The following is a 288,358-nucleotide window of genomic DNA, read 5'->3' on the forward strand; positions in this document are numbered from 1 at the left end:
CTCTTGCTCTTGATATCATATCTAAGGATGCTTTGCCAAATCTGGGCTCTTGAAGATTAACTCCTGCTTTCTTCTAAGAGTTTCTTAGCTTTACATCTTAAAAAGGTTCATTAATTTTGAGTTTTTTAAAAAAAAATAATACCAGAGATTGAACCCAGAAGCACTTAACCACTGAGCCACATACCCAGTCTGTCTGTCTATCTATCTATCTATCTATCTATATATGTATATATATATAAACATACATATATATATTAGAGAGAGGGTCTCACTGAGTTGCTGAGGCTGGCTTTGAACTCATGATCCTCCTGCCTCAGCCTTCCAAGCTGCTGGGTTTAGTTAAATTGTGTACTTGGCCTGAGGAAGGAGTTCAACTTCACTCTTCTATCTGTGGACATCCAGCTGTCCTACCAGTGGTATTATCCCCATTGAAAAGTCTTGGCATCCTTATTGATCATTGTTGACTATGGATATAGTGGGTTATTAATGGACGCTCAATCCTGCTTCATTGATTATTTGTGTACCCTTGTGTCTATACCACACTGTCTTGATTATCATTGTTGTGTAGTAAGTTTTGAAATCGGGAAGTATGAGTTCTACTTTGTTGTTCTTTCAGGATTGCTTTGGCTATTCTGGGTCCTTCAAAAGTCCACATAAATTTTTAAATCAGCTTGCCAAATCTACAAAGAAGCCAGCTGAATTTCTGATGGGATAGCATTAAATGTGTAGGTCAGTTTGGGATGTATTAACACCCTGATAACCCATGGATATGGCATGTTTTCCCATGTATTTAGGTTTAATTTCTAAGTTTAATTTTTATCAAGAATGTTCTGTTGGACCATTTCTCATTCTCACTGCAGCCATGACATGTAACACTCTTGATTTGAACTCATAACTACCTTGCCCCAAAGCCAACCAATGTTTGTCCCTTATAGTTGCTGTCTTGAAAAACAATACTACATCTGAAAACTTCTTGCACAAAAGAAAAGTTTTCCTAAAGATCTGAAGTATGGAAGATTGGGAAAGATGCTGGCATGGGGCTCAGGCAATTCAAGATTTTGCAAGCTGAGCTTTGGGAGCAGGAGAGATGGCCAAATGTAGCATTATATAGTAAAAAAAAATAAATCCAAATTCATAGTGCAGCATTGCTAAAGGACCGGTGAAAGATTTGAAAATCCAGAGAATTCCAGTGCAGGGAAGGGTTAATATGAATCATGAATCACTATGGGTCCTGATTTATATATTTGTTTATCTATTTATTCATTTACTCAGTGTGTGTGTGTGTGTGTGTGTGTGTGTGTGTGTGTGTGTGTGTGTGTGTGGTGTGTGAGAGAGAGAGAGAGAGAGAGAGAGAGAGAGAGAGAGAGAGAGAGAGAGAATGGTCCTGGGGATTGAACCTAGGGGCACTCTGCCACTGAACAACATCTACAGCCCTTTTTATATTTCATGTTGAGACAGCGTCTCATAAGTTGATGAAGCTGACCTCAAACTTACGATTCTCCTGCCTCAGCCTCCCAAGTCATGGGGATGCCAGGTATGCACCACCACACCTGGCAACATAGCTCACTGTGGAGGAGAGCCCTTATTTCAAGGAGTTAACAAGATTTTTCTTTAGTGTTTCAGCTAATACATGTCATATGAACATTCTGCTAGGACCACGGAGGATGGGGAGATGGCCAATGTAACATTATGTAAAAAAAAAAAGACATTAATAAGATGGGATGTTTTAGAATAAATATCATCCTCTCTGAACTAATTTAGAGTGGAGGTGACTCACAGAAGCTTCCACATCTTTCAAGATACCACAGCAGCAGCTTTCCTGCTCTCCTACATCTCTGTGGGCAGGCCTTTGCTTTCACAGTAACTAGATGAAAGAGGACGGAGCACTTTGTTCAGAAAAGTGGCACCAGCTCCAAGCCACCGTTCTCAGACCTCTCTGGATGGGCAAAAGCCAGGTGAAGATAATTTGTGTCTCATGTGAATGCTCACTAAAGGTTGACCTCAGCAGAGGAAGAGTTTAATAACCAGGTGGATAGGGTGACCCATTCTGTGAATAACAGTCAGCCTCCTCTCTATCCTCCTCTGTCACTGTGCAGAGGCTTGTGAACACAGTGGCAGTAGTGGCAGGGATAGAGATTATGCATGGTCTCAGTGACATAGACTTCCACTCACTAAGACCGACCTGGCTGTGGCCACTGCTGAGTGTCCAATCTGCCACCAGTAGAAACTAAGGCTGAGCTCCTGCTGTGGCATCATTCCCCAAGGGGATCAGCCACCTATCTAGTGGCAGGTTGATTACAGTGGGCTTCCCCCATTATGGAAGCACCGGCATTTTGTCATGACTAGAATAGATACTTATTCTGAATATGAATTTGCACTCCCCTGCACATGCTTCTGCAAAATTTATCATTCGTGGACTTACAGAGAGGGTCCTATCTACCAACATTGCTATTCCACACGGCATTGCTTTTGATCAAAGAACTCATTTCACAGCAAATGAAGTGCAGCAGGGGGTCCATGCTTGTAGAACTCACTGGTCTTCCCAGGTTCTCCATCATCCTGAAGCAGGTGTCTTGGTGAAATGGTGGGATGGCCTTTTGAAGTCACAGTGACAGCCCCAGCTAGGGGGCAATACCTTGCAGGGCTTGGCAAGGTTTTCCGGGAGGCTGTGTATGTTCTGAACCTGTGTCCATGAGTGATGTTGTTTCCCCCGTTGATTCCACAAATCAAGGGGTGGAAATGAGAGTTGCACCACCCACTTTTACTCCTACTAACCCAATAGCATAAAATTTGTTTTCTCTTCCCGCAATTTTATGCTGTTCTGGCCTACAGGTCTTGATTCTGTCAGGAGACACAACTGTGATTCACTGAACTGAAAATTAAGGCTGCCACTGGCCACTTTGAGGTCCTCATGTCTGAGTCAAAAGGCAAAGAAGGTAGCCACAGTGATGGCTGGCATGACTGATCCTGACGACCAGGGGAAGTGGACTACGGCACTACGGTGGCCGTAAAGATGAGCATATCTGGAACACGGGCAATCCTTCAAGGTGTCTCTCAGCATTATCATTCCTTGTGGTTAAGGTCAATAGGAAACTACAACAGCTAATCCATGCAGGGCTATAATGCCCCCGACCCTTCAGGAAGGCAGAGTAGGACCTCCCACTAGGCAGGACCCAGGACCCACTGAAGTGTTTGCTCAAGGCAGAAGGGTCAAAGAATAGGTAGTAGAAGGTGAGGGAGGAGAACATTGAGCAAAACTAAAGTGTTTCCTTCTTGCCTTGAAGATGGAAGAAACCCTGAGCCTATTTTTAAGTTGAAGGGAAGGAGAGTAGGCAAAGAGCCCTGGGAAAGAAGGGGGCTGTCTGAGAGGTAGGAGGGGACAGCCATCCTGGTGCATACAGAGGACACCTGAATATGCTGTGAAGTAGGAGGCCAGGGGTATAGGGCAGACAGAAAACACCATCTACAGCAAAAACATAAACCCTATGAGGCAGGTAAGGGTAAAAGAGGAAGGGATTTCAGAAACAAAGATGACAACATATTTCAATTAATGGCCACAGAGATAAAAATATTTTCATGCAGAATATTTATTCCAAATGTTCTGTTGTGTATTTAACAATGTATCCAATGCACATTTTTTACATGGAGCAACATCACCACGTCTGGCTTTGATTATATACTCAACATTTTAACTTTTCAACTTTCCATGAAAATCTACATCAGACATGGATCCGTGGTATGTGCCAAGTAAATCATTCTTAAATACAGGTTGACTGTCCTTTAAACCACTTGGAAGACCACTGCCTTCTATTTGCTTCTGCATCTTCTAGATAGTAGCCCTCTATGCTCTTTATAAACAGAAGCATGAGCTTTTGAAGAACTGAAATATAGTATTTACACATAAGGTGATGAGAAGTGTTTCATGATATACAAATTAATATAGCACAAGATACTGTGTAGAAAAAAATAAACTTACAGTGAATAAATATAAACCAGTTTTATATATCAAGGAATATGTGGAGTATAAAAAGTAGTCCTTATATATATACATATACACATATATAAAAATGTGTGTATGTCCTAGAGTATAAATATGCTATATACTTAAATACTTCATGTGAAAGAACATATGCAGCATCTATTTTTAGTTTTTCACATTAAAATACTGGTGGCAGTTGGGGTCCCCTCTGATCTCCAGAGATCCCGGGATCCTCCTCCCACTCCAAGGGTAGACACACCAGCACAGTTCTGCCTCTCCATCCAGCGATGTCTCACACTGCAATGACAAGACCAAGGTCAAGAGCAGCAGACAAGGAGCGGACAGGGAAGGTGTGGTCTGGCCAGCCCCCTCCCTGAGCGCAGCCAGAGCATTACAGAGCCACCCACCAGCCAAGAGGGCAAATCCAACACCCTCCTCACTCTCAACACATATGGAGACAATGGCTGAGTAGCATATGTGATAAGAACTTAGTAAATGTGTGAAAGCCCAGTCCCAAGGCAACATATCCCACGTTGGAACCACTGTTCCCTGTGTGTTATGAGGCAGCGCCTAGACCTCAAGTTTCTCCCCTCCCTCATTAAAAAAAAATACCCTCCAGAATGTGTGCTTCTCTGAGTCCTAAAAGCTTCCTCAAAATTAAGTCTGGGTTTGTTTGGTCACATTTATTATTTACAAGTCACAAATATGTTCTTGTACTTTATTTTAGAGGTTGTTTCCCCTTGTGGGGGAGAAAAAGTAACAGATGTCCAAAGAGACTTTCTCTTCCAAACTGAGTTTGTTTTGTTTCTCTAGCATTATAGGCCAGGAACTGATATCACAAGTGTTAGGAAACCTGTGAAGCCCTCTGTCTCCTTTGCTTGCTGAGTGATTGAGCAAGAGTCAGCTCCAGACTGCTGGCCCAGCATAGGGTTTCCTCCACTGGCTTTGGAATATTGAGAAGCTCATGAGACTACATTGGAACTAGCTTTTCCTGATGCCCACAGGAAACCAGCTTAATAAAATCAGCGATGGTATACATGTAGGACTAAACATTCTTTACCATGGATGTGGGGCAACGGTGGCTATCCCTATGAGAACACCCAGTAATAAGGCCACCTACCTGTTTGCTGTGATAAAATCCATTCTTGTTGCAGTTTGGCAGATAAAATTTGTAAATTTCTTCTCCTGCTTTCTGTTGTGCCTTAGCTAATCTCTCCAGCACTTTGTAGAGTTCTCGTCGGCAAGGCTGCTAAAAGAAAAATTTGATTAGAATGAATAACAGAAAAAGTAAATTATCATCTTAAATGATAACCAATTGGGGTTTTGTATGGGCCAGAGCAGCCCCAACATTTAGCCATGAGGTCCCAGGACCCAGTTCCAAATTACCAGCAGTCTCTAGGACTTCTTTTCCCACATGTGTGCAAGGGGTTTGGTCTCTGACTTGAGCTTTTAGGATAAAGGATGGGAACATCACTCCCTCTCCCTCACTGAATGCTTTCTAAACACCTATACAGAGACATCCCCTGGCAAAAGTCTAGCCAATACCATAAAACCTTTCTGTACTCCTCCTGCCACTTGTTGGCACCCACCATTTGGTAGAAAGGAGAGTGAGAAAACAGAGAATTTAGCAGAAGAGACTTTCAGATTTTGAAAAACTTTGCAATCTACAAAGTTATTTCACATAATCCAAATCAAGTGAGCAACAAGGCATCCTGAGATAAGAATTAACTTTCCTCCATTTGTCATCATTTCCAGATGAAATTCTGAAGCATCCAAAAAATAATTCAGTATTTCACTCTTCTGGACATGCATGTCTTTTATGCCTTGCCCAACTCGGGAATGAAATTAAGTCACTCCAACTTTGGTTCTCTGTCGCCCTCGAGTGGTAGAATTAAAATGTGATGGGAAGTTATTTTTTAATGGGCTTCGAGTTTCAGTTTGGGAGATGGATGGTGATGAGGGATGGTGATGATGGTTGCCATATGTACTTAATGAGACAGAAGCTTGTATTTACAATGGCTAGAATGATAAATTTTGTGTATATTTTACCATAATTTTTTTTAAAGGGACAAAAAGATATGACGGGAGGCAGGATAGTTAGGCTCTTGTGCTTAGCTTCAGCAAAGTATAACCCAATGTTCTTTAGTGATTTTTCTACTCTGACCCCTTGTTTAGGGATGAGCTCAGAGACATGAAGTAACCTGCCTAAAGGTATTTAGCAGCAAATGCATCTAACCATAGGGCCTCACCTTCCATTTTTTTATGTCGGCCATCTCACGGGCCCTCATGCTTTTGTAGGTACTGATGGCATTCCAAAGAATGGGCTGGTCCTCGCTGGAGGAGGCCATTAGGTGGAAACTCTCTAATAGCTGCTCTTCAGTCATCTCCGCACTCTCAGGAGGCACTCTCTCGGGGACCATGGAGGCCTTCGCTTCTGAAAAAGAAATGCAGCAAACTCATGAGCCCTCTGAAAACACCTGCCCTTGACTCCCCAGAGTCACTCCCTTCCCTCAAAACCACCAGGCCAGGATGCAACTATGGTCAGGTTAACCCAGATTTTTGGAGACAGTCTCTGGGAAGAGATCATCGATGACCCAACAGCAATCCCAGTTCAATTCTAGAAGAAACTAGTTCTGGAGGGTGTTAAGGGTGCCCCATGATTTTAGTTCTAAAAATCATGGGAAGGAGCAACATGTAAGTTTGCTGAGGCCAGGAACACCCGGAATAAGCCAAGGATTAGGGCTCAATTCTTGACCCCATTAGTGAGGAGTCTTAGAACCTCAGATTTCCATCCATAAAATGTGATATCCCATAAATAGGTGGTAGAGTTCAGTGAGAGGTAGGGTCTAGAATGCAGCTCCCCTAACCCAAACCAGTAGTCTCTTGTCTTCCAGGGGGCTCTGCCCTATTCACTAAGTGAATACTAAGTGACTTCTCTGTAACCAACGTCTTCTCTGCCCCCATCCAAAGAAAGGGAAGTCACTAGACACCTTGGAGATAGAGTCCAAGGATACATGGAAAGAATCTGAGAGAATTAGCTCAAAGGACCTCACCCCTAGCCCAAGGGAAATCCATTTCCTTTGAGGAATGTTGAGACAGCTCCATTTCTTTTACTCTCAAGGACAGGAAAAACTGTGTTCCCTACTCAGAATAGTCTGGTGCTCCCATACAGATTCCTATTAAGTTATGGAACCTGGAGACTACTCCAAGACCCACACAGGAAGTGCAACCAGCCCAGATGGGGAGATATGGGGCTGGAGTAGAGGAAGAGGCATTTCCTAAGCTTCCTACTACAAACAAATCACTGCTTAAATTCAGGAAGCAACTTGATTGTCAAGTTCTAAGGGGCAACATACACATCAAACACTGTTTGTCTATGGCAATGAATGGAAATGAAGTTTTTAGCTTAAATTTTCACATTATGTTCTGTAAACATCTGGTAAGCACATACTGTATCCACAGGACATATATTACAAAGGACATTCCAACCACCTCCTGGAGGGGCCAGCTGGAGGGAGTCCCATCCTAAACCTTTCCAAATGAATGCACCAGCCCCGGGGGCTGTCACTGGCAGGGGAGAGGAGGGCTAAGTCCCTACAGTCTCATGGCCTCCACTATCTTGATCTCAAGAGCTCAATGGGCCAGGGTGCCTCCTGTGGGTTCTCTTCCCTATGCTCCACTAAGCTGTGCGCCCCTGGGCCTCGGCCTTGACCTTTTTCCGCAGGGGCACCTCCCCCCAGGACCCAACAATATTGGGCCTCCACTAAGTGACTGAAGCTCTTTTCCCCACTACAGACTCCAGCTTCAAGCACTCCACCTGAGCCATCTGTAACCCACTCACTGTGGGCTTTGGACAAGTCCCTGTCGGGCTTCCGGCCTCTAAAATATCCCAGGACAGGGGCTATAGTACCCTCACCTTCTTTTTCAATGCTGGAGAGTCCACTCGCGGTGGGGGTGGCAGGCTCAGGCACGCAGGCGCCCTGACCCCGGGTGAGAGCGTGCAGGGGCCGAGGTTCTCCCGGCAGTGCACGGCAGCTGAGTCCCCTGGCACAGCGTGCAGTGGCCACGCCGCAGGCAGCGCCTAAAGGCAGGGCACACATAGGGCAGCAGCCGCAGCCAGCAGGCCGGGAGAGTTCCGGGCACGAGGAAGGCACTGGTGGGCAGAGCGCGAGCTTCTCTGCGGAGCAGGGCGCACAGTGCCAGGGTTGAGTCGAGCTGGCAACCGTGCTGACCTGGACAGCCAGCAGGAGCAGGAACGGCCAGAGGCCGGCAGCTGGGACCTCAGGCATAGCAAAGTGAGGGTAGCAGGCAGTGAACGATGCTCTCTGGGCAGGTAGCAGCGGCACGGTGGTCAATGCTCTCTGGGCAGCTGGCAGTGGCTTGATAGGTGTCCAATTCTGAGTCGCCGTGGGCAGTGCACGATGCTTGCTGGGTGCAGCCCGTGCCTTATAAAGGGCGCGGTTCACTCCACTTGGACTAGAAAGTTAATGATTGCCAGCGCGGCGTGCTAGGAGCCCAGTGTTCAAAATAAGTTTGTTTTGCTCCTGCTTTGTGCGCAAACCGTGGGTGGAAGAAGGGTAAACGGTTCCGGTTTCAGACAATGTTTGTCCTGTTGTTATGAGGGTTAAGGCCTGGAGCTAAAGTCCATATCTAACAACAAGCATGCAATCAGATGGGGGATGGCACTTGTTTTTGTTGAAAGACAGTCATCTTGGTTAGCCAATGCTCTCCTACTGGACTCAGGGAAAGCCTGAGCATTCATATGGGGAAACCAAGGCCTGGGGTTGGAAGGTTGAACACATGAAGACCAGGTCTCTGTAAGCTTCAAGAAACATGAGTAGGGAGTGGATTCTCTATGGCTAAGCCCAGAAGTGCCTCCCTTGTTCTGCAGGAAGACTCCTCCTAGCAGTCAGGGAAACCCACAGTCTACAGGGAGGTTTCTGCCAAACCCATCAAATCTCACTTCAGCCCCAAGAGAAGGACCTTGTTAACTTCACCTCCAAAGAGACATGCTCAAAGCCTTAAGGAACAATCTAGGTGCTGGAAATGGAGCCAGGACCTCAAAACTCCTTCTGACATTATGGCTTAAGCCAAACATTTATTAATATCAAATATGAAATCTTTTCTTAGGTAAAATTCCTATTTCTTGGTTATTCTCTTAGATCACAAGGGAGGAAAAGAAGTCAGATGCCTTTAAAGAAAATCAGAAGTGAGCTCATCTCCAGGAGCTGCAGGCTCTCTCTCTGGCACCTGGTCCATGGCTTCTCAGGGAAAAGACTATGACCAGGAAAGTGTGGAACCCTGCCTCTGGGACTCCAGGAGCAGCATTTCCTCCAGCCCTACATTTCCTCACCTGCCTGTCCCCATCTTTGCTGGTCTAGTCACAGGCCCAGAGCAGCCCCCAGCCCTGGTCCTGACCCCTGTTTGCCCTTCCCTTCAGATTCTTTAGGAGTGGTATTTCAGGTCTGGAGTCAGGAGGGTGGTTGGGGTGGCAAGCATCTGTCCAGTCCCTTGCTTTACATTAATGGACTCTGAGGCCAGGGGGTGAAGAACATTGCAGGTCAAAGTCACAAAGGCTGTTATGGCACACCTTGCACTACTGGTACACTGTGGTGCACTCCTGTTCATGTTATCTGAGTCTTAAGAAAATGCCTTTCTCTGTAACTTGGCTAAATAAGGAACTGATATTCTTCCATTCAAGGAAACCAGCACTGATGCTTCCTCCAGAGCAAGTGTATGGGGAAGTGACAATAGTGACTAAGTACTTCTGGAATTTGAGGTTCATTGAAAACCCTAAAAGATAAGAAATGCAATACCAAGGACCAGGGATATGGGTCAGGGGGGCACTATGATAGCTCACAGTAGAATACCTGCCTGCCGAGAAGTCTCCTGAGTTGGGAGTTAAGGATTAAGGAGGCTTTAGAAGGTGTGGGGCTGAGGGAAGATATCCAAGGTGGGTGTGGAGGAGTTAGTAGCAGAGGAACATGGCCCCATCACACAGAAGCTTGCAAAGTGTTCAGGGAGACTAACCAAGATGGTCGCTGTATCCAACCCCAAGGAAAGGTCCTCCTTTGATTCACCAGAGAAGGTTAGAGGGAGTTGTCTCTGACCCTACTTCCTGGTGCTGCAGAGATGGACACAGCCCAAGGCCACCAATGAGGGGAGCCATATGGGAAAGAGGAAAGGATACTCAAAGGACAAGTCTTGCTGGCCCTGGGCTAAATAGCCCGCAGAATTGGAGACAGGTGTGAGATTATGTTGTGCTCCAATGTGAAAATGCACCAGCCAATCAATCTCTACTCTGAAGCCATCCTGCTCACAACCTAAATGTCTATTGCCAGGGGCTGGATAACTAAATCTTTGGGGGCATCTTTTCACTGGGAAATATGAAGTTATTAATGAGGAAAAAAGCAGCTCTATATTATATTATAGACAAAAAAATCTTCAAGATGAGTACTTTTTCAAATTAAATAAAATCCCCAAGCTCAGAATGAGAAGGTACAGAATATGCCATTGTTGATTATATAATAAAAGTAACTGTGACTAAATTTATGGGATATCTTGAGAACACTACATGAAAACAGATATAATGCCCACTTGGCAGTAGGGTAGTGTGTGAATTTAAGTGGCTCAGGGACAGTCTGGACTTTTCTGTATCCTTTCTGGATTTGTATTATATATTTAGCTTCTCTGTTACTTTACCTACCTAAGAACAACAAAATTGAAATTAACTTATTACCTCCTATCCTAGTCACTTCCCTGGTTCCCTGGACCCAAGAAAGTGCCTCGGTTTTGCCATGTTCATTTTTTGTTCTACCTGGAAAGTCTCAAAGAGCAAGAGCTCCAGCATCTCTTCAGCAACGATCAAAATAAAATCCATCAAAGTAATTTTACTTGGAAGTTCATGATCATGTTTGTCATTTTTTATTGAGATTTCAAATTTACTTTAACATTTTTGTTTTAAAATTAATATTTTAAATTTAAATTTTAATTGTTTTAAATTAACACATTTGATGTGGGTCCCTAAAATAATTTTATTTGTAGAAGAATTTGTGCTCTGGATTTTCTGTTCTCTTTGACTTCTTCAATTTGTGATCACCATCCACACTTTGAACAATTTCTTAATGAAAAACATGAATGAGAAAATTTTTTTGGCAAATCCTTGGGGCCCACCTACTGTATGCCAGTTAGTTTGCCTGGGCCTGGACAGTTCACCCCATCATGCACTTACCCTCCTGCCCTCCCTTCCTCCCTGAGGTCATCCTCATTTTACACGTAGTGGATCTTCCCTGAAGATCGATTTCCCAAATGTTTCCATTGCTTGCCTCATTGCATCAAACAAACCAAACAGCCACTAAACCTAAGAGTTCCGCTTTTCCTCCCAACCCTCTGTCAACACAAATGAACTCAGCCCTTTCCTCCAGGCCCATTTGGACTCTCTGTTCATGTGTCAGTCCTCTGTGGGGTGAGCACAATAGTGACTCAGCCACCTGTGACTTGCTCCTCTAATCCTAATCCAGGCCAAAGACTCCAAAACTCTGGCTCATTTTCCAACTTTAATGAACCTACTCCCCTGTTCGTTAAAAACAACATAATTTTCCTTCCACACCACAAGACTCTGGTCTTGCTGTCCTCTTGCCTGAATTTCCATTGTCCCACTGACCTCATCTCCAGAGCCCATGATCTCATATCCATCCCAGAAGTTTTCTTCCAAGACTCTGTCCTGATAACCCCCACCCTCCTGTGACCAAAGACAGCAGAATGTATCTTTCTTCCTTCCATTTTCTCCATCATGCATTTTCTGAGCTCCTGTCTGCTTTCTTTGTCCCAAACAATGGTAGCCAAATGGCATGGAGGGAGCTCTTCTTTCAGTGTGGTGGGTTTGGAGCTAGGTTTGTGGAGGTAGGTAATGAGACACCCCAGACTGAGCAGCAATCTGACATATTCACAGTCCTAGTGGGAGGAGGGTTATAAACTCATCTTGAGGGTTATAAACTCATCCTGCGATGATTGTGGTGGTGAAACAGGCCAGAGACCGGCCTCCAGAAGACCCTTGCCATAATTAAGCCTCTCCTCTTGTCAGATCAGCAGGATGTCTGCAGAGGTTATTGCGGCTGGGAGTTTTCCTCATTCTTACAAATGCCAGGTTTGCACACAAAAGATGTGACAGAGTAGAGTCTCTAAGCTTGTTATAAAAAAAGATATTATCTCTGTTTTCTTAGTAAAAACTTGTGAAACCTGTGTCTGGATCAGAGAGCACTTGTCATATGAACCTCTTAGGTCTCCTTAAAAGGGTGTAAGGTTCAAAGAATTTCTATACTCCATTGTTCAGAGGAAGAATTCTTAGGCAAGAGCCACCTCTGGACCCTGCAGTCAATAAACCTGCTTCCTGAAAATTCCTCAGGTGCCCAGCCTCTTCTGTCCTACTTCCGTGGCAAAGAAAAGCATGCAGTGTGTTCAGGCACCTCTGGAAAAAGTGCCGCCGTGGCTGGTCCTGAAACACACATAGTACTCCTCCGAGCAACAAAGAATGAAGATGCCGTGTGAGAGCACAGGGATGGGAGCCGGTGAGGGCAGGGAACTGGAGAGAGTATGGTGTTCTGCCGGTAGCCAGAGGTTCCTCCTGTCTGTGGGGAACATGGAGTAGGAGAACATTAGAAAGGGGCCCTGACACATCACCAGGGTGGGGAGCAGCTCTGGAGATCCTCTTCCAGCCTCCTTTTGGAGCATCAGCCAGACACCCAGATGGAACGGAGGATTGTTGAGACACAGCCCCATCCTCAAACATCTAGAGGGGAAAATAAACAGATGCTATAACAAATGTCCTGCAGCTTGTAATAAATGCATGAAGGAGAGAAAAGGGCCACTGGGAGGAGGGCATGGAGGGATGCTTTCAAGAGATGATTCCATGCTGGACAGAATCTCTAGCAGAGTCAGAGAATGCAGCATGACTATGGTGGGACAAATAAAGGAAGCCAGAGAGAAGGGATCCACGTGTCACCTCAAGGACTCCCTAGTTACTTGTATAACCCTTGTGCTACTATGTGGTCTTTGGGAAGTTGTCAGTGACTCTAAGGGCTCTTTGAACATCTAAAGCTTGAAGGCCATTCTTAGGCTCAGTTCAATCTTCACGGCTATGGTCCTGTCTCCCTTTAACCCCTTCTCTATTGTCTGAGACGTGCCGTAAATGGCCTCTCCTCCCCACAGTCTTCCCTGGGTCCCAGGGAGATTTAGGCAGCTTCCATAGCTTCCCAAAGCATGAGGATGCATGTGTTGTAGTCATGCTGAAGATCTAAACAAGCTCACACCTCTGTGTGTGTGTGTGTGTGTGTGTGTGTGTGTGTGTTTGTCTCCCATCTGGCTGAGTGGGCAGGAATGGGTGCCCAGTGGCTCCTCTGCCCAGAACCTACACAAGACACAACGGGTGCCCATGAACAAGTGTGGAATCCAGGAGCCAAGAGTACCTGGACACAGGGTGGGGAGTAGCCAGGAATGGGCAGGGGAGCGAATCAGTATTTTTAAGCACTTAGTGTATACACCTAGTATCAAGTGGAGACAAAACTGTTACCAGGAGGTCTCATCAGCACTAGCTGGGGCTGCAACCCCTTCTTGACCTGAATCAAAGCCTTGTGATTCCTGCAAACCAAGCAGGCATTTGACGTAGGGTAAAGCCAAAAGTGTCTTCATGTGCTGGGGCAATTTCAGGCTCGTTTGGGGAGGCAGTGTTGAAAGATGGTTTGGAGACTATAACAAATCTTAGGAAGATTTTGGTGCCAGTTATGGAATATGTATTATGTCAAATTGAACAAAAAAAAAAGAACATATGACAGTTACTGGAAGATAGCCACCACCTCCTACCCTGCTGTAAATTCTCTGTGGTAGAGAAGAGGAAACCACTTTAGAAAAGGCAAGAAACACATGGTGGTGGCACTCCCACTATGGACTCCAGGGGGCGCCAAGTGAACAGACAGCTTATAGCATCTTTGCCAATAATTAAATAGCACTTAAGACTCCTGTCTTTTCATCGTAGGAAAGCCAAGAATCAGTGTTGACTGTTACATCAAAAGAACTCAATTGGGTGGGGTTGTAGCTCAGTGGTTGAGTGCTTGCCTCACACATGTGAGGCACTGGGGTCGATCATCAGCACCACATGAAAAAATAAATGAATAAAAACAAAGATATTGTGTCCATCTACAACTAAAAAAGTGTTTAAAAAAAAAAAACTCAACTCCAGGAGGTTTATTAAAGCCTGAAGGGAGGTCATACCAGAGCAAGACCACATTTTTTTCACTTTGGATTTCTGTGTCTTTGGGCCTCAGATTTTTCACCTGTAAGATGGGCACAGTGGAGTTTCTGGCTTAAGTAAGCACTGAATAGATGTGAGCTATTGTCATCCTGGGTATCACAGTGAGCTCCTGCTGCCATGGGCAGAGAATGTGGGCCCTTGCATGATGTAAACTATGCAAAGCCTTCCATCATCCACTCTTCCCAATTCTGCCTTTTGGATTATGTGCTGCTAACCCACTGGCAGCCAGAAAAATTGGGCAATCTGTACCCTGAAAAATAATAGAGTCAAGGGCAAAGTCAAACTTTCAAAGGGGAAAAAAAAAAAAAAACACTGCAATCCAGGGAAACCTCAGAAGGGAAGCTGTTTTTGACCTGGGGGAAAAGCACAAAAAGTTGTTCTGCCTGTGTTATGATCAACAAAGGGGATGATGTAAATCTATGCAAAGGCCTCGCCTGCTGCCCTTATCTCCCAGGCAGATAAAGGTACCGCTCTGCAAACTGAAAGAAAGGTTGGGAAAAAATAGCTCACACCTACGCTCCCCAGTAACCCCGGTGGAAAATTCACCTAACTCCTGTCATGTCAACAATCCCAGATTCTAAACATGAGAGGAGTCAAATGAACTCAGGGGTCCCTGTCAGAAGACAGGGGATGAGGAGGGTGTACAGTCTCAGTGTTAGTGGTAAAACCAGGCCCCCAGCGCATTCAGGGGTGCGTTGGGGGTTGGTTAAAGAGAGCAGATACTGGAGCTGGGACGGTGGCTCAGTGGCAGAGCACTTGCTTACTATGTGAGGCTCTGGGTTCCATCCTCAGGACCACTTATAAATAAAGAAAGAAAAAAAGAAATGAATAAAATAAATAAATAAATGTACTGTGTCCATCTCAAACTAAAAATAAAATAAATAAATAATAAATAAAAGGTGGACAGATAATAAGTATCTGGCACTGGGAAGGTGCACATAAGAGTCACTCCCTTGTCCTTGCCCTGCAGTGAGGCTGCTGAGGCTTGGCCCCTCCTCATCACTCTGCTCTGTTTAAAGTGTACAGGTTTAGACCAGCATCAAGCCACCTGGGAACTGAATAGAAATGCTGATCTTCAGGCCCCAGCCCAGGCCATGGAATCAGGGGTGCTCCCAGCACTCTGTGTTTTTAACAAGCCTCAAGCGGTTCACTCTCCCTCTTGTCTCACACTTGCTCAAACGCCCCGACTTTCCCACCCCCCACCCCGGCTGCAAGAGGAGTGGTGTCAAGTTCTGGTTCAGGGTAATGAATGCATTTGATGGAAGAAATGCAGATACAGAGTAATCTTTGTTACAGCTGCCTGGTGGGAGGGAAATGTGGAGGAGTTACCAACTAGCTCTCTGGGGCTCACCCCAAGTGGATATCCACATGGAGTCTTTGTTGCCCCTTTTATAAACAGAGCATGTTGATAGAAGAAGCTAACCTGTGTGGGACACACAGGGGCCTCCAGAAGCCACACCACCCCTGCTACACCTCTGTGCACCATGTTGCTTGATCGAGCATAGACCCATGGTGGAGAGGGCCAGGACTTTGGTGAGGTGAAACCTATTGCATTAGCTGGCTCTGTGAACCTACACTGAGAACTCCACCCTCAGGCCCCTCTACTGCTTGCACTTGAGGCGGCCACTCTCAGCCAGAGACCTTAGTGCACCTATAAGGCCATCAGTCCGATGCAAATACTGAGGCTGCCCTCACCCAGCCCATAACAGACTGCCTCAAGGGCCCGCAGGATCCCCCTCTCCAGGATGGGGCTGTGGATTTCTTCTCCACAAGCCCTCAGCTCCCTGCTTAATTCCTGAACACATCAATTTTGAACAAAGGTCTTGACTTATGGCATGGTTGGAGGCACTAAGGACTAATGATCTGGCTCTAGTTATTTGGTCAGGCAGAATGACTCTGACCCCAAAAGGGTGGGGTCCCAACCTCTGAGTCACAGTGAGCACATTACCTGTGGCACCGTCACCCCCATAGGTGTGTGTATCATGTGGGATGCTGTCACTCACATCATTGTGTATGTATCAAGGGTCTGAATCATGAAAAATTGTCTCTCTGACAGGTTTAGGGAGGTGCTTATCTCATGTTTTCTTTTCTTCTTCCTGTTGCAAGATGCTCTCCTTTCTTCCCCCTCACCTGTCACCTCCTCTCCACAGGCCTATTGTAGCTCCACATCAAACACTCTCTACCCTTCCTGGTACATCTTGCTCTCTGCCAGCCATGGCCTCTTCCCAGTGCACTGTGATGACTAATCATCATTCCTGTTATTTCATTTCATGTGCATCACAGATCCATTTCACTAGTCAAACACAGGTTCAGAAGGATTATGCCATTTTCCTCAAATGACAGAGCCAACGTACCCTAAAACCAGAGCCCAGTTTCCTGTGGACATCTCTCAGGCGGATACTCTCAGATCCAGGCCTGCCTGCAGGGAGCTGTGGCTGCTTGGTGTCTGTGGGTAAAGAGGGTGGATATCCAAAGGAGTATGTTTCTTGGTAAAGATCTCTTCTTGGTAAAGTTGCTTATTGCAAAAAGACCAAGCACAGTCATTAACCGAGAGCCAAAGAATCAAAAAGGAGGAACTTCCAATTGTAATCCTAAAGCTCAACAATGTCAAATACCCTTCTTCCCAATTTCTCTTTCTCTTGTGTTTATTGGGAGCCCAGATTCTAAATGTGAGAGCTGCACTTGGGTAGTTGGGTAGTGGTTTGTTTCCAATTTTTCTTCATGACAAATAATGCTACATTTTTTCCCTTCGTTCCAGCTTGAAAAGTCTCAAATGAGATTTTTTTTATGAGGGGGGGCAAGATTGAACTCAGGGGCATATGATCACTGAGCCACTACCCAACCCTATTTTGTATTTTATTTAGAGACAGGGTCTCACTGAGTTGTTTAGTTGTGTCACACTTTTGCTGAGGCTGGCTTTGAACTCGCAATCTTCCTGCCTCAGCCTCCTGAGTCACTGGGATTACAGGCCTGGCTTCAGATGCAATTTTTAAGGGTCTAGATTCACAGAATAAATTGCTTTCTATACTCATTTACATTGCCAGCAACAATGCACAAGAACACAATTTCACACCAACATCACTGATTTTGTATGTGGAAACTTTCACATCTGCACATTCAATAATTTTAAAGCAATACTGCTTTATAATATTTTGCACTTATTTGATTATTAATAGAGTTTACAGATCCCCACACACGCACATACACTCTATATGGTTATTTTTTTCCAAATTTTATTTAGTTTATTTTTTATTTTTATTTTTTATTTATATATGACAGCAGAATGCATTACAATTCTTATTACACATAGAGCGCACAATTTTTCATATCTCTGGTTGTATGCAAAGTATATTCACACCAACTCATGTCTTCATACTTGTTACTTTGGATAATAGTGAGCATGATATTCCATCATCATTTCTAACCCCATGCCCCCTCCCTTCCCCTCTAACCCTTTTACCCTATCTAGAGTTCATCTATTCCTCCCAAGCTCCCGCTCCCTATCCCACTATGAGTCAGCCTCCTTATGTCAGAGAAAACATTTGGCATTTGGTTTTTTGAGATTGGCTAACTTCATTTAGCATTATCTTCTCCAACTCCATCCACTTGCCTACAAATGCCATGATTTTATTCTCTTTTATTGCTGAGAAATATTCTATTGTGTCTATATGCCACATTTTTAATCCATTCATCTATTGAAGGGCATCTAGTTGGTTTCACAGTTTAGCTATTGTGAATTGTGCTGCGGTTCTTTACAAGAGTATTTACCATTAGCTACTTTTCTATATCTAGGGATTTAAGGCAACCTGAAGCATATCAGAAACATGTAATTCCTTCAAATGGAGTTTGGAGAAATATGAGTGTTCAATGGAAATTTTGGTAGCCCGGGTTCGATCCTCAGCACCACATACAAACAAAGATGATGTTCCCGCCGATAACTAAAAAATAAATATTAAAAAAAATTCTCTCTCACTCTCACTCTCTCTTAAAAAAAAAGTACCAACAGAAAATGCATCATCAACTGAGTATCCCTTATTGAAATGCTTTGGACTAGAATTACTTCAAATGTTGTATTTTATCCAGTTTGGGAATATTTGCATAAACATGATGAGATGTCTTCGGAGTGGGACCCAAAACTAAAAACAAAACTTATTTATGTTTCATACACACCTTATACATATAGCCTGAAGATAAATTTTGAATATTTTTAGTGGGCCTGTGTTTTGCATGTAACTTATCACATGAGGTCAGGTATAGAATTTTCCACAGTGTCAAAACAAAAAGCTAAGGCAGCTCAATTCACAATAGCTAAGCTATGGAACCAAACTAGATACCCTTCAACACATGAATAGATAAAGAAAATGTGGTACATATACACAATAGAATATTACTCAGCTATAAAGGAGAATGAAATTATGGCATTTGCTGGTAAATGGATGGAAATGGAGACTATCATGCTAAGTGAAATAAGCCAATCCCCAAAAATCAAAAGCCAAATGTTTTCTGTGATATGCAGATGCTAATGCACAATATGGTGAGGGAGAGAAGTTCATTAAATTAAACAAAGGGGAATGGAGGTAAGGGAGGAGGGATGGTAATAGGGAAAGATAGTGGAATGAATCATACGTAACTTTTCTATGTTTATATATGAAATCACAACAGTGTAACTCCTCATCATGTGCAACTATAAGAATGGGTAGTTATACTCCATGTATGTATAAGATGTCAAAATATACTCTATTGTCATGTATATCTAAAAAGAACACAAAAATGATATAATTACAAATAAAAATTATATATATATTTATGGTAAAAAAAAAAACCCTAAGGATTTTTCAGCATTTTGGATTCCAAAATTTTTGAATTAGGGATGCTTAACCTGTAATAGAAGGAGCTACCAGGTGTTGAGTTTACCCCATGCCTCTGCCCAAGGATTTCCCACACATTAACAGAGACCTAGGGAAGAGTTCTCATTGTCCAAGGCCTTCACCATTTAAATGACAAGGCCAGGCTCTGAGTCTGGCCCTGCCAAGGCCTCAAGCAGTATTTGTAATCATATGTGTTTTCAATGTAGCCACCCAGCAGGATGCATGCTAGCTACTTGGACTTGGATTAATCATGAATTATCTACAGTCAGCATGTCCTACAGGTGAGGGATTTGGGACCCTGTCTGGGATCCACCCTGGCAGCTCCCCACCCCGCTCCAACCCCAACTTCTGCTCTCTGAACTCTCCAGCCACGCCAGGCTCTGCTCTGCTCAGACTTGCCAGCCTATTCCCCTATTTTGAAGTTTGAACCCTTACTTCCATGCAAAAGTCTTCCATGCAGAAATCTTCTCCCTGAGAAGATTCCCATGTTGAGGGACTAGGACAGATTCACCTCTGCGGGCCACTATTCTGGGACCATATGGTCCCTGTGACAAATACTTGTCACGTGTATCTAATCCATCCTGGCCTTGGACTGTGAAGGTCTATGATGGACAGGGGCTGTGTCTGTAACTCATCTGCTGACAGAAGCAATTCAGGAACTTGTCTAAGAACATATTGCTCTGTTCTCAGTCATATCATGTAGCACAATGCAGAGGGTGAAGCAGCCTTGGCTTGACTTACTTAGGGATTTGGGACAAGCCCCTCTCCACTGCCACCCTCAGTTTCCCCATCTGGAAAATAAATGAACTATGCTAAATGAGTTTTACTTTTTAAAATTATTATATCTTCATTACATCTTCGTTTTAGGAACATGTAAAACAGAAATAAGTGATACTCAACTTTTTTTTTTTTAAGATGGGTCTCACTATATATTGCAGTTCCCATGCCTCAGTCTCCCAAGTGGCTGGGACTACAGGTGTGCACCACACACCTGGCTAGTGATGTCCAAATTTTCCCATCATGCCTGGCATGGTGGTTCAGTTCTATAATCACCTACTTGGGAAACTGAGTCAGGAATATCAAAAGCTCAAGGACAGCTTGCACAACTTAGTGAGACCCTGTCTCAAAATAAAAATTTTAAAAGGATTGGGGTGTGTAGTTCATTGGCAGAATACTTGCCTAGAATGCACAAAGGCCTTGGTTCCACCCTAGTACTGAAAAACAAATTTTTTACCTGTTGGAGGCCACCATGAACAGGAGCTGAGCACGTACCCTTAGCCTTGAGCAATGAAGGTGTGGAACAGGCTTCCACTCGCAGCGTGAAAGCAGGTGGACCTCATCTTTGTTGGGCAAGGAATTACAGCTCTGGGAGTGGGTGTCATCCAATGGGATTAGGCTACACCCCCCGAAACCCAATTCCTTGCGTCCTTTGGTTGAAACTTTTTCGAGTGTGTCCCTTCCAATAAATAGAGTTTTAGCTGGTACTCACTGTCTTTTGCCTGTCTCTCTTGCCTTCCTTGAGAGAGCTGGGGCAGTGGAACCATCGCTGAACCCCAAGAAAAAGGCATTTTCTCTGTCTCTGTGTGGTTGTTTAATGCCAGCCCAATTCACCTGTAGTGACCCTAACTGATTTAATTGTGTGTTGCAGCATTTACCCATCATCCTGCCTTCTGGATGAGACTGATATTACCATTGTCATGCATCTCTTTTGCATATATCTTGACTATAGTGTACTTATTTATCTATATATGCATCATATGTGTACATGTATGCACCTGCACATATGTGTTTAGACACATATTTCTGCAAGGTATTCCTTTCCTTAGATTTGCCCTAATTTATTCCAGCAGAATCCTTTTGCTGGCTATGCACACTGAATATATTTGGGCACTGAAAGACCATTCTCCATGGATATCAGTACCAGGAAATAAGTAACAACTCCATCTGATTATCTCCTGAACATTCGTTCAAGGTCATGAACATTTGCATGCATATTACACATTAATGCCAATGTTGCTCCCTGAGGCTCATCAGCAGCATAGAGGAGTTCTCCTTTCTGGCCACCCTCAACACCTTCACCTGCAACCCGTCACCTAGCTGTGCAGTTCTGTGAAATCTGTACAGGCCAGATGGGTCCCCATCCCCCTTCAGTGCTCTCTAAATCCTCAGGAAGACTTCAGAATTAAGGGATCTCAGCCTCTTTGCCACCTATTATGTCCTCAAAGTGAACAGTCAGGAGGGTGGGTGGGTGTCCACCCGAGTTTAGCTCTGCACCTGCCCATGGGCCTGTGCACTGAGCCCACGTGATCTCTCCTCAGCTGCCTTCTCCTTTCTTAGGTTCCTGCATGTGAAAATGGTTCAGAGCTGGGAAAGCCCTATATATTACCTCATTTTACACAGACATGAGAGAGCCCACCAAAATCACACAGCAACTTAATGGCAAAATTCAGAAAAATAATATTTTTTAAAAAAATAATAAAGAGTAGCAGGGTAAAGAGCATTTTTGCTTGAAAACCAGGCAAGCCCAGGTTCTCCCTATTTTTTTAATTTGATACAAGTCCCAGGTTCTTGTCTTGATTCTGCTGACTACCACTTAGTGACCCCAAGCTACATACCTCAATTTTTTTTAATTGCAGGATTTTTAAAATATTTATTTATTTATTTTAGTTTTAGGTGAACACAATATCTTTATTTTATATTTATGTGGTGCTGAGGATCAAACCCAGTGCCTCATGCATACTAGGCAAGCACTCTACCACTGAGCCACACACAGCCCCCATACCTCAATTTTTAAGATCCATCTTCCCTTCATTAAAATGGCATAGTAACAACTTCGTTCTTAGAGTTGTCAGAAGGTTGCAATTATGTCTAAAACTGCTGGGCATGGTGGTGTATGCCTGTAAATCAGCAGCTCGGGAGGCTGAGGCAGGAAAATCGGGAGTTCAAAGCTAGCCTCAGCAAAAGGCACTAAGCAACACAGTGAGACCCTGTCTCTAACAAAATAGGGCTGGGGATGTGGCTCAGTAGCCAAGTGTCCCAAGTTCAATGCCTGATACCCCCTCCCCCCGCCAAAAAAATCATGTCTAAAACCAAACTAACATGTAGTTTCTTCTAATTGTTGCCAGCTTCCTTTAAAAAAATGTCATATTTGGTTCTTTGGTAAGTAATAAAGGTTTTTAAATTGCCTAAATAATCCATTTTATTCCATCAGGTGTTCCTAGGGCTTGATTTCCTCTATTTTTAGTTCAGTCCCCCTAGATGCTCAAGGTGTGTTAGGAAATGACTATTAGTATAGGAGACCAAAACCAGTATAGATTAGCATAACCCAAATTACCGTTATTCTGTGGCCTTTATTGCCACTCATTAAAGCGAAGTCTCCAAAGTGGACCTATACCAGTGCATCACCTGGGAATTGTTAGAAAAGCTAATGGGAGCAGCTTAATCAGGAACTTGGCTGGTCCAGCACTCTGAGCAGTTAACACGTCTTCCAGGGGTTCCTGAGCAACTGAAATTGGAGAATCACTGAAGAAAAGGAAAGTCTGCAGTCACAGAACATACTTCGGAAGTCCTCTCAGCTTGGCTGGACACAGAAAGGAGTTTGGTCTTGGTTGAATTGGCTAAGGAGATAATCCCCTTTCCTTTTGTCATACAGGGCTTCTTGCTGGGAGCACCCCCTCTCCCCCTCTACTCACAGAACTCCACTGGCACACAATCAAGTGTACTCAAGAGTATTCCACGAGGAGAACCCGCCTGAACCTGCCCAGCACCGCCACGAGGTCATTAGGTAGATCCCGCACAGGTGGGCTTCTGAACCTGCCAGAGTGGTGATTCAGCACCACGGGGCAGGTATATCTAGACGGTGGGGCTCCCAGGGGGCTGTAAGAAGGCAGGTCCTGGTGAGGAGACAGGATGGAGCCCAGGATGCAGGTAGGCAGAGAGGGGGTACTCTAGGCTGTGGAGCATATTGAACCCCAGGGAAGGTCCCAATTGCCAGGTAAATGCAGTACTAAGACTCTGGGCATTTATTTACTCTTTCCCTCTTCTGGCCCATCTGGCAAGATCTCCCAAATCTGGGCAGTAATAGCCCCCCTTAACCCAAGGTGTGTGTGGGGGGGAGGGTGCTAATGCAGAAGGCCAAGGAGACCAGATTCCCCAGGCCACCCTGTCAGAGAGGGCTTCAGGGCACAAGAGAAACCCCATGAGCTGTCTGTCTGTCTGACTGCTCTAGATGCACAATGAAATGCTGGCCTAGTAGAATGAGATAATCCTACATGAAGTCAAAACCTAGCAGTGCCTACCATGCTTTGAGCATGCCCTGGAGCACCTGTTCGGTTAGGACCCTTAACTACTCCCCACAACCAAGAGGTCCTGGGCCCCCGCCTTAGTGTCCATGTGCCTTGGCTTTTTCATCAGAAAGTCATTTTTTTTCCTTTTTCACTCCTAAGTGGCAATACGCTTCTATAGTTCCAAAACATTGACATAAAAAGATACACAGTGACTCCTTCTATCCTCTATCCAACCCTTCCTCACCATACCTGTTAATTTAAAGCTGCTTCTAGAACTTATTTAAAGTCTTATGTTTCCTCAGTCCAAGACTAGTTAAAACATAGAAAAAAAAATTTTCCTTATCATTCTATAAAAAGCGTTTGCATGCTTTTTATAGATGCACAGTATTCCCTTAAATAGTTAATAATTTAACAGATCCACAATGATGAATATTTGGGTTGTTTCCAATCTTCTACAAAATGATGTTATCAACCACCTTGTACATGCACATGTATGCATGTATCTTTCTGTAGAATCAGTGTTTAGGAATGTTGCTGGTCAAATGGAACATGTATGCACTCTGAATGCTCCCAAATTACCTCCCATAGTGGATGCAGCAATTTCCTCACTGCCTTGTCTAAAGTTTTCATGCTTCCGGATTTTTTTTTTTTTGTCAGACTCACAGATGGAAGCAAATGGTATGTTGCTTTCATTTCAATCTGCATTTTTATTACCAAGAAGGAGGTTGAGTACATATATGCCAGAAAGGCCAGTTTCTACCAGCAGCTCAGGAACCTTGTGGATTTGTCCATTAGGCTGCTATGTGTTTCCTAAATTATAGACAAGACTTGCCCTTTGTTTATCTTTTAAAAGAATTGTGTTTGTCTTTTATCTTTTCAATATTGTATAGTTATTTTTTGCAGAAGTCTTAAAATATAGATAGTCCATTTTTTTAAATCTATGTTGTGAGTTATAGAAAAGCCTTACTTAGGATAAATTGACAGAATAATCCACCCTTTTCCTTCAATCTGTCCATTTCCTCCGGTTACTTTAAAACATTGGGGGCTTTTTGCCATTTAATCCACTTAGAATTTATCTTAGTGAATGATGTGATGATATAAGAACCCAACTTTGTTTCATATTTTTAAAGGTGTTTTTTTTTTGTTCTTCCCATAATTTTTGATTTTTAGAGTATAATCTTCAATCCCTTATAATTTGTTTTAGTTCAAGGCATGAGCTAGGAATTTGGCTTTGTTTTTTATTTTTTCCAAATGGCCGAACAGCCAGAAGAACATGTGATAAAAGACAAAAACTCTCCTCCCTGTTCATCTGATATTTTTCTTTTTTACATATGCTGCCTTCATATGCGAGTCTGGAGCATCTGTTCTTTCTACATGTTTGTAAAACAATACTAAATTGTTTGATGTTTAAGCTTTCAACGCATTTCAATATTATTAGAAAACATCAAACTAGAGTCTCAGTTCATTGTTATAAATAGCTAGTCAATAGTACCTCCTGTTAGTAAGAAAATATACTATTACCTTACAATTTCTTTTTGATCAAAGTCCCAGTTCTTTCCCTTAGCCCAATTTCTTTACTCTAAGATCTTGTCCTCTGAGATAGTAGGATTTAAAGTCTCTTTTTTATAAATGCTGATGATTTTTACAGGAAAGGAGATAAACTTTAATGTGGTATTGGTCATTTCTTTTTCCTCCAATTTAATCATTTCTTTTTCCTGCCTCGATCTAGCATGGGCTAAAAAAATGAATTAACTTCAATTACTACTTCATTCCTGTTGTTCCTATTTCTCCTAGTATTTTTCTTTATAGATGTTCATTTTTCTATTATCTGGTAGAAAAAATTCACAACGACTATGCATTTTAATTGTTTTTATTACACTGTGCTTTTGGTTTTGTTTTTTAATAGGTTTTGCCATGAATTCAACCTTTCCAATATAAGTATTTAAGTCTGTATTTGTTCATTTTTACTTCCCCAATATTATTTTTTTCCATTATACACTCTTCCCCCACCTTTGGCACCAGGAATTGAGCCCAGAGGTATTTAACCACGAAGTTATATCCCCAGCCTGTTTTTTTTTTTCTTTTAGAGACAGAGTATTGTTGAATTGCTTAAGACCTCACTAAGTTGAGGCTGGTTTTGAACTCACAATCCTCCTGCCTCAGCCTCCTGAGCCACTGGGATTACAGGTGTACATCACCGTGCTCAGCCCATTCTCTTAGATATGTCTTATTTTATGCAGTGCATAGTTGGGTTTTTCTTTCTAATTCAATCTGAGGATCCTTTGATAGATGAGTTTACTCCATTTTCCCTTATCAATAAGACAGATATCTTTGGCCTGTAGTTATTTTAGTTTACCAATCAAAACATATAGACTGTTAAGTACATGAAAAGATGTTCACCTTCATTACTCATTATAGAAATGCTTATTAGGACCACCATACAAATGAGATATTACTCATGAAAATGAAATACACAACTCACCTATTAGAATACAAAATTAAAAAAAAAAAAAAGCATGACACATGCTGAAGAGATTGTGGAGCAGCGAGACCTCCATATGTTGCTGGTGGGGTTGAAGAATGGTACAACCACGTTGAAAACCAGGGCAGCGGAATCTGATGCCGACTCATTCTTAGGCTTAAATTCACCCTTCAGGTTGCTTGGAGTTGCCACGAATCCAGTCCCAAGGTTTTGCTGAAAGGAAACAGGGTACAAAACTTATCTCAAGCTGGACATGGTGGTGCATGCCTATAATCCCAGCAGCTCGGGAGGCTGAGGCAGGAGGATTGCAAGTTCAAAGCTAGCCTCAGCAATGATGCCCTGTCTCTAAATAAAACACAAAATAGGGATGGGGATGGGGCTCAGTGGATGAGTACCCCTGGTATCCAAAAAAAAAAAAAAAAAAAACTTACTCCAAGGCTACACAACAGAAGCTCTGTTCATGGTCACAATCAACTTGTCCTCTTCAAGGGACCTTCACCCGCTCTGGCTAAGCATCAGGGCTCTTGGTTTGTGCAGCTGGGTCTCTGAACCCATGGGAAGAGCTTAAGCCTTGATCTCATCAACTCCAGTCCACCCCTCACTGCTGCCACTTCTTGTTTCAGGCCACTCGGCCTTCAGTTTTTAACTTCTCAGTTATGGAGGACAGTCATCCTTCACTCATAATAATGCTGTTAGAAATCAGTGGAAGCAGATTTTAAGTGTTCCCACATACCCTGCTGGATAAATATTTCCTGAGAAACCCCTCACTAAGTTTCCAGAACCTCTTCAGCCCTGGCCTCATTCTGAGTTCTTTGTGGGGATTAAACACATAACTGTTCTTGTACAGCCTCATGACACTACAACTTTTCTACTGTACATGTTTTGTTCCAAAGTCGGTGACATGAAAAGTCATCAGTAATTTGGAAGAGTATGCAATAATGTGTATTGGTTCCATTTATAAAAACAGGAATCTAAGTGTGTTTTTTTTTAAATATGTGAGATATACAGAAGTCCTCCCTTATCCAAGGATTTGCTTACCTACAGTAAAATGTGGTCCAAATATATTAAGTGGAAAACTCCAGAACTAGACAATTCATAAGTTTTAAATTGCCATTCTGAGCATTGTGATGACATCTCACTCTTTCCTGCCTGGGCATGAATCATTCCTTTGTCCAGTGTGTCCGCATGGTGTATACTACCCATTTCTTAGTCTCTTAATAGCTGTCTTGATTATCAGATCAACTGTTATGATTTTGCAGTGCTTGGGTTCAAGTGACTCTTTTATATTGTAATGGCCCCAATGTGCAAGAGCTGTGATGCCTGCAATTTAGATATGCCTAAGAGAAGCCATGAAGTGCTTCCTTTAAGTGAAAAGATTAAAGTTTAGTGTACAGGTGGAAGTTTAGTTACATATTTTTGGGGGAATAATGGTATTTTGGGGGTCAGTTCTATCTGTGATTTTTGGTACCCACTAGGGTTCTTGAAATATAGCCCCATTGATAAGGGAAGACTATATAAATATTTGTTTTAAGCCACTAAGTTTAAATGTAATTTGTTATGCAGCAAATGATAAACTGTTACATGTTCCCATTGCTTCAGACTAATTTTCTTAATCAGTCTCATGTTTAAAGTTAATATACTCATCTATTTTCATTTTCTTCTAATAGAAGTTTAGTTCCCTACTACTTCAACATTGGTAACAAGCCTTCTAGTTGGGCTTCCACCAAAATTAATTACTAAATATTCCACTCGGCACACAAATATGGACAATAATTCAGTAAAGTAGAATGTTTTACTTGCTCTAACAATTATCACTCCAAGCAGAAGACAGGCATGAGCAGATGAATTGGAAATGGAGTCCTCAGACTTTGACCTTGACTGTTTTCGGGAAGTTCATGTGTGTGCTTGAGTTTCTCTTGTATAAGTTCCGAGTTCTTATGGATTGCTGATTCTGTCCAGGCCATAGGAATGCAGTGGCTAATCACACAGTATAGATAAGCATCAGGGAATGTCAAAAATCACTCCTAAAAAAAACATTCTATTTTCTTATAGAAACTTTTCAGTTCCCCTATCACCCTATGTGACAATAGCTTCCTTAACAGTTTTGGGGATGTCATAGACAGCAATGGACATTGTAACTGGAAAGGGTTATTCTCATTACTAAAAAAAATACATGCAAGAAATTGTTTCATTAGAGTGGGATAAAACAAAAATAAAAAATCTGGTATGTATTTGCAAGTTTCCTCAATGCGTAGTAAAGTGGGGCAGATATTCTATGATACTATTAGTATCGTATACCTCAAGGTACCTAGGAATGATGAAAACATGACAGATTGCTTAGCTGCCATCAGGTCATTTGACATGAACAGTTTCCAAGGGGCACTGTGAAGATATGAGTATGTTTTCTATTGGGATCAGTTCCAGGCCCCTAAGGATGCTCAAGTCACTTATATAAAATGGTGTAGTGTTTGAGAGGATCTATATAGGTTCCACACATATACTTTAAATCATCTCTAGATTACTTATAATACTGAATGCATTGCAAAGCCTATGAAAAATATTGTTATACTGCATGATATGGAAAATAAGGACAAGAAAAAATTGCACATGGGGCTGGGGATGTGTCAAGCGGTAGCGCGCTAGTCTGGCATGCACGGGGCGCTGGGTTGGATCTTCAGCACCATATAAAAAAAATAAAGATGTTGTGTCCACCGAAAACTAAAAAATAAATATTAAAAAATTCTCTCTCTCTCTCTCTCTCTCTCTCTCTCTCTCTCTCTCTCTCTCTCTCAAAAAAAAAAAAAAAATTGCACATGTTCAATGCCATGATGACCAGCATGGTCAAACTTGCAGTTTCCCACAAGGGGCAATGAGAGGTTAGAATTAAAGACTCATATACACAGATTTTGGAGATAACAGCTGGTGTTAGGTGGAGCACTGCTCTCTGATGGAGAAGCAGGTCTAAAGAATTACAGCAGCAATCTTTATTAATGTCTCATTAATCAGATTAAAGCCTATGCAAACATTATTCTTTGTATTCATGAAAATTACAAAGTTAGCAACATTATGCAGTTCATTCTTCAGTGACATACTACAGTTGCAATGTGCAATGTTAGGAGCTTTGTGTAGCTCTCAAGAAAGTCCATTGTTTAAAGTTACTGTTATGTGGACAGGTTCAGGAGCAGCAGAGCCCGTGAAATATTGTAGTTGTCTATCAAAAGAGCTCCTTTATTCCCAGGAGCTATGTGCCCGAGATCAAGGTGGAGGCTGATAAGACTCTAGCATGGAGCCCCCTCATGGAGGGCATTACCATAGCAACTGGGCATCCTGCACCTTTTCACAGAAACTTTCCCAGGCACCAAGCATGCCACAGCCATGAAGTCATCCAAGACCCCAATTTCAGACACTGCTCTCCCATTCACTGTCCCTGCTCTCCACAGTTCGATACAATTTTGTTCTGGAATATTTTCAACCTCTGATTTGTTGAATCTGCCAGTGTGGAATCTGCTGAATAGAAGCTAACTGTAACTTGTTATCTGAGTGGTGTGGGGAGGAGTGTGAGAACAGGAGTATGACTGGCTTAATCTAGACTGGATCTTGGAGGAAAACTTGACCAACATAATGGCTGCAGTCAGTCATGGGGCTTGGGTTGGGATATTAACCGGTGCTACAAATACCTTCTACCTCAGCCAACCAGCCAGAGCCCCCTGCCTAACTCTCTTCACCTGTTCATGTGTAAAAAGCTGCAATGTTCATAAATGATTTCATCTTTCTATGTTAATTTGCATGTTAAAATTATTTCCTTGGCAGTGTTTTACCAGGGTTTTTTCCCCTGGGGAGGGGGTTTCCTGAACATCCTCTGTTCCTATTTGCCCCATTAAACACCCACCTCTGACCACTGCTGCCATGTTGAAAGTAGTGAGTGAAAACCATGTGCAGAAGCATGTGTCCCATCTTGTCACCCCTCCGTGCTACACGTTCTCCTCTGTGGAGTGACTTTAGGGTCTATCTCATAGGGTGGCCCTGCCCAGATGAGAATGTGCCTGGGGTGGGATTTGAGCTATCTAAAAAGCTTGCTATGACTGATGAGGATCTGAATCTGTTTTTTTTTTTTTTTTTTTTTTTTTTTACTTTATAGGTTTCTGTATTGAGTTCCTCTGAGGATGAGAGCCCCTTTCTAGTGACAAAGAAGAGGTCCTGGAAGAAGTCCACCAAGCATAGCACCCCTGAGGAGACAGCCCTGGGGTGGAGGAGTCCAAGGCCCCCAAGAGGGACTTCCCATCTCCTAGGGTCCCCAGTGCCTTCTCAGTCCTCCAAGGACCTTATGTCCCAACTGGCAGGGGTCAGCCCTATAGCCACCTTCAGAAAGAGAAAACTGTCGACCATTAGGGCATCTGAGGGCACCAGTGGGCAGTTAGGGTCCTATTTGGATGACCCGGCTCCTGGGAAAGACCCACTTGTGTCAGCCTCATTAGCCAAACAGGAGCAGAAAAGAGAGGCCAGGGAAGCAAAGAGGTGGCCAGGAACTTTGGGATTGCCTGGGATTCCAGATGTAACCAGGAAGAAAAGACGAGACCAGAAAGGACAGGAGGCTGTGGTAAGTTCTTGCCCTGTCCCTTTCTCACCCCCACCCCATACAACTCCAAGTCCCTGATGGCAGGAAAGCAAGTGCTGCCAAGCTGTGGCGCCCTGGCACCCACCTTGCGTGACTTCATGCCCTTTCAACCACAGACCTGGAGGGCCAACCACCCACTCTTCACAGGAGGTCACCGAGGCTGTCAGCCTTTCTAACACCTGGTGCTGTCCTGTCCTAAGGTGGCCCTGTGCTCGGAGGGGATCCTGTGGCCATTATTGCCTGTAAGGCTTTCCAGCCATGGCTTGGCCCTTGGAGCCCTTGCTGTGGCTCTGGTTGCTCCCCATCCTTGGTCTCTAACCCAACTCTACAGTTTGGAGGGTGCAAACAAGGTTGGTGGCAAGAACAACCCTGTTGGGCATTGACATCTTCCAGTGAAAACTACCACCCTGGGCTGAGTCTCGGCTCCTTTCTGCTCTTTGAGCTATTAGCAGGAAGCTGTCACCACTCCTGAGGCAGTCCTAGCTTCCCAGGGCTTGACTGAGGCAGCCCTGACTCCTTCCCTAGTGCTGCCTTAGAACAGAGATGTTCCACCCTCCCACAGCAAGGTCTAAGCTCTTGTGGTGGGGCAGCTAACAGGGCATAAGTTGTGAAAGACCCACATTTCTCTTTGACATAGTTCTCTTTCTCTGCTGATTAGATGAGACAGGAGAAAACCCTCCCCCCACCCATCTGGCCTCAGGGCCAGGCTTCCCCTAAAGATGCAAGGGGAACTGGCTCAATCTGGAGCACAGGGAGGAGGGGGGCACCAGGTAGGGCTTGAGTGCTCAGGTGTCTGATCTGAGCAAATGTCTGTTTCCAGACCTGGTTCGTATTTCTTTTCCTAAGTGCATTTTGGCAATGTGCAAGTTTGTCCCTAGTAAAAATGACTGTTCCTGTGTAACAGCTGTCTTCCAAACAGATGCAGCGGGTGAGGCAATGGGAAAGCCGCCTTCTTCAGGAAATTGAAGAGGCGGTCCACCATGAACTCTTCATCCAAGCGGAGTGAGCACTAGACCCTGGGGCAGCAAAGGTAGGTGCTCGGGGACCTGCCTCCTTGGCCTGACACAGTCATCTACAGGGAGTTGTCCTCCAGCTGGCCTGGGTCCCCAAGGCCCCTCATGGGGAGATGGAAGCAGATGTTACCCAGACTATAAAGTTGGGGTCAGAGATGCCAATGGAGTGGGGCCAGGGGACAGAGTTGGCAGGTTAGAGAATGAGGTTCTGTATGTTGTATAATTTAAAAACCAGCTGGCCCGATGGAGCTCCACATCCCCTACTTTCTGGCTGTGACCTTCAGGGACATCTCTCTGACTGTCTGACCCTAGTTTTCTTATTTGAAATATGACAGAACCCCATCCCAGGGCAACATTAGGAACATAAGACCAATGAGTGTGAGGGTGGCCATGTGGCCCTTCTCCCTTTGCCCTTAGAAAGGGATGGGTATCAGGATCCTCAGACCACTCTGGGCTGATTCCTTCAGACCCTCAGGGATGTGGGATCAAAAGGGAGGTTGTTGTAGTAAAGAAAGCTCCCCCAGGGCACTTGAGCAACCTACCAGGGGCAGACACTGAACATGAGGGTTTGCCCTTGAGGAAAATAGATGAGCTACAGGAGTTTTCTGGTGGTGACTCATTGGGACTGTTCCCAGTTGGCTTCCTCCAACTTTTCCCAGTGGGTGGAGATAAACTCTTTGCACTGGGGAAATGGAATTATGAAATGCTAGGCTCTAGGCTGAGTGCAAGCACAGGTACAGCTGATGTTACCAGCTTGACCTTGGTGCTCAGCCAGGGCCATGGCAGAGAGGGCAGAAGATGTGGAAGCTCATTTTCTGGGTGGGGTCCTCAGGGGCACAGACATAGAAGGAGGCTTCTAATGGGTTCTCCTAGGATAAAAGAAACTGGAAATTGGATAGAGTCTAAGTTTGGGCCTCAGTCCCCTCAGGAAAGGATTAAGCCAATTCCCAGTACATCTTCAGGGACACCATGATTACAACCAGAAGCAAGTCCCCAACCATGACGTGTTCATAGAGCGCTCACCTGAGCAGTGGTGGTGAGGGATGTATTTTCCTTTCCCATCTGTGGAAGAGGGTGCAGGTTCTGACAGAGAAGGGCCCACAGTCACTTCCTGGAGAGCAATCACCCCTCTCCCTGACGGACCCCAGTGAGGAAACGGGCCCTGGGATCTCATGATGATTCAGGTAAAGACCAGGAAGCTTGAGAGTTCAGGCCACCACCTGCTGCCAATGTTGCATAGCTGACCAGGGCTGAGGCCTCAGACCTGGTCTCCATCATGCCAGCCCACAGGTGAAACTTGAACCTGAGGGATCTGGTAGGAACACAGTAGGTCCCGGAGGAGAAAGCCCTGAAACTGACTCTCACCTGGGGAGCATTCTGGAAATCCGTAGAAGTGTTGGTAATGGTTTCCTGGGCCAGGTTATAGGAATTTAACCTCTTGTTATTGCCTGGTATAGCCTCCTACCCCATCTCATACTGTGCCCTCTGCTTAGCCCATAGGAGTCATGGACCTATCACCCTAATACCTTACTGGAAGGAAGAGGAGACAAACATGCCTGAGCTTCAGTTTAACAAGAGACCAGCGTCAAATTTCAGGAACACATCTTCCTGTGGACATGTTATAACCATTTAAATGCTTTGATTTTTATTCTTGTGAATACTTGCATCCTACACTTTATCTAAAAATGTTTGCTTTTTTTTCTCTGACTAAAAACAAGCATGCTTTCATTTCTAGCTCATTTATCCTGCCTCCTGTTCACCCTCTTGGTATGTTAGCAGGTGGCCTGGGGCTTGTTGGGCATATGGATAAAAGGTTGTTGCTATAATGGAATCAAAAAGGACAACCTCTAAATGAGCCCTCAGATTGAATTTGAAAATGGGATGAAATAGATTCTAAGGGTATGTGAGTTCCAGTATGTTTGGTTTGAGAGACAGATGAAAAGTTTCACTCTGCCATAGTGTGGGTCAAAAGTGATTAATGTCAAGAATTGCTTCTCCCCGGAAGCACTCACTTTTTTTTTGGAGGATTCCAACAGATGGATCCCATAAGAACCATTAGATGCAAAATAAAAGGTATATAGGAAAGTAAATTTAAATTCCATCTGATACTTATAGAGATAAGAGAAAAAAAACTTATTTACTGCGTTGTATATTTAAACATTGGCTGATTTTTCTGAACTAGTTCCTCCTGAGCATGCCACTAAAAGAGTTTACTTTCTTACCCCAAATATTAGGCTATACAACTATCAGATTTATAAATATGAGAAAACCATTAGTTTTTGAAGTATAAAGCAGAAAAACTGGCTAGAATTGTATAGCATATGGATAAATCAGAGGAATTCCTTCCGATCTTTACTAAAAATAAACTATTTTTAGAACCATTCTCGAGTCTTTAATGCAAATTGATTTGAATATGCAGTTGAACAGATTATATTTTTCAAAGGATGAAACTTGAACTTGCAATGCGTCTGGGAGAAGGTTAAAAGAAATGTGTTCTTAAAGTTTTGGTGGCAACCCATATTGGGTCCCCTCTTGACCCTGAGAGAGTTTTGTTTCTCTTCTTTACACTTGAATAAATCCTACTCCTTTCATGCTTGGGGAGGAAAAAAGATTTGAAATTGGAGGCACTCAGAAGAATTTTTTTTTTTTGTGACAGATGATTTCCTAGAAGATATTGCATCTTCTAGGAATTATTATATATACTTGCCCAGCTGGAGTCTATCAATTTATACAGAGGCACTCTGGTTAAAGAGCAGGTCTCCAGGATATTTCACCAATAAGATAGTATGTACATTTCGTTCATGGGCAAATGCCTATGGAAAGCTGGCAAAGGAAGGAACCAGTGCTGCCACCCAAGTACCCAGGCACACAGATGGCCTGACATTTCTGTGTCCTTAGAAGAGCTGGTCCTGATAAACTGGAACAAGAGATGGGGAATTTCCAACTGAGGCACATAGGAAATGAATGTTGTCAGCTCAGGTTAGACAAACAGCAAGATCCCTAAATTAATGATCCAATGATAAGCCGATAAACAATGGTCCTTAGGCAACATGACGATGCTCCCTTACAGATAATCATGAATGTAACCTGGACTATTATTTGGTGTAAAAATGCTTTCCTTCATTCTTGTGATATTTGCAAAGCCATGTATTTTTCAGAAAGTGCAAGTATCCAACCTACAAGGAAAGGAAATGCATTCTTTTCCCTGGCAGCTTCCCTTCAACCTAAAATATGCTTGAATGCTGAGAAGCTGCTCCCACTAATCTTTATTGAAATCATACTTCTTCCCCCTAGATTGAACATCATATTTACGCCCAAGGCCTGAGCAGCCCACCCCTTTCTTCAAGTGTGGTTCAGAGAACTGATGGGTGGGCACTGCCCACATTCTTTCATATGAGATGTGTATGTTGTGGGTTTAAATTGCCTCTCAGATTTAGTTTGTATATTTGTTTTCTATTGAACATCGGTTTCTGTTAGTATATTAGTCTCCACTTCATTTTTATTTCCATTGGTTACATAACAAATGATCATAAGCTTAGGGACTCACAACAACATCCCTTTATTATCTCACCACTCTGGAAGCTCAGCTGGAGCTTTGCCTGGGATCTCTTGAGGTGAGATCCAGGCAGCTTACCTGGCCAAGAAACTACCTCTAACATCATTCAGATTGGTGGGATCTGGTTGCTTGTGGTTGTAGGGCTGAGGCGTGTTCCCTTGATGGCTGTCAATGAGGTGCTGTTTTGCTTTTGTATCCTATTAGAGCCCCACCCATTCCTAGTGATATGGCTGCCTCAGTGTTCACACCAGCCGTGGCTGGGTAAAGTCATGTCATCCTCTGAATCCCTCTGGTTTTTCCTTCTGTCACCAGTCAGAGAAATTTCTCTGCTTTCAGGCCTCCTGAGAGGTCCATTGTGCCAGAAAATATGACCCACACAATTGGGAGTGACATCCTCTCATAGGTTCTAATTAGGGGGTATGGAATCTTGGGTGGGGCATCTGTCTCAGTGGTTCTTTCTTTCTCTATTTACCATGATTTGTTCCTAATTTTCCATTTTTAATATCAGCGATAGCAACTTTTGTACCAAAAAAAAAAACCTATTCATACCTACTAATTTTGATAGAATCATAGGGGTTGTTTTACTATATTAAAGAATATTAAACTTTATGGTTCCTGTGGAATTCTGCTGCACAAGAGACAATTCCTGTGAGCAAGTATATAAGTAGAATCCCACTATAGCTTTGCTAATACTATAATCTCTCTTAAAAACCTGACTTTCAATAGTCATTTTCATTGGCATGTCTTTCATTAAAAGTCCTGTTGATGTCTTTGTGTTCTCTGACGATGTCACTGACTGGGTGGGTGGTTGCATACTCCATCAGAAAAATCAGAAATGCAGGAATAAGGTGCAATTTTTTTTTGGTACTGGAGATTGAACTCGGGAGCACTTGATCACTGAGCCACATGCCCAGCCCTATTTTGTATTTTATCTAGAGATAGAGTCTTTTACTAAGTTGCTTAGTGCCTTGCCATTGCTGAGGCTGGCTTTGAACTCACAATCCTTTTGCCACAGCCTCCTGAGCCACTGGGAAGCTCTTTATTTTTAATGCTCAGGCACAAGGGAGATAGTATACAGAGACAAGAAATCCCAGGCTGACTCAAGCAGAGGATCAAAGCTGTATAGGTTTATGGCATCTACAAAGTAGGCAGGGACTTGTTTTCTTGATGTAGTCACATGTAGGGGTGGGGTTTTAGTTTCTTATCATGTCTCTTCATGGGAGTATCTTATTACCACCTGAAGACTCTGCCTTGGGGTATGTTTTACTATGTGTGGAAAGGTAACTGCAGTTATTTTACTAACTGTTCTACCCAAGCATTTTCCCCTCATCACCTGGAATCCGCCCTTTGTCATCTGGGAGAGTCCCTAATATTATGTTTTAGAACATGCCAGACTATTGGCCTCAGTGGGTTGACTTGGTCTGGCCCTGGCTGCTTAGTATCTCGGCTCACAGTCTCAAAAAAAGCTGCATTGACCTCTCAACCTCTCATCTTCTGTGTGTTATCTTAACTCCATAACCTTAAAGACTGGTACACATTTTAGTTCCTAACTTTCTGGTATGTCAGCTAACTCCACAAAACTGAGAGTCAGCTTGGCTGTCTCAGTTGTTCTTTCTTTCTCTGATCATTCTATTTTTTTTTCTCTCTTTTTTGAGACAGGATCTCGCTAAATTGCTGAGGCTGGCTTTGAACTCAAGATCCTCTTGCCTCAGCCTTCCAAGCTGCTGGGATTACAGGCATGTGCCATCACACCCAGCTTCTCTGATAAAGTCTTTATCTGCCCTTTGATGTTTAAAAATCTATTGGGGTATTATTTTCTAAATCCCTTCACTAGGAATTGATTTTTTTTTTTAACTATTGAAAACCTACATATCATATATGTGATGGTTAATTTCATCTGTCAGCTTGGCTGAGCCATAGTTCTTCCCAGTTATCTGGTCAAACCTCAGTTTGGATGTTGCTCTGAAGGTCATTTTTTTTTTTTTTTTTTTTTTTAGCTGTGACTGACATTTGTAATTGGTAGGCTTTGAGTAAAAGAGATGCCCATTCACAAAATGGGTGGGTCTCGCTCACTCTGCTGAAGGTCTTAGATGACTGAAATCCTCTGAGGAAGAGGGTTCTGCCTCCAGCTGGCCTTGGCTTTCCAACTGCAGCTGCACCCTCAGCTCCTCCCTGGTCTGTGCCCTGAAGAATTCAGATTTACCATCCTGCAACAATGTGAACCTGTTCCTTAAAATAACTTGTTTCAGTGTCCCCAATACACACAAGAGTACACTCTCATACCCACACCCTTCGTGTTCATGTCTCTCTGGAGAACTTTAATACAAATCGAAGAAAATACAACTCCACAGATTTCTCCATGACAACAGTGGAAGCAACCCCTCACCATTCCAGTTAAACTTGGAGGAGATCATATTTTCAAACCTTTGAAAGGAAATAACCTATCCACTGGTAAGTGGGCACTCAATGTTTATCTTTGAAGGGAGATGAAATAATTGACAGGTGGAATTAAAGTGGATTTACACCGATTGATTCCTGAGCTAAAGGAATTTCTGAAAAAGACAGAAACAGCTGTATTCTCCTGCAGGATACTCTTATATCCAAGAAGGGTTTGTGAAAAACAAAGTGGGGATTCTATACTAAATTTGAAGTATTAGCAGCATAAAATAAGTATCTTAGTTGTGAGATGCCAAAAAAAAAATAATAAATACCAGATAAGAACAGTGTGGAATTAGGAGTGGCCTGATGGGAAAAGTTAATGTTTAGTCTCAGTAGGGTTGTTATGGTTTGGATATGAGGTGTCTCTCCCAAAGCTCCTGTATTAATACCAGAAATAAAATTATTAGATTCTGAGAACTATAACCTAATCAGCTTAATCCATTTGATGGATTAATATTTTGAATGGATGACTGAATGATAACTGCAAGTAGGTAGGGTATGGTTGGAGGAAGTGCATCACTGGCAGTGTGAGTTACAGAAGATATATTTTGTCCCTGGCTCCCTGTACTGTCTACTTCCTGTCTTCATGAGATGAGCAGCTTTCCTTCTGCCAGGATGCTATCTCAGGCCCAGAGCCAACCATGGCCTGAGACCTCTGAAGCCGTGAGCCCGAAATAAACTTCACCTCCTCTACATTGTCGTGTCAGGTATTTCGGTCACAGTGTTGAAAAGCTGGTTAACACAGGGTCACGGAATACTCAATATTTTGCATAAAAAAAAATTATCCCTTGAAAGTATGTGAAAGAGCCAAGAGTGTCTTAAAACATCCACACAACCATTTATTTTTCAATCGAAATGATCACAATTTAGTCAAGCAATTTTTCCTTTATTTTTGTTAAATAAGACTCCAGAAAGTATAGTGCAAACACTCAGTAGAAAAGTTGCAATTAAGAAATGTACATTCACATTTAACATTTCAGTCCATTCACTTTTTTTTTTTAAATAAAAATAGGACAAATTATTCAATTACTTGTCTCAATTTAACAATCTTGAAAAAGACTGGAAGGTGCTCTACAGTGTTCAGTTGACATAAAAATAGACCCGTATTGATTATACAAATCTATCATGAGAAGTTACCCAGTGAGATTGAGTTATTGTGATTCTGAATATAATCATTGTGTTCTCATGTCTACAGAAGCATCCTCAGTGAGTTTATTGTGTGGGAGAAAAGGATCCCTTGCCAGTGCCACTCTTTATCTCACCGAGAGATGCAACCCTCTCTAGCCAAACACAGGGCATAGGAGCTTACATGACTTTTCTCAGCAAGTAAGAAAATCCAGAGGTGGGCTTTGGACTTACCTTAAATCAGAATGGAATTACTGCTGAGATGGTCATGATAATGACATTTCCATTTGTGGAAGTTGGAGTGCAATCAATATAAATGAGAGGATAGTAGAAAGGGAGTTTGGGCTGAAAGGAGACGGTGCATACTAAATGCTCGAGCTACACAAAGCTCAGGTTCCATGGGACTCACCCTGGCTCACCGGGGTGCTCTGCACCTAGCAGGCAGATGACTCAGGGGCAAGCCTGAGCGCATGCTGCACGATTTCAAATTCAAACTGAGTTCCACACAATTAGGAATTTCACAGCATGCAATTCCAGAGTGCAAATGGCTTGCATATACGCAGTTTTAACAGGGATGAAGGCAACACAGAGGGCCCCTCCACACCGGGCATGTGTGCTCCTGGTGATCAGTTGGGTCCACAATCCCGGTGTATGCTAGAGGTGCCGTGGGCGTCCTTGGGATCCCCACAGTATGGGAATGGTCCCCTGAGACTTGTGCTTCATGTGCCTGGGGCCCAGAGTTGAGTGGTGGTTGCTGGTGGGAGGCAAGAAACAAGTTCTGGCTGCTGTCGGGCCAACTTCTCACTGCACCTGCTGCAGGAGGTGGACACCCACAGCATGCTCTGAGCCAGCTGTTCCTGCACAGACATCCTGCACAAGTTTATTAAGTGCAGGATTTCATTTATATAGGCTCTGCAGTTGGTCTAAGATGTCTTTTCTGTTTACACATTAATTCTCAATAAATGGCTGAAAGCGGTTTTGGAAACCAATACTCTCATCAGAGTCTGTACTGCTTGGTACCAGTAGAAACCAACACCCATGAGATGGTCAGGGCCCCTGGAATTGAGTGTTTGCCAAACCTCTCACCATCCATCGTAAACTCTTCCTTGCCTTACGAATGCTCCTGGGGAGATCCATTTTTCATACATCCTCCAATCCCCGGGAAGGCACCTTGACCTCCTACACTGCACCAATAGCACATGAACAATACTGAATGGTTCCACGGCAGAGGAAGAGGAGCAGAAATGGCAAAGGCAACCTAAGCCTTCCCAGTGCTCATGAAACTCCTCCCCAGCAACTGGAGCCTGGCAGGCTGGGTGTAAGTGGAGAAACGGTGTGTACTTTGGGGAGGAGGAGCTATACTTCCCTATTTGATGTCAGAGGGGCCTTCCAGAAAAAAAACAGCTGTCCTCCCTGTTTAAGGAGATTCGGTATCATTTCAGACATGACAGGTTGTGCTCCAAAAGAGCTATAGAAGTTAAAGGACAATATGACAAAGTAGAAAGGTGTTTTTTTTTTAACCCCCAAATCTAACATTTTATTTCCTTGCGGGGGATCAGTAATGTTAAAGAAGAAATATGGTTTAGCCAAGAGGAATTACAGGCTCTAACTGAGCAACAAGAAGACAAGGACTGCAGAGCCAATGTGTCGTGGACACATGCTCCTAGGATGTGGATCAGAGTAAGACTTGCCCATGGAAGAGCATCCTAAGCAGGGTCTCCTCCTTCATACTGGACACAATTGTGTGGACAAGATAGTGTTTTCCATCAATTGCAGATTTTAATGTTAGTAAGTCCTAAATGTAACAGAAAACAGAAGGGCTTGAGATGGGGACAGAACAGGAGTTGAGATCTGGCCCTGCCTCTCAAGGCTGTGCGGCACTCTCAACTCCCTAACCTGTGGGGCTTGGATTGTCCACGGACAGCAAGAATATCATCATTCCATCCCTTCCACAGGCAGAAGGTACCCACTGACTGAAAAGTCAGATTTGGGAACTAGTAATGAATGTGTTAATTTGTGGTCATACCAAAAGGCCCTCTGGAGACCCGTTTTAACTAGACAAAGAGTGATGCTTGCCCTTCCCTGTGGTTGAGTGCAGAACATAGTGAATCTAGTGACCTGTTGCAAGAAATTTAGTAATTTCACAAAGGATAAAGAAATTAGATCTAAAATTTAAAAAGCCCGTCAAGATGGAGAACATGGGGTCAGGTCATATGGTGACTACTGTGGTTGGTTTTCTGATGTTTGTTTTTCAGCTAGTAGTGAGCCACAACCCAACAAGGCCACCTGTCTGTTGCTGGAGAGATTGGTGCTGACATATCCTGTTAGGAAGACCTGGCTTCCAAGTCACTCTGTAATGGGAGGATGGGGTGCTTGTTGATGGGTAATCAAGATTCAGCCCCCAATTGGCTCCACATTTGAAATTCCTGCTGTATATCCACCCTGAAGTCCCTCCACAGATCCACATACCACTGTGTGTGGGAAAGAAAAAAAAAAAAACCGAAAATAACCAACCAAAAGAAATAAGGAGCAATTTAGTGCTTCAATATATCTGACCTTAAGTGCTGATATAGTACAGACTTTTTTTTTTTTGAGATGGGGGTCTTACTGTATTGCCCAGGCTGGCCTTAAACTTGTAATTCTCCTGCCTGAACCTCCTGAGTAACTGGAGGTTACAGGCTGTCATCTCACAGAAGCTCAGGGACCATGTGAGTATCGCTTAGGTTCTGGGATGCCCCTGCCCTCCTCCCTCTGATGAGAGACAAATCAAGTAGGGACTCTAGTGGTGGCCACCTGGCTATATTCCATTTTAATTTTGTTCCTTGTATGAATCAATCCCAAGAATGAATAATTGATTTTTATTTTTTTTAATGCTATATGACCTACATGCCCACACGTGCACAGGGGCACACACTAACTAAGCATGGCCTCTAGTAGAATCATTGCATCTTCTAAGATAGTGAACAGGTCCAATATGCAACAGAACAGATACATATTTTTTTTTCAAGGAATCTTAAAACTACACATATATGAGTCATTACATGACGGGTATGTTGCTGAGGGACATCTAACCCCAGAATGTAGCATCTGAAATTGGATCTGTGGTATTTATGGGATAGACCACAGAGGTGACAAATCTCCTCATATCCTTTTCCTAGACCTTCACTGGCCTTCACTAAGATGTGAACATACAGGAGGATAAGGCAGGAAACCCTTAGATACTTTCCAAAGTGTCCCTGGAGGGTCCTTGACATGAGGCAGCTCCTGCAGAGCTCTAACACCCTTCCTGCCCCCATGCAGGGTTTGTGCTTACAGAGTAGCTGACCCTTTGTGAGGGAACAGCCTCAGGGCCCAGGGGCTCCCTTCCACACATCTCCACCCCACCAGCAGGATGTCTAGCAACAAAGGGCCTATGGCTTCCAGGTAGAGGCCCTACACAGCTCTCACCTGCCAACAGTGGGGCCCAATCATACAAGTCCACATATGAAATTCACAACTTGGAGATCATTCCTTCTGCTGAGCCCTACACACTAAGCCTTCCAGAATCTCCTTGGTTCTGTCCCCACTTTGTCCTCCAGGACAGGGAGCAGGTGCTCAGGCCCTCTGACACCCTGTCTCCCCCCAGGAAGGCTTCTGACTCAGTCAGCTGGAAACAGACTCTGGTTGACTTAATGGGCACAAGGAGATAGTGAGATGGCATGAGACTGAAGCAACTCGTTGGCTCAGGCCTTCCCATCAAACGTCGGGGAGGCAGGGAGAAGTCTCACTCAAGATACCAACTCATATACCCAAACAACTTCTGGCACAGTAATCATTCTGTGTGCTTTGGATTAAACTTTCCATGCCCCGGCAAGCCGGGAATGGCTCCCCCAATCCTGCCTCCTGAGCTCTGGGCCCTGCCACCTCCTCCAACAGGCCCATGAATCTAACTTAAGTCCAGTCCCAGGCAGCTCTTCTAACCCCCCAGCTAAAGAGCCATGAATGCAAACACAAACCTCAAGATATCGTATGAAGAAACAATCCCACTTCCATTATCCATTCCGTTCTCAAACCCGGAGTTCTGAATGAAAACAAGGACCTATTGGTCAGATGAACTTTCAAAGCATACTGTAGCTAGGGAGGCAGCATGTCCCAGGGTCCGGAGAAAAAGTTATGCCATGCAACATCCAGGCTGCCAGAATGTGGCCCAGTCAGTTTGCTCTTTATTTATTTTACTGAGCCAAATATTTTGAAATCCAGTTACCTCTATAAAGGGTTGTGTGTCTGTGCGTGTGTGTGTGTGTGTGCGTGCACACACGCGCATATTTTTTAAAAATTGAAGTCATTACGAAACCATGTTTCTGGGGGGTTACTTTATATACAGCCATCAAATCTGCAGGTTTTCAGAACTTTAAGTACTAATAGCACTTCTGGGACCTCTTGTACTGTAAGATGTACAATATATGTAAGCATGGTCTTTCTTTTCCTGTAACATGCACAGTTATGGGTGCATACTTGTTTTATAAACCATGCATGCCTATCAGACAGGCCCTGCATGGGTTGTGAACAAGATACCTGGGATTTGGGGAGTTCCAGAAACCACCCGGCTGGAGCAGTGACAGGTGCACGTTCTCAGGTGAAGCCCTCCACACACCCTTGATTTCACCAATCCAAACCACTTCCTTCTTAAGTGGCCTATTAAAGCAAGCAGTCTACACAATCTTTCCAGGTTACTATAAGGATGATGGCATAGTCTTTCTATGAGATACAAATAAAACACAGAGTTGCTAAAGGTTAGCCACATCCTGCCAAGCACTGAATTCTCCACATCAATCCAAGTGCCCCAGCCTTTCCTGCTGCACAGTTGTATTCACCCAGGGAAGACAGACATCCTGCCCTGAGGGCTCTTCTCTTACCAGCAGGTCAAGTGCAAGGTGAGGAGAGCACCCTTCAGACACCATTACGTTTTTAAAAAAAATGGTATACCATAGGTAAGCCTTGAAATGTTATTCTTTAATGCTCTGTTAGGACAACCATGGAGCTTACCACCCTTGGTCACATGAGACCAGCACTGACATTCAAGAATCAGAAGGGAGTTTGGATGGGGGCTGGTGCCCTCACTTCCCCTTCCTCTCCTGACCAAAAATGTGGGGACTTAGGTTAGATGCTAGATTGATCTGCTCAACTGCCTGGGGCAGTGAGCTTAACCCTAAGAACTAGGTTGCCAAAGCTGGGTCCTCAGAAGGGTGGGGGCTTTGGGAGTGGCAGTCCCCCATAGCAAACTTGTATGCATGGCTTATCTGAATTATCAATCTGCTCAAGCCAGCCTCGTCTCTACAGTATAGAGTTACAATTATTGCTTCTATGACAGAAGGGGTCCGGAAGCCCTGGAGGCTTAGAGTTTGAGAAACACGGGCTGGCAACTGGGTTGCTGGGTGTAAGGAGTGGACTGGCCCGGGTTGGCGCAGCCTGTGGAAGCATTTGGAAGCATTCTGGGGCTGTGTTCTACTCTACAGTGTCAGGCACGGGAGGCATGCGAGGGTTCGGAAGGGAACACGCAGGGTCATTTCCCAAGGGCCACGGCATCACCGTGCAGGGGTTGATGTGGGTGCCGGGCTTTTCCTCATTTTTGGTACAAGTGAACAGGCAGCACCTGTAATTGGTGCACTATATACAGAGCATCTTAAAATAAATAATTTAGAGAAGAATCCTACCCGAATGGCTCTACCATTTGTACATGAATATTGTACAAGATTAAAAATAAATAAGGCAATATAATACAGTTTTTTATCACAAATAAAAAGGAAGTTGATTTTCACCAAACCCCAAGGAACATTATGGCTAAATGTGTTCCTGACCTCACAGGAAGTAGACAGGGTTTGGAATTGCTGATGATGGAGGAGATGTCTGCCCCTGATGTAGAGACTCCATCAAGGCTGCCACGTGGTCCACTTCAGAACAGTCCTGTGCCCAGAGAAGGTAGCATCGTCCCCTGTAGTGGCTTCCTTTGAACCCGACCATACCTCAAGGGCTTTGTACACACGCCCATCAGATTTCATGGCTTTGCGCACAAACTCATGACCATAAAGCACTATAGACCTCAGCTAGGACACAGTATGGCTGGTTGACTCGACTCAGAGTCACACAGACCAAGTCCAGGTGTCCTCAGGTTAGGATCCTGCTGATGGTCCTGTCTCCTGCTCATTCAGGCTGTTGCCAAGTTCATCTCTGGTGGCTTTGGGAGCAACATCCCTGCTTCTTCGTTGGGTGGGGTTATTCTCACGTTCAATCACCAGTGTTGTCTCGTGGCGCCTCATGTTTAAGCCAGCAATGAGGGCTCAGTCATGGTCACACCCTGGCCCTCCTGCCCCCTCATCCATGTCTGCAGGGCCCTGTGCTGCAGCCAGCCCACCCAGATGGTCAAGGACCCTTTCCAATTCTCAGGCTCCTAACCTTAATTCCATCCACAAAGTCCCTTTTCCTATGTAACAGAACACACCCTTAGGACCCAGCACCAGTCAGGGTGTGGGCATCTTTGAAAGCCACGCCTCTGTGCCTAACCTAGATGGCCCCATTGGGCAGTAGCACTGGAGGGCCAGAGCTATGTAGGGGAGACATGAACTAGGACCAAGCTATGTGGGCCTGTGGGTCTGGGGACAGCACCAGAGCCATAACAGGAGGAGTAGGGCAGCCCCCCCCCCCAGCCTACAGAGCCCAAGACAACAATGTATTTGCTCCTGTGTGTGCTCCTGTCTGAACTGACTGCCTCAAATCTGATTAGGAAAGATGAGAAAATCCTAGTGGAAAAGGAGATGGTAAGGATGACCCATTTGTCCCAAAGACAGGAAAGCGTGGGAGCAGACACGAGACAGGGCTGATAATGAGTGGTGGCAGGGTGCCCTACAGGTTCTCAGTCCTGTGGCTGGCTCAGGTGGATAAAAATGCCTGTCCTCAGGAGCCCTCAAAGCACATTCCTATAAACATGATCTCTGATGACAAGGAGAGGCCCCCGAGAGTATCTCCTCCTGCCCTCCGCCTCACAGGAACAGCCTCCACCTGCACATAGTGACACCAAAACACCAGGCCCACAAGAATCAGAAACTACATAAGGACAAATTGCCTATTCTCCATCCCCAATGTCTCTAGTGAGGTCCTGGGGGTCAGCTTGGCCCTGGCCTGAGAGTTCCTCATCTCACCCTGGGGAAGGTGCCAGGAAGACAGCAGACCTGGTCAGAGTCCCCTGCAGGAGGAACTGGAGGCCATATGTGTGCTCCCTGCACCATTACAGAGTCACGAAAGGACAGTCCTCACAGCCCTACCTGGTCACCAGTAGTCCAGGGCCTTAGGTATATGGGGACCCTGAATGCAGTTCCATCTCCTACTGTCCCCTTTCCAAAGCTATTCACTCTGCCCACCTCTGTCCTAAGTCCTGCCTCAACTGAGTCCTGTCGAGACAGGTAGTCAGCTTTCCCCAAGCATCATCTCACCAGCTGGCCCACAAAGCTCCAGCTATGGGCAAGGCCCCTGTTGCCACTGCACAGTCACACAACTGAGCTAGGGCTGAGCTAAAGGGCCCTGCCCATACGCAAGTCTGCACCTCGGGGAAGGAAATCTGGGCTTTTCTCTGCTCCTATCCTGAAAAGCTGAGATCCCTAGGAAGTAGGGAGAGTCCCTGGTAGCAGTGCAGAGAGGGACCCCCATAGCCATGAGTAGGACAAGATTCAGGTCACATAAACCTTTTGGAGCTACAGGTCTCTAGACATTCACCAACCAAGGCACTGGCCTAGAACCTCTCCCCCTCCCTCCCCCCCACCATATTTCAAGCTTCCTGTGACAAGGTCAGAAGTCTACAGGAGCCAAATCTTCCAGTTATTTCTGGCCAGTCCATTCCTATCTACCTACTGGCTCTCCTGGACCCTGTTCCCCACATCCTTCATCTTCATACCCATCACAACCATTAAGCACAGGTGGGAGGTCCCAGATGTCAACAGGACCACCTTCAGCTAATTTCCTTGCACACTGGAGCAGGAACACCTGGACTCAGGACCACAAACTCTGCTAACCTTACGACCACCCACCTGCTCCAGGAGGGCTGGTTCTGTCAGAGAAACTATGCCTTCCATCAAGGAAGCTGGCTTATGGTGTGACGGTCACTCATTTTCAACACCAAGGGAACCTTGATTGTAATGTACAGGGTCCAAGTCACCAGGGATTAGGCAAGGCCTGATGCTCACCCCTCTTCTCCTTTGGATACATAGCCATGGTGCAGTAAGAGGAACATCCAGCTGTCACAGGAGCCTGAGCTGGCAGGTGGGGCAGGGGGAGAATGCACACGCGGAACAAGCAGCTGGTGCTGGCCCATGATGGAGTGGGGCTGTGGGGCCCCCCTGACGGTTCCAGAAGGCCTGCCTCTGGCTTCTGGTAAAATCCTGCTCATGAGAAAAGCCAGCAGCCTTCACTCTCCATGCAATGAGAGGCAGCTTCTCGATTCTTTCCAGACTGTCCTGTTCAAGACCTGACCAGCTCTGTGCTGTGTCCACAGTGTGAAGAGCTCAGCCCTTATGGCCCTGCCCCACAGTGCTGACTTCCCAGTGCAGTTCTTGGAGCTGCTGCCCAGGGCTGGGGCTGTCCACAGGCCAGGATCCATCACAGCCAGATTGCCGTGGTGCCAACTCAGGGCTCACTGATGATGGATTCGTCTGTCACTCTGCCAGCCAGAACTCCATGACTCTTGTTGTGTTCCTCACAGATATTCTGAAGATCCCAGCATCGATGGTGACACTGGCCAGACCTGGGTAGCTACACTGGGAAGAGGCAGGGCTTCCCTATGCCCCAAAGGGGTGGCTTAGGCACATCTCCTATTGACTCTCAGGTCCCACCTCGAAAATGCTCTTTCTCCTTCCCGGTCACTGTCTTCCTGTTCTGCTCATCTGGATGGTCCTGACTGGAGCCAAGGTGGCCTGTGTCACCCCGGAGCATTCTTGCCCTGCATGCACCTCCAGAGGCCAACGTGAGCTCGGTTAAGCTTCCTTCCCCGCTGCTGCAGGTGGCAGGTACTGGCCTGTGGGAACTGGGGGGAGCCCTGCCCTGATTGGTGGGCCTGCTGCGGGACACAGTGGGGGCCGTCTGGCCTGGCCTCCAGCTCTCCCATAAGCACACATCTTGCGCTCCAAGTGAAGAGGCCTGGGGTGGGAGCCATTTCCATCAGTCCTGCCTTCTAGGAAGTACGTCAGCATCTCCCCCTTGCCTTTGACACTGACTTTGCCTCGGCACACAAAATGGTAGGCACACTTTCTCAGCAGCCGGTGTACCTCCTCAGTCACCTGTCATAAGGAGAAGCCAGGTTATTCTCAGTCAAAAGCAGTAAGCGGGGGTCCTCTGGGGAATGGGATCCCCAAGTGCACCATTCCATCCTGTATCTCTCACTTGCCCACCCTGACTGCATGAACCTGGTGGAAGCCTTGGGACAAGCAGCGATGCCTTTAGTTGCCAGGGTTAGGGTACAGCTGTCTCCAGGGTTCTGGGAGTAGGGGTCACTAGCATATAGAAGGCAGAGGCAAACTGCCAGGAGAAAACAGGGTCATCTCTTAGCTCCCCTTTTTATCAAGTCTCTAATCAGAATTTTACCCCCAAGAATTCCTGTCTCACCAAGTCAGAGAGAGGATAAAAGATGAGAAGCACTTTCTCTTCAATAGAGTCATGTGAAAACAGCACAGGACAGGATCTCTACTTTGTCTTGGAGCCACCTCTCTCCCTCCATGGCCACCACCATCTTTTTAGTTAAAACAATGCAATCTGCTACCAGCTACCTTCTCATGTCCTGGCAGAGCTGGGGTGGGGGCCCTGGCATTAGTTATCAGGATGCCTGGGCAGGGGAGAGAGGACAGAGGCCCCAGGTGTAGGGGAAGCTGTGGGTAGATGGTTGCATCCAGGCAAAGGGAGATGAGGCCATGGGAGGCTCAGATATCATTCTAGAAACACAGAATCAGCAACACTGCTATGGGGCAGTGGCCTGCCTGAAGATAAGGCAGGGCTGCCTTGAAATTCTCCCTTGGGGAGTGACCAGCTTTAGGAAGACTACAGAAGAATGCAAGCCAGAGGTCAGGGTAACAAAGTATTGAGCACATCCTAGAGAGGGACGACAGTGAAGGCTGAACAACTATGGGAGAGTACTTAATGCCACTCAGCTGTGCTCTTACACATGGTTATGACAGGACATTTTATAATAATAAATAAATCTTAGGAAAAAGAAAAAAAAAGTAACAATGCGGAAGTACAGAGATGTTCTGTGCATGTTCCAGACAGGAGAGGAAGTACCACAAAGATTTTGGCTTACCTATTTTTTTTTTCTTTTTCTGAGGGAAGTGGTATACAGAGGATTGAACCCAGGGGCACTTTACCACTAAATTACATCCCTTGTCCTTTTGAAGTTGCTAAGGCTGGTCTCATACTTGATCCTCCTGCTTCAGCCTCTCTAGTCACTGGGATTACAGGTATATGCCACTGTGCCTGATTGGTCTATTTCTTAAACTGTGGAACCCAACAACCAACCAAAGCATCTGACCTTGAGATGTTGCCCAATAAATGCTTGTCAGAGAAACATCTGTGCCCTGCCTGGCGGCCTCTGCCGCCCTGGATGCTGAAACTTGGTGTCTTATTTGTGAAGCCAATGCTTGCACTCACGGTCATCTGCAGGATGACCCAGTGAGGCTTTGTGGTAAGGTGAAGGACCAACATCCAGTGGGACGCAACACAGTGACAGCTGTCACTGAATTGAGTCAGACAACCCTCCCATGGCCCAGCCACAGCAGGAGAGAACCAGCCCTAACTGTCAAGTGCCCTCTGTTCCCTTCCCCATTCCATAGTGAACAGATCAATCATGCTCTGGGGGTGCCTTCAGGCCTGCAGTGCCCAGGTCGGGTGTCAGGGGGACTGGCCCACAAGGCCTTATCCAAGTAGACATCAAGGCCAGGTTTCATGTTACTCTAAGGGGAATCCTAAAGGCACTCCCTCCCCTCACTGCCTTTTAGTCCTTTCAGTGGTTCTTAGAAGGTGTCACAGCCCCTTCTGAGTAGTCCAGAAGTTCCTCAGATATGGTGGCATGCACCCTGACCTTCAAATTCAGGTAAAACCCTTCCCTCCTATGGCAGCTAGGCAGAGCCCAGGTCCTGAGACAAGAGAGGAAACTGAGCAATCAGGCTGTCAGGATTAGTGCATGGCCCTGACCCCATGACTCACTGTGATCCCCAACTCTGTACCTGCTCATTCAAAAGCCACCCACAAGGCAGCACAAACAAATCAAATATCAAAATCAAATTGCCAAGGCAGAACTGTAACCCTCCAGACACTGAGCTATGCAGTACCACTTACCGGTCGCATATGTCAGTCCCCCCTCGGCCCTCTATGCCTCAGTTTGGGCATTGCATCTTGGGAATTTGTGGGTGAACTTACCTGGATTCTGCCCTGGACTCCGGTGCTGTCCATCCGACTGGCCACATTGACCGTGTTTCCCCAGATGTCGTACTGGGGCCTTCGAGCACCAATCACTCCAGCCACCACAGGGCCAACATTGATACCTAGAAAATAGTCATGTATGGCCCTGTGGTCAGCTGGAAAAGTAGGACTCACTGGCTTGGGCCACCTAGTGTGTTTAATGATGTCCTCAGTGGAGAAAAGCTGCCCCCTTCTAGGTCTTGCTCTGTCCTAAAGCAGAACTCCTCCAGACTCACAGAGGGGCAGCAGCAAGTCCCTTCTGCCCAGGGCTCCCAGGTGGCCAGTGGGCAGTCCCCTCACAACACCCTCCACTGCTATTTGCAACAGCACTGTCAGAAATAATTCCTAATCCCAAGGAAAAGCCCAGGTCCTGTAATACTGGCTCTTGTGTGGAGTTGTACTCTGGAGCTACCAAAAAGTCTGACTGCAGTTTCTCCTGAACTTTTCTCAGGGTACAATGCTGCAACTACTTCAGCGCATGGGTCATAGAACTAAGCATGATAATCCAGATGCTCTGAGGGGAGGCTGTGGAGGCCCCTCTCTTTCTGCAGCGTGGGGTCCAGCTGGCCTCTGAGCACATGCACTCCTGGAGAGTGTCACAAGGTCCAGGTGCACCTAAGTCTGAATCACCCTTGTGAGACCTCTGGCAAAGTGCTTACCTTCTCTGGGCCTGGGTTTCCTTCCCTGTAAATGGGGCACAAAACTTCTTGTGCTGCCCTGGCCTGGCCTTAGGCAGGACAGCCAGGGGATTCATCACAGCCCACTGGCACTGCCCAGAGACCAAGTCTGATAGGAGCAGATGCCACATCTTATCTTCCCTTCTTTCTGTGCTTATGAACCTATTTTTATGTCAACTCTGGAAACCTCGTCCTAGGTGGACGAGATTGAGTTGGGACCAGCCTGTTGGGCAGTACGACTGCAGGGGCTGCTGACCACGGCATGTCTTCCTTTGTAGGAGATGAAGGAACAGAATCTCTCCAACCCACCACCAAATCTGATTCTGGTTACATCAGTACGTCTAGTAACTGGAGCTTAAGGCTCAAGAGGAGGCCCAGATGCTAGGGAGGAGGGATGGTGGCTGACCCTTCCCCTACCTTCAGGGTGGACACCATGCTAAAACAGAACTTGGCATCTAAGGACATCAGCTTTCCATGACTACGAAGTACATAACTGCCTCCCTCACACTCAAGCACCACCCAAGTTTGTTTTAAAGGCTACTAGATATTTGAATTAAAGGACAACCATAAATCTCTAGTTTAACTACATACTAGACTAGAAGAAAGGAAGGAAGGAAGGAAGCAAGCATTTGGAAGAGAAAGAAAGTAACCATAAATATCTGGTTTTATTGGATTCTGGACTAGCATGAAGTTTTCTTATAAACTATCTGCATCTCAGAAGAGGGTGAATTGGGAATTAACACCTTGTCCCCATCAACAAACCATAGTTTTGTAAAAGCTAGAAAGGAACTTAGACACCCAGCTTTCTTTCCTCACTTCACAGGCCAGGGAAGGAGCTGCCTGGGTTCCACAAATGGGCTCTAGCCAAGGTCTCTTTCTAAGGGGATCCACATGCCTCAGCCGCTGGAGCTAGCACCAATGAGCTGAAAGGACACTATTCCACCAGTTGAGTGTGTACACAGAGGTGCCTCTAAACAACTCTGCAACAACTTAGATTTCTAGCATGTCTCATGAGCTGGACAAAGACTCTTTTGTCCTAAGTCCTTTTCTGAAGCATCCATACTTTCACAAGTCACTTTCAGAGGCAAGGCTATCCCCATGTCCCCCATGTGTTCCTGGGTGCCACTCTCCCTCCTATAAGACCAGGAACCTGAGGCCCTCTCTCAGGTAGGAATAGGAAAGGTATTCTCCAATAGAGATGGGATAGGTCTAGAGCCACCTACCAACTCGGAGGACAAAGTCATTGTACGACTGGTAGTTGATTTCATCCAAGACGTCAAACATGTCAATAGCAAAGTCAGCCAGTGTGCTGAGGTGGGAGGAGATGGACTTCTTAGCCTAGGCATGAATAGATGAAAGCATTATGTTTGGAGGGTGCCATTACAGGAGGACACAGACCAGCTGCACCAGTCCTGGGTCTGTGATTTGATTCCTACATTAAAGCACAGCAGCCCTGGAAACTGTAGCTGCTGCTGGTATCTGGTTGAGGGCACATTTATCAGTCCTTCTTATGGGTTGGAGAGTAAGGCAGGATACTGTCCACACTGGCTCCCAAGGGACAGAGACAGGTCTCCTAAAACCATGCAAACCTGGTCATGCCCCTCTGCGGGCTGGTGAGCCCTGGGATTGGGAGACCTGCTCAAATTCCTACTCAGATAATGCTGTCATCACCCACTACAAATGAACAAAGCAAGGATAGAGGAACTAGCACCAACTTCCTTCCTGTTGGGACTGTGTGTGTGTGTGTGTGTGTGTGTGTGTGTGTGTGTGTGTTGAAGTCTTTTCATGAAAGAGTAACAGTTGTAAGGTTTCTGATTTTTATTTTCTAAAGAAAATTTTATTAGCCCTCAACATCAGAGAACTAATGCCTTGAAAAAAAATCAGCAGACTGTTTTTCAGGACAGGTTTAGGTTTATAAATAAACTGAGTAGATTATAAAAAAGTTTCTCATGTTCCCATCCTCCTCCACATAGAATTCCCATTATTGCTAAAACCACCCATTCCTCTGTACACTTGTTACAACTGAAGGGCCAATGCTGACATAAAATTATCACCCAAAGATTATAGTTAACATTAGGGCTTATTCTTAGTGTTGTGTATTTAATGGGTTTTGACAAATGCATAACATACAGTGACACACATCTACCACCAGTGTCACACAAAATAGTTTCAATGCCTTAAAAATCTTCTGTGCCTAATCATTTCACCTTTTCCCCAAACCCCAACAAACACTAATCTTTTTATAGCCTCCATAATTTTTCCTTTTCTAGAATGTCATGTGATTGGAATCATACAGTAGGTAGGCTTTTTTTAAATATTTATTTTCTGGTGTAGATGGACACAACACAATGCCTTTATTTTTATGTGGTGCTGAGGAGCGAACCCGGGTCCCGCCCGTGCTAGGCGAGCGCTCTACCACTGAGCCACAATTCCAGCTCCCAAGTAGGTAGGCTTTTCAGACTGACTTCCTTTATGTAGTAATTTGTATTTAAGGTTTCACCATGTCTCTTTATGACTTGAGAGCTCATTTCTTTTTATCACTTAATGATATTCAATTTTATGAATATATTAGAATTTGTTCACCCATTCATTAATTGAAGGGCTCACAGGTTTCGGTGATAATAAAGCTGCAATCAATAAAGCTGCACACATTTCTATTTCTGTGTGAACACAGTTTGCATCTCATTTTGATAAATATCAATGACTGCAATTGTCTAGACAGCATGGATAAGACTACATTCAGCTTTGTAATAAGATTCTGCCAAACTGCCTTCACAGTGGCTGTACCATTTTTCTTCCCACCAACAATGGATGAGAGTTCCTGATGCCTACCATGGATCTTCTTTGGTAAACTGCCTGTTCAGATTCACTTTTTAACTAGGTTGTTTTCCTTCTATGATTGGATTTTAAGAAGTCTTTGTATATTTTAGATATAAACCCTTTATCAGGTAGTTTGCAAAGATTTTCTCCAAGCCTGTGGCTTGACTTTTCATTTGCTTAATATATTGCATGGAGTAGGAGTTTTTAACTTTAATAAACCCCAAATTAAAATTCTTTTCTTTCATGGATCATGCTTTTGGTATTGTCTCTAAAAAGTCATCACCAAATCAGAAATCATTTTATAGTTTTGAATTTTATATTTAGGTTCATTACCTATTTGAGTTAATTTTTGTGATGGGTACAAGGTCTGCATTTATATTTTTTCTTCTTTTTAATGGATATCCAGTTGTTCTAGCATCATTTGTTAAGAAGACTATCATTTCTCTTCATTTTTCACAGATCAGTTGACTATATATATTTGTGTGGGTCTATTTCTGGGCTCTTTATTCTAATTCATTGATCTCTTTGTCTGTTCTTTCCCCAATACCATACTCTCTTGATTACTGTAGCTTTATTTTCAGTCTTGAAGCTGGACATTGTTAGTCCTCTAGCTTTGTTCTTCCTCTTTAATATTGTGTTTGCTATGCTGGACCTTTTGTCTTTAATTATAAACTTGGGATCGGTTTGTGAATATCATAAAATATCCTGATGGGAATTTGATTAGTATTGTATTAAATCTACAGATCAATTCAGGGAGAACTGAAATCTTGATAATATTAATTCTTCCTGTGCAAAAACATGGAATATATTTCCACTTATTTATACCTTTCTTGAATTCTTTTATCAGAGCTTTGTAGTTTCCTTCATATAGATCTTGTATATATCTTGTTAGATTTATACCTAGCATTTTTTGGTGCTAATGTAAATGGTATAGTGTTTGTAATTTCCAATTCCAATTGTTCACTGCTGATATATAGGATAGCGATTAAATTTTATATATTAAACTATATCCTGCAACCTTGCTAGAATCACTTACTAGTTCCAGGATTTTTTTATTGTTGATTTTTTCAAATTTACTACACAAATAATCATGCTATCTGCAAACAAAGACAATTTTCTTTCTTCCCAATCTGCATGCCTTTCATTTTATTTTCTTGTCTTATTGCTTAGATAGGACTTTTGATACAATGTTGAAAGGGATTAGAGAGAGAGGAAATTCTTACTGTGCTCCTGATCTTAGGGTGAAAGTTCCTAATTGATATTAAGCTATAGGTTTTTTTTTTGTTTGTTTTTTGTTTGTTTTGTAGAGGATGTTTCTTTACATTCACAGTTTACCTAGTTTTTATTGGGAATGAGTGTTGGATATAGTTAAATGATTCTGCTACCTATATTAATATGATGAAATCATTTTTCCTCTTTATCCTATTGATGTGATGAAGTTCACACAAGTTGTAATGTTGAACCTGCCTTATATATCTGGAATGAATCTAACTTGGTCTTAGTTCATAATTCTTTTCATTCATTACTGAATTCAATTTTCTAATGCATACTCATGACAAATACTAGTATACAGCTTTCCTTTCTTGTGTATTTTTGTCTGAATTTCTGATCAGGGTGATGCTGGCCTCATAGAATAAGTTAGCAGTGTTCTGTTTTTATCTTCTGGAAGAAACTGAAGATAATTGGCATCATTTTTTTTCCCTTGAATGGTAGAATTTGCCAATTAATGCATCTGGGGGCTGTAGAAAACTTGCCCAGCATGTGCTTAGCCCTGGGTTCAATTCCAAGCACCACAAACTTATATACATACATAAAATTCTTCATGAAAAAAAAAACTATTACAATGAATGCGTCTGGGCCTGCTGCTTTCTGTTTTGGAAGATGTTAATTATTGAATCAATTTATTTAATAGCTATAGATCCATTAACCATATTTATTTTCATATTCACAGTTCTGCTTTGAGGAAGGAGAATACTCAGTGCAGTGCTTGGAAGGAAGAAGAGGGAGCAAGTAGGGATAAGAGGGTGGGTCAAAGCTAGACAAGCCCTTGTGATCAACTTTCTGTGTGGATTTTCCCTAAGAGATCATGTCTGGAAGGAGCCAGCAACTTGACAAGATAGGCTGGGATCCACTTTCCTGATCCAATGAAAGGAAAAACCAACCCCAGTGTGGGGACCTTCCCGGGATCCTAGAGTCCGCTGGAGCAGGACTGGACCCAGGCCCAGGCACAACAGGGGCACTACTCACTCTGGTTCCTGCTGTGGGCGCCAGCCCCACTGCAGCCATGTAAGTGCTTCCAATGGTCTTGATCTTCTCTAGATCCTTATAAAACTCTTTGTCCATGAGCTTTGTCAAAAACAAGACAGTTAAACATTATAGAACATTTGAGAGACATCATTGTAGTCATCAGCTATTGGGAGCAACTCAGGAGCTGACCAATACATTGTGCAGAGCAACTCAACCTCTTTCTTTTGGGTGCCAGATAGGTTCTGGGACTGCATATGAAAAAGGCAGCAAGGAGGAATGGTCAAGACCCATCCCTGTCCCTGCAACTGAGCTCACAGTCACTGGGGGAAATGGGGTCTCTGGTAATGGCAGCAACTGACAGACACAGTATCTGACTGCAGAAGATACCTGGAGGTACCCAACTGCCTGCCCATCTACAGAGGAAGCTGCACAGCCCTGGTCACTGTAGATGTCAAGCTCTTGACAACTCAGTGGCCCTTGTCTCCTATCCTAGTGTAAACACCTACTTTTTTAATTGTCACAACTGACCTGGACCCTAAAGGAGATGTGGGTGCTTACTCCCTACACATCTAAAGAGCATGACATATTGGAGTAGGTGCAGGGAAAACCAATCAGTAAGATGTAAGCAGACAATACAGCATGGCCTCACCTCATCAAAGTCAGCGATAATCTCGTTGAGGAGTCGCAGACACTCCACTCCCATGTTGTTGCCGTCCAGCTCGATGTAGAAGTCATTGAAGTTGGGGATAGAGGCAAACATGACACCCACCTGGGAGTAGGACTGGTAGTAGAGGTCCTGCAAGAGCAGAAGGGTCAACCTGCCAGGCAGGGGTAGACAGAGCAGCACTTGGGCTAGGGACAATCCAGGCTGCATGGGCCCAGCCTGTTTTACAGACAGGGAGATAGGTTCCAGGGGTTTCAGGTCATGTGACTCATACCTCAGGGAAGATCCCTATGTCCCACCTTCTCTTGGAGGCCAGGAAGGTGAAGAGGCCATAGGAAAAGACAGAATTTTAGGAAAGCCTTGCACTGCATGGCTGCAAAACTCGGCGAGATGAACAATTAGCACCTGGAGCGACTTCAGGCCAAAGAAGATCAAAGCTGAAACTTGGGGTTTCATTTCTGCCTTTAGGACCTTAAAAGACCAATCCACATTTCTTCATTTTTAAATTTGGCCTTTTAAAGCACCTGGCTTCTACTATATTAATGTTCTAACTCATTGCTATAGCAGTCACGGCTGTTAGAAGTTCTGAACAACCCCAATACACTAAGAAAAGGGCGGGGGGAAAGAGTCTTCAGAGGTTTCAAGCATATGTAACAAAACAAATCACTCCATGGCCAGGCATGCTCTATTTTTTTAAGGTATGTATTGGCCAAAAAATTATCTATCAGGTAATTTGAAATTTTTAAGTCTTGAGAAACCACATCTGAGATTTACTAAAGCCTATTTTCCTTGCCTTGGATGGAATAATAATAAATACTTTGTTCTTTCCCATGATTCAAAGGGGAGAAGAAAACTAAATCAAACACTCCTGTCAAATGGGGCCCCAGGAGCTTCCTGATGACCCAGCACTGGCCCTGCCCTCAGGCACAGGCCAGGTGGCCCAGTGAGAAGCTGAGTCTGCTAAATCACAACACCCTTCATCTAGGGAGGCCTCCAGTTAAAACAGAGAAAAGAGGATGGGTCAAAACCAGATCTGCACCTGAATATCAGGATCCCCTGACACCTCAGAAGATCCCAGAAGACTTCAGTAGGGGCACAGGATGTGGTAACCATATAGCAAGGTGCTCACCATATTCCGGGGATTGGACATGAGGAAGTGCTGTGCAACGTGGGCTGGAAGGAGGTTAAAGAGGATCCTCTTGTTGTCCAGCTTTACCCTCTCCATATCATCCCGCTCCTCTTCTGCCTGAGGGGCATGTAGATCATGAGAATCAGTCATTCACCTGCCCTTACCTGCCCACTGCAGCTTCTCTCTGATCATCCACACTGGACTCTGTGTGAATGAAGAGTCCACACTAGGGCTTTCCCTTCCCTCCCACCAGACACAGGGACCAAAGTCAGATTATAGAACTGGGGAATTCACAGTTGTATGTATAAATCACCTCCCCTACCACTGTAACTTTCAAAGGACTGACAATGGCTCTCCTCATTTTCAGGTCTGCCCCATCCCCAGCCACTTCCTGGGAACCAGATACTTTGCACCAGCTCCAGGCATCCACCCAGGTCTGTTTGCCCAGTATCAGGCAGTGGATACTTCCCTAAGCCACCCAAAGTTCCCTCTAGAACTCTGTCTTCCTTCATGAGAGCTCATATCCCTCTGATATTGAGACAAGAATGCTGTGGGATGTCAGTTATCATTTGGAAGCAAACCAATAGGCTCATCTCAGACTTCCCAACCCAGACCCCCAAATCAAGGAGGCCTGGAATGAGATATTAGAAACTCTAAAAGAAAACAACTACCAGCCAAGATTGCTGTCTCTAGAAAGGCTATATTTCAAATTCAATGAAGAATTAAAAACTTCCCATGACATGGATAAACTAAAAGAACTCATGACCTCTAAGCCAGTTCTACAAAGAATACTCAAGACATACTGCAAATGGAGGAAACCAAAAGCAAACCCAAAGCTCTCCAAGAGATTAAGATCACTAGAAGAGCAGCCAATTGATTGAAAATTAAGACAGTTAAATACAGCAAACAAACCAAAATGGCAGAAAAATAAAAACATATGTACATAATAACACTGAATGTAAATGATCCCAACTCCCCATTAAAACACACAGATTAGCAGAATAGATCAAAAGACAAGATCCAACTACATGCAGTGTGCAAGAGACTGATCTCATGGGCAAAGACCTCACAGGCTGAAAGTAGAATGATGGAAAAAATATTCCATGCAAATGAAATCTGAAAACAAGCAGGTGTAGTTATTCTCATAATTGACAAGCAGATTCTGAGCAAAAGTTAACCAGATAAGACAAAGAAAGCCATTATGGACTGGTCACGGGAGCTATCCAACAAGAAGATATAACAATAGTAAATATATATAACCCAATTAGTGCACCTAATTATATATATATATATATATATATATATATATATATATATATATATACATACATACATGCATATATATTTCCTCTTGATGTTCAATCCCAGATAGAACTCAATACAAAACTACTGGGGGCTTTCAACACATTCTTATCACCAATGGGCCATTCAAGGAAGATATTTATGTTATTAATATAAGTCAAATGGATCTAGTAGACATCTACAGAATATTTCATCCCCAAACAGCTAAATTTACTTTCTTCTCAGTACCTCATGAAACTTTTTCCAAAATAGACCATGTTGTATGTTAATAAATACAAAATAACTTGTACAATCCTGTGCAACCTATCAGAAAATAATGGAATGAAACCAGAAGTTAACAGCAAGAAAAATATTGGAAACCATATAAACACATGGATATTGAATAATACTCTGTTAAATGAAGAATGGATCAAAGAAGAAATGAGAATAGAAATAAAAAATTCTTAGAAATGAACATGAACAGAGATACAACATATAAAAATCTCTGGGACAGTATGAAAGTAGTTCAAAGAGGGAAATTTATAGCATTGACTGCCTGCATTAAAAACTAGAGAGATCCCAAATAAATAAGCTTATGCTACCACTCAAGGCCTTAGGGGGAAAAAACTAATTCCAAAATCAGTAGAAGACAGGAAATAATTAAAATCAGATCTAAAATTAATGAAATAGAGAATAAAAAATACACAGGATCAGTGCAGCAAAGAGTTGGTTCTTCTAAAAGATAAGTAGTATTGGTAACTGTTAGCCAAACTAACCAAAAGAAAGCAAGAGAAAACCCAAATAACCAAAATGAGATGAAAAAGGACATATCGCCACACACCTCCTGAAATCCAGAAGATTATCAGAACTTATTTTGAAAATTTATACTCCAATAAACTGGAAAATGTAGATGACACTGACAAATTTCTAGACAGAAATGACCTGCCCAAATTTAATCAGGAAGATATAGAAAACCTACACAGACCAATATCAAGTAATGAACTTGAAACGGTAATTGAAAGTCTTCCCAAAAAGAAAAGTCCGAGATCAGATAGATTCTCAGTTGCATTACACCAGACCTTTAAAGAAGAAATAACACCAGTCTTTCTCAAATCATTCCATGAAATTGAAAGGGAGGGAACACTCCCAAATACATTCCATGAAGCCAGTAAACCCTGATACCAAAACCCAAGATTCATCAAGGAACAACAAACAAACAAACAAACAAAAAAACTAAATGCCAATACCCCTAAAGAACACATGTGCAAAAATCCTTAATAAAATATTAGCAAACTCCTTTCAAAAGCACATCAAAAAGATAATACACTACGATCAATGGATTTTGTTACAAGGATGCAAGGTTGCTAGACATACATGAATCCATAAATGTAATTCACCACATAAACAGAATTAAGAATACAAATCACATGATCAGAATAGGCCTTTGATAAAATACAGCACCTATTCATGATAAAAATGCTAAAGAAGATCAAAGGTACTTACCTCAACATTGTAAAGGCCACTTATGACAAGCCTTTTTTCATATAAGATGAAAAAAAACTAAAAGCATTTCCTCTACAATAATAAACAAGACACTCTCACCATCACTCCTATTCAATATAGTCCTCAAAACATCAGCCAAAGTGATCATGCAATAAAGGGTTATCCAAGGAATACAAATAGGAAAAGAAGAAGTCAATTTTTATCTGTTTGCTGACATGATCCTATATTTATAAGAATCAAGTAACTGCATAGTAGAATACAAGATCAACATTCATAAATCATAGCTTTCCTGCATTACAACTGTGATCCTGCTGAGAAAGAAAAACTAACCTATTTATAATGACCTGGAAAAACTAAAATACTTGGGAATTAATCTAGAAAAAAAAACAGATCAAGATAAAAACAGCCCTTACATTCATAATCCATTTGGAAGAATAAGAGACTCAGAATAGCCAAAGAAATCCTGAGCAAGAGGAGTGATGCAGGAGACATCACAGTACCTGATCTTAAATTATAGTACAGAGCTATTGTAACAAAAACAGCATGGGATTGGCATCAAAATAGACATAAAGACCAATGAACTAGAAGACAGAAATAAACCCACATATTTACAGTCCTCTGATACTTGACAAAAGTGCCAAAAATACATGTTGGATAAAAGATAGTCTTTTAAACAAATGGTGCTAGAAAAACTGGATATTCACATGTAGAAGAATGAAATTAGATCTGTATCTCTCACCCTGCACAAAGTCAAACCCAAGTGGATCAAAGACATAGGAATTAGAACAGAAAACTTTTCAACTACTAGAAGAAAACAAAGAGTCAATACTCTATCATACAGGTGCAGGCACCAATTTCCTTAAAAAGACCCCTAAAGCTGAAGAAATAAAGATAAGAATCAATAAGTGGGATGCCATCAAAATAAAAACCTTCTGCATAGTAAAGAAAATGACTAAGAGCATGAAGAGAGAGCCTACAGAATAACAGAAAATGTTTGCTAGACACTTCTCTGATCCAGAATATATAAAGAACTCAAAAAGCTTAGTATCACAAAACAAATGACCCAATTAATAAATGGGAAAAAGAACTATATAGAATTTGTCCAAAAAAGAAACACAAATGGCCAAAAAATATATGAAAAATTATTTAACAACCCTAGAAATCTGGGAAATGCAAGTCAAAACTACACTAAGATTTCATCTCACTCTAGTTGAAGTGACAATTGTCAAGAATACAAATAATAATAAATGCTGGTGAGAATGTAAGATACACTCATATATATAGGACTGAAAATTAGTGCAACCACTCTTGAACACAGTATGGAGATTCCTCAAAAAACTAGGAGTGGAACCACCATATGGACCTGCTATCCCCACTCTTTGATATTTATCCAAAATAATTAAAATCACCATTCTACAGTGATGCAGCTAGGTCAATATTTATAGCAACACAATTCAAAATATCCAAGTTATGGAAACAGCCCAGGTGCCCACCAGTAGATGAATGGATTAAGAAAATATAAGGTATATACACCATGGAGTTTTACTCTGTCATAAAGAAGAAAGATAAATTATGGCATTTATCTCTAAGTGGATAGAAATGGAAAACGTCACACTCAATGAAATAAGCCAGATTCAGAAAATCAAGGGCCAAATGTTTGTTCTCATATATGAAAGCTAGAGCAAAACAAGGGGGAAAAGGGGTGGGCCGATTGGATTTCATAAAGCTATAGGGAAGATTAATGCAGTAGAAGAAGATTGAGAAGGAGGGAAGAGGGACACCAAAGGGGAGGAAATACAGAATAAGTTTAACAAAATCACACTCTATGCATGTATATATACAACACAGGAAATTCCACCTTTATGTACATGTAGAAAGCACTCATCAAAAATATACAAATAAATAAGTGGAAGTAAGATCAGAAGCACAGAGGAAGGAGAAAAGTAGGATGAAGAAGGAGAGGAAAAGGTGATGGCAGGGAACAGGAACTGAAATGGGTAAATCAAATTCCATGCATGTATGATTTTGTCAAAATGAACCCAATTACTATGTGTAACTATAATGCTGAGAGAGAGATTGAGAGAGAGAGAGAGAGAGAGAGAGAGAGAGAGAGAGAGAGAGAGATTGCTGTGGGGACCTGGTGGGGTGGACCTACGAGCTCTGGCCAGTAATAAGCACCATCTCCTAGAAGAGGAAACCAGAGGCTCTGATGTGAACAGCAGGCACAGCCCAGTCCTAGCCTGCTCACCACCAGCTGCAGGGCTCTGCAAAGGCTGATGAAAACAGCAGCATGGGCCACCAGGGGGCTTAAGATGTGCTGCTGGCAGGGCCCATGGCCTGTGGCACAGGCAGCCTTCAAAGACAGAAGCCACTGGAGTCACTGTACATCCATCACAGAAAATCTGATGCACAAGGAGCTCAGCCTTGGAAATCTACATGTGCCAGTATTTAAGGGCACCAAACTTCTGGGTATAGTAGAAATTGCATAATCACATCCGTGCTGAAGTCCCAAGACCTATTGCTAAAGGCCATGGCTCAGAGACCAGCACCATGGTTCATGTCCTGGGGGTGATAGGCAGCTTGCATCTCTCCGTGCTACTGTATTCTTGTTATAAAATATGTACAAAATGTCTGCTTTTAGAGGCCCATTTCTAGGGCTGTACTCATCAAGGGCTCCAGAGAGGGTATGTGGCCTGCTTGGCCTTAAAACCCTAGTCTCTCTTCTTGGTAGGATTGCTATGATTGAAGCTGAACTATTGGCTAATTACTTGCTGCTAGACTTCATGTAGTGATTATACCAGTTAAATCAGGAAATGGAGATTTCCAAGGAGAGATGTGAGGAGGCCTCGAGCTGCAGGAGTTGGGCATGAGGCCACTCTGACCACAAGATCACCTGGCTATGCTGGGAAGGACCCCACCATTAGGTGTTTTCTGAGGAAAAATGGCCAATGATTCAGCAGGACCTATGAAGACAGCACCATCAATGTGTTTATCCTGCTTTTTAGCAAAAGCAAAACACAGTGGGCAAAGACAAAAGAGACAACCCTGGGCCATGACCTCCAGGTCAGAGCAGAGCTGTGCACGGGCTGCCCAGACAGCCTGGAGCCTGATCTGTAAACAGTAGAACATGGGCAACTCTGAAAGGGTCTCAGGGTTCATGGACTGTGTTGGAAAGAAAAGTCACAGAGGGCAACATGGGCATGCGCCTGCCACAAGCCTTTACTGTTTAGGTGCAACACAGGCAGCAAGCCTCATGAAATCCATGTCTTGCTTTGGGTCTCACTCAAAGGTCAGTGGCCTCTATTTTCCAGTCTCTGATTGTCTTTTCATCTCACAGTCCTTTCGATATAACCTTTAGAACATGCTTCTCTCCATGGGGCACACATTATTATGTGTTACTGTGTTACCCTCTAAGACACAAAGAAGAAAGGTTCTTAAAGGGTGAGATGAAGAGGAAGCAGTTTTATGTAATCCCAGCGGCTTGGGAGGCTGGGGAAGGAGGATCCCAAGTTCAAAGCCAGCCTCAGCAATTTAGCAATGCCCTAAGCAACTTAGAGACCACCAACTCAAAATAAAAAAAAATTTTTTAAATGGTCTGGGGATATGACTCAGTGGATAAGCTCCTCAGAGTTCAATCCCTGGTACTAAAATAAATAAAAATCAAACAAATAAATATTGATTTTGTTGTATTTATTAATGGAACAAAAAAATTTATCCTCTTTCCAATGTAAATGTTAATATTTTAGTGATAACAATGCAATTGCATGTTTGATTAAGAATAAAACCTTGGCTTATTACATTGTGATTAAAAAAAGTCTGCCTCTGAGTCCTGTTATGTCAACACCTGGATTATGGGTTGTCCAAGTAGCTGTCCTTCCTAACTCATTATATAGGTTTTAGTCCACATAGAGATGCAAAGATTTTTTTTTGTTGAAACTTGACTGGAAAATGTAGTTTTTCCCCATGCCAGTTGATTTTATGAACTAAGCAGAAGTTATACTGTTATGTTTCAATGAGATGAAATTCCACTGGAATTCTCTAGAATTCCAACCTGCCAGGAAACTAGTATTTTAAAGACTTGTGGGTGACACACAACAGGGTCACATGACAGATGCACAGTCACAACTTTGCAAAATGTTCTCTTGACAGTAGTTCCTTTCAAAAGGCATTTCCCTTCTCAGTTGCGCTTATATTTTAGAATCTCTCCACCAAGGCACATCTATTGACCAGACTGTAGCATTTCAGAGGAGGTCCCCACCTGAGGAGCCTATCATTACGGAACGATAACCCAAGCCAAACAACAGACAGCCTGACTTGTCAACTTCCTGGGACATTGACAGGTACTGTAGCTGACTCTTGCCATCACCCCGACAAAGAGTCCTCAGTCCAACAAATGAGATCAGCAACACCCAGCCCAGCACCTAGAATCGACACTGCCCTCCCTATGAGGGAAGAGCACTACACTACATGGTGGCCCCGTTCTCCCTCTGTGCCCTCTTGCAAGGGACACACGACATTTGCTGAGAGAGAGAGATCAGCACAGACAATTTGTTCTTCCATACTAGGGCAGGACATTTCTTAATGTTCAGATACGATCACTATAAATGAACTTTCTGATGTCCTCTCCCACTGAACCATCTAGAGTCCCTCTAGCTCTGAGAACCACATCTTTTGGAGAGGATATAGAAAGAGGGGAAAAAAAAACTTTCCCTAGCACAGGGAACAGCTAAGATCAAGCATCTTCAGGCCCCAGGGTAGAGGACATAGTTCCTAATTTTGGAACAAAGTTTTTGTTTCATGTTATTTTCCTTTGATAATTGATTTTCCACACACACACAAAAAAATCCACAACATGTCAATCAGCGATGGTATACATCTCTGCATCATGTCACTGCCCCTCAGATGGATGGAGTTCTAAGATCAGAGTGGCCCAGACAAGGCAGGCTAGGTGGGATGAGTGCCCAGAGCAGCACCCACCCCTGAAGTTTTTCAGGAAGGCTGAAACTTGAGCAGTCCACCTTGAACAGATCCTAGTGGCTTCCTTCTTCCCTGATGGCTCTGGAGTAGACATTCCTAATGTCCCCCCACTAACTTCTAAGAATGACAAAGTCACACAAGCCACCCCTTGAAGATGAGTGAGGACCACTCGCTGCTTCTGGCCTAGAATCCTCAACGTGGCCCTGGACCCCTCCACCCCACCTTTCCATGCTGAAAAGAGCTAAGGAATCTCTAATGTCCATCAGCATGGCTCCTGGAGGACTACAGCGCTGTATTCCCTTGATGACCTGTAAACCTTGCTGATTTATCCTGCTGACTCCTGGAGATCTCTCACTGCAGCCCAGCCCAGTCTGACGCTCAGAATGCTGGGTTCCAAGAGAAGCTCTAAAGGGCCACACTTTGGGGAACTTCCACCTTTCCCCTTATCTTCCTCCACACAGTTAAGTCCCTAACAGGCTTCTACACCATTCCAGACCCTCACCCTCCCTTGTCCCCTGCAAGTGTGATCATGTATTCTCCACCTCTGTCCCTGACTCTTTCCAGGCTTGATAAGGAGGGGTTTTCCCTCAAATAACAGCATTTTAAGAAGTAGTATTATTTATTTTTAATATAATTATTTTAACCATATTAACTGTACAAATTAATAGGTTTCATTGTGACATTTCCACACATGCATTGATCATATCAACCATCTCTATTGCCAACTCTTGCCCCCTCCCTTCTCCCCTCTTCACTGGCTCCCTTAACCCCTCCCTAGTCTTCTATTTTTAGGTCATCTTTTTATTTTTTTACTTAACACATATGAGAGAATGCATGCAATACTTACCTCCAATTGCATTAATTTTCCTGCAATTGACACAATTTCATTTTTTTATATCTGAATAAAACTTCCTTGTGTATAAACCACATTTCCTTTATCCATTCATCTGCTGACAGGCAACTAGAGTGATCTTGGCTATTGTGAACTGTGCTTCTATAAACATGAGTGTACAGGTGTCTCTGTGGTGTGCTGACTTCATTTCCTTGAGGAGTGATATAGATGGAACATATGATAGTTCTACTTTTAGTTTTTTGAAGCACCTCCATACTGATTTCCATAGTGGCAGTACTAATTGACATTCCCATGAACAGTGTATAGAGTTCCTTTTTTCCCCACATACTTGCAGCATTTGGTTTATTGTTTTGTTGTTGTTGTTGTTGTTTTGGTTGGTAATAGCTATTCTGACTGGGGTGAGATGGAATCTCAACATAAGGTTTGATTTTCATTTCCCTGATGACTAAAGGTGTTGAGCATTTATACACACATACATAAAATCTGTACTTTCTTTGAGAAGTATCTAGATCCATTTATCCACTTATTGATTAGATCACTTTTTTCTTTTGTTAACTTTTTTGAGTTCTTTGTATATTCTGGATATTAATTCTCTGTCAGATAAATAACTGGCAAAAATTTCTCCCATTCTTAGGACAAGTCTTTCCACTGTTAATTATTTTTCAGATGTGCAGCTTTTGAATTTAATACATTTCCATTTGTTAGTTCTTAATATTATTTCCTGAGCTACTGGAGGACTATTTAGGGTGTTGTGGTTTGTGCCAATATCCTAAAGTGTTTCCCCTATGTTTTCCTCTATTAGTTTCAAAGTTTCAGATCTTAAAGTCTTATTTCATTTTGAGTTGGTTTTTATTCGCTCTGATAGATATTAGTCCAGGCTCAATCTTCTACATGTGATTACTCAATGTTCCCAGCACAATTTATAGAGGCTCTCTTGTCTCCAAGGTATAGTTTGGCACCTTTGGTGAAAATCAGATAGTTCCAGGTGTATGGGTTTAATTCTGGGTCCTCTATTTTGTTTCATTCTGTTCCATATCTATTTTGTGGCAACAGCATGCTGATTTTATAACTATGGCTCTGAATATATTGTGAAATTAGGTATTGTGATGCTCTAAGCATTGCTCTTTGCTCAGGATTGCTTAGTTTTTGTTGTTGTTGTTGTTGTTGTTGTTTTGTCTTTTGTGCTTCTATATGAAATTTATGATTCTTTTATTCTAGTTCTATGAAGAAAGTCTTTGGTACTCTAACGAGCTTTGCATTGAACCCTTTTATTGTTTTTGATTGTAGGGCCATTTTAACAATATTAATTCTCCCAGTCCATGAACATGGAAAGTCTTTCCGTCTCCTAGTATCTTCTTCAATTTCTTTCTTCAGTGTTTTATAATTTTCATCATAGAGGTCTTTCACCTCCTTGGTTAGATTTATCTCTATATTTTTAAGGCAACTTTTAATTTATTTATCAGTTTGAAGATTCTTTTGGTAGAGTCTTTAAGGTCTTCTAAGTTTAGAATTATATCATCTGCAAACAGGAATAATTTAACTCTCTCCTTTACTACTTGTATCACTTATGATTGTTTCTTTTGCCTGTATGTTCTGTTTAAAATTTCAACTATAACTTTGAATAAAAGGGTAAGAGTAGACAACCTAGTCTCATTCTTGATTTTAAAGAAAATGATTCCAGCTTTTCCACATTCAGGATGATTCTGGCAATGGGTTTGTTATACATAGCTTTTATTATGCTAAGATATGATCTTTGCTCCTAGTTTTTTCGGTGATTTTTGTTTTGTTTTTAATTAAGAAGTGTTACTGAATTTTATCACAGGCGTTTTATGCATCCATTGAGATTATCATGATTTTTGTCCTTGATTATATTTTATGTTTTATTACATTAATTTATTTGAATATGTTGAACCATTCTTGCACCCCTGGAATGAAAGCAACTTGTTGATCATGGTGCATGACTGATTTTTAATGTGCTTTTAAATTCAATTTAAAAGTATAATATATAAATTTTTACATGTGTATTCATCAAGGATATTGGTCTACAGGTTTTTGTTTTCCTTTTATTTCTTTTTTTCTACTAGGAATTGAACCCAAGAGTGCTTTACCACTGAGCTATATCCTTAGCCATTTTTCTTTCTTTATTTATTTTTTAATTTTGATACAGAATCCCCAAAAGTTGCTCACAGCCTCACTAAATTTCTGAGGCTGGCCTTGAACTCGTGATCCTCCTGCTTCAGCCTCCTAACTCACTGGAATTAGAGGTGTGTGCTATCATGCCTGACTTAACAGTATTTTTTTTTTCTTCATTTTGTTCTTATTTGGTTTTAGCAGCAGGTACCACTGGCTTATAGAATAAGTTCGAAAGGATTTCTTCCCTTTCCATTTTATGGAGCATTTTAAGGAGCACCAGTATTAGTTTTTTAAAAGTCTAGTAAAATTCAGCAGTGGACCACCTGGGCTCTTGTTTGTTAGAAGACTTTTCATTATTGCTTCAATTTCACTGCATGTTATTTCTCTGTTCACATTTTCTATATCCTCTAGGTCCAATGTTGGAAGATCAAACACATTCAGGAATTTGAACATTTCTTCCAGATTTTCCATTTTATTGAAATACAGTTTTTTAAAAACAGTCCCTACTGTTCATCTGTATTTCAGTGCTATCTGGCTTAATGACTCCATTTTCATAGCTAATTATGTTAATGTAGGTCTTCTTTCTTTTTGTTAGTTTAGATAAGAGTTTGTCAATCTGTTAACCAACTCTTTGTTTCATTGATTCTTTGTATTTTCTTTTAGTCTAATTTCATTTAATTCAGCTCTGGTCTTTATTATTTCTTTCCTTCTACTGACTTTGGATCTCCTTTGTACTTGTTATTCTAAAGCCTTGAAATACATGATTAGGTTATTTATTTGAGTTCTGTAAGTTTTTTTAAAGTTGTCACTCATAGCTACACACTTCCCTCTTAGTACTGCTTTCTCTGTATTTCACACCTCTGGTATGTTGTGTTTTCATTTTAATTTGATTCTAGGAATTTTTAAATCCTCTCCCCTGATTTCTTCAATGACTCACCCTTTGCTCAAAATGTATTGTTCAAGCCATGTGCAGTGGCACACACCTGTAATCCCAGCAGCTCTGGAAGCTGAGACAGGAGGATCACAAGTTCAAAGCTAGACTCAGCAACAGGAAGGCACTAAGCAATCCAGTGAGACCCTGTCTCTAAAATATTAAAAAGGACTCAGGATGTGGCTCAGTGGTTAAGCATTCCTGGGCTCAATCCTCATAACAACAACAACAACAAAAAAATAAGATAGAAATGAAATTAATAAAGAGGGGGGAAAGGGAAAGCAAAATAACAGAAAATTCAAAAACAGAAAGCAGGATAAAGTAAGAAAGTAAAAGTTAAAATTAAAGAAAAGAAAATGTGAATCTTAAAAGGAAAAAAAAAAGAATAAGTGAAAAGAAAAAAAGGAACACACACACACACACACACACACACACACACACACACACACGGACCAAACAGCCAAAACATTAAAAAAAGTTGAAAGAAAATTAAAAAATTGTGTGCATTGATGTGGTTGATTGTGTGGACAAGCGTTGATGTTTCCTACCTGTGTTGATCATACTATTTTCCTTGTCCCCTTATGCTATGCACCACTTGGAGAAAGCAAAGACTGGGGATTATTCACCCCTTCTTTCTTTTGTGTTGCTTGACAGATGAACAGTAAGAGTGGACCGGGATTGGAGCCAGCTGGAATAGTTCTCAGCTGCCATGCATTTCAGTACAAGGTACTATAGAATGCAATGTTCCCTTGGCAGAAACTTACTGAAGAAAGATTAACTCAGCACACTCCATCAGTGCTCTGATGCTGAGCACTGCAACACATCTACATCTCTGGTGCCTCTTGAGTAGGCCACACAGAAGGCAAAGCAGCTCTGCACTGAGTCAGGGGGCATAGCAGGCCATATAAAATACAATGCCCACAACTCCAGTTTATGAGACCCAGCTCCCAGGCGTAATAACACATGCCTGCTCAGTCCCTCCAGAATATCTTCAGATGGCTACCAGAGCCACTGGCCTTTAAGGGGAAAGCAAGGTCCACTCCCTTTTATGACACAACTGGTATTCCACTGCATAGAGTTTCCCACCGGTTTGTCTCAGTGGCACTTCTAGGGGCTAAACTAAATCTCAATGGAAACACCCACTGAGACAGTATACTAGTATTTGTTGCAGGTTCCTGGGGACAGAAAGATGCAGGGAATTCTCCAAAGCAGCAAGCTCCCATGTGACCTTCTCAAGATGGTTCCTCATTATAGCATCATGAGTACATATTGGAAAGTGCTGACTTCTCCAGGGCAAGGCTGATATGCAGGTCTAAGATTACCTGTGTCAAGAAGCAGTTTAAGAGGTCATCTCACCTCTGTGGGATTAGTGAACCAATCTCCACCATCTTGAGCCATAATCCACTTTTCCTTGAGTAGCTTGAAGAGATCCAAAATTCACCCCTATATAAGTCTGCCTCATCCAATCTCAAACACTCAGGCTGCTGAAGAACTCCCCTGTTGTTGAATAAAATTCTGGACCTTTTGTCCAAAGGTCCTTGTTCTGTTCTCAGTCTGCTAGAGACCAACCATGTCAAGATTGGAGGGCTGGAATCCCCTCACTCACAGTACCGCCTTGGTTCCTTCAGGTACCCCTCCTAACTGTGACTGCTCTGAAGGGCCCTCACAGGCTGGGTATCCAAGCTGAGGCTAGCAAGTTAGGTTATAGCTAAGTTCTCAGAGAACTGGCCTGAATCCAATCTTTAGCTAAATGCCCAGCTCCCAGCTAACCTAGTCCCCCACCCCCAGTCTCTCTCTGGGAGCTGCTGCTAAACTATTTGTTCTACCCTATGCTTGCAAAGGACTGTGTTTCAAACACAAAATTCCCTTTCAGATTTATCCTGTTCAATTGTTCCAGGAATCCAGCTGTCACGGTGAGCTCGAATTCTGAGCCCTGGAAGGGTCATTGTGATGGCAGCTCCAAGCCCCATACCTTTCTCCAACTCCAAGACCAGGGACATAAATGACCAATTAAAGGCAAAGGAGAAAGCATCATTGAGAGACAGAGAGAGTTCTAGTTCCCTGCCAGAAACACTGACTTTGTCTGGTTACACCAGGGACTACAAAAATCATGAAAACATGTATGCATCTCACTAACAATTTCTTCAGATCATGCATAAGTCTTTACACATACCATTAATCCTATGGGGCAGGCTGACTGTTATGCAGATGTTTCTAATCTGTGTACCTAGCCTCCCCTCCCCTATCCTAATTGCTCAGTGTCCTTGCTTGCCCCTTGCCCATCTCAATCCTTCCTATCCATCAAGTTCTGCCAATATGATCACAGGCTATTCTCTCTATATATTCCTCTTTCATCTGCTGCCTGCTGTTCAGATCAGCTCCACTTCTCTCTTGGCCCAGTGGGTCCGGAAAGTATAGTTTCCAAGTTGCTTACGGAACAAGCTCATATGCAGCCTGTGGGTTCTCACAATGTTGACTAATCTGGGAGACTAGGGAGATCAAGGCCACATGAGTTCACAGGGAGGATATCAAAGAGGAGAGGAAAGTCTGAAGACCTGTAGAGAGTTCCCTTCAAGTCTTCAGTTGAGTACTAATTAGGACAGATTAGAAAACAAATCACCCAACAAATCAGAAGAACAATCCCCCAAAGCTCACACAATGCTGAATACAGTTCCTACCCCTACTGACAAAATGGGAAACCTCATAATTCACTATCCATCAGGTAGAATACCGAAAAGAGTTTTGCCTTCCATAGTGGGAAAAATTTGTCCTAGAATAAGTGTTGTTCAATTTCTTCCTAACGAATGTTAAAAGCAAGACCCAAAAGGATCAAAATGTTGCCAAGTAACTTATCAGGGTCCCAGAGAAAGGATCAAGAATAATTTTAGGAGCACAAGACTATCGAGCACTCAAAAAAAAAATAATAAAATAACCCATTAAAAATTAACATATGCAAAGACGCAAAAAAAGTACAACTCATAATTAGGAAATAAACCAATATTAACTTGATTACAATTATTAGGATTAGTTAGACAAAGATACTATAACAGTTATTATACATGTATTCCATATAAGGCAGAGGAACCACTGTAAGTATAAACATTGAAGATATTAAAAAGCCCTAACTATAACTTCAAGAAACCTGTAATATCTGAGGTGAAAAAATGCACTGGGTGGAACTAACATTAGGTTAGACATTTCAGTAGAAAAGGTTAGTGAACTAGAAGACATAGTTGTAAAAACTACCAAAAATAAACACAGAAAAAGGAAAAAACAACAACAAAAAAATGAACAGAGTATTAGTGAAGTGTGGGACAACTACAAGAAGCCTGGTACATGTGCAACGGGTGTTCCTGAAGAAGGAGAGAGACAGAAAGTAGGGAGAGAGAGAAATAAAAATACTGGAAGAAATAATGGCTAAGATTTTCCCAAATTTTATGGAACTGTAAAGCCGGAGATCCAAGAAAATCAACAAACCCTAAATATAAGAAGTATGAAAAAACTACACCAAGAACATCACAGCCACTTAAAACCAGTGATAAATTCTTTAAAAAACAGGTTTTAAAAAAGACACATTACATATAGAGGAAACCAGTACAGATGGCAGCAGACTTCTTTATTGGAAACAACAGAAGATGGTAGGAACGTCTTTAAAGCACTGAAATGAAAGATCATCTACCTAGAATTCTATCCCCCCCAAAAAAAAACCTCTCAACTATGATGATAAGATAAAGATTTTTTTAGACATCTAAAAGCTGAAAAAAAATAATTGCCAACAGACCTGAAAGATATGTTAAAGCAAGTTCTTTAGATAGGTAGAAATACAGATGCACACAGAAAAGGGAAAAGTATCAGAAATCGTAACCATGTGGGTAAGTTAAAAACTTACTAAATATCTCTAAAAATATAATTGCTCATCAGAAAGGGTCCCATATACTTCTTCTCTGGTTGCTGCTTTTAATATTAGTTTTATTTTTATTTATTTTTGAACTGGGGATTGAACTCAGGGATGTTATACCACTAAGCTATATTCCTAGCCCTTCTTATTTTTTTAAATTTTAAGACTGGGTCTTGCTAAATTGCTGAGACTGGCCTTGATCTTGCAATCTTGCCTCACCCTCCTAAGTAGCTGGGATCATAGATGTGTGGCTTTAATATTAACAGCGTCTGTTAGTATGGTACATTTGTTACAACTGATGAATCAATATTGGTATATTTTTAACTAAGTCGTTTTTTGTTTTGTTTTTTTCAATGCTGGAGATTGGGCACAAGGGTGCTCTACCATTGAACTATATCCACAGCCCTTTTTTTTTTTTTTTTATTTTGAGATAAGGTCTTGCTAAATTGCTGAGGCTGGCCAGGTAAACTGGTACACACTTGCAATCCCAGTGACTAGGGGAGGCTGAGGCAAGAGGATTGCAAGTTTGAGGTCAGTCTCAGCAACTGAGTGAGATGCTATCTAAAAATACAAAAGACTGGGGATATAGCTCAGTGGTAGAGCACCTCTGGGTTCAATACTCAGTGCCAAAACAAAATCCAAAAAAACAAGTTGTTGAGGCCAGTCTTGAATTTGTGAACCTTCTGCCTCAACCTTCCAAGTAGTTGGGATTATGGCTGTATGCCACCATGCCTGTCATTGACCAATGTTTGAGTAGATGCATCCAACATTCTGCATGAAACTTCACACAGAATAGTTTCGATGCCCTAAAATGCCCTCGGGCTACACCCATTTTACCCTCTCCCCATCCTATGTAAGTCGGATATTTTTACTGTCCTCATAAGCTTTGCCTTTACTAGAATGTCAAATATTTGGAATCATATCACAGGTAGCCTTTCAGATTGTCTGAAATATGTATTTAAGGTCTTTCCATGTGTTCATTGATTGATTTCTTTTTAGTTCTGGAATATTTAGTAATATTCCATTCTCAAGATGTACCATTCATTCACCTACTAAAGGACAACTTGCTCATTTCCAAGTTTTGGAAATTATAAATAAAGCTGCTACAAAAAAATAAAAATAATAAAATATAATTGCTCATGATTTTCTATCAATAACAATGTATTTTGGGGTTTAAAATATATATACAAATAAAATAAATCTATAATGACAATTGCAAAAACTTAAGATGGAAGAAATGGTCTCAATCAGTTAAGGATACTATCAATATAAATTATCACAGACAGGATGACTTAAAGAACAAGCATTTCTCCAAACTCGGAAGGCTACAAAGGCTCAGGGCACCAGCATGGCCGGGTTTTGATAAGAACCTGCTTCCTGGTTGCAGATAGCCAGCTTCTCATTGTTCTCTTCATATGGCAGAAAGAGGATAAGAGAGATCTGGGCCCTCTTTTGCAAGGGCACTTACACATTCATGAGGGCTCCACCCTCGTGTGCTAACATCCTACCTTCTAATACCATCAAATTAGGGGTTAGAACTTCAACATATGGATTTTGGGGGCAACACAAACAATCTACTATAGACATATTCTGTTATAAGATTCTTACATGATATGTGAGATAGTATATCACTTGAAGGAAGATTATGGTAAGTACCTATTATGACAAAGCAAAAAAAAAAAAAAGGTATAGCTAAGGGAGAAAAAGATTAAATGGAATAACAAAAATAATTAACCCAAAACAGGCAGAAAACAAAGAAACAAAGAAAATAAGAGACAGCAAGATGGTAAAAATCCAACAATGTCAAAAATTACACTATAAATGGCCTTAACAGTTAAAAGGTAGAGATTTATAAATTGGAAAAAAGAGCAAGACTCTATCATATATTGCTTAAAATGAATACACTTTAAATTAAAAGACAAATAGCTTAAAAATAAAATGTTGGAAAAAGAATATGAAAATGGGATTACTTACATTAATTACAGACAAAGTAGCCTGTAGAGCCAAAAAATCACCTAGGGGAAAAAAGTTGTTTTTGTTTTTTTCCTATAATGCTTAAGAGTGACAAAGGGGCAAATATTTAAGTAGCTAATAACAGATCATCAAAATCCATAAACCAAAAACTGAGAACTGTAAGAAGTTCTACCCAGATGTGTAGCTGGAGATTCCAAGAACCTTCTAAAGTAAACTGATAGATTACAGAAAGAAAATCAGTAAGGACATTATCAACCAGGTCAACTTAATTGAAATTTATAAAATGCAGCATCCAATGGCAACCAAATACACATTCTCTTCAAGAGCACATGGAATATGGACTATACAGCAAGTCTCAAGAAATTTAAAATAATTCAAATCATACCAAGTGTATTCTTTGACCACAGGGTAATAAAATTTGAAGTCAACAACTGCAAGGTCTCTAGGAAATCCTCAACTAAAGAAAACGCTTCTTAATTTTTGGTTTAAAGAAGTAATCAGAAGACAGGCCTAAGGACATGGATCCTCTTATCTTCCTGGTGTAGCCAGCTACACTGATTAAAGTTCCTTTCATGATTTTCACCATTACCGTTTCTGTTTGGTTTGGGGGACGAGTACCGGATTTGATTTATTGGATGCCCAGAGTCAGTCCCTGGCTTAGGACTTTGGTAATCACTTTGACGAGCCTTGCCAGGAGAAAGCATGCTATTCGGGCATTAGCCACTTGCAGTTTGCTTCTCCAGAACGAAGAGGGCAGACAAAGAGGGACCTGTGTAACTGCCAAAATTACATTCATCTGGGGAGTCTCTCCCTTTCTTTCAGCTTCAGGATGGCATCAGTTCCTTTATACCATCATTTGTTGAAACAGAAATTGAACTTTTTGGACTCTAAAGGCCCCAAAGTCTGAACCCTGGTAGGTTCTGCCCTGCAAGTTGGGCCTCGCCCTTCTTTCTTTTCTTTCTTGTTTGGGTTTATTTTGAGCAATTTGAATTCTTTTGAATGGAGCTATTTGTCTGAAAGGTAAGTTTGGATTCTGTAACTTTGTGGTGCCAATTAATAGAAAAGGGGTGCACAAAGAAGCCAGGCTGGTTTGGGGAGATCTCTGTTGTAATTTGCATAAGAATGGACAGCTCTGATTCTGTGCAGGTGCCTCCTAGGGAGAACCTGAAAGTGCACTTTTAATTATAAAATGTAATTATTCCATGTGTTCTTCTGTCTGTTCACATGGCTGGCAGTCACCGCCTCTACTGAAAATTTACTGTTTGGTTGGCAGTTGTTGATTCTGAGTTGGTTAATTTGGATAGCCTTTGTTTCAGAATCATTGTCTGCTAGCATCGAGTCTTTTTCTTCTTTCTCTACATTGTGCAGATTTGCCCTTTTTGCTTTTTTGTCTCTTTTTCCCGATCTTTGCAGCCTTGCACCGTTTAGTCCAAAACACAAGTCCACCAGTTAGCTCAGAAGGTTAACAATTTTTGAGAGAAGGGACATCTTCGCTAAATCAGAAAAGAAATTCAAGAAAACAGATAGTGTTTGGAGAAAAACCCAATTTGGTACTCCAACTGGTTTTATGTTTGATGATTATAGTGCCTCAACTTGCAAGTACTTAAGAAATGTAGAACATTTAATATTCCTGATTTTTTTTAGCGGTTTTGGGCAGGGGGTTGCAGCGTGCTAGGGATTGAACCCAGGGACTCAAGCATGTCAGGCAAGCATGTGAGTAAAATATATGCAAATTTCTGACCAGCCAGTCTAAATTCTAATACAATGGGAAATGTTTTAAAATTTAACACAAGCTCTTTCTAAATTGACTGAAACCTGTGATAAAACAGGAAGAAAGAACTTCAGGAAGCTCAAAGGAGGTTTTCCCAAGTTGGGTGAACATATAAAGTGCCCTTTACCCTACAACTGACTAGAAAACAAGTTGGATCAGCATGACTTATCAACTAGATAGTTCTCCAAAATGTGATTTTTCTAACCCGTTATGAAAGAAATGTCCGCATGTAAGGGTTCCTCCCTCTATTAATTAGCTCTTAAAATAGGGAAAGATTAGCCTAAGACTGCATGACTACCTCACTCTTAAAACACTTGCTTTCACTAGGCCTTTGTTTTTGCCTTCTCAATAATGTTTGGTCTAACATTTGTGTATTTGAGATGTAAATTTTCTGCTTTGTTTCAACTAAGTTATATTTTTGGAAGTTCAGATTTAAGATTAAGGATGTTTTAGGACTATATCAACAGATCAGTTTAAAAAAAGAACAGCAAATGGTGACTTTAAATGAAAGCTATGAAATCTTTGTTTTCTGTAATTTTTATGAATGTATATGTGTCATGTCTGCATAGTATCATATTGGCTAATAAACAAATGAACTCTCAGACATTTTTAAAGGCTATGAGTCTAAATACTTTAGTTCACATGTCTTAAATAAATCTTTGATAAATTAATTTTGTTGGTTAGACAAAAGTAAAGATGTCTTTAAGATGATAAATACCACTTTTTTTTTTTGCCTAGGTTACTAGACATTTGAAATTGTATTTTTCTCTGTTGTTTAAAGTATTAAACATGTCAATTGCTTTTATTTTCCAGGGAAGGCAGGAAAAATGCCTTCAATGTTAACTATGTTCATCTGATATTTTGGTTTTCATGGGTAAATGAAAAATAAGCTGTTTGAAAAAATGGATAAATTTCCTGGGTGTGGTGGTTCCTACCTATAATCCCAGTGAGACGGGAACAAAGGACTGGTAGTTAGAGGAGACAGAAAATGATGGGGTCAGAAAGATGAGGACTGATTATCAAAGTAAAGGAAATGGGTTGCTAACACCTCCAGAGCACTTCCTCAGCTCAACTGGTTGCTAACACCTCCAGGGAAATCTTCCCAGCACAAGGAATTGCTAATGATCACCTCCTGGGCTGCTCCCTCCTACCCTTAGGCAAATAGACAAGGAAGTGGGGAGGGAGAAGAAATCTGGGATCTATATAAAGGCACATGCACCCCCTCCCTGAGGCACCCAGCTCTGGGCCCCAACTTCTCTCTGGAGAGGTCTGCTATTTCTGTTCTGTCTCCTTCTTAAATAAATTTGCTCTCTATGCTTGCCATCAGGGTTTCTCCGTTTTTCAATCTTTAATACAGAGGGAACAAGGACCAGTATCACCACATCTTGGAAGCCTGAGGCAGGAGATTTGCAAACTCAAGGCCAGCTTCAGCAATTTAGCATGGTCCCAGGCAACTTAGTCAGTCACTGTCTTAAAATATAAAGGGTGTAGTTCAGTGATAAAGTTCCCCTGGGTTCAATACCTAGTCCAAAAGGTGTGTGTGGGGGGTGGTACTCTTGTCCTCTTAAATTCTTTAAGAAAAAAATATATATTTGAGTCTACATAAAGTGTTTTATAAATTATTGGTATATGGAAACAACAGTTCAAGATTGCTTTGTTTCTGGGTCTTCAATAAAAAATAAGCTTACAAAGAGTGAAAATTCTAATTAACACAGATGTAATTCTATATGCAAAAATATGAAGAATTTCAGTTGTGTTTTAATTAAAATACTATGGAAAGCATAAAGTAGTTTATTACACTGAGGAAAAAAGGAGAAATCTAATTTTAAAAATTTTATATGGATTATTTTAGAATATAAACTGAAGACAAAAAAAGAGTAAGCTAGTAGAAGAAAGAGATACAAGAAGTTATAGGTATGGGGATTTATTTTGGTAAGAAAAATTAAAAGGAAATGTTTCTGCATGAGAAAGTATCTTATATAGTTAAGTAATATTTTTGCCCTAAATTTCAAGATGGGAAAAAGTGAGACGGGACAAAATTAAGGATATAAACAAGTTGCATAAGGTTTGCAGAAGATAAATCTTAGGAAAATTTTATGTTTAATTTAGTTGTCTATAATTAAACCAGTTAAAATCATATATGGGTTTTTCTAAAGTCAAAATGTAATGTACTGATATAAAACCAGAATCTAATTCTTTTATGTTTAAAACAATAAGAGTTTATTAAAACATTGATTTGATCTTATTTATCAAGGTAATTTCTTGTGTCTGTTAGGTTTTTATCACTTAGGGAAACTAAGTCTTACAAGAATTAGGGTTCACTTAAGTACCTATTTTAAAGTCTTTTAAATGATTGCTTTATAACTCTGATTAAATATACAACTGCTATTATAGGTTATTATAGTACACTTGACACCCTAAATATATGCAACTGGAAATACATATATATCTGAGGGCTAAATACATTTGTCAAAGCTTTGCCTAAACGTTATGTAAAAGTTTGTGGAATTAGAGCTATATAGGTTTAATATAGGCAAGTTAACCAATAAGTGCTCTATTCAATACAATATACATTGTATTTGTACATTAAACATATAAACATATAAAATGAATGATTAAAATTTTGGCATTTTCACCATTTGTGTATATTAGTGAGTCACTGTCTTAAAATAAAAAGGACTGGAATTTAGTTCAGTGATAAAGTTCCCCTAGGTTCAATACTCAGTTGAATACACATATTTTATATATATATATATATATATATATATATACACACACACACACACACACATATGGCGCACTTATACATCAGCATGGTATTCTAAACCTGTAAGAGGCCTAAAATTATCCGTTGATTTTGTTTGTCGTTAATCTAGATACACCTGTAACTATAGTTATCCTATAGAAACAGGGATTCCAAATTTTGCTTCAAAAGTTAAAATTAATATGAAGTTAATATGAAGACATCTATGTAACTGGGATGGTAATCATTATTTACTATCCAGGGTCTCCAAACTAAAATCTATTAATAGGACAGCCTTTTTTTTTTTTTTTTTTTTGCTTATATAAAAATAGAAAGCTTAGAATTATTTATGTCATTTAATGTTCTTTAACTGGGTAAAAATGTAATCAGTAATTGATATATGGAGAAATACCTGGGGTAGGAATTTAAATGTATTTTTTAATGATAATAAGGAGGGCGTGATTTGTTTAAAGACTAGCAATGTGGAATATGGAAATGTTTTGCTGCTTTTTCTACAAAGGAAGGAAATTAAAGAGGACTCTTAGCCTTTCTGTTTGATTCATGTTTCAGATGTAATACTATTATGTTACCTTATATTCAGATAGAAAAATATAGGAGAATTTGTTTTCTTTTATTCCTAAAATCAATGATATTTAGAAAGGGGCGAAGATTAGCTTCAAATGTAAAACACCAAGATTCCAAAAGGCCACCCTCACCTGAGGTAAGGCTTTGCCTCTTGCCCAATTCAATGTTAGGATGGCCCCAAAGTAGGCTAAAATTAAACTCATTTAAAGTTCTGTTCAAAGGATAAATTTGTGTTGTAAAGATTACTGTCATCCCAAAATACAAAGAAATATATTGCAAAACTATGTAAGGGTTTGGGTAAATTATAAAAAGTATTTAAACATTGTAACAGATTTCAAAACAGAAATAGAATTTGTAAAAGATTTGTATGTGATTGAGTTGACTATGGATTTTTTTTGCAGAAGCTAAAAAGATATCAAAGATACACCAGTGTTATTAAAAATGTTTCTTGATTCAGAGCTCTTATACAAACTGAATGTTTTTGCTCTTGTTTTGTATTTTCCTTGTAAAATTTTACAACTGTTGTCTGTTGATGTTTTACAGAAATACAATTTCTAACAGAATAAGCTGACTTTGTTTGAGATAAGAAGTCATCACCTTCAAGACAGACAAGATGTGATGCTGACTCCAGTACTAATACTGACCCCAATTAGATGGAAGGTATATATAACTGTAAAAATCAAAACTCATTACTCCCTCTTCAAGACTGGTGGAAATGAGCTTCGGGGATTTTCAAAACCAATATTTGGTGCCCAAAGACAAAGAAATAAAAGAGCTAAGGAACAAAAACAGCCATTATGTTGGCCCTTACCCTCCAAGGTCAGCCAGGACCTAGGTAATGATGGGATCCCTTTAAGGGCCCTGTATCTCAGATGAGTCACTCTGATAGGGGACAGACTTAGGTGAGTGATGAGAACATGAGGTTAAGGGAATAATTCCAGAAATTGGGCCCACTGTGCAGACCCCAGCATGCATTCTTTTCTAAGAAGCAATTTACCTGCAAACCTGCCTGGCTTACATGGACAGGATATGTTAACATTCCTCAGAAAACTACCTGTTATCTGCAGGAGAAAAGCAGATCTGAAATAATGTCCATAGAAATACAAGTTACCCTAAAATCTGTGTGGGGGACTTTTGTGACCCTTACACAGGGCAGATCCCAGAACTCAGGGGGATAAAAATAATTCTCCATAACCATAACATCTTAGAGAACAGGTTTTAATTAGAACTGGTCAGCACGGGCCATAGTGACCTAGCGTGGTCACTCATGACAGCTGAGACTGTCATGATGTCATCCTGCTGTCAGTCAAAAGTTAGTATGTAGAACTGGACAGGACTCTCTGGAAACTCCACTGAAACCCCCCAAAAAAACAGAGTGCAAGAAAGGTACATGGTCCCATTCCTCTCTGAGAGAACACACTCTCTCCCTTGAGAGTGTCCCCCCTTTCCTTTTTAATAAACATATGCCTATTTTCCTGAGCGACATGTCTGAAATCTTTCTGACTTGATCACTAGGATCGGGGTTTAAAGCAGGGTGGGGGGTGACTTCATGCTGCCCCAGTTTCATGGAAGGCCCCAGCTCTGTAACAACTTGACCTCTTGATCAGGGGAATTGCCAGGACCCTGGAGAACAGAAAGCCAGTCAGTATACATTTTGCAAACAAGAGGGTCATTGGAGAGGGGAATGTCCCTAAATGCTTCCAAGGGAAGTCACATGTAGTCAGCAAGACTCTGTCCCAATCTGGATGATGGCACAACTGGTAGAGAAAGACAGAAAGAGTCAAAAGGCTCCTCAAAAGTGCCTAAAAAGTAACACCTGAGGAGTCTCAGCTGGACTTAACAAAAGGAAGGAAAGAGGACAACACAGGGGGCCCACAATTATGTAATCAGTCTTGAACACCCCATGGAAAGTATAACCAGAGACAAATGTACTAATATGGAGTGGAAGAAAAGTCAAAGAACAGTTATGCAAGAATAATTAAAAGGGAAAGACAGTGGCCCTTTAAAAGGTGACTTGAGACGTGCACTTGTGTCAGCCCTCCCAAAAGTTAGTAAGGCCAAGATGTTTTGGAGATGACATTCTTATGCATGATTGCCTGACACAAAAGCCATGAACCTCCACATCGAAGGTAGAACTCATAGCTTAGGCAAGGGCCCTCCATTTAGACAAAACCAAGAAAATGACTATTCTTTTCTGAATAAGAGTGTGTGTGTGTTTGTGTTTGTGTGTGTGTGTATTTAGTAGTCTATACTCACAGAACTATGAAAAAGGAAAGAGACACCCTCCAATCTGAAGATTGAACACCTTCAGACTTTGACTCTTATATTCTGCTTTATAGCTTGTAATGGCACTTCTACTCTTAGGCTTAGACATCTAACCCTTTTTTGCCTCAATTGTAATTCAAAAGCTAGTAATCACTGGGCCAGGAAAACTAGAAAATCAGACTTGCTGACACCTTGATTCCCTCAAGGTTGAGGAATGGCCAAAAGATAGAGTCGTAACAAAGACATAAGACTCTACTTTTGCCTTCAAATATCGAATGGGTGGCTAAGAGCAGGATTAGAGCCTTGGCATCTCTGCCTCCGTTCTGCATCTGTCCCCTTCACTCCAGGTCATCTTGGATTCCTGAAATGAGGTCTGATCCAATGAACACTGTGTGATAAACGGAAGCTACCAGCAGCGACAGCAAGGTCACCTGCTTTGACAGCAATCCCTCTGGCTATGCAGACCCCACACACAAACACACACCATTGCCCTCATTCCCCTTTTCTATAAAACCTCAAAGTCTATTAGCTGTTGAAGACAGGGCTTTGGATACAGGTCCCCTTGTCCTTCTGTCTTCCTGGTGTAACTACACTGATTAAAGTGAGGAGGAGGAGGAAAAAGAGGAGGAGGAGTGGGGGGAGGAGGAGGAGCAGCAGCCAAAAGGAAAATTAGAAAGTACTTTGAACCGAATGAAAATGAACCTATATATAACACCAACATTTGTGGAATTCAGCTAACGCAGTATTTAGAGGCAAATTTATAACACAAAGCACCTATATTACACAGGAGGAAAAGCCTCTCTCAAATTACCTTAAAGCTCCAAAACTAACAGTAAATTAATCTGAAAAATAATCATAAGAAATTAAATAATATAGACCAGGTTATGTTAATATTAAAGAGATAATAAGGAAATATTATAGCCAAATTTCAAAAAATCAACAAATTTACGGGAAGAATACAAATTTCCAAAGACACCTCAAAAAGATATAGAATGCCTAAAGAGCCATATATCCTAAGAGAAATTGAATTTTAGTTTAGAGTTTCCTCATCAAACAAACAAACAAAAACAAAAATAGGTAGATCAGGTCTTAAACATTTGAGAAATAATACCTCTTCTATACAAACTCCATAGAAAAACTGACAAGGATGGAATACTCCACTCATCCTTTATCTGTGTTGGTATTACTCTCATACCAACAGCAGATAAAGTCCCTGCTATGGTTCAGATGTGGTTTGTCCCCATAGGTTCATGGTTTGGTGTTTGGTCCTAGGGTAGTGATGTTGGGAGGTGAGGGGCCTGTAAGAGGTAGGACCTAGTGGGAAGTGATTCAGAATCATCTGTCTTTACTGAAAGCTGTTTTGAGGATGTGCCCACCCAAAGCCCAAAGGTAAAACCTGTGGCAAGTAACAGAACAAAATGACAACCAACATGCTGCAATATTTCAGAGTCTGAGAAAGGTGACCCTGACATTCATGACATAAACTCCCTGTTACTGTCACACCGTGTTACCATCACATGTGCAGAAATGCAGCTCAAGAACAAAAGGGTTCAAAATCAGGAATTCAATCGTGTCTCTAACTTGGTTCCATGGCTGAGAGTACCATGTCTGTACTGTGACCATACTATAGGCAAACTTCTTCTCAAAGTCTGTGATGGCTATTGCACAATGGGAATTATCCTTGGATTAAGTATTTATTGGGTAGACAAATAAGTTAACTGTGTTTCCATGGTGATTATCTACTGAGATCAAAGAAAATAACAACACTGGAACCAAAAGCATCTCAATAGTTAAAGATGAAGAGGTTCAGGATGTCATCACAATGGTAAAACCCATCTATTTATGCAGGTTTGAACAACCAATCTGGTCTTCATAAATAATTAACCCACCTAGTCTTTGGCCTGAAAATTGGGTAATAGTTTGAGGAACTCTGATGTCTGTACAACATATTTAAATGTCCAGAGGGCAAACAGATAAAGTCTAGAAAGTTCTGTGTTTTGCTGGGATTATGGGAAAGCAAAGTAGCATTTATTGTAACATATCTATGGAAAAAAAAAATGTGTCACTATGTTCCATTTAGCAACCTTACCCAATGACACACATTCATGAAGGCCACAGACTCACCCAGAATGCATTTGTGCCCTGAAGCAGATAGGAGTTGTGGTCAAATGGAGAATCACATGACAGGGTCAAATACTGTATATTTTTTAAAAAATTGTACTTAATAACCAATATTTTAATTTAATATTTAAAACCGAGAAAAGGCCATGCCAACCCAGATGAGAAAACTATGTCTCCCTCGGGGAGTATCTCCCAGCTGGAAGTCACAGCTATGGCCTCAGTTTTACTCACTTCAATTATGCAGCCAACTGGGCATCATAGTAAACAACTTTATAAACCCTCTTTCTTGGTGTCCCAGTTGTCTCAGTCTTCCTGATTCATGCTAAATCCATTCTTCTCCAGCTCTGGGTAGGTATCTGGTATTTGGCCCCAACTCTGAGGTGAGGCCCATTCAGTCCTGGCCCTGGGCTGAGGATATTCCCATGTGGCCTCAGACACTGCTCATATAAGAAGATCTCAAACCAGAGGCTGATGGCAGGGCTGATGGCAGGGCTAGTGGGTGTTAGGAGCCAGACTGCTGGATTTTGCTGGACAGCTGGCAGAGCAGAATAAATATCAGCAGCAAAACCCATCAAAAAGAGGCTCCTCCCATTACCTGGCAAGCTTGGGCAAACTGCAGCTGGTCTCCTTTCTAAGAATTGGTATGTGCCAGCACCTGAAACCATTACCCACCACCAGGGAGGTTGACCTAGAGACTCCCAACCAATAGGTCCCCAGCATCCTGCTTCCAGTTGTACTGGGACAATGGGGAGCATCAGCAGGTGCAGGTTACTCCAATAGATTCATAACCTACAGCCAAGGGACAAAGTCACCTGCAGAAACCAAGCCAGGAGGGATCCAGCATGCCTTCCTCCTTCACTCCAGTCTGGGGCCAGTGTGTCTACAGGGTAATTTTGGTTATTCTTGGAAGCCCAGATGGAAGTTCTCACCCCCATTTTATGGCTGGAAAAAGGCGAGTATGGTCCATCACTGGTTGTGACATTGCCAGAATGTGGGACAGGGACTACCTAATGCCAGGCCCAGCCCTTATTACCCCTCCTGCTACTGAGCAGGGTTTTTGCCCTCCACTGTGTAGCCTGCTGCTACTCAGTCTCAGGAATGAGAGGACAAACCAAAAAGCTCTCCTGCCAAGGAGATATGTCAGAGCTGGTCCCACTGCCACAAGACACCTGGGCACAATCAGGTTTTCCATGTCCACAGTGAGCCCTCTGCTTCAGCCACTTAGGACTGAAAGACCCTGACATTCTCTTCTAAGGACCCTGCTTTCCCATGAGTAATCACACCTCCTGGGCAACACTACTCTGAGGTATAAATGAAATCAGGTAGTTCCAACAGCCAAGAGCTATTCTTGATATATCAGAATAAGAAGACTGCTTTTGGTAAAGCTAAGATTCATCAAGCCTTCATTCCCCACATTCAGGTGAAGAAAATTAGGTGGAGCAATTAGCCCAGAGCAAGACAGTCTGCAGATGGGATATGAACCCGGGTAACCTAATCCTGACTATTCAAATGCCTCATATCCCAGAGGCCTGGGGAGCAACAGAGCAATTGGGGGCCCAGGCACAGAGAGAGATGCATTCACATTAGCACCAGGTGCTGCCCTGGTCCCACCACAGACATAGGTAAGCCCTTGTGTCTCTGAACTTAGCTACACAGCATGGGCTCAGGTAAAGATCTGACAGTTGGCATCTGTCTCACATCTGAACAGATTTCAAGAAATTGTGATTCCCCACTTGGTAACCAGAAGGTTAAGGTCCAAAGCCAGCTCATACCACTCCTTCTTGGGATCCCTCCATAAGGGGTCCTCACGCATCTCCTGTCAGAATTTCCCAGGATGCTTGTCAAAAATATAGATTCCCAGTTCCCACCCACAGAGCCACTCAATATGGAGTGGGTGGAGTGAGATTCTTCATTCCCTTATTTCCCAATAACTCTGATGGGACTTGCAATCATCATCCAGACCCCACAGAGTCCAAGGCCCCTCTACCTAGGATGGGGAGCTCACTGCCTCATAAAGCAGCCATTCCGACATTATTATCTTGAACACTCTTCCTACAGCCTTCCATATAGTCATTCCATGGGGATGGTCCCTAATTCGCAAGCCCCTGGCACAGGTCTCTTCTAGAACCTGGTCCTTCCATACTGCTGAGTCACATAGCCAATGAATGTGTCAGCCAGCTGCCCCAGTTGCTGAAGGATCCCCATCCCACACCCCCAGGAAGGAGAGAGGGCTTATCTTGCCTGTGCTGCCCAGAGGTAGTCCAGCCGCAGCCTCACGTCCACCTGCCTGGCGTGCAGGGCCAGCGTGCACGAGAACAGCAGGATGGCCACGATTGGCTCGTAGCTGCGCCCAGAGACACCACCGCCCCTGGGGGAAGGTGAGGAAGAAACCCCAGTCAATGTAGAGCTTCCAGGCAAGACGTGGCCAGCAAACCCTGGAGCAGGGCAGAGAGTGGTCCTCTGGTGGTGATGCCCACAAACAGCTTGCTGGGGCTGACCCAGGCCAAGACCTCCTTCTCAACAGGAAGTCTGATGCCTTGCTAGAACCTGGGCTGAAGAGGAGAAATGGAAAAGCCGTGGAACTAAAAATTTTGCATAGACTTGGTCCTCATTAATTTGCTAATTGGAAGAGGCTATATGTAGCTGTACACACAGATTCCACCAACAGCACCCCACCCGGGGCCTTTTCCTTGAGGCAACCACACTCACTCGGCCTTGGTGTATCCGCTGAGCTCCAGAACAAGGATGTAGGATGTGGTGAGCCCAGACAGCAGGATCATCTTTGGCAAGGAGGACACCCGCAGGAATATGGCTAGTGGGAGGGTACCCACCAGGCAGCAGAGCAGGGCGTGATGTGCAGACTCACAGGGCAAGGCAGGCAGCACAGTGCGCCGGCCCCCAGCCGCAAGGACCACCAGGGAGCTGTTGGACTGGGAGCTCCAGGCCCAGGGTAGGCAGCCCACCTGGGAAGTGAGGGACATAGGGATTTAGGAAAGGCCAGGAAGCAGCCAGCATTCTCTCAGAACATTCAGTCAGGTATCCCAGTCTCCCAGCTCTCCATGCCTTCTACCACAACCATCCCCCCGTGTCACCAGCCAGACCTCAACCATCCTGCTGCCCACAGCCTGCAAAGGCTGCAGGGGAAGGGGCTAAGTAGGACCTAGAGGCACCATCCCTCCCTGCACCCCAAGCCTGGCATCTCTATCCTGTGACTCCTGCCCCAGCTCCCTCTTGTTACTACTATCTTGGCTTCATCTTGTTAGTCCTGCCCCAGTTCCATCCTGTTTCTTCTGCCCCCCTCCATCTGTTACTCCTGCCCTGTCCCCTCCTGTCATTCCTCCCTGCTCCCTCCAGTTCTCTTGCCCCAGTGCTTTTCAAAAGTTATAATGGATGCTTACCACACATCCTTGGGCTACAGAATAGATTAAGACCACTATGAATATGCACAAGACGGTACGAATCTGAATCGTCAGGCACCCTGGAAAACACTGAACAAGAAAACATCATTTTAAAAATATCATCTTATTAAAAAGCAGATTCATGTGCATAATAAATAGTCCACATGAAACAGAATGCAAAGAATGGTCCGCATGTCCCTACACCCTCACCTGTTCATCCCCCACACAGATTTCTTGGCTGTTTTCATATACTTCTTTCCCAGATGAAGAACACACCAAAGTTTTTAAAATCTATAATTCTTTAAATTAAAAAGGGTAATATCACCTTCCTTCTGCCAGGCAATGTGACTTTGATTGGCATTAAAATGGAGTAGAATAATTGACATTTTCATTATATGCATTCTCCTATTTTAGTAATGTCAAGAATTTCCACTCATTTGTCTTCTTTTATGGCTTTTAAGTGACTTTACCACATTCTTTGTGTAGGTTTTATATAATTCTTAGAAGTTCATAGGACTTTTATTTTAAATGCAAATACAATTGAAATATTCAATAAATGTTTTCAAGCATAAAAGTAAAAAGTCCTTTTACACTCACATTCCTGAAAATAAAAAATACACACCAAAATAAATACCCATAGCATCTTATGGGAAACAACACCAGCACCAACAGCAGGCACCTGGTAGGACATCCTTGAAGATCTGCAAATTATTCCTGCAATCGGGAGTATTTTTCCCCACTGGGCAGCTAAGGAAAAGCTGATACAAACACCTCCAAGCCCAGGATCATGAATTCTGGGGATGAGGAAAGAGCAGTTTCCCAATGCATATAGCTGGCAGGATATGAATTCAGGCCCCAATTTTTGGTTACTGATCTTTAACATGGTCCTCCTTAGGCTGCTTCCCTAGCTCTGGCCATGGCAGAACTCCACATGGTTCCTAACCAGAGCCACTGGCAGCCCCCAACTTCCAGGCCATTAACCACCCCCAGTCCCTGGAACAGGATTTTGGAACAAGGCTACTATCCTCTGCAGATAACAGCTCTCCTTTTAAGAACAGTTCTTGACCCAAAGAAATGTTCTTTTAAGTTCTTGACTTAAAAGATGGGCCACCAAGTTACCACGTGATCTGAACTGCTCATCAAAAGCGTGTGTTATCTGACCCACCAAGCCACAAAGTTGGGCCTGTGCAGCAGCACTCCATCACCAAATGGAAGCAATCTTTACATAATTGGGCCTGATCAGGCCCTGAAGACACAATTAAGCTAGGCAAAAGAATTGGCCCAAATGTCCAAGGTCCCCTCTCCTGTTGCAATGCCTCCTCTCTCCCAACTGTGGCCCCATGGGGAGTCCCTGTTATCATCTGACAGAAACAACAAAGATTCAGGCCTGGTTTACAGAAGGTTTTGCATGATATGCAGGCACCACCTGAAAGTGGACAACTACAGCACTACAGGTCCTCTCAGGATATCACTGAAAGCAACGATGAAGGGAAATCCTCCCACTGGTAGAACTCAGGGCAGTACATCTGGGTCAGATATGCAATTATACACTGATTCATGGACTGGGACCAACAGTGTGGCTAGATAGACAGGGACTTGAAAGGAACAGGATTGAATGCTAATGAGAAGGAAATCTGGGGCAGAGGTATATGGAATGACCTCTCTAAGTGTGAAAGAGAAATGAATTCTTACCAAAAAGTGACTTCAGGGGGATTTTAATAATCAGGGGGATTGAATGACCTTTTCTTTAGATACCAGTCAACCTCTTTCCCCAGTGTTATGGTTTAGATAAGTATCTCCAAAAAGCTCTTGTGTGGAATAATGCAAGAATGTTCAGAAGTGAAATGATTACATTATGAAAGCTATGACCTAATCAGTGGATTAATACAATGATATGGCTTATCTGGGTGATAACTTTAGGCATACAGAGCATGGCTGGAGGAAGTAAGTCACTGGGGGTATGACTTCAGGGCTTATATTTTGTCCCAGGCCAGCAGTGTGCTCTCTCTCTACATCCTGGCGGTCATGAACTGAGCAGCCAGCTCTTCTCAGCCATGCCTTTCTGCAATTTGTTCTGCCTTGCCTCTAACCCAAAGCTAAAGAGTCAGCCAATCATGGACTGAGATCATGATCCAAAATAAACTTCTTCCTCTAAGTCATTCTTGTCAGGTATTTTGGTCACAGAAACACAAAAGCTAAGTGAAACAGTAATTGGTACTGAGAGTAGGGTCAATGTTGTGAGTAATCTGACCATGCCATTCAGAAGTTTTGGTGCCATTTGAAGTTTGTGGGAGGAATTTTGAAAAGTTTAAAGATATAAGCTGGAAAAGCTTTAGAATATTGTAAGCAGGGCTTAATGAGTGATTTCTGGTAGAAGCTCAAAAGACCAGAAAAGTATAAGTAAAACTGTGGCTAAAGAAGTTGTGGTTAAAGCGATTATAGCCACGAAAGAAATGCTAAATACTTCACCCAGAGACAATAGAAAAGATGACTTCAGGGCATTTCAGGAACTCGCAAGACCACCCCCCATCTCAGGTTAAAGGATGGAAAAGTAAAAATTCCTTTGAGAAAAATGGGGCACCCTGCTTGTATAGGGGGGCCTAGGAAGTTGTTTCACCCTGCTCAGCTGCTCAGGTACTCAGAGGCTGCTGCAGCCATGATTCTAGGAAGCCTGGGTACTGCTCAAGATGGTGGCCAATCTTGGCGTCATCCATGTGGTGCTGGTTCTGCAGGAATGCAGGATACTGGAGTTAAGAGGCCATGGAGGTTTCTACCAAGATTTCAAAAGAAGGTATGGGAGGCCAGACAAAGTGTAGTAGGTTCCAAATCCATGCAGACAGCTCCTGGGAGGGTGATATAGAAGGAAGCTGAAGCTATAGGAGAGGCCCCAAAATTAAGAGATGTCAGTACGATGGAACTACTACCAAGGAAAGCTGCAGGAATAAGCTAACAGAGGTCATGAGGGCTGCAACCATCAAGGACATAGGAGTAGAGTTACACAAACACTTTGGAAAGAACATCACAATACCATGTGCCCCAGATGCTGGACATGAAGCTATAGAACTCATTTGCCCATTGGATTTCAGCATTGCTTTAATCCCATCCCTACTTTCTATGTCTTTATTTATCCCTTTTGAAATGGAAATGTTTACTAGCCATTAGATATGGATATATGTAACCTGTTTTTGATTTTTATAGGGACTCACAGCTAAGAGTTTGCCTTGAGATTTGAATGATAATTTGGACTTGGGCTTTTGGGTAATGCTAGAACTGTTAAGACTATGGGAACTCTTGGAAGTTAACTAAATATATTTTGCATTGTGAGATGGACATGAGCTTTAGGGGACCAGGGGCAGAATGTTATTATTTAGATATAAGGTAACCACCAGGGCTCATGTGAGACAATGCAAAAATGTCCAAAGATGATATGGTTAGATTATAAGAGCTGTTGTCTAATCAATGGATTTAATCACTTAATGGATTAACTTGAAAGGACTACTATACTGCGTGGTGAGTATAGACAGGTAAGGTGTAGCCAGAGGAAGTAGGTCACTGGGGAAAGCCTCTGGGGTTTCTACTTTGTCCCTGGCAAGTGGATCTCACTGTCTGCATCCTGGCTGTCATGAACTGAACAGCTCTCCTCCAACAATGATGGACTTGGGCTTTTGAGTAATGCTATGATGTTCATTAACTTTCTGCAATGATGTTCTTTATCACCTTGGGCCAGTGTTGGGGATGCAAATCAAGTCAAGATGGCGCCTGGCAGTTTGCCAGGAGGAGTGGTTTGTGAAGCAATGCCAGGGAGCCATTAAGATGGTGAGGATTCCTTATTGGCTGACTGCTGTATCTAGATGATGTTAATTGAGTCAAGTTGTGTGTAAACAGTAGGTATATATACCTCTGCTGTCCCACTACAAAGCGGTTCCGCTACCTTAGGAGCGCTACTTTGAGTTCTCGCTCAGTTCCCACTTTGTTCACTTGCAATAAAGTAGTTCCTGCTTCAACCTTCAAGTTGCTTATCACCTCTCGGTTATTTTGCCCAGCCAGACTGCTGCAGGCCAGAGCTATGAACTCTGCTGACCATGGACTGAACCAAAATAAACTTCCTCCTCTAAGTTGTTCTTGTTGGGTCTTTTGGTCACAGTGATGAAAAACTGACTAAAATATCGTATCAAACAGTCAGTGCTTCACTGCAAGCTAGTTAGTGCAGGGCCATGAAAATGACCATGCAAGCAGAAACCATATAAATATAACTTTAATAATCAATGGGAAGAATTATGATTCCCCAAAACCCTTTAAAAATTTGCCAAAAACAGTTTTTTAAAACTCCTCTAGGTTATAAATATATGGAGAAAATTTTTAAATTAATAAAATGAATTTTACTTAGTATATTTGCGATTGGCATAATTCCTAAAAGTCCCCAAGGTTTCTCAGTTAAATCTGGGCCAGAGACTATGATGAATGAGAATGTCCATGATCATGTGATATTTGTGGTAAAAGGGACTCTAAAGCTGTAATTAAGCTTAATAATAAGATAATTCTGCATCAGATAGGAGTACTTGCTGTACCTAATCTAATCACATGAGGCCTTTCTTTGCTGTGCACATTCCTTTTAGTTTGATGTAATTTCATTTGTCTATTTTCCCTTTTGTTTCATGTGTTTTTAAAGCTCTGTGGAAAAAAAAGCATTGTCCACATGAAAGCCATGGAGCTTTTCCTCTATGACAATGAATAAAGTGAAGAAATAACCCATACTTTGGGAGATAATGTCTGCAAACATTGCATCTGATAAGGGAATAATATCCAAAATATATAAGTATTGAGACAACTCAATAGCAGGAAAAAAACCCCAAATAATTCAATTTAAAATGGGCAAAAGGGCCTTAATACACATTTCTCAAATGAAGACAAAGATCACTGATCATCAGAGAAATGCAAATTTAAACCACAATAAGATATCACCTCTTTCCAAGTAGAATGGTTATTATTATTTTTTTTATTGTTGGTTGTTCAAAACATTACATAGTTCTTGATATATCATATTTCACATTTTGATTCAAGTGGGTTATGAATTCCCATTTTACCCCGTATACAGCTTGCAGAATCACATCTGTTACACTTCCATTGATTTACATATTGATATACTCATGTCTGTTGTATTCTGCTGCCTTTCCTATCCTCTACTATCCCCCCTCCCCTCCCCTCCCCTCCCCTCTTCTCTCTCTACCCCCACTACTGTAATTCATTCCTCCCCCTTGTATTATTTTTCCCTTTCCCCTCACTTCCTCTTGTATGTAATTTTGTATAACCCTGAGGGTCTCCTTCCATTTCCATGCAATTTCCCTTCTCTCTCCCTTTCCCTCCCACCTCTCCTCCTTGTTTAATGTTGGTCTTCTTCTCGTGCTCTTCTTCCCTAGTCTGTTCTTAGTTACTCTCCTTATATCAAAGAAAACATTTGGCATTTGTTTTTTAGGGCTTGGCTAGCTTCGCTTAGCATAATCTGCTCTAATGCCATCCATTTCCCACCAAATTCTATGATTTTGTCATTTTTTAATGCAGAGTAATACTCCATTGTGTATAAATGCCACATTTTTTTTATCCATTCGTCTATTGAAGGGCATCTAGGTTGGTTCCACAGTCTTGCTATTGTGAATTGTGCTGCTATGAACATCGATGTAGCAGTGTCTCTGTAGCATGCTCTTTTTAGGTCTTTAGTGAATAGACCGAGAAGGGGGATAGCTGGGTCAAATGGTGGTTCCATTCCCAGCTTTCCAAGAAATATCCATACTGCTTTCCAAATTGGCTGCACCAATTTGCAGTCCCACCAACAATGTACAAGTGTACCCTTTTCCCCACATCCTTGCCAGCACTTATTGTTGTTTAACTTCATAATGGCTGCCAATCTTACTGGAGTGAGATGGTATCTTAGGGTGGTTTTGATTTGCATTTCTCTGACTGCTAGAGATGGTGAGCATTTTTTCATGTACTTGTTGATTGATTGTATGTCCTCCTCTGAGAAGTGTCTGTTCAAGTCCTTGGCCCATTTGTTGATTGGGTTATTTGTTATCTTATTGTCTAATTTTCTGAGTTCTTTATATACTCTGGATATTAGGGCTCTATCTGAAGTGTGAGGAGTAAAGATTTGTTCCCATGATGTAGGCTCCCTATTTACCTCTCTTATTGTTTCTTTTGCTGAGAAAAAACTTTTTAGTTTGAATAAGTCCCATTTGTTGATTCTAGATGTTAACTCTTGTGCTATGGGTGTCCTATTGAGGAATTTGGAGCCCGACCCCACAGCATGTAGGTCGTAGCCAACTTTCTCTTCTATCAGATGCCGTGTCTCTGATTTGATATCAAGCTCCTTGATCCATTTTGAGTTAACTTTTGTGCATGGCGAAAGAAAGGGATTCAGTTTCATTTTGTTGCATATGGATTTCCAGTTTTCCCAGCACCATTTGTTGAAGATGCTATCCTTCCTCCATTGCATGCTTTTAGCCCCCTTTTTTTTTTTAAAAAAAGGCTTTTGTTACAAGTGTTAGCAAAAATGTAGAGAAAAGGGAATCCTTGTATAATGTTGGTGGGAATGTAAATTAGTACATCCCTAACAGTATGGAGGTACCTCAAAAAATTAAAAATAGAACTACCATACAATCCAGTAACCACACTAATGGGTATAGAGCCAAAGGAAATGAAATTAGCATATCAGATAGTTATACTCCTGTGTTCACTGCAGCACTATTCACAAGGGCCCAAGATATGGAATCAACCTAGGTGTCCATCCAAGGATGAATGGGTACACTTACACAATGGAGTACTATTTAGCATTATAAAAGAAGGAAATCCTATCATTTGCACCAACATGGATGAACCCAGAGGACAATATGTTTGTCTCACTAATAAGCCAGGTATAGAAGCACAAACACCACATCATCTCACATATATGTGGACTCCAAAAGTCAAATTTCTATAAGAAGAGAGTAGAATGGAGGTTGCCAGCTGGTAATATTGGGGGGTGGGAGTGAAGATGTTGGTCAATGGGTACAAAGTTTTAAGTGGACAGAAGGAATAAGATTTTGAGATGTATTGCTCAGTGTGGTAACTATAGCAAAAAAAAATAACATATTATGTACATCAAAATTGCTAAGATAATATATCTTAAATGTTCTCACCACAAAGAAATGCTAAATATGTGAGGTAATTCAATTGCTTAATATACATCTACATACACATACTCGTACACTGTAAAATGATATATATACATACATATGTATATGTATATCATAGCCGCACATTGTATGTCATAAATGTATATAGTTGTTACTCATCAAAAAAATTTAATGAAAAAAAAGAGATAATTTTCTCTGGTTGATGGCAGAAGGGTAAGTCAGAAAAGTTGAATCTTTAGAAGTACAGTGCTGTAATAGGTATCAAAACATAGGAACAGCTTTGGACCTGGGCAGCAGGAGGAGGTAGGAAGAATTCCAAGGAGCAGGCTAGAGAAACCTTGTTTCAGTCTTTATCCCAGAGACTGATAATGGATCTGCTATGGTCAAATCCCTACAAGGAGCATTTCTATACAGAAGGACTTGTATGCCCTCAAGGTTCTGCTCCTCTGAGAAAATCTAGGTGATTTATGTGAGGTTGGCAACTGATTCAGTGCAGGAGGCTTTGAGATCTTTAGAGAGATACAGAGAGGCATCAGCTCCTATTCCAGATGCATGGTAGATGTACATAAAGCTGGGTCGGCTGCCATTGTTTTGAAACCCTTAAAGGAGACTAGCTTTGGGCTGAGACTGGCTCTAGGGGACAGAGAGAAAGAAATTTGTCTCTGATGGCAGAATGGAGTCATTTCACTAAAACAAACCCTGGGCTCTCCCTTGGTCTTTCTGGATGCATGAGCCAATACATAACTTTTTATCATTTCAAGCACTTTGGATTGACTATTTGGTCACTTGCAAAATGTCAACTGTTGCTCCAGAAACTTTATAGAGGTGGCATCTTAGGGAGGCTGGCCACTCTGGCTCACACCCTCAGTGAGAAAACTGGAGTACTTCAGATCCTCTCCATCTGATGCTCAATATTTGTTCCTATGAATATATTTTATCATGTAAATAGAAGCTAAACTATCTCTCTAGGAACTAAATAATGATAATTACAAGAACCAATGCAAAGGGTGAAGGTCCCATGGACACCTGGCTCTGAACACTGTTGACATCAGGGAAGAGAACATTTCTATACTGTTGATGCCACAAGGGTCCCAGGAATATGTTCTGGGAACTAGACCTAACCCCACCTGAGTGGATGACCCCACCCACTCATGCCTGCCCCTTGGGTGAAACTAGCTTTTTCCTGGATGGATTTGACTTGCTGTGTGCCAACCTCCCCATGCCTCCATTCTGTCATTTGTCATGCCCACAGTGTATTTCATATAGACATCTGCCATGGCCCCAATCATCCCCCACAAAGGATCCTCTGAGCCCAGTGCAGAGCCTGGTGAAGATGGTTAGTATACATTGCTGATTCCGTCAAGCCCTGACCCAGTGGATACTTGATGCAAGCTTGGCCTGAGCTGAGAACAGACTCTGCTTTCTGCACATCAGTGCATCTGCCACTGACGCCAGTTCCTAGGAAAGTCGGGTCCTGCAGCCTTGTGAGCCTGGTGCTTCACAAACACATAGTTAGAAAAACACTCCTTGCCCATGGGGGAGGGGTGGGGAGTGCTCCAAAGAGAACCATTGGAGCCCGGGCAGAGTCCACCAAGAGAACAAAACATCTCAGTAAGAAGCATCACATAGGATGACGTAGACTAGTTTATTTTTAATGTTATCACTCTGAAATTACTCTGGCCAAAGTTCCCAGGCACAGGGCAGCTGCCTTATCGACCAAGAGGGTTAATTCCAGGCACAGTCACAGCCCAATCTCACTGAATACATGTTTTATGAAGCCATAGAGTGTTTAGGTTTGAATATTAGTTTTATGGACAGGAGACCAAGTATAGATTTTGCTTCTAAGTCATTTGATCAGATTGCTTAGCTGCCCAAACCCCATGTCCCTCATCTACAGCAAGACACTAATGTGTCTCCCACATGGGAGGCTCAAGAAAGGGGTATGAATCTGCTCAGGAGAATCCATATTCCTGGAGTGAGATGCCAGGTGGGCTTGTGGGGGCTGGTGAATTCCTCAGCTATGCTTGGTGGCTGTTGTTCTTTCCCCAGCAGTATTCATTCTATTTTCTGCATATCTTAGGCTATTTGCACACCATCAGGTGGGCATGCCAGTTCCCACCATTTGTGGACAAAGTGACAGGCTTTGAAAATTATCATCCATCATGCTTTCATTTGAAATTATTTGATAAAAGCAAACTTATTTGAAGGGGTAAATTTCAAACAAAATGTCACTCAAATAATGAGTGCAAATGCAGTTTTAATAAATGGTATCATCTAATTAAGAAAAAAATCAGAATGGTACCTACCTATGAATAATGACAAAGCTACACAAATAAAACTAGACCTAATCGTTTTAAGAATTGCTGTTTTCAACAATTACACAAAAATAACACTGGGTCTACTAGAAGGGACAAGTAGGGGTATTCTGGGGGAAATGGGGCAGTTGGGAACGAAGACTGAGGATGTGATGAAGGAATGAAGGGCCAGGAGGAACAAAAGAGTCCTCTCTGATAAACAGCAAAGGGCACAAGGCTGTGGTGCTCAGGACTCTGCACCCAAAGTCCAAAGAGCTGAGAAGATGAGCATGGGGACCTGGAGGGCTGTTGGCCCACCTGGAAAATGCTCTCCCAGGTTTGAGACATGAAAAACCCAAGAAGGCACCCTTCCCTTCTCCCCTAAACTCTCCATCTCGAACATCAGGATCAATATTTTGGGTTCATTTACTTCACTGGTATCCATCACCCACCCATTGTGCCCAGTAGGCAGCTTACACACAGCACACGGAGCTCGGTACAGGACTAGAACATCCAGCACAAAGGCAGACATTTCCACCTGCCATGGAGAGCAAGGGACAGGACTGACTCCAACACCCCACTTGTCCTGTCCAGCAAGCAGGCAGAGATGGTCCACAGGCCTGGACCAGGTGAAGTTCAGGGAGAAGACACACATCACACACATACCTGGACCCGGGTGATGTGCAGGTAGAGGACACAGGCCACCAGGAAGCAGATACAGAACACCAGCAGGAGCAGGACAGCCACACTCCTAGAGACAGAGGACATGTAAGTCACTGCTGGTCAGAGGCCAGGTGACATGAACCCAAGAGATATCTGAAAATCAGTCCTTCCTACCCTCCCTCTAAATCTCCTCAGCTCTCAAGATGAAGCAGTGTCATATACCAGGTTGTCTGCCCTCAGATCCCTGGGGATTTGCCACATCTGCTACCTTCAAGGGAGGCATCTGTGGCTCCCAAGTAAAGGGGTCTTTTCTGAGTTATCCTCGACTTGCACCACCTCGTCTCCAAATTCTAACCTAGGCGGAGGGACATAAACCTTTCTGAAAGCCCTTTAGTCCTAACAGAAGCATAGGAACTGCTCACACAGTCTGGTGAGCTGCCCTTCTGCTGGGCTTTGTATGGGAAGGACATTTCTAGAAAAAGCTAGATTCCCAAACAGGAGCCTTGGGTAGATCACTGTGTCCAGAATCTGTGTGCCTCCCACAGATGAGGCCACCTGTCCTCACCAGGTATGAGGACCTTCTGTGTGTTTTTTTGGGAAACTCAAAGAAGATATTATTCCCCCCTAGGGAGGTTTTATAAAGAAACAGGTATGTCTGAAAGAAAAGTAACAAGCAGAGACTTTCGGGTATCTTCCTCAACCAAGAAAACCTGCCAAACTCACATTGACTCATATGATAATTAGTATATTTTTCTTCCTTTTCAGAACCCTCCTTTTCTCATTTGAATGTTTCTAAAAATGACATGAACCTAGAAATCAGTGAGGCCATTTAGTACGCTCTGCTTCCCCCTTGAAAATAGTTATTAGGGCAATGGCACATGCCACAAGGATGCAGAACCTGTAAGTATGTGGCATATGGTGTCTTAGAATTCAATCAGTTCAAAATTAAAAATCAACAGTGACCAGTCCCAAGCTGTATGCCATAAAGCTTGCTAAACTAGTGACTTAAATAAATGGTGGTGGCCAATGTCTTCTCCTAATGCTTGGCATGATGGAAGAGTAACTAGAAGGTGAATCCTGAATGTAAAAAGAACACACAGCCACCAACCTCAGGGACCTCAAATCTATGTGCATACCAGATTTTTTTTTTTTTTTGGACCAGGGGGTGCCTAACCACTGAGCCATATCCCTGCATGCCACCTCCCCCCCCCCCCCGCCTTTTTTTTGAGACAAGGTCTTGCTAAGTTGCTTAGGGCCTCACTAAGTTGCTGAGTCTGGCTTTGAACCAGGGATCTTCCTGCCTCAGCCTCCCAAGATGCTGAGATAACAAGTGTATGCCACCATGCCTGGCCAGGGACCTCAAATTCAGGGTCACCTTCCCACACACTGATCAGAACAGGAACAGCACTTACTGTGGGATCATAAGAAGGTAGACAAGGCCAAATAAGGCAGCCAGGATGAGGGCAAGGACGACAGCGCTGGTGAAATACTCGTCCTGAAGCTGGTGGTACTGCAGAATAGGGAGGGAGAGATATTGATCAACTGGAGCTTGGAGCTTATGGGCCCCACACAGAGCCTTGATCCACCACATCAAGGAAAATTAAAACCAGAGTGACTTACCTTTTGCTCCCGTTCAACATGTTTGTACTTCAAGGTAAAGAAATTCAGATCCGCCATCTCCAGCTCCGTCTGGCGGGCTTCCAGGAGGCGGCTTAAATACCTATTGACACGAGTGCCTGGTGTGGTGTAGACCACATTTGTAGAGAAAGACGAGCGGTTTCGAAGTTTTTCTGATGCTGTTCTCAATGCTCTCCGCTGCAGTCATCATGGAAACAAAGAAATGTCATCAAATTCTCCCCTTTTTGAAGAAAAGGGGTTATATTCGCCCCCCCACCCCCAGCCTGCATCCTGTCTGCTGCAGGGTGGGCTCCATTTGAGGATAGGAGATGCTATCATGGTTTTGCCCCTGGTGACCTGAGATGACAGGGGAAGTCTCTCAGCACTCAGTGTTGGGGTTCCCACATCTGTGCTGGGGTTACAGGGCAGCTGTGCCACAGCACTGTGGTGAGGGTTGTGGGACTCAACATGTGTGCCGTGGTGAAACAGTGTCCAGGGAAGAGCAGGCATCTGCACATGACACCTGAAAAGACAAGACCTTACCAGGTCTCTTGCCACAGCCAGGGCTGATGGGAATGGAGCGTGAACCCTTCTACATAGCTCCCACATGTCACGGATGGGGTACAAGAATGCACCTGTTTGCCAAAAGGAAAATGGAGCCTAATTTGAAACCACCTACTGTGATCTCATTATTGGACTTCATAAGCAAGGCCTCTGGTGCTTAACACATTTTAGGAGAATACAAGAATATTAAAAAGATGCTGCCCATGCGGTTCCAGAAAAGAAGAAATAAATACATTATTCCATTTTATTCGAACCAAATGGTCAGAATGCCAACAGTAAAAAGAAAAAGATGAGGTGCTTTAGGAACTTTGCGATTCAAAGAAAAACTGTATGGTAGAGCAGGAGGTCCCCCTAGGGTTTCTTTCTGTCTTATTTATCTCAGACCAGAAACTGGAGAAGCCCATGGCCTGGGAATGCCAACATGTACAGGCAAAATGTATACAGCAAAAGCCCCAAGAAAAGCCTGTTTTCTCTGGCCAAAGGACCAAGAATGAGAAATCTAGAGAAAGAGAAAATTTAGACAACAATAATGCTACACTTTCCAAGACCACTGAAAAATCTGTTTCCTACCCCCATTCATCCAGCAAAGGCCACATTGGTGTCTTGAATTCTATATCCTCATCGGGCTGTGAGGGAGTGTAGCTGCACCCCCACTAAGACAGTGCCAAAGAAAGCCCAACAGAGCCAAAGTGCTCGTATCTAGGAGATGGCAATGACTCTGTACTTACGCTATGACTGGCAGCCTCAAGGAGAATCAACTTCCATACCTGCACAATAGCCATGTCATGGAAGACAGGTGTGCAACCTGGACTTCCACGTCCACCTGACAGTAACAAGACAGCACCCCTACCACACCTCATAAGATCCAAGACACACTGGACATCCGGACACATCACACACCATAGGAACAGTCAGAGGACAAAACCTCTAAGTGGATCATCTTAAAACATATGCAAACGTATTTCCTAAATCCGGCATCCACTTCTCATGTAAAAACTGCTAATACTAACTTATGTGGGCTACTTCCCTGAAATAATTAGGCATATTCTACTACTTTTAGCCCAAAATGTCACCATTAGTGGCAAAACCCTATTTGTTTTAACTGTTAAAGCCAAAATAAAAAGATTGCCCACCCTCATTAAGGTCACTTAATAATGGAAGGAAGAAGAAGCATAATTCTCATTATTTGTAATACATATTTCTGTAGATCAAGAAAATCCAAGAGAATTAAGTATAAAGTTACTGCAATCAGTTTCAATGTGTGGACCAAACAAGCTAAAATTTTATCTTCACTATATTAGATAGATATGGTACACATTATGCTTACAAAAATAATCCCTAGACATATTTAAACATAAAGCCCAGAAGACAAGGCAGGCAAGAGGCTAAGTGGATTAGAAATAGAAGAAAAGGCACAGCAGAGAGCACATTGGTGATATTTAAACTGTGCTAAGGGCAGAGCTAAAGTGGTCAGGGAAGCCAGAGCTCCTATGTACCATCAGCAGGGTTAGGAGGGCAAATGCTTGGGAGAGCACAATTTGGCAATAGCTCTCCAAAATTAAAATAGACACTCCATTAACCCAGCAATTTCACCACAAAGCAATACCCCAGGCTATCCTTGTATCTCTTGCTAAGATGTTTGTTAAAAAGGATGCTCCAGCACCCGTGGACATGATGAAATGAAGTCCCTATCTACCAACAAGCGAGGGGTGAAGTCAGGTCGGCACTCAGACTTGGGGGCCATTCAGCCACAGAGAAGGGACTTGGGTTGGAGTGAGCCTCCAAGATGCCTAAGGTCCAGCATGAGTGAAAAGACTGTGTGTAAGTACAGTAATCTCAGTTCCCACTTGCATTTATCTGCTGGTACATACACATTGATTTCTAGAAAGAACACAAAATGGTCAAGTTTGAAAGATTTAACTTTTGTATCATGTGTACATATTGCTTCTATTTTTATTTTTTTATTTAGGTATGAGGGATTGGACCCAGGGGTGCTTTACCACTGAGCTACATCCCCAGTCCATTTTAGTTTTTATGTTGCCTAGGCTGGCCTTGAATTTATGATCCTCCTTTCTCAGCCTCCCAAGTCACTGGGATTACAAGCATGCACCACCATGCCCAGCATATTTATAGTAGTAGTAGTTGTTGTTTAATCAAGAAACTTAGATATTGAAGTATGACAAGGACAAAAGCAATGCTAAAAGAGAGACAAGGGGGAGAAGGCAGACAGAAGCAGGTTCCTGGGTATATAAAGTAGGTGAACAAATATTCTTCAAGTATTAGGAAACGAGAATCAAGAAGAGTCCCCAGACTAGCTCTGACTAGCATCAGTATGTCTCCAACCCGATGGGTCCAATGGGTGACAGGTATCACAAACCCTAATGAGTGACACACCCATGCATGCAGACCTTGACTCATAGGATTCATTTTATAGAATGATCCAAGAAAGAAATTTCAGGAACAAAGATGCTGTGCTTGCTGTGCTTCATTTAAAACAAAATAGAAATATCTTATATATCAGTGAAGGTTGATTAAGTAAACGGTCTCTTCTTAGGCTAGGGCTCTATACAATGATTGAAAATCAAATTTTTGAGGAATATTTAATAATATAAGAAAATCTTTAAGATATATTGGCAAGTGAAGAAAAAACTTATCAAAAAAACTTACCCCAGAACTGGACACACTGAAGAAACATACCAAACTGTTTGTATGTCACCCAATCAAGTTTTGTTAAAAAATTTATACACACACACACTCTTAAGAAACAGGAAGGAACAAAATGTTAATAATAGTTTTTTATGGGTGTTGGTAGGATTATAGATAAATGATTTTCATTTTCTTCTTCATAATTTTTGCATTTCTTCATATTTTCCACAATAAGTAGTTTTATAATCATAGGGAGTGTTCAAACAACAAAGAGAAGAGGTATAAATACACTGGAGGCTACAGTTTACTGTAGGAGCTTATCTCTGCAGTATGACAAAAATAGCTGTTTGAGCAAGCCCTAAAGCCATGAGCAAGCCCTAAAGCCATGTGGGTGCAGGTAAGAGATCAAACCCCCAGGAGGAGGTCCAGGCCGCTCAGTGAGGGTTGGCCTAGGCCGCTCAGTGAGGGGTGGCCCAAACCTATCAGAGGCATCATAATATGTGGGAATGGACCAAGATTCAGATGCATCTAAAATCTTCCTCTATGTACTTCCTTATAAAATCCAGTTTCAGCAAAGAATCCTGCTAAGTCAGCTTAGCAAAATCCGGCCCCCCTTCGATATCTGATCACCTTCCATAACTAGTCAGATCCCTCATCCTCCACCTTGCTCCGGGTAATGTATGATCACCTTAGCTTATCATCAGCAGGAGTCTGTTGGTGGTTTTGCCAGAATCCCTACCCATGACGTTTCCTTCCTCTCAGTAATTTTCTATCCACTGACTCCACCCTACAACTTAGCTATAGATTCCCACTTTCCCTGTTGTATTTGAAGTTCACCCCAATTTCCTCCGCAACTTTGGGACCCCACTGCCTGGTCCTACTGCAAAGATCCTGAATAAAGTAGCCTTTACTGCATCCCAACAAGTGTCATGGAATGATTTCCTCATAATGGCACATCATTCCTGACCCTGGACTGGCTCATTGTGCAACACTGCCACCTATTGGTCAATTTTTGATGTCCTGGCTCCTAAATGAGCACCTGAGAACACTAGACCCACAGGGATGGAACACTTTGAGGCTGCTCAAGTAGTACACTTGTAAGTCACTCCCCGGAACTGGACACACTGACAAAAGCCAAGCCTAGATTCCAAGGTAAAAAGCATACTCCCACCCTACCCCAACCCCAGCTCCTTGTTGGCTCCACCTTACATTGAGGGTGCCAGGTGAGCATGTCTGGAGGAGCAGGGGAGCAGAGGGTGGGAAGAGGTGAGATGGACAAGTGAAGACAGGCCTGGAATGCCACAGAGAGGGAAAGAGCTGCAGGCCAGTGTCCACCTGGCACTCACAGCAAACTCATCACATGCCCAGGATCAGGCCTTACCTGGAGCCACCACAGACATCCATGCAGAGGCCCCATGCCACTGCCCATCATCACTCTTTGATGACTTCCATGATAGAGACTCTCTCTGCCCCCACTGGGGACTTGTTTTCACTAATCATAGGCTGCAGCTAGGGGCCCAGTCTGGGAACAGATGGCGATAAGGATATTGGAAAAGCGAAGATTTTTCCATGGAAGTTGGGATGACTCTTATTAGCCTCTCCCCAGGGAGGAATAGATACTGGGGTAAGGGAGTTTCCCTAGCTACAGAGGCTACCCATGGAGCAAAGGGGCCAGAATCAGGCACCATGGAGGGCAAGGGGTCAGAGATCAGAGCAATAGAACAAGAAGACGGTGTTCTGGCAGCATTTGGCAGTACTGATTCGATTGCTGACCAGGGCATGACAGGGGAGGATCATCTACAGGCAGAGAGTCATGTACAGATATGGAGTTATAAAGCAGCATGACAGGCAGTTGGATAGAAGGATGAGACACAAGAGGGAGGCCCTGTGGACAAGGTGATGGGGTGGGGGCAAGCCTCAAGGTCCAGAAGGCTTAGTAAGATGTCCAGGAGTCATTCAAAGTGAAAAGGGCCAGCACCATCACGCAGGCCTCTTGGGGTTGGGAGCTGAAGGGCCCAGCCAGGGCAGGGCCCAGAGTTCAGAGAAGGTGGTATGGTACCATGATGAGAGAGAAGGGGGCATAATCTGGAGGGTTTGAGCCTTCCAGGGGAGTATGTAGGCAGCAGCAGGGTCTGGAGTTCAGAATCCTGAGCTCACAGGTGAGGTCTGAGTCTCTAAATATCTATCTAGAGGACTGAGGGGACAGAGGGACCAAAGATGAAATTGGACAACACTCAGTGCCCCCAGAGAAGGTAGGAAGGTGCAAAGCAAGGGGCCCATGCCTTTGACCAGGGAGGTGAGAGGCATGTGCACATAAAAGCTTGGCTGAAGTAGGAATGCAGACCAACACTCTAACACTGGAAAGGAGGGCAAGGGGATGCTACATAGGGTTCACTGCCTAGGCCAGGATAAGACTGCAGGAAGCAAAGATAGTGGCAGAGGAGGGCTGGGGGCAGCAGCAAGCCACTAGATTGTGGCTGCAGATGGCTCAGTGGGGTCTGAGAAGCCCAGGTTGGCCTCCTTACAAACCTACAGAGCCATGAAGGGCTGCCCTTGGAGCTGCCTAAAATCTAAGCAGAGACAGATGTTGCTTTCTCCCAGCTCAGGAGAGAGGACAGCCCCCTCAGGTCTTGGTTTGTCCAACAAAGCTTTAACATGTGAATTAGAGGCCAGCATGCTCTGCCTGGAAACATGTCTGAATTGCAGAGTCTTATTAAACTGGAGTTTCTCAATGATCAAATAAGAATGATTTATCCCCACCACCACAACTTCTCCAAGAAAAGTCCTAGGCAAAGAGAAGACCTGGATTTCTTTCAGATTAAAATTGATTTTTCAAAATATTGCATGAAAATATTATTTATCTGGATGACTGAGTTTGGGTACATGCTTAAATTGTGCACCTGATTTGCCCACCCTTGTTCTAGCCCTGATGGGAAGATATGTGGGGGGGCCCCAAGCACTAGGGGAGAAAGACAGAGACTAAATCTGACAATATGGCAAAGAAAATTCTCTGGTTAAAAAATCTAAAAGTCATTCAGAGGTCAGAAATGTTCAGGTAAGTGGGAGTCTAGACAGGGCAAGAATGCCAAGCTACTGTCTGCCCTAAGGCAGTGGCACTGACAGACTCGCAGCACATCTGAAGTGCTGCATATTTCACGGGCACTCTCAGAACACCAGCACAACAGGCTAAGGCCTGAAAGTGGTGGGAATTCCAGGCCCAAGAGGCTCCACCCTCAGCAGACAGCTCCTTGCATGGGAGATGAGAAGACTCATCTGTCTCGGATCCCACTCAGAATGGAGTAGACACTCTTGAAAACATGTGCCTACTGACCTGATCAGGGCCAAAACTCCTACTATCCAGGACACGTGAACATTAGAAGCCAACCATTTAGTTTAAAACAGCCCCTTGCTGCCTGACAGGCATAAAGACCAATTTTCTTTAATGAAATACAACAGGAGCAGAGTTCTTAAGAGAATTCTTAGATAAAATTCTAGCAAAGTTGAGCTCACGCACACAAATAATGAACCATGACCCTGAGAATCTTGCTTCTTCCTGAGAAGTCTCTAAATTACAGCAAGAGGTTTCTTTAAAAGGCATAAAACCCATAAAGGCAGGAAAGAAATGAAGGTGGAAAAAGTAGGAGTTTAGAAAACAAGATGGGGCAGACCCTAGAGGGCTGAACCCCTGCTGACAGTAAAGAGCCAGGACAGCTCAGGCTCAAGCACTGGTGGTCACAGCTGCTGTGATCAAATGCCATCCACGAGGTGTTGTCAATAATCCCCGGATTTTTTGATGGTCTGGGTATATGGACCCATCAACCCCCAAATGTACAGTGGGGTCTTTTCTTGGGGGGAAATCAGGGTCTCCAACTCAGAGTGACTTATGTAGAAAATTTAAGAATCACAGGCGACCTTATCCTATCCAAGAAGAGAAACATAAAATCCTGGTGCCCAAAAGAAAGCTCAGAGAGGAGAACCCTTCTCCTGGATCTGCACTCCCAGTCAGCTCTGTAATTCCCCATCTTAATCAACAAGAGTAAGGGCTTTGGACATCTATGGAAGATGGGATTATAAAGGAAGACAAACAGGGTTGCGGGGAGAGCCAATCAGAGGAAACAGAGATGCTCCTGGGACAGAATATTTTTTTAAAAAAATCTCAGTGAGATGAAATGCGAAAAAGATACATCCCTGAAGTGGAAATAGGATTTCATAAAAAGGACTATTTATAAAACAAAATAGAGATCATGGAAGTTTTTTTTTTTAAATGTGGTTGAATAAATGAAAACCTCAAAAGAAGTGTTGGGCTGGGTAAGGTGGCACACTCTTGCAATACCAGAGACTTGGGAGATTGAGACAGAAGGATCGTAGGTTCAAAGCCAGCCTTAGCAACTTGCAAGGTCCTAAGCAACTTAGCAAGGCCCTAAGCAATTTAGTGAGAACCTGGCTCAAAATAAAAAATAAAAAGAGTTGGGATGTGGTTTTGTGGTGCCCAGATTTACCAATTTAAAAATAAGTGTCGGATGATAAAAATCAAAGAAATTTTCCAGAAAGTAAAGAAGACAGAGAAGGAGAATTAGGTCAGTTCAGGAGATTCAATGCCCAAATAATCAAATAATAGGAGTTTTAGGAATAAAAATGAAGGAAAGAAATAATCAACAAAATAATCATTGAATACTTCCAGAGGTAGGTCATCTGGGTCCATGGGCTATCTATCCCAAAGCATAAACAATTTTAAAAAATTTAAAAATTAAAAAAACACCTAGATCAAGGCATATTTAGGGCAAGTTCAGAATACCAGGTACAAAGAACAGGTTCCATAAACTTCCTGAGAGCAAGAAGACTCAGAAGGGTCACATCAAAAGGCTGGGAATGAGGATAACTCTGAGCTTCTCGTCAGCAACCGCAGAAGCAAGAACATATTGAAACAAACTGTCAGAGGAAGAAAGATCATGGCGAACTGTCATGGACCAAATGTATGTATCCTTCCAAATCTACTTATTGTAATTCTTCCCTCCAACATGATGGTAGTAGGAGGTGGGGACTTATAGATGAGATTCTGATGGGTGTAGCACCCTTAAAAGGAGAGGAAGAGACACCAGAGCCCCCTTCTCTCTGCCATGTGAGGACGCAGCAAGAAGATGCCATCTGCAAAGCCAAGGAGAGATGACTAGGAGAGACCAGCTCTGCTGACACCTTGATCTTGGATTTCCAGGCTCCAGCACTGTGAGAAAATGAATGTCTGTGGTTTAAGGCCTCTCCCAGGCTGTGGAGCCTGAGCAAACTAATACATCAACCTAGTGACTGGGGCCCCATCACACCAGCAGGCTGCAAAGCTCTCCATGTGAGGGGCTGGAAAGACCCCTTTACTCATCCAAGGTGCCCCAATATTGCCTCCTTTCCCTTCCAGGGTCAGTTGCTGGAGACCATAATCCATCAAAAGAAGAAAATGAATCATGGGGAGGAGCCCATATGATATGAGAGACACAAGGTCAACCACAGGAGGAAGACAAGGCCAAAGAAGCCCCTGAGGGTGATAGGGGCCAGCCCCAGAGAATGACCAGATCAAGGTTAAAATGGCTAGGACATTAGGACAGAAGGACTATCATGAGCTTAGACCATGTGTGGGGAATGTTAGCTTGAACTTAGATAAATACAGATTGCAAAGGTGTGAAAAATACAATTTGTGCATATATAAAACTTGACTTAGCTCTGGGCGGCATTCACAAGATCATAAATGTGTATTATAGTTTGGATCTCAAATGTCCCTTGAAAAGCTCGTGTGTTAGGCAATGTTCAGGACTATTCAGAGGTAAATGATTAGATTACGAGAACTGTAACCTTGTCAGTGGATTAGTTCATTTGATAGATTAATAATATGAATGGACTACTGGATGGAAACTGTTGGCAGGTGAGACATGGCTGAAGGAAGTAGGTCACTGGGGGCATGACCTTGAACTATATCTGTCTATGGCCCCTTCCTCTCTCACTCTCTGCTTCTTTGGCTGCCATAAGCTGAGAAACTTTCCTCCACTGTGCCCTTTTACTATGATGTTCTGCTTTGTCTCAGGCCCATCACAATGGAGTCTCCCAACCATGGACTGAACCTCTGAAATTGTGAGCCCAAAATAAACTTTTCCTCCTCTAAGTTATTCTTGTCAGTTATTTTAGCCACAGCAATGAAAGGCTGACTAAACAATTGTAAACAGTGATGTTGGACCTAACCATGCTGCACAGGGACTATATTGCAGAGGAAGGGAGAGGAGAGGATGGGATGGAGACTCAGTTCCCATTGGTTCCTGCCAGCAATGCCCCTAGTGGCTCCTACCTTGTCATCGTCTTCACAGGTCATGACATTGGAGAAGGGGATCTCAGCCTTGAACATCTTCCGGCAGTGCATGAGCTGCACCAGCAGGTAGCAGACAGTCTTAAACTTCATCCTCTTGGCCGGCTTTATGTCTGAGAGAATCAGGCCTGGAAATATCTATTCAAACACAATGAATGGAGAGAAATGCTATCAATGAAATACATTTTGACTTTCAGGTTAAAAACATGACCCTGGTGGTGACAGGGACCCCAGGGCACAGGGATCTGTTTGCTCAATGCTGACTCTGCATTACTGGTAGGAGCAACTGAGTAGTAGCAACTCCGGGGTTTAGGCAGAGAGGGGTTTAGCTCACTTGGCATGCCCTTTCTGTTTTCAAATCTCAGACCTGGTTGACACCTACTGGGATGAGACTATGATTCCAGTCACAGCTAGGGGTGTTCCAGTCTGAGGAGGGCCCAGACCTGTCCATTCCACCTCCTTTAGACCCTTAAGTGGGACATAGCCAAGGTCAAAGGAAGCCACCTAGGACACAGCTTTGCACTGGCGTTCACAAAAAAGGATCATCCCCAGGAGATCCAGCCATACAAACTGTGTGGAAGCTATATTCCCTGGAATGGTTGTTATGATTTAGATTTTGAATGTCCCCCCTAAAAGCTCATGTGCTGAAAGCATGATCCCCAATGCAGCAAGGTTCAGAGGTGGGGCTTTCAGGCAGTGGTTGGATCCTCAATTGGAACCTCATCAGTGGCTTGATCCATTTAATGAATTACTAATTTGAGTGGCCTGGCACAGTGGCACACACCTGTAATCCCACTGGCTCAAGAGGCTGAGGCAGGAGGATCACAAGTTCAAAGCCAGCCTCAACAACTTTGCAAGGCCCTAAGCAACTCAGTGAAACCCTGTCTCTAACTTAAAAATACAAAAAAGGGCTGTGGCTCCCTGGTTAAGTACACCTGGGTTCAACCCGCCCCCCCCCATCCAAAAATAAAACAAATAATAATTTAAATGGATTCCTGGGCACTGCTGTCAGCAGATGGGTGTGGCTAGAGGAGGTAGGCCACTGGAGGCTAATCCTGGGGACTATATCTTGTCTCTGGTTCTTCTCTGTCTCTCTCTGTCTGTCTCTGCTTCCTGGATGCAGTAAGTTGAGAAGCTTTCCCCTCTACACCCTTATGCCATGAGTTTTCCACAATGGACTCGGCTGATCTTGAACTGAAATTTCTGAAACCATGAGCCAAAATAAATTCTTTTCTTCCCATACGTTGTTCTTTTCAGGTATTCTGATCACAGGGATAAAAAGGTGCCAAACACAGTGGTGATAAGGGTGATATTCAGTAGAGAACACGGGCAATGAAGCCATACTTTATTTTTTTTTTTTAATCATTTCTTTAAAACACACACACAGACACGTCCTTATTCCCTCACCTGAGCCCTGAAAGCAGTTCTATCACCCTCAAGCATGACCAGATCACTTTTTTTCTGGGTGGAGTGACTGCAAGTGCCTGGTTAGGATGACCATGGCCCCCTTGTATGCAGCACCCCTCAGTTCACAGAGCTCCACCTCCCCGGCCTCTTGCAGGGGTCTCATATTCACTTTGCAGAAGAGGCAGTGAAGGTCCAGGGTGGGAAGGGAGGGTGCAGCCCTAAAATAATCCCAGATGTCCAACTGGGGATTCTCATCCCCTCTGCTCTCTGTCTTGCTCCCCTTGTCCCCCAACAAAGCCCTGGACCCAATGTTAGTGGAGGCATCCCTCTCTTTCTCTCTCTCTCAGCAAGTCCATAACCACAGAAGCCATCACAGGAGGAGGAGGTGGGGACAAGCATGTCTTTAAAGTCCCATCAGACCAGGCCATTTAAGGCCCAAATGGAGGGTGAGAGGGGGTCCAGGTACCTACCTTTCTCCGATGGGATGGCACAATAAAGAAGGTCTCAATGTTATGAGTTTTCAGGAAGCTGTTCCTCTCGTGTCCATGGCCTGGCTCCACCTCGTAGTCCCCATTCAAGCACGCAAGGGTTGTCTTTGTGATATGAACCTTCCTATGAGAAAAGGACACATGCACATGGAATTGTGAGCCTTCCCTCATGTGGGCCCATGGGTCAGGCTTCCTGGCCCAGGGTAAGCTCCCCGAGGAGCATTCCTGCTCCCTGTGTACGTTCTGCACTGGTAACCTAGGAAGAAAGGAGAGGGAGGCAAGCAAAGAAGGAAGGGACATGCCCAGGAGGACAGGGAAGGGACAGCGGAGGAGGATGAAGGGCCTTCTGAGAAAAACATCAGAAGACTGCAACCAGGAATGGAGAAGAGGAAATGTGGGGTGAGAGGAGGAAGAGGAGAAACAGGAGCCACTTCCCAAACTATTAGGGCAGCCTCTGGTTAGCCATGTAGGTCAGGGCTGGCCAGCCCCGCCCCACACGATGTGACTTGTCAGAATAGCAGGACACGTGGTGGTGCATGGGGCCCAAGGCCTTCATACTGCCTCACATGTCTTCAGGCAAGAGCAGATGAATCCCTCAAAGGAAGCATCACCTCTGCAGAAGATGCAAATCCAACAGACAGATGAAATACTGGCAGCCTCCTCTCCTCCACCATGTGCTCAGGGGACAAGAAGAAAACTCCCTGACCAACTCCACTCTTCACCATACAATCTTCTTACTTCCTTTCAGAGGAAAGTCTTGATTTCAAAACTGAACTCCCTGGCTGGCTGAGGAGGAAATCAGGGAGGCCCCACTAAGGTGGGGGTCAGGCTGAGGGTAGAGGTCCCAGATTTTGCCAGAACTCCAAGGCCTGGGTGGTCACCAGTGGCCTTTTCCAGCAGTGGCTGCTTTATGAGCCTCAAAGGATGGGATGGGTAGGAGAGGGAGGAATGGAGAGGAAACTGCCAGTCCCTGGTGGGGGTCTGAGGTCACAGCACTTTTCATGCACATGTTTTAAGAAAATAAAACCAAACAGAGCAAAACAAAGAAGCAATAATAAGCTATAAGGAGATCACTTGCATCAGGTGAAGGTCTCCATGCATATCTCGTCTTCTGATCTAATACCCTCTTTCTGCAAATGTATACTGGGCCTCAGCTGAATCCCAGGGAGAACAGAAATGGGCTCAGCAGGAGCCCCCACCACAGGAATGCAGCAACAGGTGTGGCCAGGACAAGCCAAGCTCCTGAGGTCCTGATGCTAAAGGTCAAATTAGAACCCACACAGATACCCTCAGGAGCAATGCCCAGAGAGAGGACTCAGGGAAAACACATGGCCACTGTGGGGTCACCCCTTACCAACTCCCCAACTTACCCAGGCAGGCCAGCAGCCTCCATGACGTTGGCCAGGGTCACATCATTGGACCACACGTCGTACTGCCACTTGCGCAGGCCCAGAACACCACAGAGGACCCTGCCGGTGTGTAGCCCCACACGCATGTTCAGGTCCACCTCAGTGGCCTCAGCCACAGACCTGTAACACAGCATAGAGCGTGGGGCTGGGACCACCTGTCACCTGCCTCAATAGACCACCACAGTCTGCTCTGTGAGGCTGTGAACAATGGGTAAACTAGACTTCGACATTGCTCTACCATCTGGGAAGGGTCAGGATGTGGAGGTCTCCTGTCCTGATCAGTGGATGGTAGTGTTTCTCTGCCTTGCCTGTGAGTCCCAGGTGGGCAGGCAAGGCCATCTCGGCCATCTCACAATGTCCACACCAGCTTGGTAACATTCCCTCCATGGCTTTCTCCTACCCCTTCCCATCTAGGAACATCCCCAGAGGGAAATGAACCTAGGATCTCAAATCCCTCACAAGTCTTGTCACCAGGCAAGGGGCTCTGGGGACATAAATGAAGGCAAAGAAGGTGCTGTGGGTACTGAGGATCTGGGTAATGCTAGGCCAGCCTGGCCAATTTTGCACACACCATTGCCTGAGCCTCAGTTTCCTTGCATAAGAGCCCAGCTCTGACTACATTGGTTCTGACAATGTCCGAAGTCATCTAAACTCACCCCAGTGTACCCCAGTACATGAGGGAGCAGCCAATCTGCTAACTCATTCTATTCCACTAAGTGTAAAAATATATTTTTTTAAAAAAAAGTCTCCAGGAAGCATAGCCCACCCCCTTGCCACTGTCAGTGAGGCAGCCCTCACTTTGCCCTCGACCCCGATCCATGCTGTGCCCTGCAGTCCCACTCCAGAGGCCTCTGTGCATTTATCAATGATGACATGAAATGAACAGGCTGACCCCACACCACCTGCGATATGTCTGGCTCAACTTCACTCTGACTTCCCTTATTTCCATGCCTAAAGCTTCAGCCATAGTGGAGGGAACAACTGCCCAGCATGTCTCCAAGGCCTCTTGACCTCCACTCAACCCTGCTGGGCTCATCTTACAAACAGTTCTGCCATCATCATGCATTTGCCTGCAAAAGGGCCTGTCCCCCATAACCACAGCACACAGTGGATCCGATAGCCACTCCAAGACAGCTGCCTGCCTACCTCCACATTGGAGGATGCAAGAGAGTAGAATCGGACATGTTTAAGTCAGGGTCCCAGAAATCCTAGTGCAAGTTCAGTAGCCTCAGAAGTGTTCATTCCACAGATTTACAAAGAAGTGTTTTGAAAGTGTTTTGAAAGACTATTAAAACATCTTTAATACCTGTTTGGTTTTATACATTTTGAATGTGATTTTCTAAAAAAATTTACCTTTTTTTTTTTTTAGTTGTTTGCCAATCACCAATAAGAGACACTGAAACAAGATCTTGAAGTTAAAACATTTCAAAATTCAGAACAGGAAACGCCTGTGGGAAAACGCAGATGCTGAAACCTGCCAATGGTGTTTCAGAGCACTTTGAGCAATTATACTTGTGTAGTTATGAAAGAGCAAATGACACAGAGACTGCTGGGACTCACATCCATCCCTGTCCCTGGACCTCTTCAAGCACCGCCAACCAGGTCTATGCAGCCTCACACATCTGCCACCCTGCGCCCTCTGCCAATACTCTCTGTCTTTGGCAGATTCTGCCTCCAGTATCTCAATGCTGACACCATCTGGTCTTCAGGAAACTGGACAGCTGCCTCTAAAGAAATCACACATCCAGAGCTATTCTCACTGCTGCTCCTCTTGGCCCCACAGTTCCTGGAACATCTCAGTTAGATTTGGCTATTTATCCAATAGAACTTCTCATGTCATTTCCAAGGAATCAGAATTCCCCAGTCCTTCTGACTTTATTTGTCCTGTTTTTCTTTCTTATTTATATGCTCGGGTTTGCTTATTTATCTCAAGTTATTTTCTATGCAAGGAAAAAGCCAGACTCTTGCTCAGTCTGTAGCCCTGACCTTAGCCTTCCAGTGCTTGATTCCAACAGGGAAGAAACAAGGAAGCAGCCTGTCCCAAGACACGGCAGACCCCCGTCAGCACCATGGCATAAATAAATCCTGGCAGAAAGTAAATGTAATCATGATTATACTGAAGCTTGAAAATGAAGGGGCATATGAGGGTGCTTCTGTTCATTTGTTCAACAAACATCTATTGAGCTGACTCCCTTCACCCATTATTCAAAGCACTGTGGCTACAGCTGTGCACACAAGGAAAAAATAAAAAGGAGGTAATGGACACCATAGAGGCCAATTTACTATCATCGAGATTGAAGTTTCCAAGCATAGAGGAAGAATGGGCAAATGGTTGTCAAGTCCCTTGTTCAAAGGAATGGCCTCAACTCAGGCTCCTCGCTTCCCCTCCTGGGCCTCAGCTACCCCAGCTGTAAAAATATAAGTTCTCAACCTGGAATGTACAGGTTCAGAATCTCCAGATCCCCTAAGGTTTTGATGAAAACCCTATGCAAATAAAGACATGAGTGTACCCAAATCATCCTCTACCCCATAGAAAATCCATCCCTAAATGTATTCATGGCTCTGGCTCTGAAAACTAGAATCCAGTAACAACATGAAATAATCCCTAAAGTTACTTTCTGATGAGAAACTGAGAAAAGCTCCCACACAGAACCCAGCTTGTTAAAAAGGAAGGGGCTATAGGAGAGGGCCCAGGTGTCTGGAAACAGGCCATAAGTGTCCCTTCTAACAGGACCCCAGGGCTCCACCCAGGGGGGCCATCAGGATCTGCTGGTGTATGGCATGTGCAAGCTGTCCTCACCTGTTCATGTGGGCCATGGGAGAAAAAGCACATGCCTTTTTCTGCTAACTTAATCCAAAACAGAAAATAGAAAACAAAAAACACGTCAACCATGAGCAAGGCCATATCTAGATTAAGTCTATTTAAAAAAATGGCACTTAGCATGCTTTGGGATTGCATGGAAGAATAATGAGGTTCCTGTTTCCCTATTGCCTATGCCAACAGAAGCTTCCCCCAGAGATGAACAGGCATGTCCCCATTTCTACAGGTATACAGGACCATGTGCCACAGAGGAAATCCCATAGAAGAGGGGCTCCCTCTCTGATGGGCCAGCTCCCTTTGTCTGGCAGGTGATAAACCAATCCCTACAGTAGCAACTGGAAGCTCACCTATGAGAGCCCACATCATCTCATAACAACCTGGAGATGCAAACATGACTCATTCATTTTACATTTTACACTGAGGAATACGAGGTGTTGCCTCAGGATGGGAGTCAGGAATCCACAGGCTCATCTGCTTCCATGGGAATCAGAAGTCTCTGGCCCACTCAGGAAAAGTGGAGCTTTGGGTTGCCTATCAGAGGGGAGGGGCCTCCCATTCCCTGGAAGGTCAGAGGCTGACGAAGGTCCCATGTGCTGCTGTGGCCAGAGTATCATGGGCATCCTGGAGAAACCCATCAAAACAGGAAGCCAAGGACCACCCCTGGAGTCAAAATGCAGGACCCCATCCCATGGCCCAGGCATAGCAGCTGCCAGGATGGTCCTGATACCCTCATCTCTGCTGCCACTGCACCCTTCTCTCAGAGCCAGGATGTCATGGATTTTTATAGATTGGAAAATTGAGGCCCCAAGACAGAAGTGATGTGCCCAGGGTTATACAGTGCCTCAGAGGCAAGACCATCCAAGGAATTAAATTCTCTGAACACCTCATCTTTTTTCCTCCTATTGATGGAATCCACCTGACCCAACAGGGAACACATTTCACTCAAAATAATGAATGAAAATCACACCAATAAAAATCAACACTTTTTTTAAGAGCATAAGGCACACACAAATGAGGCCCACAATATTTTAGGGTAAATCTTTCCAGGTGATAGAGGTTGGAGCAGGGAAATCTGAGGACAGGAGATCCTCAGACCCAGCTGCAGCCCAGGAGATTCCAGGGCAACACTTGCCTGGCAGACCCTCTGGTCCTCTGCTCTTGTTTCCAGATGCCACAGCTCCCAGCAAGGTCAGGCTGTCTAAGCCACAAGTGGCTGAGGAGGAAAAGAACTAGCCTGTACTTCAAAGTGAGCATTCCTTATCTATGGTTTTACAGGGAAATGCCAGCTGCTGTGTTGGGTCTGAAGTATTCCCCAGGGGCTTGGTTCCATCCTGTAGTGCTATTGGGAGGTGGTGGAACCTTTAAGTGGTAGGTTCTTATGGAGGGAAGTTGGGTCTTTGGGGACATGTTGTTGAAAAGGAGATTGGGATCCCAGCTCCTTCCTCTCCACTTCCTGGTTGCTATGAGGTGAGCAGATTTGCTCCACCATATGCTCCCCTCTATGACATTCTGCCTCACCACAGGCCCAGAGTGATGGGCCTAACCAACCATGAGTTAAAACCTTGGAAACCATGAACCAAAATCAACCTCTTCTCCTGTAAGTTGATTTTCTAAGGTAGTTTTGCCACAGCAATAGAAAGCTGACTAATACACCCACTCTGCACTTTGGCGGGCCTCACTGTCCCACTTTGGGGTTCACTCCGGGGCTGTCCATGCTAACAGGCCTTGGACACACAATGTCCTTGACTTCCCAAAAGATCAGTCTGCATTGAACAGTAACAAGATGGCAGTTGTGGGTGGCCTGGGTATCAAAGATCAAAAAGGGAAACAAGGTAAAATGTTTCTATCCGCTTTTCCCATAGGAATGAACAATCTTCAAGGTAACAATAATGAGATCATTCCTCACTTGTTTGACAAGGAAACAAAATTGACTCTGCCAGCCTGGTAAGAAGCTAAGACACAGCATGGCTTCCTGCCCGCCCACACCTGCACCTGAAGCAGCATCTGTCCTGGATTTTATAATTACTTTATTTCTTTTCCTCTGGCCTTGCCCTGCCCCTTTGGAAATCCACCCTAAAGGTACTTGCATCACAATGAGACTGTTGTGTTCTCAGAAGTACAGGATCCTGGTACAAGTACTGCTAGAGAAGTCGTGGCAGAGAGAAAGCTAACAGGGCAGCCTAGACCCCTCAAGGTGGGGAGGAGTGACCTCCCTGCTACCATGCACGAGAGCACCTTCTGGACCAAAGAGTCTGCTTGAAATGCTTCAAGAAGCTTCCAATAGCCAAACCATCCCTTGTTCCTCAAGATTCCCTCTGTCTGCTCAGAATTCCCCAAGTCTAGAACAAATGTGACTGTGGTGCCTGATGAAGGACATCTCTGCCCTGCAGGACCAGCTCCTCCCTGGACATCCAGCCATGGTGCCTGCCACCCAAAGGCTTTTAAGAAGAGATGAGTCCACAACCAGCTGAATCCAGCTCCTTAAGGCCTGGCCTATTCCTCTAGCTTGAAATAGCACAGACCTTCTTCTCACAAAGGAGACAGTCAGCGAGACTCTGCCACGAATGTGAGCTTTGGTCACTTGGCTTATTCTTGTGAGTTCTGCTCAAGGAGTTCTTGAATCTCCAAAGTTCCGAATAAAGCACTCCAAGGTCAGAGAAAAACAATCACACAAACATTCCCCTCTCTCTGGACATGCCTATCCTTTTGATAAACATATTCTGTCCCATGTGTGTTTCTGTGTACAATTCAGGGACACACGCAGCCCAGAGGGACCAACAGGGGAGAGCACCAGATGCTAGGAGTCTCGTTCCCCGGAGGTAGGCCCCTCAGTGCCATGCTGAGAATACACTGATGGTCCCTGGCTCTGTGACAGTCTAGAGGGGAGAACAGACTTGTTTGAGCAGGAGGCCATCTTCTGAGCTCAGTATCTTGGTGGGTGGCCAAAAATTCAGCCCAGACAGGGGCTCCAGGTTTGCTGCTATCCCTCAGGCCCTGTGAATTCAGGAAACTGAAGCAGAGAGCAGCCCTGGGAGGAAGATACCAGCCCAGGGTACACTATTCTCAAGTGGAAAGACCAGAGACATGGAGCCAGAAAGCCAGCAGCTGAAATGCTGAGGGAGCAGCAAAGGGGACACAGCTTCAAGGAGCAAAGGGACAAGGAAGCATTTCAAGACAGGTGAGGCTGCAGTTCAGTGCTGGACATAAAACCCAGCAGGTTTCCTGGGCAGCAGCCAGGAAGGGGCACTCCTGCAGAAACTGTTCAGAACCATAATGCAAGTCAAGTTAGGAAACAGTAAGGAAAGGAAGGGCAGCACCACCTAAGGCCAGAGCCCCTTGGGAGAGATAGGATGAGGCTCCAATGCACAGAGGAGACCCAAGAGGCTGAAGAGTTCAGTCAAGGCTACCAACTGCAGAGGCATAAGGTGCAACCTCATCAGCCTCCCGGTCAGCACAGGTCAGCTGGAGCACCCAGCTAACTACCTGTATCTGCATGGCTAACACAGGGGCATCATAAATATTTACCTCTGTCTCCTTACAGCTCCCACCTATAGCTTCCTCATTTTACTCCAAGAAGATCACTTAAAACAAGATCTGACACATCAATAATATACGACATATAATATCATATAATGCAATATACAACACAAGGCTATGTGCACTGTAGCAATGCTTATGGCTCACAGAAAACTCTGCACCACAGCCCCAGGTTGTACTTAACCACACCTCTAGAACCTCCCTGGCATGCAGCCCCTGTTAATCACTTAAAGCTGAAACTAGCAGCACAGGGTGGATTTATACCTGTGCCAACTTAACAGATCAAGAGCCACCAGCTCTCACCAATCACTTCTTAACCTAAACCCCTCTTTTCCTTCCCTGTGCCTGAAGGAACAGATGAAAGGAACTTAAAGCCCGTGTTAAGATGATTTGCCAGAATACTAGTCTACCATCAGTTTTCCTGCTTTGTCAAATAAATCTTTTTCTTTGCCCCCCCAAATCCATTCTACATTCATTGGGCCCTTTTTTGAGCAGTGAGTAAATAGACTTGTATGTTACATGATGTGACATATAATGCTGTAATGTGATATATTTGATATATGTGATACACAGTGTGATATGATGTGATACATGACATGATACAATATGATACGTGATATGTATGTTAGATGGTATATGATGTGGTATGTGTGAAGTGATATAATACAGCATATGATATATGATATTGTTATGGTTTAAATGTGAGTTATCCCCCAAAAGCTCATATGTGAGACAATGCAAGAAAGTTTAGAAGTGAAATGATCAGGTTATGAGAGCCTTAACCTAATCAATGTATCAGTGTTAATTCGCTTGAATGGATTACCTGGGTGTAACTGTATGTAGGCTGGAGGAGGTGGGTCATTGGGGAACATGCCTTTGGAATATATATTTTGTCCTTGGTGAAAGGATAAGTCTCTCTCTCCTTCCTAGTGTCCTGTGCTGAGCTCCTCTCCTCTGCCACACCTTTCTACCATGGTGTTCTGCCTCGCCTTGTGCCCAGAGGAATGGAGGCAGCCATCTGTGGATTGAAACCATGATTACCAAAATAAACTTTTCTTCCTCTAAAATTATTCTTGTCAGGTCTTTAGGTCACAGTGGTGAAAAAGCCTACTAAAACCAATATGATGTACGAATATTAGATGATATACGATGTGTTGTATGTGATCTGATATAATAATAGGGCATATGATATATGACACAATGCAAGATGAAACATATATAACATATATGATATGTTGTGATGGTGTGATGTATGACATGATGTGTCAGGACATAGGTGACAGAACAAGTGACATGATATGATGTGTGCTATCACAGGTGATGTATGATATGCAATGTGATGTTATGACATGTGACTTATGGCTTGGCATCCAGAATAAAAGACAGTCACTGCCTTCTGAGTCTCCTCCAAGTTAGGAGTCCTTCCTTCCTGCCTTCCTTCCTTCCCTAGTTTCAGCCCAGCATTTCTTGCAGCTGGCAATGTTTTTCCAAGGCAGTGTTTTTTGCATTTTGCTGTGTATTGCACTCATTTGGGTGCCTTTCCATCTCAGGTCAGAACATGGCCCAGACCAGCTCCTCTGGACTCTTGACATGAGGAAGCCACACTGGAGAACCACTCCCAAGAGAGTCCAGCTTTGCTCACTATGACTGGCACTTAACGTACCCATGGTGCTGGTTCCTTCATGCCTCCTCCAGCTGCAGTCTGCAAGGGTAGCATTGGGGTATCCCACAGCACAGTGGGGTCTCACAGGGTCTCAGGTGTCACTCAATCGCCACAGCCTCAACTGTGGGAGCACACAGTGTGAAGTGTGTGCTTTCTTTCACTCAGTGGCTAGTTTACTTTATCACATCTTCCCCACACAATTCTTGTGCTTCTTGTGCTATTACTTTCTGCTCCAAGCATGAAACTTCACACCAATCCCTGTACACCCATCTTGTTGGAATAGACCCACCTCTCCATGCTTTACGAAGTTTGAATTGGGATCTACCCTACATCTATCAGGCCACCTCCACACCTTATCTTGGAGCAATGGAGGCAGCCATCTGTGGACTGAGACAGACTTTGGTAAGCAAAGCCTAACCAAGGCCAGACCTCACAGGTACTATCCCTCCTCAAGGACTAACCTTCCCAGACCCCAGCCCACTCTCCACACAGAGCACTGAGGCAGTCACTTGCCTGGAGGAAGAACCAGCACACAGTGATGGCTGTATTTGGCCACCCTTTCTGAATGGCTTATCCAGTCTAATTATAAAGGCCATTTCTTTTTGCATGTCTCCGATATACCTGACAATACACAGGATCCTCTGAACAAAGAAATACATCACAGCAAAATGTAGGAGGTGGTCACTGAAGCCTCACTTCTTGGTTCAGGAGAGAACTCCTGGACCCAGCAACCTCTCACTGCCTCATCAGCCTCTGCAGCCCTGAAAAGACCCTTGGGGCAACATGGCACTCACGTGATGGTGTCAATCATGTCGAGCCCCATCTCCACGCAGCAATGGGCATGGTCAGCCTTGGGCTGGGTTAGGCCTGAAACACAGTAGTAGCAGTCCCCAAGAATCTTGATGCGACGACAGTGGTTCTCCTTCAGGGAAGGCAAAGCACATGGTCAGTGACAGCATTGAGAAACACTGATTTCCACATCACCTTTAGATGCTAGCGACCACCAAGCATGTGGACAACTTACCAGTGTGGTCACCACAATGGACAGAATCAAGCTCACACTGATGTTTCCCTTGCTGCCCCTGATACCCTTACCCAGAGCCTCTTTCCACTTGGGGTACTCATTTCTCCTACCTCCATTTGATAAGCAAATCCCCCAAGGTCCAGGTGTAAGGCCACCTCTATGGGGAGTCTGCCACAACACACAATTGGGATAGTCCTCGCCCTGGTCCATCAACACAGAGGGTCATGGGTAGCCCTTCTGGACAACATGAGGTCCCCCAGGAAGGACAGAACATACCCATCCAGGTTTTCCTGCAATTCTCAATAACCCCACCCTAGAGCACACTTCTAGAAGACACTTGCTGTCACTGAATACCCACTCCCTCATTATATGAAGAAGAAAACAGGCTGAGTATCCCCTGTCCAACCAAAAGTGTTTCACATTTTGAATGTTTCAGATTTTGGAATACTTTCAAAGACTTTAAAACTGGCTGAGCATCCCTAATCTGAAAACCTGAAACCCAAAATGCCTCAAAATCCAAAAGTTTTTGAGTATCAAAATGATGCTCAAAGTTTCAGATTTTGGATTTTCAGATTACACATACTCAACCCAAAATGGAACCTCTGTGGGAAATCTGCTCCAACCCATGGCATTTGCACAGCGCTCCCCTGACCAACAATATAAAGGGCCATGGGCAGCTCTCCTGGAATGTACAAGATCTCTTAGGAAGGACAGGGAGGTGATAATGGAAATCAAGAAAGTCAGTCAGTTACCACTCTATATGGCCAGTGCTACTCGATAGGTATCAGTTAGCACTATCATGACTGCTATTTTTGTTTTAAGCATTAAACTGCAGTTCTAAAACATCTCCACTTCAGGACCCCTTTATATCTTGAAATAACTGAAGTTCCAACAAAAAAATTTTGATGTGGGTTATAACTGTTGACATTTACCAATTAGAAGCCACAATGAGACCTTTTTAAACACATACAGATTCATTTAAAGGCAACAGTTAGCCCATTTTCATGTTAATATAAATAACATTTTTATGAAAAACTATAACATTTCCCCTACATAAAATGCAATAAATGAGAAGTATGCTTAGCTGTCCACTTCTGCGTGTCTCTGACGCCCATTTTCAAAGCAGACAGCTGGACACATCCTTCATGCTGTGTTGTTGCCACAGATGTGCACTGAAGGAAACGAACCCACACAGGTACACTGCTGGGAAAGAAAGGACCTTCCAGACCCTGAGATGGTCTCACAGAGCCACAGAGCTCCTCAAACTGTACTTGGAGAACACATTCACAGTTTATGTCTAATTTTACCCTTTAGTTTCTTATTAATGAGCTGTCTGCTGTAGGTTTTCACAAATGCTGTGAAATAACAAGTGCCCAGGCTGAGCAGGGAGTCAGCAATAACAGCTGGATGTTGAGGGGACTCTACCCCCAGGCCTGTCCATGGTCAGATCTTCCCAGAGATGGGCAAACCACATCCCTCACTGCTGTCCTGAGCTGCCCCAGGCTTGGTGCTGCAGGGACCTTGAGAAATGATTCCAGCCCCCTGTGAGCATCTGAGAAGGGGATGCCACCAGCTGTGCAGATGGCTCCATGCCCACTCCTTCCACGCAACAGCATCACAGAAAAAAACAAAAACAACTCTGTGGGGCTGGAAAAGGTGTAATCTTTGATTACAATCCCTACAGGAGTCATATGCACAAGGAGATGCAAACAGCACACTGTGATAAAGAACAAAGACACACACAGGAATGTGAAGTGTGGCCATTTCTGCACATCACAGCCAAGGTGTGCATGGGGAGAATCCATCTCTCAACAGGGACCAAGAACAAAGCCATCTAATATTGAATATCCATGTGTACACATCTACATATCAAGGGCTTAAGGCCGGCCAGGGCCAGGTGTATTCTGGAGAAATTGTGCAGAACTACTGTCTTAGAACAGCAATACCTGGTCAACATGCACAATATGTGGGTGCATGATCCTAGCTCATCCAGCATTACAGGCAAGTCTTTGGATTGTCCTGTGCTGTGAAGCCCAGGCCCCTCCTGGCCCCTCCCAGCTTCCTTTCCCCACCAGCCTCTATGACACCTGCCCTGGTAGATACCCCTAGAATGAGTACTGGGTATATTATTTTGGTTTATTTTTAATCTCAAATGTCCTGGGTTTTGTGAGCAGGCTTAATAGGTCAAAAGGATGGTTTTAAATGCTTTTGATTTTTAGAATCTTCTCTGCAAATATGGAAAGCCACTGCCGGGAGTCACTCACTACAGGAAGCACAGAGGAAAACACTTATGATACTCATATGTTTCTGTGTCCCACCAAGAAGACAGAAGAAGAGGAGCAGGGTGAAAAGGGGCCCTGAGGGGTATACAGCCTGAGGGACCAAAGCTGCCCCTCCTTCCCAGGCACAGAGAGACAGGACTGAGAGAGAGAGAGAGTGCAGGTAGGACAATCTCCGGTTTTGCTTCCCAGGTGTGGCCTGAAGAGGTATGGTCTGCTTACAAAGTCTAGACTAGCCATGACCCTGCCTGAGTGGGAGGTCACAGGGAAGGATCCAAGACAGTAGGGCCGCCACACAGGCAGCAGCATATTCAAACCCTGCCCAGCCCCAGAAGGTCACAGAGCACTGATGGCTAGGGGCCACAAGAGGACTTTAATTCCATACACAAATGATGAAGTTAAAGACCACCATCTTGCAGGTCTAGGAGGAAGCAGAGTCATAGGCAGGATAATTGCTACTGATTCTAGAGCCCTACGATGTCTGATCCCTGCTGGGCCAGCCCTAAAACAGTAGAGTCCAGAGAGGCCAGAGGACAACACGAGGACACCACACTATACCTTGATTTTGAGTGGGTAGGTAAATCCCAGGACCTGGGCTCCCCTAATGAAGGAGGTGACACATGCATGCTTGAATTAATCTAGTTTTTGCCCTGAAGTGACTGCATTCAAAACCTACACTGACCAAGTGCTATGAACTTTGTTCAATTGAGTGTTTGACTGTGAGTGGAAAAACAGAACAGGAAAAGTTAGAAAACTGTATTTCTATGTAGCAATATGTGACAACTGTACATGTGTAGCAACTAGATACTTTTAACCTGCTGGGCCCACAGGATTAAAAAGAAATGAACTGCAATATACTCAGTGGCAATCACCAGAAGTTAAGAAGAATCGTTATTTCAACTGCAGTGTTCACAATTCATTCTGCCACAATTGCTTTTATTCAACCCCATGATGAGCCAGCCGTTCGTTCACTAGACTAAAGCATGGAATACAGAAGAGTCAATGAAAGGAGAGAAGGTCTTTGTTTTTTTCAGAGCTTCCCACGACAGGGACTGGAATACATAGGGCAGAGGAATTGAAACCTAAGAATTCTGCAGACATCTGTCCGTCAATAGGTACCAGGCAAACACAGTCCCCGTGAGGTTTCCCCAGACTCAGGAAGGACTAAGAGGAGTCAGCCTGCCCTGTCATCAGGGAGACTCTCAAAAGAAAATTAAATTAAAAACAGTGATGCCTAAAAAATCCAAAATGAAATAAACCTGTTACTATAACATAGACTTAGAGGCCACTTTTGCTAAAAGCACTGACTCTTCACTTGGTCCTCCGATAAAAGGTTGTTATCTCTGCCTTCATTGTGTATCTGTCTCTTTCCACCTTAAACGTTGCATCAGATTTCTGCTCAACTTTGCACGTAGACTTGTTAATCATTTAAGGAGTGTCTGTCTAAAAACTGGTAACACAAGGTTGATTAGCCCTAAATTTACCTAACCTCTCTTATCCCCCTTCAAGGTTGAAGGCACTAAGATAAGAGTAACTAAGGCACTTTTAAGATAGCAGAATACAACAGTTACTAATATGGCATTATGTAAAATTGTGGATGTGTAACCGACGTGATTCTGCAATCTGCATTTGGGGTAAAAATTGGGAGTTCATAACCCACTTCAATCTAATGTATGAAATATGATATGTCAAGAGCTTTGTAATGTTGTGAACAACCAATAAAAAATATATAAAAAAAACAACACACACAAAAAAAGATTTGCAGGGAAGTCATAATCAACAAATTGTCACCTGAGAGCTTTTACAACTTCCTATTCCAGATCCCTGGGAGCTTCCTAAAGGTCTCCAGTTATTTCCCTAAAACTTGCAGGCACATCATCCCTCGGTGGGTCTGCCCCTCTATAGGTGCAATCACCTCACAATGGAAACCAAGGCTGCCCCCTAAGCAGTCATCTCATGATGAGAACCAGATTGCTCCCTCAAGCACATAACCACTTCTTCTGGATCACACAGAACCAGAACTGAGATCATGATCCACTGCATCAGTTTGAACAAGATGACTTAATTACACATACTTCTTGTGCCTCCATTTTGTTCCTTTTTCTATTTAAACCTAAGTCCATGTCAATGCCCCAAAGACAAGGTACCTATACCCAATAAATTTCTTTCCTACTTCACCATAACTACTTTCACCAGAAGTATGGGGCAAGTGGCTGGACCTGGTTTGCTGGCATTCCTGAAATCAGTCCCTGCCTCTGGCCTAGGATTCTGGCAACTTTACTACCTTGGCAACATGACCACACACAGAAGAATTATTCCAAGGGATGCAAAAACACATTATACTGTATATCTGGTGGATAGAACCACCAAGAAATGTTAAAATGCACCCAGTGGGCTTATTCTTGATTATAATAACGTTGGCAGTTATTTTGAATCTACTATATATGGAAAGATGAAACAAATAATATTATTGTCTTCATTTGTTTTGTGTTGTTATTACAGAATACCTGAGAATAGGTATCTCCCTGATGTTTCCAAGAGAAGCTACATATGGTAGGTAGCACCCCTCGTAGAAGAAAGCTAAAGGAGCCAGGAGGCGTCACACATGTCCCCAAAAGTTATCTCTGAGGAACATCAGCTGACTCTTCAGAGTAGATAGGAACAAGGTCAGTTTTGACCAACTGGTCTTAAATGCCTGGCAGGAGAATATAGCCTAAAAGCGCAGCCCTACATGGACATTTAAAAGGAAAAACAATGTTTGAGGGTTTTTTTAGTGTAACTTAAAATGTACACTTGTGTCAGCCCTACCAAAAAAGTAAGGAAACCTGGAGACTATAAAGGAAGGGTTCTCGTGTGAGAGTCACAAATTGTCCTGAGTTAATCTGAGAATGGGTATTTTTAAAAGAACAGAGATTTTTATTATTTCTTACAGTTCTGGAATCTGGGAAGTCCAAGGTTGAGGGGTCCACATTTGGAGAAGACCTTCACACTCCCCTGGTGGCAGCCAGAAAAGCAGGAAGTGCATGAGAAACCGAGTTGGGGCTGAACTTACTTTTGTAACCACCCACTTAAGGATCCTAGCCCATGTCGTACAAAAATGACATTAATCCATTGGTAAGGGTAGAGCCCTCAGGGCCTCTTGCTAGGGCCCATCTTTCAATACTATTGAATTAGGAATTAACTTTCCAACACGAGAACTTTGGGGTACATATTAGAACCATAGCACTGTCATTAGGATTTTTCAAGCATCAAGAAAAAAATACAAACATAAAAATCCAAAGAGTGGAGTTCAATGAATTAGAAATTCCAAAATCAAAGAAATGGAGTTAAGTGAATTGGAAATATCAATATAAACTCATAATTTATTTTTCTTTTCTAAAAAAATAAAAAATAAATGAATCTACCTCTGCCCCTGGAAGAGTCCCAGAACCAACAGCAACCCAGATTCTAGGACTGAAACCCCAATTCCCACTGAAGGAAACTAGAGCTTCTGGCACAATGCCAAGTGTGAGTCTGCAGCAGGAACTCCTCACTGTCCCTAAAGATGATGCTCAGAGGCAAATTGCCATGTCAAAAGGAAATAGAAGCCAGCTGGGTCAGGCCAACATGGGAAATTTAGAGCCCCAAAAGTAAAAAAGATGGCAATGGATCAGAATATCAGATTTTTCAAAATCCACAAGTTCATAATGAGGCTCCAATTCATTGTTTTTAAAAACTGATGAATACATTTTAAAAAATTAAGCATTTATTTACTATTTTTGAGTAAAAAAATAGCTGATGAGTAAACATTCTTTTTTAAAAAAAATATGAGCTAATAAACGCAGAAGTGATGGAATTAAGAAACACACTCAAATGAAGCATGAAATCCTGCCATTGCTTACAAGGCAGCTGCTGTTAAGACCAAGAGATGCAATAGTGTATGGAGCCAGGTGAGGGGTGGATCTCACTGATGAGGCCTGAATCCACCATTCACCTCAACCCGCCAGGAAGAGAAAAACTCTGGCGCCCTCTGCTGGGGAGAAGCAATGGGAGGCTCACAGCCGAGCGTGGAAGGGTGCAGACCCAAGAACCTACTCAGTCAAGTCTCTGGGATCTACCAGTTCTAATTCATAGGAGATGATAAGAGACTGGGGGATTTAACATAAAACCACGGAGGATGAGAGGCCCAAAAGGGAGGGAAACTGTTGGAGAATGAAAAAGGAAAAGCAAAACAAAACAAAACCCACTGACCTATCCACCAAGGGCAACAGGTTGTATTATTGATCATGTGAGGGAGATCAAGGTAGGCCACATCAAAATACACTTCTACTGCATATTTTGAGATGGATTTTCAGAGGAAATGAAGACACAGGACAGCTTTGAAAAGCTTTCTGTGGGGGACATTTGTTGTCTGCAGCGCAATGTAAAGAGGCCTTCTCTGAAGCCCCCATCTGCCTAGGAAGGCATTTTCACAGGAAGAAGAGATTGGGGTCTGACACATGACCCAGACAGTCAGAGAGCGAAGACAGTCCTCTGGAGGCTACCAGCACAGGCTACCTGGAGACACTGCCTAAGGAGAATGCACCTACCTTCAGGAGCATTTTCCTCCTGACTCTTCCATAACCTATGCTGTCCACAACCTCCCAAAGCCTCAAGCCCCTGTTGTTTTTCTCTACCTCAAAATTCTATTCAAACTTTAACTCTATTTCTTATTCTTTGAGTCTTGTGCTTGCTGTGTGGCCTCCATGTTTCTGCATGTTAATATATGTCGATGCTTTTCCTCCTGTTATGTCTGTCCATTAGTAGTTTATTTCATGGACTAAAATTATTGAAACTCCAGAGAGAAAAAAGAAAATTCACATTGTTCTATTTCCTGTATTTTCAGAAGCCCTGACAGCTTGGAGTTTTGCAGACTGAGGAGACACAGGCCTCCCAGAGTTAGCTAATCCCTAGAGTCAGCAAACAGCTCCAGAGAACTCTCCTTTCGTATGCAAACTAACCAAGCCCTAATCCACATCCCCAACCCCCTTTATCTAACCTAACTTTCACAAACCAAGTCACATTTTCCATTCCCAACGGGCCTCCGGGCCAGGTACCAGACAATTAGAAAACACACCTAGAGCCCACAGCCCAAGGACATTATTCAAACTAGCCAATCCTAAACATAATGAACTACTTAGCTTGCCTCACCCCTGTATTCCCTAGAGAACAAAATAAAAGGCTCAGTGCCTCGCCGCCCCTTGCTTCTTCCCACCTGCTGGGTGGCCTGTTTTGGCAAAGAATGCCTCTCTTATTTTGGTGACTACAGGGGTAAACTTCCTTCAATGACATGGTTCTCTTGGTGTCCTCACTGGGGTCACCTCATCAATTAACATCCCCACAGGGCAATCAAGACATAAATCCAACACATTTGTATCCTAAAGGAGCAAACCAGCCACATGAAAAAGGGTAAACTAAACCCAGATGAAGTGTTAGAATGATGTGGCTGTCCTTGGTTTGGTTGGAAATGACAACAGTATGGTGGCACTGGCTGTGTTCTCAGATGGAGAGCTATACACTGAAGGACTTACAGGTGACATGAGATTATATCTAGTATTTAGGAGGAGATAGGATAGAGACCAAATATGACAAGCCATAATTAATATCTGATGAAGTCATATTATAAAATGACAGGCTCCTAAGAACAGGGTTGGTGCCTCACTCATTCATGCTACATCCTGATCTTCTAGAAAAGTGCACAAATCACAGTGGGGACTCAGTAGCTGGTTTTAGTTTTTTGGTTTTTTGTTTGTTTTGTTTGTTTTGCTTTGTTTTTGTTTTTATTTTCTTTCAGCACTAGGGGTGGAACCCAGGGATGCTCTACCACTAAGCTACTTCCTCAACTCTTCTTAAATTTCATTTTGAGACAAGGTCTCACTAACTTACTCAGAATGGACTTGAACTTGCCATCCTCCTGCCTCCGCTTCCAGAGTAGCTGAGATTAGACAAGTGCATCACCACACCTGCGGCTCAGAACCGAATGAGAATGTGAATGAACACACCCCGGATTTTGAACATCCGTCTCCCCTGAAGATGGACTGAGGGGTGAATGCACCTCCTACCCTGCCCTGCAGGACCTCCCTATCTAACTGATTTGCTTCTCACCCAGGCTTCGTAAGAGGACAAATAGATGAGGATGATGGACACACGAGGTTAACAGACTAATTCTATAAAATGAGCCCATATATTGACTCCTCACATGCTTTCTTTGCCAAAAAGCAATCTGCCTGCAGCTCCACCTGGACCAAGGGAACAGGAAATGTCATATTACTCAACAAACTGAGGCATCAGGTCAGAAGGCCTGGCAGTCAGTGTAGATAGTGAGACCATGATGGCTGCTTATCACTGGGTTGCTAACAGCTAACCTCCAGGATCAATCACATTTCCCAGCTCAAGGGGTTGCTAACACCTCTAGGACTGCACTTCCCAGCACAAGTGATTACCCCCTGTGCTCCTGCCTCTTCCTGCCATTAGGCAAGTACACAGAGATAAAAGACAAAGTGGGGGTTCTGAGGTCTTCAAAAGAGCAAGACACTCCCACTTCATGGGCATGCAGCTCTGGGCCACCTTCTCTCTGGACAAGTCTGCTACCTTCTGTTCCTCTCTTCAATAAAACTTGCTTTCTATACTTGCCTTGGCATTTCTCAGGTGTTTAATCTTCTTGATCTTCTTGGAGGTCAGGACCTGTTCCAAAACAGGCATCCGCCTCACCTCCCCCATTTCCCAATCAGATTCTGCATTCAAATCACAGTTCAGCATTGTTTTTCTTCATATCCACTCCTTTATATCTTTAAAATCGTGCCCCATGAAAAGCACCATGTTCTCCCTATTTTCCACTGTCTCTACCCAGAAGTCCAACTCCTGGGAAATGCAACATATTCCCCCCTCTGGACAGCACTCATGATATGTTATTTCTATACTGGTCATAATGTGTGGAGCAATTTATTCAGCAAATCCCTCGTTTTATACAAAACTCAGAGTCCCCTGTACTGAGCCATAAAGATGGAGACTGCAGCCCTCTTTATTCTACCTCTCAGTGTGCTCTGTGCTCAATGTGCACGGCAAACCAGTGTGCTACAAGAACGCCAAGAGGAAACCGAGGCATGAGAAGTAATGATGATGAGTCGGAGTACTCAGGGCTGCCTGGTGAGTTCTGGGCTTTAAACTGAAGCCAATGAAAGGCTTGATGAGGGCAAAGACCAGGACAGGCACTGGTAAGATGAATGTGAACACACTTCCCAATGGACTTGGAGCCTACGGGGACAGCTCTAGCCCCCAGCCCAGCTTCCCAGAGTCCCCTTTTGGAAATATCCAGAGGAAACAAAAAATAAATAAATAAATGCAAAACAATAACCTCACTAACATAGGCCATAAAAGTGTCATCTTTCAGCAATTAAAGACTGAACAAAATGACCAGATTGTATCATAAAGCCATGTGTGTCTGTCTCGTGATCTATGGTCAGGAGGCCCAATGCCCTTTTAGTCTGCAAAAGAATTCCTCAACTCAGCATGATTGCCCTATTTTCTCTTAAAGCAAATTATATGAATGCTAATGATCCTAACTTAAATATTCATTATTTTTGTTCAATAATCCTCTGTGACAGTTCCTCATGGATCAGAAAGTCTCCTGGTATGTCCGTGTTTGGGGACAGCACTGACTTGAGACTCTGAACATTCCTCAGTACTACTCGCACCTAGGGATGACCTCAAAACCCAGTCCAGGGAAAGGAAATACTTCACAGAGTTGTCAACCTTGCTATCCTTCCCAGCCAACCCTTGCACGAATTGCTGCATCAATAAGGGCACCCAGCCATAGCATCTCAAGTCTGAGTCAGGCAACCATCACATTGGAGCTGAGAACTTACAATATGATATGCTCTTATTAATAGGGTCAAGGAAAGGACCCCAGGAAGTTATGATCAAAACTAAGACATTCTGTCCTCATCTACATGAGAACTGGGATCAGGATGAGCCCCAGGTTGCCTTGCTGATTAAAGGCCACATTGAAATTGGTTTATCTCTACAGATGGCAGACTCTGAATCAGCTGAAGGGACAAATGTACCTGGTTCAACCTGTTCATGTTCCTGTTAAGAAAACTGACATCCAGAGATAGAACCCTGTCCCTCTACAGGTAGAGGTGAAATAAGGCTGTTATAGTTTAGATGAGGCACACCCCAAAAGCTCTTGTGTGAGACACTCAAGAAAGTTTTTAAAGGTGAAATGATTGGGTTAGGAAAGCCTTAACCTAATCAGTGGATTGATCCATTTAAATGGATTAACCCGGTGGTAACGGTAGGCAGGTAGGGTGTGGCTGGAGGAGATAAGTCACTGTAGGTGTCTGTAGGTTTGCCTTTGGAGATTGTATTTTGCTCCCTATGAGAAAAGCACTCTTTGCTTCCTATTGCCATGTTCTGAGCTGCTTTCCTTCTCCATAACCTTCGGCTCACCTAGGGCCCAGAGCAATGGTCTGGCCATCTATGGACTGAGATCTCTGAAACCACAGCATCAAATAAACTTTTCTTCCTCTTAAATTGTTCTTGTCAGGTTTTTGGTCATTGCAGAAGGACAGGTGCTTCACCATCATTTCAAAGGGGTGTGGACAGTTTTGCAAACATACATGCATATAAGAACCAGTGCAAATCTAACAAGAATCCAATAAATGGGGGAAAGGTCAAAAATATTGTTCCCATCTGTGACTATCAACCATGGCTAAGGAGGTAAATAAACCATCAGCTACTATTAAGACTAAGGCAAATATGTTCTGTGTTTATTTAACTTCTGCAGGCACCTTCGTAAAGAAAAGGTGTTTGGACTGCAGCTGTGTGTAATTTTCCAAGCCTGCACTTCACAGGGGCCACCCTGCATCTCAATGCCAGGTACTGCAACCCAAAAGGAGCACAGCTGTGAGGAAGCCCATGGGTTCCTCTAAAAAGGACTCATGCAGATTAGGGCAAATCATACTCTTAAAAATTCACAATACCATCAAGAGCACAAAGGAAAAAAAGAGACAACTGATACAGAAAAAGATGACATGAAAGGAGTCGTTTCAATTTTCAGATTCTTAGCAGTTACCTCAACACCGAGAAAAAGTGATCCAATTTAAACTTCTGAAGATAAAAGCTGTAGGGTTTGAGAAGAAAATGACAGTGGATAGCAGTGACCGGCTATTCACCGAGGAAGAAAATAGATACTGTTCAAAATGAAATACAAAAGGAATCTAAAATTCTTTTTTAAAAGATCATGAATGAGCTACAGAACAGCCTCAAGAAAACCTAGGTGGCACTGGTGTCCCTGAAGGAAGAGAGGGAGGGAACATAAAAATGTTTGAAAAAGGATGATTTGGTTTTTGTCTTTTCTAAATTTGATAATGATTCTAAATGTACAGATGCAAGAAGTTCAATGCACTGCAAGCATAGGTATAACGTGAGGAAAACTACACCAAGGCACATCAAAATCAAATTTATTAGAACCAGCCATGAAGAGGAACTCTTTTTTTTCAATTGGTTATTCAAAACATTACGAAACTCTTGACATATCATATTTCATACATTCGATTCAAGTGGGTTATGAACTCCCATTTTTACCCTAAAGACAGATTGCAGAATCACATCGATTAGAGGAACTCTTAAAAGAGACAGAGAAAAGGGACCAATTTCATACAAAGGAACCAAGAACTGATGGCAGATGGTTCACGGGAAAAGCCTATAAGGGAAGACAACAGAACAACATCCTCAGGGTACTGCAGAAAACAATGCAAAATCAAGCCATCAGCCTAGAGCATGACACCAGTAGAAATAAATTCCAAAAAAATGAAGGCCAAAGAAAGAGCTTTCCAAAAGTACAAAAACTGAAAAGACTTCATCGCCAGCGGAAGGACAGCTGTTCCTCCATCATTTCAAAGGGGTGTGGACAGTTCTGTAACTGTAAGACAGGTTGAAGGACATTCCCCAGGCAGAAAAAAGACAACACAGAGATACACCAATCACATGAATGAAGAGCCAGGGAAATGGAAGCTACAAGAATAGGTAAGATTTTTATCATTTAAATCTTTTCCAAAGAGAACTATCTATGTAAACAGAAATATGAACAAAGTAAAATAACATAAAAACATAATACATTAAAAAGTTTAATGTATGGCAACAATTTCATAAAGGCCAAGAGGGCAGAAACAGAAGTATCTGCTTTTCATATGGTAAATAAGCTTCTTGAATAGTAAATAAAAATAACATGATGAAGGACCAGTGTAAGTTGAAATACCTACTATAAAACCCCACAGCAATGACGAAAATAACTAAAACAACACTTTCTACTAATAAGCCAACAAAGGTAGTAAGACGGAACCATAAAGCATTCAATAAATCTACAAAAAGGCAATAAAAGCAAAAAGGGAAACAAAGAACAGATGGGACAAATCAAAAGTAAATAGCAAGGTGACAGCCTTTGACCCAATGCATCAACAAAGCAGAGATTGTCATTCTGGATAAAAATAAAAGCCAAATCCAACTAAAAACAAACTTCAGAGAAAAAGACACAGAAAGACTAAAAACAAAAGGACAGGAAAAGATATAGTTTCTATCAATAATCAAAAGAAAGCTGGAATGACTGTATTTATGTCAGACAAAGTAAACATTATCACCAGAATAAAGAGGATCACTTCTCACTAATAAAAGAGTCGATTTAGCCAAGCACACCTATAATCCCAGCTAAATGGGAGGCTGAGGGAGGAGGATAACAAGTTTGAGGCCACTCTGGGGAATTTAGTGAGACACAGACTCAAATTTAAAAACAGAAAGGACTGGGGACAGCAGAGCATCCCCGGACTCAGCAGAGCATCCCCGGACTCAGTCCCCAGTAACACACCACACACAGACAGACACACACACACACACACACACACACACACACAAATTTATCAAAAGGAAATTACAATCCTGTTATTAAATGAAGAATCCAATAACAAAGCCTAAGAATATGTGAAGCAATAGACAACAGAACCAAAGGAAGAACATACAATTATGCTGAAATTTTTGACATATCTCTCACAAAATTGAGAGAATAAATAGCAAGGACAGGTATTTATAGAATATGCTATTAATAAAAGAATTCTCCAAATGCAGAGTACACATTATTTTCAAGCATACATGGGTCATTTACCAAGAAGACTATATTCTTGGCCATAAATATAAGATCATTCTAATCATAAAAAAATAATCTCCAACCACAATAGGATTAAAATAGAAGTCAAAAGCAAAAAAGATCTTCAAAAATCCTTAAGTCATACCTCTAAATAATCCATGAGTCTAAAAAAAAATCAAAAGGTAAATTAAAAAGTATTTGAACTCTATAAAAACAAATCAGAAACTTGGGTGCTATTATGCAGCATTTCAGGGGAAGTTTGTAGCATGAAAAGCTTATATTAAAAGAAAAAAATTCAAATTAATGACCATTGCCATCTGAACCAAATACAAAAAAAGTTAAAAACATTAAACCCAAAATAAGAAGATATACACTAATAAATATCTGAAATTATTGGGATAAAAAAATAGATCAACGAAACCAAAAGCATTCTTTAAGAAAAAATCAATAAAACTGATTAACCTCTAGACAAAATGACTGGCAGAAAAGAAGACACAAATTACCCAAACAGAAATAAAAGCAGTGACATCCTTCAAAGTCTACAGATACTGAAGGATAACAAGAAAATATGATGAACAACAACTTCATTCCAGTGATTTTGACAACTTAGAGTAGGTAGATAAACTCCCTGACCCCCCAAAAGAAAAGAAAACAAAACAAAAACCACTGCCAAAATCATTAAAAAAAATGGGTGAGAAACTGAATTTGTAGGTTAAAAACTTTTCTACAAAGAAAACACAGGCCCAGTTGGATTACTAATAAATCTACCAAACATTTTAAAAATAAATACCATCATTTCTACTCAAACTTTCCCAGAAATTTGAATAAGAAGAAACACTACCAAAGCCATCTCTAAGATAAGTGATACTACATAAAGACAAAATTTTAAAAAGCTACAGACTAATATCCTTAAGTAACATAAATGGAAAAAGTTCTAAACAAAATTCTAACAAGTCAAAGGCAACAGTTCATAAAGGACAATATGTCCAAGTATGGCTTAGCCCAGGAATGCAAGGATGTTTTATCATTCTACCATCAATCAATGTAATTTATTACATTAGCAGACTAATCATTTGACCATTCCTATAGACATAAAAGAAAAAACTGACAAAAATCCAACATCTATTTCTGGTAAAAAGCTCTCAGCAGATTCAGAATAAAAGGAAACTTACTCGACTTGATAAAAAGCATCCACAAAACGCCCACAGCTAGCATCATACTTAATTGTGAAAGACACAATGCTTTCCTCCTAGGATAGAGAACAAGACAAGACTGTCTGCTCTTGCCACTTCTATCTGACATGTACACCAGAGGATCTAGCCAGAGAAATAAGGCAAGCAAGTATAAGGCAACCAGATGATGAATTGGGGAAAACTGTCTTCATTTGCAAACAAAATATCATTTACATAGAAAATCCAGTGGAAATCTAGAAAGATCTACTAAAATGAGTTTGTTAAACTCATTTAAACTCATTTTAAATCAATCAATACAAAAACACAATTTTGGTTTGCCTTTTGTTATGGTTTGGATATGAGGCATCCCTCAAAAATTCCTGTGTTAATAAAGAAGTGTTCAGAGGTGAGTTCATTTAATCCTCCCACCCCCCACTCCACAGCATATTATGGATCAGCATTCTTAAATCAGAAATCATTTGGCATTTGGTTTTTGGGGATTGGCTAATTTCACTTAGCATTATATTCTCCAGCTTCATCCATTTACCTGCAAATGCCATGATTTTATTCTCTTTTAATGCTGAATAATATTCCATTGTGTATATATGTGTGTGTGTGTGTATGGTGTGTCTGTGTGTGTGTGTGTGTGTGTGTATACCACATTTTCTTTATCCATTCATCTACTGAAGAGCATCTAGGTTCGTTCCACAGTTTAGCTATTGTGAATTGTGCTGCTATGAACACGGATGTGGCTGTGTCCCTGTATGTTTTTAAGTCCTTTGGGTATAGACCAAGGAATGTGATAGCTGGGTCAAATAGTGGTTCCATTCCTAGTTTTCCAAGGATTCTCCATACTACTTTCCATATTGGCTGCACCAATTTGCAGTCCCACCAGCAATGTATGTGTGTGCCTTTTCCCCCACATCCTCGCCAACAATTACTGTTGTTTGAATTCTTAATAGCTGCCATTCTGACTGGAGTGAGATGAAATCTTAGAGTAGTTTTGATCTGCATTTCTCTAATTGCTGGAAATGTTGAATATTTTTTTCATATATTTATTGATTGATTGTATATCCACTTCTGAGAATTGTCTGTTCAGTTCCTTGGCCTATTTATTGACTGGTTATTTGGTTGTTTTGTTTGCTTGTTTGTTTGTTTTTGGTGTTAAGATTTTTGAGTTCTTTATATTCTAGAGATTAGTGCTCTATCTGACATGAGTTGGTAAGAATTTGTTCCCAATTAATAGGCTCTCTATTCACCTCACTGATTGTTCCTTTTGCTGAGAAGAAGCTTTTTAGTTTGAATCCATCCCATTTATTGATTCTTGATATTATGGGAGGATTAAATGAACTCTAGATTTGGGAAAGGGGAAAAAGGGAGGGAGGGAGGGAGGGAAAGGAAAGGGGCATAGGTATAGGAAAGATGGTGGAAGGTGATGGTCATCATTAATCTAAATACATGTAAGAAGACACAAAGGATGTGTCTCTACTTTGTGTTCAACCAGAGATATGAAAAATTGTGCTCTATATGTTTACTATGAATTGTAATGCATTCTGTTGTCATATTTAACAAGTCAAAATTTTTAAAAAATTAAGTTGCATTCAAAAGGAAAAAAAGTAAAAATCAAAAATCATTACTGTGTATTGGCAAACCCATTCAAATCGCTTAATGGCAGTTAATTTACAAATATTTTCAAAATGTTAAAAAATTGCATAAGATGCTCCAAATGAAATTGTATGCATATGTAATACCTACTTAACACATAGTAGATGGTAAATGACCTTTAGCAGATTTTAAAGACAGTTTAAATAAAGCAGAATTTTGAAAGGCTCAAAATAAGATAAAAAAAATAAAAAGAAGTGTTCAGAGGTAAAAGTTATAACCTCATCAGTTCATCCTAATTGGAATGAAATTGGTGGTAATTGTAGGCAGATGGGGCACAGCTGGAGAAAGTGGGTCACTGGAAATGTGCCCTGGAAAGGTTCATAGCCCCTTACCCTTTTCTTTGGTTCCACCACGAAGTGAGCAACACTTCTCCTCTACCATGTTCTTCTGCCATGATGTTCAACCTCACCTTGGGCCCAGAGTAATGGAATTGGTTGGCTAGGGGCTAAACCTCTGAATTTGTGTGCCAAAATAAACTTTTCTTCATCTAAGTTGTTTTTGTCAGGTATTGGCCACAGTGACACAAAACTAACTAACACTATTCTAATAACAAAAATTAGAAAATAAAAGTTAAAAATCAAAAGCATCTAAAATAATACCAAAGAGTAGAAACTATTTAGGGACAAATTTGATAAACTATATGAAATACCTGTATACTGAAAACTACATATTTCTGAAAGAAATTAAACAAGATCTTAAAAATGGAAACATATACTATGTTCATGAATCACAAGCTTTTGTATTTATGGAATTCCAGGTCTCCCTAGATTCATAATATAGATTCAACACAATCCCAAACAAAATTTTGGCAGCCTCTGTTTTAGAAACTAACACGTTGATTATAAAATTCAGATAAAAAAGGAAAGAACCTAAAATAGCCAAAAATCATTTCGAAAAAGAATAACAAACTTGGAGGGTTCACAATACCTCTCTTGAGACTTGTTATAAAGCCATAGGGCCAAAGTATACAACTTTGGTGTCAAAATATCAATGAAATGGAAAAGAAAACCCAAAATAGGTCCACTTATATGTAGAAAAGTGGTTTTTCTAAAGTTTTGGAAATACAATTTAGTGCAGAAATGATAGTCTTTTCAGCAAATGTTGCTAAAACAATTAGATATCCATATGCAAAAAAGAAAACTTTGATCCATACCTCATATCATACACAAAAATTCAATCAAAATGTATTATTAACTTAAATATAAAATCTAAAATTATAAAACTCTGAAAGAAAACACAGGAGAAAATTGTTATGATCTTGATTAGGAAAAAAAAATTATTATATTTATTTATTTAACAACCCTACTATGAGAGCCAGGGGCACACAGGCTTGGTTTAGATAGCTGGCAAATGAAACAAATGACTGCAATTATTTGCATATCTTTGCCATGTGCAATTTTCTAAAGACAGTATGTGTTTGTAAAGCTGTGAAAAATTCACACACAAAAAAATTTATGAGTACTATGTCATGTTTTCATTTCATTGACCATGAATATAACTACTGTTTCTATTGCTTGGACTTTTTGTTATTGATATTTGTTCTCAAGTTTGGGTGCAAACCTCATAAAATGGAAAACACTAAATTAATGTATTCCCTTTATTGGTAATACAGTGGATGCTCTATGAAGCAAGGGTATAAGGAACACTTTTTTTCCTCTGCTGGATTATGAAACTGATAAATAAAGTCTGTGTCCTGCTTGGAAATGCAAGTCCTGGTGAACGGCAGAATTCTTCCCACATAGCTGAGTGTGTGAATATTTGCAAAGTTAAGACAGAATCTGATTTAATTACAATGGTAGTAGGAAAAAAAGTTATTTGACAATTCTCTAAAACAGATCCAGCCAACAAATGGGCATTTTCTAACAGCAGTGTTATCTGGTTATGAATTAAGAACTTAATGGGATTAAAGGAAAATGAGCTTTATGTTAGAAGCTGCTAATTTTTTTTCACACTGAATTTTCAAATACCTGTGCAGTTTTAACATCACTGACTCACTGAGTATAGCTCTTCTGGAAACAACAGTAATTGTTGTTCATTGAGAGTTAACTCTGCCCTAAGCACTATGCTAGGTGTTTCATGCTTTCTATTATTTTGCTTTCCACTATTTGACTTCTCACTACACTAACACCTTGAAACAGTCATAGCCAGTCCCTTGTTTTCAATGGGAAGACTAAAAGTGAGTCACTGGATGACTGCCTGCAAGAGTGTGGGAGGCTGAAAAATGGTCTCCCAAAAGCTATCCATGATCAAATGCCTGGAATGTGTGAATGTCACTTTATATGACAGATAAAAAGAGGAATCTTTGTAGGTGTGATTAAATTAAGAATCCTGAGATGGAGAGACCATCCTAGATCATGCAGATGGGCCCTGGGTACATGTCTGATAACAGGAAGGCAGGAGGAAATTTATTTCAAATAAAAAGAGAGAAGAAGAGAAGGCAGGGCTGGGGATGTGGCTCAAGTAGTAGGGCGCTCACCTGGCATATGCGCGGGGCGCTGGGTTCGAGCCTCAGCACCACATAAAAATAAAATAAAGATGTTGTGTCCACCGAAAACTAAAAAAAAAAAATTTAAAAATTCTCTCTCTCTCTCTCTCTCTCTCTCTCTCTCTCTCTCTCTCTCTCTCTCTCTCTTTCTAAAAAAAAAAAAAGAAGAGAAGGGAAGAAGAGGAGGAGGAGGAAGAAAAGGAGAAGGAGAAGGAGGAGAAGCAACAACATGAAGATAAAGGAGACTGGAGTGATATGGCACAAGCCAAGGAACTGCAGTAGTCAAGAGAAGATGTAAACAGCAAGGGACAGATTCTCCTTGGGGTGGGGGGATGCTGATGCCAACATCTATTTTTTTATGTATTTACATATTATTGGTACTGGAGATTGAAACTAGGGATGCTTACCATTGAGCTACATCCCCAGAATCTCCTCCACACTTATTTTATTTCAAGACAGGATATCACTAAGTTAATAAGGCTGGCCTTGAACTTGCCATCCTCCTGCCTCAGCCTCCAAAGTTGTTGGAATTATAGGCATGCTCCACCACGTGCAACATCTGCCAACATCTTGATTTGGGGCAAGCAGTACTGATTTCAGACTTTCAGCCTCCAAAACTGAGAAAACAAATTTCTGTTGGTTCAAGCCACCAAGTTTGTGGTAATCTGCCACCGTGGCTTTGAGAAACCAACACATAATGGTAGCCCTTTGGGCAAAGACTTTTCAAACACCATACAAAAATGACCCAACCCCTCCCATTGGCAGTACAAGCTCAGACTAGGAGAGAAAAGAAGAAAAGGAAAAAAAAAAAAAAAAAAAAAAGGAAAGAAAGCCCTGGCAGGACTAATTGGGACACCCTATCCAGGAGCTTCCATAAGGATGAGCTTTCTGGTAAAGGGTGAAGCAAGAAACAGGCCCTTGGGAATGCTATTCACTGCCCTGTAAGAGCCCTAGGTCACAGTTCTTCCTGGAAGCTTTAGCCATCCCACAGCACCTAGACAAATTGTGTTTTTTGACTACTACAGAGGGGCTAGAGTCCTACCCCATGCACTGAGGAGCACCCGAGGCATGGCTCACCATACCTCCTTCATGGCAGCCAGAAATCCTATGCAGCAGATAGGAAGGAAGAGCCCTAGGACTTACCTAAGAAGACAGTGAAGCTTGTGGGAAGATAGTTATAGCCACAGTTGGGGACAAGGACAGTGGATAGTCAGACAGGGCTACAAGGGTACCATAGACAGGCAGCCCCCAGGCCAGGCAAAAACATCATTTCAGCCAGAAAGTGTGCCCTTCCCAGATGGAAAGCCATCGCCTTCCTTTCTTCCTCAGGAAGGAGGACACAGCCTTTCCCAAATAGAGTTCCATAGCACCCTGGCCCAGCATGCCCAGGGGTGCCCAAGGAGAAAGGGCTCCTTTAACCAGCCCATTAGGAATGCAGACAGCAACATTAGGATTGGATCTCAGGACATTTGCTCCCCACAGGGACCCCCCAAAGACAGCAGTGTCCAAAGCCTCCAGGCCCATTCCTTCCCAGCCCTCTTAAGCTCTCTCTCTCTATTCCAGATGTCTACCTGCATGCCCAGGTTTGCTCCCACACACACAGCTGGACCCCAAAACGAAATCACCCAAGTAAAGCAAGTTCAGCATCTCAGCCCCATGTGATCATCGCCTGGCCCTGCCCTGCCCAGTGGGGCTCCTCACTCAGCCTACACCATGCAAAGATGCTCTCAACTCTATTGCCTCACTGCCAGCCCCAGCAGGGCCCTCTCCTATCCCCTCCATTGAGGGAACATCCACTCTTTCTCCCAAGACCTTCACCATTGCTCCCACTGAGAAAGGCACTGATTTTCCCTGGAGCTGGCTGCTCCCTCCCCATCCACTGACCTCAGCACTCCCTTCCCCACCTGGAGAGGGGCTCAACAAAAGAGAAGGGAAACTTGGCTCCATCCCATGAGCTCCTTCCACCTCCTCAAAGAGCAGAGATGGTGAGGGTCTGGGGTCTAAGGAAGCCCTGATGGCCAATGCCCCAGGAAGCCTCACATCTGGGCATCTCACCACTGTCCTCTGTTCCCTTCCTCCCACTGAGAGAGGAGCTTCCTGGGCTGTGGTCAGTCTTCCTGCAGAAGCTGCCCCTGCCTGCACAGGCTGGGAACCAGTATCAGGAGGATTTGCCAGATGAAAGAGCTAGAAGAGGATTTCCGCTACAGAGTAGCAGGGCACATTCTTAGCTCTGATCTGATTACTGCTGTGAGCAGTGCAATTTATCCCAAACATTCCCCTGGGCAGTAGAGAAAAATGAAGGGCATCCCACTCAGCAAATGTGCCCTCCTGAGGCCTGGCATAGTCAGTTCTGAAACTTGGACTCTTGCCCCACATGCTCTCTCTTTCTGCTTTTAACACCAACATGTTCCAGGATGAAGGGGAGACCCTGGTAGCCCCTCAGAGCCTGCTGGCCAATGCAAAGAGCTCCTGAGGCTATTGACCAGGCTCCCACGGGGGGAAGTGGTAGCCCAGGGGATTATGTGGCACACATGGAGGCTCTGTGGGTTTACTGTTCTCAACATCCAAACACTACATTTCAAGCCAAAGCTGTTAGCATAGCCTTGGCTGGACCTCAGCAGGACTTGGTGCCAGTTATGACCTGTTCCACTCCAGCATGAAGCCTATTGAGGGCAAAGATGACCACTGCCCAGACTCAGCATGTCCACTGGCAGTTGCAGCCCCAGAAGAGTGGCAAGCCCAGTGTCAGTAGAGACATGGCCATGGCTGCCTCAGGACGAGGGGTTGTGGCCACTGGCTCTGTCTGCCAGGAGGAATGGCAAAAGGCAGCTCTGTGCCTGTGCACAGCCTGCAGGACACAGCCTCTTTCTAGAAGACTTGGTTGAAAGGTACACTGGCAGAGTTTGTGCCATGTGCACTAATCTGGTATGTGCAAATCCAAGGAGAGAAATCAATGAACAGTGAGGCTCCAAAAACAGCAATTTACCACCTTCCTGGTGATAAATGACTTGGCACTCAGTCTAGCTCCCATTCTAGATACAGGGAATCACTGAGCACAGAAGCCATTCTGATTTAACCTGAACAAAGGAAAATGCTGAGCTTACCGTGGCTAACTCGTCGAACTTGCCAAAGAGTTCATTGAGCAGTTTCACCAGCTCCTGGGCCGTGCACTGGGATGCCAAGCCTGTGAAGCCCACGATGTCCGCAAACAGGATGCTGCAAGAGAAAGGGGTGCCAGGGCCATCTCCTCTCAGTCCCTTGGGAAATAATGACCCCCAGAGTTGCATAGATATTTATACCCACAAAACACTTTAGAATAAATCACCCCATTTATCCCTCATTACAGGCTGGAAATAAAGACTTCCCTGTTCACATTTTATAGGTGAGAAGACTGAGGCTCAGAGCGGCTGCAAGACTCTCCTCTTGGTCCCAGAAGGAATTTAGCTGCTGGGTCATTCAGATCTTGCTGTCCCCCATGCCAACCCTCCCACTACCCACTGTCTATTAGACCTGCCTCTTCCCAGGGAGGCCATGTGACCTGGTGGTGGCCAGAAGCACTGTACTGAAGTGATAAGCTTTGAAGAAGTGTGTGGGCCCCTCCACACAACATCTTCTTTTTCTCCTTCCACTGCCAGCTGGACACAGGTGACTGTGAGGCCCTGGGTGGGGTGTTAGAGCCTCATAATTAAAGGGGACAGATCACTGAATTGTTCTATAGAGATGCTATACTCTTATGTCAAGCCCTCCACATATTTATGACAGAACCTGAGTCAGCCTCAAGAACTCAGTGCCCACCCACAGAGCAGAACTATTTTTCTAGAGTTTGTAGAAAAGGCTTAAGTCCCAAGTCTAATACTGCAAACATAATAAATATTCAAATATCATTTCAAAGTTACTGTAAGTAGTATATTTGTTACTCAATTTAAGTTTTCATATGTGTTCCACATCTGGGATGATGAGACAAAACTAGGTTTAAAAGATGTTTTCTAGGATTTCCTTCCTTCCTAACTTCTTTAATTAATTAATTTATTTATTTACCTACTTACTGTTTGGTTTTTGTTTTGTGACTGGGTCTCACTGGCTTACTGGGGCTGACCTTTTAAACTGAAACTTCCACCTCAGCCTTCCAAATTGCTGGGATTATAGGGAGACACCATCATACCCAGTTGTTTTCTTATAAAATTAAAACATGCTCTCTGCAGAGTATTTGAGAAATGAAGAAAAACTGTTTGTCTTGAAAACATTACATTTTAAGATACATCTTAAAACATGGCCATAACTACTATTCAAAGTATAAGGTGTTCTTAGCTTTCTCTAACTTTTGGACTTCCTTAATTTATAGAACCTCCTCCCAGAATCCCTCTAAGGAAGCCATAAATGCCAATAAAAGAAAACAAAGCCGGGAGTGGTGGCACACACCTGCAATCCCAGCAGCTCAGGAGGCTGAGGCAGGAGTATCGAGAGTTAAGCAACTCAGTGAGTTCCTTAAAATACAAAATAGGACTAGGGATGTGGCTCAGTGGTGAAGTGGTAGAGTGCCCTTGAGTTCAATCCCTGGTATCCACCCCCCTCCAAAAAAAAAGAAAAGAAAAGAAGCATTTTTGTGGACAACAGAGGATATCACCAAAGAGGAACCAGCCCAGCTAAACTGATGAACATCTGCAATCCCAGGTACTCAGAAGACTGAGGCAGGAGCACAAATTCGAGCCAGCCTGGGCAATTTAGCAAGACCCTGTCTCTCAAAATAAATAAATAAATAGATAGATAGATAGATAGATAGATAGATAGATAGATAGATAGGGCTGTGGGTGTAGCTCAGTAGTACAGCATTTGCCTAGCATGCTCACGGCCCTGGGTTCAACCTCCAGCACTACAAAAATAAATAAATAAATAAATAAAAATAGAAAAAGAAAGGAAAGCAAAGCAGGGGCTCAGAGCTCTACTCTAGCAGGACTATCCAGCTCTACCAGCTATAGCAAGGGGTCCTAGGCAACTAATCCAACCCTTATGTCCATCCTTTAATTTGTAAAATGGGAATAAGACAGGAGGCCACCTTACACCAAGTAAGAGCTCTCTCACTGTTCACAATCATTTACAATTATTTTTAAGTATTATAATTCATTCATTCATTCATTCACTTGCTCATTTGACAAGTATGTATTGAGGGCTAGATGTACTGGCATTATTTTAGGTGCTTGAAACTTGGTAGTAAACAAAAGATTCAAACAAACATGAACTGTCCTTGGAAGAATCCCCTTCCATTTAAAGAAGGGACATATAGAGTATGCCAAAAGTGACAAGTTTAACTATAGTGAAAACTAAAGCTGAGGAGACAGACATGGAGTTGTGTGTACTGTTATCTAGGATGGATCAGGTGAGTTTTGTGAGACGGGAGGAGGGCGATGCATAGACAATGAGCAGACAGGATTCCAGGTGGAGGGAAGAGCAGATACTGCTCCTGTGAGTTTTGCTGGAATTTAACTTTGCATTTCAGCCTCTCACTCCCATCCCCCTGCCTCTGGCCTCCCTGGTTTCTGATGGGAACTCAGTAGTTAATCTTACAAAAGCTCACTTGTAGGTGAACAGTCATTTCTGTTTTGCTACTTTAAAGGTTGTCTCTGCATCCTTAATTTATTTCCATTTGATCATAATGTGCCTTGCTGTGGGTCTCTTTTTAGAGGGCATTGAGCTTTTTGGTTGTATGTGTTAGTGTTTTCCAAAAACATTAGGGACCTTTTCGGCCATTATTTCTTTAAATAGTCTTCCTGCCCCTTTCTCTTTTTCCTTTCCTGTGGGACTCACTATGCATGTGTTGATATTCTTGAGAGTGTCTCACAGCTCTGAGTTTCTCTTCATATTTTTCATCCTTTCTTCATTGTTCTTCTGACTGGAAAATCTCAATGGACCTATCTTCAAGTTCACTAATATTTTTTTCTGCCTACTCAAGACTAATTGTGGAGGCCATTCAGGAAATTTTTCATTTCAGTTATTGTACTTTTCAACTTTGGAACTTCTATTGGGTTTTTAAAAAAAATAATTTCTACTCCCTATTGACATTCTCTATTTAGTGCAAAATCATTCTTAGCATTTCCTCTAGTGAGAGGCTGTGAGAGGAGTGAGAGGCTGAAATGCAAAGTTTTTCCTTGAACACATTTAAAACAGCTGAGTTAAAATTTTTGTTTAAGAAGTCCAATATCTAGGCTTTCTCAGGCATGGTTTCCATTAACTGCTCTTTTTGTCCTGTGTGTGACCATATATACACTTATTTTATTTATTTTATTATTTCATATCTAATATATTTCTATGGTGAGCTGAATAGTACAATGTGGGAACTCTGGAAATAATATTTCCTCACCCCATTCCCATCTTAGGTATTTTAGTTGTTGCTATTTGGTTTGACAGTATTTAGTAATTCTTGTGGACTAATTCTATGTACATTGGGTCTTCTGAAATTTCCAGAGCTATTCAAAGCACTCTGTGCACATCTCATTCCCCAGATTATCCTTTAATTTTTTTTTTTTTTTTGGTTACCTTTCTATTTACCTAAGGTAGCTATGATGTTAAACAATTGCCACTGGTTGTTTTTTCATCAAAGGTGCTGAGCAACGGCAGTCCACATTGGGCCATGCATCAGATACAATAGAGTTGGCTCATGAGTAGGATTTCCCAGGGAAGTTCAGACAAATAATGGCAATTCTCTGAGAATGGGGCTTAGAAAGAGCCTTCAATTCCATTCCGACTCCCTTCAGTGGCTTCCAGGGTGCTAGTTTTCACTCTTATTAGCAATTGTTGGTTTTCAATGCTATTGTGGAGCTGAGGAGACAGAAGGTTGGCATAGGGCAAGTTGAAAAGCCCCACAGCTCACTGTTCTTGAAATTTAGTTATTTTTCTTAAATACTCCTGGATTGTTGCAAGATTTCGGCTAATTTCAAGAGTTCTTACAACATTGTTCAGTGTTGTTGGTGAGTTCTCAGAGAAGAGGATAGTGAAATATACTTGCTACACCAGCCCTGATGACATCAGTCCATGTGAACTGTGTATGGCACACTGAATTTAGACATCGATCCTGGAGTGATTCAGAATCACTAGGAGATTCTAATGAGAATGGGAAAAGAACAGCAAGATGTTCATATCTGGGACACAGAAACACATCTGTAATGGTTTCCAATGGTGGCCAGAGGGGTGAGGGTGGAGCTGGCACCATCAGCAGTAAGGAGGCTCAGCTTCCTTGCTCAGGGTGTTGAACCTGCATCATCCTACCCACTGCTGGGGGACTAAGATGCCAACCAGGAGCTGCAGATGGTAACTTTCAATAGAGAAGAAAAGTGGTGGTTCCCTGCATCTGCATTTTTTATCCCTGTCCCCAGATAAGAAGCCAGCTGAAGGAAAGGCACTTAGGTGTCCAGAACCTGTGTTCAACTCCAGCCGCATTCCCCAGGAGAACCTTGACTTAAACAAAAAAAAGTTGCTGATCCTAGTGTCTTGGGTGGCTGAGACAGGAAGATCATGAGTTCAAAGTCAGCCTCAGCAATGGCAAGGTGCTTAGCAACTCAGTGAGACCCAGTCTCTAAACAAAATACAAAACAGAGCTGGGGATGTGGCTCAGTGGTGAAGTGCCCCTGAGTTCAATCCCTGGTAACAACAACAACAACAACAAAAAAATTCTATTCTGGTAAGAATCTAACATGAAATCAAATTATTATTAGTTATGGGTACAATATTATATAGCAGATCTCTAGGACTTATTCATCTAGTTTTACTGAAACTTTATGGCTCTTGACTTTTAACTCTCCAGTTTCTCTTCTCCTACTCTCCAGAAAACACCGTGCCACTCTGATTCCACTCTTTAGTGATCTACCTTCACATTTGACTGCTTTAAATACCTCATATAAATAGAATCATGCATTATTTGTCTTTTGGTGACTGGCTTCTTTCACTCAGCATAATGCCCTCAAATCTTATTTATATTGTTACATAATGTAGACTTTCCTTTTCTATGAAGGAGTAGTATTCCATTTTATGTACATACCACATTTTCTTTTTTAACACCTTTACTGAAATATCACTGCATAAATATTGGGTGTGTGTGGTGTACAACTTGATGGTTTGATATACACATATATTATTAACATATCTAGTTACCATCCTCTGTGTATGTACACGTGTTAATAAGATTGAACCTTGGAGCAAATTGGTTGAACTCTTAGCAAATTTTAAGAATATATTGTTAAGTCTCACCATCCTGTTGTACATCAGATCTCCAGAACATATTCAGCCTATGTAGCTAAAACTTTTACTCTTTCATCAACTTCACTCCATTTTCCCCTCCCTCCAGCTCCTGGCAAGTACATGGAAATGTGTCTAATTTAACTTACTGCAATGCCCTCCAGCTCAATCTGTATTGGCATAACTGGCAAGATTTCCTTCTTTTTAAGGCAGAATAAAATTCTACAGTGTAGAATATATATATCATATTTTCTTTATTCGTTCATATTTTGAGAGCACTTAGATTGCTTCCACATCTTGCTTAGGGTGAATAATGCAATGAACATGGGAGTGCAGATATCTATTTGATATACTGATTTCATGTCCTTTATAAATACACCCTGTGATGGACAATCAGGTGGTAGTTCTGTTTTTAATTTTTTGAAGCATTTTCACACTGATATCCATAATAGCCATACTAATTTATATCCCCACCAACACTGTACAAAAGTTTTCTCTTCTCAATAACTTCACCAACATTTATCTGTTGTCTTTGAAAGCAGTCTAATAGGTATAAGATGATTTCTCATTGTGGTTTTAATTTGCATTACTCTGATGATTAGTGAGCATTTTTTTCATACACCTATTGGCTATGAGAAATTCTTCATTTGAGAAAATAGTCCTTTTAAGTCCTTTGCCCATTTTCAAATCAGTATGAATGGAAAGACTGGGTGGTAACTACAGGCAGGTGGGGCATGGCTGCAGGAGGTAGATCACTAAAGGCATGCCCTAAAAGGGTCATAACCCTCTGTAGTCCCTAAAGTCCCTTCTCACCTTCCCCTCTCTGCTTCCTGACCCCACTATGAGCTCAGAAGCTTTCCTTCACTGGGCCATTCCACCATGATTTGCTGCCTCACCTTGGCCCAGATCAATGGAGTCAGCTATCTATGCACTGAGACCTCTGACTCCATGAGCCCCAAATAAACTTTTCTTCCTCTAAGCTGTTCTTATCAGGTATTTTTGGTCACAGCAATGAAAATTTGTCTAAAATATTAGGCTTATGTGTGGTTATTGTTGTTGTTTGATTTTTGTTTGTTACCCATTTTTGTTTGTTACCCATTCATCTACTCTATGTCTTTTATGAAACTGATCCGTAAAGGAAAATGCAGAGACAAACACAAAATCTGTATTGCTATAATTGAGTAATGGGAATTCCTACTGTGTTGCTGTTTAGCATTCTTGCATTTCTGTTTAAGAACTCCATTTAGCATCAGCCTATGGTTCTTGACATAAGATAGTATACTTTTTTGTGTCTTCAAGGGCCAATGACACCCAAAACCAAGAAGAACCAGCTTACCAAAAGCTGAAAAGGAAAGTGTTTTGGGCTCCACTCAAAACTATCTCCTACCTGAGTAGCATTTATGTAAAGTGTCCATCCCAAACAGGTGACATTCCACTATTCTAAGTGTGCTACACTTCAGCAAAAAAAAAAAAAAAAAAAAAAAAATATTTTTGAAAAGAATGTACAATGTAGAAAGATAAATACTTTTACAGAATGTTAAAAACATACAGACAAACTTTGGAGTCTGCAGCAAGCTGATTCACCTGAGAGATTAGCTTCTGCACCTGGAAAATGGGAATGACAGTCCCTACCTTCAAGAACGGTCAGGAGATGAAAAGTAGAATAAGCCGTCCCAGGACCCAGGCAGCAACTAAAATAATATTCAGCTACAATTCAGACATAGGCAAATCCTCAGCCCATAGTGTCCCTGCTCAGACCCAATTTTAGGGACAGAATTCTGACCCTCTGGTCAACACAAGAAGTTCAAGGGTAGTGAAGTAAGAAATGGGAGAGAGAACTCTAGCGTCATCTAAGAAGCCACAGCCCCTTCCACGTGGGAGCAGACTCCCTGCAGGACAGTTGCCTACCTAGGCTCCCTGACCACACTTCCCCACTCCTCCCCTAACTATTATGATTTTCCAATCTCCTTCCCTACCCCTCCTCTCCCTCCCTCCACCATCTCCCGGCTGCTTCCCTCATCTCCTCTGCTCCTCTGTCATCCCACCACCGCCCCCAGCCTTTCCTCACCCCTGCCCATCTCCCTCTTCACCTCTACACCACAGGCCCAGCCCTACCTCACATTGTCATGCCTCTGGATGTAAATCTTGTGGAAAATCCTCTCAGGGGGCTTCAAGAAGTCCTCCTTCATCTCCATGGCAACATTCCGGGGAAGGAGGCTCATAAGCAGCCGCTCCTAGACAGGAAAGAAGGTTCACATCAGACAACATGGGACTCCCAGTTCTTCCTCAGACCATCCTGGATAAGGAAGGGTTAAAGAGCTGTCCTTCATGAGGAGCTACAGACCCTCCTCAGGCTTAGCCTACAAGCATCCAGGTCTGCAGACACTGCCCAGTTCCCAGAGCCTCAGTGGGTCCCACACCAGAACTGGACTTTGAGCCAATAACTGGCTCCAGGAATGCTGGCTGAGCAGGGCCTGGCCTCCTGAACACACAGCCCTGCCCACAGCCCCTGCACACTGCTCCTTGGGCCAAGATACTGAGTCTTGGCCTGCTGGGCTCTCCAAGCTTCAGTGTGCAGTGGGATCATGGCTGCAAAAAGACAACCATCTCTGACCTGAGCCCCTATCCAGACCCTCTTCGCAGCCTCCACAGCCCCAATTCAGTCCAGAAAGATTCCTTCATATTGCCTTTCACAAGTCACTCTTCCCAAGGCAGAGACTGGCCAGAACCCTTGTTCTGACATAGAGACAAAGCTTTGGGGGTTAAGTGGTATTTTCTCCTGGCCTTTGCCTTATTTCTCCCTGATCTATGGAGGTAAGGCATTTTTAAAAATCCCCCCCCCAAAATAAAAAATGTTTGGGTTTTGTAAAAATCAGTAATAAATAGTATTAATTTTAGTAATAATCATTATTAACTATAAAGAATTGTGGGGTTTATTGTGATATATTCAAACATACTTAAAATCATTATTTGGTCAATTTCATGCTCAAATACCTTCCCCCCTCTCCACCTCCTGATCCCCTTCCTCTACCCTAATGGTCTCCTTTCTGTTTTCATGAAATCCCTCTTTTCCCTGATATTCCCTCTAACTTTCACATATGAGAGAAAACATGAGTCTCTTCTCTGAGTCTGATTTATTTCACTCAAAATTGTGATCTTCAGCTCCATTTTCCTGCAGATGGCATAATCTCATTCTTCTTTATGGCTGACTAAAACCCCATTGTGTTTTCTTTTTTCCATCCATACGTTAAGGGACACCTAGGCTAAGCCCTTAAGTTGGCTACTGTGATAATGTGCAGTATTATGCTCCATTGGTCTACCAATCTGTTTTTAAGTTTGTGCTGCAATAAATATGGGTACGCATGTATCCCTAAAGAATGCTGACTTTAATTCTTTTTGGATAAATAGCAAGAAGTAGTGGGCTGGGGATGTGGCTCAAGCGGTAGCACGCTCGCCTGGCATGCGTGCGGCCCGGGTTCGATCCTCAGCACCACATACCAACAAAGATGTTGTGTCCACCGAAAACTAAAAAAATTAATAAATATTAAAAATTCTCTCTCTCTCTCTCTCTCTCTCTCTCTCTCTCTCTCTCTCTCTCTCTCTCAAAAAAAAATAGCAAGAAGTAGTATAGCTGGATCTAATGATAGTTCTAATTTTAGCTTTTTGAGAAACCTCCATATTGATTTCCACAGTAACTGTACTAATTTACATTCACACCAACAGTGCACGAGTTCCTCATCCTCCCCCTACCCTCCTATCTTCACAAGCATTTATTGTTAATTGTATTCTTGGTGACTGTCATTCTGACTAGAATGAAATGGAATCTCAGTGTAGTTTTGATTTGCATTTCCCTAATTGCTAAAGATATTGAACATCTTTTTCATAAAATTGTTGGCTATCTGTACTACTTCTTTTGAGAAGTGCCTGTTCAGTTCATTTGTCCATTTAATGATTGGGTTAATTGACTTTTGAATATTGAATTTTTTAGTCTTTGATATATTCTGGTTATCTATCCTTTGTTGGAAGAGTAGCTGACAAAGATTCCCTCCCATTTCATAGGTTGTCTCTTCAGTCTATTGTTTTCTTTGTTGTTCGGAAGCTTTTTAATTTGATGCCATCTCATTTATTGATTTTTTTTCTCCTATTTCCTGAGCCATATGGGTCCTATCCAGTAAATCTTTGCCTGCACCTATGTTGAAGTGTTGCCCCTATTTTTCCTTCTAATGCTTGCAAAGTTTCTGGTCTTATTCCTAGGTCTTGGATCCATTTTAAGTTGATTTTTTTACAAGGTGAGAGGCAGGAATCTATTTTCATTCTTCTAACACTGGATGTCCAGTTTTCCTAGCACTACTTCTTATAGAGGCTGCCTCTTCTTGTCACCTTTTCCAGAATCAGACAACGTTATCAGTGTGGGTTTGTTTGTGTCTTCTATTCTGATCCATTGGTCTGCATGTCTGTTTTTATGCAAGTATCCTGCTATTTTTATTACAATGGTTCTGCAGTATAATCTGAAGTCCAGGTATAATGATGTCTCCAGTATTGCTCTTTTTGCTCAGGATTGCTTTGACTATCCAGGGTCTTTTGATCTTCCACATGAATTTTAGGATTCTTTTTTCTAATAAGAAAAAGAATATCATTGGCACTTTGATAGAAATTGCACTGCATTTGTAGATTGCTTTTGGTAGTATTAACATTAACTAATATTAACATTAATAATAATATTATCAGTAAAATAATATTAATAAATATTAACATTAACTAATATTAATACTAATATTAACTAATATTAACAATATTAGTTCTGCCTATCTTATGTCTTCAATTTCGTTATTCCTCTGGGTTTCACTGGCTTTTGTTGTAGTAGCTTCTTTTTTGTTTTGTTTTGTGTTTTGGTCTCTAATTTTATTAATTTGGGTCTTCTCTTTCTTTTGCTTATTTCGGCTAAGGGTTCATCCTTCTTGTCTATGCTCCCCAAAAAGTAGTGCAGGAGGAGGGACAAATGAAGAGAAAACAAGATGAAGAAGGACAAATAGGAGGGTATAAAAATAAGAAAGAAGATAAAAAGGACTAAATAGAAATAGCGAATTTTTTGAAGTATGATTTTATATAAAAGTATGCAATCACAATAATGAAGGAATCAAAACTAATAATTACCATACAACTCATATCAAAACTATGATTTTTCTCCTTGCCTGGGTACATAAGGTAGAGAGCCTTTCTTTGAGGACTTCTGGATTAAGAATCTGTGAAGGACTGAGGGTATGGCAAATATTCAACCCACAGAAGCATGACTTCTGAAAGACTATGGGTGTGGAGGAGGTAATTGAATACACAGACTCGGTGTTAGGATGGGGCATGGAATCTTAACTTCTTCCCACTTCCAGGACCATATGCTGGCCCACTTAGTGCCTCTGTGTCAGGCCCGGATGCTGGAGATATGTCTGGAAGCACAAACATGATGGTCTGGTGATGTGTACAGCCCAGAGACCAAACCCATCATGCAGGTGGGGGCACTGCATGTTCATGGGGCAGAGTCCACACCTAGTACTCTTAACACAGTTCACATCCCACCCTTCAGCTCCACCAAGGAAGCCCTGAAAGCTCTGTTGTGGGTTCAGTGCACCCTGTCACTGCTCTGGTCCCACAGCAGCTCTGCTCCAACCGGGATTCCTCTCTCACTATGATGGGCATTGGCTCTCAGCAGTCCTAGGCTCCCCTTGATCTCTCAGTCTAATTCAAAATCATTCTCTGGAGCCAAAATTGCTACCACTTCCAGGACTGAGTGGACACTGGAGTTTAGCTTTTCTAGCACCGCCAACTAAGGCAGACCCTCACAAAATGGCTTCCTGCCACAGTATTCTACTGAAAACCTGAGAAAAGCAGAACACTTCTGTCACAATGTGCAGCTTCTGTGTCAGCTAAGTTCAGTCTAATATTCTCTTCTTCTGCTATTTTCAAAGCAATCTTATCATTTTGCCTCTTTGTCTCCTTTCTGTGGCTTCCCTCCCTCCTCCCCTGTCTAGGCAGCACATGTGCAAGCTCATAACTGATTCTCTCTCACTGTCTGTTTCAGTAACCAGAATTTCTGAGTCTCTCCAAATCTGTCAGTTTACTGCTGATCCTCAGTGTGTTCCCTCAGATACCCACGTTGCTGTGTGGGTATTCTCTAGATGTTTTGATTTCAAACTGCAGACAAGTTGGAAAGCACAGCTGGGATCCCCTCTAAGATCCCCCATGTTGGGATTTTTCAAGGACAGCTGTGTCACCCTAAAGAGGGCCATTCCCAAGGCCTCAGTTTCCTCATCTGGACCAGTGTGAGTAGGACTTTGATTCTCTCCAGGAACGTGGACCCTTTCCTGACCTTAGCCCCCACTGGCCCCTGACTCACAGGGCACAGCCCTGTGTCTGACAAATCTCATGCTGGATCTGTGGTGTGAGGGTCTCCACTTTTCCTTCAGGCCCACTCATGTCCCCTCTCACACTGCATTGGAGAGGAAACTAAAAGAGTGAAATTTAGGGGCTGGGGTTGTAGCTTAGTGGTACAGCATTTGCCTAGCACACGTGAGGCTCTGGGTTCAATCCTCGGCACCACATAAAAAAAATAAATAGGGGCTGGGGATGTGGCTCAAGCGGTAGCGCGCTCGCCTGGCATGCGTGGGGCGCTGGGTTCCATCCTCAGCACCACATAAAAATAAAGATGTTGTGTCCACCAAAAAACTAAAAAAGAAATATTTAAAAATAAATAAATAAATAAAACAAAAACATCCCATTGATAAGGAAGGACACAAGGACAAGAGCGGGAGGGAAAGCTCCATCCCTGCCTCATCTCTCTGCAGCCTCCTTCCTAGGCTCCTGACCTGTGGCCCATGTGAACCAGTACCTGGCCCACCCTCCCTCTGGGGAGCCTCAGCAGCAGCCACCTGAGTCTCATTCCTGCCCTCCCTGTCTCCCTTCGAGTGCAGGCTAAAGAAGCTGCCCTCAGGGCTCCCAGACCACAACCCATTCTTCAGGGTAGAAGCCCACATCCTGACTGGGAGCAGCTGCCATCCTAATTGACTTTTTCAGGAGCACAAGTGCCCACACCTTTGTGCCCAAGACCCATCAGGACACCAACCAGGAAAAGCAGGCACACAGACTCCAAAAGCCAGGTGGATTCTGGGAAGTGGCCAGGAGGCCTTGCCCCTCTGCTCCACACCACAGATGACACTACACGTGTACAGTCATCCCATGATGGAAAACACGCTGGACACACAGGAGAAGCCTCCAGGTGAGCTGTTTCCATATAAAGTTTGGAGGATGAAGCCAGGCCCACCCCCCTCAGAGGCTGAATGGAGCTGAATTTGTGTGTCCAAGCAAGACCTGCCTGGGTTCTGCCCAGAAGCTGTTCTACAGACCCTCTACTGCGCCCCAGGAAACTCCCGTGGATGGTTTCTGACACTCCAGAAGGGACTTTGCAGGAGGCTGAATCACTCGTGACCACTCTCCACCTTAGATCACAAGGGGAGATGACATGCAATGTTCCAGCCACCCTGCATCGGAACAGCCTCAGGAAAGCCCCTTTGCATAGGGAGTGGGAGCTGGAGCATGTCTAGTGCTAAGAGGCTATCAGGTCCCTTCCTTGATAGGGGACTCTGGGACACAGCCCCCAATGTGGCTCTCAGAAAGGGACAACTGTCGGCAACCGGCCATACTGAGCTGGAGAGAACCCAGGTGGTGTTCACTCAGGACATGCTCTAATGGACCAGGAGCAGTGTCAGTCACTGACCTGAGGCTCCAGAGCACCAGCCAGGTAGGTAAACTGAAGCTGCATAAACTTCGGAGGCCGTGCAGGAAAGGTCCCTGAGGAAGCACAGTGCAGGCTCAGTACTTGCTCCAATGGCCCCAGAGTTATGGAGAGAATCAGAAGCTCCTCAAGCCAACAAGCCAGGTGCAGGTTTGGGAGGCAGTACCCGGGCAGCCCTGGGCAGAACCCCGAGAGACCCACATGGGGATCCCAGGAGGCCTGGCTTCAATTACTGACTCAATGGTTTCAGGGGAGTTAGTGAAGCTGTCCCAGTGCCATCATGCCTGACAGGTAAGGGTAACATCTGAGAGGACACAGAAACCACAGGCTGGGCCTTAGCCTCACACAGCCTTGGCAGTCACTGCAAGGCCATTGTTCCCACCAGCACACCACCCCCCCACTCCAGCATTCAGCTCACTGATCTCCCATCTGTCTCTCACCTGCAACTACCTAGTACGAAAATACCCCCAAACCCAAGTAAAGCACTGTCCTTCACCCAGAACCCATCCCATGCCTTCTTGTACAGTTAATGTCCTCAAAACAACCTCCCCAGCAGCCCCCAGAACACTCTCACTATACACCTGCAGGCAGGTCTTAGGGGTTCTTGGTCTTACTATCACCTCACTGCCCCGAACAGTTGGGAATGAAGACAGAACAACAATAAACCACAGGCCACAGGATTGAACCAATCAGACAGGAGGAACTGAAGGACATAGGAGGAGACCAACCTCCAAGGAAAGAGGGTATCTAGGCCAAGAGGTTCTCATTCAAGAGGGAAAGAGAAGGGCCCTAAGCAGTTCCTGCACATAGCCCCTGGCACAGGATATTTCATAGGCTGGATTTTGACACAGGGTATTAGGAGAAGTAGCTATGGCAGCCACTGGCCATCAGCTTATTGTCCCAACATGCTACTTTACTGCTGACACCACAATGAAGGCCTCATTTGCATCAGGGTTCTTAGCTACCTAGCAAAATTTTCTGTCTCCCATGCAGCTAGATGTGACCAAGGAGACAGATGACGGTGACCATGTGGGAGTGCTGTGGTTTGGATCTTGAATATTCCCCAAGGACCCATATGTTAAAGGCTTGGTCCTGGTGGTGCTATTGGGAGGTGGTGGAACCTCTGAGAGGGGAGGCCTTTGGAGGTCCTTGGGTCACTGCCCACGTATCTTTGAAGGGAACAGTTAAGCCCTGTCCCTTCCTCTTCATTCTCTTTGCTTCCTGGCCATGAGGTGAGCAATTTTTCCCTGCCACATGCTCCCAAACATGATGGGTGGCCTCGCCAAAGGCCCAAAGCAATGGAGCCAATTTATCTTGAATTGGAACCTCCAAAACCGTGGGCCAAACTATTATGGCATTATGTAAAAAAGTGGATGTGTAACCAATGTGATTCTGCAATCTTTATGATGTTTTGAATAACCAATAAAAATAATAATAAAATAAATAAATAAATAAACCCTTTGGAAGTTATCTCAGGTTATTTCATTATAATGATGGAAAATTTGAGACCGGGGCAAAGAACAGGTAGCTGATTATCAAACAAAAGGAAATGGGCAGATAGATAGCACTTCCCATCATCAGATCACTAAAATCCTCCAGGGAGGGGAAGGATCTCACTTTCCAACACAGGCAACACTCCCTGGAAGGCTCTCTTCCTGCCTTTTGACCACAAAGGCATGAGAAGAAAGGAAACCTGAAATCTGTAAAAGGGGCAAGGTACCTTCACTCCCTCAGGCACCAGCTCTGGACCCCCTCTTCTCTGGAGGGGGAGGAGCAGGAGAGCCCTCTGGTCCCCACTGACCCCATAGAGTGAGGAGGAGCACTTATTATCACCAAGTGGAAATGACAGGCCTGGCACCCCCTCCCCCATCCCAGAGCTGTTAGTGGGGTCCATAGGGACTGATAATCACCCTCATACCCAGCAGTAAGGAGAAGCCCTCCTTTCATGGGGGTCATGGGAGCTGAGTGTGGAGCCTGGACTTCAACCTCAACCTGGCATAAAGGGACTGTAGCTCCCCTTCCCCTGCTAGAGTGATGTCAAAGAAAACTAATCTAAAACACCAACACCCTTTAAAAATGAATATTGATTATAAGAACTTGACAAGGTATCAGCAATTCACCAACACAAAAAAATAAAGAATTATATACCCTGACAAAATGCATTTAATTAAAGAATGCCAAAAGCTCCTGGGCTAATGCAGGAATGTTCGAAGGTAAAGTGATTGGCTTGTGAGAGCTGTAACCTATCCAGTTCATCCCAGTATGAATGAACTAATTGGGTGTTGGGCAGGTGGGACATGGCTGGAGGAGGTAGGCCACTTGGGTCATGCCCTAGAAGGTTGCATCTTCCCTGTGGCCCCTTCCCCCCCCACACACACACACCCGCTTCTTGATCCTACCATGAGCTGAGCAAATTTCCCCTAACTGGGCCTTCTGCCATGATGTGCTTGCCTTATATTGGCCCCCACTGGACTGAATCTCTAAAACTATGAGTCCCAAATAAATTTCCCCTCTTCTAAGTTGTTCTTTTTGGGTATTTTGGTCGCAGCAATGCATAAACTGACAAAAACACAATGCTAATTCGATATTGAGATATCAATCAATGCTATATACCACATCAATAGGATAAAGAATAAAAAACACATAGCAATTAATACTGGAAAAGAATGTAACAAAATACAACATCTATCCATGATAAACTTTCAGGGAAATAGGAATAGTGAACTTCCTAAGTAACATCCCCCAAATGCTAACATTATACTTAATGATGGAACATTCAGGGCTTTTACTTGGAACAAGGCAAGGATATCATCCCTCATCACTCATATTCAACATCACACTGGAAGGGTTAGGCAGTGCAATAAGGTAAGAAAAGGCATATAGATTGAAAAGGAAGAAATAAAAAATATATGATGTCTACATAGGCAAAAAAAAGAATGCTACAAAGACAAAATAATACTAAAACATGTCTAAAACAAATAATTGAGTTCAAAAGGTCATAGGATACAAGATTAACTTGTATCCAGCTGCATTTCTCTATACTAGAAATGAACAGACATTGATACTAAAAATACTATACCATTTACAACTGCTCAAAAATGAAATATAGGTAGAAATCCAAAACAATGCATAGAATTTTTATGCTGAAAATTACAAAACTGATTAAAGAGAACATAATAGTATGTTATATGTTCATACTATGTTCATATTGTATTCATGGAAGACAACAGAGTACAGATGCAAATTTTCTCCAAATTGATAAACAGGCTTAATACAAAACCTATCAAAATCCCAGCAATGACTTTATGGACATGGGAAAGATTATTCTAAAAATTGCTATGGAAATGAAAAGAAATTATACACAGTTAACATAATTTTGAAAAAAGAATAATGAAGGGGCCGGGGTTGTAGCTTAGTGGTAGAGAGCTTGCCTAGCACGTGTGAGGTTGATCCTCAAAGCCACATAAAAATAAATGAATACAGTAAAGGCTATATATCCATTTACAACTAAAAATATTTTTAAAAAGGAATAATGAGGTGGAAGGAGTCAGTATTCAATTTCAGACTTACTAGAAAGAAACAATAATTGAGTCTATATGGTACTAGTAGAAGGGATAAACTCACTGGACAAAAGAACAGAATTTAGAATCAAGAAAGAAATCCACACAAATTTGTCCAATTTTTGACAAAGGCCCACAAGTTATTCAATGGAGGAAGGATGGTTTTTAAACAAATGCTAGAACAATTGGACATCCATACAGTAGAATAGTATTTGTCCATAAAATGAATGAAGTATTGATGCATACCACAATCTGGATGAACATTGAACACATTATGCTAAGGGAAGTTATAGTCACAAAAGACCATATGTTATATGTTTCCATTTGCATAAAATATCAGGATAGTTAAATCCATAGAGACAGAAAGTAGATTTGTGGGAGCCTAGGTCTGGTTGAGGGACAGTAGGGGCATGATGGGGAGTGACAGCTAATGGATACAAGGTTTCTTTGGGAAATAATGAAAATATTCTAAAATTAGATTATTATACAGTTCTACATAATAATATTAAGATGACTTAATATATGGGTTAAATAAGATTAACATGTAAGGTTAATATTATTGAGATTAATATGGTGATTTTAATTACATGTATATAAAGTCACCATAGGATTAGGATGATCTTTCTCTTTTTTCTTTATTTTTCATTATATAACATGAGGATTCTTTTGACATATTTATTAAATCATGGAATATGATTTGCTCTAATTCAGTTCTTAGTACTTTCTCTCTCCTTTCCCTCCTCCTTCCCCCATACCTTTCCTTCTAATCTACTGATATTTCTGCTATTTCATGGTTGGTTTGTTTTTTTAATAGTATCTTGTGGATATATGTAATGGTGAGATTCACTCTGGTATATTCATACATAGGAAAGTTAGGTCAGAGTCATTCTACCATTCTTTCCTTATCCCATCCCTCCTTCCCTTCCCAATACCCTAGTCTACTCTATACATCTTTTCTTCTATTTTGATGAAATTCCCATCTATTTTTTTTCCTTTCTTTCTCTTCCTCTCCTCCCTCTCCCTCTGTCTCTCTTTATTTTGGACTAACTTCTGCATATGAAAGAAAACATTAAACATTTGATTTGGGGGGTTTGGCTTATTTCGCTTAGCATGATAGTCTCCAGTACCATCCATTTACCTGCAAATGCTATAATTTTATTATTATTCTTTGTGGCTGAATAGCACTTCATTGTGTACATATGCCACATTTTATTTATCCATTCATCTATTGATGGCACCCACGTTGGTTCCATAGCTTGACTATTGTGAATTGTGCTGCTATAAACATTGAAGTGGCTGTATAGAATGGTGATTTTAGATATTCTGAATATATACCAAGAAGTGGGATAGTTGAGTTGTTTGGTAGTACCATCACTAGTTTTTTTAAAAAATCTCCACATAGCTTTCCAGAGTGGCTGCACTAATTTGCAGTCCTACCAACCATGTATGAATGTAACTTTTTCCCCACATCTTCATCAATACTTATTGTTATCTGTGTTCTTGATAGCTGCCACTCTGACTGGAATGAGATGAAATCTCAATGTAGTTTTGATTTGCATTTCCCTAATTGCTAGAGATGTTGAACATTTTTTCATATATGTGTTAGCCATTTGTATTTCTTCTTTTAAGAAGTGTCTGTTTAGTTCTTTTGCCCATTTATTAATTAGTTTGTTTTATTTGTTTTGTTGGTATTAAATTTTTTGAGTGTTTTATATATTCTGGATATTAATGCCCCAGCTGAGGAGCAGGTAGCAAAGATCTTTTCCCATTCTGTGGATTATCTCTTCAGGTTATTTGCTTCTTTTACTGAGCTAAAGCTTTTTAATTTGATGTCATCCCACTTGTTGACTTTTTGTTTGTTTTGGTACCAGGGATTGAAACCACTGAGCCACACTCCCAGCCCTTTTTAATGTTTTATTTTGAGACAAGTTCTCACTACGTTGCTTAAGGCCTTGCTAAATCACTGAGGCTGGCTTTGAACTTGTGATCCTCCTGCCCCAGCCTCACAGGTTGCTGGGATAACAGAATATGTACCACCACACCCAGCCCATTTACTGATTTTTTAAATTTATACTTCTTACATTTTAGGACTCTTGTTAAGAAAGCCAGTTTCTGTCCTAATATACTGAAGTGTTGGGCTGACATTTTATTTTAGCAGTTGCAGAGATTCTAATTCCTAGGGCTTTGGTCCACTTTGAGTTGACTTTCATGCAGGGGAGAAATAGGCATCAATTGCATTTTTCTATATATGGATTTCCAGTTTGCCCATTTATTAAAAAGTCTATCTTTTCTCCTATGTATGCCAAGAATATACATAGGAGATACCTATTATCAGATAATTATATTTGTGTGGATTTGTCTCTGTGTCTTCTATCCTATTCAATTGGTCTTCACATCCGTTTTGGTGCAAGTACCATGCCATTTTTGTTATTATAGCTCTGTAATATATTTGGAGGGTGGTACCAGGGATTGATCCCAGGGGTGTTTAACCACTGAATCACATACCCAGCCCTTTTGTGTACTTTTATTTAGAGACAAGTTCTCACTTAGTTGCTAAGAGCCTTGCTAAATTGCTGAGGCTGGCTTTGAACTTGTAATCTTCCTGCTTCAGTCTCCCAAGCCACTGAAATTACAGCAGTGTGCCACCACTCCCAGCTATGTAGTATAATTTGTATCACAGTATTGTGATGTCTCCAGCATCACTCCTTTTGAAGCTCAAGATAGTCTGGCTCTCTTATTTTTCCAAATGAATTTTAGAACTGCTTTTTCTAGATCTGTGAGGAATATCTTTACATTTTGATGGGAAATGCATTGAATGTATATAATGCTTTGGTAGTACAGCCATTTTGATAATATTAATTCTGCCTATCCAAGAACATGGGAGGTCTTTCCATCTTCTAATGACTTCTCTGATTTCTTTCTTCAGTGTTCTATAGTTTTCATTGTAGAGGTTCTTCACCTCTTTTATTAGATTAATTCCCAAGTATTTTTTTTAGGCTATTTTTTTTTAGGATAGTTTCCCTAATTTCTTTTCCAGCAGATTCATTAGTGGAGTATAGGAAAGCAACTGATGTATGTTGATCTTGTACCCTGCTACTTCACTAAATTTGTTTATCAGCTCTAGAAATCTTCTGGTGAAGTTTGTTTTTCGGAGGTCTTCTAAATGTAGACTCATGTCGTCAGTAAACAGAGATAATTGAAGCTCTTCTTTTCCTATCTATATCTCTTTAATATCCTTTTCTTTTCTGATTGCTCTGGCTAGAGTTTCAAAGACTATTTTGAATAGAAGTGTTTGAGAGTGGACATCCTTGTCCTTTTCCTGTTTTTAAACAAAATGCTTTCAGCCTTTCTCCATTCAGTATGATGTTGACCTTGGGTTTGTCATATATAGCATTTACAATGTTGAGGTAAGTTATTTTTATCCCTAGTTATTCTAGTGTTTTAAACATGAATAAACATAAGTTGAATTGGACTTTGTCAAATGCTTTTTCTACATCTATGGAGATAATCATGTGATTCCTGTCCTTAAGTCTATATATGCAGTGAATTACACTTATTGATTTCTATATGTTGAACCAACCTTGCATCTCTGAGATGAAACCCACTTGACCATTGTGCACTGTCTTTTTAACGTGTTTGTGTATATGATTTGCCAATATTTTATTAAGAATTTTTGTATCTATTTCATCAAGGATATCAGCCTCAAGTTTTCTTTCCTTGATGTGTCTTTGTTCTGAGTATCAAGGTGATACTGACATCATAGAATAAATTTGGCAGTTTTCTCTCCTTTGAATGGAGTTATTTGAGCAGTATTGGTATTAGTTGTTCTTTAAAGGTCTGGTAGATCTCAGATGAGAATTCATCCAGTCTTGGGCTTTTATTTTTGGAAGGCTTCTGATAGCTGCTTCAATTTCATTACTTGATATTAATCTGTTTAAGTTTTCTATTTTCTCATGGTTCAATTTGGGTAGGTCATATTTCTCTAGGAATCTGTCAGTATCTTCAATATTTTCTAGTTTGTTGAAATATAAATTTTCAAAATAGTTTCTGATGATCCTCTGGATTTCAGTAGTGTCTGGGGTGATATTTTCTTTTTCAACTTTTGTTTTATTAATTTGAATCTTCTCTTTCTTTTGGTTAATTTGGCTAAGGGTTTATCAATCCTGTTTAGCCTTTCAAAACACCAACTCTTTGTTCATTGATCCTTTGGAATTTTTTTTTATTCTCAATTTGATTGATTTCAACCATTCCTGTCTTCTAATAATCATAATTCTATACAATAATATTAAGATTGTTTAATATATGTTAAATAAGATTAATGTGTAAGGTTATTAAAGACGATTAATGTGTGAGGTTATGATTAATAAGATTAAGATCTACAAATGTATATTAAATAAAATAAACACATGGGATTAAGATTATTGTATAATAATCCAATATAAAAATAATTCTATAAATATTGAAACTGGTTTTGATCTTTCAATTAAACTTTACATGTCAACTATCAACAAAGATGTTTAAGTAACAAAGCATTCAATTCCCAGAACTGCAAAACCATAAAAAAAATAGAATTGAAAATGAAGTATAAATAACAACTGCAGTGGTTTGAAAAGAGTAATGAGAATGGCTCGGCCTGTGGAGCAATCCGTCCCACCTTACTTAAATGAAAGTTTTCTTTCTCTTAATAAATTTCCTTACACACCGGGAACTCAAAATCGTTCCATTTACCTTGTTAGGATAACAAATTGAGTGTGAGATTTAAATAGCTGAGTGTTATTTTTAGAATTCTGATTTAGTAGTGGCATCTGAGGAACAGGCAGGGCCCTTGGAGGAACCTGCCTCCACACTTAGGAAGGGGAAGCTGAGCTCGGGGGTCCCTTCCCCCATAGGCTGTGGGGGTGGCAGAGGAGCTGTGCTCTCTCACTCCTGTGCTCTCCAGCTGCGACAGGCACAGATCCCATGGCCAGACCCCCAGGGTGGGGCTATGAACACCCTGAGGACCCCAGGTGGTCTTGGTGGAACTGTCCTTTTAACCCACATCCCTATCATCTCCATGCTGAAGGAAGGCAGAGCTCATGCCTAGGCAGGCACTGGGCCATCCTTTCCCCCAAATTAACACACGACCTTCCCGAGTCTGCTGCCTGAATGGCACCTTCCTCTCTCTGGCAAACTCTTCCATACCCCTTAAACCTCTGATCATAATTCTCTACACAGCACACTCCACAGAGGGCATATGCCGCCAGAATCTGTGCCAGGTGCTTGCTATGGAAGTCTGTGTACCAGCACCTGGGACCCTCTTTAGACACCCCTTCTGGGATTCAGTGATAGAGCTGAAGTTTACAGTAGGTCTGGGCAGGGCATGATCTGCTGCATCTCTCACCAGTGCCTGTGGTGGCTGGAGACCACATCAGGGTGACATCGCCCAGCTGATTCCCCACAGATGAGATCCATCTTCCCAGGTAACTCAGAACAGTCAGGTGCTTGTGGGAGGTAATGCTGGAGACTCAGACCCAAATGCATAGGGAAAACGGGAATGAAGGTGCCTGGAGGAGGCAGGGGATGGCTGTCCAAATCAGGAGGGGCAGCACATCAGTGTCCATCTGCATCTCCCCTGCCCTCACACACCAGACCCTCAGTCTTCTGTCCAGCCAGGCTGCCAAGAGTTCTCTGAGTCAACTCCCTGAAGGCGGCGGTACTGATTACCCACACTGCCCAAGATCCACCTGTACCCCACCATAGACTTGCACCTGGGATTGACTTTTCTCCTTGGTCCAGGCAGAGCCTCCTTGATTCTTAGAACTGGTCATTTCTGGAAGCTTCTCCATAGCTGGAGGAACCAGCTGGGTATTCCCTTCTCTGTCCCCCGTCCGGCAAGCAACCTCAGCCACCGTCCTCCACCTGCCCTGCTGGCTGAGGTCAGGCCCCTCTCTTCTCACACCAGCTCCAAGCCGGTCTGTCTTCCACTGTCCTCACCCCGCCCCTCACCCCAGCTTACTGCCAAGGTCAACAACCGTGGGTGTGTGAGATCTGCAAACAGAGAGGCCCCAGGAGAGCTGGGCCAAGGAGACCAGAGGATGAATCCTCCTCTGATGGAATTTGTTCCTGGTCCACCTATATTCATGACAAGACCTCTGCCCATCACTGTGCCAGGTGAGAAGATCAATACTAAGGGAAACCAAAAAGACCTTAGAAACACTAAGAATAACCCTTTTTAAAGTTCTTGGAGTACTGAGAAAGGACATCTCCATCCATAGGGATAGCGGACCCAAGTAGGTTGCCGGGCACCCTGGGCTGAGAGGAGAAAATCCTGAGGAAGGGGCAGATCTGTCCTCAAGCTGGTGAGTCCCAGGCTCAGGGATGGCCAATGAGCTGCTCACAATCACCACCTATCTGGATCAAGAAGACAGCCTGCTTGGGTTCCTGCTCCTTCTGCCACCATGTAGCACATCTCAGGTTAGAGCAGGAGGGATGGGGAACCAACAGAAAGGGTCCAGTCTTCAGCCAAGGTGGCTTCTCCACCAGCTGCACAGGAGCCAAGATTTGTTCCTTATCTCTGTGCCTGGCCATCTAGGGACAAGAACAGGTACTCTGCACTCCACCCACACCCAGGGCTCAGAGCCAGCATCTCCTCATTCTTGGATCATGTAGTTGACTTTTACATGACAGAGTATCACGTGGCTTGGGACATGTTGTGGGTGGAATTTTTCCCTCCCTCAAATTTACAGGTTGAATCCCAACCCCCCATTGTAACCGTATTTGGAGACAGGGCCTCTAAGAAAGTAATTAAATTAAAATGAGGTCACTGGAGTGGGCCTTAATCCAGTCTGACTGGTGAAGAGATTTGGACCGAGATCCAAGGGATGTGCACACAGGGAATACACAGAAAGAAGGTGGCTATTTGCAGGCCAAAGATAGAGACCCTGGGGCTCAAGGGATCCTTCTTTCCCAGCCACACCACGCCTCTATGTTATCCTAGTGGCTCCTGTGTCTGGGCTTTGCCATTAACAGGAGAACCAAGAGGACTGTCCCAGGAACAGCACGTTGGCCACCACCTCCAATTACCACATAGGCCTAAGACAAATGAGAACCACAACATAGGAGGTGGATGGCTGGGGTCCCCACAAACCCCCTTGCCTAGAGACCAAGGAGTCAACCAGCTCTAGTCTCTTCCTGAAAACACACAGCCCCCACCATGGAAGAACAAGGAGGTGACACTGGATCCCCATGGCTTCTACAGGTCTGATTCTGAAGCATGAGTGGCAGAAACAATGTGGCAAGGCTGATCACAGAGCAGAAAAGGAATACTGGAGGGCTGTGGAGTCAGAGGACCCCTGGACAGTCCCGCCAAAGGACTCAGCACTGCGTGTGTAGATAACGTGCAGCATCCAGGCTAGAGGAGGGTGCCCCACCACACCCATGCTGACTACTTCAGGTAGGAAGAATGCCAGGCAGGGACTGCTCAAAAAAGACGTAATGGAGGTAGTCACCTCCCCTTCCAGGCATCTGACCAGGAATCAGGAGATCTAAGGTCAACCCGAGCCAATACTTTTTGGGGGCCATTGGGTCTCAATTCCACTAACACGGTGTGGTGTCCTGGCTACTGTGGGATGAACTACACAAGGGAGTCAGGTCACCCCAACCAAGTGGCACACCTGCTCCTCTCTCTCCTAGAGCCTAATGCATTAGCAACACCAAAAGGGGACAAGCAGCTAAGGGACTCCCTCCCAGTCCACTCAGGCACATGAAGCACAGAGCCCAAGAGGGGCCACTAATGAAAACTGGAAAGGGAAACAGGCTTGCACATCTGAGCTTCCTGTTAGATTCTCGCCCCACCCCACCCCCACCCCAGCTCAAGCAAGGTCCCACAGAACTCAGAGAATCAGTTTCCTATCCTATGCGTGATCCAGTTGGAATAACATCTTCCTCCAAGTGGTACAGAACTCATCGGCAGGCCAGCATGGGAGTGCACAACTGTAATCCCAGCAGTTTAGGAGGGCTGAGGCAGGAGGATTGTGAATTCAAAGCCAGCCTCAGCAATTTAGTGAGGCCCTAAGCAACTTAGTGAGACCCTGTCCAAATAAACATAAAAAGGGGATGGGGGAGATGGCTCAGTGGTTAAGCAAGCATCCTTGGGTTCAATACCTGGTACAGGAAAAAAAAAAAAACAGAACTCATCTGCATCATTCCCTGAAGGGCCTGCTGTCGTTTTTGTAACCCTGTAAAAGGACTGAGTCAGTGTTTTTGATGGCTGCAAGATTTTTCAGGCTTTCTTTTTTCTTTTCAGATCATCTTTGGCAACTGACACGTTTCTGGGAATTTGTCCATTTTGTCTAAGTTTTCGAATATGCAGGCAAAAGGTTATTCTTAGCATCTCTCTATTATCTATTTTGGGTCACTGCTTTGTCTGCAGCCGGCCTCTTCTTGTCCCTCATACCACTCATGTGTGTCAGCTCTCTTTCTTCTTGATAGATGTCTCTCAGGTTTTTCTCTTTCTAAGAATCCATTTTTGACATTTCTGTTCTGAAACAGCAAGAGCCCTGCTAGAATCTTCACATCCCTTTGGAACATTGAACTCAGTTTTCTGTAAAGTACACCTGAGTGAGCCTTTGTGCTCCGAGGAGGACGGGACACAAAGGGAGAGGACGCAGGGCTTTGCCTGGGTTCTGCTCCACCCACCGCACCTTGTGATTTGCTCATTACCTTTCCCCAAATGTTTAAAAATCTGAGCCCCAGTTCTCAGATTAATAAAACAGAATAAAGTCCTTACAATCTTAACAATGAGACAGAGGCCTAGTCATTTAATAGATACCTCTTAATTTTAAAAAGAGATTCAGCCACATGGGACAAGAAGAACATTTTTGCACTGGACCTTTTATTTCCACCCAGGTCCCGTAGGTCAGGACACCCCTTTGTTCTGTTCGTTTATTAATGTTGGGAGGGTAGGACTTTTTAGCATATACAAGCCCCTCTCAAAGTAATCAGCCCCAGTGATTCTGATAATTCAGGTAACTTTTCTCAGGAGTAAAGAATCTTCTAGAAGTACAATAAGTGGTACAAAGTAACAGAGGAGCCCCCTGCTCCACCCTCTCTCCCAACTCCTCCTCTGCTACTGGCTACTCCAGAAGGTTAAGGAAGAGTAGGAAGAACAACTCCCCAACATTCCTCAAACAAAAGCAGGCAAACCTGAAGTTCTCTGAAGAAGCCATATGCCATATAAAGACGTGCAGAGTATTTGACCTTGGCTGGGGAGAGCATGATGATTGTGGAGAGATGGAATGTTGCAGGTTGAGAACCCAAATTTATTGGGCTATCTCAGGCCCTTTAGAAAAATAGCCACTTACTCATAACTTTGTATATGACCTAACCTCCACGTGACTATTAGATAAACCTCTTGGAATAAATACCCTTAGGCTTAACAGTCTTCTCACCTCCACCAACTCTAAATCTAAGAATTCTATAACTTCTGAAACCTATGGAAGAAATGTCTCCCTTTTCTGAAGCCCACCTACCTATTGCCCACCAATGGATTTATGGAATGTATTTATGCATGGCCTTCCTTGATTGTGTAAGCTCCATGAAACGTCTTTCATGAAAGAACATATCATTCAGGGTAACTCAAACGTGTCTTCCTGGACCATGATCACTCATATTTGGCTCTGAATAGAGTAATTTCTTATTTTCTTTAAAGCGGTGTTGTTATTCTTTGTTGACACATGTCGGTGGAAGCCTCAGAGCCTGAAATGATGCAAGCAGTTGGGCCTAACGGGCCGACGCGGACGGCAACACAGCCTGGCTGACTGCATGGCAGCCACACAGCTGTCAGTGAAAACAATGGAGGGCACGGGCTCCTGATGGCTGTATCAAACATGCCTCTCTTCATGGAAGTGCTGCAAAAATAAGCAGTAAGTACAGCCTTAGAGACGGTCCTGGCTGGTGGCTGGTGGATTCCAACAAGGCAGCATCACCCAGGGCTCTTGGAGGTTTTCCCCGAGGCTTAAGGTATAGCACGTAACAACAATTTTGGCATGGGGTCAAGGGATCCAATTTGTAAACAGAATGGAGAAGGGCTCAGGCCCCACGGCCTCCATCTGGAGCTCTGACCAGCAGCATTGGGCCAGAACAATGCTGTCTGTTCCGTCAAATCCCTGGGACAGGGCAAGGGGCTTTTAATGTAGAGGTTCACTCTCAGAGAAACAGCCCCTTGCTCGCCCCTCATAAGCGCAGGTGGTCAGTGCTGGCCACAGAAGCATAGCCAGATTGGCAGACAACCCTGGGAGGTGTGCTCTTTGTAAGCTGAGCACAGCCCCCTCCCTGCCAGGCACCCCAAATTACACACTCAGGAAAAGGGGAGAAAGAAGTCCCCAAGTTCCCCCAGTGCAGTTGCCCCCCCTGCCTCCAGGCTCCCACAGGTGCACGGACTCCCAACATGTCCACGTGCCTCTGTCTAACTAGTGTCAGGCGTTGTTCCTTTTACAGGGCCCAGCACCCATGCAGCACCCATGCAGCCACTGAGAGAAGAGCCACAGCAGAGACACTCCCGACCAGCCCTGCTTTCCCATCCATCTTCAGGTCTCTCTAGCTCCAGCTAAGGCCATGAGAGGTCCCAAAGCACTACATACACTGGAGCACCCCGCTGGGGTCTCTGCCCAGGATGCTTCCCTGAGTCTCAACCTACTCAGGCCTCACCTTCCAGCCCCTCTGAACTCTGCCCTGCATCTCACTCCTGTACAGGCACACATCCCTCCCAGGACTGGGTTCCACTGCCCAGATCTTCCAGGACCCAGGTGCAATCCCAAAACTCCTCCCAGAAGTAGAAGGAGCCAAGGTCTCCTCCTGGAATTAGGGTGCATGTCCCAGGTCCTTTTCCCCAGCATCAGGTATGTCCTTCTAGATCCCCTCCAATCACCCATCATGTTGCCTTTAACAGTCTACATGAGTGGAGAAGGCTCTAGAAGCAACCACTGGATACAACTGTGCCATGAGTGGAACTTACAGTCACATAGCTATCTGGTAGAGGGTCCCTCGCCTATTGCTGGAGGAGACTATGATTTCATGTTGATACAGGGAGATTGGAGCAGAGCTGCTCCCTCATCTCCAGAAGGCCCCCTGGACAGACACAGATTGACCATGAGCCCATGATGCCTGAGAACCCAGAAGCTGGCAGGCCTTGCTGGGTCCTGGTGCTGCCTTACTTCTGCCATCCCACAGAGACCAGGCATCTGAGTCCTGGGTACCAGCCCACCTAGTAGGATAGTCTTCCTGAGATACAACCCTAAGCTCAGAGGGGATCCAGAGAAAAATACAGCAAAAAGAGGGTCTGCAGAGATCTCAGGGCGGACTTGGGAACTTACAAAAGCCAAGTCCTCACTCAGTATTCAACTGGAGCTCCACTTTGAGGCAACAGGGGAAACCATGAAGGAAACCATAAACACTAAGGATTGAATTTTCATTCAAAGAAAAGCCAATCTAGGGGAAAGGACCAAGAAAGACAGGGCTGTGGACAGAGTGTTGCCTCTCTGTGGTGGGGAGAGCTGTGCACCCAGCTCCTATGAGAGTCAAGTGTACAATTAACAAAGAAATACAGATGGTGAGTAGAGGTGGCAAGGGCGTCATCAGTAATGGGAGGGACAGGACAAGCAGGAGGGACCGCAGCCTGACACAGAGAGAGACAGAGACAGACACAGAGAGGGAGATGGGGAGGCAGAGACAGGGGAGAAAGAGAGAGATACACAGAGAAACAAGAGATGGAGACAGGGAGAGAGAAAAAAAAGACTCAGAGAGAGGGATATGAAGAAACAGAAAGAGAGAAACAGGGAGATGCAGGAGCAGAGACAGGAGAGAGAGACAGAGACAGAGAATCACAGAGATGGAGATAGAGGCATAAAGAGAGACAGAGAGAGGAATATGAAGAAACAGAGAGAAAGAGATAGAGACACAGAAAAGGAGATGAAGAGGCAGAGACGGGGAGAAAGAGACAGATGCTGAGAAACAGAGAGATGGAGACAAAGACAGTCAGAAAGAGATACAGAGATAGGGATATGAAGAAACAGAGACAGAAAGAGACAGTGACACATAAAGAAACAGAGAAAAGAGAGATAAAGAGAGGGAAAGATAAAGAGACATAAGGGGAGGCAGAAGAGGGGATGGGAAGCGAATCAGAGGCAACACAAAACACTGCGGGCTGCTCACCAGAATCCAACCCTCCCTGGGCCTGGGCCTGGCTTTCCCACCCCCAGGCTGGGCAGAGCACAGTAATCTGCATTTTTAAGAGGCTCCCTAGGGCTGTTGATGGCATGGCCCAGACAGAGCACTAGCATTCCAGGGAGAAGAGTGTAATCAGACACTGCTTCTTAAAGATATATAGGAGCACAACCTTTAGGAAAACACTCAGGAACTTGAGGGAGAAGCAGGTTATACTCACTCACCTAACAATGCAACTAAGAGAATATTTGAAAGCTAGATAAATGCAGACGTGCAAGAAGAAAACCTTCTTGAAAGCATGGCATCTAAATATCAGAAGCTGAGAGCACTGGAGCATATGGACTAAGGGGAAGAAGAAACTGTTGATTTAAATCACATTTATAATGCAAGTCGTGCAAATACAACCTATTTTAATGCAGAAAATAAAATTCTTTACGCCAAGGTGTCAAATATGTGACAAAAGAATACACATAAAGACAAAACCTTAAAAAGAAGGGCATTCAGCTGGATTAATGGGATTGGGTGACATTTACCATTTTGAAATTTCCTGCCTGAGCCTAGCCTTCCTCATCTGTAGAGCTAAGAAATAAACCCTGGCTCCCAGGACTGCTAGAAAAACCAAGTAAAGCGACACCTTCGAGCAGCCATGGCTAGAGGAGTTTATTGCAGCATTATGCACAACAGCTAAGATATGGAATCCGCCTGGGTGCCTGTCCACAGATGAACGGACCCAAGAAAATATGGACAATGGAGAACTATTCAGTTATCAAGAAGAATGAAGCCTGGCACAATGGCACATACCTGTAATCCCAGGAGGGATTACCTTGGGAGGCTGAGACAGGAGGATCACAAGTTCAAAGCCAGCCTCAGCAATGGTGAGGCACTAAGCAACTCAGTGAGATCCTGTCTCCAAATAAAAGACAAAATAGGGCCGGGGATGTGGCTCAGTGGTTGTAGTGCCCCTGAGTTCAATCCCCAGTACCAAATAAAGAAAGAATGAAATGCTGAACATTTGCAGCAAAATGAATAGAACTGGGGGATGTTAAGCGAAACAAGACATCCATTTTATTTAATTTTTTAAAATATTTTTTTAGTGGTGCTGAGAATCAAATTTTTTTTAAATATTTTTTAGTGGTGCTGAGAATCAAACCCAGTGCCTTCCATGTGTGAGGCGAGCACTCTACCGCTGAGTTAAAGCCCCAGCCCGAGGCAGCCATTTTAGAAAGACAATTGTAGCATGATCTCTCTCATATGTAGAAGCTAAAAATGTAGCTTCTACATAGGAGAAGAGTGATTGCCACAGGTGAGGAGGATGGAGGGAGGCTGGGCAATGGGACCTGAAACAAAGTTAGATAAAAGCAATAAGTTCTGGTGTTCCCCATCCTAGGGGGGGGGCGGGGTGACTACGTTTCACAACCTGTTATACATTCCTACAAAAATCTGGTAGACAGTAACTCAAAGGCTCCAAACTTAAAGAAATGACAAGAAGGAAATGTGCTGCTGCTGCATGTGTTGAGATGTCACACTGGACTCCATTGATAAGTATATTCAATTAATATGTTCATCAAAAAATGATTTTAAAATAAATAAAAACAAAATAACCTAAAGGGATATAAGAAGAAAACTTAAAAAAACAAGTAATATACTGAGAGGCAAGATGATCTGCAGGAGAAGCAGCAAAAGTCAGAAAGAAATGAAAATTGACAAAACAGAGGAAGTAGGAAAGGAAGGTATTGAAAAGAAGATGGCAGAGGATCAGAGGAAAAGAAAGGGTGGCTCAGAAATACACACAAGGATGACCCACAAAAATGCCTGCTTTCTCCAGTACTACAGAGGATATAATTTAAGGGAGAAACAGGGTTTCTAAAGATTCAGTTCTGGAATCTCACTGAGGAAATAAAAACAGGGTCAAACATTTCTTAGAAAGTACAAAAAGATATTGCTACCAGTGTGATGACTCTGGTCAAGGCAGAAATGCTCAGGACATCTCAGAAGATGTACGATTTACACACACACACATGAGCATGGACACGCATACAGTATACAACACATACACGTACATGTACACAGATGCTAACATACACAGAGAGAGATACATGTACTCACATGCAACCACACAGACATATAAACATACATAGATATGCACATGACATAGGAACACACAGTCCCATTGACATATGTGTGCATATGCGTACAAATGAAAATATGCACATATCCACACATGCATATCTACAAGTATGCATGCACACATAAACACACAGACACCTACTGTCCCCCACTGGTCCATCCACATGCCCCAAAACACAATCTAAACATGTATGATCTATTCCTCAATTATATCCAACTCAGTAGGTTTCATTATAATGCATATACAAGAAAAAAATGTTTGTGCATATATTTAAATTTACAATAAGCATAACATTTACAACAAAAGTAGAATACAGTTGAGAACCAGATGCTGTGTTCTCCCACTTCCTTGATAACCACACACCTGAGATATTAGTGCTGGTATGCAGAGTGCCTGTGAGCCCCCAACTGGGAGAAATCTGAATCCTCCCAGCAAAGGGGAGGCCATAATGCTCCAGGCCTCACCCTGAGGCTCACCCTTCCCTGGTCCACCTGTGGACAGAGCCCTATGCAAAGACACACAGTGCGGAGCCACAGGGGATAAGTAGGATTAAAGCATGGCTCCTCCAAGCCTGTTTCACCTTGAGAATGGAGTGCCAATCATGTTGCCTTAGCAGGCCATAGCCAAGGAATCCCAAGGAGGGTGCTCAGGTCATGCTAGAGCCTGCCACTGTGAATGCTAAGATTCCTACATAGCTCTTGAGTACCCTAGGAATGCCCAGGAATCAGCCAAGGCCAGAGCTGGCACATGCCTCAGGTCCTTGCCCAGAGTCCCTCAGGCCGACAAGTCAGGGCCAGCTGCACATTCACATTCTTGTAAGGTGTGGCCAGGACCAGTTTGGTCCTTTTAAGGCCAGATGAACCATTTCCTGCTGCATCAGGGACATTATGCACACAAATGCCACCCCCAATCACTATCCCATGGCTCACGAGCAACTCAGCCTCTGTAGGAGCAGCAAGCTCAGGTTTCCCATCTACTAGACTAATAAAATACAAAGGTGTCTTCTCCACAGCCCCACAGGCCAATATGTAACTCTAAGAATTGCAGGCCCTGTCACCAAGAGGTAAACTGAGGCTCAGAGAGGACAGATGGTGGGTAGCTTCCTCCACTCAGTAACTACAGCTGCCTCCTGTCAGCTGACTGACCCAGGTGCCTGAAGCCCTGGGACAGGGACAGGCCAAAGGGCCTGTCCACTCTGCTCCCACTGACCTGTTTCTCGTTCTCATCCTCCAACCGTAGCCGGTCCTCAATGCAGCTCCGGGCTTGCAGAAAGGCCTTCCTCTGATAGCGCTCAGTCAGGATCCGCACAAAGACGCCATACATGTTCACACCCACGAAGAGCAGGGCATTGGCGCCAAGCTGCAGGGAGAGCAGATGCGGCATGAAGAAGGGGCACAAGCCATCCATGGAGCATGCAGAGACTCTCTAAAGCCCCACAACCAGCCCCACAACCACCATAGCCATCAGAGGCTTCTGCAGGTGCCCCCCAGACACACCATGAAGTAGGCTATCAGCTGAGCAGGAGCAGGAAACACACATTTTATTCATCCAGGCAGATGGCACTTGCCAAAGGATGTCACAGAACTGAGTGACATCCAAGTTTAACATTATGGGCTGAATTTTGCCCTCCCCAAATTCCTATGTTGAAGCCTTCGCCCATAGGACCTCAGAATGTGACAGTATTTGGAGATGGGGTCTTTAAAGAGGTAACCAAAGTACAATGAGATCATTAGGGTGGGCCCTGATCTGATCTGACTGGTGAACTTACAAAGAGCTTAGGACAAAGACACAGAGAAGGAAGACTAAGACCCTCAGAGACAAGATGTCCTTTTACACACCCAGGGGAGAGGTCTCAGAAGCCGCGAACCCTGTCCACACATGGATCTTTTACTTCCAGCCTCCACGACTACAAGAAAGTAAATTTCTGTTATTTAAGACCCCACCGTGTCACTGTTAAGACAGTCCCAGAAAACTAACATACCTAGAAAATATAAATGTGAAGAGTGTCACTGTTTGCAAAGATTGCATGGAATGCTCTAAAAGGATTCAGGGAAGACGAGTTGACAAAAATAAAACCCAAGATGTTGATCTGGGCCTAAGGTAAACAACAACCCGAGATGAGGAAACTGCATCCTAAGGTCCATCTCCTACTCTCCCAGCTCTGAGGGCCCAGTTGAGGAGAATCCTATAGGAGCCCAGCTCCGAGGTCTGCAATGATGGCCAGACCAAAAGGGATGCCCCATGCTTTGGTTAAAAGAGGACCCTAGGAATGTAGCTTCTATTATTTCCTGGCCCTTGATCTAGCTCTAATTGAGACCTCAGAGGACTAAGAATGGAACTTCACAGGAACTGTCAATAGCAAAGAGGACTTCCCTGCCTGATCTCACCTCCAGGCCTGGTGAACCTAGGACTAGGCCTTGGACCCCATGCTCCAGCCTTGACTGCTGCCCCTGCAGGTCTCCCATGTGGTCTGTCCCAATGTCTTGCAGACCACAGAGGCACCTCTTACATGGTATATAGCACCATAGCAGCCCCACCTCCCAGCAGGGGATACCCACCCTCTACCCAATGTAGTTTACAAGCACTGTGTGAAACAAGGGTCTATCATGCGGCTGTAAAAGTGAACGATTTCTATGTCTGATTAAACCTGGCATTTCTACCGCTGCCCCAGGGAGCAGAAATCCAGTTTCCAAATGTCACTGCTTTTTACAGATTAGCCACAAATACCCTGAGTCGCAACTGTGTGCCACACACTATTAAACAGAGAACAAATGTAACACAAACACAGTGGCACATGGAGCAGGTGTCCATTGAGATAACTCCCAAGAGAAATGGAAAAGTTGCCCTAATAGGGTGGGAGGAGCTACAGGAAGGGAGAACTAGATACTAGGCCAGGGAGCAGGTGGGACAGCCAAGACAGGGACAGGTCCACAGAGAGAAGACAGATTCAGGGTTTGGGCACCTTTGAACTTGGGGTGTATGAGATGACCTCAGCTAAAGCAAATTAAAATGGGGACCAGGACTTAAGATACCCTGAGCCAACAAAGCCAGTCAGGCCTCATAAGTGACCTTACCCTTGGCTTGATTTGCAAACACAGGCAAACCTTAACATGAGCTGTTTCATGTGCACCCATACTAAAAGAAAATAGAACATAAGCTCAACCAATAGAATAAACAGTTTATTGAGGAACTTTCCAATGGTGGAAATCAAATAAGCAGCAATATAACTGCCACCAGACTATTTCTTTATTTTGCTTCTTCAATCGCCCTTAAATTCAACGCTTTGTTATCAGAACATTAGCCCATTGCTTTCCTAGTATGCATGATCCACAACACCAAAAAAACAAAAACAAAAAATTAAACCTCTTTTGATTCAGTGTTTTCCAATTCATAAATTGCACCTGTCAAACTCTTTAAATTTTTATTGTGCCTCAATTTACTCTTTTACTCCTCTAATGATGTGCCCAGGAACTGAAAATACAATCCTGGGATCAACAGTCACATGTACTCTAGAAACACATTAGAGCATTCTCAAAGATGTGACCAGAAGAGAGGATGAGGAACATGAATCCACAGGCCCCACAGAATGGCCATCCTGTACATGAACCTTCCTCTGTCCCCATAGAGCTGGTCTTTGTATAGCATGACCCCCCTGGTGAAGTCAAGCACATCCACCTCACCAAGTGGAGCTGGCATCAACCACAAAATGCAGGGTTAGTTGGTTGTCCTTCCTAGATGTCAACACCCTGACCACAGCCTCCTCCAGCAGGACAGTGGGAAGGTGACCTTCATGAGAGGGTCAGAGAAGGTGGAAAGACATCTGCTATGGTTTGGATCTAAAATGTCTCCTGAAGGCCATGTGTTAAAGACTGGGTCACCAACCTGTGGCACTCCTGGGAGATGGTAGAAACTTTGGGAGGTGGGGCCCAGTTGGAGGAGGTTGTCCTTGACAGCTATACTTGTCCCCCAGCCCCTTTCTGACACACACATACACCTCTCTCTCTCTCTCTGTTTCCTGGCTGTCATTACGTGAGCAGCTACATTTCACTACACCATCTCACACACACCCAGAAATAATGGAGCCAAGTGAACATAGACTGGAACCTTTGAAACCATGAGTCAAAATTAATCTTTCTTCCTCTAAGTTGATTTTTCTCAGGTATTTTGTCACAGTGGTCAAAAGTTGCCTAATACAACACCCAACGATAGGGTTCTTTCCAGGTCCCTGAAAGTCATCATGGTGACCCTGAAATCCCCATTACGACACTGATTGTACAAAGTGACCCTGACCATCTCACCATAACCTGAGAGAATATGTGACCCCGAACATTTCCATGTGACCTTGAAAAATCTACCTGTGACCCCAAGCAATGCTGTGACCCGAACATCTCCATGCAATCTTGAACATTTCACTGTAACCTGAAAATCACACTGAACATCTCATTGTGACCTGAAAATTTTATGATAATTGTAAATTCTCCATGCCTCCATGAGCATCTCACTGTGACCCTGAACATCTCAATGTGACCTGAAAATTTTAATATAACTCTAAATTCTCCATGCCACCATGAATATCTCACTGCAACCTTGAACATCTCCATAAGACCCTGAGCATCTCACTGTGACCCTGAACATCTCAATGTGACCTGAACATCTGTGACCCTGACATGCCATTGTGACCTGAATATATCCATGCAACCCCTGACTTTTGTTACACTGTGACCTAAATATTGGCCATTTCTCTTTTCTTTCCACACCTTTTATTGAGCTTCATCACAGAGTGGATAGGATTAGACCCAACTTTTTCCATGAACAGGAAGGACAGAGAGCATCTTACAATGTATTAGGTGCTCTGAATTGCCATGTTAAAAAACTCAAGATACTGCTGCACATGGATGTTTTCTTTCACGTAACATTGATCTTCAATTGCATTTCTGGTGGTTTCCATTATTTTGTCCCAGTCATAGTAAAATCCTCAGAAGTAAAGTTCTGACCAGCATTTCTGATTACACCCTTAGCATTCCTGGCAGTCTGTTCTCCTGGTGCAAGGACACACTTTGCTAATTCCCTCCAGCCTCTCTGCTGCTCCCAACAGCCCTGGAGATGGAACACTGGATGGACAGTACTTCAGGAACTCTGCAGGCTGGATGGACATCAAGGGCACTAGGCAGATGACCTAGAGGGCCCCGGAGGGCCATGGCCTTATCCTCCCCTTACCCTCCACAGAAGACAAGAGCAGTAGCTAAAAGTTGAGAGGCCAGGCAGGGCAGGAGGGGCCTGAGGGGCAGGAGCATTTCTCAGTACAATGCAGAAAACTGTTGAAACGGATGCTGAAAGGAGAACTGGTCGCTGGGCACCACAGGCATCTGGAAAGGAAGGGCCAGGGCCGGAGGAAGGAGCCAGGCCATCAGGTGAGTTGATAAGGCCAGCAGAAGGGCCTGCACAAAAGCATACCATCCACAGTCTAAAGGAAATGAAAGGCAGGCAGACCCCAGCCCTTAAAATAAAAACTATGATTAAGAGTAAAACCTCCCTTTTGAGATTTGTCGACATCTAAGCTTCCTTTCTCCCATGATTTCCCCCTAGAACACAATGGACTCAGATTACAGTATATGAAAGTGGAGTCAGGGGCATAAAAATCAGCTGGAGCTTTTGTGTATCAAAATGACTGACAAGTCATTACAGACCACCCCTAACCCACCAAGTGGATCCAAAGGAAAAGACCCCACCAGCTGCTGAGCTGAAGGGAGAAGAAGCCTGGCTCCTACCCTGCTGACTGGTCCCTGCTGGAGCAGTGGATTCAATTCTGGCCTTCCTCGAAGGCAATCTGGTCCAGGTGGTATGCATGCCACCTCTGTACCCATGGGTTCTATGGCAGCCTAGCACAGAGAGGATCCAAGCTGCTAGTCTCAGTATGGACACCCTCTCTACCATCCCTCCCTCTCCTTCTAAACAATCCTTATTCCTTCTTCAGTTAGTTTTCTCCTAATCATTTTTAGTGTCTAGGTCACTGTGGGCTCCTACACTGTGAGCCTAGGTCTCATGAATGGATGTATCCAAGGAGTGTAGCATGGTTGAGGACTCTCAGTTTACTGCTATATAAAGAAAGGATCCCCCATCTAACCATCACATGCATGTTCTACACCATAATACAACTTCTGCCCCATGTGCTCAGGAAGCTCTTTGTGGACCACCAAGGATCAAGCTGATGTCCCAGACATTCCTGATATCCTCCACCCAGACAGATGGAAGCTCAGTGTGTAGCATAGCAGAGCCACTCTGCTGAGAGTCTATTGGGATGGGGGAAGCACTGGAAACTACTCCCCATCCTCCCTTACATCCCCCAACACATCTTGTCCCACTGATCACAGATCCCATTCTTTAGACACACTGAGTACAGAAGAGAGGACAGGATCTCCCAGGCACCAAGATGCCTGTGTACTCGTCTGCAGTGGTCCAAGGACCTGCCCAAACAATGCCCCAGTGAGGGAGGCAGATCCAACACTTAGACCAGAGCTACCACCTTACAGAGGTCAGCAAGAGTTTAAGAATGCTACATGTGGACCTCTCCCCAGCAGGATGCAAGGATGGCTGGCAACACAAAAGGGTGAACCCACCCATTCAGGGATGAACACAGAAGCCTTAAGAGACCCACCCAGCAGGCAGAGCCTGGGGAAGAAGGGCTTCCCGAAGAACCAGCTCAGTGAGGCTCCACAAGTTACATTTCAGGAGAGGGTTCCATGAGCAGGAGGCCCTTTCTATGTACTTGGGCGTTAAACCCAAAACATCACAAGAGCCAGCTCCTCACTGCAGGAGGGGTCTGCAGGTTGGTGAGGAAGGAGGCTAGAATGGTCTGTGAGGTAGCAAGTTAGAGTCTGAGACATCAGGATGAACTTACATTCAGTTCAATTCAGACATGAATGGGCACAAACACAAATACCTGCAAAAGTATGCATGGGTGTGTATTTTCTAGTTCTGTCTGCTGACAGAAGCAAAGGCACCCCAATAGCAATGAGCACACCCAGGGCCCACATCATGATATAACACAAACCTTCAAGAGAAGAAACAAGGGTTCCCTTCTTGGGCTGGGGCAGAGAACATAATGACAGGAACCTGGAGCATCGTGTAGTGCCACAAAGTAAGGCAAGGGCTTTTAAAAAGTCACACTCACACACCGATGAGGTGTGTCAGAGGACACAGGATCAAGATGAAAGAGTTTTGTATAGCCAGAGCTGGGACAATCTGAGCAACAAAATGAAGTAGCAACCCAAAGTGAAAAATAAACATCCACAAGTCCATACTGATAGAAACCAATGGCTGAATAAAACGTGAACAAAGGATAAGAGACAAACAGGCAAACCCTGGACAAACAGGCAAACCCTGGGCCATTCCAAGTCATCCGTAAGGACTCCGCCCTCCAGGAGGTAAACTCCCCACTCCCTAAGTGTGGGCTGGGCACACTGCTTCCTCTCAAAGAGCATGATGTGGAAAAGAAAGATAAAAATGGAGCACTTCAGGGTGTGGAGAAGCCTGGCAGCAATCAGAACAGCTCAATGGTGACAAGTCACATTGACAGATGTGGAAGTGGCACGGTGTGATGAGGGTACTCCCCTCCCAGGGCTTCCTGCAGAAAACCCAGCACCCCAGAATAAACATGAGAAGACAAACCACCAGACATGGAATAGCCACTGGATGGAGAACCCTCAAAGTCACTGCACTAACACCTGGGGCAGCCTTGAGATGTCCCACAGTCCCTGAAGCAAAGGCCTGTCCCAACCTGACATCATTATCTCACACTCCCTGGTACCTACCCCTGAGACCCTATCTACATCCAGGAACAGGTGCCACTGCCCAGTCCAGAACCTGTGAGTCCCTTGACCTCCCTCTCTATCACCTCCCTTTCATCAATTCCTGCCTGAGGGCCCCAAGCCACCCACTTCTCTACACCCCCACTGGCCAGCACAACCCACGCTGCGATGCAACTGGATGGAGTCTGCTTGACAAAAGATCCTCTGGGCAGAGCCCTACATCCCTGGCATGCTGGAGATTGTCAAGAACTAAGCTCACCCTTTCTCTGCCCACCATGCTCCGCACATGTATTCAAGCTTGTGCACATGCATGAGTCCATGTCCTGCTCTACATACGCCACCATGTGTTCAGCACATGGTGCTAGGCTGATCATACTCTCAAGACCTCTCCACTTGCTGCAGCCTGTCTGCAGGTTTCCCTCCTTCACTTAGTGACCTCCTGATCCTTGGATTGGGCTGAGTAGTCCTCTCTCATCTTGTAGTATCCCCATTTAACATTACCCTACTCAATATGCAAACCTCACCATTGAACCTGCTCCAGTTTCAACCCATAGCTGCCTGGGCTACACTCACTTTGGACATAGAGCCTGGGCAGCATATGCAACACTGTGGGGATGAAGAAACCAATGGGGGCTGACCCAGACCAGCTTCTGCCAGAAAGGCATATGCAGGCAGGACACAAGACCCTGATCCAGGAAGTGCTTTCTCACATCAGCACACAGTGCTTTAGCCACCTCCAGAGAAGAGGCTGATCCTGCACACTGCTCCCCACACCACACTGGACACATTCTCATCACAAATACACTGACTGCCATCAGTTTTGCCCAGATTCGTGGGTATCTGGTCGGTGGGGTCAGCCCACCTCATCCACAGGCCCCTCAGTCCTGCCTATGGGCATCCATCAGTGGCTGGGTGGAAAATGTAGTGTTATTTTCTTTGAACAGTAGCTGCTTTTGCAACATCATGCACAAGTATGTTTTTAAATTAACCTAATTGCTTGCTAGTTGTCTGTTTTTGAATTAATAAGTGTTTTAGAATTAGCATCATTGAGAGAGGTTTGGCAGAATGCTGATCACTGCTGGAGCTGGTGACGAGTACTCAAGGAATCACTGTGCCCATCTCTCTACTTTTGGGTATGTTTGAATTTCCCATTATAAAAGTAAAATAAAAACAAGTTTAATAACAGAAAGAAAAAAGGAAAGAAAGAAAAAGAGAGAGAGAGGGAGGGATGGATGGAGGATCTGGGGACTCTCCAGAGAGCTTCTGTCCATGGGTTTCTGCCTTGTAAAGAAATGGATTTTCACAGAGCTGAGGAAACAGGCCCTATGTTTCTTGTATAACCCTGGTCCCTCAAGGCCAAGGGAGTCCCAGGTGTTATGGTCCCATGCAGGAGCTGTACTTGCCACCTGCTCCCTCACAGTGCCCCTTTCTCCTCGCACATCATGCACACCCATGTTTTTAACTAAGGAGAGAGAAAGGAAAAGGTGTACATGTGTATAGTGGCTCAGGCATCTTAGGAAAGTTAAGAACTAAAGGTAGAGACTCAGAGACAGGTCTGAGGCCCTAAGCAGTGAGCATCCCAGGACAGTTCCTAGCAGAGACAAGCAGCTCGCCCCAGAGCTCAGCACACACCTTCCCAGAGGACCAACTGAGCCTTGCAGAGAAGATGACTCTGGCTCAAGCTCACCCACCAGGCCTTCAGACAGTCCCACTTCAGACATGTTCCCGCCCCCATCCATAGCGTCTGTGATGTCTCCACACCCCAACCCCTTCAAATACCTGGACACCAACAGTGGCTCTGTGCATTGCTGACCTTTGAACAAACTATACCCAAGACATGCCCACTCCACAGGGTCCCACCAGGGAAAAGACCCTACCCAGCACCCAGCTCATGATCAGTGCTCAGGAAACATTTGTGATGTCCAAAAGTGGAGATTTAAAAAAAAAATAAGTAAACATCAAAAATATTTTCAAACCTACAGGATAAACCAATGATTCCTAAATCGTGATCATTCAGGTCATTGTTCACACAGCAGGGCACACAGAATTGGAGAAAATAGCTGTCATGGAAAACAAGTTCAAGGAGCCAGTTGTTCAGATCCTTCACTTTGATTTAGGAAGGCAACAAGTTTTCTTAACAGGAGGTTATTTCTCTTCTAAGACAGATGCAGGCAAAAGCACCAAGAGAAATACACTAACCATCTCCAAGAATAGCATCACCAGACTGGTTCCAGCACAGGCTCCCCAAGCTGGCAGGTGCACAGTGCACACCTACAGTGACCACTCAGAATGCTCACGGCTGCAAGTTCCCTTAAGGAGCAGGATGTTTTGGAGTGGCCAAGAAGACTCAGATGTACACTTGCTATGATAACACTGTTTCCAAGGATTGGATGTTAGAGCTAAGAAAACCCACAGGCACCCCACAGGCTGAGAAGCAGCTCTTCTGATGGTACAGGCAGGCAGACAGATAGATGTCCCACAGTGATGCTTCTCTTGGAAAGGCTGAATGCCAACCACAGGCTAAGAGCTCTAGACCCAACTTTGTACAAACAGGTACTTTGGGACAGGGAGGTACCTTCCAAAGAATGCAGCATTATACAGATTTACCAAGATAGACCAGGGACTGCTTCAAGGAAAGAGCAGAGTCAAGAGGTCAAGAAGGCCATCAGGACTGTTGAACAGAACTAGCCTACGGACCACAGCCAGGATCCGACAGCAAAAAGTGGCCAGGCATGCTAACTCAGTCAGGGCACTACCATGACCTGGCCATCCTCCTTGCCCCACGTGTATATCCCACATCTCCATCCTTGGCCATGAGGTCCCTTGAGCCCCACAGACCACTAGGTGAACAACAATATCCCATCTACCAGAAACATCAAAGCTCCAGGGGTCAAAGCAGTGGGTATGCACCACACACAGCATGTGAAATGACATCAATCAGATGAACCACACTGCTAAGAAAAGAGCACTGAGGTGGTCAAGCACCAGGGAGTTGGGCCAGCCAAGCACCATGCATATGCATGTGCATGAGCACTGTCTCAGACTGAGCCACTTATGAAGGCTGGAGAATCCACTTGGAGAGGGGAACACTGTACTCTGAGAAAAGGATTGGTCTGTATTTTAGAGTGAAAACAAAAGTTGTGTTCAAATTCAAAATGTGCTACCAGGGACGAATTTCGCCTCTGCAGGGCTCAGAGGATGGGATAGAACTCCTAGTACATCCAGGGACCCTATTACACCACGGGTGGCTTTCTATCCATTATCCCTGGGGGGTCCCCTAAATATTACCAAGTATTTTGCACACATGTGCACACACAATTATACATGCATGAATGCATGCACACAAAACACATACAAATATGTGAACACATGGGCATGGCTGTGCAGAGACACACATGAACATGCACCCATGTGCATTTCAGTGTGTAAATAAGCAGGCACATGAATGAGCACACATGCACACACACACAAACACACACGCACATGCACACAGGTACCACATAGGGCACCACCGCAAGCACTGCATCCAGGCTCTGCAAAATCACGTCAAGGCTTGGGAATCAGGCAGTACAACTCTCCCTCAACTCTGAGCTTTCTTCTCAGCCTTGATAAAAGGTGGGGCAAATACCCAGCTAGAGATCAAAGCAGACCCTGCTTCCCTCCAACTCAGGGAGAAGATCATCAGGCTCTGTGCTGCCTTCAGGACAAAGCCAGAGCTCGGCCCCTAGCTGGCCCCCATTCTCTTCCTGAGACTTGTGTGTCTGCACAGCACATGGGAAGGACAAGGTGGGGCCTTTGGGGTTAAGAATACATAGGCTGCTGGTGCCCATCTGAGAAGAAAGTACAGGAAGATGATGAGTTAAAAAGGACAGGGGAAGAAGCCCAGGGAAGGAGGAGGACAGGAGAAACAAAAGGACCTCACACAACTGAAGGGAAGACTGCCATGGATGGGCTAGGGGAGACAGAGAAGGCAGGCTCACGTTGGCCTAGGTCAAGTAGTAGGAGGTCCCACTCCCTTCCCCACCTAGGGCTCTGGGGTCCTACCCCTAGTTACTGTCCCCATGTCCCTCAAGTCTCACCTGGACATACCCAATCTCCTTGATCCAGGCAAGGACTAAGCTTTGTATCCTTGCTCTATAGACCCTGGGTTGCCCAAGGTCATGGAATTGGAAGTAAAGGAGGTAGGCCTCAGCTGGGTTCTCTGCCCAGGCACCACTGAGACTAGAGGCATATAGCACCCTTTGGGGGGCTGCATCTCTTTTAGAGATAAAGGTGGAGCATCTCCCTGAAAAAGAGGTGCATATTAGCCAGGTATGGTAGTGTACACCTGTAATCCCAGCTACTTGGGAGGCTGAAGCAGGAGGATTCCAAGTTCTAGGCCAGGCTGGACAACTTAGCAGGATTCTATCTCAAAATAAAAAGGGCTGGGGATGCACCTCAGTGGCAGAGCACTTGCCTTGCATGCGTGAGGTCCTGTGTTTAATTCCCAGCACCACATACACACACAAAATGAGGTGCATATCAATAAAAGTGTGGTATATGAAAAGGAAGAGTGTAAGTGTGCAGGTAGGTATGTTTGTGTGGATGTATGAATGTATGAGTGCAAATGTGTGTTAGTTTATGAGTGTGCTTGTGTGTGCATAAGTGTTGTGAGATCATAAGTGCATGAGTGTGTGTGTATTTATGCATGTACATGTAAATGTGTACGAGTGTGAAAATGAGTGTAAATGCACACAGGTGCTTGTGTGGGTATGTGCATCAAGTGTTATGAGTGTGTGAATATGCATTGGTGTGTGTGTGCTTAGGGTCTGTGAGTACACATGTGAGTATGTGTAAGTGTAAGACTAAGTTTGAGAGTGCATGTGTGGGAGTTTGTGTGGATGCCAGTGGGGTTGTAAAAGTGTAAAGTATGTGAGTGTGCCTATGTGTGAGCATATGTGCACATGCATGAGTGTGTATGTAAGTGTAAGAATGATTGTGACTTGTATATATATATGGAAGTGTCTGTGTGGAAATGGGTGGGGTGGTAGGATGGATAGGTAGACATGTGTGCATGTGTGTGTGACAGCAGGAAGAAGTGGAACAGACATGATTCACATCCTCAGCCAGCGTAAAGCAGCAGCCTGCAGAGCAGAATACTCTGCCCCTTTCCTCATTCAGTCCCTAAGATAAAGAGAAGCCTGTGGCTGTGAGAACAGGTTCTCCCCTAAGAAAAGCTACACTGCTCTTCCTGTCTACACTGGGGCCCTGCCACTGCAGCCTCCCATGCTACCTGGCTGGCTGGAAAAGGGCCAGCCTGAGGATGGACACACACAGGCTCTCTCCATGGGGACACCACCTCCATTAGAGCCATATGGCCCACTCTAACTGTGCTGTCCTACTCCTGCCGTTACAGTTGATAAAGAACAGACAGAGGACTGCTATCTGCATCATGGGGTCTCTCCTAGCATGTGATCTAGACCAGCTTCACTCTGACGCTTGACAGTACAGGTTCACTAAATTAAACTAGTAGGTCACCAGCTAGGAACAGCTGCTGAGAGTAAGTGGCATGGCTGCTCCCCCGCCACTGAGCCCTGATGGCGCAGGCAAGAGGAAGAATGCCCGCCACACAATCCACATACAGTATCTGGAAGATGCATCTGTCCTACAAACCTGCAGAATGACAGTAGAGGAAACTGAATCAGGGGGATCATCCTGTGCCCCAGGTCACACAGCTACACCAGCACCCCTGAAGTGCAGGGAGATCCACCCATTCACAAGCCCACCTATCTATCAACATCTGAGCCACCCGGCTCCACCCCTGCAGGAACCTATCAAGCCCGGGAGCTCAGCCCTGGCCCTCTATCCCTCAGAGACAGAAAAGGGACAGCGTCCAAAACCATGGTAAGTCCCAAAAAGGGAATGCTGATAGCTCTGATGGCAGGCAGGGATGGGGTCATGCAGACATCTGTGATAATGTGGTTTCTTTTATTCTGCCTGTGGTTAGGACCTCAGCAGAAACCAAAATATATTCCCTTTGTAATGAAAGGTAACCATATTGACACATATTGTGTACAAGGCAATAGACCTCTGCCACTTCAAAAATAAAAAAAATAATAGCAGTAATCCTGACTCACAGCAGACAAAAAGCAAGCAGTTGGGGGAGGTGCAGAGCAAGGTAGCTCAGGGAGGAAACTCAGAGCTGGGAGAGGCGGGGTCTGCCTCCTCTGCTCCACGCACAGGAGTGGGCAGGGCAGGAGAAGGACCACTTTGGATGGGGACCGTGAGCCAGTGAGCCCAGTACAGGGCACCATTCTCTCAAGTTCCTTTTGCCCTTCACTAGTATTCCAGGGCAAGGACCTTTTCCAACATACTCCTGCTTTTATTTCCCAACTCCCACCACTCCCTTGGTAACCCTGAACATGTCCACATCAAAGAGCCTGTCACCTCCTCCCTCAGAGACTTTATTAGTACCTAGAGTGAGGGGCATCATCAGAGGGCGGCCCATCCCATTCCCACTTCTTGCCCACCCACAATGTCCCACAGCTCACAGGGTGCTGCATTCATCTCCAGCCAACTCCAACACTTTCCTCAGTCCACCTGGCCAGCCTTTTCCCATAAATGCTTTTAAATAGGATGTTATCAATTCCAACTGTAGCCCAACTAAACAAAACAAAAATGTATTTTGTTTAGGTACATGAATGACCTGAAAGCAAGGAACTGAAAGAGGGAAGAACTCAGGGCACAGTTAAGGGCACTTCCTCTCTGCTGGGTCTCAGGGGGAATAAGGCCATTTCCCTAAAGATCTCTGTGCTCTCCAGGGCATCAGTATCAAGCACACCCTTTGGGGAAGGGGCTAGTACTAGCTACATGTGAATAGCCATGTACCTGGCTTCCACTTCTCTTCACCTTCCAGTGTCCTAGGGTTGGCCTGGGTTCTGTGTAAGAGGAACTAGATGCCCCAGAGCATGGGGGCCACATACTCAGAGCCTAGTCCACCAGAAGTGGCACAGGAATGCTGTAGGAGCTCCAAGAGCCTCCTTGCAGACAGGCAGTGACTAAAAAGAGACATGTTCCATTGCACAGAGCAAAGACTTGAATGAACCCAAGCCCTTGTGTAAAGTGCAGACTTTCTCCAGGCCTCTTCAGGGCTATCCTTGACAAGAAAGCACTTGGGTCTGAGATCCAAGGAAAGCACCTCTCTGCTAAGAACATTGACCTGACTCTGGCGACAGCTAGTTCCTGGTGCTTTCATGGGGCTCAGCACCAGCAACGCCCTGCTACATATGCAGCAGGGACAACACCCCTCCAAGATTCCCTCACTCATTCTGTCCACCTTTCAGTCTCTTTGGGGGATCCACCCCTTGCCTGCATGGCTACTGCCTCCCTAGAGTTCACAGCTGAGAAGGAAGCACTGTCAGCAGGTGAGTGCACTGCAGGGTGACAGGCCCAATGGGAAGCAGCAGAAAAGCAGAGAGGAGGAGCAGAAACGCCATTGCTCCCTAATGCAAGTGCCACCTTTCTCCCTCATCTCAAGCACAAAGTTGCACAGCTCATTAAGGACAGGCTTTACAGAAGAACTTTGAAAAAGACAAAAATCCCTGAGGGATCACCTAGCCCCTCCTCACTATAGGTTTCTCTGCATTGATCTCCACCTATTCGTCAATATCCTACCAACCTGTAGTGTGGTATACGAACATTCTAGAGGCCAAAGTGATTAGAAGTGGCAGAAGATTTCCAATATGTGCTTTTCCACTATGGATTTTTCTCCTTGGCTACACTGCACTGCAGAGAGACTGCTATCCCTTTATATAGGTGGGGAAACCGAGACTTGGTGAGGGAGGGGTTTACATTGCCAGGGGAGCTAGTAGCCTGTATCTGCTAAGAATCCTTGCCCCCCAGGATAGGCTTTCTCTTGCCCTCCCCCCAGAGTAACAGGGGCTCCTCTTACAAGGGGCAAAGACACTACTCTAGACTCCCTTTCCTTTTATAACCCTTTCTCTGAAAGGAATGCCTAGAGGCTGCAAGGGAAAATTCTTTTAAAAGAAAACAATTACACAGCCTTTTATGGCACCTGTTGACTCCCAGATGTGCACAAGGGAAGCATAGCCTGATGGGATCCCTGGTCCCCTTCCCACCTTATAGCTTTCCTGGCATCTGTCCTCCCTCCCCCTCAGAATGGGGAGGTTATCTTGTGGATACAGTATGGCTGTGAGGACCAGCATGAGGCTAAATACAGGTAGAAGAGGGGCCAAGGAGTCATGAGAGGATCCTTCTGAGAATGGTTATAGAAAGCTCAGGCGCTGCCCAGAGGAGGCAGTAGAGGGGAGGCTGGAGAACCCTACCCCCACACACAACCCTATGGTTTTGTTCCTCTCTTTTCTGCCTTTCTCCTCCCCTCTTCTCTAACTCTGGTCCTCACCCCTACTTCTCCTTCTCCCACTCCCAACCCCCTCCTTGCCAGTTCTGCTCTACACATTCTCCCTTTTTCCTCCTGGGCTCTTTGCAATGGGTCTGAGCACATGCCAGTCTCTCTCTGACCTTAAATTGCGAGCCAGATGTGCCTGCCCTATGCCTAGTTGTGCATCCCATGCCCCCCCACCCCTGTCCAAGTGTTGCCCCTCCTATCAGGGTCTTGGGTTGGGTGTTGGTCTTCAGATCCTCTGGGTCCTTGGGGGATGATCTTGTTGGTCCCCCAGGCAATACTGTCTAACACACTATCTCACACACCTACCCCCACCACGTTATTCTTGCCCAATTTGGAATTTCCCTCTGTCAAGCTTCCCCTTTGGTGTCTCTCTCTCTCTCTCTCTCTCTCTCTCTCTCTCTCTCTCTCTCTCTCTCTCTCTCTCTCTCTCTCCATCTGCCCCCCCACACACACACACACAGCCACGTTCTTTCCTTAGAGGGGATCCCCAACCCATCTGGCTCACACCACCCTCCTGCTAAACTGCAGTCAGAGAAAAAACAAAACCATCCCTCTGCACCGAGTGGTGTGGGCACAAGGGAAAGCTCCCCAAATCCCTGGGAGCAAAGTCGCTTGGTCCATCTCCCATCAGGGTGGGGTGGCCTGATACAAACAGACGCTTTCAGAGTCCAGAGGAGCCCGCAGGAGTCAGACGTCCTGCGTCCTTGTCCTTGCAACCACCACTCCCGCCAAGCTGGGAAGACAGTGACAAAGTTCCAGCGCTGCGGAGCCAGGGTCAGGGCGATCGTGGTGTGGGGCGGAGGAACCGGAGGTGTGTGACCTTGGCAAACCCTGCTCCTTTTGGACCATGGCGAGTCCACACGGGACGACAAAGTCCCCTCCCCCCACCTTTCTACCCCGGGTCCTCAGGGCTGAGAGGTGAGCCCCAAACGCGCTCCAGGCAAGCGAGGGAGGAGCCTCGGGCTGCACTCCAGAGGAGGAGCCCGGCCTGGAGCCCGCGCCCCTTCCCACTTTCACCCTCTGTAAGGATGGGTCTAGTGAAACAGTAGTGAATCCTACTCTTGCCCCTCCAGGTCGCTCACCATCCGCCCGACCTTGGCCAATCCTCCCCTTCTCCACACCTGTCTCACCTCTCCACATCGCACGCCCAGAGCCGCTTTGTGGACGGTATCTCGGGGAAAAAGCCCGGGCTGAATGCTAGTCCCTACTGCGTCCCCAGCTTGTTGAGTGACCTTGAACAACCACCCCCCATTTAGCACCTCAGTTTCCCCACCCGCCGGGTAGGAAAAAGCGCGCCCAACTCTGGGCACTCCCAGTCCGGCTAGGCAGGTGTGTCTCAGACCAAAAGGAAAACGAGGGAGGGGGGCGCGTGGCAGCACTTACCGTCCTCCAGAGACGCGGGCGCTTGGCGGGGACCAAGGTGGCTGTAACCAGTAAGTGCGAGGCAGCCACCACGAGCCCAAAGCCGACGGCCAGCAGGCTGCGCACGGGCAGCAAGGCATAGGAAACGAAGGTGACCAAAAGGAGCTGCCAAACCCCCTGTTCCGCGGCGGCTGACCCCGCAGCCGCCCCGGCAGAGCCCCTGGCGGGGCCGCCCAGCGCGAAGGGGCAGCACAGCAGCGCGAAGGTGAGACTGAAGAGCAGCGCCAGCTGACCGACCTGCTGTAGCTGGGGCACCTGCAGGGACCGGACATTGGTGACCACGAGCAGCGCCAGGAAGAGGACGCAGTGCACTGGGTGCGACCCCTTGGTCAGGCCGGGCGCGGGCCCCGGTGCACCTAGCAGCTCGACCAGTGCCAGCGCGCCCGCCAGCAGGCTAAGCACAGCCAGCGCCTTCAGCGTGGCTGCCTGCTCCAGTCGCAGAGTGTAGCCGCGGAACAGCGCCTCCAGCTCGGGGCACGCGAACTCCTCGCCGCACGCCCGGAGCCCGCGCCGGCCGCCCGGCCCGGCCGCCCGCTCGGCGCCCCCGGGCTCGCCCGCGCCGCCTCCGCCGCCGCCTCGGCCGCGCGGCGCCCCCGCCATCTCAGCGCCATGCAGCGGCAGCGGCTACGGGCGCGCCCCTCGCCGGCCCGGGGCGCCGGGGCGCGGGCGGCGGCGCCTGGGCGGGCGGGCGGCGGGCGGCTAGGCGCCGGGGCGCGGGGCGGGCGGAGTTGGGGCGCCGGCTGCCCAGCGCGCGCGCCCCGAGCGCGTCCCCTCCCGCCCGCCGCGCCTGCGCACTGGCGCCCGCCCGCGCCCCGGCCGCGGTCCTCCGCGGCGACCGCGCTGCGACAACCGATCCCCGGGAGCAGCGGTCCTGGATGCGCACGGCCCGCGTCCCAACTCAGCGCCCCACGTCCCCGCCCGTCAAAGGGGCCGCGTGACCTTGGCACCTCCCTTATCCCTCTGAGCCTCAGTTTCCCCACCCGTGCACAGTAGAACCCACCCCCTGGGAGTCTTGTGGAACGCTAAAAACGCTGAAATTCCTCGTGGAGGGAGAGGTAGTCCTGCCAAATGTGTTTCCCCTCCCCAAATAAAAACAGATCACTCGAAAAGAGCCGGGGCTCGGGCTGTGGACCCAGAGTCAGGGCCGGGTGTAACGAAAAAGAACCGCTCCCCCACCCCACCCCAGAGCGGAGAGGAGAGTGGCAGTGGCCTATGGCATTCGAACCCGGGCCCCTCAGCCCGCACGCGGGGATCTTTTACGGAGGATCCTTCCAAGACTCCTCTGGGTGTGCGGGAGCAGACGGGAGCTGCAGGCGTGGAGATGTGGGGAGGGGCTGGGTGAAGTTCCAGAGACAGAACCCCTGGGGTTTCGACTGAGGGATCATTTCTATTGCTGTACTAAGCCAGAATAGGGTCCTGGCACTGCTCTTTCCAGGGAACACGATGTGAGGTGTAGGCGCAGGGATTAGGGGAGAGATGACAGATGAGACAGCGATGCTGTTTGCCCTAAGGACAGGTGGATGCCCAAATGAGGGAGAGATACTTTCTATCTTCAGAGGGTAAATGGTAGGGAGAGTCCCACTAGCGCATGGGGTTACATTTACTGGAGGTGAGAGAACTTTGTGCTGATACTTCAGGATGGGGCCCTAGGGTCGTTAATTCTGTCCTCCTTTAGCGAAAATCCCAGGTAATTGCCCCCTCTATGATCATGGGGATAAACCAAGAACTAGGTGTCCCATGAAATAATGGGTAAAATGTGGCATATATACACAATGGAATATTACTCAGCACTAAAAATAATAAGATCATGGCATTTGCAGGGAAATGGATGGCATTAGAGCAGATTATGCTAATGAAGTTAGCCAATCCCCAAAAAACAAATGGCGAATGTCTTCTCTGATATAAGGGGATGACTCAAAATGGGGAAGAGAGGAAGAGCATGGAAAGAAGATTACCTCTACATAGGGAAGAGGGGTGGGAGGGAAAGGGAGGGAGAAAGGGAATTGCATGGATGGTGGAAGGAGACCCTCATGGTTATACAAAAATACATGTATGAAGATGTGAAAGAAAAAAAAAAGAACGGCATTAACCCTAGATTAGGTAGAGAGGGGTTGGGGAGATAGGAAGGATAGTAGAATGAAACAGACATTATCATTACTATGTGTGTATATATGTGACTGCATGACAACTGTGATTAAAAAAAAAGAAGAAGAAGAAAGAAAGAAAGAAATACTGGTAACCAGAAGAGGTTAAGCACACTTCAGGAGGCACCATACAGAAACTCTGATTTAATTGATTCTTTCCAGGTATTGGTCTATTTTAGAAGATCCCAGGAATTCTAATAGCTTGAAATCCACTGCCCACATTCTGTTATATGGGCCCAAGGATTAGAATTGGTGGTGTTTCCATTTTCTTTGGCACTAGTATTAGCTTGAGCTCCATGAATTGCCATTTTTGTAAAAGATTCAACGTGGTCACCTATCAACTTTCTTTTCACTTGCTTCAACCAGAGAGTTGAGGAGAATGATGCCTTATGGTCTTTGCCTAAAGTAGGAATATGTTCCCAACCCATCTACCCAATAGCTCATACCTAAGGCCTTCAGGAAACACTTGGTGACCAGCTAGTTCTGCTTTCTGGAATGACTCCTCAGCAGGTGACCTTCTCTGGAAAGCCTTCCTGGCCCTGTGAAGCACCCACAGTCCCTACCCTTCCATGAAGTTTCACAACTACCACTCTGTAACCTCATTTTGTAGTCATTTGTCCTCCCCTCTTTGGGGTACAGCCTGTGGAGGGTAGCAACTGACACTGGGGAAATGACCTGGCCCACTTGACAAAGCACCATTTTCATCACCTGGTCCCAAATGGCAAAATTTACAAAATTATTCAAGTATCAAAGTACATATTCCCTTGTTAAATGGTGTGGCTTTATATTTTAATGATTTTGTAAAAGCAAAGCTGAATAATGTCCAAAAATGATCAAGTTACATGAAAATGAGAGAAGTGTGATAAAGTTATCTGGGTACAAATTTCATAGATTAGTAATACCCTCTTGCACCTGTTGGTTCTTACCTCTTCCCTTACTCAAAAAATTTATTTGGTAAAAAGAAAAAAAAAGTTTCTTTGGTAGGGTTGGCATCAGCTGCCATCCAGAAAGCCTGAAAGGATTTATACTCAAATTTGAATGAGAAAAAGGTTGCCCATGGGTACAACACCCTTTGCTCACTGCCACACATGCCAGTCTTTATTTAAAAGTGTCCAGGGCTACAGGGTACCAAGTTGCTTCTCCATCATTCTCATACCTATTGTACCATTGACCTCTTTGGTGTCTTGGAAATAAACTTTTATCACCCCCATTTTGTTAACAAAGAGTCAGAAATCCACTGCCCACATTCTGTTATATGGGCCCAAGGATTTGGGGGAGATGTTTGGGAGATGGCCACAAGTCACAAAAGGGACATGCCAAAGTCTGGCCAAAGAATAGAACTCCTCACTCCAACCCCTTTTGTTAAATCTCAGGAGGGACAAGAACTCAGTTGTTTTTGTTGGTGTGGACTTGTATGCAGATGTTTTTAATACTCTCTCCTCATTTACCAGGTTGGAAGGTGAAAACTTTCAAATGGACACTTTGCAATCAGGGACAACAGGAAAGTTCATGTTCAGTACAGTGAAATATTACACCCTGTACTCTTGGTGAGTATAACAGGTCAAGTAGCATCTCCTCCAAAATTCATATGGTAAAGTTAACCTCAGAATGTGGCCTTACCTGAAAATAGGGTCATTGCTGATATAATTAGTTAAGAGGAGGCTGTGCTGCATTGTAGGAGGCACCCCTCCAATATGATTGATGACCTTATAAAAATGGGAAATCTGGACACTGACCGCCTCCAGAACTGCGAGGCAGCTCTGCGGGTGAAGCTGCCCGGTCTGTGGTGCTTTGTTAAGGGATGCTGACAATTATTACACTTGCATGTGGTCTGTCCTGGATGGTGTTCCATGCTGCAGTGAGTACATATTGAACAATAGCCAAGGGGATTTGAGAATCATGGTGAGAAATTCTGTTCTTCTGGGGAGCACCTGCCTCCCTCATCAGAAGTCATGCCTGTAAGGGCCAGCATCTGTTACCTCTGCGTCACTACAGCATACACTTTCCTCCTAATAAAAACAAACACATGCCGGGTGTGGTGGCGCCTGCCTATAATTCCTGCGGCTCAGGAGGCTGAGGCAGGATGATCAGGAGTTCAAAGCCAACCTCAGCAAAAGCAAGGAGCTAAGCAATTCAGTGAGACCCTGTCTCTAAATAAAATACAAAATACGGCTGGGGATGTGGCTCAGTAGTTGAGTGCCTCTGAGTTCAATCCCCAGTATCCCCCTCAAAAAGGGGGTGGGGACAATTTGGGCACCCTTGTTCACATGGTGCTGGGATTCAAAATCTTGTTTCCTGTTAGTACAGGGAGCTGCTGCTCTCTTTGGGGGCTTTTTGAGCAATAATGCCACTGGGCATCCCTTTGCTTTTCACCATTTAGTAATTAATCTCTCCTGTCTATCTTTGTATTGAAAGCCTCACCACTGCAGAGGGCCCTGGCCTTTGAAGAAACTAAATGAATTGCAGCATCATGGGGGTGGTGCTGAGTGGGTTCAACCTGGAGCCTCAGCCCATCTGACCCAGATTCAGCACACAGACTCCACAAAACAGCCATGTGGTGTCATGGCTAAAAGAGTGTGGACCCTGAGTCATATGACTGGGCTAGTATCTTGGTGCTACCCATCCCAACTGCATAAATTTAAACAAGATACTTAACCTGTGCTTGGACTCCTTCACTGTGGATCTGGGAGTTCGTGCCTAGCTCCCTAGGTGTCATGGAAAGAAAGGTCCACATGCACAACAAGCCTGCACTTGGTATATGTAGAATAAAGACAGTTTTCCTTGTAACAATTCAGTGTTTTCTCTACATAGAAGTGGGCAAGGGTCATTCAGATTCTTTCAACAAAATTAGGCATCTGATTAGTGACCATAATAGCTGGGAAAGCCAATTTACCCAAATTCTATTGGTGGAGAGCTCACTAATTTCTACTGACTTGGTCAGAGATTTGGAGGAGTGGGTGCAACTCCACTGCCACTTCATATTTAGGAACAAAATCTCCCTTGTGAAGCTGCTGTGAGAGATCAGTCTATACTTCTGTTGACTCTGAGCCTCTTGCAGAAATGAGCTTGGTCAGGAAAGAGGTTGTTGATTCAGTGCCCATAGGATAGTCAGTAAAGTTAGTTTTGCTCAAATAATTCCTAGGTAATCAAATGATCCTCACTATAGTCTCAGAAATGGCAAACATTCAAAGCTGATTGACAGATGCTGGGGCTCCACCCAGACCAAGTTGAGTCCAGTTATGGTTTGAATATAGGTCCCAACCAAAACTCATGCTGGGCATTAATTCCCCAGTGCAGCAGCTTTCAGTAGTGGGCCTAGTGTGAAGTGTCAGGGTCATGGAGGTGGAGCCTCAAGAATGGATTAATACTGTTTTACAGGACCAGGTTAGCTACCATGGGAGTCTGATCCCTCTCCTCTTCCCCTTGTGCTCGCTCACCCTTCTAATTTCTACCATGCATGATTAGCATGAGACACTCACAGAAGCTGAGCAGATTCTGGTACTGTGCTCCTAGACTTCCAGCTTCTAGAACTGAGAACAAAACAAACATCTTCTCTTTATAAATTATCCATTCTCGGGTATTCTGTTATAGCAACATAAAATGGACTACAACCCTCAAATGCTGGCTTTTTCCCATTTTTCCCCTTTATAAAGGTGGCTTTCAAACACCAGCTTCATCTGATATGTGACACAAGTGTGTGTCCCAGCCCTTCTTGGGACATCTTTTTTGCTTAGAGCCTGTGGGGCATAGGAAAGGGTTCTTAGTCACTTAAGGCTTGCAATCAGAACCCATCATGAGCATCTGTTTAGGATTCCTCCTACCAAAAAGTGATGGGAAAACCATACACACTACCTTCACCCAAAACTATGAGGTGGCATTTCTGAGACTAAAGGCCTAGGTGTGGCCACAATTGCATCTGTCCCGCAGCACCAGAGCCTGGAGGAATCCTGTGATGAGGGCTTCACTGCCACCTGTTCGCGTGACTTGGTGGGAGGTGCTGGTTGTCCCTGTGCTCCTCTCTGGAACCAAGGCAGCACACAGCCAGCTGGAACCCAGGAGAAGAGGTCCTGGTGCTAAAGGCAGGAGCTGCAGATGCAGAAAGGGGATGGAAGACAATCTGCAGACAACCAGGGAGCACACGGGATGCAGGATCTGGGCTCATTGATTCAGCCACTTTGAGCATCACTAGTCTTTTGATGTCCCTTGTGGCACAAAAAGATGAAGCCAAAGATGGTGATCAAGGCTTCTGAGGCAGCCCTGCCATTGGCCTCTGCAGGACTGAGGGCAACACTTGTGGGTCTTGGGAGACTCCACTTCTCAACAATGTGCCAGGGTCCCAGGCCAGCCTAAGGACTGCCAAGCATCAGATAAACAGTCACTGTTTGTCCCAGTTGTCAGGGAAAACTAGCAGTTGAGCATTTGGGCAGAGATCTGTGTATCGTTCGTGGCACATAAGGTTTGGTAGTGAACTGGGCATAGTGGCACACACCTGTAACCCCAGCTATTCAGGAGGCTGAGGCAGGAGGATTGCAAGTTCAAGGTCATCCTGGGCAACTTAGTGAGATGCCATCTCAAAATAAAAAAAAAATATATTAAGTAACCAGGGTTGTAGTTCAGTGGTAGAGCACCCTTGGGTTCAATTCCAATGCCACACACACATACACACACACACAATTTGGCATTGAGCAAAGCAAGCACAGTCCTGCCCTTTCAAACTCCTGGCTGAGTGGGAGAGGCAGGTGCTAACCCAGTAATCCTAAATGTGTGATCAGAAGTGTGACTGCTCCAAGAAAAGCACCTGCAGAGATGTGGGGGGACTCATGCATCCTTGGTGTCCTCTTTCTCCCAGTCCTCTCTCCCTAAGTTACCTTCCCTTATTTAACATCCCTACACTATCTGCATGTAGAGACCTGCAGCCTGTCTGTCCCATCCTGTCCACACTCTAGGATGGAGACAACAGGTCATTCCAGCCCACCCACATACACTCAGGTTTTCCTAAGAAAGAGTCAGTCATCTTCCTAGATGTGCATCACACACCCCAAAATAGCCCAAAGCAAATATATACTACTTCTGTTTTTTTTTCAATTGCAATTTATTTATATAAAGTTCAAAAGAAATTATATTCACCAAGGTTTACTGAAGAGCCCCAAATCTCCACTTCTTTTCTGAAAGAAAGGCAAGTTCATGTCTGTTGGTGGACATGGCATATGGCACATGGGTCCACCAAGGCAACATGGAGCAAAATTTCACAGCAAAGTTCACAAAGGAGCTGGGGATAGAGGGAGCACAGAGCTGGGGTGAGGTTTTAAAACTGAACACGAGACATGGATGCAGAAGAAAGCAAGCACATGTCATCTCAAAATATGCTGAACTGGTGTCTTGATTACTTCAAGCTGAAATCACTGGAGAAACGCTAAGTTCAGGAAGGGCCATTTGGCCTGTCTTCTACAAGCAGCAAGCCTTAAAGATTCTTCTGGGAGGGGTGTTCTTTATACACCGAGGCTGGAAAATAGACTTAATCACCAGAGGCTCCTAACTGGGGCTACCATGAACCTGAATGTACAAACTCTGAAGTATCTTATCTTCCACAAGCTTCCACATGCCCCCCATAGATGCTTAATAACATCCCTAATCTAATCCAGAGAACCATCTGTCATGTTATTCCTTCACAAACTTATCATTCTTTGTCTAAAAAGTATAAAAAAAATGTGCTTTGGTCATTTTTTTTTTTTGGACTTCACTCTTTTGTAAAGATCCCCTTGTGCCTATAAATTTAATAAAATTTTCATGCTTTCCTCTGGTTCATCAGCTCTTGTATTAATTGCATTTTTACATCCAGCCAAAGAGCCCACATAGGAACTAAGTGCGGGGGGGCGGGGATAGGGGAGAATCTCTTTCTCCCTTACAACAGCCTACACTTCACTAGCCAGAACTCCTTTGGTCCCAGGGTAACACCTCCCTGAGGTCCCACAAACCCCTCTGAGATCCTTCCTCTCTTCCCTTCCCCTTTACAAATTAACTGATATCCCAGGTTCTTGGGTGTCCATCAAAAATTTTAACATTCCTACATTATCTGCATGTAGAGACCTGCAGCCTGTCTGTCCCATTCTGTCCACGTTCTAGGATGGAGACAACAGGTCATTCCAGCCCACCCACATACACTCAGGTTTTCCTAAGGAAGAGTCAGTCATCTTCCTAGATGTGCATCACACACCTCAAAGTAGCCCAAAGCAAATATATACTACTTCTTTTTTTTAATTGCAATTTATTTATATTAAATTCAAAATAAATTATATTCACCAAGGCTTATTGAGAGCCCCAAATCTCCACTTCTTTTCTGAAAGAAAGGTAGATTCCTGTCTGTTGGTGGACATGGCATGTGGCACATGTTCTGTTCTTACTAAGCCCTCCAGTGCTCAGTGAGATCAACCTCATGGGAACTTTGCTGGCTCCTGATGCTCAAGGTCTGTCCTCATCTATGCTTTGAGCTTTTCCACCAAGAATTGCAACCCCAGTGTGATTTCCTTGGACATATTCTTGATCAATCCCAGTTGTCTCGGGGATGACTGCAAGCTTCATAAAAGATGCCTAATCTTTTCCTCCTCTCCTTGTGGGAGTGTCTTTTCAGGAGACAGTGATGCTGGAAAGTGCCAGGGACTGCAGTATTGGGAGAGTAGAAGTGGCCATCTCTAGGTTGCTTCCTTGCTGAGTGTGGCTCAAGAGCATTTATACAATAAGCTGCATCTCTCCTCCTTCTTTCCTGCTCCTCTGGATGGGCTTAGACCCTGTCCACACAGTTATCTCAGGAAGGACACTGCATAGTAATATTTGGAGCCTGATGGACAGGACAATATATAACAAAGTTTCTTTCCAAAGAAACAGAACCAATAGAGTGTGCAGTTTTGCATGTGCACATGTGCATGTATGCGTGGGGGGGAGTGTATACACATACATACACCATATGGAAAAAGAGACTCATTTTAAGGAATTGACTCAATGCAATTGTGTAGGCTGGCAAGCCCCAAATCTGCAGAATAGGTGGGAAAGTTGGAGTTCCAGGGAAGAAACCATGTTCCAATTCACTCCAATGTGATGATCTGCTGGATAATTCCTCATTACTTGGGGGAGGCCAATCTTTTTTGTTCTGTTGGGCCCTCAACTTAGTGGATAAGGCCCACCCACACTATAGAGAACAAGCAGTTCCATTCAGAGTCCGTCAATTTAAATGTAACCTCGTACATATGAAAAAATGTTCAACATCTCTAGCAATTAGAGAAATGCAAATCAAAATTACTCTGAGATTTCATCTCACTCCAATCAGAATGGCAGCTATCAGGAATACAAACAACAATAAGTGGGGAGGATGTGGGGAAAAAGTCATACTCATACATCGCTAGTGGATCTGCAAATATGGTGCAGCCAATATGGAAAGCAGTATGGAGATTCCTTGGAAAACTGGGAATGGAACCATTGTTTGACCCACCTATCCCACTCCTCGGTTTATATCCAAAGGACTTAAAAACAGCATGCTACAGGGACACAGCATATCAATGTTTATAGCAGCACAATTCACAATAGAAATTATGGAACCAACCCAGATGCCCTTCAGTAGATGAATGGATAGGGAAACTTTGGTATTTTTACACAATGGAACGTACTCAGCATTAAAAGAGAATAAAATCATGGCATTTTCAGGTAAATAGATGAAGTTGGAGAACATAATGCTAAGTGAAGCAAGCCAATCTCCCCAAAACAAAGGCTGAATGTTTTCTTTGATATGAGGATGCTGACCATAATGGTGATTGGGGGGAGAGCATGCAAGGAATGGAGGAATTTTTAGATAGGGCAGAGAGGAGGGAGAGGAAGGAAGGAGGCAAGGGGTAGGAATGATAGTGGAATGAATTAGACATCATTACCCTAAGCACATGTATAAGACACGAATGGTGTGAAAATACTTTGTGTACAATCAGTGTCTTGAAAAATTGTGCTGTATATGTGTAATATGAAATGAATTGCATTCTGCCATCATGTATAACAAATCAGAATAAATTTTAAAAAATTTAAAAGAATGCAGACTAAAAAAATAAAAAATAAATGTGACCTCATCCAAAATCCACTTCACAGACATATCCAGAATAACATCTCATTAGATTTCTGGGCATGCCATTCAGCCAAAATGATATAAAATTAACCCTTACAGAGAGTTTGGCCAAAATCCCCAGAAAGGAAAAGTTTATTTGCCTGAATCAATAACAGGTCACATGCTCTGCCAGTGGGCAAACATTCAAATGAGAAATGTCCTTCCAAATTCAGGACTCGAGACTTGTGACATGAATGTGAAACAGGGCTGGGCATATTTCTTTTGAGAAGGGGTAGGAAGGACGATAGAACCTTCCAAAACTGTCTCACTGTGGATTTTGTTGAGAGGTAAAAACTTGGCAAGGGGTGGGGGGTGGGGGGGACTGAGGGCAGCAGGAAAGAAAACTCAGGGTACCCCCAGACTTCATCCTTTTTCCAACACTCTTGATTTGAAGGAAATGGGGCTAGGGCCTGCTGGTCATGGGCCCATCATGACCGCTGAGCCGTGGACTCCAGAAACAACCACGTGCACACCAGCCTAACTCAGACTCTCTGTGGCAGCTTCTTCTTTGCCCCACCCCCACCCCCAACTGAACTGAGATGTGTGCACTTCAATCAAGGTTGGGGGCAAGATCTCCCCAGATTTGCCCCTAGGTCACCCTTATGAAAGAGTCCATTTACTCCCCTAGAACTCTGGGGACCCCAAGGCAGAGAAGCCCCACCCTGTCCCAGGAGCGAACAGTCCGGTGGGGGAGGCAGGAGAACAGAAAGCCACTGAGACAATGGGGGCCAACTTGCTTCCCCCCATGGCTCTTCCCACCAGAAGGCATCCAGGAAGGGCTGTGGGCAGGATGAGACACCTGGAGCAACCTGAGGACCAACGAGGTCCCCTGGCTGAATGAGGACACCAGAAGGGATTCTGTAAATCCCACCCCCACCCCCCAAAGGTTCTCAGGGTCAGCATAAGCCCTTGCCTCCCTCCCTGTCTGTCCCCCAGGTGGCTCATCCGCAACAGGGACAAAAGGCAGCGGGGGAAGCAGAGCTCAGGTGCTTCCCCAAAGCCGCTGCCAGGACTCGATTATTTATAGTGACACTGGGGACCTAAGCTGACGAGCGTTAAATGGATTTGTGTAAACCATCCTGGGGCTGCAGATGGGGAGGAGGCCGGAGGGCCAGGCAGGCAGGCTCACCCTGAAACGTACCGGGAAAATATTTAAAATCAGGTCTGGCTGGGGAGAGCGGAGGAGCGTGGCGGAAAGTCGGCGCTGACAGCTGCGTCTGAAAGGCCGGAGGAGCTTCAGCCTGAGGATTTGCACTAAAAATAGCATCGCTGGCTTGTGGGTAGAGAATTTGACCCAATTAGAGATTACCAGTTTCAGGAATTACTGGAAAAGAAATCTCATTAAATAGGTTAAATATAGGAGCCTGAAGCTTAAAAGGCCATTTGGGATTAAAAGGAAAACCAAAAGTCCAGAAGGATTTTAAAATAAATTTTGCATCTCCTTTTGAGGGGTAGGGGTCTCCTGCTCTACACATGCAGTCTGGGCACTGAAGGGGCCTGAGATAAGCTCATGGAGCCCAGCATTTTACCGAAAGGGGCAGAGGCTCCTGCGGTGCACCCTGATAGCCCTGGACCTCTGCCCAGTGTGGTCCTGGTGGCTACTGTTCGGGTTCGAGCTAAACAGTGCTCCTCCCGCTCGAGATCTGGAAATGAGGCAGCAGCTCTGATCACACTTCTCACACACACACACACACACACACACATACACACACGCATGCACGTGACAGTGCTCATGTCAGCACACGATGAATACAAACCAGACTCCACCCAGCCCATTCTGGATTCTCTGTATCTCTGCACATCACCTTATCCTGGCCAGAAACCCAGCCGCACACTCCACACCTCCCTCTCCTCCCCACGTCCAATCTGTCACCAAGTCCTATGGATTTCATCCCCAAAATAGTTCCCTCCCCTGCATCTCTGCTCCATGCCCATCACTGCCACTTGCCACCAAGGTCTTCAGAGATTCCTCCACTCTGCCTCGGCTATCCCCCAACCCTGTTGCTCAACCCTGCTCAGTCTCCCACACATCTTTCCTGACATAGGAAGAGGGTCTTACCAGTTTCTTGCTCTAAAAAATCAATGATTTCTTAGTGCCTCAAAGAATCCCCTAAAGTGTGTTTTTGCAGCACCAGAGGCTTGAGAAAAACCCTAAAAAAAGAAATGCTGTGTTAGAATGCATCCAAGAGATGCTGCGAGCAGGAATGTGCTTAGCTTCATTTAAGGCAGCATTTCCAATTTGTCTGACCAAAGAACACCTAATGGCAACCTAAGGATAGAGGAAACCAGTAAGCAACTCAGCCCTGCAGCTCTCAGACCTATAATGTCCCTCCCCCGAACACACCTTTATTGAGTCACCTGTAAACCCAACTTGTCCCTTGCAGTCTATAGCTGCATCTTGCCAGCCCCCTGCAAGATCAAACCCTTGTCCAATCTCTCTTGTTCCTTTCAGAGAATTTAGGGAAAAGTCAACTGTGTTTACTCACACTCAACACCGAATACTTTTGGTCACCAAAATACATGAAATACGTGCATTTTCCTCCATCAGTTTTTTTGGGGAGCTACCAGGGATTGAACCTATGAATGCATAACCACTGAGCCACCTCCCAAGCACTTTCTTTTCATTCTTTCATTTATCTATCTATCTATTTATTTATTACAAGGTTAAGGCTGACTTGGAACTTGCAATTTTCCTGTCTCAGCCTCCCATGCTGCTGGGATTAAAGGTATGCACCATCTCACCTAGCTTCCTCTATCAATTCTGACAACATCTGGGTGCCCTAAAATTCCACTTAGTTCTGACTGTATCCACATACAGACCCCACAGATTAAAGGCTCTGTCCCACAGGCTGCCTCCACTTCAGATGCCGATCACGGCAGGAAGTCCCCTGGCCACTCACAACCTCTGTCTCACTTGGCTACAAATTGAAGGTTCTCACAAATTGAAGGTTCTTTGCTCTGGTTTCGTAGTTTGCTAGAGCTACTCAGGGAACCCTGGAAAATAGCATCCTTACTCAGTTACCAGTTTGTTACAAAGGACATATCAAAGAATACAGTTGAACAGATGAAGAGATACCTAGAGTAGATTTTGAAAGGTCCCATGAATAGGTGCTTCTGGCCCTATAAAGTTTTGGGGTCCCCCACCCTCCCAACACATGGATGTGCTGTTGGTCACCAATTGATAAGCCCTCTGAGCTTCATCATTTTGGTTTTTTAATGAAGATCTCTCTTCAATCATTGACCGTTGTTGATGAACTCAACTGTTAGCCCTTCATCCTCTCTCAGAGTTAAGGATGGACTGAAAGTTCCAACCCTATAACCTCATGGTTGGTTCCCTGGCAGCCAGCCGCCATCAGGAGGCCGTCCAGGAGTCCCAGCCAGAGTCATCTCATCAGCATTTAAAGATACAACTCTTTGGAGACTCCAAGGATCTTAGGAGCATGCCAGGAAATGGGGGCAGAGACCAGATTCATATTTTTTCTTACTTCACTCAGTTTTACCCATTCCTTGGCCAGAAACCTCTCAATTATATCCGAAAGAACTGGAAGCCCAGAATGCAGAGTTAGTTCATGCAAGTCTTTGCCTAAGACCCAAATTTTATTTTCTAGACACCAAAGAAGTGACGCAGCCTAAGGGACAGATGCACTTCTGTGTCCACAGCATTCCAGATGAGCTCTGACCACCAGGCAGGAAAGGTCCCCATCTGTGTCCTCAGGCACATCATTGCAGAGGAGAATCTCTCTCTCAGTTTGTACTTCAGATCTCCACCAAGGGTATCTCTGGCCCTGCCTTGGTCATGTGCCTGAGACAAGGGCTGTGCCAGGGTGTTCTGACCAGCCAGAAGGAACCTGGAGTCAGTACTGACCCTAGGCCTAGGGGTTGTGGGGGAAACACATAGACAGCTCTATGGGAGCACACTGGGTAAGATCAGGACACTGGTTGAACAAAACACTGTCACTGTGTCCACTGTTTGTGGCCAACCCAGTTGCCTCTTCATTGAAAGACAGTTCCTTACTGCCCCTCACAGGTCCCCCCTTTTATTCTCCCTTCAGTCTTAGCACTCTCCAATGTCTGTGTAGTTAGTTGAATGAGGTCCCTCCCCAAATTCATGTTCATCCAAAACCTCAGAATGTGACCTTATTAGGATAGAGGGTTTTTGCAGATGCAATTAGTTAAGGATCTTGAGATGCCATCATTCTGGATTTAGGGTAGACACAGGGAAGAAATCCATGTGAGGACAGAGGCAGCTCTTGGAGCAACATTGGCAGAAGCCAAAGAATGTCAAAGATTGCACCTGGAGTGAGGAGGGGTCCCCTCTGTTCTTCCTTGGTTCTTGTGGTGGGCTCTTCAGGTGGGTCTAGGAACCAAGTAAACACAAGAATGATTAATAGGAGAAAAACATGCAAGCTTTATTAATTTTACATGTACATGGGGATCTCTGCAAGTGTGAGGTCCAAAGGAATGGTCAAATCAAGATTCTTTTGTAGTTTTTAGACAATGAATGACAAATTTGTGAAGGAATGAGGGAACAAATGAATCTCTAGACTAGGGTTATAAATTCTAGGGTGTGACTGCAAGATATAAAGCAAGGTATGAAGCTAGTGGAAGATAAGGCTGCTCTAAAGACTGTTCATTCAAGTTCATTATAGTCTCAGTTTCCAGCCTCTGGTAATCAGAGGCTATTTTCTTACCTTGTTATAGGGAAAACACCCCTTCCAAAAGAATCTTCAAGGCTTACTGCATGTGGGAAGAGCCAGGCCACATGGCCCCATCTGAGCTCTCCGGGCAATTTCAGCTTAAGATAATCAATATACTAATTTGGCATGGTTTGAGATGGCACGTTCTTAATTCCTTCACTTTGTGACCTAGTAGTGAATTTTTGTAAATGTTCAATATGTGCCTAGAAAACTGTTTGTTCTCTAATTGCGGACAACATAGCTCTACAAACGTAACAAAGAAAATGAGTTTGTGGCCAGGTCCAGTGGCGTGTGGCTGTAATGCCAGCTACTCAGGAGGCTGAGGCAGGAGGACCACAAGACGGAAGCCATTGTCAGCAACATAGTGAAAACTCCATCTCAAAAAAAAAAAAAAAAAAGTTTATCTCCTTGTTCCTTGTTCTTTATTAATGTTTTGTCAGCTTGATCTGTTAATATTTGAAAGAGCCATATCTGATGGTGTTTGCAATTTCTCCTTGTAGTTCTACCAGTTCTTAATTTATATCCTTGGAGGCTACTTTTTGCTTGCAAGTTTAGAATGATATCTTGCCAATGAATTGAAACTCTGGTCTTTATGATGTAACTTTCTCTATGCCAATAACACTCTGGTATGGAAGTTTTGTCTTGTCTGATATTGCACCACCAGACAGCTAGCTTTGGCCAGCATTTGCCTTGCTGACCTGATTCTTTGCTGGCAACTTCTGTGTGTCATTACCAGTTATAGCTCTTAAGAATAAAATATTGCAAAATTTTGTTCCCAGTCCCAGCCATTGTCTTTTATGCATTCTACAATCCAGAGCAACTTTCTGGGTTCATTTTATTTTCCTCCTGGAGCAGTTCCTTAGAAGCTTCATTATTGTAGCTATTTTGGTGTTAAGAGTTTCTCTCTTGGTCTTTGATTTTCTGGCAACATCTTCATTTTATCCTCTTTCGCTAAGTTTATTCTTCAAATGGCACAATTCCAACTTGGGAGTTACTCTTTTCTTAGCCCTTTAAAATAATAATCCACATTTGTTTCCTTCTATTTGTTGCTGTCTGGAGTCTGTGCTCTATACTCCCTGTTCCATGGCCATTTCTTCTTCTAATGGCTCTCACCGTCTTCTTTCTATTAGAGCCTCTGCACTTGCTCTTTGGTAAGTACACTTTAGTTCATTTCAAATGCTGTTGTTCATCACTAGTTTATGCTTCACCTCTGATCATAACAATGTCTGGGGACCTTGAGGAATCTAAATCGGGTGACTGTCACTTTCAGTCATTTGTTTCTTTGCATCTTTGATGATCTCTGAGTATGAACTCAGACTTGGTTTATATTAATTAGAAGAGAACTAGGGGGCCTATCGGTGGGATGTTTTCCTACAGAGAACTTACACTTCTGCTAATAGCCATGCACACTTCGGATTTTATTCCCAGACGTTTCTTCCCTCCCTTTTCCCTTTCTTGACTTTTGATATGAAGACTTTCAACCATAAAGAGGGTGGAAAGAGAGTTTTCTTTGAACTCATTGAAAGGAAATTATAGAGGCTGTGAAACTTCATTTCTAAATACCTCAGCATTCCTCACGAGTTCACCATCACAGTATTATCATCACTCTTAGGAAAATCCAGTAGACTGGCCACTGAGTCATTTTTCATATCCTCTGAGGCCCAGACTGTTAGGTCGGTTGAGGTGGCTAAGGGAACAAAGCACCAGGCGACAACCAATCAGATGCCAACAGACAAGCAGTGATAACCACCTGCTAATCAGTAGGGTCTCCTGACTGATCCTGGCAGGACATGGAGCTCAGCAAGATCCCCTGACCAACCCCAGGAGGACAAGGGACCCTAAAAACCTCCCTTTCCTGTCCTAAGCCCTCCCTTCCCGCCCTAAGCCCGATAAAATTACAATCTGGCTGAGCCTGGGTGCGACTCCCTGGGACCTGCTCTGTTGGACGGGTGTCACCCAGGAGGGAATCTCAATAAGGCCTTGTTCGGCAGCTTTTAATCTGTCTCCTTCTGGTCACTGGTGCCTGACCTTACACAGACCATATTCACATTTTCCACGCTGTTTCCCCAAAAGCTCTTTCTTTGGTTTATTTTCTAAACTAGGATCCAATCAAGGGTCATATATAATAACTGGTCAGAATATTTATTTTATTCTTTTTTAATATAAAAGTTTCTTTCTTGAACACATAATCACTCAAGGGGTATCAAGTGCCCCAGGACCAACTCTCCCACCCACACTATGTGGATGGATTCCATCCCTGGGTCCTAGGTGACAGCTCATCAGAGTAGAAGACAGCCCTCTCTCCCTGTCCCCCCACCCCTCCCTCAGTGGGAAGACCCTTTTTGCCCTCCCCACCTCCATCCCTGTCCCCTTTCCTCCCCTTCAATGGGCAGATCCTCTACTCTCCCCCTCCCACTCAGTGGGGCAGACCCTCCTTCACTGGTGCAGGAGGCAGGTCAGCCCCCTGGCTCTTTCCATCACAGCAGTCTCAGCACTTCTTCAAAGGCTGAATAATCACTCCATTTTTACAGTCACCTCTTTACAGGAGACTGGAGTCACTAGGAAGAGATCTCACCTGGACTGGTGGAGTAGAAAGAAGTCTAATGCAGATAACAAATCCTAAGAGCGGGTCCAGCTAGACAATGAGCACTGCAGGTTTGTGCAAAGTGAATGCCCCCACACACACCCCATCACACACACAAACTACCAGAAACTTTCCAAATTCTAGGTGCAATATCCTGAAGCACCCCCCCAAAGCCTGCTGGTCATGGTCAGAGCACAGGTATAGGGCCTGGGGCATGGCAGAGAGTGGGGCTGCTACAAGGTCAGACCCAACTGAGCTACTCTCAGGTGTGCAGGGCATCTCCTTGGCATTTTAATCCTCTCTTCCATGGTCCCTTCAGTAGTGTTTTAATTGTTTTTCCCTATGAATGTTAATTAACAGGCAGTAACTGAACAGTTACTCCCTGTCTGTATAAAGCACCAGAAGAGGAGCTGGTAAGGAAAAAAAAAAAAAAAAAAAGGTCGTCTTTTCTGGAGAAGGAGGAAGGTCTTGCCTAAATTATTCCAGTTCTCTCTTCTTAAGACAAAACCTGGCCAAGTAAATTGGGCGTGGAGCAGGGACCCCTGGTTTATCATCATGCCTATCCAGGTCTTGGAGAGGTGGCTCCCATCTGATTAATATCTGTACCTCCTCTGGCAGGTTAAGGACTGGGTCTTAGTAATTGTGAACTGAATAAATGTAGGATCTGACTTGTTTTTCTCTATGTTTATATTTTGTCCTGTCCAGCCAAAGAAATAGTATGACAATATTAATATACATGTGATTTATACTTTTCTATTGTCAAAGTCCTTTCCCTGAATATTCTCATTTACTTATTGGTGCACACAGCAACCTGTCCTGTGGTGGATTTCAAACCTTATCACCGTAAGTTGATTTTTCTGATCATAACATTTTTTTTTTTTGGTAAAAGTTTTGTAAGCCACAGAAACATGTATAAAGAGGAAAATGTCTATATTCTCACCAGTGAGAGACACTGTGGATGGCAGGATTGTGGTCACTTGCAGTCATGTATGATCCTCCTGCCTCGGCCTCCTGAGTGGCTGGGATTAACACTGCACCACCATGCCAGGCCCTCTTCCACATATTTTAATCCAATCAGTGTTTGCTGAGTACCTGCCTCCATAGATTGAGACCTGGGGACAGAAAATTGGGAAATCAAATAAAATCAGAGATGGCCTAGGTGGTCCAGGACCACAAGAGGGAAGCCGAGGTACCTGAAGTCTGGCGAGATCTCGGCAGTTTCCTAGGGCTGCCGTACCAATATCGCCTCAAGCTGGGTGGTCATTTTACAACAGAAATTTAATCTCTCATTGTCTAGAGGCCCACAGTTCAAAATCAAGGTGTCAGCAGGTTCAGGATCTCTCCCAAACCTACAGAAGAGGATCCTTCCTGGCTCCTTTCAGTTTTGGGTGTGAGGAGGTAAGGATGTGCCATCTCAAAGTATGCCAAGTGGGAACAGAGATTATTTCAGGCTGAAATTACCTGAAGAATTCTATCTTCAGAAAGGGCCATTTGACACCGAGCACGTTGGCACACACCTATAATCCCAGAGGCTCCAAAGGCTAAGGCAGGAGGATCGCGAGTTCAAAGCCAGACTCAGCAATGGAGAGGCACTAAGCAACTCAGTGAGACCCTGTCTCTAAATAAATACAAAATAGGGCTGGAGATGTGGCTCAATGGTTGAATGCACCTGAGTTCAATCCCAAGTAACCCCCATCAAAAAAAGGAGGGCCATTTGGCCTGGCTTTGCCCACATTCAGCAAAGATGTCTTCCCTATACCAGGGCAAGAAAATAGGCTTCAATGGACCTGAATGGGTAAACTCACTGTCATAACTCTTTTTTAAAAAAAATTGTTAACACTCTTTATTTTACAAATAAGAAATAATGATAACATAAAAAAGAAAAATATAACTCCTAAAATTATCAGACAGATTCAAGGATAAGAAGATAAATATATAAACAGATAGTCAAGCATTGTCTAGAACAGTATTATTCCAGACCAAATAAAATAAAATAAAATAAAATAAAGAAACAGTGTTTTTTTAAAAAAAGACTTCATGTCTGAATTTGGGGGAGACACAAATATTTAGACCAGAGCGGAGGGTGTGGGCTGTTTGGTTTGATGTTTCCTTTACAGTGGTCGTATTCTGCAGAGATGCTGGTATTTGTTTTAGGTGCTTATTTCTGGGAACATGTGAGCTTCCCTGTTTGGTAATGTGTATCACCAAGAACCTAATATAAGGCCCTAGTGTGTGTCCTTCCTGGTGACTTCAAGAAGATGGGCAGGAGTGAGCCCTGGAGTATAGAGTCCCAGGAACCACAGAGCCACTGTGATCCTGTTTGCTGCCTCCCCATCACTAAAGGGCCTGCTGTACACCTGGGCGGGTGCCCAGGATGCTTGGTTCCAGTCCTGGGGGGCAGACCCCACTTGTCATCAGCTCCTTGGTCCGGCAGGCACTGACACTTTTCCCAAGACCTGGGAGTTGCCTCCTAGTTCTGTGGCAGATGGCAGGTCCCAGTAGTCCCAAGGCAGTGTAGAGGGACGGTGAGTGCCAAGCTGGAGGCCTCCACAGCTCCCTCTGGCTCAGAGCCCAGCACCACCCCTACTGGAGTAACTCTTATCTCTCACTGTCTTCACACCTCTTCATATATCTCTCAGTGACATCCCTAAAATTTTCTACCCTAGTCTAGAGACCCATTTATTCTGTCATTCCTTCACACGTTTATTGTTTTTTGTCTCAGAAATATCAAAGCATCATGCTTTGGTCATTTGGAGAGGGGCTTCACTCTTTTAAAGATGCCCATGTATATGTAAAATTAATAAAATACTTATGCTTCTCTCTTGTTGATCACCTTACATTAATTGGATTCCTACATCCCGTCCAAAAGCCTCCATAAGAACTGAAGGTAAGTAAAAGAGACCTCTTCGTCCCCTATAAGCAAACCTCAAAACTCTCAGATTCATACAAATCAGTTACCCAGCAATAAACAAATTAAAATATACGTGATTTTTTAAAAATTTTGCTAATGTAGAAATGCATTTCTCAATACATTGATGGGAACACTTTAGCAAAAATTTCCAAATGAAGTTATTACAGAAAAAACGTTAAATGTTTAAAACTGAACAATAAAAAGTACTGCATATCAAAATTTAAGAGATGCAAATGGAAACAGTATTTAATAAGAGACTTTTAGTCTCATATACTTAAGTAGGAAGAAGAAAGTCTGAAAATTAAAAAGCTAAGGACCCAACTTCAGAGGCTGAATAAAGAACTCTAGAAAAAAATTCAAATATCCTATGAGCACTGTTAGTAAAGTGCTCAAGATCTGAAGTCTAAATTAATGAAATAGAAAATAAATATATGATCTCTTTTTTTTCCCAGGTTCATTAAGGTATGATTGACAAGCAAAAAATGGTAGTATTTAAGATTAGGTGGTGATGTTTTGATACATGAATATGTTGTGAAATGATTGCCACAATCAAGCTCATTAACTTACCCACTGTCTCACTTGGGTACTTGGGTACTGAGTGTGTGTGTGGGTGTGGATGTGTGTGTGTAGTGAAAGCCACTCTCTCAGCAAATCCCAAGTATATAACACATGCTTCATAACCACCTCACCTGCTATACATTAGAACTCCACAACTCACTCCTCCTGCCCAACCTAAACTTTTGAGGGGTGCATATCTCCAGAATCACAAAAACTCTTCATCTAAATAGAAACAGAGGACATACTTTATATCTTCTTTTATGAGTTCCTACACTTTGTTAGCATTAGAATAATCTATAAATATCTTTCTCTAAAGATTAATGAGAGGGGAACCACATAATCATCTCAAATGATGCAATAAAAGCATTTGATAGAATTCAGCACACGTTCATATTAAGTCCTCTAATAAAATGCAAACAGAAAGAGAATCTTAACCTGATAACACCTATCAAAAGACAGCCCACTCTCATTGCATGCACTCACAATTTACTAATAGTCTTTGAAAGATACAAAAAGAAAAATCATTTACAATATGAAAAACAAAAGGGTTAAGCTCTGAAAATTGTAAGGAATTAAACTACTATTATTTTGGTGTTATACTATTTCCTACATAGAAAATACAACAAAAATTGGAGCCAAATTATCAGAAGTGCTATACATTTAATAGTAGGACTAGATATAAGATCAACATAAAAAATTAACTATATATTTGTACCTTTGAAAAAATACTCAGAGAAAGAGACATTTCTAATCTATTCTATATAGAATAGTAGCAAAATTATAAGATATCAAGGAATAAATCTAACAAAAGAGGTATGAATCCTGCAGGAATAAAAATATGAATATTTTTGGATGTTGCTGGAGAAAATCCAAATAAATGAAAAGATTTCCTATGATTATAGGTAAGAAAACTCAAAATCGAAAAACTGGCCATTCTCTCCAAGGTGAGATTGTCATTCTATTGCAGTTTCAATCAAAATTCTAAAAGGGTTTTCCAAAAGAAATTGACAAGAAATTCTGAAATTTCTATGAAAGAGCAGAGACCTACAGAGGAATAAGACAATCCTGAAGAGGAATAAACTAAACAACCGAACAAAACAACCTAGGAATACACCCATATGTATATGGAAATTTGGTATTCAGCAAAGGTAATATTAAGGGAAAATGACAAAGGTACAATAAATACTGCTGGGAAATCTGAAATGGAAACTATCTTGATTCTGCACACAAGACTGCACTCTTCTGTAGAATGTGAAAGGTGACATTTTAACTCATTTAAAAAAGAGAGAGAAAGAAAGAGGCCCTTTTTTTACTTTGAGGCAAGGAAGATGACTTCAAGAAGATATCAAAGGCAAGATACTCACTGAATAGATTTTATTTGTTGCAATTAAGAATTCCTGTTCACCAAAGACCTCATCTGTGTAAGACTGGGAAAAGATCTATGTCACTTACACAGCTCAGAGTGGATCAGCAACCAACTACTATACCGTCCAGAAGTTCCACATTCACAGATTTAACCAACAACAGATTAAAAATATTTAGGAAATAATCACCTCGTACTGAAAACACACAGTTTTATTCTCATAGTTATTTCCTAAACAGTATACCATAATAACTATTCACATAGCATTTACATTGATTAGGTGTTATAAGTAATCTAGAGATAATTTAGGTTATACAGGATGAAGTGCCTAGGTGTGCACATACGCAAATACTACACCATTTTGTATGAGGGACTTGAACTTCAGTGTGTTTTTGTATCCTCAAAAGTCCTGGAACCAATTCCTCATTGATATTGAGGAATGACTATAAATTCTTATAATTCATTTAAAAAAAAGAAAGTCTCTTTCAAGAATTTTATGTTTTAGATAGATAGGGATGTTATGGTTTAGATATTATGTGCCATCCAAAAACTTATGTGTGACACAATGCAAAAATGATTGCGTTATGAGAGTACAAACCTAATCAGTGTGTTAATCCACTGATATGGATACTTAGATGGTAATTGAAAGCCCGTAGGGTATGGCTGGAGGAGGTGGGTCTCTGGGGTCGTGCCTTGGGGTATATTTTTGTTCTGGTTGAGCAAAGCCCTCTCTGTGTGCTTCCTGGTACCATGCTCTCAGCCACTTTCCTCTGGCACACTCATCCACGATGATGATCTACTTCACTTTAGACCCCAAAGAATGGAGTTGGCCATCTATGTGATAGAGGAACGACAGATGACAGAGGTGGGAACACGAAGTTAAGAGAATAATTCTATAAAATGGGCCCCTGTGCTGCCCCTGCCCACATGCTTTCTTTTCCAAGAAGCAACTTACCTGCAGCCCTGTACCTGGCCTAAGTGGACAGGATATGTCACATTTCTCAACAAACTACCTGTTGTCTGCAGGAGAAATGCAGCCCCCAAAACAATGTGGATAAGAGGAACCTAAGTTACTCTAAAAGGGGAGATTCTGTGACCCTTTCACAGACCAGATCCTGAAACTCAGGGAGATAAGGATAATTCCTCCTAACCATAAAATGGGTAAGAATTTGTGGTTAAGAATCCAATCAGAACCCATCAGTAAAGGGCCAAAGTGACCAAATTGTCTTGGCAGTGGGGACTGGAAAGTCTGATGTCATCCTGAGGTCAGCCAAAAGTCAAGAGGCAGACGTGGGTGGGACTCACTGGCAACTTCTCTGGGATAGACAATAAAATCAGAGTGCAAGAAAAGCACACTGTCCTCTCTTCTCTGGAAGGACCCACTTTCTCTCCTGAGAGTGTCCCTTTTTCCCTTTTCCTATCCCTTCAATAAACTCATTCCTGTTACTCTGAGCAACACTGTCTGAAATCTTTGTGACTTGATCACAAAAATTGGGGTTTAAAGTAAGGGAGGCAGTCTTCATTGCTGCCTCACTTTCCCCAAAGGCTCCAGCCCCGTAACATGTGGACTAAGACCTCTGAAACCATGAGCCCCCAAGTAAACTTTTCCTCCTCGAAAATTGTTCTTGTCAGGTCTTTTTGACACAGCAGAGAAAAAGCTAAAACAAAGGACAAACATTTTAAGGAAGAGGAAACATGATTGGCAAATAAACACACAGATAAACACATTTGATCTTGTTGGTAATTACGAACATGTTAATGGAAATCACAAGTGAAAATCATTCTAATTTCCCCAGATTGGCAAATGCATATGTGTTAATGCAGAGCCAAAGGGTAGAAGCAGGAAGGCAAATTAATCCAATTCAGGGGAAACAATTTGATATACCTTCTAAATTTCAATATCTGCACAATCTGCCACCCAGAGCTGACTTCCTTCTCTTTTTAAAAGTCTGGATAACATCTTACCCATGTAAACCAAAAGACAACACTTCCATTAAGAAAAAAAAAAGCATTCATGGTGTATCAACACAATTGAATATTATGAAGCATTAAAAATGAATGCATGATGGTGACACAATAATATGCATAGCTCAGAGAAATGGTGACACTCTTCACAAAACCTGAAAATAAGAACATCAAAATTATGTTATGTAGGGATGCACACATTTTTAAAGAAATCCTCTTTTGCTATGAGATCAGGAGCCTAATAAGCTCACAATTCAGTGCTGCTGTGGCCTCTGATTTAGAATCAGGATGCTGGATTAGGGAAATACATAGCATTGGGAACGATTCAGTTCTTGAGCTGGGGCATTGGTTAAGGACATTTTTTACTTTTAATGGTTATATGGTTATGCTTGCTTTGTATCAATCAACTATTATGTAATTTGAAACATTAAAAAATGGGGCTGCAGTGTGCTTCCTTGAAAGAAATTGTTCTACAAATAAGGTGAGCTCAGATGAATCTTACTGGGACATGCTGTGGATGAAAGGGGAAGCAGAGCAGAACCTGGGCCTGTCACCCACAAGGGTCCACAGTGATTCTGAGGGGTAGGCATTACCCTGTTTTTAGAGACAAAAAAATTGCGTGGCAGAGAGATTAAAAGTCTCATTTTACAGAACAAACCTGCTCATAGTTAGAACTTTTTTTCTCTAAAGGTCACAAGAGAGAGCCTTAAACTGTTTGGGTGTGTGTGTATGCGTACTATATGTATATATGCATGTGTGAATATATTAAATGTGTATGACATATGTGTATGTATGTATTATGTGTGTACACACATATTATGTATTGTGTATGTATTACATACATAAGTGTGCATGTTTGTTACATATGTGTGTATGTGTACATGTACACATTTAAGTATGCATGTAGGTATACATGTTTGTGTGTATTATGTGTATGTGGATATGTGGATGTTGTGGATATATGTATTTTTCTGAATTACATAATTAAGAATATTACCTCAAATGCTTTGCTCTTAAACTTGAGCCTGCATTAGCATCACCTGTAGGATTGCCCAAAACTTGGATTTCCACCACTCCACACCTCCAGAGTTTCTGTTTTAGCTGGGCGTAGTCAGAGAATGTTCATTTTTAACACTTTCCAAGCACTGTGGCTGCTGGCCTGATACCTATGTTAAGCATACCTGCTGTTCTTGTTAGGAAGAGCTACAAATAAACACTTCCTTTTCTCCCTGAAGGGCCTGTATCTTACCTGTTTTCTCACTCTGTTAAAAGATAAGGGAACTAAAGGGCTGGGGGTATGCTTAATAGTAGAGTGCCTCCAGGCTTGCAAAAAGCTCTGGGTTCAATCCCTAGTACTACCAAAAAAAAAAAAAAAAACTGAGCGGGGGACTGGGTCTGGGGTGTACCCATGATAAAGCATTTACCAATCATGAGCAAGTCTTTGGGTTTGATCCCCAGCATGGTTGCATGTGGGGCAGGGAATAAAGGGATTGAAAAGTTGGGGAAATATTTTCAAACCATTCAATTTTGCATTTCTTACTATCTGAAGAGGAAAATAAAGTAATAATTCTATTTGATAGACATAGTATGTTCTCTATTTAACTACAAAATACAGAAGCAATGCTCTCTTTTCATAACTTTTCCAGGTGGTTTATATGTGTGCTCTCCTTTGGAGCAGGTAAACTAGGATTTGGCCAAGAGGGCTTTACCATTCTCACCCTATTCATGCACAACCACTGAAAGTCAACTCAGAAATTATGTCAGTAAAGTGATTCACTTGATCTTAGCCAAAAGGCCAAGAAATAATACTAAATTGATTCAAAACTGGGAGTGAAGATTTTCCTGTTTACCTATTATAGTTTAGATATGAGATGTCCCACCAAGCTCTTGTGTTAATGTAGGAATATTCAGAGGTAAAATAATTAGATTGTGAGACCTGTAGCCTAATCAGTCCATCCTGACTGAATGGACTGGGTGGTAACTATAGACAGGTGGGCCATGGCTGGAGGAGATGGGTCACTAGGGAGTACCCTGGAAGGGTGCATCATCCCTACCTGGGTCCCCATGCCCAACGTACTTCCTCACCCTGCCATGAGCTGAGTTGCTTTCTTCCAGTGGGTCCTTCTACCATGATGTTCTGCCTCACCTTGGGCCGAGAGCAATGGAATTGGCCTCTATGAACTGAGACTTCTGAATCTGTGACCCCCAGATAATCTTGTTCTCCTCTAATAATAATCTTTTTCTCCTCTTTTTCTTGTTGTTGTCAGGTCTTCTGGTCACAGCAATGCAAAGCTGACTAAAACATTACCTAAATGCCCACATAACTTTACAGAGCCACGATGATAGCTTAGCTACATTTTACTTTAAAGAGCTATGGGAGGAATATGGTTTCCATGGGAGAAGTACTGGTTCCCCCACAGTTTCCAGCTCAGAAATTATAGAGATTAAAATGTGAAACTTTTACTGCATCAAGAATCTTAAAATTATTAATGACACTGACAGGCTCTTACAAAGTAAGGTTAAATGGAAAAAGCAAAAGTCAAAGTTGTACAGTTGGCAGGATTCCAAAACATATCAAAAAAAAAATCCAGTGTACAATGGATATGGTTTCCTTATGTGGGGTCATGTCTGCAACATGAGCATCAGTAGTAGAAGCAGGTATTAAAGCCCATTTACATCATGCTTACTGTAATGTTGTACGTCAGCTCATGCAGTCAAGAGGGAGCATATAGTCACAGAGCTACAAGTGACTTGCCAAGGTCCCCAACAGTAATTCAGGCCACATGTCCCAGTTGATGCTCCTACACAGGCCCCTTCCTAACTGGGGTAACTGTAATGAATCAAGAAAAGTGGAAGAATGGCTGTCATTGCTGGGAATGTGAAAGGCCACAACGTTTCCCTGCTGTGTTTATGCCTTGGCCCTGAGTGAACCTTTCTTGAGAGAGAAAGAGAAGGGATCCTTCATACTGAAAAGGCAGTGTAGGTGGTTACCTGCCCCGAAACCCCACTAATTCACCTCAGAATGGAGTTCATTTTGCTTTGCTTTGGGAGTCTCTAAGTTGAGACTCAGATAAACAGACGTGGTCAAGGCCATCCAGGCAGAGAGTATCACTACATGTGTTACCCACAGTGCACGCATGCATGTGTGTGCACAGGTACATACACACATACACACCTGCTATGTACACACAGACACACACACTCATGTTCACCAGCATACAAGCAAGCACACACACATACAGGAATATACAAATGCACATGAACACATGGTCCCAACCATCATAAGAATGGAGATTCTTATGCCCTCCTCATGGGTCTTTCAAATTTAGCCTACCACCTCTCAATTCCTACTCCACTGCATCCTTGCAAACCCCTCAGGTCACACATCTTTGCTGCCATATTGACTGTTTCTGTGTTTTCCTGTTGGGGGTTTGGTCTTTCCTGGGTCCTCTGAACCAGAGCTTCTTGTCCCCAGCACCCTCCTAGGCTCTCCTGCACCCTGCAGGGAACACATAAGGGGCTGCTTCCCCAGGAAGCAGTATGCTGTCCATCTCTGTATTGCAGCTGCCAGAGGGGCTATCCAGGTCTTCACCTTCCTAGAGTCAGGTCTGGCCTATATCTGAGCCTTCCTTCAGCATCCTGGTTACTAGCCCAGGCCTCAGCTCAGGATGCTTTTGGAATGACCAGATTTAGGGAGTGGCAACTGAAATAATAAAGTAAGAAAAGAAAAGAATCCTGGCAATTAAGATTATGTTGCCAGGAGGAATGGAGAAGTGAATTCCTGGTGCTTCCTGAGAAGCACTTTCCTAGCAGCAAGAGTTTGGGACCCTGATTGAACCTGTTTTTCTAGTGATTTTTCCACCTGACCTTCAGCAGTTTACACCATGAGAACTTGGCCTCAGTTTTACCACCTGTAAATGGAGTGTTTATACATTATCATAGGATTACAGAGAATTCCCTAAGTGCCTATCAGCATGCATGTAGCCAGTGGCCTCAGCAAGTCCCTTCCCAGCCACCAAGGCACTAGCTCCCTGAAAACTCTCCAAGGGCTTCATTAGACATAATTTAAATGAATTTTTATAATTTTAAAATAGAAACTAATACACCTAACAGAAAACATTTAAAGTACGGAGAACTAAGCCAGGCATGGTGACATATATCTGTAATCCCATCTACTTGGAGGGTTGAAGCAGGAGGATCACCAGTTCAAGGCCTACCTCAGCACCTTAGCAAGCCCCTGTCTCAAAATAAATAATAATAATAATAATAATAATAATAATAATAAATAAATAAACAAATACAAAGGGGTGGGGGTGTAGTGCCTCTGTATAATACTCCCAGGTTCAATCCCCAGTACAAATAAATTGTACTGAAATTCATTTGTTAAATTTATTTCAGTAAACTAAATAAACAAATAAAAATAAAAGTCTGCACAACTATAAGACTATAATCACTAATATTGTCTTTCAATTTGAACTCATTTGCTAGTGATGCAGACATTTCTTCATCTATTTCTTAGCTTTTAAATATTTTTTCATTTTATGTGAGGCTGTTCACTGTTTATGTTCTTTCCTAATGCTTCTATGGGTGTTTTAAAAATGAATTTCAACATATCTTTACATATTTTAAGGATACTAACTTTTTTGTTGTAGGGTTGCAAATAATTTTCTGATTTGTTATTTACTTGTTCATTTTACTTAGGCTTTACTTTTTAATAAGACATAGTTCACATATTATGAAATTCACCATTTTAAAGTGCACAATTCAGTCATTTTTAGTTCATTCAAAAGGTTGTAAAATCACCGATAATTCCATAATATTTTTATCACCTCTGAAATAAACCCTGTAACTCTTTGCAGTCATTCTCCATTCTCCCCATTTCAAGCCCCTAAAAGCCATTAATTTGCTTTCTGTCTATGGATTTGCCTATTCTAGACAAACTTCTTATATATTGAATCATATACTATTTGGACTTCTGTATCTGGCTTCTTTCATTTAGCCTAAGATTTTCAAAGTTCATCTATATCATAGTGTGTATCAACACTTCATTTATTTTTATGCCAGAATAATATTCTATTATATGAATATAGCATATTTTATTTATCCATCTACTTTTTTGCTGTTGTGAATGATGCTGCTATAAACATTTGTATGCAATTTTCTGTGTGAACTTGTTTTCAACTCTCCTGGGTAATGTAGCTAGGAGTGAAATTGCTGGGTTAATAATGTTATGTTTAATATTTTCAGAAACTGCTGAGTGATTTTGAATGTAGGTTTACCATTTCACATTTCCACCAGCAGTGAATGGAAGTCATTTGTATACATTCCTTGGGCAAATTTATTCAAATCCCTTTTAGTTAGGAGACTTTATATATATATATAAAGTCTTTATATATGTAAAGTCTCCTAACTAAAAGTGATTTGAATATATATATATATATATACATATATATATATATATATATATATATATATATATGTACTGGTGAGATGTAAAAGCTCTTTGTATGTTCGAAATACTAAACACTCATCAGATATATTATTAGCAAATAATTTCTCCCATTGTGTGGGTTTTCTTTTTGCTTTCTTAATAATGTATTTTGATACACAAAAGGTTTTAATTTTGATGTTAAATTATCTATATTTTTCTTTGGTTGCATGTGCATTAGGTGTCATAAATTTTTCTAAAAAATATTACTTAGTTCAAGGTCACAAAATTTACACCTATTTTCTTCTAAAAGCTTTACAGTTATAACTCTTAAATGTGATATTTAGAGTTAATTTTCAATCCATTTGGAGTTAATTTTTGTGAGGCAAAAAATTCATTCTTTCACATGTGGTGATCCAATTATCCCAGCACCATTTGTTGAAAAGACTGTTCATTCCCCCATTGGATTGTCTTGCCACCCTGTTGAAATCAGTTGGCCATAGACATGTGGGTCTATTTCTGGGCTCTTAATTGTATCCCATTGATCTATCTTTATGCCACTGCCATGCTATTCTGACTATCACAGGCTTGTGGTAACTTTTTGAAATCTGAAAATGTATGTCTTCCAACTTTGTTCTTCTGTTTCAAGATTATTTGGGTCTATTTTGAGCCTTTGCATTTCTGTATGAAATTACAGATAACTGTACCAATGTCTTCATTGGAATTTTTCTAGGAATTGCATCAAATCTGTAGATACTTTGGAGAGTATTGTCATCTTAAAAATTTATGTCTTCTACTCCATGAATATCCATGAACATGGGATATCTTTTTGTTTATTTAAACCGATTCTTTTGGGGGGGGCAATATCTGGAATTGAACTCAGAGATGCTCTACCACTGAGCTACCTTATTTTGAGACAGGATCTTATAAATTCTCAAGATGACCTTGAATTTGCAATCATTCTGCCTCAATCTCCCAAGTATATAGGATTACACATGTGCACCAGTGCATCTGCCTTAAACTGATTTTTGTGTATTGTATCCTGCAAATTTGCTCAATTTGTTTTAGCTCAGTAAGGGTTATTTGGTTTATTTGCTGCTGCTGCTGCTGCTGCTGCTGCTGCTGCTGCTGCTGCTGCTATTATTGTTGTGTATTCCTTCAAATAGAGGTAGTTTTGTTTATTTTTTCTGATCTGGATGCCTTTTATTGTTCTTACCTAATTGTCCTGGTTAAAACATCTCCCTGATACAATGTTGAATAAAATTGGCAAGAGCACATACATCCTTGATTTACTCAGTTTTCAATTTTATACATAATGCCAGCCTGCAAGTTAATCATAATTTCCCTTTATTGTATTGAGAAAATTTCCTTCTATCTCTATTTTTTTGTTTTATGATGAAAGAGTATTTGATTTGTTCAAATGATTTTTTCTGATCTATGAGATGTTTATATTTTTTTCTTTCTTCTATTAATATTATGTATTATATTGTTTGATTTTCATATATTGAACCACCCATACATTCCTTGATCATTGTGTATAATCCTTTTTATAGTAATTGAGTTCAGTTTACTGGTATTTTGTTGAGATATTCTGCATCTTACCCATAAGAGATATTGTCTCTGGTTTTTATTACATTGTCATATTTTGGTATCAGGGTAATACTGGCCACATAGGAAAACTTGGAAATTTTTACCTTTTCTTTTAATTTTGGAGGAGTTTTTTATAGAGCCATATTAATTTTTCTTTAAATATTCAGTAGGATTCACCAGCCATCTGGTCCCAGGTGTTTCATTATTGGAAGAATTTTTTTATTACCAATACAATTATTTTACTTGTTATGGATTTATTTAGATTTGCCTTTTCTTCTTGACTCCATTTTGCATGTTTCTAGGAATTTTTCCATTGCATTTAGATTACCTAATATAATGGTCATAGTATTCCCCTATAATCCTTTTTGTTCCTGCCTAGTTCATAGGCAGTAATGTTTCCTCTTTTATTCCTGACTTTCACAAACTGGGTCTTTTTTTCTTAGTCTACTTCAAGGATTGTCAGTTTGTTGATATTTTTAAAAGACTAAAGTTTGGTTTCAGTCATTCCCTCTATGTTTTCCTTCTCTCCATTTCATTTATTTTCATTTTAATCTTTATCATTTTCTTTCTTCTTTTTGCTTTGGGTTTAGTTCTTTTCTGATTTCTTAAGGTGGAAGTTTAGGATGATAGTTAATGTTATGGATCAACTTCACAAGGCCACAGTACTAATATTTGATCAAATATTACTTATGTGTTTTTTGTGAATACATTTGCAGATGAAATTAATGTTTAGTTACAGATTTTGAGTAAATCCCTTTACTTTCCATATCATAGGTGGACCTTATCTAATCAGTGAAGGTCCTTTTAAAGGGACAAGGAGCTCATCTCCACCAAAAAGAAAGAATTCTTCCTACAGACCACCTTTGGACTTGAGTTTTAAGATGAATTCTTCTTGGATCTCCAACCTGCTGTCTACCTAACATGTTTGGGTTTTTCAGGCCCCACACTTTTGTGAACCGATTCTGGAAACATACATAAATATCCAATTGGTACTCTTGTTTTTTTGGAGAATACTTTGTTCATCAGCTTTTCCTCACCATGACTAATACCTGAGAAAATCAACTTAAAGGAGGAAGGATTTATTTTAGTTCGTGGCTTCAGAGGTTTCAGTTCATGGTAGCTTGACTCCATTGTTCCTGGGCCTATGATGAGGCATCATGGCAGGGAGGGGTAGAGAATGCAACAAAGCTGCTAACCAAGAGGCAGCCAGGAAACACAAAGAGAAGAAAAGGCCACGGCAAGAAATACCTTTCCAGAGCACATCCCCAGTGACTTACTTCCTCCAAATAGGCCCCACCTCCTCCAGTTTCCACCACTTCCCCATAGCGTCATCAACTATGAACCCCGTCAATGGACCACTCCTCTGATGAGCTCAGAGCCCTTATGATCTAATCACTTCCTAAGTGCTCCACCTTGGAACATCCCTGTAATGGGGACCAAGCCTCCAACACATGAGACTTTGGAGGACATTTCAAATCCAAACCATAACTAACCCTGGCTAATACAATTAGGTTATTGATTTGAAATCTTTCCTCTCTGTTTTAATCTAGGTAGTTATAAGTATGAATTTCCCTCTAAGCTGTTTTCATCACATCTCATGTTTTGAGATGTTAGGAGTTTTTTTTCCCATTCATCTCAATGCATTTTCTAATTTCTCTTGTGATTTTTTTCTTTGATTCATTGTTTATTTAGAAGTTTTTTCTGTTATTTTTTTTTAATGTACACACACTCATGAATCTCCCAAATTTCTTTCTGTGATGGATCTCCAATGTCATTTCATTGTGGTCAGAGAACATCCCTTGCTTTTAATCCTTGAACATTATTTCTTGAGTATTTTTTATGGCCTTGTGTATGACTTATCCTGGAAAACATTTTATGTACATTTGAAAGAATATGCATTTTGTGCTTGAGGGCAAAATGTTTGTCCTCACATTTTAAGTAAACAAATATGTACTTTCCTTCCTGTTTCATTTTATCCTTTTTGTAATTAGAATTCCTTACCTATGCAGAAATTATTTTAATTTTTACCTCCATCTATTTCAGTTTTTAACAATGACTGATTTGAAATGCAGGTATATTTCCTCAAAGAATCCACAAATACCTTCCTCCCCCCCCCCCAAAAAAGAGGTTCACTTCAAATATCCACAAACTCCTAATTAAGAATAGCTACATACATGTAACTTAACTAATCCTATCTGCAATAACCCTACTTCCAAATAAGGTCACATTATAAGGTATTGGGAATTAGAACTTCAACGTGTGAATTTGAGGGAGGACACAGTTCAGCCCATAGCAGCTTAAACACAGTCAAACATACAGATCTTAAGAATATGGATTGACTTTTTTTACTTATATATAAGCCCACAAAAACCACCACTCAAATCAAGCGCGTGAACATTCCCAGCACCCAGCTGGCTCCCTCACGCCCCTCCAGTTAATTCTTTCCCCAAAGAAACCGCTATTTTGAGAGACTTATTTTAAAGCCAAGGATCTATTTTTACTTTCCAATATCTGTTTGAAACTGCCTATTTCAGCGGGTCCTGCCTCCCCCGTGGTCTGGTGTGTTCTAAGCACAAGATCCACTCCCAGTTCTGCCTTTTGGGGGGTGGAGAGGCAGAGAAGACCTCCATACACTGCTGCGAGTCAGAGGTGATCCCGCCTGGGTCACTGTGGCACTGAGGCATGTTCAATGACCAGTCTTCATCGGGTGCATGTCTGGGATTATTAAAAAGCCAAACTAACTTAAATAGCACCCCTGGGTAAATGCTCCCTTTTACAGTCCCCTCTACCTGCCCCGCAACAAACCCCAGAGCAGCTTATGCTGTAACGTGACAACACAGATGCCTGTGCTATGTCCTTACCAGCCACGCCACCTTGGTGGACACTTCGGTGACCATATAATGAGGCCATTCCAAGAACAAGAGAGCATGACTCCCATTTGTCCTGCAGGACTCACATGCTGCCCTTGCACCATGATTTTCCCTGCATTTGTTGTTTCCAGTCTGTTCCCTGTCGTGTTTTTTAATACATCTTTGTAGCTGGGTTAGAAGAATCGTAAGATAAAATCCAGCAGCTATGATGACACTTTGCTTTGCTCTGTGCTGACACATCTAAAGATCCTCATCTAATCATCTCAAACTCAGCCTGTGCAACATTAAAATATCCTTGTTTCTCCTTAAAGTCATACCACTTTGGTCTTGGTTTAGTAAATTACTTTTCTACCTATGAAATCACCAAGAAAATATCCTGGGACTTAACTAATTGCTTTGCTTTTTCTAAATCCAATCAGAGACCTAACTAAATAACCCATATGGGGACCTCTTGGGTCTCTCAATCCCTGCTTCCCAGGCCAGGGCCAAGTCTCTCCCTGCCTGTGGTCTGTCCTCTCTATAGTAATCTACTTAAATATTCAAAATGGAAATATGGTTGTGTCACTCTTGTGCTTAACACTGTCCAATGTCTCCTTACGGCCTGTAGCTACAGATCACATCAAATGATGCATGTGCTAAGTTTCACCCACCTTTTCAGTACAACCCCTCATTGCCATCCCCACTCTTCACCGGAGACAATCTCAGCTCACGTGTACCTTGAGAAGTGCTACCTGGATGATACGTCCAGGTGAAGACTTAGCTCTGTTCCCAGATAAATGGAATAAGAAAAGCAAATAAAAGTCATGAGGCTTAGAAAGGAAAAAATAAAATAATAAAATAAAATCATTTCTACTTGCAGGTGATGTGACTACCTAGAAAATCACAAAGAAATTACAATTACCTAAAAAATCACAAAGAAATTATAATTATATTTTTTTAAAAACTAGAAATCAAGTGCAAAAGCAATTTGTTTCTCTATACTAATGATGAACACATGGAAACAGAAATTGAAAATGCAGTACTCATTATAATTGCTCAAAAATGAAATACTTACATATAAACATAATGAAACATATACAGAACTTGTATGTTGAAAACTACAAAATTCTGATGAAAGAAGACCTAAATGAATGGAGAGACACGGTGTTTTACATTGGAAAACTTAGTATAGTAAAGATATTACTCCTCCTCTAATTGATAAGAGCTTAATGTAATTCTTTTAAAATCACAGTGAGACTATTTGTAGATGTGGGCAAGATGGGAAGGCCAAGGAAGAAAAGAGACAAAACAAGTTTGATAAGAATAAAGTGTGAGGAGTAACTCTTCCTGAATGACTTAGACTTATATAGCTACTGAAATGAAGATGGTGTGGTATTCACAAAAAGATAGACACATAGATCAAGGAACAAGTAGAGAGCCCAGAAATAGATCCACTCAGGCACAGCCAACCAATGTTTGAGAAAGACGTCAAAGCAATTCATTGGGAGAAGGATAGAACTATCAACAAATGCTGCTGGAGTAATTGTACACCCACAGGCAAAAAAAATAAACCTTGACCTAAATCTCACATTCTATGCCTTATAATTAACTCAATATAGACCACAGACTCAAATTAAAGTATAAAACTATTTTAGGTTGAGTTGTAACTCAGTATAGAGTGCTTGCTTAGCATGCATGCAGCACTGGTTTCAATCCCCAGCACTGCAAAATAATTAAGTAAATAAATAAAGACCTTGTCTCTGCAAAAGACTCTGTCCAATGGATTAAAAGACATTAAAAAACCAGAAACAAGATCTTTGCAGCCACATATCTGACAAAAACTACTCTCTAGATTATGTAAAGAACTGTAAAATATCAACATAGAAAATGATCAAAAGATGAAGATATACAGAGGAAGAGAACATTCAATGGAGAAATGAGCACATAAATAGATCTTCAATATCTTCAGCCACTTGTGGAATTATAAATGAAGACCACAAGGAGGGGTCACTTCCCATCTATCTGAATGTCTAACGAAATGATGATACCAAACACTGGCGAGGAAGTAGACAAACTGGACCTTTCATGTTACTGATGAGAATGTAAACTGGTAGAGCCATTCTGAATAAACATTCTGGTAGCTTCTTTGAAAATTAAACATATTCTTGCAACACAATCTAACAATTATACTCCTAGGCATTTATCACACAGAAACGAAAACTTAAGTCTACCCAAAAATTAGTATAAGAATATCAGCTTCATTTGTAATATCCCCAAAGTGGAAAAAAATGAAATGTCCTTCAGCAGATGAACTGTCATATAAAGTGCAGTTCATCTGTCCCTGTGGAATATTATTCAATAGTAAAAAGAAATGGAACACTGATACACATGACAGATGGGCAAGATCTTGGGAGCAAGATGCTGAGTGGAAAAAAGGCAACAAAAAGGTTGCATATGCATTATGATACACACACACACATACATACATACATACACACAGTGTATAAAATAAACATAAATAAACACACACTTGCACACACATGCATACATGTAATTCTTGAAATAAAAGTTGTAGAGATGGGGAACCACTCAGTGGTTCCAAAGGTTAAGGAAGGTAGTAGAGAAGAGAGGGTGAGTATGTCTAAAGAAGATGGCATAGGGGATGACTTTCATAATGGGATATTTCTACAACTTGGTTTTGTAATGTTTACATGAATCTGCATATGTGATAAAATTATACAGAACAATATACACACTCATTTTGCCAAAGTCAACCTCCTGGATTTGATATTGGTCTACAGGCAGGTAGAAATTAAACAGGGGAAACAACAGGAGGATATAGAAGGCCTATCTGCCCTATTTTTGCAACTTCCTGTCCATCTACAGTGATTTCATGTTGTTAAAAAGTCAACACAGCTGGGGGCAGTGGTGCATGCCTGTAATCTCAGCAGCTTGGGAAGCTGAGGCAAGATGATCATGAGTTCAAAGCCAGCCTCAGCAACTTAGCAAGGCCCTTTCTCTAAAAAGGGCTAGGTGTGTGGCTCAGTGGTTAAACACCCCTGGGATTCAATCCCCTGTCCCCCCCACCCCCGCCAAAAAAGACAACATAGCACACCTTCAAAATAAGATAAAGGTACTGGCACCTGCAATGCATGGATGAATCTTATAAGATTACATTGAGCATAAGGAGACAAGCACAAAGACCACTTGCTGTCTGCTTTCTTTCATGAAAGTTTCAAGAACAATCACAACTAATTGATGATGATATAGAGCATGCAACAGTTACTTTGATTTTAAGAGAGGAAGCAAGAAGAAACATGGATGAGATACAAGAAAGGAGAATGGTCTGTCATTCTTTGTTTGGGTGGTATTACAAGGATATGTAGAAAAAAGTATCAGGAAGCCAAGTGCCTAAGAAAAGTATGTGTGTTATTATACTAGAAAGAAAACGTTCTTATTTTGTGAATTTCTAAACTCTTAGGGCTAGACCACTCTTAGGACTTGAGGGGCCCACTTGAATCCTTTGTCCACATCCTCCACGCTCGGTTATTGATTGCCCTCCTATCCAGACCCTGTCAAGACAAAAGAACAACTTTCTTCTCTATTCCCTCTTAGAATATCTCCTTGCCACTAGAATGTGTTCCTGCTAATCACTTTTGTTGCTGTTTTTAACTCAGAAGCTTTGTCACATTTCTGTAAAGCAGTGGATCTCCAATGTGGTCCTCAGACAAGCAACATCTGGGAACTTGTTATAAATGCAAATTCCAGGACTGTGCCCCAGACCTACTGAATCAGTAAGTTTGGAGGGACACAAGCAACTGAAGCTTTAACAAGGCTTCCAGGTAGCTCTGTGGCACACTGGAAGTTCTTATGGCCCCTGATCTCAAATCACTATTACAGGTGGGGCTCTAAGGAAGCTGATTCTGAGGTCAGCAACAAGAAGGGGGTTGGGAGCAACCCGAATGTTAGGGACTCCTACCATCTGCAAGCATTACAGCATATGACCTTCCAGCCTCAGGATCCCATTTCTAAATATTTGCTTGAAATTCTTCTGCAGGAAGGGATAAACAGGGAATTCAGCTGCTTTGGTTTGTTGGGGCACTTGTTGGACCTGAAGATAAGTATTCCTTACTATTCTCTTACAGTCTTCAATTGAATGACTTTATCCTCCCTGTCTATTTTCTGAAGGCTGCTTGAAGGAACCAGCACACCTTGTTCTGGTACAGCCCAAGTTCTTATTTCACCACCTCATGGTGAGGCTGACAGCTTCTCATGCTATCAGAGATGGATCACAGGTCTCCCCACTCCTCCTAGGATCTGTGTCTACAAGCCTCACTCATTGCTTAAAAAAAAAAAAAGTCTTCTTTAGGTTAGAATTTCTTTGAAAGTTCCAGAACCCAATTTGAAAAAAACTTAGGAGAAATTATTATAGTAAGTGGAGTTTCTCAAAGAATTCAAGGGAAGAGACTCAGCCATGCCCTAGGAATGGATGGTAACTGGCAAGAAAGAGAAGCCAGAACCCAGGAGCATCCATCTCTTCTCTCTCTCTCAGCTCTCCTCTTTGCACACATGTTTGACTCTTTTCTCTCTGTAATATTTTTCTCTGCTTCTCAGAGCTGGTGGAGAGCTGAAGAGGACATCTCAGCCCTGAGTCTACATTTCACTTCTTCAAGATTACTGCCTGGTTGCCATTGACCTGTCTCCTTCCTCTGTGCCCAGCAGGGAAACAAAAATCAGAGTGTTCTTTTGGATAGGTGACGACCTACCCATTGACCAACCCACTGTGGCTGTGATCTGGGTCAAGAAGAAGAGCACTGGGAGGGAAGCGATCTTTGAGGGTGACAGGCAAGTCTTAGAGGAGGGAGTGGGGCAGACAACCCAATCTTTGCTTTGATATCCTATAAGGATGTGTGCAAATGGGTCTTGAAAATGTTATGGCTCTCAAGCAATGTTTCATCCTCATTAGAAATGATAGAATCAATTTTCTTCACTGAATCTCTGTGATGCCTAATTTATTTTGAAAGGGAAAAGAAAATTATTTAATTTTCAGGGGTTTCAGTGTGAAGGGTAAATTAAATAATGACATAGAGCACGTCATTTGTAGTCATTCTTTTTTCCTTCACCCACTCCCAGAAACCACTTTTCTTTTTCAGTCATTAGAGATCATTTCAAATTATTTTAAAAAGAAAAATGCTGCTTTAACAACTATAAGTGGTTTGCATGGTAGCTCTCAACCTTTTAAAAGACGTTATATTTTGCAAAACTTAAATTGCATCAGACACAGAATCTCTAGAATCTGAGCCGGCAGCCTCCTCCAATTAAACCTCCTTCTAGCATCTGCTGCAATATTTTGCCAATAAGCCATTCCAATCCAAATATAGTTCTGATTCTCACAGCACTTTCTGTAGCAATTAAGTGTGTATTTTTTAACATCCCCATGTTGCATTTGGCATCCACTTTCCGCTGGCCTCCGTTCTGTGGCCACCTGCAGTCTAATTCTGGCCTCCCCTGCACTCTGCATGCTCCAACACAGTTGCCCGCTCGCCCTCGCCTTGCTTTTGCAAATCTACAGTATAGAAAGGAAATCAGTGACTTCGTGTTCTTTGCCACCTGGGAGATGAAGCAATCTGCCCTCGGTGCCCACTCTAGGTGGTGAGGAGGGAGTCTCTACTTCTACTTAGACCTCACTCCTTGCCTCCCCCTGAATATTCATCTGCCAACTCTAAAGTTCTGTGTGTAAAATGACAACACCCTGCAGAGGCTGTTCATAGTCCTACAAACATCTCCTCGGTTTGTCCTCACCAAGTTCTGGGGAGTTGCTATTACTACCAGGGTTTGTTGCTGGTTATCAGCCCCTAACTCAACCTCTGCAATGGAGACCGGAATACAGGAAGCTTGTCATGGAGATCACCTGGGGAGAAGAAAGCAAGCAATGTGCGGGGAGTGGAGGGACTGGCGGGGGGGGGGGGCAGGGAGAAGTACAGCCCCCCAGGGCAATGCCTCCCCAAAGCAAAGATTGAACATATCACCATGCAAAAACTCACATGCCCCATGGAGGTGTCTCATTTGTGTGAGGGGCGGGTCCTCACACTCCCACATGGTCCTCTTGGGATGCAGCATGGAGCAGGATGCCCCACTGCCACCAAGAGATGGGTGGAAGAGTAGGGGTCTGAGCACTTGCAGTGGTCGGGTGGAAAAGTTGAGTTGATCTCACACTGATTCTACCAACACTCCTATGATGTCTCTGTTACCTGCCTATTCCCTGTATTCCCTCCTTTCGCCTCCCTCTCCCCTTCCCCTGTCACAAGTCCTGGACAAATCATACCAGGTCATGCTTCTCGGATGGCTCTGCCACCTGCTGCCTCATCCCTTTACTCTGCTGGCATAGCCCAACATTAACCCTCGACAACTCTTGCCTGGACAAAGCAAATCTTCCCCCTATCCCTCACCAAATGACCACTCTACTAGAAATCTTTTTCCTTCCTCCCAGCTGCTCCCTACCAGGCATGGTGAGCTTCAGCTCCAAGCTGGGGTTAGACTTCTCAGAAAAGCCTATTGCCCAGACCTATGTGCAAACCCCATCCCCATCTGCAAAATGGTCCTGAGCACTCCAGCTGTACCTGTGCCTTTCTGGGTCTTAAGTGCTGGCCATGAGATTATCCACTGTTCCCAAACACCTTACCACTCCACAGCCCACCAGGCAAGGCCTCTGCCCACCAGAAAAGCCTACTATCCACCCCACTCCCTTTTCCTCTAGGATGTTGCTCAGAGGCTACGAAATGTCTATAGCAAAGCCAGTAGAAAATTAAAGAGACAGGGAGAATCCTTCCCTATCGTCTCTGGAGGGACTGAGACCATGCCTACAGCTTGATCTTAGATGTTGGACACCAGTTCTGTGAGAGAATAAACCATTTTAGGACACCTAAATTTCATGGCAGCTCTAGCAAATACAACTGCATATCAAGAATTGCCATAAAACAAATGTCTCATGTCCATGTTGCATGACTGTTGACTTGGAATCTCTTGGTGCCAGGTCTGGGTTTGACAAAACATCTCACAAAACACAATACAGCCCCAACCCTGCATTCCTTATGCACCTTTATTCTGAGCCTGCACTTCACCGTGCCCCTTCCCCAAATCCTGATGTTGAAGCTCCAGCCCTCAATGTGATGGTATTTGGAGATAGGGCCTTTAGAAGGTAATTAGGGGTAAGTGAGGATGGGGTCCCACAATGGAATTAGTGTCCTTGTAAGTAAAGAAGACATACGGAGTTCCCTCTGTCTCTCCTCACTATGTGAAGACTTCCCCAAGGAGTTAGTTGTTTACGAGCCAGGAAGAAAGCCTTCACCAGGAACAAAATTTGCAAAACCTTGATTCCAGAGCTGGGGAAAATAAGTGTATGTTGTGTAAGTTACCCAATCTGTGGAGTTTTGCTTTGACAGCCTGAGCTGACTAATTCCCTTCTCAACCATTCTGGAAGTTTCCAACTATGTGGCTTCCCAGCAGAAAGCACCTGCTACAGTCGGGCTCCTTCTCCAGCAGCAGAGCAAGGTTGAGGCTGGTCAACCTGATGCACTTCACAGCAAGCACTCCCATATCCATCTTTGCCCTCTGCATTGCAGACCGCAGTGTGCCAAGGGAGATGATAGGGCAGGGGCTCATACTGTTAGTCTTTTCTTTGCACCATGCATTTAAGTTCCTAAAGGTTTTTTTCTATTCTGACTATTTTTGAAACATGATTGATTTTATCCACTCTAACTGAAAAATAAGTTGAGATGATGGTTAATATTACCTTTTGAAGTACTAAGAATATGTAGATTGTGTTGATGGTACCATAATAATATTTATGAATGGACTTTTCATTCATTTTCTGGTTGGATTTTTATATAAGTTGTTCTTTTGGTTTTGAAATTTTCCTAAAGGCAAATGTACTTTTTTTTTTTTTGGATGATTCTCTATGTCCTCATAGCAACAATGGCCTTTTACCAAGTTTAATTACAAAGTTTATCATAATGATTTTTGTAAAATCTTTTCTGCAAATATAACCAGCTATCTTCTGTTCCCATTCATACCCCATTTCCATTTTTCTCCTCCTTCTCCAAGATAAAAATATCACTATCTCTTTTAAGGAGAAATAATATTACAATTCTGCTCCATTTAACTGTATTCCATCTAAAAAATTAATACATAAATCATATTTGTTATCTATTTTTAATTTTTAAAATTTTTCTTGACCTCAGGATAAAATAAAGGCATCATTTAACATACTGAAGAATAATCCATTTCAGTGATTATTTAACATTTCACTTTATGGTGCTACATTATATAGGTATTCCTATTAAAATCTGAGATCAGATAAGAACAGTTGCCATCTCTAATAATTTTTGGATTTTTCCTGAGTAGTCTAATCAAAGAAATAAAAAGAGGGAAAATAAAAAGAGGAAAAAAGTTTAAAAAAGGGAAAAAAACCTGTAAAGGAGAAATTAACTTTTTGCAATTAGTGTAAATGTTAACTAAAATGCTGGATTTTGAGGTTTTTGCTCATAGTTTTATAGTTTCCTAATATGAAAGATTAGATATTAATTTGAGACTGCTCTTCTTTTTAATGTAAGCATTAATGAAATAAATTTCCCTCCAAGAACTAGTTTATCTGCATCCTATAAATTTTTATATATTTTCATTTTTGTTCAATATAGAATACTTTTCTGTTTTCCTTGAGACTCTCTCTTTGATTCATGGATGATTTAGAAGCATGTTATTGAAATTCCTAGTGTTTGGACACTTTCTTCTCTTCTTTCTATTTTTGATTTCTGCTTTAATTTCATTTTATACAGAAAGCATTCTTTGCATGATTTCAATTCTCTTACATGTGTTAAGGTTTAATTTTGAACCAGGACATGGTCTATTGTAGTGAATATTTAATGTGCACTGAAAAAGATTGTGCATTCTTGTTTTGTGATGGAGTGCTTCCTATGTCAATTAGATGCAGTTGGTTGGTTGTGTAGTTCAATTCTTCTATATTCTTCCTGATTTTCTGTTTTATGAGTTACTGAGAGAAGAATATTGAAATCTCCATATATAATTGTGGAGTATCTAATTCTCATTTTTTGCTCCATTTTTTAATTTCTATAATTTTAAGTGCATACACATTTAGTATTATTATTTTTGTTGGAAAATTGACGCTTTTATTATTATGTAATACCACGCTTTATCCCTAGGATTATTCTTTGCTCCAAAGTCTATTTTGTCTGATAATTATATAGCTACTCCATCTTTCCTAACCAGAGTTTTTATACTATATCATTTTCAGGCATTCCACTTTTTATCTAACTATACCATAGTATTTGATGTAAGTTTCTTCCAAATAACAGAGTTGGATCGCTTTTTTAATCTATCCATTCTCTATCATTTAATTGGTATACTTTGGCTACTTATATTTTATGTAATTATTACTGGGTTCAGATTTTAAGTCTACCATTTTATTTCTTCATTCTGCCTCCATTTCCTTCTTTTGTAGATTATTTGAACATCTTTCGTAATCCATTTTAATGTTTCCATTGTGGTTTTGCTCATATCTTTTGTACATATTTTTGTAATGATTGCTCTCAGGATTACAATATGCAACTTAACTTGTCCTAGTCAATTTACAATCCATATTTTACTGCTTCAAGTGGAATATAGAATCTTTATCAACATAGACACCCCTTTATCTTCCCCCTCTTTGTAGTGATTTTACAAATTTTATCTATATACCTTGACAACTCTAATAAGCAGTGTTACAAATTTTGCTTTTAATTAGCAACACATTTTAATGGATTCAGGAGAAGAACAAGCTCTTACATTTATCCATATGTTGACCATTCTTGTTGCTCTTCCTTTATTCCTGATGCTCCCTTCCCTCCAGTAACTTTTTTTTCATCTAAATGACTTTCTTTAGTGAGTCTATCAGAACAGATTTGCTTGCATTCAATTTTCTTAGTTTTTCTTCATCTAAGAATGTCTATATTTCATCTTCATTTCTGAAGAATATTTTCTCTCTGAGTGTAAAATTATGGATTTCTTTAAAAACTGTCTTCCCTCTTCTTTCTGATCTCTAGGGTTTTGATGAGAATCCACAATCCTTTGAGCCATTGTTCCCCTGTATGTACTCCATCATTTTTTAAGAAGTGCTTTTAAGACTCTTTCTTTGACTTTAGCATCTTTATGATATATCTGTTGAGTTTCTGTGTATTTGCCCTGCTTACAGCTTACTGAATTTAAATCTTCAGGCTCAGGTCTTCTGACAGTTTGGTATGTCTTTCATCATTTTATCTTCAAATATATTTCCTATACGATCCTCTTTCATCTCCCATTCTGGGAACCCTAAGACACAAATGCAAAACCTTTTAGCATTATTCCACAGGTCACTAAGATTCTAGTACTGCCTTCTTTATCAGTCTTTTCTTATTATATTAGATACTGACTCCTTTCTCATTTTCTTTCTGCTACCCATGGTACCTTTTTTCCCCCACTTTGGCTATTGAGTTTTTTTTAGGTTTACTATTCCCATTCAGTTCTCCTTTGTATATTCTATTACTCTTCTGAGAGTTTCTATATTACATTTGTTTCAAGATTGTTTGCTGTTACTTCTCGGAGCACTTTTATAACAATTTTAAAGTCTTTTTCTGATAATGTCATCATTTCTATCATTGCCGCATCAGCTTCTGTTGATTATCTTTTCCTACTCAAGTTAACATTTTTCTAATTCTTTGTGTCCAAAATAATTTTAGATTGTATCCTAAATATATGATTCAGACTACAAGTTCCAACATGCCTTCCATGGGTTGTGGTCTCAGTGTCAGTTTTATTTTCTAAATCTCTGCAGTGTTGTTCGGATTTGCCCTACCTATAGGCCACTCACTGGCCAGGCTGGGGTCTGGGTACTGTTTAATCCCATAGTTCAGATCTCAAAATCTTCAGTATGTTGTTTAGAGTCAGGTTCACATAAGCACTGCATGAGCATAAACCTAGGGTTTCACAGAGTTCACAAACAACTTTATGAATCCTCCTTTATAATTTTTATTTTTTTAGTTTTATTTTTTGGTACCAGGGATTGAACCCAAGTGAACTTAACCACTGAGTCACAACTCCAGCCTTTTTTAAATATGGTCTTGTTAAATTGCTTAGGGCCTCACTAAGTTGCTGAGGTTGGTTTTTGAACTGGTGATCCTCCTGCCTCAGCCACCCAAGTCACTGGGATTACAAGTGTGCACCACCACACCTGGGCTGGATACCTCCATTTTTAATAATTTCCCTTGAAATTTCAAGTTCTCTGGTGACCCAACTGTGGGGTGTGGTGCTGTAGTTCTTCACTCTGTCAAGCACTTCTGTTGACAGCACCTGAATCCTGGGACAAGGGGTGGGAGGACAAAGAGATAAATGAGTCAACAGACATTTGCCCCACCCTCTTGGGACACCTGCTTCTCTGGTTTTGGAGGGAGGTTCCCTTCTCCAGAGTTTTAAGTATCTGGGGACCCTTTCTGCTGCTGTCTCTCCTGGGCTTCTGTAGGATTGCTAGGGGCTAGAGCCCTAGAGAATAGAGAAAAGAAAAGGGGAATAGGAAAGAGTTCAGCCACTATTTCTATGTGTTAAGCCCTTTTCCTACTCTTCAGCCAGAGCTAAAGGTTTCTCTTAAAGCTCCCTGCCCATGTCTGTGCCACCTCTCAGCTGTGGCTGCCTTGAGCCCAGCTGGGAATGCCAAGGATGGAAAGATAACAGGAGCCTACCATAGGCTCTGTGACACTTCATATTCTCCTCTACTTCCAGATTCACCTGCTTTATTGACATTTCAGGGTTCTTATGTCACTGTTCCATATGCTCTGTCCAGGATTCACAGCTGTATCTGATGGGAGAGACAACCTGAGTGTACTTCCTCTACCCTTCCCGGAACTGCAACTCCACCCAAGTTTTGTTTTTCTCTTTACATTTGAATCTTTATCATTATGACATTTGTGCCGCTATTGAGAGTTACACATGAATTCCAGCTTCATAAGGTAAGTAGTCAGTTGTCCCAATGTCACTGACTCCAATTTCAAATTGTAAATTGCAATTTACATCATTTTCTACATTCTATTCATAGGATTTATCTCATGTATACATTTAATGAATGTTTAAAGAAAATTACGACAAGTTTGGTTTCTTTTTCTTTTGAGTTGTAACTAGCTCATCTGAAAGTTTATTTGTAAAAATAAATAATTGAGTTGGTCAAAGAAATTTATATTTATGTTTATTTTTAATATAACTGACATATAGTCATTCTACATGTTTAAGGGGTAAAGTGTGACATTTCAATACAGTTTTATACAATGTCTAGTGATCAGATAGGCTAATTAGCACATCTATCAAAGATATTGATCTTTGACATATCAAAGATATTTTTTAGAAAGGGGAGTAGGTGGCATGTAGGGTAGACTGCCTTTCATATTATATAAAGATACAATTGTTGAATCAATAAGTAGGAAAATTAGTACATGAGTAAGGTGGACAGGGATGATGACTCTGGGAAGATTTAATTTATATGTTGGCAAAGAAGGTCTGAAAATGACAACGAAAGTGACATAAGAGCCCAAACATACTTACATTCAACTATAAAGTATAGTGATGTGGATACACATGATTAATAATCTGACATCCATAGAATCTCTCTATGAAAGAAAGTAATTAGGGCTGGGCAGGTGCAGCTTAAGATCACACCTCCCAGAGTTCTCTCTGCTAAAGCCACAAATGTGTCCTCCAAATACAAAGTCTCTGCCAGACATTGAGAGCAGATAGGCATGTCCTTGCTAACAAGCGGAGGGTCAAAACAAAATTGATAACCAGTGCAGGAAACTGGCTTCCCCAGTCCTGGCATCAAAAGGGGTGGGGTGGGGCACATTGAATAACATGGGAAATCTCAGTACTGAACATTCAGAAATCAAGTAACCACTAATCAAAAATCAAAATACAAAAAAAAACCTCATTAGCATTGGTTTTTAAAAATGATAATGCCTTCCAGATTTGACTCTAGTGAAAAATTACCTAAAAGAAACTGCTGGCTATATTCTGGAGCTTTAATCACATTAAAATGTAATCTCATATTCTTCTGTAGGGATTATAAAAAGAGAGGAAGAAGTCAGAGAACAAAGAAAACTTTAAACATTGAGTGCTGTGAATGAATCATTTGGTGTTTATGGAATTCAAGTGGTTTGTTGGAAGCGAGAAGTACTTAAAAATTAAAAGTAAACATAGTATGGAATCTTTAAAACCTTGAGAATAAACAAAAGTACGTTAAAAACACAAAACTATAATATATACTCAACATTATGTTATCTCGGAACGAGCCAATGTAAACCATATCTCTAAGTCCACTTAGAGCAAGGGGAGGAGGATATAAATGTCCAGTTGTAGGTCCTCAGACATAGATGGACTCATAACTCATGCAGGATCAGCTCTGCAGCCTGCCGACTGGATGGTCACCAAACAGCTTGAATTTCTGTCCTGAGAGGACATCATCTCACCAAGGAGCAATTTCACTGTAGAGCAGCTCTGTGTATGAGAAAGCCTTCCTACAGTTTTGCCAAGATCTACTTTCCTGTAGGTCTTTCATCATAGTCCTCATTGTACCCGCCCTGGGTGCAACTAGAACATTCTTATCTGAATCTGTCTGCAGCAGTTTGATGTCTGGAGGATATTCTGTCTGTGGGGTAATGATCCTGGTGCCTGGGACCTGTCTTCACATGGAAGCTATATCACCCATGTCACACTGTTTCTCCTAAAGGAGGAACCACATCAACAGCAGGATGGTGACAACATCTAATGTGTAATGACAGCAAACCTTGTTCTGCATAGAAACATGCATCATTGTGTTTAGGCCATAGAACAGTTTACCAGAATAATCATCTGTTCGAGCTGCCACAACAAACCCACACAGTTGGGGTTTCAACCACAAAAATGTATCTTCTCCCAGTTCTGGGGACTGGAAGCCCCAGATCAGCGTGTCAGCAGGATTAGCTTCTCTCTCCTTGGCTTGTCTTGGCTTAGTTTCTTTTCCCTGTCTTCCTACATGGCCACCCTTCTGTGTGTCTAGTCTCCTCTTCTTCTAAGGACATTGGTCATATGGGATTAGGGCCCATGCTAGTGACCTCATCTGAACTTTACCCTCTCTTAAAGACTCTTACTCTGAGTATGGTTATGTTTTGAGGTCCTGGGGTTAGGACATGAGCATATGGATTTTAGGGGACACAGCTCAGCCCATAACAAGGAGATAGGACTTCATGACCTTCATTTTCTGTGTGCTGAGCATGGTGGTGAGTCATGTCTCAGTTTCCTCGAGAATTTTCTTCTATGAAGGAAATTTAAATTTTCACAAGCTATTTCATACCGTGTCAAACCAGCAGCCCACTCAAACTTCTTCATATGGATTGACACTAATCCACCCTTCATTCCTCTCACATGGGGACAGCTGATTTTGTTTTCAAAGCCTCGTGTAGAAAGGAAGGAAAGGAAGGAGAAAAAGAAAAAATGGAAAGAAAGAAAGAAACTGGTGTATTCGATTTCTTTATACCACGCCTCTTTCTCAGGTCATGGTAAAATAATAAAGGATATGTGGTCTTTGTCCCTTGTGTCTGGCATAGAGCTTTAAGAGCCCTAGAATTTCTTAATGACAGGAGCGTTTTATCTTGGATGTGCCAATAAGGTGTCTCCTGGTAGCTTCAGGATGGGGCAGGTGGCTAGAAAGACCAACCCCATGATTAGGTTGGAACTTTTAGCACAAAACCCCCTCTAGGGAAGGAAGGGGCTTGAGATTGAGTTTAAGATTGAGTTTAAGCACCTAGTCAGCAATTTAATCACTCATGGTCTATAATGAAACAAAACAAAACAAAAAAACTGAACTCCAGACTCAGGAACTTCCTGGCTGGTGAACACCTGGCTGAGAGTAGTGTACTCCAACTCCATGTCCATGAAGTTCCTATGCTCAGGACCTCCTGGACCTGGCCCTATACCTGTTCATCTTTTTGTTTATCCTAATCCTTTATAATAAAATTATTATTACAAACATAGCCAGATCTTGTGTTCTTTAAGATATTTTTGTTGGTTTTTGTTTGTTTGCTTGTTTTTTGCAAATTAGTAAACATGAGCAGACTTGTGAAACCCCTGAATCTGCAGCTGTGTGGGCAGAAGTAGGGACCTCCCTTGTGGGTGGCTGGTGTCTGATCCAGGGGAACTCTTGTTGGAGATCTTGCCTTTTAACCTGTGAGGTCTGCTCTCCCTCCAGGTGGTTGATGTCAGATTTGAATTGAATTGTAGGACACCCAGCTGGGGCTGGAGAATCAGTGTTGGAATATACAAGCATCACCTGCTTTTGAACAAAATAGCACAGCAGTTGCTCAGGGGAGACTATGTCTGTCTAACAGCAGGCAAATAGCCAGATGGATAGTAGTTAAAGTGGTAAAAACAGATTTTTCAGGAACCATTACAATCAGGGGAAAGAGACCTTAGTGTAGAACTTGGCTCAATTCTGAACACAGGAAGGACAAGGAGGGATTTTCAGTCAAAGAACAGAATGGGAGTGGAGGAGATCAGTAGAGAGAAAATGACTTAAGAGTTGACATCAAGGTGGGGAGATTCTGGTTAAATTGCCCTAACAGGATTCTCACTGAAGGCAGGCCATAGTGATCAGACATTATGGGGGAGACAGGAACCTGACCAGATGTTGACACTGGAGAATTCTCTCTTAACTGTTTTCGTGTGATTTTGGCTAAGATTGACATGAGAAGAGAACATAAGAAAGAATACTGTGTGTGTGTGTGTGTGTGTGTGTGTGTGTGTGTGAGTGAGTGTGTGTGTGAGTGTGTGTGTGTTTATCGGTCAGTGTGTGTGCTATCACTCAATAGTCCACATATTTGTAAAAACATGTAAAATGTATGAGTTGGCATGAGTAAGGCTTTCTTGAGGCCCCTCCAGGGCTAAACCCCTATGAGAAGGTTTTTTTTAAAGGAAGAAGACCCAAGATGGGACAAGAGAGGCCAGGGTAGAACCTGCAGGCAAGGTTCCTGCTTCCCCCAGCCTAGGACATGCACAGCCAGAAGTGATGATAGGGGAAAGGGAGTTCATTCCTGCAAATAACAGGGGTTGGTTCAGGGATTAGCATAAACATTCCCAAGTGCATCTTGATTAGATGAGCCCCCAGCTGGTTTTACCAAGCTATGCACCTTAGGAAATAAAACATTTGCTAAATGTAGTTCTCTCCTAGGACTTGGGAGGCATAGAGCTTTTGGAGACAGGTTTTCTGGGGAGTCAATAAAATCATTTCTAGGCTCAACCCAATTTGATGAACATTCCTGGGAGCCAGGCACGGGTGAGGCCCTGGGAGGGTGAGGACTGGTACAATTAAAAAATAGACACCTGTCCTTCAAGGAAGTCTCAGTTTATTGAGGGAGGGGGAGCATCCAGCCTTTTTCTGTGCAGGACAGTGGCCAAAGCCATGAATATACCCAAAGCCCCTCTGTCATTTGGACAAACCTACTCATCCCGGGGCCAAAGGAGGAGAGGTGGCTAAGCACAGATCTCACCTTAAGGAGGTACCAGAGCCATGGGTAGCAGGATATTCCTCTTCCTCCCCTTCCATGCAAAGCACTTTCATACCCCCTTTGCAGGTATTTGACATGAGCAAATGCTTCTGAAATTCCAGGATAAACCCATCATGAGTTGAAAATATTGTAAGTGGAAAATGCATGTATTACACTTAACCTAACGAACATCGCAGCTCAACCATGTAAGACACTGTAGAGTATCTATTTTTTCCCCTTGTGATCATGGGGCTGGCTGGGAGCAACAGTGGCAGTCACTATGCAGCATGGTGACAGAGGATCTAACTGCCTATCATAGCCTAGGAAAAGATCCAAATTCAAAATTTGAAATACATTTCCTACAGAATGAGTATTGCTTCTCCACCATCATAAAGTGGGAGAGTTTTAAGTCAAACAATCATGAGTCAGAGATGAATTATATGTTTTTTCTACTTTGCTTAAACAGAATAGCATCGTGTTCCAGTTTCTGTGGAAAGATGACTGGGTAGCCTTGCTTTGATGTAGACTAGCCAACATCCATGACAGACAGTGTCTAAAGGAGTGAAATTCTAACATTTCTCCTGAGAACTATTCCATGACATGTTCCACAGTACAAGGCATTCTCATGTTCTGCTCGGATGCCATGACATCCGCTGGCAACTCCTCCCCACCCCACTCCACACCTTCACCTGTCAGATCTTCTACAGGCCATCCCTACCTGCTCTTCTCCCTTGGCACCTCTCACACCTTGCCTGCACCCCTCATTCTGGTGTTCTCTCTCCTGGGCAATGATGACGGTGGCCCTGTGCTGTCACATGCTCAGCAATGATGCCAGGGTTGATGGTACCTGCAGATGGGCCAAGTGCCCCAGGAGGTCTTAGGTTCCCACTGTGTAGAAGCAGGCTTCTCCTAGTGGCTTTTGAGCCCACATCCCCCAAGCACCACAGCTAACTCATTCTTCACTGCAGAAGCTGCCTGAAAGTGGGAGGGGGTCTGCATTGCTTAGCACTAGGAGCATAGCTGGCCTTCCTACTTGTGAAGTGACTAGGTCAGAATTTATTGAAAGTTGAGCCCATTCCCCTAACCAACCAAAAGTGGATGTGGGGATTTTCCCATCAAGCCTCTGCCATGAGGATTAATCAAGCTGTCCACCCTCAACCCTGACTTGGGCCTTTGCAGGCCCTGGAGCAGCATATTATATCTTCAGCCTTTCCTATACTGGGCCAACCTCAGACTAAGGGGTTGTGCAGCAACATAGCTTCTCCCTCGGACGGCCCAGCATCTTTGCCTGTTTCTCAACTTCACTAGCTTCACTTCCTCACTTACAAAAGTCAGGTGTTGGGCAGACAGTTCCCCAAGTTCCTCTGGGCTCTGAAAGTCTGTGATGTTGAGAATAGTGAGTCCATACTCCCTTCTATAGGGGTGAGGAGTTACATCTTAGCAGGAGAGAATCCAGGCTCGGTATCCCATGACTGTTGCTTCCTCTGTTAGAGGAGGGCTGCAGATCAAACATCCCAAGGGCCTCCTTCTTTTAAGTCCTCTATAGTCTCCCTGGAGGAAGTACTTCTAGGAACTGGGGCTGTGTGAATTTGTGTTGTGCCCTTTGCGCTCCATCTTGGTCACCTTGGCCAGGTTGCCTTTCTGACTTCCCTCAGGGGGACAGCCGAGCAGGTGTTCAGGGAGAGTGTTTAGATCTGATGTGAGGTCAAGGCTGCTAGTTGGAAGTTCAAGAATCCAGTCTGTTCTGTGGAGACACCCCCTAAAGACTTTTCTTTTTAAGGTAATATTTTAGAATTGCGACTTTCTTGTGAAAACTCAGATTCTGGCTGCTCCTGAAAAAGTCTGATGGCAAAAAAAGTGCATTGGTGTATTAATCAGGGTTCTCTAGAGAAACAGAACCAACAGGAAGTATAATTATAAAAAGGGGGCTTATTACGTTGGCTTATGTGACCAGAAGCTGGATAGTCTACAATGGCCGTCTACAGGCTGGAGAGTTGAAAGAACTAGAAGTTGTGCAGTCCAAGAGACTGAAGCCCCAGAAAAAGAGGGATCAATAATGCTACCCTAGTCTGAGACCAAAGGCTTCTGGATAATCATTGGCAGGGTTCTCTTTGGACGAGTGAAGAAGCAAGGGTTCCATATCCTCAGATGATTACAGTGACAATAACCCATTCAAGAAGAATGAACCTTGCATCTGCTGCTGCTTCCTTGTTCTTTCAACTTTTATTCCATCCAAGCCATCATCCTATTGGATGGTGCTGCCCATGCTTAGGGAGGGGTCTCCATTTCAATTGGCTATTCCACATGCCAAGCATTCCAGGACACACCCTCATCAACACACCCATAAACCCTTTAAACCTTGGCATTTCTTAATCCAATCAAGTTGACAATTCAAATTAACCATTACAACTGGCTTCATAATACTCATCTGCCGGCCACAGTGACTACATGGCCAGCTCCTCTCATTATGGTCTGGGCCTAGACCCACCCTCAGGGAATTACATAGATGACTTCTGAGGCTTGTGTACATATTTTCCAAAATTGTCATTAGGACAAAACATATCTAATTTAATGCTATATGAGCTTGAATGGTCCATTAAACATTTAGACTTCAGGCAAGAGGACTCCTGACTGCTCCTGTGCCCTGGACTGCAGCGGCTAAGTGGGCCTGCTATTGCCAGTGCACATTCAATCTTGATCCCAGATCCCACCGGCGCTCGGATTCTGAGTTTGGACCAGATGCCAACATTTTAGGAGATTCATCCCTGGGAAGTTTCTGGAATGTTATCTACACCAGCAAATGCCACAGTCACCTCCACATCCACATGGAGTTGGGATGGGGACAATAACTATGTGTTCCATTCATTCAAATATCCCTTCATTCCTACACAACTCACAGATAAACACTGTCTTTACAGAACTCAGTTTCTTGGAGAAGTAAGCTGATAGTTGCTCCAGAGTACAAGGTACAGCTACTGTCCCTGGATGGGTAATGAATGACCTGGACGGGCAGTGGCTATGTGAGGACTGGCATCCTTAGGAAATGCACACCTCTCTTTCTCCTCTCTCTCTCCTTTTTCTTTCATCTTTTCCTCCCTCCCTCTCTCCCCCCATCTTTCTTTTCAAACATATTTCCTTCACTATATTCCTTTTAGAATGGTCAAAGTCTAGTGTTATGCTCGAATTTGGGACCCCCAAAAGACCACCAGAGACCAAGATGGATGTAAACAGCAAAGAGGTGTTTATTGCGAGCTAGCTAGGTCCTCCGCATGCACACAGCAACTGGTGGCGTTGAGAGGCCCCGGGCCCAGGGACCCCCACATACATCTTAGCAAATCATCACACACCGCGGGAAAATCAAACAACAACTCTAAAATATGATTAGCACATTCATTGGTGGGAACAAGTTGGGTAGGGGTGATTGGTTACTACAAGAGGGGGATTCATTTGAACTGATTGGTTTAAGCCAAGAGGGGTGTTCGTGCTGAACTACATGGTTTCCCAACTTGTTATCAACCACCATAAACTACTGGGAGGGTCATCTGGCATCCCAGATATTTCCCTGTCTCATGCTGATTGGTGGCTGCTAGGGGGTTGCTATGGGTCCCCCACCTAGCCTGATTGAGTCAGGGACACCTGGCACAGCAGATCTCTCCTGGTTATTTGTAGTTAAACAATTTAGCAGGATGGGAATGTGCCTAGGTGTGCTCTGTGGATCTTTTCAAGGACAAAGTTCATGTCCCTTCCTTGGACAGGCTTTGCTCTGAGGTAGAGGCTGGTTTTTCACTAGGATACTGACAACACACAATGCTAGTGAAGAAGCAGAGCAACAGAAACTCTCCTTCATTGCCAGTGGAAATGAAAAGTAGTATAGCCACTTTGGAAGATGGACTGGTAGTCTCTTACAAAACTAGATATACTTTTACCACATATGATCCAGCAATCCCATTCCTGAGCATTTATTCAAAGGAGTCAAAAACATGTGCACTCAAAATCCTGCACACATTGCTGGGGTGGTAGCTCAGTGGTAGAGCACTTGCCTAGCATGTGTGAAGCACTGGGTTCGATTCTCAGCACTACATATAAATAAATAAATTAAATAAAGGTCCATATACAAGTAAAAAGAATATTTTTTTAAAAAAAAACCTGCACATGGATGTTTATAGCGGCCATATTCATAATTGCCAAACTTGGAAGCAACTAAGATGTCCTTCAATAGGTGAACAAATAAACAAAACATGGTATATCCAGTCAATGAAAAGAACTAAAAGGAAATTAGTTATCAAGCCATCCTCTAGTATGGATTAACTGGGTAGTAACTGTAGACAGGTAAGTTGTGGCTAGAGGAAGAAGGTCACTGGGGGCATGCCTTTGGGCGTTATATTTTGTCCCTGGTGAGTGGATCTCTCTGCTTCCTGGTTGCCATGTCTTGAACTGCTTTCCTTCACCACACTCTTCTGTCATGATGTTCTGCCTCACCTCATACTCAGAGCTATGGAGTTGGACAACCATGGAATAAACCTCTGAAACTATGAGCCAAAATAAACTTTTCCTCCTCTAAGTTTTTCCTATCAGGTCTTTTGGTTATAGTGTCAAAACAACAACAACAAAAAAAACTGACTTAAACAGAAATTGGTACTATAAGTCAGGTTGTTGCTGTGACCAACCTGACCATGTGGTTCAGAAGTTTGTTTTGTCTTGTTTTGTTTTTTACTTTTATTTTATTTATTTATTCTTATGTGGTGCTGAGGATCAAACCCAGTGGCTCATGTGTGCTAGGCAAGCACTCTACTACAACTCTCATACCTTCAGAAGTTTGTTTGTTTTTGTTTTTGGTTTTGGTTTTTGGTTTTTGCTGGGTTTGGGGAGGAATTTTGAAAAGTTTAGAGATGCAACCTGGAAAAGCTTTAGAATATTGTAGGCAACACTTAATAGGTGATTCTGGTGGAAGCTCAAAAGACCAGAATGTGGAAAGGACTCCAGACAGTAAAGACTGTGCTCTTGAGATTTCAGAGGAGAAGGAGAAAATTGGACTAGAGGCCATTCATGTTCTGTCAAAGAAGTTATCTACAGTTACAGTTTGCTCATGTCCTGACACTTCCTGTGAGATTGAATTTAAAGGTGATGGACTAATTAATTTGGAGGAAGAAATTTCAATGTACTACAGCATTCAGGGGATGTCACAGATACTGCTCAGAGTTTTTGGCCAAATTCACTGTAATAAGCAGGAGCAGAAAAGTTTGGCCAGAAAAGTATGAGTAAAACAAAGGCTAAGTAAGTTGTTAAGTTATAGCCACTAAAGAAAGCTAAGTACTTTACCCAAAATCCTCAGGAAGGATGGCTTCAGGGCATCTCATGAACTGGCAGGACCACACCCATCTCAGGCTCAAGGGCGTAAAAATAAAACTTCCTTCAAGAAGAGCACACAGCTTGCTCAGATGTCCTAGGAAGTTGTTTTAACTGCACTCAGCCATGTAGACACTCGGCAACTGCTGCAGCCATGGTCCCAGGAGGTTTGGTTTCTGCTCGGTATGTTAGCAGTCTTGGCATCAACCACGTAATGCTGGTTCTGCAAGAATACAGGATGCTAGAGTTATTGTGTCATGGAAGGTTCCCCCAAGATTTCAAAGGAAGATAGGAAGCCAGGCAAAGTGTAGCAGGGTTGGAATCCCTGAAGCCAGCCCCTAAGAGGGCATTGTATGAAGATGTGAGAAGGAAACCAACACTTCTATGGAGACCCTCAAGATGCCAGTAACCTGGAACACCTGCTAACAAGAGCTCAAGAGACAAGCCAAGAGAGAGGCCATGTGGGCTTCAATCAGCAAGTCCACAGGGCTAGAGCTACACAAGCCCTTTGTAGAGAACATCCTGATGTCATGTGACCCACATTCTAGACATAGAGCTATAGAACTTGTTTGCCCACATGAATATCATCCTGCTTTGATCCCATCCCTTCATTCTATGTCCCTATTTCTCCCTTGTGGAATAAAAATGTTTACAGTGCCATTATACACTATATATATAAATAACTTCTTTTTGATCTTTACAGGGAAAAACATCCAAGGGTTTGCCTTGAGTTTCAGATTACATTTGGACTTGGACTTTTGGGCAATGCTGGAACAGTTTAGACTTCAGGGACTCTTGGAAATGAATTAAATGTATTTTGCATTGTGAGATAGGCATGAGCTTTTAGGGACCAGGGATAGAATGTTATGGTTTATATATGAAATATAATCCAAAAGCTCATATGTGAGACGATGCAAAAATTCAGAGATGAAATGACTAGATTATGAGAGTTGTAACCTAATCAGTGGATTAACCCACTGGTATGGATTAACTGGGTAGTAACTTTAGGCAGGTAGGTTGTGGCTGGAGGAAGTAGGTGTCACTGGGGATACGTCTTTGGGGACTATTTTCTTGTACCTGGTGAGTAGAGCTCATTTTCTCCTTCCTGGTTGCCATGTATTGTGCTATTTTCCTCCACTATACTTTTCCACCATGATGTTCTGCTTCACCTCAGACCCAGAGCTATGGATGGAGTCAGCCAACCATGGACTGAACCTCTGAAACCATGAATGAACATAAATTTTTCCTCCTCTAAGGTGTTCTTGTCAGGTCTTTTGGTTAGAGTGATGAGAAAGACGACCCAAACACTCATTAATTGTAATAAATATATCTCTAATGAGGGATATTAATAATAGGGCAACCTGTACATTTGCTGGTAATGGAATATAAAGGAAAACTGTCTTTTCTTCTCAATTTTGTTGCCAACCTAGAACTGCTCTAAAAAAAATAAAAGTCTTCTAAAAATTAGAGAATGGCTTAATCTTGCCAGAAATACTTGCTTAAAATTTTGTACGACTTAAAATAAATCCATAGGGTCACTATGATATAATCCTTTAAGAATTATTCTAAGGAGATAAGATCACATAAGTGAAATTTGGAGATTTAAAAGAATGAACATCTGGTCATTACTTTAGCCCAGTGATAATATTTTTTAAAAACACAGCAAATTAAAAACAAAAACACTCTTCCTTAAGATTGATTATATGTATTTGCCACTAAAAGAACTAGAGAAAGACACAAGGGAGAATGCTAATGAAGACAGGGAGGACAATAACCGCAGTCACAGCCAAGCTATGGAAACATCCACACGGGTCAAAGTTTTTCCAGGCCAAGCTTCAATCCCTGGCTTCCCACTTGTTTGGGGATTTGGCTTCTGAGGAGTGAATCAAGTTCCCTCTTCCTAGAGTGCACAAAAGCCCAGGGAGCTTGTGTGAGTGTCCAGGGCTTAATTCCTGGGAAGGTCAGGATGGGAAGCCACTTACTCACTGAAGGGATCAAGCTGGGACAGCAGGAACAGGGCTTTTTCTGGGAGCAGGGGCTTCATACCCTTTGCAAATCCTAGGACCAGCAGAGAGGCCTGGGCCTCTCAGCTCTTCCCTGAACACAGGAAAAGGGGCTGGATGGTGCCTGGTGAGGCACAAAGAAAAATAAGCCACAGATGTGCTGATCTGGGGAGTTTCACAAACTGCAGAAATCGGCAAATTTCAGCACTGTAACCCAAGCCAAATCAGCTCCTGTGAACTGCAGCGTATTCTGGCAAATCGCTCACTAATCAAAAGATAGCTTGTGTCATCCTGCCCTGGCATAGGAGGGTGCTCTGGAGAATCACTTGTCACAGATGTGTGTGGTTGTCAGGGGTGGGGAGGGGCCTGGAACAAGAAATACAGACTTAAACAAGGAAAGGAAACAGGAAAGGAAGGGGCTAGACAGGATGGAACCTGGACAGGACCAAGAACTGGACAGGAAGGAGCTAGACAAGAAGGAGGCTAGATGGGAAGGGACCTGGAAAGAAAGGGGCTTGACCAGGACCAGAACTGGACAGGAAGGAGTTGAACAGGAAGGATGAAGGGTTATTTCTACAAGATTGCCCCTGAAGAAAAGCTGAGAGATGGTGCAGCTAACTGAGGGCCATTTTCACATCCAGAAAATGAGCCCCTATGGTGCCCAAGTCTGTGAATGAATAAATGGTTTCTTTGAATCTGTTGAGATTTGCATCCATCACTTTGTGCTTACCAAGGGGGTTGGGCAGAAGCAGGGTGGGCAGGAAGGAGGTGCCCCAGGAAGCAGAGTGGATAGGAAGGGCAAGGACAGAAAAGGGGATGGGCAGGAAGGAAACTGGGTAGGATGGAGTTGGGCAGGAAGTGGATTGGAGCAAGGGGGCGGGACAGGAAGAGCCTAGACAGGAAGGGGGATGGGCAAGAAGGAACCTGGACAGGAAGGAGCTGGACAAGGGGATGTGCAAGCTCAGAGCTGGCATTTCTGTTGCTGGAGCAGCACCTGGCAACAGCAGACACAAAGTCACTGTAGCCTTCAGGCTTGGTCTATTGCTTGTGCATGCACAATGCTTCTCTGTGTGATTTACCTTACTTAGTCCTCCTGGGTCCACCTCAGGGAGACTGGATACACAGGCTTCCTCACCCCTCCACCTCCGTGTGGAAAGGAGCAGAGGGCTTGGAATCAGAGCCAGGCTCACCATGATGGCCAAGACCTAGCCATATGGCCCCACCATGACCTGTACCCACAACCTGCTCTTCCTCCCTGGGCAATCTGCCCCTCACTTTTCCAATTATGGAAACATTTTCCTGGTTATCTCTGAATGTTGTGCCTGTTCAGCTTCTTTTCTTTTCTACAGAAACAAAGATAGCCACTGTGAGAGCCCAGTGATTGTTTTCATTCCTTTCATCCTCTTCCTCCTCTGTTTTGTACTTTTGACATTGTCTTCACCATCTCAAAAAGCCTCCCAGACTTCATTTACATATCGCTGTTTTTGCTTCTCCACGGCTTGGCTTCTTCATTTAACTCCATCCATGGGCTTTTAGGACTGCTATTTATTATTCATTTCCTCGTGACCCTGCTTTTACCCTTTGTCCTGCTTGTCATCTCTAGGTGTTCGGTCTGATCCTTTTTATCTCCCACTGCCCTTAATGTTCTGCAGCATAATCAGCTGTGTCCTTCCCACTAGAATGCGGCAATTTGTGTCTCTTACAAGCTAGACTACTGCAGTTCTTATTTTGAAAAATCCCCTTTTAATGGATCCCAAGTAGTTTACTCATCCTGAGAAGTAGACCCTGAGTCTCCACTCCTGCCTCTTTTCTCCAGATGAGAGGCTGAGGATGGAACTTCACAGGTCCTTTACCTACTGCCCTGGACACTTGGCAGTGGATGGAATCCAGCTGTTGGTCTGGTCCCATTTGCAGCACATCCATCAGAAATTTCGGGCAATGTACCCCCAGCCACTTTTCTGTAGTTTGGGAGGGCTGTGAAGGTTTCCTTGCTTTTCAGTGGGTTTTTGGTTGTTTGTTTGTTTGTTTTGTTTTGTTTTGTTGTTTTCCTTGATTGTTTGAGTGTTCCATGGAGGGGATTATGAAGGTTGTTCTGAAGTCCCCTCTCCTTAGCCTTAGAAGTCACCACATTCTTTTAAGGCCACTGCCCTGTATTTTTGTGCAAAATGGTTTGAAAGAAAGAACTAGGGTGACAGAAGGCTATGCTCTGTCATCATCAACAGCCACCTGGGCACTGGGAATCCTGCCCCACAGCAGAGCCATGCCCAGAGCAGAGCTGGACATTTGTGATTCAGTGAATCCTAGAACTTTGGACTTTGCTTTAAATTCTGCCTTGATGACTCTGATTTCCAAATTTGCAAAATGAGCATTAAAATCTTTAGAGAGCAAAGGTTCCTTGTAAGATCAGCAATTCTTTTCCTTTCTTTAGAAAAGAGCCCCAAAATATCTTCTCTGCTCACATTTTGTTGCATTTCCCCTTTTCAGCACAGCTGGGCACAAAGAGGCTTATGCCAGGGAAAAGCAAAAGGTGGAACGCTGTTCAATCTGCCCAGGCAGGTCTTTGTTGCTAGATGCAGGGCTGGTCTGATTCATCAAATCCCTCTGCAGTTTACAATCAGCTGGGCTGGAACCGCACCTTCCATTGTTCCAGGGACTAGCCCAGGCACCTCATTCCCCTGGCTCATCTTGCTTCATTTCCATACAAGAGCAGGGACACCAGAGTACTGAGCACAGAGTAAGCTTCCGAGTTGAACTTCCATATAGCCTTTAATAAAATTCCCCACAATAACATGGGAAGACAATGGTTCTCATTTGACCATCAAACAAGCTGAGAATCAGAAGGACATATTAAAAAGTCACCCTCCTTGTCATGCTCACTGCACACACTCCTCTTCTACCCCACAGCAATACATACTGCATGGATTCCTTTATCTCTCCTCCCAATAATGTGATCCAGTTATTCCAAGAGCATTCATTACATAATCCTTCCCTCTCTTGGAGACTTAGCTACAGCAAGTTCCAGACACTGCTGTGCTTGCATTCTTTTCCTTTGGTCTGTGTTTCTCTATTTTTGCTTATACACTCTTTTATGTGACACCAAGCAAAGGGCTCCCTCCCCAGTGCACAATGAGCCATACTATGGTACTGAGTTTTGCAAAAAGAAAGTTTTATTGCAAGGTCAACCAGCAAGAGGACAAGAGCAAAAGCTCAAATCTGCCTCCTTGATTGGTTGGCAGCAGTAATTTACCAGAAGGGAGAGGGGAGAAACTGCTTACTGATTGGATGAGAGAAGGGGGTAGAGGGTCCTATGCTTCTTCATCAGCTATATATTTCTCTTTGGAAAAAAGAGCTTGCCATTTTTTTTTTTTTGGTAGAGAATTTTGAGCTTGTGACATCCAGATGTCATTAACCAGACAAGCCACTTCTTCAGCTTATGTCCATTCTTGAAAAGCTGGTTTCAAAATATCCTTGAGTGGATTTTGGAGGTACTTTCTGAAAAACATCTTAAGCACTCTGTTATTTAAAAAATTAATTTCCCAGGGTGTTCTGGTCCTAGCCAATTTCATATGGATCTTAACTAGACAGCAGTATCTAAAGGATTTGAATTCTGCATCACTTGCATTTGGTTCCAGAATCTCTTATAATCTTGCACACTTGCCTTCCTGTTATCTTTGCTTTTTTTTTCAAGTGTTTAGTTTCCTCTGGAATCCTTTAAACACTTTTAAAGAGTTGGATTTGCATTAAGCCCACAGATTAATTTGGGGAGAGTGTTCACATTCTATAGCGTTCCGCCTTCTTGTCCCTGAATGTGTCCCCATCTCCCTGTACTGGGTTTTCATTCCCTCCTGACATCCCTAGAGGTGCCTCAGCTCCTACAGCTCTCATTAATCTCATCCTCATGTGCATTGCTTGTTTTTTGTTTCTATGCTCAAGTGAATACCTTTTCTCATTTCTCTCTGACAGGTGTTTCCAGGGAAGTGAATGCCTTTTATTTCATACATTTGCTGTGAAGCTTGTCTTTGCAGTAAACTCTTCCACATTCTAATTGCTTTAGTAGAAACTCTGGGAAACACCTGCCAATCACCAAAGGGTCCTCTGAACTGCAAGCTTCCAGGTTCTGATACTCTAGAAGCACAAACAAGCACCCACAGAAATTCTGGTGACCCTGGTCCCAGGGGAAGGACACTAAAACACTGTCTATGGGGCTGGCTGAGGCTGGTGACACTCAGTTGGATGAGGACCCTCAGAAGACTTTGCTGCCATGGTTTCCCTTCATCTGCATTCAACACAGAGATACCCCACTATTTGTCAGCCCTCCTGAGCCATTACATGTATCTGACATAGAGGTCAGGATCTGGGACAGGACCTGTCTCATGGTTAAACCTCACATTTATCTTAAAATGATGAAAAGAAGAAAAACAGCTATGACCCACTTCAATTTCACAGATCCCTAAATCAGGGTAACTGGCATCCTGCATATACAGGGCATGTCCTGTATTTAATGGCTTTGCCCTGCATTTGTCCTGCTTTGTCAGGATGCCCGAAATGTCCTGGATTCTGTTTTTTTTTTTTCCCAATAAGTTACAAAACTTCAACAGAGCTAATTTGCTGCCACAAGTAATTTGAACCTGAGCTGGCACTGCAGCAGATCCTGACCTCCACAAATAAGGTCTGGGTGCTGACAAACTGGGGGTCAGGAGGCAGTGAGGAAGAGCCAAGAATACAAGTACTTTAAACTCCAGAATGGAAGAGATTGTTGTTTCACCAAAGCCCCACATCATGAATTGTAGTTGGCACTAATCAAAGTCCAACTCAGTCCACATGTCCTGAAAACCAGCCAAGCAACACTAGAGGAGGCCAGACCTTGATAGGAATCAGGTCAGTAATGACCCACATGTCTGATTAAATCCTAGCCCTAAAGGCTGCTGCTCCTCAAATTCATCCATACCAAGTCTCAGGCTCTCCAAAATCTTAGGAAAAGTCAGCTTGGCTTTGTTGGTTGACTGAACCCCCAAACACAGCTCTCCCTGGCAGGAAAATGGGAAGCATCCATGGTTTTGCATCTGATACCAAATTCAACTTACTTCTAATTTAAGATTTCACAACCATTTAACCTGTTCCAACTCCTACTTACGATTGGTTCTCAGCGTGGATTTGAGTGACAGATGTGCTCAGGCAGCTAGCTGTGAGATCAAGTTTGATCTTCTTTCCAAGGTTCCCATTATCTATATTTCATTTATGTATTTGAGCCCTCAAATGCCAAAATGCAAATTTTGTGGTGAACTTTTATTTATTTATTTATCTTAGTGTAGTGCTGAGACTCAAACCCAGTGCCTCACCGGTGCGAGGCAAGAGTTTTACCCCTGAGCTACAAACCCAGCCCCACTGTGATGAATTTTGACCAATGGTTATTTACTTAACAGAAATAAAAATACATTGAAATTCTTTGTTCAGTCAATATCAAAATGGTGGAGAGTCAGAACAGTGTTTTAGACCAAGAGTTAAACACAAGGTACACATGAGTTCTTCGGCTGATACCCCAGCAAGTGATAAAATAACTTTTTTTGCCTTACAGGAATTCACATGAAGAAGATAAAATAATCTCAGAGGTTGTGATGGCTCCCAGACTGTGTATCGCCATCAGTCTTTCAGCTCCAATGACTGTCTTAACATACGGATGCCAGAAGTATTTTCTGATTCCAACATTGCAAGCAAACTGTCAAGTGCCAGCACAAATCTGAAATAGGATAATGTAACCACTCCATTCACGACCACAGGGTTTTCAGAGCTCTGCCTGCCTCACCTTGAACAGCACAGCCACAGGTGCAGGATTCAAGCAATCATAATGCAGAAAATATAATTCCCTTTGTGCAGGATTTTTCTCCTTGAAAAAGGCTTGCTTCTAAGGCTATCCCAAATATGATCTCTTCCAGAAGAGACATCCATAAAAATGAGCAAAGTTTTGTGGAGATCCTCTTATAGACTTAACAGCCAGTGAAGAAAAAAAAATTGCAATGCATTTCATGGAGCTAATATAAATACGCATTGTGATGGGTGTTTGTGTTAGGTGCAGAGAACAATGTTTATTCTGGGTAGAATAATGAGTGGCTCTATGAAAGGATTGGTGCCCTGCCCTCATTCACCATAAAACTACTCTGACAGCATCCGGTGTTCTTTCTATTGACATCAAAGAAATTGGCATGAAATTGTTCTCTAACTTCAGCATTTATACTGTTCGAACAGAGCAATCAAAGGACTTTGGTGATTTTCTGGGCATTCAGCGATGTTCTGCTCACTCATATTCATTCAAAAACCCTGTTGTCTTTATTCAACAAATTCAGTTGAGAGAATCCTCAGTTTTATTCACAGACTGGAATCGTACTTTAATTCCAAAGAAAAGGCCCCAGAATTTCATGTTGACTTCATAAATAATTTATTAAGTGAAGTCTACTTATTTCTTGTTCAATATCCCCTTAGCAATAGGATTATGCAAATTGACAGGAGAGCAAACAGTGTTATTGAAGCCTCCATTGCTTAAAGGAACTTGAATACATTAAAGAAATAATTGAGGAAATATTTATCCCTTTAAGTGTCAAGGCTATTCTTCAAAGGAACAACATTAATTATAAGCAGAAAAGGAAGTTCTGACTCAAAAGTGGATAATTATTACAGCATTTGCCGTGACTATCTTTGAAATGGATTTTTTCATCCCTTCAAGAATTCTTTTCTTTTACATGGATTTCTTACTACTCTTCCATCTTGGGAACAAGCAGAGTCGTCATGTGTAGTGTTAAAGATGAAGGCAATAAAAATTGATTATAATGGTTTTTTTTGTTGTTGTTGGTGGTGGACAACATCTTAAAATGTTGAACGAGAGACACAAAGGAAACCCAAAAAATGAAAGAGCAACATATGCTGTAGAAAGTTGTATTACACATCCTAAAAAACCAAATCCAAAGGGCAGTTCTCAGAATTACTAATGTTAGGCCAGTGCGTGTTCAGTGCACCAGCTCATGATGCTAATGTCGATTGTGTTTTCTCAATAACACAGTCAAAAGGAAAAAAAAGAAGAAGGTAGATGTGACTGTAATAGAAGACACCTTACAACATAAATGGAAAGTGAGCTATAACTGCAAGGAATTTGCTAAGTGAATTTTGCAAAAGGAAGAACTGCTAGAGAGAGCCAAATCATCAGGGAAATGTAATAAAAGGTATGTAAGTTAGTAACTTGTAATTTATTTCAGATAAACAATGAATAATTCTTAGTATAAGTATGTCCATGCAATATTTTTCTTTTATGGCAATGAATATATACATATATAATTTGAAATATTATGGGTGTCAGTATTTTCATAATCTAAATCTGGCAATCCTTCCTAGTCAGAACTCCCTGATTTACATGATATTTTCTAGAGACAAGTTTGGCCTTCACGTTGAAAAAGAAAAGGAAAATAGACTGAATCTGGTCTTAAGCATGATTGATAGTCGATTTTTAACAACTTCTTAAAATGTGAGCAAAAATTTATCATTAAAGTCTATAATTTGGGGAAAATTAATAAAACGTTTAACAATCAGACTACTCTCTGAGATTTATGTACAGAGTGTCTAAGTCAGTTTGGGCTGCTATAACAAAAATGCCACAGACCATATGACTTAAACAGTAGAAATGTGTTTCTCACAGTTCTGGAGGCTGATAGTTCACAATCAAGGTGCTATTGGATTTGATTCCTTTTAGTGAAAAGAGGGCAAGAGAGTTCTTTGGTGTCTAGGTGTGTATCTATTTTTTTTTCCTGTACTGGGCATTAAACCCAGAAACCCAGGGTGCTTTTACCTTGAGTTACATTCCCAGCCTTTTTAGTTTTTTTATTTCGAGACACAGTCTCAATAAGTTGCTGAAGCTGGCCTCAAACTTATGATCCTCCTACTTCAGCCTCTCAAGTTGCTGAAAATTACAGGCATGTGCCTCTGTGCTGGCTTGGTGTCTCTTCTTATAGGGACATGGATCCCTTGTGATTAATCACCTCCCAAAGACTCCACCTCCAATTACTATCACTGAGGTTAGGATTTGTTGGGGAAAACACAAATATTCAATCCATTGCACAGAAGTATTTCTTTCTCTGCTCCCCCACCCACCCACCCACCACCCCCTTTTAGAGCATTTTAAAAGAGTTTTGAATATACACACAAACACACATATCCTCTTCTCCCATAAGGTCCACTTGACAGATTCTGAGAGCACCAGAAGGGGAGCACAAATTACTCCATATTCCTGCCTTGAAGGTGATGTGATGTCTGGAGCCATAGTGGCACCTCTGAGACTGTGAGGAGCCAGCCAAAAGGATGAATAAGAGGACTTCCCTGATACCAAGTGAGCTGCTGAGCCAAGCTCCAGCCTCCTTGTTTGTCACTAGAGCTGAATCACTAGAGCTGTTCTTCTATTACTTACCTCTGAAAATATTCCAGAGTATAACAATGGGTTGTGAGCATTTCGATATAGGCAATACCAGTGTCTGCACAGATGTCATGTCCTTGTGTTGGGGCACAGACATGAGGTGTGACACAAATGGCCAGATAGTGAAGACCCTAAAGAAGTCAGGACAAATTCTCAGAGCCTGGGATCCTGGAAAAATGCATATTATTTTTTATTTTAAAAAGCATATTTAATTTTAAAAGAGAACTGCCAGTAATGTTTTAAAATATACTTGAAAACATATGTTCAATTTCAAAATCTTGAACTGATGTGACACTGAATTAAAAAAAAAAACTGAATCAAAGCTGTGCTACTGGGTATGGAGAGGCAGATGCCCAGAATCTGTCCCAGGCTCTGCTTGGGAAGACGAATACTGTAATGTTTGTCGGTACAGCCCTGGGTCAATGTGTGTGTTTTCTTCTATCAATTTGTGGGTTTAATGGGCATATTTTGGTAACAACAAGCAAAATAACAAACTTCCTAATTCTCTTTGTGAGAGCCATTCAGGCTGTAAGAGGGAAAATGCTATTTAACAATCTATAATTAGGGGAGCTGCTCCCAGCTTGCAACAGGAGTCCAAGGACTGATAACATAGTTGTAATAGGGGGAAATTAAAACAGAAATCTCTAAGCAGCCTGCAAACTAGCCTTGATTATCCAGCGAAGGAAAAGCTCCCGAGTCCCTGTGGGAGTGAGCAGGTACTTGGGGATCACACGGCTTTCTTATAAAATGGCCAAGCCTTGAGATGGTCGGCAGTCGGGAGTGGTAAGACTTTGACCACCTGCTTTTAGAGCTTAACTAATAGAAAATCCATTTTCCTTTGGTAGCAACTTGGAGGAGTTAATTTTTATGAAGCATGCCCTGCCTCCTTTGTTCTCATTCTTTCCTCTCCCCACACTGGCCTGGCAGGGACCATTCAGAACAAACCTATCAACAAGCAGGCCCAGGTGACGGTGGCTCCAACTCCCTCCTCAAACCGAGACATGTTTGCCTACGTGCTTTGTGTCTCCATTGCCCTATAAACTGGGGATAAAGCAGAGCTGACATCAGAGGATGGTGGGAAGGATTCAATGAGGTTGTGTCTGAGGAATGTGCAGTGTCTACCTGCCCAAAGTCAGGGCACTGGATTCTCCACCTCCCTGAGAGTGGTGTCTATGCCCAGATGAGCTTCCCCTCAGCTTCCTGGTTATTCCTGCTTCTCCTTGGCTACTACCCCATGGGAGATGTTCTTCCATCTCCTTGTAGGACAGTTCTCAGCACTGAGGTCTTGCCTGCAGATTCCCCACAAGCTCCATTTGCCCTTCTGCAAGTTGGGGAGCTCATGAGCGGCACATCTGAGCCATTGCTCCCTGGGGACACTGTAGCCTGACTGTCTTGTGACAATTAAGACGTTAACTCTGTTGATTAAGAGCCCGCTGTCATTTCTGCCACTCGACTTGCACCCTTACAGTGCCCACGTGGCAAATCAGTCCTCAGGGATGCTTCCCAGTCCTCGTGATGCTGAAAAAAAAATTCCACTACTGAACCTCTTTTGCAGAATGTGTGTAAATTTCAGTGCCTTCTCTTGTACTCCTGAGATTCTTTTGCCCCCAGCTCATGGCACTTGTAGATGCTATCAGCTAAGATGCTTTGAGGATGGGGTGGGGTTTGGGAAGGTAAGATGGATGCCGGTTGTGGATCCCAAGCGATTCTCCAACAGTCTTGAGCAAGGGATCCTGTCTGACTGTAACAAATGCAGCATGATCAGATTTACTCCCCAGAAGCTCCCAACATCACACATACCAAGTGAGGGGAAAAGATGCAGAAGGCAGTTCCTTAACCTCTGGTGACTTAGTGGTTGAAACCAGCTGAAGCCTGAACACATCTAGATGCAAATCCTTCAAATAGCAAAGTTCTTAAGCCATCTTTCAGGAGGAACCTCCAGCAGACACTCAAGGATGATTTTCAAACCAGCTTTTCAAGAATGGGCATGGACAGAAGGAACTCCCCTGGTCAATGACCCTTTGATGTCACTAATTCAAAATCTCCCACATAGAATATTACTTTCTAGGGAAAAAAAAAGCAGGTGAACTATGGAGAAACGTGATGACTCTAGGCCTGCACAAAAGAACCCTAAGACTCCCACTTCCTACCATCCAGACAGCAAGCAGTTCCTCCCCCTGCTCTTCCAATGAATTCCCCACTGCCAACTGATGCAGGGACAGACCTGAAGCTCAGCTCCTTTGGACCTCCCTCCTCCTTGCCTGTTGACCACAAAATAACACCTTCTCTTGTTGCAAAAATTCAATGCCATAGTATTGGCTTCTCTGCATGTCAGGCAGCAAGCCCTTGTTGATGATAGCACAGGGATAATTAGACCATTAAAAAGAATAATGACTGCAGTTGGCTAAAACACATTCAATTTATAAAAATTCATGACTCCATAAAACTCTCAAAGAAGAGAAAAACCTTCCCTGATTCGTCTCCACTAGAACCAAGTATTACTCGGACTCTTCCCTCTGAAGGTTCACAATTAGGAACAAGAGTGAAGCTCTTGGGCTGCCTTTCCAGCAGAATCCATATAGGGGGCTACTCTGTAGCCCCAGCTGAGGAGGAAAAAAAATTCTCCACCTAATAAGCCAATAAATAGAAGTGATAGAATAAGAAAGTTCCTGCTAACATTCTCTTTAGAGGAAAGCCTCTGGTTTGGGTTTTTTGTGTGTGTTTTTTTGGTTTTCTCCTACTCTACTCTGACAACACACTTCTGACACCAGGTGTGTGTGGGTTTTCCCCACCCACCGAGCAATCCATTCTGCAGCAGACGCCAGCTGATGTCCCCTTCCATCCAGTTCTCATACGATCCACCTGGAAATAGCATCAGATCCAAAGGTGGAGCCTCAGTCCCCAAGACAAACCCCATTTCAGATGTTGGTCTCGAGCCCAGGTGGGTTTATCTGTGCTTATGAACCATTGGCTACAATTCAGGGTTCTCACCACCCCCTCCTCAGGTTGCCAAGACCTAGACCAGAGCGGCGTTAGCATTTAGAGCAGTGATATCATCAGGCAGTATGTTGCTTCAGACATGACTGGTCCTCTATGTGACCTTCTTGCCTAAATCGCTTGTCTAGATTAAAACAGTCATTGGGAGGTGACTCCCAGTTGACAGGAAAATCAGCAGACAGGGAACCTATTAAGCCCTACCTCAGGAACTATGGGCCACCATGGGGTGGGGAGGGAAATGACCCAGGAATCCTGGCCTGGTCTCTTTAGTGAGTCAACGTCATAAAGAAAGGAGGAATAAAGGGTAAATTTAGCCTGAAAGAGAAACAAAAAATAAAAAAACACAAAAATTATATCTTTGATATGCACAAACCACACTTTAAAATCCTCTTGAAGACACTTTTTTTTAAAAAAATTTTTGAATGGGTACTAGATAAAATTAAGAAATGGTTGTTCATTTTCTTAAGTATAAAAAAATGGTATGGGAATTATATAAAACAATGTTCTTTTTTTTTTCAGGACAATGTTCTTAACTTTAGAGGAGAAAATAAAAGTAACTGGGGTTAAATGCCACAATGTGCATAATTGTCTTTAAAACACTTCAGCTAAAAGCAATAATTGTAGCAAATATGGCTGCCTGTTAACCATGGAATCTAAGGAATTCATTTCATATTCACTCTTCTTTTATGTGTGACAGAATTTTTCATAATGAAAAGTGAAAAATTTTTAAAGAAATAAATCTGTGGCTCCACAGTAGCTCATTAGCAAAAGATGTGGGAGACTGTGAACTGCAAATTGACCATGTGGCATCCCCCTGCCTCCCTGCCTCAGTTCTCGGGAACCCTGGGGCCCATGCATAGAAATGTGGAGCTTAGACCAGGACAGATCATTCTGAGTTCCTGTGCCCAGGAGCACTGACAGGAACGCTGGCAACCAGACTACTGAAACCAAGGAAACACAGACACAGGATGGGGCAGGCACTGGAAGTCCTGCCTAGGGCAGAAATGGCAAAAAGATTTCCTGTGGGGAGACTGTCCTTCCAGGTCTACAAGAGGAAGCACTCCCAGCAATCTTTCAGGGGTGGTCCCTTTGCCTTTCTGAAATCTTGCCCTTCACTGCCAGAGAACAGGAGTTAGAATTTATACCAGGTGAATTTGAAAAGAAACAAAGACCTTTTGGATCTGATATGCAAACTAGCATTATGCCTCATGCAGGTGGCCCTGAAGTCCAGACCATTGGACAGGAAAGTCCAGCCAGCAATGTTGATGATCCTTTGACACATCAAGGGCCCAGCCTGGGGGTACAGCCCTTTCTTATAGTTTCTGGAAAAGCACAACTGTTGCAGTCCAAGCCAGGCTTCTTCAAGGTGGGAAAGAGAGATGCCCGAGGAAGGAAAGGGAAACACAGCTCATTCTAGAAGAAGGAAAAAAGGTGTTTGCAGGGGTGTTTGTACAATGTGCATATGTATATGTCTGTGTGTGAACACATGCTTGTTTTCCTTCCTTCCTCCCTCCCTCCCTCCCTCCCTCCATATCTCTCTCTCTCTCTCTCTCTCTCTCTCTCTCTCTCTCTCTCTCTCTCTTTCTTTCTTTCTTTCTTTCTTTCTTTCTTTCTTTCATTTCTTCCTCTTTCACTGGGGATTGACCCTAGGGTCTTGCACATGCAAAGCATGGACTCTAGCACTGAGCTCCAGTCTTTTGTGTCCTGATTTCTTTCTCTGACTTTGGACAACAATAACAACAACAACAACAAAAACAGTACATTAGTTTGGTGCAAATAACACTGAGACTTCAAAGGGAGTCTCTCCCCAGTGCATTATTTTTACTAAAGTTGTTTTTTTAAGAATAGTTTAAGATTTATATAAAGTTGCAAAGATGGTACAAAAAGTTTCCATACACCATATGCTTAGGTTCCACTGTTATTAAAATTTTATATTTGTGTGCTACATCTGCCACAGCTAATGAACCAGTATTGATAAATTTCTATTAACTTAGATTCTTACTTTATTAGTTCTAACCTAATGTCATTTTTCTCTTCTGGGATCTTAGCCAGTACACAATATTATGTGAGTGTCTCCTTAAGCCCCTTTGGCAGTGATAGTTTCTTCAACTTTCCTAATATTTGTGATGACTTTAATAATTTTGAGGAGTGTTGTTCAAGTGTTTTGTAGAATGTCCTTCAATTCCCTCTCCTCGGTCTAAACCCAAAGGACATAAAAACAGCATACTACAGGGACACAGCCACATAATGTTTATAGCAGCACAATTCACAATAGCTAAATTGTGGAACCAACCTAGGTACCCTTCAGTAGATGAATGGATTTTAAAAATGTGGCATATATACACAGCAATAAAAGAGAATAAAATCATGGCATCTGCAGATAAATGGATGGAGTTGGAGGAGATAATGCTAAGTGAAGTTAGCCAACCCCAGAAAACCAAATGCTGAATGTTTTCTCTGATATGAAGAGGCTGATTCATAGTGGGGGGGGGTGAGGGGTGGAGCATGGGAGGAATAGACAAACTCTAGATAGAGCAGAGAGGTGAAAGTGGAAGGGAGAGGGAATGGGGTTAGAAATAATGGTGGAATGTAATGGTCATCATTACCCAAAGTATGAAGACACGAATTGGTGTGAATAAACTTTGTATACAACCAGAGATATGAAAACTTGTGCTCTATATATGTGTAATAAGAATTGTAATGCATTCTGCTGTCATATATAAATTTTTTAAAAAATTAATTAAAAAAAAGAATGTCCCTCAATTAGAATTTGTCTGGTGTTTTTCTCACTTCATTATCCCAACATCATCCTCCATGTTCCATCTATGCATTCGTCTTTTCCTCCTGCTCAGTCTATTGACAACCAACGATTTTTCAATCTCCTTAGTTTTGCATATTCCAGAATGTCAAACCATTGGAATCATACTGGATAGTGGTCTGTATATGCCAGTGTATTTATTCACTCACATACTGAAAGATGACTTGGTTGCTTCCATATTTTGGCAATTATCAGCTAAGCTGCTATAAATATCCATGTACAAGTTTTTGTACAGACATGATTGTGAATTGCATGGTAAGTGTGTTTAACATTGGGCTTTGTCCACGTTTTTTATTTTTAATTTACAATTCCCCAAGCTAAATGATGTTGAACTTTTCATATGCTTATTTTACCTCTATATTTCTTCTTTTACAATGTGTCACTTTAGATCTTTGCTCATTTTTAATTGGATTGTTCATTTCCATATTAAGTTTTAAGAATTCTTTGTTCATTTTAATAGTCCTTTATCAGGTATGTGTTTTGCAAAATTTTCTCCCAATCTGTGTCTTATCTTCTCATTACATTGTCTTTTGTAGAGCAGAAATTTTTAGTTTTAATGAAATCCAACTAATCAGCTAGTACTTTCATGGATCATGACTTTGGTGTCAATCTAAAAGGTCATCACAAAATCCAAGGTCATCTAGATTTTTTCCTATGTTATTTTCTAGGAATTTATAGTTTTTTAAAATTTTACTTTACTGTTATCCACTCTGAGTTGTGAGTTAATTCCTTTCTTTCTTCCTTTCTTTCTTTCTTTTAACACATGGATGGTCATTTGTTCTAGCACCATTTGTTGAAAGGACTATCTTTTCTCCATTGCATTGCCTTTGCTCATGCATCAAAGACCCATTAACCAAATTTATGTGGGTCTTTCTCTGGATGGGTTCTGTATTCTGTTCTCTTCTTTTACCAATACTGCCCTCATTTCTCTAGCTTTACAATAAATCTTGAAGTCAGGTAGTATCTTTCAACTTTGTCCTTCTCCATTAGCATTTTATTGGTATTCTGGATCTTTTGCTTTTCCAAATAAATTTTTGAAAGTTTGTTTTTTCCCCACTTCCTGGGGGGTCTTATTGAAAGTGCATGGAATCTATGGATCAAGTTGGGAAGAACTAACAACTTGACAATATTTTAATATTCCTATCCATGAACATGAATACCTTCTTATTTATTTTGTTCTTAGTTCTTTGATTTGTTGGATGTATACCTAAACATTTTTTTCTTTCCTTTTTTCTTTTTTTTTCCTTTGTTATTTTTTTCTGGGGGGTGGGTAAGTAGTATTGTTTTTAGTTTTAAATTCTATTTGTTCACTGCTTTTATACAGAAAGTAATTCATATGTTAACCTTGTATCCTGCAACCTTGAGAGAATCACTGATAGTGCCAGGAGCTTTTTGTTGATTCTTTCAGATTTTCTACATAGACAATCATGTCATCTATGAATAAAGAAGCCTTTATTTCTTCTTTCCCAATTTATATGCATTTTCCCCCTTTTCCTATCATATTGAATTGGCTAGAACTTCTCAAATGCCATTGAAAAGCAGTGATGAGAGGGGATATCCTTGCCTTTCCTGATCTTACAGGAAATTTTCTAATTTCTCACGTTTAGGTACAATGTTAGTTCTGGGGTTTTTGGTAGATGTTCTTTGTTCAGTTGAGGTAGTTCCCCTCTATTCCTGCTTTGCTGGGAATTTTCGTCATGAATGGGCATTGAATTTTGTCAATTTTTTTCTCTACCTACTGATATAATCTTGTGAATTTCATTCTTTCCCTGTTGATGTGATAGATTACACCAATTGATTTTCTTTTTTGGGGATGGGGAGGGGTGGTACTAGGGATTGAACTCGACCACTGAGCAACATCCCCTGCTCTATTTTGTATTTTATTTTATTCAGGTCTAGAATTATTTTATTTTTTAATTATTTTTTATTTATATGTGACAGTGGAATGCATTACAATTCTTATTACACATATAGAGCACAATTTTTCATATCTCTGATTGTATGCAAAGTATATTCACACCAATTCATGTCTTCATTCACGTACTTTGGATAATAATGTCCATCACCATCATTTCTAACCCCATGCCCCCTCCCTTCCCCTCCCACCCCTCTGTCCTATCTAGAGTTCATCTATTTTTCCCATACTCCTCCTCCCTACCCCATTATGAATCAGCCTCCTTATATCAGAAAAACTATTCAGCATTTGGGTTTTGGGGATTAGCTAACTTCACTTAGCATTATCTTTTCTAACTCCATTTATTTACCTGCAAATGCCATGAATTTTGTTCTCTTTTATTGCTGAGTAATATTCCATTGTATATACACACCACATTTTTTTTATCCATTCATCTATTGAAGGGCATCTAGGTTGACTCCATGGTTTAGCTATTGTGAATTATGCTGCTATAAACACTAGTGTGGCTGTATCCCTGTAGTATGCTGTTTTTAAGTCCTTTGGGTATAGACCAAGAAGAGGGATAGCTTGGTCAAATGGTGATTCCATTCTCAATTTTCCAAGAAATCTTCATACTGCTTTCCATATTGGCTGTACCAATTTGCAATCCCACCAGCAGTGTATGAGTGTACCTTTTTCCCCACATCGTCACCAACACTTATTGTTGTTTGTCTTCAGAATAGCTGCCATTCTGGCTGGAGTGAGATGAAATCTCACTGGTTTTGATTTGCATCTCTCTAATTGCTAGCAATGATGAACATTTTTTCATATATTTGTTGATTGATTGTATATCATCTTCTGAGAAGTATATGTTCAGGTCCTTGGCCCATTTATTGATTGGGTTATTTGGGGTTTTTTGGTGTTTAGCTTCTTGAGCTCTTTATGTAACCTAGAGATTAGTGCTCTATCTGATGTGTGAGGGGTCAAGATTTGCTCCCAAGATGTAGGCTCTCTATTCACCTCACAGATGGTTTTATTTGCTGAGAAGAAACTTTTTAGTTTGAGCCCATCCCATTTATTGATTCTTGGTTTTAATTCTGGTGCCAAAGGAGTCTTATTAAGGAAGTTGGGGCCTAATCCCACATCATGGAGATTAGGGCCTATTTTTTGTTCTATTAGACGCAAGGTCCTTGATCCATTTGGGGTTGAGTTTTGTGCATGGTGAGAGATAGGGGTTTAATTTCATTTTGTTGCATATGGATTTCCAGTTTTCCCAGCACAATTTGTTGAAGAGTCTATTTTTTCTCCAATGCATGTTCTTGGCACCTTTGTGTAATCTAAGATAATTTTATTTTTGTGGGTTAGTCTCTGTGTCCTCTATTCTGTACCATTGGTCTACCTGTCTGTTTTGGTGCCAGTACCATGCTGTTTTTGTTAATATTGCTCTGTAGCATAGTTTAAGGTCTGGTACAGTGATGCCACCTGCTTCACTCTTCCTGCTAAGGATTGCTTCACCTATTCTGGGTCTGTTATTTTTCCAGATGAATTTCATGATGCTTTTTCTATTTCTATTAGGAATATAATTGGAATTTTGATCAGAATTGCATTATATATGTATAGTGTATTATGGTCATTTTGATAATATTAATTCTGCCTATCCCAAGAGCAAGGTAGATCTTTCCATCTTCTAAGGTCTTCTTTGACTTCTTTCTTTAGGGTTATGTAATTTTCATTATATAGATCTTTCACCTCTTTCATTAAGTTGATTCCCAAGTATTTACTTCTTTTGAGGCTGCTGTAAATGGGGTAGTTTTCTGCATTTTCTTTTTTGAGGATTTGTCACTGATAATACAGAAATGCCTTTGATTTATGGATGTTGCTTTTATATCCTGCTACTTTGCTGAATTCATTTAGTTCTAGTTCTAGAAGTTTTCTGGTGGAACTTTTAGGGTCTTCTAGGAAGATGATAATATCATCAACAAACAGTGCCAATTTGAGTTCTTCTTTTCCTATATGTATCCCTTTAATTTCTTTCATCTGTCTGATTCCTCTGGCCAGTGTTTCAAGAACTATGTTAAATAGAAGTAGTGAAATAGGACATCCCTGAGTTGTTCCAGTTTTTAGAGGGAGTGCCTTCAATTTTTCTCCATTTAGAATGATGTTGGCCTGGGACTTAACAAAGATAGCCTTTATGATGTTGAGATATGTTCCTGTTATCCCTAGTTTCTCTAGTGCTTTGAACATAAAGGGGTGCTGTATTTTGTCAAATGCTTTTTCTGAGTCTATTGAGATGATCATATGATTCTTATCTTTAAGTCTATTGATGTAATGAATTACATTTATTGATTTCCATAAGTTGAACCAACCTTGCATCCCTGGGATGAACCCCACTTGATCATGGTGCACTATCTTTTTGATATGTTTTTGTATTCGATTTGCCAGAATTTTATTGAGAATTTTTTCATTAATGTTCATTAGAGATCTTGGTCTGAAGTTTCCTTTTTTTGATGTGTCTTTGCCTGGTTTTGGTGATATTGGCCTCATAGAATGAATTTGGAAGTGGTCTCTCTTTTTCAATTTCCTGAAATAAATTGAAGAGTATTGGTATTAGTTCTTCTTTAAAGGTCTTGTAGAACTTGGCTGTGTATCCATCCGATCCTGGGCTTTTCTTGATTAGTAGACTTCTGATGGCATCTTCTATTTCATCACTTGAAATTGATCTGTTTAAATTGTGTATATCATCTTCATTCAATTTGAGCAGATTATATGACTCTAGAAATTTGTTGATGCCTTTGATATTTTCTATTTTATTAGAGTACAAGTTTTCAAAATAATTTATAATTATCTTCTGTATTTTTGTAGTGTCTGTTGTGATATTTCCTTTTTCATCATGATGTTAGTATTTTGAGTTTTCTCTCTCCTTCTCTTCGTCAGCATGGCTAAGGGTCTGTCACTTTTATTTATTTTTTCAAAGAACCAATTTTTTGTTCTGTCAATGTTTTCAAATGTTTCTTTTGTTTCAATTTCATTGATTTCAGCTCTGATTTTAATTATTTCCTGTCTTCTACTGCTTTTGGTGTTGACTTGTTCTTTTTATAGGGCTTTGAGATGGAATGTTAAGTCATTTATTTGTTGACTTCTTCTGCTCTGAAGGAAAGAACTCCATGCAATGAACTTTCCTCTTAGAACTGCTTTCATAGTGTCCCAGTGATTGTGATATGTTGCATCTGTGTTCTTATTCACCTCTAAAATTTTTTAATCTCCTCCTTCATGTCTTCTGCAACTCATTGTTCATATTATTTCATCTCCAGGTATTGGAGTGGCTTTTATTTCTTATTTTATCATTGATTCCTAATTTCAGTTTATTATGATCTGATAGAATGCAGGGTAGTATCTCTACTTTTTTATTTTTGCTAAGAGTTGCTTTGTGGCACAATATATGGGCTATATTAGAGAAGGATCCATGTGCTGCTGAGAAGAAAGCGTATTTTCTCATTGAAGGATAAAATAATTTATATATATCAGTTAAGTCTAAGTTATTGATTGTATGATTGAGTTCTATAGTTTCTTTGTTCAGGTTTTGTTTGGAAGCTCTATCTAGTGATGAAAGAGGTGCATTAAAGGCACCCAAAATTATTGTGTTGTGGTCTATTTGACTCTTGAACTTGAGAAGAGTTTGTCTGAACATAGATGCTTCATTGTTTGAGGCATATATATTTATAATTGTTAAGTCTTGTTAATGTATGTTTCCCTTGAGCAGTATGTAGTGTCCTTCTTTGTCCTTTTTGATTGACTTTAGTTTAAAGTCTACTTTATTTGATGTGAGGATGGAAACCCCTGCTTACTTCCGCAGTCCATGTGAGTGGTATGATTTTTCCCAACCCTTCACCTTCAGTCTGTGGATGTCTTTTTCTATGAGATGAGTCCCTTAGAGGCATCATATTGTTGGGTATTTATTTATTTTTTATCCAATCTGCTAGTCTATGTCTTTTGATACACAAATTGATTTTCAAATGTTGAGCCAGCTTTGCCTGCCTCAAATAAATCCCACATGATCGTGGTGTATAGTTATTTTATACAATATTAGGTTCAGTTTTGTAATATTTTATTGAGGATTTTTGAATCTCTGTTTATGAGAGATATTGGTCTGTATTTTTCCTCTCCTGTAATATCTTATTCTGCTTTAAATATTAAGATAGTGTTGATCTTAGAATGAGTTTGGAAACACTCCCTCTGTGTCGATCTTCTGGAAGAGATTTGATGGGAATTTGCATAATTTCTTCATTAAATGTTTAGTAAAATCAATCAATGAACCCATCTGTGAAAATTGTATTTTTTTTTTTTTTTTGGTACTGGGGATTGAACTCAGGGGCACTCAACCACATAGCCACATTTTGTACAACAACCTGAGCCCTATTTTGTATTTTATTTAGAGACAGGGTCTCACTGAGTTGCTTAGGGCCTCACCATTACTGAGGCTGGCTTTGAACTCTCAATTCTCCTGCCTCAGCCTCTTGAGCTGCTGGGATTACAGGCATGCACCACTGCACCTGGTGAGAATTGTGATTTTTAATCTCCAAATAATTGAGGATTTTTTAATTTATCTTCATTGAGTTTAGTTCCTTTGTGGTCTAGAACATACTTTGCATGATTTCTTTTCTTTAAATTGGTTGGGCTGGGGATGTGGCTCAAGTGGTAGCACGCTCACCTGGCATGCGTGCAGCCCGGGTTCGATCCTCAGCATCACATACAAAGATATTATGTCCACCGAAAACTGAAAAATAAATATTTAAAAAATTCTCTCTCTCTCTCTCTCTCTCTCTCTCTCTCTCTCTCTCTCTCTCTCTCTCTAAGAAAAAAAATAAATAAATTGGTTGTGCTTGGGATCAGAATATAATATTTATGAATGTTCTGTGGACTTGAAAAGAATGCATATTCTGTTGTTGAATAGAGAATTCTATAACTTTCAATTATATCAAATTGATTGCTAGTGCTCTGCAGGTCATCTATATCTATACTTGTTTTCTTCCCATTTGATCTAACTTACAGGAAAGTGATGTTGAAGCCTCCAACTACAATCTTGGGTTTGTATATTTTTCCTTTTAGTTCTTAATTCTTGCCTAATTTTTTAAATATATTTTTTCACTATTATCATCATTAGTAATACTTACATTTTTGTGGCTTCTTTAGAAAATCAACCCCTTTATTATTATGTAATGAAAATTATTCTCTACTCTTAATAATTGTCCTCATGATGAAGTTGGCTTTGTCTGAAATTAATATACTTCCTTGAGCTTTATTTTTTAAGTATATGTTTCTCCATTCTTTTCTTTTATGTACTTTATATTTCTTTATAAAGTACATCTTTATATTTCAGATGTGGTCTCCTGATAGATACCATATAGTTGGTTTTTATTTTATTTTGAATACACTGAAAATCTCTGTCTTTTGATGATATACTCACTATACTCAGACCATTCACATTTAGAATGATTATCAATATAATGCAACAAATATCTATTGTCTTTAAGATAGTTTTCCATTTATTTCATTTATTCTTTTCCCCCATAGTTCCATGCCTTCTGTGGTTTTTGTTGAGAATTTTATATTATTGGATTTTATATCCTTTTTAGCCTATTATCTGTACTTCTTTAAAAGTTTTTAACTGTTATCTAGAACTTACACCATACATTTGTAATTCATCTCACAAATTAATCTACCTTCAAGTATTAATACTCTACTGCTTCATGTGTGATGTAAAGCACTGAGTATTCTCTCATTTCCCCTCTCATCCCTTAGCCACTGCTATCATTCATTCATTTTATGTATTGTTACTATTAGAATAAGTCCTTTTTTCTCTTAAAAACTTCTTTCAACGTTTCTTCCATGATATATCTGATGGCAATGAGGTCCTTGAGCTTTTTTTTTTATCTTAGACGCTCTTATTTATCATACATTTTAAAAGAATAAATTCTCTAGATATAGAATTCTGGGTTTGTGCATTTGTTTCTTTTGACACTTTAAAACTATCAGTCCACTCTGCTCTTGTTTGCAAGTTTCTGACAGTAAGTGTGCACTTATACTTTTTCTTCTACAATTAAGGTGATTTTTTCCCCTTATATTTGGCTTGATATTTTCTGAGTTCCCTAGACCTGTGAGTTGGTGTCTATCATTATGTTGGAAAGTCTTCGGCTATTATTGTTTCAAATATAAGCTTAAGCTTCCTTTTCTCTTTCTGTTCTCCTTCTGATATTCCAATTGTGCATATGTTACACCTTGAGATTTCTTGCATAATGTTTTGCTTCTTTCTTTCTTTCTTCTTCTTTTTTTTAATTGGAAATTTCTATTTATCTTGTTCAAATTGAATATTTTTTTTCCTTTGATGCATTATCAAGATTCAGAGAAACAGAACTGATAGAAGAAAGAGGAAGAGAGATTTATTTTAGGAAATAGACTCACACAATTGTGGGACCTGACAAATCCAAATCCACAGTGTAGAACAGCAGTCTAGAAACTAAGGCAGAATTTCTATGTGAGAGCCTTGAAACTAAATTTCTTCTTTTTCCAGAAACCTATGTTTGTTCATAAAGTCTTCAACTGATTAGATGGGATCTACTCCAAGTATGGAGAGTAATATGCTTTACTTAAAAGTCTACTGTTCAGGGGCTGGGGATATGGCTCAAGTAGTAGTGCACTCGCTTGACTTGTGTGAGGCACTGGGTTTGATCCTCAGCACCACATAAAAAAAAAAAATAAAGACATTGTGTCCACCTAAAGCTAAAAAATAAATATATTTTTAAAAAGTCTACTGTTCAAAAATGTTTATCGCATCTTTAAAAATCACAGTAATATCTATAATAGTATTAGACCAAACAACTGGGCACCACAGCCTAACAAAGTTGACACATAAAATTAACTATTATAGCCCACCACTTGTCAATTTGTCACTCATTCATATCTTAAACCATCTTTAACCTCCAAATAAAGATAATAAGAAGGTCTGACTATTACTGAAGCATCTGGGACTTTAGTTGTCCTGCTTTAATTGGGTTTTTATAGTTTTCCATTGACATTAATCATGGACAGGACATGGTAGTACTGAGAAGCACCCTAACGGATCTTCTGTATTCCAGACATTGTTCTGTCTTACCTCCATTGTTTCCCCCTTGATAGTCTGAATCAGTTATCCACCCCAACTCAGTAGTTCCTTCTTTCTTTACTGATTCAGAGAGCGAAGGAGCCCAAAGCAGCTGAGTGGCAGCCTTAACTTCTAGTTCAAAAGAATTATATTGTTGTTTCTCCCAGTGGAAACACTCTTTCCTCTGAACCTAAGATCTCTAGGCCAGCAGAGCATACTGCTTGGGGGATAGAAAGCAAAAATTTTATTGGTGAATCACTAGAGGTAATAGTGGGTAATGCCACTTCCATTTCTACCCCATAATTTCTGGACCCAAGAATCCTGGCTATGGAAGGAAAAGCATCATATATTGGATGAAAATGCACAGTATATACAGCTTCCCAGAGAATCTTGTTCTAGCTCTCTAAGGTATTGCGACCTAGCTGGTGCTGTAACTGCATCAGCCTATTTCTGCACTTCACTTTGAACCAAGTGCCTTGATCAGATCAGTGCTGTGAAGAATACCATGAGACTGCATGAGGCATTCTGTAAGTTCACAGATGGTAGTTTTGGCAGTAGTATGCATGCAGGAAAGGCAAATTTTCATTCAGGGTAAAATGTCTATTCCAGCAAGAATAAAATGCTTTCTTCTCTATGAGGAATATGGCCCTATATAACCAACCAGTTTGATCACTCCAGAAAATGAAGCCATACTGAGAACTTAGTGTGAATCTCTGCTACTGGCATTTTGAGCACTCATCAATAGCTATGCCAGGTCAATCTTGAGGAGTGGGAGTCTACATTGCCAAGTCCATGTGTAACCTCCACCCCTACTACCTTGGTCATTTGTTCATAAGCACATTGAGTGATGACATGTGGGTGGGGAAAGAGGCTGATTGATGATTACAGAAAGGGTCCTCCTAATCATATAATTATTAAGATCCTCCTCTGCTGAGGTCATTCTTTGGTATAAATCCCCATGAGACACAAATATTTTCATGCTTTTTACCCAGAGTGGTCAATCCATATACCGCTTCTCTAGACTCCCACATCACCAATTTTCCAATCATATTCCTTCCAAGAGTCTGGACATCCAGCCAAACCACTGGCCACAGTATACAATAAAACATGTGGCCATTTGTCCTTTTAGATGAAGTGAACAGCCCTATGCACTGCCAACTGGGGAGATTTCCCTTCACTGCTGTCCATCAGGGATGTCCCTAAAAAGGTTATAATACTACAGCTGTCCACTTTCATGTGGTGCCTGCATATCATGCAAAATCATCTGTAAACCAAGCCTGAATCTTTTCTTCCTCTGTCAACCCATCATGGAGAAATCCCCATGAGGTCACAGGTGAAGGCTAAGGGAGAGGAGGCAGTGCAGCAGGAGGGGGACAATGGGCCTTTGGGCCACTTCTTCATGTAGCTTACCTGTGCCTTCAGGATCTTCCTGGGCCTATCATATATGTACCACTTCCACTTGTTAATGGAGTGCTGCTGAGCATGCCCAACTTCATGACTGGTAGTATGTTTGGGCTGCTATAAGAAAATATTGTAATCCAGGTGGCTTACAAACATAATTCATTTCTCACAGTTATGAAGGATAGAAGTCCAAGATCAAGGTGCCAACAGATTCGGTGTCTAGTAAGGGTGCATTTCCTGGTCCACACATGGTATTACTTTTTTCTCTTTCCACTTATTTTTATCTGGAAATTATAGTTGTACGTAATGATGGGCTTTGTTGTTACATATTTGTACACGCACACATTATAATTTGGCCAATATCACTCCCCAAACTTCACCCTTCCTTCTCACCGCCTACCCCTTTGTCCCTTCCTTCTCACCGCCTACCCCTTTGTCCCTTTTCTCTACTAATGTATCTTTGATTTTCATGAGGTCCCCATCCACCACCTTTCTTTCTTTTTTTCCTCTCTTGCTTCTATATATGAGAGAAAACATATGATCCTTAGAATTTGGCTTATTTCATTTAACATAACGGCTTCTGGTTCTATCCGTTTTCCTCCAAATGACATAATTCCATTTTTCTTTGTGGCTGAATAAAACTCCATATTGTATATATATACCACATTTTCTTTATCCATTCACCCACTGATGGACACTTAGGCTGGTTCCATAGTTTAGCTACGGTGAATTTTGCTGCTATAAACATGGATTTATAAACACTATAGCATGATGACCTTAATTCTTTAAGATAAATACCAAAGAGTAGTATAACTGGGTCATATGTTAGTTCCATTCCTAGTTTTTTGAGAAGCTTCTTGGTGTCTTTTTACTGTGTCCTCACATGGCACAAGGGGCTGGCTAGCTCTCTAGTGTGTCTTTATTAAGGGCACTAATCCCATTTGTGAAAGCTCCACCTGCATGACCTAATCCCAAAGTCCCCATTTCCTAATATCACTTTGGGGATTAGGATTTCAGCAAAGAATTTTTTTGTTAACTTGTGGTGATAATCTTTTTTAAAAATACATGACAACGGCGGAATGCATTACAATTCTTATTACACATATTGAGCACAATATTTAGTTATCTTTGTACATAAAGAATGTTCATGCCAATTTATGCTATTATGCATGTACTTTGTTTTTTATTTTGGTTTTTTTTTGCATCACAATTCTTAATACACATATATACCACAATTTTTCTTATCTCTGTTTGTATATAAGGTATATTGACACCCAATTCAAGTCTTCATACATGTACTTTGTATAATGATGACCATCACATTCTACCATCTTTGCTAATCCCCTGCCCCCTCCATTTCCCTCCCACCCCTCTTCCCTATCTAGAATTAATCTAATCCTCCCATGCTCTCCCTCCCTACCCCAGTATGAGTCACCCCCCTTATATCAGAGAAAACATTCGGCATTTGTCTTTTAGGGATTGGCTAACTTCACTTAGCATTATCTTCTCCAAAACCATCCATTTACCTGCAAATAAAAAATGTGGCATATATACACAATGGAATTTTACTCAGCATTCAAAAAGAACAAAATCATGGCATCAGCAAAGAACTTTAAGCATACATAAACATTCAGTCCGTTATAGCAATTCAGTAGATCAGACAGTATCCATTTCATGATGGCATGATTGGACTTTTCTTCAGAAACCATGGGAGCAAAAGGAGAATAGAGTGAAAAAGTTGGACTACGAAAGTGACATTGAAAATGGTGAAAAATAATAGTTTTCAGGATTTTTTTAAAAGTTAATAAGACTTGCTGATGGATTTTGTATATGGGGTGAGATAAAAGAGACTCAGATATGGTCCTTAAGTTCTTGGCTCAAAAAAAAAATGGTGACTATTAATGCCACAATGAGGCATGAGGAAGACAGCTAGAGATGTGTGCATGGGGGTGAGTGGGTAACGTGACTTTGAAATCACAACTAGTTTTTCTCCAAATGAGGTTGAAATTCCTATTAAACATCCAAATGTTTAGTATGGACATATTTAATTGTTCCAGACAGTTGACAGTTAGCACTTGAGTGAAAGAGCAGAACTGGAGACATAGATTTGGAAGTTATTGTCAATTAGAAGCTCATGGGATTGGAATAAAAGTAAACAAAAACAACTGTTTGGACCGTGTCAATAGGCAGAAGTTAGGAAAAGTATAGGCAAGTTCCTGAATGAGTTGAGTTAATTAACTTCTCCCTTCTCAGCAGGGAAAAACCAATGGAAGTTTCTAAGCAAGAAATGACTTCAGCTATTTTTAGAACTATAATCAGTTAAGTATTGGTAAATGTTCAACAATCAGATACACATGGTGCACCATTATACAGGATTTCTACTATATAAATACCATAGATGTTAAAGTGAGCACAAGATGAATAAATAATGAATAAAATAATTAGAAAGTGATGAGGTTTGGGTGTTTTTTGCCTTTGTTTTTAAAGTTACTTAATTGTAGGCTTATATAATTTTATTCTTGGTGTCTGTGTTAAACAAATGACTCACACAATACCTGGCCATTTAGCAGGTGGCTCTCATGAGCTAGTCTTTGTGAAGGCCCACACCACTGCCATGTTCCATGCAGCATAATTTTGTAAGAGAAATCAGAATTTCTCACTTATGTGCCAAATGGACTGACTCTTCTAAAACTAAGCTCTAATTTCACATACACAAAAAATAGTTCCTAGCATTATAGTTCAGATGTGGAATCTCCTAAAGGTTCATGTGTTGGACGTTTGGTCCCCAGTGCATCAATGTTCAGAGGTGGGGATTTGGGGAAGGGAATGAATCATGGTAACTCTAATCTTAGCAATGAATTAATACAATGATGGGGTCATGATTAAATGGACTATTTGAAACTGTAGGAGGTGGGAGCTAACTGGAGAAAATAGATACTGGAAGGGTATATCTTGTCCTTGATTCCTTTTTTGCTCAATCTCTCTTTCTCCCTGCTTCCCAGGCACCATGAGGTGAAAAGGTTTGCTGTGCCACACCCTTTCACCATGATGTTCTGCCTCACCTTAGGTCCAGAGCAATGGAGCCAGCTGACCATGAACTGAAATCTGAAACAGTGAGTCAAGTAAATCTTTTCTCCTTTAGTTTTTTCCCCTCGGGTATTTTGCCACAGGGATGAAAAGCTAGCTAATACATCTACCACTAAATAAAATCAGAAAAGCTAAGGCATTTATTCAAAAGAAAATTTTCCTCCTTAGGCAACTATCAAGTTCCTTATAAGAAGACATATGTTGCTTTCCATACTGGCCATGAACCCAATGATATCATTGTCCTGTCCCCATTTCTACTTGCTGGGATTGGATTGTAAGGCAGAGGAAAGTCAGTGGTAGCCAGAATATCCAGCAAGAGACCCTCTTCTGAGAAAGTTCATCCTCCTCTCAGAGCTAGTATTACAGCTAAAACTTTCCAAGGCCAACATCCCCTTCTTCCAGATAGAAATATCAAGTCCACACTGGGAAAGGGGCTCCCCTAACATCACACAGAAGTCAGTGGGAGAATGAAGACAAGGATCTACACCTGAATTTAGGCATGTTTGGATGCTTATCAGATCAACACAGCAGGCATTTCCCATGATGAAAGAAGACCAACTGCATGAGGTTGCAGGGAGCTAAGGACGTGAGCCTGGTGGGTCAAGATTCCAAATGGTCCACTTTCTGTTTTCTTGGATGCAGCACTCAGTCACCAATTATTAATCACCTTCTACCTCTAGCATCATCCCACCACTGAAGAACTAATGCCCCAGGCTATAAAGCCCCTTATGGTTTCAGAATTTCATGGGGCCATAACATCTTCCAGTATACCTCCTCCAGTGGTCACTAGCCTAGTGCTGTTTGAGAGAATATTGAGGCATTCTGTTTCAAAAGTCACCAAGGCTGCTGTGATGAGTAGCCACTTACAGATATTTGTTCCAGACATTGCATAAAGGAAATAATATCCCCAAGTGCCATGGGCATTGATCCTTGGCAGTGAGTGAACCACAGCATCCATTGCCCTATGGGCTACTAGGTACTTCTTCTTAATAGAAGGACATTGATCATTCTTCCATGTTCCTCACCTCATCCTAAAAGAGTTGCAGACATTTATGATACTCATACCTATTAAGCATTTTCCCTGGATGTTTGTAGACTGAATTGTGTCTTCCAAAATTCATAGGTTGAGGTTCTAATGCCCAGGCACCTCAGAATGTGACTGTATCTGAAGACAGTTTTTAAAGAGGTGAGTAAGTTAAGATGGGGTGGGCCCTATCTGGTCTGACTGGTGTCCTTATAAGAAAGGGAGATTAAGACACTGCCACTCTCAGAAAGACAAGCACGAGAGAACACACCTACAAGTCAAGAAGGGAAACCTCAGAGAAAATAGCCTACCCACACCTTGACCCTGGAGTTTCAGCTCTCAGAACTGTGAAAAAATAAGTTTCTGTGGTTTTAGTCTCCAGTTTGTGGCTTTGTTGTAACAGCCCTAGCAAACTAACACATAGCTATCTCATTTTATCTACCCTGGGCTCCGGGAAGGAGGTGGTGCATCCCCCACTTTGAGAGTGTGAAGTTGTTTAGACTCAGGTGTGGGCTTTTACAACAGACATTCAGGCTTTAATAATGTAGCAGCCCCTTGATTATTTTAGGCAGTTTGGCTTTCTGGGTGTAACTCTATTTGCTTGTGGGGAACAATTGAAGGAGTTAGAACAGCTTTCAAAGCTCAATTTGGAACACAAATAGCTGATTTATGTAATTAGCCCATGTGCAATTACATGGAACTCCATCAAGTGGCTCTTTCATGAACCAGATTGGCACCACCTGATTCTTATAAACATAAATAGATCAAGTTGTTAAGTAACAAGTAATTAAAGGGAGCACATGATATTCTCTCTGGGCAACTCAGACTACCCACGTTTAATCTGGTTTCTGTACTGCTCAGCCGAATCAGGAAGAGCTAGAGGGAGGTTTTCAAAATGATATGCTCAAGTATTTTGTGTTGAATCCAAGGGGATCTATGAGCAGCTTTGTGATCCTAGCTGTCTTAGTCCATCTTGGCTGCTATAATGGAAACACGATAGACTGGTTAACTTAAAAACAACAGGAATTTGTTCTCAGTTCTGGAGGTTGGGAAGTCCAAGATCTAGGCACCAGCATACTCTGGGTCTGGTGAGGGCTCATTCCTGCTATATGGCATTTCTTGTTGCATCCTTACATGGAGAAAAGCAAAGGGTGCGGAGGAGCTAATGAGCTCACTCAGCCTCTTTTATAGGGACATAACCTTATTTATGAGCTTGGAAACTTTGGGCCTAATCAAAGGGCCCAAAGGACACTGCCAAAGCCCTCACTTCTTAGTATTATCACAATTGAGGTAAAGTATCAACATGTGAAATTGGGGAGACATAAACTTTCAGACCATAGTACTAGTTAAAATACAAATAAGGCATTGGTAGGAGGGTGTTTTGCCTTTTAGAGGAACCATTATACTTAAACTACACCTTGAAAAGAAATTGCAGCAAACAGAGTTTTTATATACAAAAAGCACTCTTTATGTATAAAGAGCTCAGGCATATTGTTAAGAAAAACGATAAGACCCAAAATTTAAGTTGTCAAAGGACATGGAGAGACAAGTCCCAAGGGACACACAAAGGACTTAGTGAGTATGTGATAAAAATTAAATTTTACTAGTAAGCAAAGATATGTAAAAATAAAGAGGTGACTTCGATTACCCATATTTTTTGCAATAATTTAAAAATTAATATTGCATTTAGTTTTATCCTCTTGAAACTCTATTGAATGCAACACAAAAAAGAGTAAGTAAACAGAAGCAAAAAAAAAAAAAAGAAAAAAGAAAAGAAAGAAAGAGAGGGATTTCCTGAGCTTCTGGATGACTTACGACAGGGAAGGGTGCACTTAGATGAACAGAGTGAAGAAAATCACAGCAAGGAATCCCCTTCCAGAAGGGAAATCACAGCAAGGAATCCCCTTGCAGAAGTTGGAGTGGGAAAAGTGAAAACCCATTTGACTTCCAAAGATCCTCAACTTTATTTTTATTCACTTTTAAAATAAATTTCATTAAGTATATTTAAAATCCACAACACAAAGTTATACGATTATTTATATGGTATAATAGTTACTATTGTGGAACAAGTTAATATAATTCATCTCACTCCTTTTCCCCCGCTGAGGCAAGAACAGCTATAATCTATTAATTTAGAAAAAAAAAATGGAAGACAATACATTATTATCAGCAATAGTCTTCCTGTTGTGGGTTTGATCATTGGACTGGTTCATTCTACTGCTACTTCATCTCCTTTAACATATATCTCCCCATTTTCTCTTCCCACCCCAACCCTGCTAGCCATCGTTTTAAGGAACTGCCTATGGTTTTGTTAGCCTGTCTGGTCTCTCCACTTGGTCTGACATTTGGGTCTCTTTGGAGTTGGCAGGTTTTTATTTCTCTCTCCTTCCTGCTCCCCGTCTCTCTCAGCCCTTGGCTTTCTCCACCAGCCCCAGTTGGGATCTTACAGCTCTGTCCTCCAAGCCAGGCTCTCCACTCCCCTGAGGCCAGGGCCTCTGGTAACAACTTGGCACCTCAGCTGGCACTATGGTAGCTGAGCCCCTCCCAAGAGTCCTTAGGAACTTGGCTCAGTGTACTCCCTCTCCAGAACAGTTCAGAGAGAAGCCCACCCCTGTTGATGCTATGCCTGCCCTGCCTAGAGCCCAGAGAGCCAGTAGCTATTTGATTTGTATTGTTTTGTGTTCACTTGATAGAGATGCTCTCATCTGATGCTCAAGCCTTGCTATGCCTTATTCTCCCTCTCCTATTTTATATTTGTTTGGAAGGAGAAGGTTTTGAAGTATTCATTGCTTTGCTGAGTTGATGGATAAGTGTTTGCTATTGATTTGTAAATTCTATAATCAATTATGAAAATGCCCGAAGCACTCAACAGCAGTTATAGAAAAGACCGTGATATTATTAACCAGGACCTTTTAAAAGTACGAATATATTTGAGTTAAATCAAGAGATGGAAGGAAGGAGGCAAAGACACAAGGTCAAGAAGCTAGGATCCACATTACCTAAGGCAAATGAGATACTGATGAAGTTAATGGATCAAGAACAGATAGCTAATAGCATTCTAAATTGTCATTACCATCAGAGCTTAGAAGTAAGGATGGCAGAACAATAGACTGCATTTTGAGTGAATAAGTCCTAATCTTTTATGTCAATGCCATTAATGTTGATAAATATTGTCTTAATGTGATGAATAGGAGAAAGAAGACAAAGTTTATTTTTAAGAGTGTGGATGTAATCACACATAGAAAATAAAGCCACAATGACAGCAGTGTCTGGAGAACTGGAGGCCATTCTTTATTATATAAAAATTTTTCTGCTATTCCTTTTTTTTCCATCCATGCTTCACACACACACACACACACACACACACACACACACACACACACACACATGCACACGTTAATATTCAACACTGGTGATGGTGACAAGATGGATTTCCACCCCCCCACCACACCTATGTGGAAGCACCATCTGGGATATTCCTCATGGAAAGCAATTTGACAGTATGTAAAGACAGCTTTAACATGATTATAAATTTCAATCAGTAATCCTATTTCAGGGAATCTATTTGAGGAAATATTAAAAATACAGAAAAGCATTTTCACATGGGGATGTTCCTACAAGTATGAGACAGAGTAATAAAAAGTCAGAACAACTTAACTTCCCAGTGATGGATGATTGTATGATGGCACACAGCACAATGATTAAAATTATATTTTGAGTGAAATTTAATGTGTGATCATTTCTACATTATTGCATTAATTATTTAAAGAAGCAGGAAATGGTAACTATGGTTATCTCTGGGTACTGGTATTTTTAACAATTTAAATTTTATTCCTTACATCATTTCCCTTTACCTTTCTAACCTTATAATTAAAAAAATAAAATGCATTTCATTTTTTAATATGTACATTCCGCCCTATGGTTTATCAAAGCCTCATCCTGTTGTTTTCAGAGCCATTAACAGGAAAGTGGGAACCATTTGATTTTTAAGTGTACGTTAAGGGGAATAATTTGGCCTATGATGGGTTTGAAGTAGAGTTACAGTTATGATACTGGAGCATTGCAGGTGAAATAAAGATACATTATTGGTACATTTCAGCATAGGGCACTACCTGTCATGCTGACAAAAGGGTGAGTTCATCTCTCAGAAACTGCCACAGGCCGGCATTAGGGAAGTGAGGGTGACGTGCAAAACTGAAGGAATCCTATAATATCGAACTGAAATATGGAAAGAGTCACACATATTGAAACATGTTGAGCTTGGTCCCATCCCAAACATTAAAAAGGCAGGATACTGGGTTAGAGTGCAGAGGAAGCTGCTGCTGCCATAAAGATGCCTAATAGGTGACAAGATGGAATTCCTTGTTTAAATTCCAGTGAGTGTGATAAGTTTTGTTGGCACAGTGTTATGATTTATATGTGACGTGAAACATATGGTTTATAAGCTTATATGTGAAGTTCACATGAGATAATGCAAGAGGGTTCAGAGAGGAAATGATTAGGTTGAGAGTATTAATCTAATCAGGTAATTAATTCCTGATGGGATTAACTGGGTGGTGGCTGAAGGCAGTTGGGGTATGGCTCGAGGCAGTGGGCGTTATATATTTGTATCTGGCCTGTGAAGTTGCCCTTTCTGCTTCCTGATCACCATAGGAGCTGCTTTCCTCTTCCAACACTCTTTCACTCCGATGTCTTGCCTCACCTTGAGCCCCAAGGAACGGAGCCTGCTGTCTGTGGACTGAGACCTCTGAAACTGTGAGTTTCTCTGCAGTTCTGTTTGGGTCTTTATATCACAGCAGCAAAAAAAAAAAAAAAAAAAAAAAAAAAAAAAAAAAAAAGCTGACTAAAACACATGGCCACACTCATTCATTTCTGTGTTGTATGTGGCTACTTTCCACTACAAGCAGAGTCATAGAGGATAGAGACCACATGGCCACAAAGCCCCAAATATTTACCATCTGATGCTCTACAGAAAAGGTTCTTGAGTTTCAGTTCATGGAGAGAGGAAAAAGAAGGACAATGATAAGGTTTACCCATTGGAAGACCAAAGTGAGAAGGGAGGTGACTTGGAAACTGGCTCAACTTCAAACTAAGCCTAGGGACAAGCAAGTGGTGATCCAGGTATTGATTCCAAGTAATCAACTCTACTGTGCAGGCAGGTGTAGGAAAGCACAGGTGAGGATGTTGCAGGGGAGGGTGGTAAGGGAGCCTAGAGCAGGCTGGGATTGATCTTAAATTCGAACCAAAATTAGCCACATATGACTCATGCATTGAGTGGGAGTAAGATGTATTTCCAGGATAATGGAGAATAAGCCCCTACTAGGAAGGGAAGTCCCCTTCAGCAGAATCCCCTCCTGGGATCAGATGGGAAAGCATGTCCAAGCAGCAGGTGTTTACATCCTCCAGGGAGAAGCCTGGGAACTTTACATCAAAGACCAGTAGAGAAACACAGCAAGAAGAGTTAGGCTCCATCCTTGTTCCTATGGGCCCAAGCACAGCCCTGGACCCCTGGGTGCATCCTTGGCTGGTCCAGTTGCATCATCCTTTGTGAAACACAGGTATGTCTGGTAACTGTGAGCTTTCAGGCAAGGATGAAGATGCACTGTCTCTGAAAAGCAGCATTTGCAATACAACAGCTAAGTCTTTCCACCAATGCCCCAGGCCTTCTCTTTGGCCCCAAGGCACCTCTAGGACAGCCTTCCAAGTTAAGCCTCTGCTGTGCTCTGAGTTTCAAGTATTCCTAACAGAGACCTGAGCCTGCAGTGAGGCCAAGCAACAGGAAATTGTCTTCCTTTGGAATGGAGTGGGATGATCTTGGAACCCCAGTGTGGCAAAAGAGCCTGACCACTCATCCTTTGCCATTGTTGAGGAAGCATCTTGTCCCTAGCATCAAGGTTGCCCCTCTGTGAAAGTTTGTTCATGTTTCCAGTGGTCATGAATGTTTTAAGAAAATTTATTGTCTTCAGGAACTCAAAGAATGGTGAGTTTTAATTCCAGGTCAATATGACAAGTTCAAGGACAACATGCATGGGGAGCCAGAAGATGGAGGAGGCTGGAAGAATGCCTCAGGGCCTCCCTGGTATACTCTGTGGAGTCCAGCATCCAACCTCTCCTTCCTTCCTGGACTCTTCAGATACCCCCACCAGACCTGACCTGGACACTGGTCCGCAAATAACTACCTGCCACTCTGAGCCAGCCCCTGACCTGAGGTTTCTCACAGTCTGTCTGTTGGAGCATTGGATAAGCCTGTGTCCAATCAAGGTCTCAGAACACTCAAACTGTAGGTTGCACACCTGTAGGCTTGCCCCTCTCTGAATGATCACTGCTGTGTTTCTGCCCTAAAACAAAACTGGGCCTTCGGCTTTTGGGAGGAAGTGTATTTGTGGAGGCAAGAAAGAAGGACATTTAATTCTGATTTACAACTGGATTTGTATCAGACTTTGGTACACAGGCTGTACTTTTACTATAACCCTCTATGACTCTGTGCTAAAAGTACCAGGCCTGACCAGTGGAGATGGCTTGGGGCTTCCAAAGGAATCAGTGGGGCTGTCAAATAAAAAATAATGCAGACATAGGATGGACTTTAATTCAAACGGATTATTCAAGGGAGAGGAGATTGCTCCAATGACCCTAAAGTCTGGAAGCATCTCAGAGTTAGGCAAAAAGAGGGTTTTCTTGCAGAGATTGGAGCAAACAGAGATTAGAGAGAACTGTGTAGGGAAACAAGAAGAGGGTGGTAATTTGGTCAGAAGACCAAGGAGGTTTGACCTGTGACCTCCTGTACTTGGGAGGGGCTGCACACAGCTGAGGGCTGAGGGTGGCCAAGGTACTGGGGCTAAAGAAAAGAGAAATTGAACCAACGGTGGTTGAAAAGCATTTTGTTCTGGCTGATCAGGGGCCATACACATCCTGCACTAAGAGCTGCTAATGAGGTATAGATGGGACTTTGGGAAGCCTGGGCTGGCCTTGTCCTAGGTGGAAGAGCACCTGGGTGACCCATCTAAGTCACATAGGAAAGGGGATTGTTTGCAGTGAGCCAAAAAGAGGTGGATATATTTCTTTCTTCTTATTATTTATTTTTATTTATTTATATTTTGCAGTACTGGGGATTGAACCCAGGACATGCTACCACTGAGCTGCATCTCCCCCCCTTTTAATTTTTTACTTTGAGATGTCTGGAGATTTCTTTATCTTTTGCTATTTCAGTGTTCAGGTAAACTCAACAGTGTCAGGCTGAATTTACCTGATGCTATGACAATGGAGTGTTTTATGTGCCATGGGAAGCCCCCTAGACATTTGGATAATGCATATATATAAATTTTTGCATTTTGAACTTAAAGAGATATCTTCTTGGGTCACTTGAAAAAAAAAAACTAAGGAAATTTCTGTCCAAGTGAGTACATCTCTGTACATGGATATTTTATAACTTTACAGAAACTTTAACAGTCCTGGGGCCAGACTTTCCTGGAACCCTAAATCAGGACCAAAGCTTTCCCTTGACACTAAATGGTTCTCTTAAGTACTATACACATGTGGGACAAATAAGATTGACTTCACCCAAAGGCAAGTTTTTGTGGGTGTTTTCTGATTTCACCTACTCCTTTGAAAACCCTCAGCCTCTGATAATGTTGACCTCAATCTCCTAGACAAATAGGTCTCTGTCACAGTACACGACTTCAATTTAGAAATTAAAACATTAGGCACAAGTGTCACCTCCTGCCCCCCCCCCCAGTGCTCTTCCCATGATGAGTCTTCTCTGGTGAAGGTCACACTGAGAGCTGGGGTAGGGCAGAGGTTGATTTGGTTCACCCTTCATACTCTCAACTTCATTATCTGCTCTTAGCCATGGGGGAAGCTGGCTCCTTTCAAGTGTCCATGACACTGTGCCCAGCTCACAGCCTCAGTTGTGGGGGCCACCACCATCTCCAACTGCCAGGGTCTCCAATCGTTCCCAAGCTGCAGGAGATAGGCTGTCCAGAAGAGGGGGCATTCTTCAGAGGCCATTAGGATATAATCCATGCACAATGCTGGTTTCTGCTCATTGGAGATTTTTATTATTCTGTACATCTTTTCATGTGAGAATTCCAGATTTTAGGCACACAGCGAGAGATCCTTGATGCTGGTGTGTGGATGGTTGGCTCTATAGGTTCCTGTCAACTTTCACATGGTATGAGTATGCAGGGCATCCCTCTATGCCACTTCCCAGGGACAATGTGGTCAGGGTCTGGATGTATTCTTCTATTCCTTCTGCCCCTTCCATGGCACCAAGTGGAGCCGGGATGTGCCCAGCCTCCTCCAAGAGCCCTGCTTACCTGGCCCCTCTTTCAGAATGTTGGGCAGCCTCTACATTCTCACCTTAGATGGTGTGAATCATACCCCGTATGTCCTCATTTCCAAAACCTCAGGTTTATTTCCTTTCTGATCAAAGGGAAAATTCATGATTCTCATCCCATATCACTTTGGAGGATGCCAAATTCCATTTGTTTTCCTCTCTCCTCATCTCCACTGCAGTCCATATCTGCCAGAATAAGTTCCCCTCATCTGCCTCCCATGTGGGAGCTTGCTACAGAGCACAGGTAGAACCAGCAGCCACTCTCTCCACAGATGCACTAAGTCTAAGTCGGTAGCAGCTGTTTTGTCTGTGAGGTGGTAATTCCCTGTCAGCATCCTCGCTCTCACCCTCGACAGCTAGGAACTTGGCAGAGATGCTTCCACCAAAACAAGAAATCATAGCAGTCTTGAGCTGACTCTGCAGGGAGAGTCAGGATGCCAGGATCAGGGTTCTTTATCTGAGGGAAACTCAAGACCCTATTCAGCCAAATGCAGAGACTCCTCCAAGCCCGACACCACATAGATTTATGAAAGCCAAGTGTCTGTTAAAGCCGTAGTTTAAGAGCTAAATAAGATTTGACATCTGTACCATCGAGTTACTTCATTCAGCTTCTCTGATGAAGAAGATAATTATAAGTCTGAATCTTCAAAATCTGAATTTTGTATTACCTTTCTTCTTCCTTTCTTATAAGGAGCAAGATAGAATATTGGTTGCCAGTAAAATATTGTAGTAAAACCCTAGCAGGGTGCCCCAAATTGATTGATTGTCTAATTCTGTTATATTCTGTATGGTTTCTTATGGCTGATATTCTAACAGTTAGATGGCTGAGGCAATTTTATTCTCATTTCTGTGATGAGATTTTTATTATTCAGAATTACAACACAGAAATCGGGATGTTTATTTTGAATGAGATGCCATCTCTTCTTCCCAAATTCATTTAGAATGTTTCATAATGCATTTTAAATTCTAATGTGAAAAGTAATTTCCATGTCAGCAAGTACCCTACA

General features: G+C 42.7%; 2 protein-coding genes and 2 long non-coding RNA genes across 8 annotated transcripts; 2 read left to right on the forward strand and 2 right to left on the reverse strand.

The window, feature by feature from the left end:
- Nucleotides 1-3,569: 3,569 nt before the first annotated feature.
- Igfbp1 (insulin like growth factor binding protein 1) lies at nt 3,570-8,938 on the reverse strand. Of its 2 annotated transcripts, none has more exons than XM_005319258.5 (4): nt 7,896-8,938; nt 6,229-6,413; nt 5,100-5,228; nt 3,570-4,276 (listed from the first exon to the last, which is right to left on the reverse strand). In XM_005319258.5, exons 1-4 carry the CDS (start codon nt 8,266-8,268, stop codon nt 4,145-4,147), a joined length of 819 nt encoding a protein of 272 aa, XP_005319315.2. In that variant the 5' UTR covers nt 8,269-8,938; the 3' UTR covers nt 3,570-4,144. The 2 variants fall into 2 exon arrangements, with proteins under 2 accessions (XP_005319315.2, XP_040147854.2); XM_040291920.2 differs by having other exon boundaries at nt 5,100-5,225; nt 7,896-8,414.
- Nucleotides 8,939-25,293: 16,355 nt separating this feature from the next.
- Adcy1 (adenylate cyclase 1) lies at nt 25,294-192,659 on the reverse strand. Of its 3 annotated transcripts, none has more exons than XM_078039778.1 (20): nt 192,006-192,659; nt 175,617-175,766; nt 150,851-150,969; nt 143,614-143,725; nt 121,524-121,651; nt 112,670-112,828; nt 111,282-111,423; nt 109,387-109,542; nt 99,855-100,049; nt 99,647-99,744; nt 98,238-98,322; nt 88,112-88,201; nt 87,423-87,676; nt 86,955-87,081; nt 57,679-57,795; nt 56,535-56,681; nt 55,886-55,984; nt 52,042-52,156; nt 50,100-50,224; nt 25,294-26,134 (listed from the first exon to the last, which is right to left on the reverse strand). In XM_078039778.1, exons 1-20 carry the CDS (start codon nt 192,642-192,644, stop codon nt 25,925-25,927), a joined length of 3,267 nt encoding a protein of 1,088 aa, XP_077895904.1. In that variant the 5' UTR covers nt 192,645-192,659; the 3' UTR covers nt 25,294-25,924. The 3 variants fall into 3 exon arrangements, with proteins under 3 accessions (XP_077895904.1, XP_021578009.2, XP_005319314.2); XM_021722334.3 differs by lacking the exon at nt 25,294-26,134 and adding an exon at nt 38,359-47,971 and having other exon boundaries at nt 192,282-192,659; XM_005319257.3 differs by lacking the exon at nt 25,294-26,134 and adding an exon at nt 38,359-47,971.
- On the forward strand, nt 75,844-81,806 carry LOC144375344 (uncharacterized). Its single transcript, XR_013435034.1, has 2 exons — nt 75,844-76,248; nt 80,871-81,806. It is a non-coding gene; the product is annotated as an uncharacterized LOC144375344 (long non-coding RNA).
- LOC120891674 (uncharacterized) lies at nt 191,188-199,993 on the forward strand. Of its 2 annotated transcripts, none has more exons than XR_013435035.1 (3): nt 191,188-191,433; nt 195,640-195,735; nt 196,604-199,993. It is a non-coding gene; the product is annotated as an uncharacterized LOC120891674 (long non-coding RNA). The 2 variants fall into 2 exon arrangements; XR_013435036.1 differs by lacking the exon at nt 191,188-191,433 and adding an exon at nt 194,045-194,350.
- Nucleotides 199,994-288,358: the final 88,365 nt, after the last annotated feature.

The sequence above is a fragment of the Ictidomys tridecemlineatus genome, chromosome 2, assembly GCF_052094955.1.
Source record: "Ictidomys tridecemlineatus isolate mIctTri1 chromosome 2, mIctTri1.hap1, whole genome shotgun sequence".
NCBI lineage: Eukaryota > Metazoa > Chordata > Mammalia > Rodentia > Sciuridae > Ictidomys > Ictidomys tridecemlineatus.

What these genes read in the sequence shown, in the direction of transcription:
- Igfbp1 (XM_005319258.5), bottom strand. Translation starts at nt 8,268, where the DNA reads ATGCCTGAGGTCCCAGCTGCCGGCCTCTGGCCGTTCCTGCTCCTGCTG. An exon ending in CTCCAGCATTGAAAAAGAAG is followed by an intron (nt 6,414 to 7,895) that starts GTGAGGGTACTA and finishes TTTCTTTTTCAG; the next exon opens with AAGCGAAGGCCTCCATGGTC. An exon ending in GATTTTATCACAGCAAACAG is followed by an intron (nt 4,277 to 5,099) that starts GTAGGTGGCCTT and finishes TTGTCATTGCAG; the next exon opens with TGTGAGACATCGCTGGATGG.
- Adcy1 (XM_005319257.3), bottom strand. Translation starts at nt 192,644, where the DNA reads ATGGCGGGGGCGCCGCGCGGCCGAGGCGGCGGCGGAGGCGGCGCGGGC. An exon ending in TACCTTCTTATGATCCCACA is followed by an intron (nt 98,323 to 99,646) that starts GTAAGTGCTGTT and finishes CTCTGTCTCTAG; the next exon opens with GAGTGTGGCTGTCCTGCTCC. An exon ending in TGCACATCACCCGGGTCCAG is followed by an intron (nt 88,202 to 98,237) that starts GTATGTGTGTGA and finishes TTTCTTGTTCAG; the next exon opens with TGTTTTCCAGGGTGCCTGAC.